Here is a 218,276-nt window from a genome sequence, read left to right as displayed (position 1 = left end):
TGGAGCACATCCCGGGATCCAGAAGCTTCTCTCCAGGCTCCTTGGCACACCCCAGGCTCCAGTGGCTTCTCTCTGGTCCCTCTGGCACACCAGGACCTCCAGAATCATCTCTCCAGTCCCCCTGGCACATCCTGGGCTCCAGAATGATGTCTCCAGCCCTGGCACATCTCTGCTCAGCCAGGCAATCCTTGTTTCTGTGATGAAACTCCAAGGTTACAAAAGCTTTGCTGGAGCAAATGGAAAGGTGAATTCAGTGCCAAGAAGCTCAAATTCATTTTGCATGGAGGCAAACAATGACACCAAAGAATGTGGATTTCGGTGGTTTTGGGCTCCTAATTTGCTGTTACTGCTCAGGGGCTGCTGTGGATAATTTCTGGGTGCTGGATGGATGTTCAGCGCTTCCCCAAACGTGCTGATAATGAAACAAAAAACACTGAGAGAGTAACAGGCCCTTTCCAAATATCCCCTTATCCCAAAATGCCCCAAATGCTTCCCAGAGGAATGAAATCTGCCACAGGAACCCAGGGGTTTGAACAGGGGCAGGTGGCACTGGGACCAGGGCTCGGGGTGACCAGTGCCACCAGGCCAGCTGGCAGCCAGCACTGGCACTGGGAACGGGATCCAGCCCAGTCAGCGCCTTTTGAACACCGGGATGAGGATCCAGCCCCGTTAATGAGCGATGGGTGAGCAGCCAGTCCCGTTAATGAACGACGGCATGTGGATCCAGCCCCGTTTAGCACACTAATTAACCACACGGCTGAGGATCCAGCCCTTCAGCTGACGGTGGGACGCGGGCCCAGCCCCGTTAACCGGCGATCCATCCCTGTTAATGAGCGATCCGGCCCCGCTAATTGGCGATCCGGCCGCGCTAATTGGCGATCCGGCCGCGCTAATTACTCGGCGGTCCGGCGCCGCGCCCGCCGCTCCCTCAGGGGCAGCAATGGCGGCAATGGCGGTTCCCGCACTGCCCCGCCCTGCCAGCAGGCGGCGCCCCCCGCCCGGCGCATGCGCAGCGCCCTGCCGCTTCCCCGCCGCGGCCCGTCGCGCCGCCCGCCATGTTCGCGGAGCTCAACGAGCTGCTCGGGGCCTCCCCGGAGCGCCCGGACGCGGTGAGAGGGCGCTGACAGGGCGGGAGGGACGGGCCGCGGCCGCCGGGAGCGGCGGGGCACGCTGGGAGGGGCACGGTCTCCTCAGGCGGAGACGGCGGCCGCGGCCGGTCCCGGAGCTGAGCCGCCTTCGGCCCTTCCCTCGCCCGTTCCCGGCTCCCGCCGCCCCTCACGGCTCTGGCTCCGGCATCCGCCGGAGAGAAGCGGCCGAGCTCTGTTCCCGCGGTTTGTCCGTGCGTGCGTGCTGCCGTGTGGGGAATAAAAACACAGCTGGGCATTAAACTCGCTGCCAGGCACTGCTGCGGGCCGCGGGATGTTCTAGAGGAACTCGCCCTTTAGGGCACTAAATCAATGAGTTTATTTTATCCAGGGAGGTTTTGTGTTACTGAACTCACACTGGAACTAAACACCCTTGCTCTCTGTGAGAGCTGTGCAGGTAAAACGTCAGTCATGGAATTACAGAGTGGTTTGGGCTGGAAGGAGCCTTAAAGCTCATCCAGTGCCACCCCTGCCATGGCAGGGACACCTTCCACTGTCCCAGGCTGCTCCAAGCCCTGTCCAGCCTGGCCTTGGACACTGCCAGGGATCCAGGGGCAGCCACAGCTGCTCTGGGAAACTGTGCCAGGGCCTCACCACCCTCCTAGCCGGGAATTCCTTCCCAATATCCCATCCATCCCTGCCCTCTGGCAGTGGGAAGCCATTCCCTGTGTCCTGTCCCTCCATGCCTTGTCCCCAGTCCCTCTGCAGCTCTCCTGGAGCCCCTTCAGGCCCTGGCAGGAGCTCTGAGCTCTCCCTGGATCCTTCCCTTCTCCAGGTGAACATTCCCAGCTCTCCCAGCCTGGCTCCAGCCCTGGAGCAGCTCTGTGGCCTCCTCTGGACTCTCTGCAGCAGCTCCAGGTCCCTGTGCTGTTGTTCCCCAGGGCTGGGGCTGCTCTGCAGGTGGGATCTCAGCTCAGAGGGGCAGAATTTCCCCCATCCCTGCTGCCCACACTGGGGATCAGCCCAAGGCACAGGGTCTCTGGGTGCACATGGCTGGGGGATGTCCAGCTCTCACCCACCAGCACCCCCAAGTCCTTCTCCCCTGGGCTGTTATCCCTCCATCCATCCCCCAGCCTTTGCTGATCCTGGGGATTGTCCTGACCCAGGGGCAGCACCTTGCACTTGGCCCTGTTGAATCTCATGTAGTTCCCATGGACTCACTCCTTCATCTTCTCCTGGTCCCTCTGGATGCCCCATCCCTTCCCTCTGGCATGTGACCACACCACCAGCTCTGTGTCATCAATAATTATTAATATATTATCCATGTGCTCCGTGTTACTCCATGTTTTTCCAACAGTTAGGAGCTTAGATAAAAGCGAGTTTGGGGTGATAATTTGTTTTGTAAGTCTGAGTTTCACCCTTTGTCTGCAGTTTTCCCCCTTGCCCTACTGCCAGCTTTTGATGGGAATAGGGCAGGTTTCTCCTTGGTCTTGAAGATACCTCTGAGGTCATTCCTTGTCAAGGTGCCTGAAGTGGAGCAGTGCTGGTCTAATGGGGAAGCAATACTTGGGAAAATTAGGAATAGTGCCCTTGATGCTCAGGGCAGACCTAGTGGAGGTGTTGGCTGAGGCTCAGAGGTAGTAAAGGATATTCTGAGGCTGCACAGAGTCCCAGATCCTTGTGTTTGCTTTGGCTTGATGTTGGGTTTTTAATGCTCATGAAACGCTAAGTGAGAAGTGCTTGGTGGAGTTTGTCAGCCTGTGATTTGAGGTGTGTGTGATGGTGGAGCTGTGGGATGAGTGGGAATGCTGCCCTCCAGGAGCGTCATTTCTGACATAGGGAGCTCCCCTTGATGTGAACAGGATATTCCACAGAGCAAAACCAAAAGATTTGGCCTCAAGATCCTGCATTTGGACTTCTTTTCCTATTCCTTCTGTGTGAGGAATTCCCTTGGATTGACTTGGCTCTTCCCATCCCACTGCACACTCCAGATTCCACTTTATCCTGGTGTCACAGCAGTGTGTCTGCCTGCCCAGCAAGTGGTGTTCTGGGTGCTGTGGTGGGGAGTCTGACTTCATGCCTTGGATGCAGGCTCGTGGTATTAAATCTGGTGTACTCTGGTAGTAAATCATGAGTATTTGTGTTTGCAAGTCCCCCTCAGAGTCACCAATCCCTGGAGTGTGCTAGGACACCCAGCCTGGCCTGGTGTCCCACTGTGCTTGTCACTGTCAGTACTTTGCAAAGCTCTCCTTCCCAGCGCTGCCATCCCGATTTCTGCAGCTCCACTGCTGGTCTGTGCTGTTCTCCAGGTGCTGACAAGTGTTGTCCCCGCAGGGCTGGTGGGTGGACAGAGCTGCCACCAGTGTGGATGTGTCTGTGGGTGTATCTGCCATGTCACTGTGGGGTTGTGACACCTGCTGCTGCCCTGCCAAGGGATTTTGGCAGTTCCTGACAAGTAGCTGCAGCTTCTGCCTCATAGCCTGCAGGTATTGAGAGTGTGAGGGCAGAGCATGGACAGAACGGGCTGGGGCTCAGGGAGAAGATGCTACAGGAAGGCTTTGCCTTTGGAAAGGCTTTATCTTCCTGGGACTGAGAAGGGAGAAGGAATAAAAACTGGGATAACAGCTTGGTCCAGTTCACAAGGGTCATGGAAAGCCAACTTTTGGAGCAGCTATCTCCCATTCTGAGACTGGTTCCTCACCACCTGAGTCCTCTGATACTTCTGTGACTGCTTTTGGGTCCCAGATAGATGGAATTTTGTCTTTATCTGCTCCTGTGTGTTTGTGGTGGCACACTGGGGCCATGGCATTTCTGGGACAGCAAGCAAAATCCTGGTGGTGGGGCCAGGGCTTCCCTGCTTCTCAGCAGAAGAATTTGTCTTGCTGTGAGGACTTCCAGGGACCTGGTTGATTCCAGCCAGCTGTTAAATGATGTGATATTTGTAGTGCGTGGTGATGGAGCTGTGTGAGGACAGTGTGAGCACAGACCTTGGAAAGCCCCACAGGTTCCTGTCAGATTTGCTCAGCTTCCCGCTTGTGTGGGTGTGCTGTGTGGTGTGTCTGCACTGATGTGACCACAGGACCAGGGCAGTGCCTGTCCCCTATGCTGGCCCTGCTGGGACATCTCAGATACTGGGGGCAGGTCTGCGCCCCTCAGGAGAAAGAAGGACCCTGAGGGGCTGGAGCATGCCCAGGGCAGGGAACAGAGCTGGGGAAGGGTCTAAAGCACCAGGAGTGGCTGAAGGAACTGGGAAAGGGCTCAGCCTGGAGAAAAGGAGGCTCAGGGGGACCTTGTGGCTCTGCACAACTGCCTGACAGGAGGGGGCAGCCAGGGGGAAGTCAGACTCTGCTTCCAGGGAACAGGGGCAGAACAAGAGGGAACAGCCTCAAGCTGTGTGTGGGGAGGTAGTTTTGATACAGAGAAAATTTTTTCATGGAAAGGCTTGTCAGGCTTTGGAAGGGGCTGCCCAGAGAGGTGGTGGAATCCCATCCCTGGAGGGATTTCAAAGCTGTGTGGATGTGGCACTTGGGGACATGGGTTAGTGGTGGCCTTGGCAGTGCTGGGGGATGGGGGGACTGCATGGACTCAGAGGCCTTTTCCACCCTCAGTGTCTGTGACGCAATGATCCTGTCAGTGTGAGCAGCTGCAGTGTGACAGCCCCGCGAGGGCTGGCTGGATTGATGGCTGATGGCTGCAGGGTTTGGAACAGCAAAATGCCGTGTGCTCGGAGTGACAACATCCCACCGTGCTGGCACAGCCTGCAGGAGCCACTGCAGGGAGGGACATGGGAAACACTCAGCCTGCTCTCCCCGGGGCTCTGGTGGGGAAGAGGGGAGCCGAAGGGGATGGAGTTGCAGCGGATAAACCCTCAATGTCTAGCTCGTGCTGTTTGAGCACAAGTCTCCTCCCGGCTCATCCATGGAGGGCACGTCTCGGTGCGGTGCTCACCGGGGCGGTGTCCCTGTCACTGCAGTAGCCATTGAGGCATAACCCGTTTCTGGAGGGGAAGAGCTCTCACTCTGGCTGAGGCAGAGCAGCTTCCCTGCCCTGGCCTCTGCTTTGCGTTCCCTGCAGTCATGTTCAATATTTGCCATTCTGTTCGCTCCGCTTTAGGCTTAAGGCACCAGGGAGTTTGTTCTGACGGATGGCTTGGGAATTGCCTGTGTGGAGACGGCTTGTTGCTGCAAAAGGCTTTTTCTGTTCTTGGGAATGAAAAAATCCCCACTTTGATAAGTTCTTTGTGTTTCCAAGCAGCCCTTCTATGATTTGTATTGATTAAAGAAACATCCTGACTAAGATTTTAATGGAAACAAACACCTTGATGAGGTTGGGGCTGATAATGAGTGTGCACTGATGAACGGAATTAATTTCCTGCCTGATCAAAACAACATTTATACCTTGTGCTGAGATCTCTACTGCACTACAGAATTTTGGTGATAAGGTTTTCTACCCTGAAGGCAGCGTGTTGGAGGTAAACCTGGAAGAGAGGACAGGGAGGGCTGTTTGGGGACAGAAGAAGCCACAGCTCTAGTGATGCTGACATTTTAAACACACTGACAATGCTGGCTGTGGCAGGGGGAGGATGGACTGGGAATGGAGTGAGTGGCCCTGCCACTCAAAGGAGGATACCTGTGAATTGGAGGAGTATGACACAAACCTGGGAGGTGGACATTGCCCAGAACTCACCAAGATGATGGTGTCCAGCGCCAGAGACTCCGGATGTGCCGGCACTGGGAGCGCAGTTTTGCACATCCCTTTATCCAGGGGAGGGGGTGGCATCTGGTGGGCACAGAGCATGGGGGTCACAGCTGAGCACAAGGGTTTTTAGCTGGTGGATGTGTGGCACCATGGTTCAGTGGTGAGCTTGGCAGTGCTGGGTTACTGGTTGGACTCAGTGAGCTCAGAGGGCTTTTCCACCCTCAGCAATGCTGTGATTCAGATGCCTCCCCTGGGCTGTGTCCGGAGGAAGTGTTGGCATCCCTTTGTAAACAGACAGGCAACTGGAACTCTGCTTGTCCACTTCTTTCTCTGAGTAATAGTGCAGAGTTCCCCATAGCCTGAGCCAATGTCTTGTCTACCAAGAGCAGTTTGTGCCCTCACCTTACTCTGTTATTTTCCTGCTTCTTTTCCAGGGTAAATTCACGCTGCTGCGCGACACCCGGACAGATGGCAGCTTCCTGGTGCACCACTTCCTCTCCTTCTACCTCAGAGGTGGGTCAGCAGCAGCACTCTCTGAGGCAGGGAAACCTTGGAGGTTCCTTCAGGGTTGCTCCATGAGCAGAGGCTGGTTTTACAGGACGTGAGGTATCCAGGTATCCTCAGATTAACACAAAGCTTTGGGGTCAGGATTTATGGATCCGAGTCCTGACTTGTTCTTGGGACTCCTCTGTATCCTTGGGTACATCCCATAATTCTGTGTCTTGTTTCATCACAGATCATGGCGATGGTTGTAAATCACAGCCTCTGACAGGGAGGTGTTCACTGCAATTCTGTTACTGCCTCCATTTTTATGATGTAATTACACATATCAGGATTAACTAACAATAGATAAACTCAGAGTGAGTAAAGAAACAAGCAGAGCCTGGCAAGTTGTCTAATTACTTTTCTGGGAGCAGTTTCCTTGGTGAGTAACCTCCTGGCCCTTGTGGTGCAGGTGCTGGACTGAAATACTCCTCCAGCTTTCTGCTGGCACATCCACCAGCTCAGCAAATCCGGTACTGTCAGGCCTGAAAGGGAGCTCAGAGTGCTGGGCAGGGTGTGGGATTGAGGGCATTCTGCCCCCCAGAGCTGCCACTGCCTCAGCTGGGGCTTTACCCTGCTTTGAAATGTTTTTTACTTAATGGAACTGAGGAACACTGAAGGAAATCCCATGGAAAGGGGAGCAGTGTGAATGGTTCAAAGAGACCTGCCAGGCACTGCCTGTTTTCAGCACCCCTGTGTTGTCCACTTGGTGCCCAAAACCTTTGGGAGCTTTGAAGGGGTCAGTGGAGGTTCATCTGGGGCCGCTGACTTGTTCCACTTTAAATGCATGCCCAACAAGCATGGATTGTGTTTATACCCAAACCGTGTTCCAAAATCACATTCTGTGTGTTTTTCCACTCAAGGTCATTTGCCCTACGAGAGCCAAAATGGGAATTTTTAGCATGTCCATGGTTTCAATAGTTCAGTGTCATGGCCAGCCCTTGGCCTCATTACAGTAACACCAACAAACAGGGTCAGCAGGTCCCAAGCTGGCCTGGCATGAGGCAGAAAATGGGCCTTCTACTTTTAAAAGTCATGTTTTTCCTTCTTTCCCTCTCTTTTCAATCTAACATTTTCCCTAATGTGGATGTCCTCTAGAAGGATGAGAACTGAAAGCAAGGGAGGGTCTGTCCAGACCTGCGTCATTTCAAGGTCCTTCCAGGCAGATCTGTGGTCTGCCTGCTGTGATTTATGAGCTTCGATAATGTCAGCTGCAAAGTGGAGCTGCTAATGTGTGCTTTTGTCCCTCCCCAGCTGGCTGCAAGGTTTGCTTTGTGGCCCTGCTCCAGTCCTTCAGCCACTACAACATCGTGGCGCAGAAACTGGTGAGTCTCTTGGCATAGGTTCATTGTTACAGGTCCAGTGGTTTCTGTTGGGAGGGAAGGAATGGGAATGGGGAGCGGGAATTGTGTGTGAGGAAATGTTTCCAGGTCTTGGTGGGTTCAGTCAGGATTGGTGCTCCTGTGATGAGGGATAAAGAAGAGCACCTTAGGGCAAAAACCTGGCTGTGAGGTGCCCCACAGGCTCTGCCCTGCCAGGAGCTGGATTGCTGCTTGCTTTGTGCTTGTAAATGTTTTCTGGGGATCAGTGTTCCCCAGACAGGCCCAGACTGGTAGGTGGAGGTTCCTTAATGCTCTGGGGAGGAAAATGCCATGGTGTTGGTGTTCCCAGGGTTGCTGTACACCTGCAGCAGCTCCCGAGGTGACTTTGTCCCCTGTCCTGTGCTTACTTTGGGATGAAGGGCTGTGTCACCTGTTCACAAGGACACCCATGTGCCTCTTTTGGCCTCTGGGCTGAGCCATCACTTTGAGCTCTCTGAGGAGCCACAGGTACATTCCTAGGGATTTCCTTCCCATAGTGAGTTGAGCAAGGATTATGTGTACCCTGAAATGAGGAAACAGAGACAAAGCAGGCAGGGTAATTCTGCATGTCAGCAAATTCTCTGAGCTCCAAACTGCTTCACTCAGCTTTTTGTACAACACTCCAAGGTGAAACACTCCAGGTGGGAAGTCCAGGTGACCTTCCAGGGCTGGAGGGATGAGGGCTTGCATTGGTCCTCCCTCCTCTGATTCTGCTGGGAATTCCAGCAGTGCTGCTGCTCATAAAGACTCCCAGGTGTTGAGGAACCAGTTACTGTGTTCCCCACTGTAAACATGGTGCTGCTAAACAACTGTGTTTTATTTACTGCTCAGTTTCTGCCTTTTGAAAGGAGATCAGTGGCCCAGGGTACATGCAGTGGGATGAGCAAACACTGTTCCCCTACATTGCTGTAACTCACAGGTGGATACTCAAGGTGTGATTCCCCTGCAGAACAGATCCCACTGGCTGAGCAAACCAATCCCCACGAGTACGGAGCTGTCCTGGCCTTTGTGGTGCAGAGAGGAGGAAATCTAGGGGGGAACTTGCTGAGTGAGGCAGGAAATGGGGCGCAGCAGCCGGTGTGGGGAAGAGATTGTGCTGTTAAATACGGGATTCTTGCCTACTCCTGAAGCAGGATGGTGTTTGTCAGTGTGTTTCCTAATGCAGTGCGATTTCCCAGTGTGCAGTTAATGGGAGCTGCTGACATCTCCCTCGTGGGAGAGGCTGAAGAGGGAGGGAACATGAGGATTAGCTGGAGCACACGTGCGATGCAAATGGGGGTGATTTGCTGTCTGATACTTGAACAAAAGGTGGCTGCCACGAAGGAGGTGATAAGCACAGCTCAGAGAAGCACTGAGCTGCTCTCAGCTCTGAGTCACTCTATTGCAACTTCCTAGGTGCCCCTGTGGTCGTTGCAGTGAATTTCTCCCAAGCTCTGAGGAGCTGGAGGTCGTAACATCAGTTATTTATATCTGAATTCCCATCACATCTTTGCTTTAATCCTTCTTTGCACAGATGAGCATGTCAGACTCAGAAAAGGTGGCTCTTGGCACGCTAGTTTCACTCTTAAATTTGCTTTAGAACTTGCTACTGGAGACCTGGTGGGATGTCACTGCCTGGCTGCAGCAAGCCTTGATTTCAGTGGTACCTGAGCTGTGCAGGAAGGTGAGCTGCACACTCCACCAAATGACCAAGTCCTCTCTTCCATCTCCTCTTGTTTGGTGGTGAGCTCCAGAGCAGCTTCTGAGCTCTCCATTTTGGCTGGGAGCAGGGATCAGGCTGCAGCTGCTCCAGGAAGTGGTTACAACAGTCTGTCCCATAGCAGCCCCCTGCCTTCCCATCAATTACCATTCCGAGCAGAGGATGATGCTGACCAGTAGCTGGCTGGGCATGAGCCCAGGTGGCCAAGGAGGCCAAGGGCACCTGGCTTGTATGAGTATTGGTGTGGCCACAGGCCCAGGGCAGTGCTTGTCCTCTGTGCTGGCACTGATGAGGCACCTCCAGTCCTGGGGACAGCTGTGGAGTCCCCAGGTACAGGGCAGAGCATGTCCAGAGAAGGGAATGCAGCTGGGGAAGAGTCTGGAGCAGCAGGAGGAGCTAAGGGCTCTTTGGAGGGCCAGCTTGGAGAAAAGGAGGCTCAGGGGGACCCTGTGGCTCTGCACAGCTCCCTGACAGGAGGGGGCAGCTGGAGGCAGGGAGGGTTGGGCTCTGCTCCCAGGGAACAGGCACAGGACAAGGGGAAATGGCCTCAAGTTGTGTCAGGCTGGATATCGTGAAAATTTCTTCCTATAAAAGGCTGTCTAGCCCTGACACAGCTGCCCAGGGCAGTGGTGGAGTCCCCACCCTGGGGGGATTTAAAAGCCACATGGATGTGGCACTTGGGGATGTGGGTTAGTGGTGGCCTTGGCAGTGCTGGGGGAATGGCTGGCTTGATGGACTCAGAAGATTTTTTCCAGCCTCAGTGATTCTGTGATTCTATGATTGTGCGCTTAGGAAGAGCTTCAGAACTGAGCAACGTTTCTGTCCCAGGCCATGGAGAAGGCTCCTGGAGCCAGTGTCTTTACAGTGACACTTGTAGCACTCATGTGTGGTGATAGAATGTATATTTTTACACAGCTGAAGTGACGCTTCCATAGACTTGCTGTTTTCTCAGCATGTCAGGTGTTACAAGTCCCAAACCACTTCCTTATGTGTTAGCTAAACGCTGGGACTTTTATTTGCAAGAAAAAACTTCCCTAGCGTTTTGTGCCTGTGTCCTCTTTTCCTGAGGATCTGCACTTCATTTTAAGGGGTAGGCAGTGTTATTGGCCCTGACCTTGCAGAGAACATGCAGGGCTATATCAGGACAAACAGCGCCAGGGCACCCTGCCAGATTGGTGTTCCCACCCTCACTTGTACAAAGTTTGTTTTGGTTCAAAGGGAAAGCAGATTTGTCCCCATTTGGTCCCCCTCTCCTGTCCCCTGTCCCCTACTCTAAGCTCACAGCCTGCAGGGCATGGCCTGGCCTGATCACTGATGGCCACACTTTGTCCCCCAGCTGTGTTTGCTGATGGAGCTCCTTCCCGCTTCATTCCTTGTTCTGTCCTCCTTCTGTCCTCTGTTTTGCTTTCCTGTCTGGAATGGCCATCGGTGAGCAGCAGCTCTGCTTTGAGGGGCTGTCACTGCAGGCAGGCCGGGGGGCACCACGCTCCAGCAGCTCCCCAGAGGAGCAGGAGCATTCCTGGGCTGGGTCGATGGCTGACAGCATGCCAGAGATAATGTCCCGATGCTCCGGGGTAATGGAGCGGGATGTTGGCACAGAGTGAAAGCTTTCAGGCTGTTTGGGTACTGAGCAGCACTGCCGCGGGCACAGCAGTCCTGTCTGTGCACTCACAAAGGTGCCACTGGCTGTTCTGAGCACTTTCCCGCTGTTTCTAAGCTGTCTGATGCTTCTTGTGCTGCTTCCAGAGGTCACCCTGGGTGGGGTGCTAACAGGGGGACAGGCAGAGGTTTGCTGTGGCAGGTGACTGCAGTGGTGAGTCCAGGTCTCTTTGGGATCTGGTTCCCCTGTTGGAAAATGAGGCCGGACTTGATGGGTCCACGCCATGGCACTGAGGGGGTCAGATTTCTGGTCTGATGCACACTGTTCCTGCCTTCTCTGGCCCTTCTCTGTCACCCAGGCAGGCCCTGGTGTCACGGCAATGAATTCCCCTCTGTAGAGGGGACACTGTTTTCTTGCAGATCTGAGGTACAGAAAGTTTGTGTGTGCAGGAAGAAATGGCTGAAGCAAAGGTAAAATCAGTTGCTGGGTTACTGATACTAATAGTGAATTTAGTCAGAGAATTTCAGCAGGTTCCCAGTGCTGTGGACTCCAGAAAGCCTTGAGGGAATGAGGTTTGTGAGGCTGCTGTGCAGCCCAGCCCTCCTTTATGGCATGGTAGGTATTTCTTTGCTGGCCTGCTCCTCACCTGACATATAAAGGTGGTTCTGTCCTTGGCTAGGAAGTTTTCCATCGTGTGTGCTTGGAATTGCCCAATAATGGTGATATTTCTGAAGCTGTTACTGAGGGGTAGTGTCAAAAAAGTCTATGACTTTATAGGGGGAGTTTGAAGAGGAAATGAGCATTCAGGCACACATTCTTTCCCAGCTGAGTAGAAGGAAAATAGAAGAAGCATTCCTCTCAGGTAGCAGCATTCACAGGGCTGGGAGTCCAAGCAGCTTCCATTCAAATCAGAGAACAGATGCCAGAAGAGTTCAATCAGGCCTCAGATTATTCTTAATATCTATATTACAAAGTGATAGTGCTGCATAATTGAGCCTGGGAAGATAATAAAGGAATAGTTTGGGTTGGAAGACATCTGAAAAGGTCACCTAGTCCAGTGCTTCAGGAACTAATTGCACTGCACATGATCATAGAAGTGTTGAGGTTGGAAAAGCCCTCAAGGATCAGTGAGTCCACCTGTCCCCCAGCACTGCCAAGACCACCACTAACCCATGTCCCCAGGTGTCACATCCACAAGGCTTTTAAATCTTCTCAGAGATGGTGACTGTACCACTGCCCTGCGCAGTCCCTTCCAATGCCTGACCACTTTCTGAGAACAAATTGTGGAGAGCAAGAAGGTCTCTTGTGAGCCTCCTGTTCTCCAGGCTGATGGGCTTGACCTCTTGACAGGGCTTGGAGCAGCCTCGTCCAATGGAGGCTGTACCTGCAGAGGGATGGTGTTTAAAGATCCCTCCAACCCAAACCTTTCTAGAATTCTGTGATCTCCAGTTAGAGTCTTCTCTGTGTCTGCTACAGCTCTGGGATGTCTCAGTTGGAGCTGGACATTCCCAGCATGTGGCTCTTTGATTTGCCTCACCACCAGGCAGGGCTGAGAGCCTGCTGAGTTTGAGTTGCAGCCCCAGGCGTTTGTCATGGTCCCTCCTCCTCCTCCAAGTGGAGTCAGGGCTGCTGCTGCTTCCCGTGGGAGTCCTGGCTGCTCTCTCCCAGGTGTTGTGCAAACATCGGGATGCCCATCCCACAGCACTCTCCGGATCCAGGCAGTGCCTGCCTCAGCTGTGTGGGCTGTGCCAACAGCCATGATCTGGAGATAGTGAAAAACAAAAGCTTTCACCACCCAGGGAGGGAGGCAAGGGAATTGCTCACAGCAGGCCCTTGGAGGAGCTTGGGCCATCCTCTCCCTGCCTCTGGATAGGCAACTGGTTTTCTCCCATGCCACCCAAGAGGAATCCAGGATGTTTGAGCCCCCAAATCAGTGTGGTTTTTTTATCTCCTGGCAAGGTACAGGAGAGCAAATGTGCCACCCGTGACAGTAACAGAAGTGCCCATTTCATCCCTGAAGAACTGACTTTATCAGCACATTTAGATAAGCTTTGATTAGAATAAGAATGAAAATTTGGCTGTCAGCCCCCATGGTTCCGTGTGCACCATTTTCCAGAAGTGTTCACTCTGAAACCTAATGTTTTCCTCTCTCAAGGGAGTCAGTCTGGCAGCTGCCAAAGAACAGGGACAGCTTGTCTTCCTGGAGGGTCTCAAGTCCTGTCTTGATCTCCTGTTTGGGGAGGAGGAACAGCCAGGACAGCCCAGTCCTCTGCAGTTTCTGAGGTGAGCCTGTGTGTGGAGTGTTCCCCCCTCATCTCCTGCCACGAAGAGCACAACCCAAGGTCCAGGGCTTGCTCCTGCTGCCCTTTGTGCTCACCTCCGAGGCTCAAGGACTCAGAGCCAGACACCAACTGAGGGGAAACACCAGCACTGTGTACATCCCTCTGCATGTCCTGGCCTGTCCCTCCCTGCTGCTCATGGAGGGATCCTGTCCCCCTTCCCAGAATTTTAGGGGAATTTCCACCCCCATCCTCATTGCCAAGCATGTCACAGGTCTAGAAAAACATTTATTTCACAACTCCACAGGTTTGTGTCAAATGAAACCCCAGCCAAGTGGTTTTATTCCCTTCTTTCATTATTTTGAGCTTTATTCTTATCCAAGAGAACAGTGCTGCTTTATCCATGCTGGCTTTTGGGTTTATTCTCACTTCATTTTCTCCACATCCCCTGGGATGCTCAGCAAAGGCCAGACACTCCCCTGGAAGTGTCCGAGGCCAGGTTGGACAAGGCTTGGAGCAGCCTGGGATAGTGGAAGGTGTCCCTGCCATGGCAGGGGGATGGGACTGGATGAGCTTTGAGGTTCCTTCCCACCTAAACCATTCCAGGATCCCTGGAGCAGTGCAGGAGGTTTTCACCACACAAAAATGTAAAGGAGCAGCAGCTGAAGGGCAGTGAGGACCTGGTGACTGTGACGCCAGTGGGGACAGCGGGGAGGGGGCAGGCTGGTGATCCTCATACTGGGTCAGTGGGTGAGAAGGGGGATGCACTATGCCAAGCCCCTGACACCTCGTTCATCTCTTCCAGTGGGAGCACCTCCGACCTCAGAGCCTTGTTTGACTTTGTCCGGGTGTCCCTGACTCCCAGTGATGGTGATTCCTGGAAAGGCCCCGTGCTGCTGGTGGATGACCTCAGTGTCCTGCTGAGCCTGGGGGCTGCACCAGTGGCAGTGCTGGACTTCATCCACTACTGCCGCATGTCCGTGTGCTACCAGCTGAAGGTACTGCTCCCCCTGTGCCCTGCCTGTGCACAGAGCCTCCAGAGCAAAGCCTGGCTTCATTTTCTCTTCCCATCTGACCATGATGAGGTTTTCGGAAGCCTGTGTCTGTCCAGGGAGTTCAGATCATCGTTCTGGGGCCACTCTTGGGAGTTGTGTGGATCCCTGAGTACCTGTGCAGTCTCCTGTTTAGCTGGATTCCTGGGAGATGCTGCCCAGAGGAGGGTTCTCTGTGTCCCTGATGTATGAACAGGGATTTGAGATGTAAAATAGTGTTTTCTGGAGCTCCTGGCTCTCCAGAGATCCCTACCCACACCCATGTGTGTGTGGGAGGGCAGGGGTGGGGTGGAAATGGGGCAGGTGAGTCTCCTAGGGGACAGAATTGAAGGGTCCCTTGGGGGGCACCCCAGTGCCTGCTCCCACCACCCTCTAGTGTCACTGCTTCAGGTGGTTCCCAAGGGGTATGGTGATCTACAGAGATCTCCCAGCAATGTGGAGACCCCTGAGAGCACCACAGCCAGAAGTGGTCACAGTCACATCCAAACTCTGCCATCCCAGGCAGTGTCCCCTCCCTGAGCACTTCCCTGCAGGGGTGAGGAATAAGCTGATGGTGTTGGGTGTTGTCAGCCTGCACTTCACAGGGCGCGGGGTGTTGGGCTGTACGTGCTGACAGGAGATGATCTGCTTGCAGGGAGTGTTTACCTCCAAAGAGCTGAAAAAGATGAGAAACCACACTAACACTTTGCTATTTCTGTCTGAGGTGTTCTGAAGCTTTAAAGTACATTTTAATTGATTGAGAACTCGTGTTATTTTAAGTCCTTGGTGACTTGCATGGGCTGAGGCAGAGTCTCTTGGGGTGGCTGTTAATAGAGTTGGTGTGTTGGGTAGGTGTTTGCTCCCTGTCAGAGCTGTGAGGGTGTGAGCATTGCTGCGGCCCTTTGGCCACCTCTTTATTTACCTGCTCTGAATTCAGTCAGTGCCATCTACCTGGCCTGACAGACTGGTTCAGCCAGACACTGTCTCCTTACAAAGGCTTGAGGTATTTTTAGACTGCACATACATATATGTGTGTGTGTGTACACAATGTATAGTGAGCTCTTCAGTGTTTACATACCAGAGAATGGCCTGTGTTGGAAGGGATCTTAAAGATCAGTTATGCAATGGGCTGGAACAACTCTGATTTGGGCCCCAGAGCTAGAGGCAGCTCTGCAGGTGTGGGCTCATCTGAGTGAGGCAGAGGGGCAGAATCTCCTCATCCCCTGCTGCCCACGCTGGGGGATCAGCCCAGGGTATGGGGGGTTTCTGGCCAGGGCATGTCCAGCCTCTCCAGCAGCAGCTGCTGGTTATTTTCCTAGTGGAATTCAGACCATGCTGGGGGTGCATGAGGAGCTTAGATGGGGTGTTTGTGAAAGCTCCTCTTGCCACCTCCAGGGCCAGCCAGGGGCTCATCCCTGCCTGTTGCTCCCATTCCAGGGGAACATCGTGGTGTTGGTTCACAGCAATGAGGATTCAGAAGATGAGGAGAATGAACTGGTTGTGAACTCCATGTGTCATCACAGTGACCTCATCCTGTGGGCAGAGGGGCTGGCCACTGGCTTCTGCAAGGATGTTCATGGGCAGGTGAGGCACGACAGAGGCAGGTGGCACGTGTCCCTGTCACCTACAACACAGCCCTGAGGCTGTGGGAGATAGCCTGGGGCTAGCCTGGGCTGCAGCGTTGAGGAGTAATCCCATGGGCACTAAGATCTGCTGGAGCACCTGGGCTCTTATGGCTCTGGCTGCACTCCTGTGGGGATATCCAAGGACATTCTGCCACCTGGGAACTCTCCATCTCTGGAAGTTCTCCAGGGTTTATACAGCAGCTGCAGTGCAGGCTGCTCCCACTTCACGGTGATGGCAAACTTTCTTGGGAAGTTTCCCCAAATGGTGGATCTGGGCCTGGCCTGTGGTGATCTCTGCAGAGCTGGCAGGTGTGATCCCTCAGCAGGGGCTGCCACCAAAGGCACAGGGACAGGAAGCTGCTGATGGATTATTTATCAGTGACCTTCCTTCCCTGCAGGCCAGCCAGAGGCATGGGGGGTGAGGATGCTCTGGGCAGCCAAAGGGATGATATTCCTATTCCTTTCCCTTTGCAGATTAAGATAATCAAGAGGTTGTCCTTGCGGCAGGCGGCGGAGCAGGATGTGGTCCAGATCTACCAGTACAAGATCCAGGACCGGAACGTCACCTTTTTTGCCAGGGGGCTGTCGGCTGCAGTCCTGTGACACTGTGACAGTGCAGAGTGAGCCAGGGAATGTCCCTGCCTCCACACCAGCATGGCAGCTCCACCAGCACCTTCCAAGAGCAGAACAGCAAACTGACCCAGGAGGGAAGCTCAGACACACCTGGAAACGGTGCCAACGTGGGATCAGCCTGCCCAGGGCCTGCTGCATCCCTTTGTCCTCCCACCCTGTTCCCAACACGCTCAGGCCAAGAAAGGGAGCAAGAATTTGCAAGAATGGCCCTTAGAGCATGTAAATACAGGCAGGGGGTGTCCTGCGGGCTGGGTGTGCCTCACCTCACCTTTTCCGGTGTGCTCGGCACGGCATGGCAGTGCCTGGCACTGCACGGAGGGAGCATGCCCTCCCTCCCGCTGGCACGGGAGGAGATGACACAGAGCGGGTGGAGCAGGGATAGTCTGGGAGCCTGGCGCAATCCTCCCCTTGCTCCCAGCTTTGGCTGGCAGAGATTTGCCCAACTCCAGTTTCCACACAGTTGGTGAATCTGTAGCTCTGTGTGTAGCCCTTCAGCTGGCTGTGCTGAGACCTGGGTGCTGCCTTGACTGGTTTATCTCCTGTGGCTTCCCAAGCTCATCCATGGCTTTGGGCTTGGATAAACCCCTTCTGTGAGTCTCCGTGTCAGCCATTGCTTCCTCATCCCAAACCTGACAAAGTTATGTGACCTGCCTGTACTGAAGCTTTTTTTAAAAAATAATAATCTCTAATTTTAGTGTGATAAGGGTACAGTGATTAAGTAACCATGGATCTCTGGGTGGGAACTGCTCCCCACCAGCTCCTTAGCAGGGGGGAGGAATGGGCATCTCCCAAGCCTGGATGAGGAGAGGACCCTCCCCATGGCTGCAAGGGCAACCCTGGGAGCAGAGCTCAGGCCTGGAGGTCTCCTGGTCGATGCTCCTGCTGGGATATCCCATTTATCTTGGGAGATATATAACATCCCACACACTTGTGAGAGTTCAGAGTGACCTGCCAGGTCCTTGCAGCTCCAGAGCTGGGGTAGCAACTCTGGCAGTGGGACACATTCCTGCTTTTTCCATGTAGACTCAGTGACCCATCCCATGCTGGTTTGGGAATGTGTGCTTTGCCTTAGAGTTTTGGGAGCCCTGGTGTGCTCAGGGCTCTGTCTGCTGCTCATGACAGCCCAGGGAAGCCAGGCAGTCTCCAGGGTTTGTGGCAAAGCCACAAGGAACGTGGGAGGGGAATCAGGCCGTGTATATGCTATTGGATCACTTGTCCCTGGTGTCCCCTGGCTCTCTCCGTGCTCTGCTGTGGAAGTGGCAGTGTCCACTGCCACGGCTGCTGGCCCAGTGTGGTGGCAGTGCCCAGGGGACAGTGCACTGTCACAGTCTGCAAAGGGAGGATGAGAGTACTAGTAGCTGTTGGCACTGCAGCTGCTTAAAATGCAGCTGCGATGGGCATAGAATGGTGTATAATTGGAGTAAGATCTGTATGATTATCCTTGGAGAGATCCCAAAGCCTAGCTCCCGGGCTCTGCCTCCCTCCTTTGAAACCAGCAGGGTCACCGTGTGGCGTCGCTGTGTGACATCACTGCTGGCTTTTGCCTGGCTCTTTCTGCCCTTAAGCAGTGCCTGTATCCAAGGAATGGTCTGGGGAGCCTCAGCCTGACCCCTTCATGCAGGGGTGTCTCCTGGGATCCAAGCTCTTTGGAATGAGCCACCTTGCCTGCAGCAGTGAGAGCTTGGACAGGGAGATTCCCCCTGGAAAAGGCAGGTAAAACCTGTGGTGGCTGCTGAGTGAAAGACCAAACACAGCATTCCCAGTACCTGTGCCATTGTCCAGCAGTGGCCTTGGCCATCAGGACACGATGGGGGCAGCTGTGCTGAGCCAAGGCTACTGGCACAGCTGTGACCGGGCCAAGGCCTTGCTCCAGAGCTGACGTTGCTGGAGGGCAGCTGGAGAGTGCATGTCAGGAGTGATGCCATCCATGGCAGGACAGGATGGCCTTGCCCAGGGTCAGCCACCAGCTGCGTGCTCAGGGCTGCTGCCACGGGCAGTGTTTGTATGTCAGCCAGAGCTTGGGCAACGCTGAGAAATGTGGTGGGACTTGGGCTGAGGGCTCAGCTCTCCATTCCCTTGGCCTCGGAGGGAGCTGCAAACAGGGGAAGTGCCACCAAGGCTGGGGCTGGTGGGACAGGGCTGCAGGTCCCTGGGAGAAGGGAATGTCACATGGGGAAAGGCTGCCGGCAGCAGGGACTCCTGGAAAGTGTCAGTCTGACAGCTATAGGAAGGGCCCTGGAAAGGCTGTTTTAGGTGTGCTCAGCCTCCGGAGATGAAGGAGCAGGGAATGTGTTCTACAGCATCTCACTCCATGCCTATGCTGGCAGGAGAGGAGGGGCATTGCTGGGGAAGAAGGAAAGATCCCTTGGCCTCCGGGTATCACTTGCCCCTTCCCATGGCATGTACCCGGTGCCTGGTCCACTTCTGTTCCCGGGTATCAGTCACCTCTGTCCCCAGCACCGAGACAGGGCTGCCGGTGCAAAGTCCTCCCTGCAGATCGGCTGTGCCCCGGGATATTCCAGGGCTCCTGATGCCCAATCCACCCCTCATTAACTCCTGACCACCGGATCCTCAGGGCTCCCAGCGCCTGATCCGCGTATTCCCGCCACTCCCGGCTGCATGGGGCGGCTCCGCGCTCCCTCTGAACCCCAGCGGGGCCGGTGCCCGCCTCTCCTCTCACGACCCTTTCCCGGTGCTGCCGCATCCAGCCTTTCCCTCTCCACGTGCTCCCGCCGCCTCCGCGCCGCTTCCGGGGGCGTGGCCTGAGGGACCAGGGGGCGTGTCCAAACGGGGCGGCAATAGGGCGTGGATATGCAAATAAGGGTGTGATTATGCAAACAAAGGCGCGGCTCCCTGCCTGTGGGCGTGGCCATGCAAATAAAGCCCATATTGGGCACGAAGCGCTCCATTGGGGGCGTGGTTAGAGCGATGTGGGCGTGGTCACGCCGACGGCGGGGGGTGTGGCCGACGTGAGGCGCTGCGCGCGCGCGTTCGGGGCCCGGCGGCGGCGGCAGCGGGGGGAGGGCGGGAGGGGGTGGGAGAAACCGGGCCGGGAACGGGCTGAAAAGCACAAGGATTAACGCGGGTTTAGAGCTAGTAAAGCCTATAGCATCCTACATTGAAAAAAAAAAAAAAAGGCCAAGAAACCTCCCCCAACGACGAAGCACGAGGCCGCCGGGAGGTCAAAGGGCGGAGGTGAGGAAGGAGCCGCTTCCCGGTGAGGTGAGAAGGGAGCGGGGCGGGCGGGGGGAGCGCGATCGAGTGCGGAAATAACCCCTCGGCACCCCTCGCCGGCCTCAGTTTCCCCGCAGGCCCCGCCGTGCCTCAGTTTCCCCTCACGGTGGCTGCGGGCGCGCGCTCCCCTCCCGCAGCCGCACGAGCGCGGCGCGTGAGGGAAAGGCGCGCGCTCCCCGCGCCGGGCTCGCGGCGCCGCATCCGCCGTGCCTGTGGGTAAGCTTCGGGAGCAACACCGACAGGGAATGATGGGAGCGAGGAGCCAAACACTCCTGTTTGGGGCATTAGAGGTGCACAGCGAGGGGGAGAGCAGGGGAAGGGTTAAATCCCTCTGTGCTGCAGCACGGGGAGAAGATGCTTTATGTTAAAGGATTAAAATGAGGGAGTACGGAAAGGGCATGATGGGAATGTGGAATGTTTGATTCCATGGGGCTTGTTTGTATCATGAAGATGTTCTGCCGTGGTTCTCTGGGGACTTGGCTCTGTGCTGGGAATATCTTCCCTCGGGATAATTACCTGTCTTTGTGGTCCATATTCAGGAATCGACAGAGAGATGGAGAAAGTTTTGGGGCACCAGTGGTGCAAAGTGAAGAGGGGGAAAGGAGGGAAAGGGTTGAGCACCTCTGCTGCTGGATCAGGAGAAAATGTCTTATGGGAAAAGATTGAAATGATGGAATATGTAAAGGGAACGATGGGACAGGGGCATAAAGTACTCTGTGAGGTTTGATACAGGGTCACTGAGCACTTCAGAGCCAGAAGGATTTGTTGCTCTGGTTCTCTGGGGACTTGGCTCAGCATTTATCTAGCCCCCTGAATCACCCTAAACTTTGGGATTTTGTCAAAATTTAGGAGTTGATTTTCTCGTGCAAATCAGAATAAACATCTTTATTTTTAATATAATGACCAAGGAGCTCTTGGGATGCTGAGGCAGTTCTGGGATTGTGTTTGGGAGAATCCCGAGGAAAGGACGCCGGAAAGGTTTTTGCCTTAGTGCCAGAATTTCCTGAATGCAGCACCCACGTGTTTTTCGGTGTTGAAAGACAAACCAAGTTTCTTTTCATGCGAGGGGCAGAGATGGGGCGTGAGCTCCCTCTCTGTGAAACCAGGGCTGTGAGGGCAGGACTAGGGTGGTAAATTTGGGATTACACGAGCTGTTGTGTAATGCAGAAAGGAGATTAGCTGGCTGGGATTGGGAAGAGAGGAAAACACCCCGGGATGTTCCCTGAACGTGTGGCACAGCCCCGACAACTTCCCCCAAACCAGCTCTGCTCTGTGTTTCCAGGTACAACTTGGTGTGGTTTATTTTTCCAATCATGATTCAAATATAACATCCCAAAAGAGCCAGGAACAATCAGGGTTTGTCTCAGGAGTGTTAAAGTACTATTTTAAGTGTCAGAATACTGTGATGAATGAATTAGTCAGGCTCTCACTGAGTTACTCAACACTATTTTCAGTCAGGGGGTTGCTGGGCCTGTCTGGCGTCAGAGTTTGGATCATTATGCACCAAAAACCTCCTTTTTTTCCCCCTCTCTCTGATGAGAATTTAAAAAGTAGAACAGGTACAGCTCGAGGAACAAAAATAGCTTTACCTGCCTGTAGTGGAGTGTAGTAGGTGAGGAGCAGCAGCACAGCACTTCCAGCAGATCCTGAGCCCTGGGAGTCCTTTCAGGGCCAGGGAGCTGCAGGCTCCTTCCTTCCCTTTTACAAGAGACTTTCTCTAGGGAGTTCTGGCTGGAGATGGGAGCACAGTCCATGGAGCTGGGGAGCACGGAGGGTCCAGGGGCACAAGGGGCTTGTGAGATTGGAAGGAGGTGTATAAGCAGCTCTCTGGGCATTCCTTGGCTCTAATATTTGTGATTATAATTCCTTTGAATCCCTTTCTCCTCCTTGTGCAGTGCATTAAAGGGTGAGAAAGAAAGGCTTAAGGAACACTGAGCAGTTCTATGGTGGTGCAGCTGCTGTTTCCACGTCTGGAAGTGTTGCTGCACACATCCAAGATATCCAGAACAGGGAGCAACAGGGAATTAAGGGTGGTCATCTTGGAGGGAATCTTTTAATTCATATTCTCAGGTGAAGACCCAGCCCTGATGGCTCAGAACAGTTGTGGCCTTTTGGCATAACTGGGTAAAAATAAAGTTTTTCCCTCCAGGAAAAGTGTGATTTCAGCTGGAGCTAGAGCATGGTGGGCAATGGGGAGGGGTAGAAGGATTGCATTTAGTTGGGAAAATCTGAATTAATCTTGTATGGAGCATTGTGATAAAGGAATAATAGTTGGTTTGTTTACAAAAACAATGTCCGAGTCAGACTTTGGGACTTGCTGCCTCGCAGAGGAATTTTGGGATCGTTTCTCCATCTGGAAGAAAGAGTGCAGTGATTTCCTGAGCCTGGCTTCCTAACTGGTGATGATTAGAAAGGAAAATGTTTAGCTGTGTGTGATGCTGGAGATGCCAAAGGCTCCTGCTCGGGGCTGGAAGTGCTGGCAGTTGGTGTGTTCAGCCTTGCCCGGTGTTCCTGCTGTAACCCAGGACATGTGGAAAACCAATCCCAGGCAGGTGCGTCACCTTACCGTGCTGTGTCCCTGCAGCCCTCTCAGGGACCTTTGCAAGCCCCAAAGATCTGGGAGTGCAGACTTTTTAGCCATGGAAACTGTCCTGATTAAAGGTTTGGGACTTATTTGAGGGAACGGTGCAGGGAAATACATGCTGAGGGTTATGTCTTCTTTTTTGCTTTTTATTGCATGGATAAATGGTCAGAATTATGGGGTTTGTCTCCCTTCTGTCACCCTTCACATCCTGCCTGTAAGGGAATCCCTGGTAATGACATGATTGACGGACAGAACTTCCAGAATTCCAGAGTCCAGGGTGGAAACACCACTGAAACTCTAACTGGGTCTGTGTGGAGAATGTGTTCCCCTGAGAGCCAAGGGCACGTTTCTGGTTTCCTGCCACATCCACGAGTTTTGGAAACCCTTCAGTTAATAGGAACCCAACCGGTGCTACACTTCCAGTCCTCCCCCTGAAATGGGAAGACTGTTGGTTTGTGTTTCCACAATGTATTTTTCAGGGAAATGATGGTCTGTTTAACGGATAAACTTCGTTTGACCAAGCTCTAATTACAGCAAATCAGGAAACTCTTGCCAGTGATAGCTGGGCTTTGCTGCAGGGGTGATTAATGGTACTCAGAAGTTATTTCTGAGGGGTTTTTGGAGGGATTTTCTTCTAGGAGGCAAATGGACCCTATATGGGCTGTGGGTTTGGAAAACACAGAATTCTGCTTAGAGAGTTTACATGGATGTGGTTTACCTGGGAAGGGTTTTGGGAACCTGCTATGTGCTCCTAGGGCTGGAGTGGGCTGGGAAAGGAGCCACAATTCCTTCCATGGATAATGTTTGCCTGTCCTGGGCACTCCTGAAGGTGTTACTGCCCTCCTTAACTGTCCCTGCCCTGTCAAACTGTGGAGTGAAGCATGGAATCATCTGTTGTGGCACATCCTTTAAAACAGAGTTGCAGAGAAGGTGCAGTTCAGGTATTCAGACATGAATTTGAATTTTGAATTAATCTGTTTCAGAAATAAACTCCAAACCATCCAGACAGAATGTGTTGGCCTACATTAAACAGGTTGGTTTGGTTTTGGTCTTATTTACTAATATTGATCATTAACCAATGCTGATTTCTGTTCTGAAGGAGAATTTTGAGCCAGGAAATGCATCTTCTGCAGGGAGAGGAGCCCCAGCCATAGGGAAAGAAACAGGGCAGGAGTTGTGCTCAGCTCAGATCCTCATTTGCTGAGGTGAAAGATAATTGAGGAAGAGGGTGAACCTCCACTGAGTGTGTAGGGATGGTGAATGGCTCTGGGTGCTTCCCAGGTGAACTTTGCCTCACAAAAGCAGAGCTGGAGCTGCGCAGAAATCATGAAAGTGCTGATTTGGTGTTGCTTTCAGCACTCCTGCAGTTGGGGTTATTCAAACCCAGAGGTGTGTCCATTCCTCGTTGGAAGAGCAGCAAGGCCACAAAGGAAGGATTAAGATAAAAATCAAACCTGACTGTCAGAGAGCATCAAGGGACACAGAAATGATTCTGGGAATGTCCTCATGGCAAGAAGGTGGTGGAGGAAAGAACAGAGAGGAAAACTCAATGTCTGGCATCCACAAAACTGGAGTGTTCAGCACCTTTGACTCTCAGTGAGCAACTGGTGGTAGTGCTAGGCTCCAAAAAGAAAGAGCAGCTTTGCAAGCTGTCATTTCAGGGAGGTATTTTTGTCTGTGTGCTCAAAGCACCGGCTAAAAAAGGCCTGAAAAGCTTTAGGAGGCGTCTTTTGAGGCATGGAAAGTCGGTGATGTTTTTAAAGCCTGGAGGAGAGCAAGCAGTTGGTGTAGGTGAAAGAGTGGGACAAAGAGAATGGGGAGTAGTAGTCATCCCAAAATCCTGGAGCAAGTGGGAAATGGTTGAAAAACACCTGACAAGGCACAGGGAGTGCGGAATAGCCAGTGGTGCTTTGCCACAGGTACTTCCTTGGCAAGGTGAGTTTGCTCTTTGCAGGATAAGATACCAGGACTGTTTCTGGCTGCAGAAAAGTTGTTGTGTGTCATGAATCCTCTTAAGGTTTGATTTTTATCCAAATAAGTGTCTCGAGTAGGTGACATTAAAACAAACCCAAAGCCTAAGAAGGGTTAAATGATGGATAAAATGGTGGTTAAATGAGTGTATTCAGGGCAGCAGTAACAGCCTCATTAATGGGCCTGGGTGTACTGAGAGGGGCACTGAGAGTCTCTGGGGTCTCACTCATCCCTGGAGTGGCAAAACAGACTGTGCATATTCAAGTTGCAAATGGCATAAAGCAGGGAAGGGCTGCACGTGTGACTCAGGGAACGGGTTTGAGCAATTAAACGTGGCCTGAAAATGGGCTGGTGATGAGGAAGGACAGTGCTGAGGTTGGGATTCAAGCAAAAAGAGACCGCTGCAGGCATCAGGATAATTGATGAGGTGTAATTCCTAATTAAAGGAACTTGATGACCTCCTGTGTGTGTGGCGAGGGAGAGGTGAAAGTTTGGGTATGAAAATTGGTGGTGGTGGCCTTGGCAGTGCTGGAGGAGCAGTTGGATTCAATGGGCTCAGAGGGCTTTTCCAGCCTCAGCAATTCCATGGTTCCAAGTACCACTGCTGGGGCTGGCTGGCTGGCTGTGCCCACTGGGAACAGAAGTGAGTTAAATAGCTGGGAGAGGCCCAGGGAAAATGTTACCAAAACCTGTCTGACACCTGGGACCTGTGGATGTATTTCTGACTGCTTAGGAGCATGTTGGATAAACATCTGTAGGGAATAATTTGAGGATAACTTGTTATGCTCTGAGTGAGGGCCCTGAGGCAGAGCTCTCAGCCCCTCCAGCCCTACCTCCTCTCACAGTGACCTGTCATTGCTGACGAGGTTTTCCCGTGCTGTGGGTCCCTGACCATGGCTGGGGCAGGGTAATTGCAGTGGGAGAAGGGCCCTTCATTGCAGGCAGCATGAGGAATGCTGTGTCCTTCAGTGCAAGCGTGTGATGGCCTTGTGTGGTGCACAGAGAGCATCCATGGCTGTGCTGAAGGGTTTAGCTGGAGTTTGCGTAATTCCTCTGCTTTAGTGGGGTGTGAGGGTGGCTTGGGCTCTTTGTTACTTGTTCATAATATGTGCAGTGCTGGAAACTTCAGAAATGGCACTGAGGATGGATCTGACAAAGTTACCACTTCATGAATGACACAGAACCAGAGAATCGTGGTTTGGGTTGGAAGGGACCGTAGAGAGCATCTTGTTCCACTCCCTGCCATGGGCAGAACACCTTCCACTATGCTAAGCTGTGCCAAGCCCTGTCCAGCCTGGCTTTGGACACTTCCAGGAATGCAGAAGTAGCCACAGCTTCTCTGGGCACCCTGTGCCAGGGCTTCCCCACCCTCACAGGGAACAATTCTTTCCCAATATCCCATCCATCCCTGCCCTCTGGCAGTGGGAAGCCATTCCCTGTATCCTGTCCCGCCATCCCTTGTCCCAAGTCCCTCTCCAGCTCTCTTGGACCCCTTTAGGCCCTGGCAGGAGCTCTGAGCTCTCCCTGGAGCCTTTTCCATGTGAACATTCCCAGCTCTCCCAGCCTGGCTCCAGAGCAGAGGGGCTCCAGCCATGGAGCAGCTCTGTGGCCTCCTCTGGACTCTCTGCAGCAGCTCCAGTCCTTGTGCTGTTGGACTCCAACACTTTGCACAAGTCCAGGTAGATGATCCAAAAGCATTTTGCCTATTTCATACCCCAAACAAGAGGCTTGGGCTGAGATGTTGACCCTGGTCTGGTAGAGCAGATTAGAAAATGATGTGAGTAGAAATACTAGCTGTAGTAGAAAGGGAAGAGCATTTCAGGTCTGTGCCTGGTGAGCTGTTTACACAAGGCTCCAGCCCAGAGTAAAGGATCGATGGAGTTCTTGGTATCTGTGCCTGGCGCTGGGTTGGGATGTATGGTCAGGAGAGGGGAGCAGTGGGATTGCAAAGCAGGGGTTTGTGGGGAAGCTCGGAGATGTAACTGCACGGGAGTGTTGCATCAGTCTCTGATATTTTTAGGAGAAAGTGATTCCCCAGCCACTTGTAGAGTGGCTGCATTGATAAACAAAAAGGAGGAGATTATTCCAAAGGGATCACGTGGGATGCATTGCATAAGGACGTTTGCCAGGGCAGGCTCCCGGCCTCTCCAGATCCCTGTGTGGCTCCTGAGCGTGGCCAGGAGTGCACAGACGAGACCAATCCATTGGCCACTGGCAGCCAGCGCCGTGCTGGGGACAAGTGGCTCGTGTCCGAAGGGCTCCTGGAGCCAGAGGGATCCCTGGCTTTGCTCACTAGTGCCTCATGGCTCGCTCTTCCCGAGATTTATCCGCTGCCTGTGTGACCCATGTGACAGGGACAGCGTCCTGGGGAGAAGATTTCCCCGGCTTAGCCATGTGTTTATTTTGGGCTGCTGCTCTGGAGTTGGTTTGGTGCCTAGTTATCCTGGGATAACAGAGACAGCCCTTCCCTGCTCCACTTCCTCAGGCCAGCTCAAATAGCACTGCCCAGTGTCCACTCACTGATAACATCTGCTCCAGCTGGAAAAGCCTTCCTTATTTCTTTGTTCTAGGCAAGCTGCTCTGTGTCTTTGATCATCCTTGAGCTTCTCAGTACCTTTTCCAGTTCTGCCTGTCCCTTGTGGGATGAGGAGGAAGAGGAGGAATGCCCAGTGCTGTGTGTATTACTTAGCATGTGTGAGGATGGATTTACATACTGATTCCATTCCGTTCTTAATAATGCCTAACACACAATTTCCTTATTTACACTGCATCATGTCACACTTTCAGGGAATTAAGGATGCAGGATCTCAGGACATTGTTTTTCCTGTGTGCATCACATCCCATTCACTGGAACTGAGTGATCCTTATGATCCCTTCTTACCCAAACCTTTCTGGGATTCTGTGACTGTGGAGGTGGATCATCCCCAGCTGTACAGGGTTGGGCAGGAACTCTGGGGTGGGGAAGAAGGAATTGGGAAGTGTTTCCTTGTATTTGGAATCTCTGTTCTTCATGTGCAAGGGAGCTTCCCTTGGCTGAACGCAACAGGAGGAGTGAGCTTTGAAATTGTCTTTTTTCTAAATTTGGATATTTTCTATTTTTGTCACAAATCCCAAATGTCTGTATTTCATGGCTCTGCACGTGGAACATCTTGTTTCGTCATCCATAGCAACAATTGGTTGTCTGATGCTGTTGGGAGTATTTTGAGAAGGAAGAAAGGATAGAAACCACATTCAGTGAATGACTCTTCCAAAGCAGGAGTTTAACTGAGGTTCTTCTCCTGTGGTAGAAAAGTTCAAAATGTCCTGAAAACCGTTTTGGAAACTGATTTTGGGTGTCAGCCCCTGTTTTAGGAGCAGATAACTTTATCTGGCATGTAGAGATTATTGAAGTGTTCTCTTTGAATCTTTGTTGTTGTTGCTACTCCAGCATTTCAAGAGATGTTAATGATATGTAACGTGAGTGAAATACCACTTGTAAAATGGGGTCTGTTCCAGATAACCTCTGGATTTTTAAACTCAAAACATACATGAATGTTGTACAGGGAGGAAAACAGGTAAAGAGAAGTGAGGCAAAATTGGCAAAGTGAGGCAGAACAGGCAAAATGAAGTGAGTTTGTACATTTTGGGTATTGAAATTTGGTTCAAAAACTTGTGTCAAACTTTCAGTACTGTTTTAGCCACAGAGCTGGAATGGAGAGAGTGTACTCCAAAATGTCATTTTCTACCTTTTGAATATGGAAAATACCCGTTCTGTGAAGGACAATCCATTTAGGACTTAAAGGCTGTTTGGAGCCTTGTTCCTGACAGCAGTGTTGGGATTAACCCCTTGCAGACAGCAGCCTCCCCAGGGTTAGTGCATGGCTGTGATTTTCCCATAGGAAGTGTTCTGTTCCCCGTGACCTCCTTGTCCTTTGGCAGCACAAAGCACATCATTCTTCCCATGGGAATGCGAGGGGAGAACAGGACCTTGGTGTTAGAGCCCATTGTGCAGCATTTCTGTGAAGGAGGCTTGTCTTGAGCGTGGCTCTTGTTTTCCCACCTCTGAAGTCCTGAGGAATGTTCCCTGGCCCTTGCTGGGGAATATCCACACTGGCTGAGGAGAGAGAGAGCTGTGTTCCTGAGATGTGTGCCTCTCTCCCTCCCCTCCTCCCCTTGTGGATGGTGGGATTTGGGATCTCCTGTGGCAGTGACACCAGTGAGTGATCGCTGGGGGCATCGGAGCCCTGAGCCACCTGCAGGGCCCAGCTGAGGGCGAGAAAATCTGGGTGCTTTTCTGGGGTGTGAGTGATCCGGCGTCTGTTCTCTGCATCTCCACAGAAGTGTCTGTGGGGCTGAGTTTGGGCACTGCTGTGAAATCTTCGTGGTGGTGAGGGCTGAGGAGGGCTCAGAGCTGTTTGCAGGTCAGGGGAAGGCTGTGGATCAGGTGTGTTTGGTGATTGCTCTTCTGCTCTGTGTGTGCTGGAAATAGCCCAGGAGTGTGTGAAACATCTGTGACTCCATACCTGTGTGTGAACATGTCCCACAGGCTGTGGGTCCAGGTGGCACAAGGAGTCATTCTCTTGTTTGGACCCTCTGTTCCTGGCTCACGACCTGAGCTGGAGTTCAGATAAAATGTGTCAGTTACAGTAGAAATTCGAGGTGTTCTGGCTGGTCTTGTCTCCAGCAGCATCAGTTCTGCTGCTTTCACATGGTCTGGGGCAACTCTGAAGGCACGAGGTTTCTCTGATCCCCAGGAGCCTGTGTGGGATTGATGGACACAAGGGAGTGCCTGCAGCACCAGGAGGGGGAATTACTGCTGGTAGCCCCTGCCTTCCTGCTGGTGGTCCATCACCCACCTGGCCTTCAGGTGTGTGAGCGTCACATTGAGATGCTCCCTGGGCAGCACCACAGTCCAATCCAGTGACCTTTTTAAATCCTCATTTTTAGTAAATTCTTCCTTCTTTCCCATTCATCCCTCCCCTGTCCTTCCTGAAACACAGCACTGGGAGGAAAACTCCTCAAATCCTACATCTGCTCCTGGACGGAGCTGTTCCCATCTGCAGAACAGGTGTGGACAGGCAGGTCAGTCCTTGGATGTGTACATCCTGGTGGGATTCTGGAAAAGGGGGTGGAAGGACCAGGCTGGGTCTGTTTCTGCTTTGCTAAGCTTGGTGTTGGAAAATGCTGGGTTAAAATTCCCATTGGATATTTAGATATAGGCAACATGATGGAGCAAATTATTGTATGCATTGAAGTGCAAGAAAAATACTATGGAACGGTGATTTATTTTTGATTTTTCCTTATATTGCTTCCCCTCCAGTCTTCGCTCTGTTGTGTGTTTTTATTACACTTAATGCCAAAGCCTGGTTCCAGAAGATTCTGTGGAAAACTGAGGAGTTGAATATACCTAAAACCCCAGGTGACTATGTATTAGAAAGGGAAAAGTTTTCTATCTTTGTTAGTTTTTCCTCTAAGCTCACAGTGGGCTCGAGCAGTCTGAGTTGCTCCCGCTGTGTTTCCCTGCTCTTGGTGTCCAGGGAGGCTCCTGGGAAGGCTTTCAGCCAGAAATGTAAAGAATTCGGAACATGTAACTATTGTTGAGTGAGATAAAAGCTTTTGTCTTGGGAAAAGTAGTGAGTTTGAGTAGATTTTTCCTGCAAAAGAAGTTCTATATTTTTTCCTCCTGCTGGTCAGCCTTGTTTTTCATAAGAGTGTGTAGGACATTGGAGCCAGGTGGGGTCAGGCTGTGCTCCAGGGAACAGGGACAGGAGGAGAGGGAACAGCCTCAGGCTGGCCCAGGGGAGGCTCAGCTTGGACATCAGCAGGAATTTCTCCATGGAAAGGGTGGTCAGGCCTTGGAAGAGGCTGCCCAGGGAGGTTTGCAGTCCCCATCCCTGGAGGTGTCCAAGGAACTCCTGGCCATGGCACTCAGTGCTCTGGTGGGGATCAGCCGCAGGTTGGATTTGGTGACCTTGGAGGGCTTTTCCAACCTCAGGTGTTCTGGGATTCTGTGAGGTGTGTGCATCTCTTGTACCTGAAGTGAACCAGAAACATCACCTGTGGTGCTGCAGAGTAGAAACATCCAAATGCCCTCATGCTTCCAGTGAAACTTTGTCTTGGATTTGCAGTCATGCAAAAGGCAAGAAATTCTCCTTTAACATTTACCCTGCAATCAGCAGGTTTATTTTGGCTTAGATAATCTCTGTTTGCAGAAATGACTTGGAGCAGGAACAGTTCCTGCTGTTCACTCTTATGAGCTTTGTCACAGCATAAAGTAAATAAAGATGGCAGAATTTAATATGCAACTCCCCACAAGTGATAGGGAAATACTAGTTTTGGAATACTCCGTGTTTCCTTACCGAATCCTGCTGTTGGACAGCAAGTGAAGAGAGTAAAAACAAAGTTTCCCTCCTTGAAATTACTAGAAATTGTTGCCAGTGTTGTGCTCTTCCCCACAGTGGCTGTTGGCAGCTAAGGCTGGTCAGAGAGCCACTTAATGTATTTTTTGCCACAGGGGCAGCATATCTGTGATGTTCCTGAGTTCCTCAGGGAACAGGGATGGTCAGTCCTGACAGCAAGGTCGAGATCTGCTCAATCATTTCATAGACTCAAGAAATCCCAGAATGGTTTGTGTTGGAAAGGACCTTAAGGATGAAGCAGTTCCACTCTGCTGCCATGGGCAGGGACACCTTCCACTATCCCAGGCTGCTCCAAGCCCCGTCCAACCTGGACACTTGCTGGGATCCAGGGGCAACCACAGCTTCTGTGAGCACCCTGTGCCAGGGCATCACCACCCTCACAGGGACAAATTCCTTCCTGGGGGCTGGAGATATTTCTAAAATGAGCTGATAGTGTTCATTTCCCTTTTCTTTATCTGTTTTTCTCCCTTTGCACTCCCTAGCTAGACCCAGTGCCTTCTGGGAAGGGCTGCCCATGCTGGAATTGCCCAAGCCCCTGCTGTATCCCGGGATGGCATCGAGGTGAGGGCGGCTGAGGATGACCCTGACTGAAAGGCTGCGCGAGAGGATTTCGCGGGCGTTCTACAACCACGGGCTGCTCTGTGCTTCCTACCCCATCCCCATCATCCTCTTCACAGCTCTCTGCATCCTGGCCTGCTGGTAAGTCCCACCCGGATTTGTGTCACCTAGGGCTGGGGGGATGTTTCTTGGCAACATTCTCTCTTCTGGGCCCACCCAGAAGCTCTTCTTTCATTTAGACTTTATAAAATTTGTCATCTGCTTTTGTGGAACTAAAGAAACAATAGGGATGATCATCTGGTTTAATAAGTAAGAGCTAATTGAATAAGTGAAGTGAAGCAATAAATGAGATGAAAATAACCTCCAAGCACCTGGTGGTGGACTCCAAACCCATGAATTAAAAATGGGGAGAAGGAAAGCTGATCTTTCTCTGCACACCTGCCTGTCCTGTTCTCCCTGGAGCCTGCACTCTTCTGTTTCATCCTTGGCACACCTGTGTGAGGGTATTGTAAATTCCCTACTCTCCTTATGGACCCTAATTTGGATCTCTGTTTTGCAAGTGGATATAATCTTACTCCCAGGAATGTCACACAGGCTCGGAATCATTTCCAGCAGGGCACTGTGGGGCTGAGCAAATCTTTGTGCCCAGACCATTCATACATGTGCATGTGCAGATTCTGTCTTGCAGGGTTTAATTCTTTTGTCTGTTTTGGGCAAAATAAACCCGATGTGATTATTTGCTCCCCTCTTTGTAGAAAAGCTTCACGTGTGTTGCTGCAGGCATGGGTTTTCCTTTGAGCTGTGATGGTAACAGGCTGCTTTCACATCTCAGTGAGAACATTATCAAAGGGAGGATTTTCACACCTCTGAGGTGGCTTCTCCAGGCTGGAACCTTTTGTGGTTGTGAGCAGCAGTTGGGGCATTGCTTCCTGGTTTTTCACTGCTCCACATAAATCCTTGTAACTGTCAGGGGCAGTTTTATTCTCAGGTCTCTTGTTCTGGAGAACATGAAGCTTCTTCAGGGCCCAACCAAGTGGATCCTACATTTTCTCTGTCTTTGATATAATTGCAAATAGCAGCTCTGTCTTTTGGCTCCAGCTTTGCCAGGTGCAGCTTTCCAGTGGCACTTCTTCACTGTCTCCTCATTCCTGCTTGGGAATGGCTTCCCAGGATGGGTCAGGCTCCTCTTTCCAGCTCTCTCAGGCAGTAAAAGCAGGACAACTACTGCAGTGTTCACTCTCATAATGTGTTTTGGGAGGGGTCAAAACAAAACCTCCGTGCTTATTGCCTTCAGAAATTCAGGATTTCCCAGTGAGGAGGAAATCTGATTGGAGTCACCAGCAGCTCTCCTTGTGCTTGGGAATCTCATGCTCACTGGGTCAGGACTTGGACCTGCTCTGTCATTGTTCAGGGCAGAGAGTTGAGGCTCCAGACCAGGTGGTCTTTGGTAACTGTGGATTTGTGGAAGTGTCTGCATTCCTGAGTGCCAATATCTGCAGATTCTGCAGTGACTGGTTCCCTCCAGGCTGCAGAAATTCGTCCAAGAAACCATCAGGCGTGAAGAGTCTGTTTTCTGTAATGAGTTCCAGAAGCTCGTTAGCAAAGCAGATCGTGGCCCTGGGAGAGACGGGTGGTAATAACATGGTGACACCCCTGGAGAGCAGGAGAACCTTGGCAAAAATTTGGGATGCAGCTGAAGTGCTTGGTCCCTCTTTAGAAGCAGTGTCTGAGGGTGTTTCAGTTGCTGCTCTGCATTAACTGCTGATAACGAGGTGTTAATTGTTGCTTGAGAAGTGGCTTTGCTAATTAGGTCAGAACTATTCCAGAATGGGGTCCTACACCTCGGCACATCAGTGAGTGAGAGTGAAGGGATTCCTTCCTGGAAAGGAGTGCATTTTGCCATGTGCTCAGGACTCAGGGATGGTCTTTGGCACCGGTTTACTGCTGGAATTGAACTCTTTGTGCTCTTCGGAGGTGCTCTGCTTTCCTGGGGTATATTTCACTGACTGATCCCAGCCACCCCTCTGAGAATACAGGTGAGGAACAACCTGAAGCCAGGAGAAGGAAACTGGTGGGGAAAAATCAAGGCCCATCATTGAGGCAGAAGCTCATTTAGCCGATGTTTCTGTGCAGCAGGGCTGGTCAGGGACCCTCAGCACTGTGTGCAGCTGGTCTGAGACCAGCACAGAGCAGGGAAGTCATAGAATAACAGAATTTTAAGACAGCATCATGGAATAGAATCCCAGACTGCTTTGGGTTGAAGAAACCTTAAAGCTCATCCAGTGCCACTCCTGCCATGGCAGGGACACCTTCCAGTATCCCAGGCTACTCCAAGCCCTGTCCAACCCAGCCTTGGACACTGCCAGGGATCCAAGGGCAGCCACAGCTTCTCTGGGCATCCTGTGCCAGGGTCTCAGCACCCTCATAGGGAGCAATTCCTTCCCAAGATCCCATCCATCCCTGCCCTCTGGCAGTGGGAAGCCATTCCCTGTGTCCTGTCCCTCCATCCCTGTCCCCAGTCCCTCTCCAGCTCTCTTGGAGCCCCTTTAGGCCCTGGCAGGAGCTCTGAGCTCTCTCTGGATGTTCACCCTTCTCCAGGTGAACATTCCCAGGTCTCCCAGCCTGGCTCCAGAGCAGAGGGGCTCCAGCAGATCCAGCAGATCTTGGAGCAGATCCATGGACTCTCTGCAGCAGCTCCAGGTCCTTGTGCTGTTGGCCCCAGGGCTGGAGCAGCTCTGCAGGTGGGAGCTCACCTGAGCAGGGCAGAGGGGCAGAATTTCCCCCATCCCTGCTGCCCACACTGGGGATCAGCCCAGGGCACAGGGGGTCTCTGTGTTGCTCCTGCTGGGCTCTGGCTGTCCAGAACCCATTCTGCTTTGTTTATCACTTGCGTTTGATTTTATTATTCCTTTTTCTCTTCCCTGCCCTTGCACAAGGAAATGCTAATAATTAGATGTATTACTGTCAGACCAATAAAAACCAAATCTGACAAGCTTGGCTTCTGATTTCATTGTTCTTTTTCAGCTGTTTGTTGTTTCCTCTGAAGCCTCATGTTTAGATGTTGCTTGTTCCTCCATGGCCTTTGATCACCCAAACAAATCTCTAATTAAGTGGGCAGAGCTTTGCAGGAAAACAATTCCAAGGCCTTTATATTTAATGTGTCAGTATTGCCACAAAATTAATCAACAAACAGGAAAATACCTCAGGAATTGTAAAGCCTCAAAAAGACCAAAGTTCTGTTGTTCAGTTCAGTTTGGTGCTGACAATTCCAGATGATCAATGGATCTCTCTGTATCAGCAGCCTTGCTTTTTCCGCCTGTTCAATTCTGTTTTGCTTTTAACCACTTTTGGAATGTTTGGAGTTAAATACTGCATTCTAAACTCTCTAGAACCTCAGTTTCTCAACTTCTGAATGGTTCAAAGTCTCTGTTGTGGGACAGCAGCTAAGATCACCAGAAGTTGTGGTGGCAAAGCAGCAAGAAGATCAAGATGTCATGGTTTTAGTGTCTCACTGCTGCTCTTAAAAGTGCTTTGACGACCAATGAAGTTAATTACAAGTTTTGGAAATAGTTCCCATCTACATGAGGGAAAGCAGAGGATTCCAGTGGCAGAGAAGCAGCCACTGGAATACTTGGAGTGTCTTGGGTTTGTGTGGGATATGCAGTAATTGAGCCATGGCCATACTGAGTGTCTTTACCACAACTGACTTGGATGGAGGAATTCAGGAGAGGCCCTGCAAGATCTTCCCTTCTTCCTCTCCCAGAACTTTCAGTTTAGTTATCCCTTTCCAAGGTAGAAAGACTCTTGGATACCAATCAGTTCCCATGAAAGCCTGGATCTCCTGTCCTGCCCAGCTTGGTTTTGCTGAAAGTGGGCCTGGTCATTTTTTTAACTCTTCTGTCTAAAAAAAGTCCATTAACCTCCAAAATCAGCATGTTTCCTGGTTCTGTGTCCCCAGCTACCCTCTGCTGAAGCTGCCGCTGCCGGGGACAGGCCCTGTGGAGTTCAGCACCCCTGTGAAGGATTACTCTCCCCCCAGCCCTGACGTGGGGCAGCAGCACGGCGATCCCAGCGAGCGTCCTGACTGGGTGAGTCCTGCTGGGGAGGGGACATGGCCCTGCTGAGTGACCTCAGCACCTGATGGCCCAGAGCAGCCGTCAAGTGTCCAAGGCCAGGTTGCACACTGGGGCTTGAAGCACCCTGGGACAGTGGAAGGTGTCCTGTCTGATGAGCTTTAAGGTCCCTACAACACAAACAGAGAATCAGACACCTTTTGTTCTTGCCTGCTGAGTCCTGTCATGTTCCATGTCTAATTTGGGAAGGGAGAACAGAGCCTGGCAAAGCCCTTCCTGCTCTGATCCTGCTGAGAGGTTCCCAGTGCCCTGTGCCTAATGCTGCCTTGTTTTCCCCACAGTATGTTGGAGCTCCCGTGGCCTACATCCAGCAGATCTTTGTGAAAGCCATTGTGTCCCCCTGGCAGAAGAACTTCCTGGCTGTGGATGTGTTCCGGTCACCACTGTCCCGTGTCTTCCAGCTGGTGGAGGAGATCAGGAACCACGCCCTGAGAGACAGGTGAGGCACAGCTGAGCACACTTGGCTCCAAATGGCTGCCTCCAGGGCTGGGTAGGAGCTTTGAGCTGGCAGTGTCCTCAGAATTAAACAAAAAAGAGAGATAAGTGCTAATGAATTCCATGGGATCTATCTTATACATGGAGCAGTTCACACTTGTGCTGGAGAACTTTCCTGTGGTCTGAGTAAGGCACTGAAAATCCTCAGGAATTTTCTGGTCAGAGTCCAAAAGGGGCCTGCAAGGCGATACCTGTTACAGCAGGTGCAGTGTCACAGAATTCCTTCATCACCTCACCAGCTCTGCATCACAGGGAGTTCTGGGCCCCTGCTGGAATTTCCTGGTCAGGAACCTTCTGCTGACTTCCACTTTGGCTATTTTTAGGACCAGTTTATACCTGTTTGGTTTTATCCTGCTGGTGCCTTTATACAGCAGCTTTCCTCATCTTTCAGGTATTTCCAGGGGGAGCTCCCAGTCCCCAGCCCAAACCCCAGTTTGTTACAAGCCAAACCCAAAACTCTCAGCTGACTCAGGTGAGAGGCTCAGCATTCCATGTGCCATCCTGGGTCCTCTTCTTGGCACTGTTGTCACTGTGGCATTCCTGAAGGTGGGAGAGCAGAACTGTGCAGAGATTGTCAGAGGAGTCTCATATGTGTGGTGTTTTCCACGGAAAGGCTTTTCCTGAAACACCTCTGAGATCACAGGTCCCTTCTTTGTGGCCACTCACATCAGTTTTACACATTAAGAGGTGATTTTGGGAGCCCAATGTCCCCATGTTCCTCTGTCTTTTCCAGCTGATGAGCTCCCACTTCAGAGCAGAAGCTCTTCTAAGCCCCCAAGTGGGGTCTTGGTCTTTGTGCTATTAAAAGCAAGGGGATTAAATTTATCATTTTTGAGTGACCACCCTGCTCCTCTACCTGATGATTTGTCCTTTTGTAGACCCATCCTTAACCCCCAGCTGCTGCTCTTGGGGGTCCTGTTTTAGAAATGCCATTTTTGCTGTTCAGTACAGATTTACTCAGTTTTTTTCTTTCCCTTACAGTTCCCCCAGCCTTGGCACTGACCTTCTGTCCATGTGCTCAGTCCCTCTCCTCCTTTATCCTATGGGATAATAATCTGTTGCCAATTACAGGCAGAAACAACTTGCTCCCAGGCCTGTGTTGTGTTCTCATTATCTCCCTTGTCTTCTCATTGTATTCTCATTATCTCCCCTTGACATTGCCCTTGATGGGCAGTGATGCAACATAGAAACAAAATTATTACTTTTATTATTATTATTCATACCACCAAAAGAAAAACACTTCAACATTTACACCTAAACCATGGGGCAAGGTTGCCATTTTGGGGATACACTCAGATATTTCAGGAAACACCTAATTTTGAGCTAAATTCTGCAATTACCTCAAAAGTCATTATGAAATTCTTGTTGTTTGTTGCCAGTAACAAAGTCGAGCAGAAATTATATTTTTGACACCCTGGGTGTGTTTTCATTGGCTGCAGATCCAAGCACTCATGTCTGTAAAAGTCAGGAGTGACCTGGAATCTGTGGTTTGCCCCAGTTGTGGGTTTTGGTGTCACTCTGCACCCACAACATCCCGCAGGGACACGAGCTGGCAGTGTTGCCTCACAGATAAGAATGTCCATGGGCTTATCTGCAGCGTGAACTGTTATCACTGCCACGTTTTAGAGCTGGTGAAATACAAACCATGGTCATCTGGCTCTTCCTGGAGCTGTTTCCAGAGGCATCACTGCAGCAGTTCCTTTAAATTTTCTTTCCCAAAGCTCTTGTCCCTCTAAACACCATTTTTTTGGATCATATTTTCCAGTGTTTTCTTTTGATAGCTGAGACTTGTCCGGGTGTCCTGCGATGCAGCGGCAGGATACCCATTCTGGAGGGAGTGTTCACAAAGACAAATCATCGTGTATGAATTTCTGTGCTTGCTCTTTGTAGTTACTGTAAGAAAAGTCTCCTCTGGGCAGGGATTTCACAAAGGCTGCAATTGATTTGTCTTCTGGAAGCACTTTCCTGTGACATGTGAGGCTGGAGCCAGGCAGGGCTGCTCTCTGTTCTTCACTTGGCCTCTCCTGAGCAGATCTCACCCATTCCTGCATCCGGTGGAGGGAAGTGTCTGTTGGAGCAGCAGCTCCTCCTTGTTGTCACAGGATGAGTGGGAGCTTTGGACAAGCCCTGCCTTCGCCTCAGATTGTGACAACAGATTAAATTTAAGGAGTTGCTCTGGCCTGCAATAATGGCAGATAAGGTATATTTATAAAATGAATTATTTATTTAACAGACAGGACATAACACGTGAAAGATCTTAATCAGAATTACTCCACCATATAAAACTCAAGAACTACCAGTAGATTACAGCAGAACAGAAACAGTGCAGATGTCAAGGTACCTGTGTTAAAACTGGCAAAAGAATTAGCATTGATTAGGACTCAAATGTAACTTCCCATGGAAATGAGGAGAATGTTCAGATTTTTTCAGTCAGCCCCTGGAGTAACCACAAAGCTCAGGGCATATATATATAGTGATTACTGATAAAAAAAGTTACAATGACAAGGTATAGCACTAAATCCAGAGTGTTCATGGCAGTTGGGGCCAATCCAAACAAGCCATTTTAATTGTGTTGTTACCAATCTGTGTAGATCAGGATGTTCCCCACCCCCTGAGTCTTAAAATCATGGGAAAGATGGGATGCAAATCAGGATCAGAGAAAAGTTCCTGGAGTTATTTTTTGAGTTGCAGTGATTGGAGGAATTCAGTGATGGGTCAGTGATTGCCTTCACTTCCATTCATGGCCCTTAGTCCAGTGTTCTTCAGTGAAGTTCAGCATTTCACAAATCCTCACTCATTATACCAAGTGCTAGACAATTCTGCAATAACCTGAACAAATATACATGTACTATAGAATTGTCTGGTTATAGCCTCAGGGCAATTAAAGGTGTAATGAAATTCAGATTGTTCCCACCTGCTCCAATGGGGAATTTTACACCTTACCCTGAGGAGACAGGAAGAGGTGCACAAAACTGATTCTATAATCGTATGAAAATTCACCTTGCATTCAGGGGGAAATCTTTTCTACCCACTGTGACAATCAGAGTGAAGACACAAGCATTCTAAAGCAATGACTCATATACTCTGCAAAACTATTGGGACAAAATATATACAAATATTAATCAAAACAATTGAAAACTCAAACACTCCAGTACCTTAACAACGCTGATCAGGATTTTTAACACTAGGTAGATTTGGGCTGCCTTTCCTTCCAGAAGGAGCATCACTCCAACTGCAAGAAGGCCACCAGAAAATGTTTGGTGTGAAAGTCCTGTCATCTGAATATTTTCATGAAATGAGTGGGAGACTGAGAACAAATCCAGCAGTTTTTGTGGTTTATCAGTGTCACAGCTTGCAGAAAATTTAGGTGGGAATTTCTCTTCCAAGGGTCAGGTACTGTTGGTTCTGTGTGTGTTACATTAGAGTGGCCCCTTGGAAAAACAACATTGCTCTCTTCTTTCTTTTAGTCATTGGTTGCATGGTTTTGTGGGGGTGGCTGACTGATCCAGGGCTGAGCAGCCATGCTACGGAATTAAGGACATTGTTCTGTAAACATAACCATACAGTGATTGTCACTTTAGAGTTTCAGAGTCTGTTGCAGCTTTAGCTCCAGCAGATTGCTCAGTTCCTGTGCTGTCCAGTAGGGCCCCTGCGTGTCCAGAACTGGCTTTATTCCCTTGTAGGAGCTCCAGAGTCTCTGTCACTGATTCCCACAACCCTGCAGGTGGTCACCAGCCCTTCCCACTGCTGCCTGAGCGGCTCCTTGGCTCACGTCCTGATAGACACCCCGTTTTCTGAGGCTGTACTTGACCATTCCAGCTTATTAGGGAAACCAACCCAGCAGAGCTCCTACAACACTAAAGCGTTTTTCCCAGAGCTGCGGCAGAACTTCGTCCCTGGCTCTGAGCGCGGCGCTGTTCCCGCCGCCGCCACACGGGGGCGCTGCAGGGGCAGCTGGCCGGGCCGGTTGGGAACATAAACCAAACCTGTGCAGGGATGAGTTTGGAATGTCAGAGTCTCCGTCGGCAACTGCTTGAGTTTGGTGGCCACTAGAATCGATAGCCACCCAGAACACTGGCCCTCGATTCCATAGGTGCAATCCCAGCTTGGGCTAACTTCACCATGACTAGATTTCCCGCCATTAAGTTGGCCTGAAAAGCTTCAGTTTTATCATTTGGAGCTGTTTCAAGAGACACAGGGCACAGGAAAGCTCGTGAAACAGGACTACCCATTGGTCCATATCAGTTATTTATTATATTCATTTTTATATATACATACACATATAAAATAAATAAAATTAAAATATTTAATTAATTTATTTATTGCTTTTATTTATTATATCTACACAGAGGGTAACCTTTTATCCCAACCAGATTCATGTGGCCTAAGGCGCCACTTTAGCAAACCATTGGCACACTCCATGATCCCATTTGCTTGGGGATAATAAGGTGTATGAAAAATGCATTTAATATTTTGGTTTTTGGCCCAGTCTTGCAGCATCCCACTGCTGAAGTGTGGTCCACTGTCACTCTGTGTAGAGTCTGGGACAGGGAGGCTGGAAAACCAGTTCCTGAGTCCTGAAATAGTAGCTTTGGCATCAGCGTTCCTGCTCTGAGCAGTGACTGACCACTCCCACCCCTGTTAGTGTGTACTTGTGACCACTGGATGTCTTCTTCAGAGGCCCAAAAGAATCTCTTTGCCAAGAGAACCAGAGTGTTCTCTTACCTTTTATCTGTAAAGGTGGTGCCAGGTCTGGATGATTTTGTTCAAGTCTCAGCTGGCACTGGGGATGCTCTGGGAGAAAACCTGTACACATGTTCTTGGTTGATGCCAGCCCCTGCTTTGTGCTGCAAAAAACAGAGCTTTTTAATTCACAGTGTAACCACTCACCCAGTCCATACCAGTGTTTTGGAGCTTCCAACGGATCAGTTTCTATCTTTCTGATTTTTGTCAGCTGATCCACCTTGTTGTTCCAGTAAGTCCGTACAGCTTGGTCTTTTGCATGAGCTGTGACCCATCCTGTATGGATTTGTCCATGGGACTGAGCCTGTAACAACAACCACTCCAGTCTTCCTTCTGCCAAATCTCTTTTCCATCCTCTTGCCAATCCAGCACTGCCCACTGACACAACCTGTGTGGCACCAGCCCAGAGTGCATTAGAATCAACAGAGATTGTCTTTGCTTTCTCCTGTACTGCCAGCACTACAGCTTTTAACTCTCCCACCTGCGCACTTCCCATTCCTTCTTCTACTGCTTCCAGTCCTGTTTCAATGCTGAGAGCAACTGCTTTGTGCCTCCCTTTCCCATCCATGCTTTTGGCTGAGGCATCAGGGAACCAGACACCTTTAACTTCAGAGTCTGAGGTGAATGCAGCAGCATGCAGTATAGGACTAGGTTTATATTTCTGCTGTCAAGCTAACCTGTCTGGAGTCACAGCTCTCTGTAATTTTGTGGGTTTTTAGGCCCTTCAGTGCCATCCATTTGATCTGTGACCCCTGAGATATGTGCACACTGACTGTGCACTTTCAGTTTTTGTGCAATTGCCTCTGCACCACTGCTTTTCATAATACTGGCCAACAGATTGAAAGGTCTTGGATTTTCACAGGTTGATGCTGTTGAATTTTTTCTACTTGTTCAGGAGCTCAGGCCAGACATAATAATCCCTTTTCCCAGGCATCATTTCTCTTTTCAGTATCTTTAAATGCTGTGGAACTGAATCCCAATTTGGGTCCATGTGGGCCTTTCTGGTACATATTACAGTAAGTTCCATGTTCAGCAAAATCCCATTCAGCTGTTACAGGATCACTGGGATGAGTGATTGATGTTTTAAGCTCTTCCATCAGTGTTTGCAAAGCCTGTTTGTGGCTGTCAAGCCATTCCCAGTTTGGTTTTTTCCTCATTATTGTGTACAAGGGTCTTGTTATTATAGAAAATCCAGGAACATGATTTCTCCAGTATCCCAAAGTATCTTTTGAAGTTCCTTTTTAGTAGTGGGGGTAGATACAGCATCTCACTTTGTAATGGTTTCACCTGGAATTACACCTTGGCTTGCTACCCACCCAGGTTCCCCAGAATTTTACCTCTTTAGAGGGGCCTTGGCTCTTAGCTGAGGGCACTTCTGTCCTCCCCCCATTAAATCTATTCCATATATCCTGTGCTGTTCTTCTTACTGCACTTTCCTCCTCCCCTCCTACCAACTCATCATCAATGTATTGATAAATCTCCACTCTTTCCTGAGTTTTAATTTGTTGGGGTTTGTGTGCTGTGGTGGGTGAGTGCACAATACAATTGAAGATGTATTGTGTTCCTTCCCAAGTGAATGCAGATTTAGGTTTATCTTCTTCCTGAATTGGAAGAAGAACACATAAAAAACATGTGTTTTCTATCCCAAGCTGCCATCCCTTTGTGTGCAGCTGCCTGCAGTGTAGCAGTGAGGTTTGCAATATTTGGGATGGCTGCAGGGAGTGGTCCTGTGTCGGCATTAAGCCTTTGATAATCAATTGTTAAATGCCAGTTCCCGTCTGCTTTTATCACCTGTCAAACAGGGGAATTGTGAGTAGAATGCATCCTAAATATAATGCCCCTTTGTTCTAAATCTTTAATTCCTTCATTTATCCCTTCTTTGGCTGCAGGAGGCATAGTGTACTGTATAATGCTAGTTACAGCAGAAGCAGGTAAAACTGGAGCCATTTTTAAGAGATTGATTTTCCTACCTTTCCCAGAAAGATTGCTCTGCATTTCTTGTGGGTTGAAAGGACCAAACATCCCTGGTTGGTAATTGTCAAAGTTTCCCTTTAAGGATGTCGTATCCTAAAATGTTTTCTTCATGATCTGCAATCACAAATGTATGTGAAGTCATTCACTTTTCCCCAGGAAAACAGACTTCGGCAGTGTAACAGAAAATACTTTTTCCATTAAAGCCAGATAAATGAACTTTTTTGTTTTTAAAACCTAAGTTTAGCTTTTTAGCATCCTTGCAATTAAAGAGGTCGGAGCTCCAATGTCAATTAAAATTTTTAAAGGTTGTCCAGGGAAATGAGCAGAAGATTTCTGCTTTGTGAAAGCTTGGTGTGGTGTCTGTCAGTCAGAAATGCAGCTCATCTTCCAAACCTCACTTGAGCAGTGAGGTGTTTGTGGGCAGCTGGGAGATACCAGAGCAGTGTTAACTCTGTGGAGCCAGAATAACTCCCTACAAGACAATAACAATAATTCCCTACAGGACACAAGTCCTGTTTGAGTTACCTGAGCAGGTGACAAGCAGCAGATCAGCTCCTTCACGGTTCAGGGAGACCCAGTCCTGTTCTGAGCTGTGAGCAAGGAGAGCAGCAACACCTCATGCAGGTCCCTGGGATGCTCCTCTCCACAAGCTTTGCCTTTGCCTCACTTTGGTCCCACAGCAGTGTGTTTGCCTTTCAGCTCGGGGGTCAGGAGCCTGGAGGAGGTTTGTCTGCAGGTGACAGACCTGCTGCCTGGCCTCAGGAAGCTGCGGAATCTGCTCCCGGAGCATGGCTGCCTGCTGCTGTCCCCAGGGAACTTCTGGCAGAACGACCGCGAGCGCTTCAATGCCGACCCAGATATCATCAAAACCATCCACCAGCATGAACCAAAGACCTTGCAGACGTCAGCCACTCTCAAAGGTGAGGGGCTGGAGAGCCAGCGAAGCTGAGAGTTGCCTAGAGCTTCATTGTTATTCCATCCTCACTAATTCCAACACCCGCATTGCTGATGGTGCCAATTTGGGCGGTATTTTGTCACTCACAGCAGCCGAAGCTGCCTGGTCTTTGTTGTCTCTCATTTTATATGTGTGTTGGAGCTCTGATCTGTATTTGTGGGACGTGAACAATTCACTCAGCCAGGCTCCTTTCTGCAGGTAAAAATAGCAGAGTTTTGTTCGTCTCACTCTACACATGCTCCAGCCTGGCTTTTCCCTCTGTCACACTCAAAGGCTGCCTCATTGTCACAGATAAATCAACATTCATCCTGCTCCTTTGTGTGTTCTAATTCTTGCACACAGCCCGAGTTGACAATGGATATCATAAAAGTATTTTTATCTCTTAATTATAAAAAAAGCCCTCTTACCATGGGTGGGATCGTTAGTGATTCCATAATGCCGGAGGAAATGCTGGTTTAAATGTGTGTTGAATCCTTTGGTTTTAAAGGAACTTGGAAGTTCTGGAAGTGTATAATGTATTATATTACACGTCTGAAAAGGGGTTTGTAGCCCTAAAGGAAGTTTGCTTTCAAGGTTATTTTTGAGCATGCAGAGTGTGAGCTCGGTGTGGTTGGAGCACATGGAGCCTGCATCAGATACTGACCCTGTCAGTGGGGTCTCACCAGAGCACTGTCCAGGGAAGTCTGGGATATCCTATGGGACACTGATGCGGTTGACAAGGAACACCTCTGGCCCCCTCTCTCCTGTGTGCTGTTTCCCTGATGTCCGTGCCATGTCTCTGCAGACCTGCTGTTCGGGCTGCCCGGGAGGTACAGCGGGGTGAACCTGTACAACCGGCGGCGCGTGGTGTCCTACACTGTCACCCTGGGGCTGCAGCGCTACGACTCCAGGTGAGGAGCTGCCTCTGGCCACAGCTGCTGTTTTCTCCACTCTGATGTTGGCATGGTTTCTTCAACCTCCATTTCTGCGTGGGTTGGAGTATTTTGGATCTCTGAAGGTGCTGTTTTGGGGAGAAAACTTGCTGTGCTTCAAGGAAATAAAAGACACTCAGTTGTCAGTTCCTCTTCAGAAACAGTGTCTGTAACATCCAGAGCTGCCAGGGGAGTTCCTGTGTCATCCAGTTCCCTCTACACAGACCGGTTTGCTTTCCAGTAAGCACTGGTTCAACTGGTGAACCCCCTTAAGCACTTGGGAAAACTGGCGTGGATCAAGTGGATCAAGAGGACTCAGAGCTGCACAGAATTCCCCAAGTGATGCCTGGGGTGGAATTGGCAGGAGTCGAAACCTGCTCTGCCAGAGCACTGAGCCCCAAGGTCCATTGTGTGGCCCCTTCCATTTTCACACAGAATTCTGTAATTCTGTGAAAATCCTGGGGGTGTTTGAGACCACAGCATGTTCTGTTCCCCACAGCTCAGATTGTGGTCAATGAGCCTTTGCTGTAAATAACAGTGAGCCTGCACAGCAAACCTTTGTAGAAATCAAGGTCTGGGTGGTTTAGGCCGGCGAGGAGCAGGTTTGGGAGTAAGACCTGGAGAGAACCACGCTTTGCTGGTCCATGTGAATCCATGGAGCTTCCTCCTGCTGCGCTCCTGTAGGAACTTTTTGGGAAAGGGTGAGTGACGTGCTGCTCTTCCCCAGGTTCCTGAGCAGCCTGCGCTCCCGCCTGAAGCTGCTGCACCCCAGCCCCAACTGCAGCCTGCGGGAGGACAACGTGGTCCACGTGCACTTCAAGGAGGAGATCGGCATCGCTGAGCTCATCCCGCTCGTCACCACCTACATCATCCTCTTCGCCTACATCTACTTCTCCACACGTAGGTTTGGGGGCACCTGCACTCCTGGCACCTGCTGTGGGGTCAGGGCTGCAGTGCCCTGGTAAGAGACTCCTGTCCCTAACATCACCGCACTTCCCACCTGATTCAGCAAGAGAGGTGGTATTGGAATTTTACTCTGACCTGTCACAGAGAGAATTAGTAACTGTTTATCTGATTCCTGCTAATTTGCCCCTCTTAGCCAGTGTGGTGTTATTCCTTGCCATACACCTCCCTAGCTGGAGGTGTTTCTTCATCCCTGGAAGTGTCTGAGGTCTGGGATGGTAGAAGGTGTTCCTGCCCATGGTAGGGGGTCAAACGGGATGATCTTTCAAGTTCCTTCCAACCCCACTGTTCCATGATTCCACGATTCTCTGATATCTTCCAAGGTGTTTTCTGTCTTAGGCACCCTTAGATGCCACAGGAATGCCTTTTTTCCCAGTTTGTTTCATCCATTATCAGACAGATCAGACCCATGCTCTTGAGTTCGGTGGGGTTTAGACCCCCCGGCGCCATTTCAGTTCCTTTTTTCACACCTCAGTGCTGTGCTGGGACTGGTGTGGGCTGTAAACCAGCATTGTCCCGTGTCCCACCCTTGCGCTGGGAGGCTCTGGGAGCACTGCAGTACCTTCTCTTGTGGGCTGGGAGTGTTCAGTGACCTCCTGAAGCCAGTCAGGACGAGCATCCCTTCCCCATTTGCATTAATTCCGTTTGCTTTCCCTGCTGACCCGGGCTGGGTGCTGTTTTGCAGGGAAGATCGACATGGTGAAGTCCAAGTGGGGCCTGGCGCTGGCGGCGGTGGTGACAGTGCTGAGCTCCCTGCTCATGTCCGTGGGGCTCTGCACCCTGTTTGGCCTCACACCCACTCTCAATGGCGGGTATGTGCCAACCCCTGCCAGGGGGATAAACAGGGAATGCCTTGGGAGCAGCTCTTCGGTGCCCCCCTGCTGGGGAATAAGCTCCTGGGATGTGCTGGACACACTGCTGGGCAGGATCACCATCTGCTCTCCAGAGATGCAGGGAATGTGCTCCTCTGCTGGCCAGTCCTCCTGGAGATTCCTTGTTGCTGAGCAGGTGGCTCTGTGTGCCTAAAGCAGAGGGAATTGTTGGGATATCATGTTATTCCTGGAGCTGAGCAGGCACTCCCACAGCCTCCTCCTGCAGTCGCTCCATTCTCTCTGTTCAGAGATTCCCATCCCTAAGGAGCTTTTCTCCCATCTCTGTCCTGTCCTGGTGCTGCCTGGAGGACTAACACAGGTTATGAGCAGAAAATAAATTTATTAAAGGCAGGCTTGAGTTGTTCTTGCTGAATTTTGGATTCTTGAAGCTGCCCATGAGAGGCTTATCTGTATTGGTAGTTTTTTCACTCACTATGGACATTCACTGACATTCCCCCCTTCCAGTGTCTGAGGGAGCCTGCAGGGAAGCTGGAAAGGGATTCTTCATCAGGAGCTACAGGGACAGGACGAGGAGCAATGGTTCAAACTGAAAGGGAAAATTTAGGTGAGATAGACAGAAGAAATCGTTCCCTGTGAGGGTGGCAAGGAACAGGAATGGATTTCCTAGAGAAGCTGTGGCTGCCCCATCCCTGGAAGTGTCCAAGGCCAGGTTGGTGGGGCTTGGAAGCAGGGATAGTTGTCCCTGAAGGTGTCCCTGCCCATGGCAGGGAGTGGAATGGGATGATCCTGAAAGGAGGTGGGACATGTTCCCTGCCTCCTCCCTGGTGATTGATCACCCACGCCCCAGTCCTTCACAGGGTGTTCCAGGTCCATCTCTATTTACACCTCATTGTACCTGATGCTGGAGAGCAAAGGGCTCTGTCCCCACCCTGGGAAGCACCAAAATAATCTGGTGCTCCACAATGGGCATTTTCTAGGAATTCCTGCAGCTTTGCAAAAATGGTGATTTCTGCCCAAGGCAGAGGAAACACAAACTTTTTCTCTGGCACTGAGGGAAGGGATTGGGGCACAGGGTGGTGTCTCCTCACCTCAACTCCAAGGGGTGTGTTTGCTCCAAACTTGCCTCTCTCCCTTCTTTTTCTCCATTGATCTTCTCAGTTCTGCCTTTGTTTCCTCCAGAGAGATATTCCCATACCTGGTGGTGGTGATTGGCCTGGAGAATGTTCTGGTCCTCACCAAGTCTGTTGTGTCCACGCCTGTGGACCTGGAAGTGAAGCTCCGCATTGCCCAAGGTAGGATCCTGCTCTGGGAGACTGCAGAGAGGGAAAATGGGGAAAGCCAGGGACTGGGAGAGGGAATATGGTCTAATTCAGGTCTGTGAAGGAAAAAAGGTGAGTTTTACAGCCTTTTGTTTTGAATTCCAAGAATATAATGCTGTCGTTGTGGGCACTGCTTTTTGGGATTGTTGAGTGATACAGGCTAAATAAATACAAAAAAATATTAGTAGGGGAGACCTGAATCTCCTGGTGTGAGTACTGAACACTGTGTCCTCAGGTCATGGATATCAGAAGTGCAAAACACAGGTCCTACAAAATTCCCCTAAATTATCCTTCCATTCTGTAAAGGCATTGTGCCAGTGGAAGGATTTGAGTGTGCTCACACCATGGATAAATGGAACTTGGAAACTTCAAAGCTGTTTCTAAACATCTTGGGGATAAGAGATTCTAGACAGAGTGATGGTGAATTTAGTTTTAAAAATACAAGTGGTTTGGGTCCTAGATGGGAAGCAGAACTCAAAACTTCAATGGGCCTTTGCAGTTGGGAATTTTAACCTGGGAGAGTCTTTTTGGCCTGTTGTCTGTAGATTCCTGGTTTTAAAGTAGGGAAGTGCAGCTCCTTTTGCTGTGCTCATGTCTGGCCCAGTGGAGAGGCTCTCCTGACCTGTCCTTGCCCTTCCCCAGGCCTGAGCAATGAGAGCTGGTCCATCATGAAGAACATGGCAACGGAGCTTGGGATCATCCTCATCGGATACTTCACCCTGGTCCCTGCCATCCAGGTGTGTGGGGCTGCTCTGGGCTGGCAGGACGGAGCCTGAGGCACTGCAGGGAGGCAGTGGGCAGTAGGATTGCAGAGTCAGGCAATTGTCTGGGTTGGAAGAGCCTTGGAGACCATCAAGGCCAACTGTTCCCCACTAATCCATGTCCCCAAGTGCCACATCCACAGGGCTGTTAAATCCTTCCAGGCACAGGGACTCCACCACTGCCCTGGGTAATTCCAATGCCTAATAGGCCCTTTTGGGGAAGAAATTTTCCCTAACTTGTAGTCTAAATCTCCCCTGGCACAACCTGAGGCCTTTTCCTGTCAGCCTGTCCCTTCTTGCCTGAGAGCAGAGTCCCAGGGCCTTGATGGATTGTGGCCAAAAAATCCAAAGAATGTGAATTAGAATAAATATTCTTAGATTCTCACATGGACTCATCCAGCCCTAAAGTCTCAGCCACAACAAGAGATGGATAATGGGGTTTGTCAGTAAAATACCACTTAGTGTCCCTTGTTGTGAGGTGAAGTGGGAGCTAATCCCTGTGTTCCATCCACAGGAGTTCTGCCTCTTCGCCGTGGTCGGGCTGGTGTCAGACTTCTTCCTGCAGATGTTCTTCTTCACCACAGTGCTGTCCATCGACATCCGCCGCATGGAGGTGGGCATGGGAGCACAGCCTGGCCTCAGGGGGAGGAAAGGGAGCACAACCCCAGCATTTCACTCCCTAAAGAGAAAAAAAAAACAATCGTAAATTCATTGAGGTTGGAAAAGGCCTTTAGGATCACGGAGTCCAACCATTCCATCACCATCATTGTGCTCACCACTGACCATGTCCCCAAGGGCCACATCCACATGGCTGTGAAATCCCCCCAGGGATGGGGACTCCATCTCTGTCCTGGGCAGCTGTGCCAGGGCTGGACAGCCCATTCAAGGAAGAAATTTTTCCCAATATCCAACCTAAACCTTCCCTGGTCAACTTGAGGCTGCTTCCTCTAGTCCTGAGCTGTTAAAAGTCCCAGGGCCAGACTTACTTGGTCACACACACAGGGATTGGGAACAGGACACTTGAGGGAAAAGACACTCTCAGGAAGGACATGGAGCTGTGGGAGCAAATCCAGAGGAGGCATCAAGTTGATTAGAGGGATGGAGTGGCTCTGCTGTGGGGAAAGGCTCAGCGAACTGGGACTGTTCAGCCTGGAGAAGAAAAGCTTAGAGACCTAATCGTGGACTTCCAGGACCTGAAGGGAGCCCACAAGCAAGATGGAGAGAGACTGTGGACAAGGGCCTGGAGTGACAGGATAAGGGGGGATGGCTTCAAACTGGCAGAAGGTTTAGATTGGATATTGGGCAGAACTTCTCTGTGGGGTGGGGAGGCCCTGGCACAGGTTGTCCAGAAAAGCTGTGGCTGCCCCTGGATCCCTGGAAGTGTCCCAGCCCAGGCTGGACAGGGCTTGGAGCAGCCTGGGATAGTGGAAGGTGTTCCTGCCCATGGCAGGAGGGTGGCACTGGATGAGCTTTAATTCCCTTCCATCCCAACCATTCCATGATTCTGTGAGTCTCTGAGTGTGCTGATTTGGGGTACGTGGGCTGGAAGGAGACATGATCACCACCATGACCGTGGGGGAAGAATCCCTCCCACATCACCAGGGAGGGTGACACCTCACCTCACCTCCCAGCCCTGATCCCTCCCCATTCCGTGTCTGTTGCAGCTGGCTGACCTGAACAAGCGGCTGCCCCCCGAGTCGTGCCTGGCGCCGGCCAAGGCCCCGTGCCGCTCCCGCCCTCCCGCCCTGCGCCCGGCGGCTCCGCACACGCCGCACACCATCACCCTGCAGCCCTCCTCGCTGCGCAACCTGCGCCTGCCCAAGCGCCTGCGCGTCATCTACTTCTTCGCCCGCACGCGCCTGGCCCAGCGCCTCATCATGGTACGTGAGGGGGACCTGGCTGCCACCCCGGCCAGGCCCTGCATCTCCTGGGTCCTGCTTCCCACACCAGTCTGCTGCTGGTGCCTCACGGCATCCAGTTGAGATGATTTTACAAGCAAAGTCGGGGTTTGTTCCTCCACATATGGACTAGAGACATTCAGGAGTTATTTTGTGTAAGGTTTCAGCTTTTACAACCACTGCAACCACTCCACTCTCTGCCCCTGCTTGTCCCCGTTTCTGTTTTAGATGTCTCTAATGGAATTAGAGGGATCTCGGTGTTCCCAGTCCAATCAGCTAACACTGGCAGTTTAAATTAAATCCCCACATGGTCCCAGAGCAGTGGCTTCTGCACAACTGGATCCAAAATCCCAAACTGAGGCATTCCAGCCCTTTTTGGAGGTGCCAAAAAGGCTGCCAGCACAGAGTCTCCTTGCTGTGCATTTGGAGAGGGAAGTGGGGTTCTGACCATACCGTGGATCACAGAAAAATGGTGTCCAGATTCTCAGTTTGCTGGGCAGTGCTCGCAGACTTCCCTGAGGAGCAGTGCTGGGACTGAGGCTGCAGGAAAAGTGGGGTACCTGTGGTTGGGGTGCCTGGGTCAGCTCAGGCAGGGGAAAGGGTGGTGGCACTGAAGAGATCTATGTCTCTGCTCATCCTGCACAGGCCGGGACGGTGATCTGGATAGGAATCCTGGTTTACACGGATCCTGCTGGGCTCCGCACCTACCTCACATCCCAGGTCACCGAGCAGAGTCCCCTGGGGGAAGCAGGTCTGCCTCCCATGCCCGTTCCCGGAGGGGTGCTGCCTGCTGGGGACCCCAAGATCGACCTGTCAGTCTTCCCGTCGGAGCCACTGCAGCTGTCGGAGAACCAGACCCAGCAGAGGGAGCAGAAGTCAGGGCTGGAGCCCAACCAGCACACGTGGGCCCAGGGAGCAGAGGGCAGAGGGAATGGGCAAGTGGAGCTGGGAACAGAAGCAGAGGTGACCTGGGGAGCAGAGGATGAGGAGATCTGGAGGAAGCTTTCCTTCAGGCACTGGCCAGCCCTCTTCAGCTACTACAACATCACCCTGGCCAAGAGGCAAGTGGGCTAGCGTGGAGTGCCACAAGCACTGGGATCTGGGCAACTGACCCAAAGAGTTTGTCCTCCTGTCCTTCATCCTCCCAACTCACTGAACCTGGTTCCATGGGGCTCATTCCAGGTGAAGAGCTGCTGAGCAGGTCCTCTGGGGTGGGCAGAGCTCACAAACCCTCCAGGACTGTTCCTCTGGGAATCAGGGTTGTTTCTGTGCTCGTGGGTGTTTATGTGCTTGGTGTCGTGAATCTTCCTTGACCCTGGAAGTGAAGTTTTAAATTTTGCAAAATAAGGAAAGGAGGCTCAGGGGGACCTTCTGGCTCTGCACAACTCCCTGACAAGAAGGGACAGCCAGGGGGAGGTTGGGCTCTGTTCCCAGGGAACAGGGACAGGATGACAGCAAACAGCCTCAGGCTGTGCCAAGGGTGGGTCAGGTTGGATATTGGAAATATTCTTCATGTAAAGGGCTCTTCAGCCCTGCACAGCTGCCCAGCTCCCATCCCTGGAGAGATTTAAAAGCCCTGTGGATGTGGCACCTGGGGACATAGGTTAATGGTGGCCTTGGCAGTGCTGGGAAAAAGTCAGACTTGATGGTCTCAGAGGGCTTTTCCAACCGCAGTAATTCCATGATTCTCTGATACAATCATCTGTAAGTGATGGAAACAGTACATGTGAGGAAGAGACACCTGAGCTGAAGAAGCTTCTTGGTGAGACCTCCCAGCCTGCAGCACTCAGGAAACTAAATCCTTACTTAAATTCATGGGATCCATTTGATCTCATCAGCACTTCATTCCACTGGTGGCTCTTTGAAGGGTTAAAACTTGGGAAATACCTTTAGAGGAGAATATTTCCAAGGAGATCTTTAGTTCCAAACACCTGAAGTGACCCACTGACAGCACCCTGAGACCTGCCATGGCTGCTGAGTCACCTGTCCCTGTGTCCCCTTATGTCATTGCTGAGCTGTTGCCCTGTCCACCCCCAGGTACATCAGCATCCTGCCAGCCATCCCTGTCACGCTGTACCTGAACCCTCAGGAGGCCTTGGAGATGCGGCATCCCCAGGAGGCCTCGCGCTATCACCCCTTCCTGGCAGGCAGTGCTGGGAAGCTGGACACAGGATCCCAGCCAGAGCACACAGCACAGCCCCACGGCCACCAGGATGTCACCCTTTACAAGTAAGATGTCCTGTCACAGCCTCCTGACCCTGCCTCAGCCCTGGGGGGCTCTGGGACTGCTTTGGGCCAGTCCTTCTGCTGGGAGACCAGAAATACTCCTGAAGCTTCAGTGCCAAAGCTCGGGATGCTCCAGTGCAAAATTAAATTGATCTCTGCTGGTGGCTTTCCATCAGCTGAGGGCAGGAATGGGTTGTGCATGGATGCTCTTAGTGCTCCTGATGCAATACAGGGCTGATCATTGGGTGATGAGGACAGGAGGTCAGTTTGGGGTATAAATGTGATTTCCTAGAACCCCAGAATGGTTTGGGTTGGAAGGGACTTTAAAGCCCATCCAGTTCCACCCCCTGCCATGGGCAGGGACACCTTCCACTGTCCCAGGTTGCTCCAAGCCCTGTCCAACTTGGCGCTGGACACTTCCAGGGACACACACCACCTAGATATCATTTGATAATGATTTATTGGGTGTTAGACCAAGCTCTGGTGCAAGGAGCTTCCTCCCACCAGAGAGCATGGCTCACAACCCCCGTCTGAATCTGCAGTTGCTGCACACACCGTGTTATCCCAATCCCCATCTGGTGTTTTCTTAAAATCTTAGCTGCTCATTACTTCCCTTACTGCAAAGCCTCAAAATCTTGTTGAAATTGTCATTTGCCCATTAAAACCCCCTTTCATTTTCATCAGATCTCTGTAATTTGAAATCGAGAAATTCACACCAGCTCATGAGTAATCCTAGCACAGGATTTTCCAAACCTATCCTCGGAGTAGAAATGGGAATTTATTTTCTTACCTTCTCGTCTCTGCGTGTGTCTCCCGCAGGGTGGCTGCTCTGGGGCTGGCCTCGGGCATCCTGCTGGTGCTGCTGCTGTTCTGCCTCTACCGGGTGCTGTGCCCCAAGAACTACGGGCAGAACGGGCCGGGCCGGCGCCGCAGGGGTGACCTGCCCTGCGATGACTACGGCTACTCCCCGCCCGAGACCGAGATTGTGCCCCTGGTCCTCAGGGGACACCTCATGGTAGGTGCAGCTTAGAAATAAAACATCAAGATAAAGATACTGTACCATGAAAATCCTGCAGCATGGTCCTGTCTCGTCCTGGGACTTGCTTTCTGCAATTCCCGCCATCACCACCTCTGCCTTCCATTCCCTGCTTTGCTGGGATACTTCCACATTCCTGAGGTCCAGGGAGCTCTGGGCTGGGTGGACAAGGTGGGGATCAGTCCAAGGTTGGGCTTTTCCAACCTGGATGATTCAGGGATTCTTCCCATTCTGAGATGAAACAAAGCTCTTGAGCATCCAAGTTTAAAATTTGAGTTTGAAATTGTGTGCTGTGTCTCCCAGAGAAGCTGCACCTCTGTTCTAATCCTACCATCACACTGGGAAGAATTTGTCAGGGAAAGGCAAGACAAATGGAGTCTGTTGGATTTGCAGCAGTCCAGTGCATGTTGAGGTCTCTGGGAAGAGATCCTGGAATCCCAGAATCACAGAGTGGTTTGGGTTGAAAAGGACTTTGTAACTCACCCAGTGCCACCCCTGCCATGGGCAGGGACACCTTCCACTATGCCAGGCTGCTCCAAGCCCTGTCCAACCTGGCCTTGGACACTTCAGGGATGTTCATGTCCTCAGTGTCGCTCAGTTCCTAAACCAACCAGTTGTGACATAAAATCCATCATGTCTGCAGTTCCTCAGCCACACCAGGCTGTGCTCAGGATCCAGAGGCCTCGGTGGTGCCACACTGAGCTGTGCTTGTCCTTCCTTTCTCCCAGGACATCGAGTGCCTGGCCAGTGATGGGATGCTGCTGGTGAGCTGCTGCCTGGTGGGGCAGATCCGCGTGTGGGACGCGCAGACGGGCGACTGCCTCACCGTCATTCCCAAACCCAGGTATGGCCCTGCCCATGTCCCCATGTCCCTGTGTCCCTGTGCTGCCAGGGAGCAGCCCACCAGCACAGTGGGGCTGAGCTTCATCCCTCCTTCCAGGCTGCGCAGGGACAGCAGTGGCATCTTCGATTACCAGGAGGGCTGGGATCCCAGCCCGGATGGGAAGAATGGGCTGGAGGACTCCTTTGAGAGCAGTCACCAGCTCAAACGGCTGCTGGGGCCCCCCCAGCCCCCCCTGTTCTGTGACCAGCCTGACCTCACCTCCCTCATCGACACCAACTTCTCAGAGCACGCCAAGGCAGCCGAGTCGGAGCCGCGGCTCCGGGCCGTGGGCACTCGCCACAAGGACTCAGGATACGACTTCAGCAGCCTGGTTGGGAAGGTGTACGAGGAGCATGGCAGCTCCAGCTGCAGGAGCATGAACTTCCAGGGGCTTTCAGCCCCACACGGCCCCTCTGGGTTCTGCGGGAGCAGCGGCCGCTCCCCGGGATGTGGCTCTGATGAGGGTGGATGCGGCGGCCGCCGGCGCAGCCTCGGGGACAGGAGCCTTGGGGACGAGGCCTGTGCAGGATGTGACAAATCCTCACCCCTGCCATCCTGGGGAGGGGACCTGGAGAGCTCCATCTGGAGCCTGGAACTGCAGGGGAACCTGATTGTGGCAGGCCGGAGTAACGGCAAGTTGGAGGTGAGGAACAGGGACACAGTAAGGGGAAGCAGGAGGCCACACAGCCTGGGGGCACAGCACAGGGAGCTGTTCAGGATCCCAGACCCCGTCTGGTGCTCCTCTGGCCAGTGTCACCCCAATGAGCCCTCCTCCCCCAGGTGTGGGATGCCATCGAGGGGACCCTCCGCTGCAGCAATGATGAAGGACAATCCGGAATCACGGCTCTTGTCTTCCTCAACAACAGGTAACTCCTTGTGCAAGTGCTGGGAGATCCCCAACCCCAACCTCCATGGCAGCTCCAGGCAGCAGAGCTTCAGCTGGGAAATCTCTTCCTTAGAATCAGTGTCATGGAATATCCTGTGCTGTAAGGGACCTGCAAGGATCATGGAGTCCAACTCCTGGCCCTGCGCAGACATCTGAACAATCCCACCCTGTGCATCCCTGAGATTGTTGTCCAAACACTCCTGGAGCTTTAGCAGCCTTGGGGCCATGCCCATTCCCTGGGGAGCCTGTTCAGTACTCAGCATCCTCTGGGAGAAGAACCTTTTCCTGATACCCAGTCTAACATCCAGCCTAATCCTTCCATGTATCCACTTCTCACCAGCTTTCCTGGCTCCAGGCCTCCTCTAGCACCCACTTCTTCAGCCCTCAGGCTTCCCAGTAGCTGAATATCCAGAGGGTTTCAGGGCTGGGAGACCTTTGGCTCACTGGTTTCCATGGCTGCTGTTCCAGAGGCACTGCCATTGTCCAGGCCAGCTGGAGCTGTCTAATCTCCCAGCCCAGTTCCATGCAGCCTCCTGGGAATGGGGGATCTGTGCTCAGCCCAGGGGGTCTCTGGGTTTGGGGCTCAGGGAGGGTCTTCTCCTCACCCTGCACGTCTCTCTCAGGATCGTGGCTGCCCGGTTGAATGGCTCCTTGGATTTCTTCTCTCTGGAGACACACACATCCTTGAACCACCTGCAGTTCCGAGGTGAGCAGGTGTTGGAATGTCTGTGCACTGCCCTGAGCTCCTGCCTCTCCCTCCTTGTAGCTGAGTGTCCCTCACACCCACTTCAGCTCTGTGGTAGCACTGTGCTCTGAAGCACCCTGAGCTGTGCTGAGCTGAGGGGTGCAGTGGGAGCTCCCTGTGCTGGGACAACATCCCCATGTTGGTTTTCCCCAGGGCGCAGGGCCAGAGGCTCCACTGTGCTTCCAGGGTAGCACTGCACTTCCCTCCTTCCACTTCTCACTCCTCACTCTGTCTCTCTCATTCCCACCCCAGGAACAGCCTGAGGCCTCAGCACAACACAGCACAGCCCAGACTGTCCCACGGGGGTGACTGGTTAGAGCACAGGGTTCCTTGCTTCCGGGGCAGAATAGAGGGGATGATTGAGATGGGATACTGGGGAGAAATTCTCTGGGAGAGTGGTGAGGGACTGGAATGAATTTCCCAGAGAAGCTGTGGCTGCCCCTGGATCCCTGGAAGTGTCCCAGCCCAGGCTGGACAGGGCTTGGAGCAGCCTGGGAGTGGAAGGTGTCCCTGCCCATGGCAGGCAGGGGGTGAGGCTGGATGAGCTTTAAGGTCTCTTCTGTCCCAAATAAGTCTGGAGTTCTTAGACCCTGTTGAGACCCTCACTCCTGTTCTTGAGCACAGAAGATTCCCTGCAGCACCAGCCCCAAATTCCCTAAAGCCCAGCATGCAGCCATCCCTGAGGTGCAGCATGCCGAGGTGACCTTGCCCTGGCTGAGGTGTGTTTGTCCCTGCAGGTGCCCCGGGCAGGAGCAGCCTGCCACCCTCCCCGGAGCTGGGCCGCGGTGCCGCCGTGCGCTGCCAGCTCACCCACAGCGTGGCCTGCGCACACCACAAACCCATCACGGCGCTCAAGGCCGCAGCCGGGCGGCTCGTCACCGGCAGCCAGGACCACACCCTCAGGGTGAGGGGACAGGGACAGTCGGGCTGGGGGAGCACACAGGGAGGGGGGAATTCTGGAAGCGCGGGGGTTCTGTTCACCTGCTGGATGTGGCATTGCGGGAGTTGGAAGGATAAAGCCCAGTGAGTGTCACCCTGAACAGTGGGTTCCCTGTGCAATAGGGATGGGTGACTTCAGAGAACTACAGAATCCTTGAGGTTGGGAAAGACCCAACCAGTCCCCAGCACTGCCAAGGCCACCACTAACCCATGGCCCCAAGTGCCACATCCATGTGGCTTTTAAACCCCTCCAGGGCTGGGGACTCCACTGCTGCCCTGGGCAGCCTCTTCCAATGCCTGACTACCCTTTCCATGAAGAAATTTTCCCAATATCCGCCCTGAACCTCCCTCTTATCCTATCCATTGTCCCCTGGGAGCAGAGCCTGACCCACACCCCCTCTCAGCTGCCCCCTCCTGTCAGGAAGTTGTGCAGAGCCAGAAGGTCCCACCTGAGCCTCCTTTTGTCCAGGATGACCCCCTTTAGCTGCTCTTGGTGCTCCAGATCCTTCCCCAACTTTGTTTTCTTGTCTAGACACACTCCAGCCCCTCCAGGTCTCTCCTCTCGTGAGGGGCCCAGAGCTATCCCTGTCACCACTCTGTCCCTGCCCACCAGCCATGACCTACCCCTGCCCTGGGCTGCAGCATTCCATGGCCCCTGGAATCATAGGCAGGCTCTGGCTGTGCCACGAAGGGATCTGTTGTGTGTGGGGAGTTCAGGTGCTACCCCTGAGCCCAGCTGGCCCTGGAGTCTCATTTCGGCCTCTCCTGCCCCAGGTGTTCCGGCTGGAGGACTCGTGCTGCCTGTTCACCCTGCAGGGTCACTCGGGAGCCATCACAGCTGTGTACATCGACCAGGTACAGGGGAGCTGCTGGGCCTGGGCCTTCACCTGCCTTCACACCTGAGCTGATCCCTAAACCCATCCCTGAGCCAGTGGCTCAGCCAAAGGCACCCTCCTGGGTCCCTCCATCTCTCACAGGCTGAGCCAGAGTTTTCCCCAGTTCGCTGTGAGCTCAGCAATCCCTTTCCCTGGAGATCTCTTGCTTCCCTGTCCTTTTGGAGTAGGGAATCCCTGTTCCTGCATTGCCAGGTGGGGCTGAAATGGCACCTGAGCAGCCAGGAAAGCTCTGCCCCACACCCCTCGGGAGGAAGAGGGGGAGCCCCTCACGTGCTCCCTAAGCCAACAAGTGCCCCCACGTGCTCTCCAGCCCTGTGTAAGTGAACTCAGGTGCCTCTGCACCTGGGGGACATCAGGGTCTGTTTCCCCCACCTGCTTGAGCACACAGACCAGACAGGGAACCCCTAGGCTGGCAGTCCAAGGCTCCAGCCCACACTCCAGTGACTTTCTGCAATCAGGAGTGCCCAGAGCACTGGCAGTGTCGGTGGCACAGTGTCCCCCATGGTGCTGACATGGCCCTGATGTCCCTGGTGTCCCACAGACCATGGTGCTGGCGAGTGGTGGCCAGGACGGGGCCATCTGCCTGTGGGATGTGCTGACGGGCAGCCGCGTGAGCCACATGTTCGCCCACCGCGGGGATGTCACCTCCCTGACCTGCACCACCTCCTGCGTCATCAGCAGCGGCCTGGATGACATCATCAGCATCTGGGACCGCAGCTCGGGGATCAAGCTCTACTCCATCCAGCAGGTGGGACCTGGGGGGCAGCTGGGGGGGTTAACCACGGAACTGGGAATTGCTTGGGTTGGAAAATCCTTCAGAGAGAGTCCAACCACCATCCTGCACTGACAAGGCCACCACTGTGGCTCCAAGTGCCACATCCACATGGCTTCTAAATCCCTCCAGGGATGGGGACTCCTCTACTACCCTGGGCAGCCTCTTCCAATGTCTAATCACCCTTTCCGTGAAGAAATTCCTCCTGATGTTCAGTCTGAACCTCCCCTGGCACAGCCTGAGGCCATTTCCCCTTGTCCTATCCCTTTTTCCCTGGGAGCAGAGTACAAACCCCGACAGCTGCCCTTTCATGGAGTTATGAAGAGCCAGAAGATCCCCCTGAGCCTCCTCTTCTCTGGGCTGAGATCCCCCTCACACCCTCAGGGGTCCTCCTGGGTTCTCCTGGCCCCCTGCAGACACCTCTGCTGTGCTGGGAGGCTGAGGAGCGTCTATTCCAGCTCCACATGCTTGGAAAAGCTTTCCTGTCACATGCAAAGGCTCAAACCAGACCGATCCACCAAGGCTCTGCCCCATTCCAACCCCTCAGGGCTCAGCTCTGCCCCATTCCAACCCCTCAGGGCTCAGCTCTGCCCCATTCCAACCCCTCAGGGCTCAGCTCTGCCCCATTCCTACCTCTTGGAGCTCAGCTCTCCTCCCTCTGTCCCGCAGGAGTTGGGCTGCGGCGCTAGCCTGGGCGTCATCTCCGACAACCTGCTGGTGACAGGTGGCCAGGGCTGCGTGTCCTTCTGGGACATTGGCTATGGGGACCTCCTCCAGACCGTCTACCTGGGCAAGAGCAACGAGTCGCAGCCGGCGCGGCAGATCCTGGTGCTGGAGAACGCCGCCATCGTCTGCAACTTTGGGAGCGAGCTCAGCCTGGTCTACGTGCCCTCGGTGCTGGAAAAGTTGGACTGAGCAGGAGGAGGGGCCGGCGGGACTGAGAGGGGGCTCGGGGCTGTGCGGAGAGGGGATGGGGCTGCCGCTCCATGGCTCCATCCGTGCCGGCGGGGCGGGGCGGGGTGGGGCTGCCGCCCTCCCGCTGCTCTCCCTGCTCCGGTATCGTCCGCGTGCTCTCGGGGACTCCCGGCAGCGCCACGGTGCAGAGGGACACGGGGGCGGGATAGGAGCGGGGACAGTGTGGTGGCTCCCGGGCTGAGCACCCAGCAGTGACTGTCCCAGCACACGGAACGGCCCTCGGCCAGCCCCGGCCCCGGGTGGCAGCCGGGAGAGGCCGGGACTGACCCCTCCTGGGCGCGGCTCGGCCCCACGTGCCTTAGGGCGCGGCAGGGCCCCGCCCCATCCCGCCCGGGGCCGCGGCAGCCCCCGCCCTATTTATTTATACGCTGTAAATAGTTATTTATTGGGGCAGGGGGCGTGGGGGTGCAGCTCCCGGCAGCGCTGCCCTTGCCGTGCCCTGGCACAGCTGCCCTGCCCGGCTCCCTCCTGCGCCCCGTCTGCAGCAATAGCACCTTCCTCCTTCCCTTCCTCCTCCTCTTCCCTCTGCGGCGCCAGAGGAGGTTTTTCTCAGGTTGGGAGCGGGCGGAGCCCTTGCCCCTCCTGCAGCTGCTGGGGAGGGGTGCGAGTGGGGCACAGCGGGACCAACGTGCAGAGCCAGGGATGGGGCAGCAGCCGGGGCTCCCCCAGCTCCCCGAGCACGGCCCGGGGAATCCGCTGCCCTGCCCGGTTGCACCGCAGCCCCGCCCCTCCCGCCGTGCCCCCGAACCGCCGATGACGTCTGTTCTTGACCCCCGGTGATTGTAGAGGCGGCGCCGGCCTGGGGCAGGAGGGACCCCCGGGACCCCGGCCCAGCCCCCGCGGGTGGCCTTCGCCCAGCTGTACCTTTGTGCTGTACAGGGGACGCTTTTTGTACCGATCGTGTTTTATAACGTGTGCAGGAACATCCATTAAACGGAACTAACCCGAGCCTGGCTCAGCCCTGCCCCTCCCCGCCCGCGGCAGCACCAGGGCCCGGCCCTGCAGATAAACTCGCTTTATTTTAGTAGCAAAGAGCTGAAAAAGTCAGTTCTACCTGGAGTCAAAGTGGGGCTGGGGGCCGGGAGGCCCCCGCCCCCCTCACGCCTTGTTGAGGGTCCAGAGGGGGTCGAGCATGCTGAGGGGGTCGTCGCTGGGCCGGGGCCCCCGGAGCCCCTCGCCCGGCTGTGCTTGCAGGAAATTCTGCTTGTTCATGCGCTGTTTGCCCTTGAGGGAGGCGTCCAGGCTGAAGGCCTCTGGCGTCAGCGAGGCCAAGAGCTCCAGTGAGGAGGAGGAGGAGGAGGCTGGGGGGGCAGCGGGGGGCTCTGGCGGCCCCCCCGGCCCGTCGGGGCTCTCCCCCCCAACATGGTTGCTGCTCTCAGTGTCAGCCGATGGCTCGGGGAGGGGCGGCCCCGGGGCGGGGGGCTCGGGGTCAGGGGCATCAACACCATCCACGACGCCGTCAGGAATCACCGGTGGCACCTCAGGCTCCACGGGGTCCGGGGGAGGTGCAGGATCCACCCCCCAGCCCTCCCCGGGCTCCGCGCTGGGCCCCCCCGGCTTGATGCTGAGCTTGGCGATGGTGGCCTGGATGGAGCTGATGGGCACATCTCCCCCCAGCACCAGGTCCTGGGGGTCCTGCTGGTAGTAGAGCTGGGGGAGAGCAGCCCTGTGAGCCCTGGGAGGGGCAGAGCTCCCCAAAACCTCCCGACACCCCCCTACACCCACCTTGGGGGAGGTGCTGTTGGGGGGCTTGGTCAGGGCAGGGCCACCCACGCCGTGGCGCAGCAGCACCTGCTCGGCGTGGAGCAGGACGGCCTCGAAACAGAATTTGAGGTGCAGCTGCAGGGGAGAGGACACAGTGAGACCCGGGGGATGCAGCCCCTGCCCCACCCACCCGGGGTGCAGCCCCCCGCAGTACCTTCTCCTGCAGCATGTGCTTGCGCTGCTGCCGCATGCGCCTCACCAGCTGTGCCAGGTCCGGGATGCCATTCCCAGCCTCCACCTCCTGCACGGCGGCGTACAGCAGGCAGAAGGCGCCGGTGCGACCCACGCCGGAGCTGCGGAGAGACCCCCGAGCCGTGAGAGCCCCGAGATGAGGGGGAGCCCCTCTCCCCTGCCCCAGAGCCCGCCAGCCCCGCTCACCTGCAGTGCACCACGACGGGGGTGTGCAGCGGGCGCTGGTGCAGGTAGTGGCTGTGCACCTCCTGGATGAAGCGCAGGAGGCTCCCCTTGCTGTCAGGCAGGCCCCTGGAGGGTAGGGAATCCACACTCACTGGGGGTCCCAGTGCTCAGCACCCCCAGAGGGGTCAGGGCTGCCCAAACACTCCCGGTCCAGAGCTGTGCTCCCAGAACTGCCCCCCAGCACACCAGGGATCACAGAACCCCCAAGCCCCCACCCCTTTGCCCCCCCTTCCCCGCGTACAGCTCTGGCCAGGAGGTGAACTGGAGGTGAGCCACGGTGCGTTTGAGGCTCTGGTCACGGTACTGCAGCGTCAGCATCCTCTCCACGTGCGTGGCCGTCACCCGCAGGCTGGTGAGCACCAGGGTCAGGGGGCCCTGCGCCACGGGCTGGCCTCGCTCCGACGGGAAGTACCGCAGCACCTTCTGCCGGGGGACGGCGGGTCAGTGCAGCCCCTCGGGTCCCGCAGGGCCTGGTGACACCCCGCAGGGTATCCCATCCCCGGGGCCCCGCCCAGCCATCCCCGCACCCAGGACAAGGACCCACCTTGTCCAGCTCCTGTTCGGACACCAGCATGACCACCACGGACACCTTCTGCTCGTAGATCATGAGCCAGAAGTCAGCGGCGGTGCCGAGCAGCGGGGCCTGGGTGGCGATGAGGGCAGGGCAGTACGGGGACAGGTCCTCCACGCGGCTGGCGTTGATGTAGTCGTCCTTGCCCGAGCGCAGCACGACGCGGTTGCGGTCGTAGGGCATGATGTCCTGGTGCCGGTTCTTCATGGAGTAGCAGCGGGCGATGGCGATGGAGCGCTGCCGGGCGTCGCGCTCCTGGGCCTCCTGCAGCTCCTTCCAGAGCGCGTCCAGCTCGGAGCCCCCGCCGGGCGCGGGTCGCTCCAGCCGCTCGGCCTGGGCTCGGAACCGCTCCAGCTCGGCCAGCAGCCGCCGCACACGCTCGGGCTCCGCGTACGGGTCGGCCTCGATGAGCTGCACGGCCCGGGGCCGCGGCCCCTCCTGCGCCCCCGCCTTAGTGGGCTGCAGCAGCCCCCCGGGCGCGGCCGAGCCGCCGGGCTGGCTCTCGGGGCTGGACGACAGCAGGTCGGCGGGGCAGGGGCTCTGCCGCGGGAACGGAGTGTCCCCGGCGCCCGGCGGGGGCAGGGCGGGCGGGGGTCGCGGCGCCGGGGGCTGCATGGGCAGGGCGGGGGACGGGGACGGGGCCGGGGACGGGACCAGCGGGCCCTGGACCACCACGGTGCCTGGCACGGGGCTGGGAGAGGGGGCCTGGCTGGGCGGGGTGGGCGCGGGGGGTCCCAGGGCCATGGTCCCGGGGGGCAGCTGAGCGCCGGGGGGGGCCGGGCTGGGGCAGAAGGGCAGCGCGGGGGAGCCGGGGGGCACCGTCTGGAGCCCCGCCAGGGTCGGGGGTCCACTCTGGGCAAGGGTCCTGGGGAAGGGCACGGCCCCCGGATGAGGGGCGAGGCCCGCGGGCGGCAGCTGGTCCTGCCCGGGGAGCTGGTAGAGCTGGGGGGGCAGCGGGGCCTGCCCCGGGGCCGGGGGGGGCAGCTGCCCCCCGGGGCCGGCGAAGGGCTGCTGGGGGAACTGGGCCGGGGCAGCCAGGGGCACTCGGGGGGGCTGCTGGAAGGGCAGCGGGGCCTGGGCTCGGCCCGCGGGCAGGAAGGGAGCCGGGGGGAAGTGCTGGGGGCCCTGGGTGAAGGCGGGAGGGGGCTGTGCCGGGGCAAAGGGGGGCTGAGCCGGCGCCCCGAAGGGCTGAACTCCCCCCGCAGGATAGGGGAAGGGGGCAGCAGGACCTGCCGGGCGCTGCGGGGGCAGGAAGGGGCCCGGGGGTCCCCGGGGGGGCACGGAGCAGCTGGAGATGGGGGCCTGGACGCTGTCCACCGTGGTGGTGGCCGGGCGCGTGCCCGGGGGCTCGGGGACACCCAGCCCTGGCTGGGCACCTACGGGAGCTGCCCCAGGCATGGGGGGCCGCAGCTGGCCGGGACCTGCCCCGGGCTGGCCCAGGCCGTAGGCGGGGGTGGGCAGCGCGCCGTGCTGCGGGGAGGAGCGCGGGGGCAGCACGTGGGGCCCCCCGAAGGCCGGCTGTCCCGGCTGTCCCGGCTGTCCCGGCTGTCCCGGGGCACGGATCAGGGGCGCAGCCGGGAAGAGCTGGGGGGCGGCCGAGCTGGGGGCGGGCCCGGCCGGGGCCGAGGGCTGCAGGAGCTGCCCCGGAACTGCCCCGGTAGCAGGGAAGGGACCGGGGACAGCAGGGGGCCCGGGCAGGCGGTAGTGCCCCGGGAAGGGGGGAGTGGGGGCCAGCGGGGCGCTGGCAACACCCCCTGGCAGCATGTAGGGCTCGGGGGGCCGCAGCCCCCCAGCCAGGGCGGCCAGCGCGGGGGGGGGCAGCTGGGCCAGGGGCCCGGGCAGCAGCTCCGGCGGGAGGCTCCGCAGCTCCTCCGGCAAATCCGACAGCGCCAGGGAGCCCAACTCGGCGGCCTCGGGGCCCCCAGCCTCCAGCTCCAGCGGCTTCTTCTGCAGGGGGGGCTTGGGGGCCGTGGGCCTGGGCGGTGGCTGCTTCTTCAGCTCTCTGGGGGGACAGGGGGCTCAGTGTGGGATTGGGTGCTGCTCCCCACTGCCCCCCGGGCACCAGGAGCATTCCCACCCCGAGCCACCACCCAGAGCTCCCGAAGGCCCTTTTCCATCCCCTGCAGGTCTCACTGGCCCCCCCGGGTCGGTGCCCACCCACCTCTCCAGCAGCTGCTGCCGGTGTGCCTCGCTGGCCTGGCATGCAGCCCGTGCTCGCTCCAGCAGCTTGGCCGCCTTCCCCTCCAGGTCCGTGTAGAAATCCTTCCCCTCCTGGGACTTCTTCATCAGGTCCTCATAGGCCTCGTAGGAGGCCACCAGGGTCTGCACGGTGGTGTTCCATCTGGGAGAAGGGCATGGAGGGGCTCAGCGGGATGCAGTGCCAGGGTAAAGCTGGGCACCTAGCTCCAGGCTCCTGGGGGACCCTGCAGTTCCCACTGGGGTGGGCACAGGACAAAGCCACCAGGGTCCCCACCAGTGGGGTGGGACAGGAGAAGCCAGTGGTGGCCTCACACCTGTCCTGGGGGGAACTGAGGCCTGTTCCTGGGCACTGAGACCCCCCAGGGCACTGAGACCCCCCAGGACACTGGGCTTTCCCTTCCCCACTCACTTGTGCTCCACCTCAGCCAGGGCCTTGCGCACAGCTGCGTATTTGACGTTGGCGTCGGTCAGGGCCTTGAGCACATTCTCCTGGGCAGCCAAATTCTGCTCCAGATACACCTTGAGCTGGTCGTACTTCTTCAGCTGCTCCTCGAAGAGCTTCTGCAGGGACACAGGAGGGGACACAGGAAGGTCTGCGGGGCTCGGGGACAGAGCTGTCCCTCAGTGGGACACAGGGGGTGTCCCCAAGCCCACCTTCATCTCAGAGCGGTCGGTGGTGACCAGCGAGGTGGTGATGTCATCCTTCTGGATCATCTCCCTCAGCTGCTGCTCCAGGGACATCCGCTGGTCCCGCATCTCCTGCACCTTGGCCAGGATCCTCTTCAGGTTCTGCAGCACCTGTTTGTCATCTGGGGGTGGGGCAGGGTCAGGGGCTGGGCTGGATCCCGAGGGAACCCACGGGGTGGGATCTGCACAGCCAGGCCTTGCCTGGGACACTCTGTCCCCTCTGTCCCCAAACAGGACCTGCTTTGCACATTCCCGGGGCACAAACTCTCATCCCACTCACACGGACAGCACCAAGTGACACACAGGGACCCCCAAAGGGCACAGGCAGGGGCAGCCCCGCCTCCCCCAGCCCAGGGGGCACTGCCAGTCCCCTGGGGGGACACAAAGGGTACAGCCCTGCCTCCCCCTGCCCCCCGGAGCCAGGACTCACCTTCGGAGAGGCTGGGGGTGGGCAGTGCAGCTCGGACCTGCTCCAGGGGGCCGCCGAGCAGGCGCAGGTTGCCCAGGTGGAGGTTCATGGCGCGGTGCAGCTCGGTGTTGGTGAAGCTGGCCTTCTCGTGCAGCTCCAGGTACTTGGAGCACTCCTTGCTCACCTCAGCCAGCCCCGGGGGTGACGCTGGCGCCGGCGGGACTTTCCCCAGCAGCTCCTGCAGCTTCCGCTCCTGCGCCTCGTCCTCCTCCAGCAGGTCCCGGATCTCCTTCAGCGACGCCTCCACGTCGGTGAAGACCCCGGAGAGCACTGGGGGGACACGGCAGGGCTGGTGGGGATTGGCTCACCTCCTGCCTGCCCCAGGCCTGAAGCCAGGCATGGACATGGCAGCTCCATGGGGCAGCCAGAGGCAGGGACATGGCAGCCCAGGCTTTGGGATGTTGGGCTCCTGGGCACCCCTGCCGTTGGGGTCATCCCCCCTCCCATCCAACAGGGAAAGTGCTTTGGGATTCAGGAATTTATGGCAGCACAGAAGCAGCCATGGGTGAGAACATTGCCAACAGCCTGGGCAAGGAGCAGTGCCAGCCCCCAGGCCCCCAGCCCCCAGGGGTGCCACCCCCTCACCCTGCATGGACTGGACGAGGTTGCGGACGGTGTCGGGGCGCACGCTGAGCGCGGCACACTTCTCCATCAGCACGGGAGGGATGTGGTTGTACATGTCCAGGTTGTCCACTGTCTCAGGGTCCAGCTGCATGGAGTCCATGAACTGGCTGTGGGACACAGAGGGGCCCCTGAGGGGTGGCAGAGTCCCCCTCCCAGAGGCTCGGGAGCACGAGGGCGCTGTGGGGCAGACAGGCAGTGCCCCTCACGTACTCCAGTACTTCATTCTTGGCTTCAATCTTGGCCATCACATCCCGCAGCAGTTTGGCCTTTTCTTCACTGCAACAGGACAGAATGTTCCATGAGTGCAGGGGAACCCCCAGCAGGTCCCACACCCCCATCCCATCCCACCCCTGCACACACCTGTACAGGGACGAGGCCTCGTGGGCAGCCATGGGCACCAGCTTGGCAAAGATGTCAGGGCCAGTGACCGCAGGGTCCGTGGGGTTGACGGGCAGAGCCTTCACCAAGGGAGCACCTGCAGGACACACCCCAGGCTGGGATCACTCCTGAAGGGATTCTCCCCTCAATCCCAGCAGACCCCTGTTCCCAGAGGTCCCAAAGCCCCCCTGACCTTTAACAGACTGCAGAGTGTCCAGTGCAGGCACGGCCTCATGATAGATGAAATCATTGTCCTTTTTGGCTGAATTGTACCTGGAATGGGAAGTGATGCTGGAAGGGAAGGACTGGGTAGCATTCCTTGCTCCCTAAGCTCATTCCCAACGGGCTCAGCCCCCCTGGGTGTCCTGGGATTGCTCCAGCAATTCCCACAGCAGCTGTCCACCCTCAGCACCTGAGGCAGTGCTGGGCTCTGCATGTTGGGGACACTGGGAACACTCCCCAGGCTCCCTGTCCCTCAACATTCCCAACCCCTGGAAAAGAATGGATACACCCTGGGGTGCTCCATGGACTCACTTCCCACCGATGACATCCATGGTGAACCTCAGAGCTTCCTGCACAGTTTCAGGCTGGCCCTGTGGAATTGAGAGCAGGAATTGCTGTCTGAGTGCTCCCAGAGCCTCCCAGGCACCTCCCAGACAGGAACAGAGAGGCAGCTGATCCTCTTAAACTGTTCCCAATCCTCCTCCTCCTCCCAGCCTGGCAGCCCAGGGCCCAGCTGTGGGGTGGGAAGCCCCCAGTCCCAGACAGCAGGAACACACCTTTGCCAGCTTGATGGCTTCGTTGAGCTTATCCAGAGCGCTCTGGAAGTAGATGACCTGTGGGAGAGAGGGAATTGGGGTTGGCATGGGGGGCAGTGTCCTGGCCCTGCACAGGGACAGCAGTCCCTGAGGGCTAGAGTGATGCCTGAAGATTTTTTTCCTTTTTATATACTCTTTTATACATTTTTATATACCCTTTTATATATTTTTATATACTTTTTGTATTTTTCTGTACCCTTTATATGCTCTTTGTACCCTAAGCCTACACACTTGTAATTTTTGTAGTCTGACATTCTAGCTCAGTTTTGGGGTTTCTGCAAGGCAGGAAGACCAAACATTCACAGTAAGAAGCTGGAGAACCCTAAACTATCTCAAAAGTCGAGTTTTCTCTTCTCTCTGGAACATGTTTTGTAAACTGAGCTCCAGCCTCATTTAAAAGAGCAATTCTTAAAATAAAGAAGAGGTTACTTCATTTATTAAGTTTGTTATTGAAGGATTTTAGACAGATGTGCTAATTTGCAAGGCTCATAAAGTTGTATACACTTTATACTCTGTGCATCTCAAAAAACTGCAAAAAACTGTACACCTAAGATCCTAAAATACCAAAATAAAACCCTTTTACCCCTTCAAACTGTGTCTGTGTCATATTCTACCAGCTGAAAGGCAACAAGAGCTCCCCACGGCTTTTCCAGAGCAGCCAGGTCCTGGCAGGACACAGGACATGGGTGACACACTTGTGTCCCAAAGGCTGTGGATACCCAACCAGGACCCAGCCCCTTCCCAGGAGCACGACCCAGAGGCTGGAGAGGATGAAATGGGATGCCACAGCCCCACTTACCCTTTCCCCAAACTTCTGCTGCTCCTCGGCCTGTTTCCCCATGTGCAGCTGGAAGAAAACAGGGATCAGAGCTCTGTAACTGCAGGGAGAGCTTTGAGAGAGGCAGCAAAACCCTGGGGAGCAGCCAGAGCACGCTGAGGTGGGATGGGAGCACAGGGAGACCCGCAGCCCCAGCTCCCCTTCACTCACGTGGGCCACAGCAGCGAAATAATAGATTTTCATCTGAACCAGTTTCTTCCAATCCTTCTGGATCTTGCCCAGCAGCGAGGCTGTCTCTGAGTTCTCCAGTGCCCTGCAGGCCTCCTTGTAGTAATCCACCACCTATGGAGAGAGACAGGGCTGGGAAAACGCCCTGGAAAGCTGGATCCCAGGTGGAACCACAGCAGTGCAGGGAAGGGGGAATCACAGGCACCTCCCCAAGCACTCGGATCACCCGGAAAAATAGTTGGAGGGAACTCAGGGATGTGTTTGGGACCAAAGCCAGGGGTTGGTGACATCACTGGGACACCTGTCACCAGTCCAGGCTGCTCCAAGCCCCATCCAGCCTGGCCTTGGACACTTCCAAGGATCCAGGGGCAGCCACAGATTATCTGGGAAATCCATTCCAGTCCCTCACCCACCTCACAGCCTGAAACCCTTCCCAATACTCCCCCAACATCTCCCCTCTGTCAGTGTGAAGCCATTGCCCATGTCCTGTCACTCCAGGCCCTTGCCCAGAGTCCCTGTCCATGGGACCATGGTGGCAGCAGCTCCTGGGGCTCACCTGGGCACTGATCCGGGCCACGAGGAAGCTCTTCCTGTTGTCCAGCATGGACTTCTCCAGGAGACACTCCTGTGCTTGGCCCTGCCAGGGACAAGGGGGGAATGTTCAGCACCTCCAACCCTTGGGACACCCCACACCCCTGGCAGCACCCACTGGCTCCAGCCCCTTTGCCAAGGGGTGCATGTGGCATGGGGAATACCAGCCCTGAGGGCGCTTGGAGAGCCCAGGAATGGCACTGAGCCTTCCCTGATCCCCAGGTACCTCCCAAAAAGTCCTCTCCCCCAGGCAGAGAGCCCAGAGCTCACAAACACCCCCCTGTGGGCCACTGGGATCCTTGTATCCACAGGGAACACCAACCCTGCAGACCCACTCGAGGTGTCCCAGTAGGACCAGTGCCCCCAGTGCCTACCAGCATGAGGTTGATGTTGAGGCTGAGGATCTGGTGGCTCATGTCCACGCTGTAGGAATGGGGGAAGTGATCCCGCAGGTAGGTGAAGGCGCCAGCAGCACATTGGAAGTGAGTGCAGGAAACCTTCATGCCCTGAGGGGATGGAACTGTTGGGCTTGGAAAAGACTTCCCAAATTATGGAGTCCAACCAGCACTGCCAAGGCCACCACTGACCATGTCCCCAAGTGCCACATCCACATGGCTTTCAAATCCCTCCAGGGATGGGGACTCCACCCCTGCCCTGGGCAGCTGTGCAGGGCTGGACAGCCTTTCACAGGAAGAATATTCCCAATATCCAACTAAACCTCCCCTGGCACAGTTTGAGGCTGTTTCCTCTCATCCTGTCCCTGTTCCTTGGGAGCACAGCCTGACCTCCACCTGGCTGCACCCTCCTGTCCTGAAAGTTCCCTAAGTCCCCGAGTCCCTCAGTCCCTCCTGGTGCTCCAGCCCCTTCCCCAGCTCTGCTCCCATCTCCAGCTCTGCTCCAGCCCCTCAGTGTCCTGCACCTGAGACCCCAAACCTGTCCCCAGATTCCAGGCTCCTCACAGCACCCAGCACAGGGACACTCCCTACCCTGCCACGCCCAGGTGCCACCTGTCCCCCAGTGGGTCATTACCTCCTCGGACACTCGCTTGTCCATGGCTCCCAGCATGGAATGCAGAGCTCCTGTGGGGACAGGCTGGGGCTCAGTGGAGCAGGGACAGCCCAACAGCCCCTGGGAATGGGGAGTTGGACCAGGGAGGCCCAAAGCTGCAGGAATGCAGGAGCTCACCCAGGTTGTAGAGGACACAGGCCTGCTCGTACTTGATGTCCTCGTGTGTCACTGACTTGCCTGAGAAGATCTCAGTCCTGGGGGGAAGGGGGTACAGGACAGGGAGCAACCAGGGAGTCTCCCAGGAGCAGGATTTATCGAGAGCTTTGCTCCCCAGGGGTCTCTGGGACATCCCTGTGCCACCCCAGGCAGGATCCTGCTGTTCCCCAAGGGTCCCCAAAGCAGCCCCTCCCCAGGGGATGGCATGGCCACGTCCTGCCCACCCCAGCCCCCACCCCAGTCCCCACCCCTCACCAGGTGACAGGCACAGCCGCGTCCTGCCCGTTGCCCATGGGGATTCTGCTCTGCAGGAAGTGCAGCTGCCCCAGGTACTTGCGCAGGGTGCTGCAGCCCTCGAAGTCCCTGGGAACACTGACGGCGCTCTGGGAACAGGACAGGGGGAGGGAGAGGCTCAGGGGACACATTCCAGGCAGGAACAGGAGCTGTCATGCAGGGGAGGCCAAAGCCAGCACCATCCAGATGCTCAGGACGAGGCAAGACCTCCTGGAAAATCTCGGGAGCAGCTGTGTTCTCCCAAAATTGAGAACTTATCCCTCTCCCAAAAATGGGAAACTATCCCTCTTGCTTCAGGATCAGTCCCAGTGGTGGGCTGGGGCAGTCAGGGACCCCCACTCTGAGCCTGCTGGGACCCTCCTGGAATCTGGGGACCCTGGGAGCAGCACCAGGAGCTGTCCCTGCTCCCCCCACCCGGCAGCTCAGGGATCATTGGGATCATCCAGTGCTGCCCTGTGGGACACAGCGGAGGGAGAGGAGCAGCCAAGGCACAGCCCCTGGCCCGGGGTGGTGGGCAGAGCCATCCCAGAGCCCCCCAGGGTGGCTCTCGAGGGTCAGCCCTCACCTGACGGAGCAGCTCCAGCTTCCGCAGCTCCTCGTTGTAGTTCTCCGGGTTCTCCCCATAGTTCTTCAGCACAAACTGGAAAAGGGAAAGGGGATCCCCAAGGTGAAGCAGGTCGGGGATATCCGCAGGGGCTGCAAACACGGCGGGGCAGCGACACAAGCGCTGAGAAGCCCCAGCTCCCCGCCATCCACAAACGCCGCGGCACGGAGAGCGCCGGGCAGGGCGGAGCTTGTTTACAGGTGATTCAGTGACCAAGTACTCAGGTCCCCCCGGGTGGCACGGACACGGTGAGCCCCGGGCAGGGATCCTGTCCTGTCCCCTGTCCCATCCAATCCCCTCAGCCCTAACTCCCGACAGCTCCAGGGACCCGCAAGCACGCTGCCCGCCGCTCTGCCGCTCCCTGGGCACCCCCAGGCTCCCCGCGCTCCCGGCTCGCTCCGCAGCCCCTCCCGTCCCTCACGGACCCCAACCCGCCCGCCCGCCCCCGCAGGCCCGGCCCCAGCCCCACCTTCTTCACGGCGGCGTTGAAGGCGAACTCGCCGGCCTCCTTGAGGTCGAGCCAGATCATGGGCATGCGGGGCACGGCCTCCATCCCGGCCCGATCCCAGCCCGATCCCGACCGCAGCCCGATCCCGATCCCAGCCCGGCCCGGCCCGCCGGAACCGCGCGCGGGGCATCACGGGACACCGAGTCCGCGCGACACTTCCGCCCCGGTTGCCATGGCGACGCCCCGCCCCTCGCGCCCGTTCCCCAGGCAACGCCCCGCCCACAGGCAGCGATGCCCCTGGAGCCACGCCCCTCAGGGGCGGGTCAACCACTGTTGCCATGGAGACGCCTCGCTCGCTGATTGGAGAAGACGACGTGTCGTACCGAAGCTCCGCCCCCGAGGCGGGGCGGTTGCTATGGCAACCAGCAATGGCCAGCCCCTCTTTAACCCTTTCAAGGCCTCCTTAATGCTCTGCCGCAAATTAATTACCCAGCTAATTACCCTTTTCCCCGCCTCCCGCGGTCCCCCGAGCCGTGCTGTGTATTCAGGGCTCCAGGACCCCTCCATGCTCCCAGGGATGCCTCATTCTCCCCCAGGGCTGTTCCAACAACCTGGATCAATCAGAATGATGGCAGCTTTGTCCTACAATATTCCATTAACGTATTTAACCCTTAATGTAATTATTTGTCCCATTAATTAACTGATCCATTAATTTAATTATCTGACCCGTTAACTGAACTATTTGAAGGGCTGTGGTACAAGAGCAGCTCCTCCACAACTTCCCAGATGCCAACAGGAGCACAGCAGTGCCACCTTCTCCCAGCTGGGAACGGCACCAGCCTGTCCCACTCATGGGGAACACCCGAGGGACTGGGGACACCAGGACACAGGCCATGAGCACAGGGACAAGGCGACACTGGGACTCTGGTTATCTTGGCCACTGGGGCTCAGGGACAACACAGCAGAGAGGCACTGGAACCATCAGGATGTGGTACATGGGAACACCAGGACCCACGGACACTGGGACACTAGCTCAGGGACAGGGGGCCACAGGGTGGGTCCTTGCTCCCCTGGGGAATCTCTACTCCAGCACCTGGAGCACCTCCTTCCCCTCCCACTGAATCCCTGGTTTTACCCCTTTTAACCTAAAACAGAAAGAAAAAAAGCTTTGGAATGAAAATACAGAAGAACTACAGGTTCATGTTTAATTCCCTGATTGTGCTGTCACTGAATCCTCATTCTTCCACAGGGAATTTGCCACGCTGCTCCAGCTCCTCCTTCCATCCATGGCCACTGGATAAATCCCTGTGGGATGGCAGCACTGGCCCGGGGAGGGTGGGACAAGCTGCAGGTGACACCAGAATTGGGTTAATTATGGTGACAAGACTGCTGCACCCACTTTCTCTCTCCTGGTGGCTTCCTGAATCCCTCTGGATCGCTGCAGCAGGAGCCTGCAATTGGAAAGGGCAGGGATGTCACTGTCCCTGCTGTGCTGCATCAGCCCCGGGCCACGCCCACCTTCCCAAACCCACTGTGGCCTGGGGATGTCCAGGGTTTCCATAACCACCCCCGGGGAGAGCCGGGAGGAGCCTCAAACCGCCCCGGGATGCTCTGGCAGCGCTGCAGGAATGGTGGGAGCCACGGCAGGCCCCCCCACGCTGGAGCCTGCGGCAGGGAGAGCCAGGGGAACCCGGACACAGTGCAGTCTGGGCTCTCCTGGAGCTGGGAATGACCTGCTGGGGCTCCCAGCAGCCGAACTGCCTGCCATCCCCGTGGCATTCCAGCCCTGCAGAGCCCTGCTGGGCAGCCAAGGAGCGCTGGCACAGCTGGGGACAATCCTCACCTGGGCAAGTGGCGTCAGTGGGTAAATTCTGCCACGATGCAGCTCCACGCCCCAGGTCTTGGCATTCCCATGGGATCTCAGCCCCGGGAAATGAGGGGCCGAGGCCTCGCTAGCATTAATTAACCAAAGTTAGGCTAATTACGCGGACAGGTCCCTTGAATCCATTTCCTTCTTCCTGGTGGCTTCCTGAATCCCTCTGGATTCCCGGAGGAAGGGGCTGGAATGGGGAAAACAAGAATGTCACTGCGCCGGGCTCAGCCGCCAGGTCCCACCCGGGAATTTCGGACTCCCCCAGCCTCTGCATGTCCCCCCAGCTCCCTCCCGAGTCCGGCGTGTCCGGGGATTCTATGACCGCCCCCGGGAAGCGCCGGGAGAGGCCTCAAACAGCCCCGGGATGCTCTGGCAGCGCTACAGGAATGGCAGGGGCCACGCCAGGCCCCCCCATGCTGGAGCCTGCAGCGGGAAAACGCTCCGCGGGGAGCCTCAATACCCCGGGATCCCTCGGGACAGGCCCGGCAGCCCTGCTCAGCGTGCACCGCGCCCCGCGACACGGGGGAAGCCACCGGGGCGGCCCCGGGCAGCCATCGGAGGTCCCGCGGCCCGCGGTGGCGGCCCCGTGCGCGGATGGCGGCGGGTGGCCGCGGATGGAGGCGGATGGAGGCGGATGGAGGCGGATGGAGGCGGATGGAGGCGGATGGAGGCGGATGCGCCCGGGCCGCCATCCCGCCCTCACCTGCTGCTGCCGCCGCCATGGCTGAGAGAACGGGCGCCCCGTGATGACGTCACCGCGCGCCGGGGGAGGCGGGGCCAGTAGTGGCGAGCCGGGAGTGGGCGGGGCACGCTGAGGGGCGGGGCAATATGGGGGTGGGTGTGGCCACGGATATGACATCACAATGCGGCCGCGGATGGGGCGTGGTCTCACGGTGATGGGCGTGTCCGGCTGGGTGAGATCAATGGAGGGCGTGGCTCTCTGTTTGGCGCAGGCGCGTTGCTCTCGTCTCCCCCCGGCGGCGGGGCGATGACGTCACGAGCAGGCGCCGCCCAAGATGGCGGCGGGGCCGAGCCGCGGGCGCTGAGGCGGGAGCGGGAACGGCAGCGGGACCGGGAGCGGCAGCGGGCAGCGGGAAGCGGGGCTGGAGCGCGAACCCAGCGGGCCATGGCCGCCGCCGCCGCCGCCGCGCGCTGAGGCCCCGCCGCTCACCCGGGCCGGGATGCCCCGGGGGGGGCCCGGGCCGCCGCCGGAGCCATGGAGGAGGAGGGCAAGAAGGGCAAGAAGGTGAGAGCGAGGGGGCCGCGGGCACAGGGACGGCTGGCATCGCGCTGTGCCACACCGAGAGTCGCTCAGCCCGGGCCAGGGTCGCCCCTTTCCCCGGGCCGGAGCCCTCCCGGCGGTGCCCGATCCCTGCCCGGGGCTTTCCCTGAACCCTGCCCGGGAATTGCCCGATCCCAGCCCGGGGCTTTCCCTGAACCCTGCCCGGGAATTGCCCGATCCCCTTCCCCCAGATCTACTGAGGGAATCTACTAGGGGATCTACTCAGAGCCATCCAAACCTCCGGCTGTGAATAGCTTTGAGGAGGTTATTAACTGATGGGGTTCTTAATTATGGAGCGATCGGAATATAAAAATAATTTGTTTAAATTATTACTGATGCAAATTAATGTAATTTATATGTCTATTAATTTGTGTCTTTGTTATGTCTCCGGGGCATGGCAGCTCCAGCCGTGCCCGTGTTGCCCTAATTTCTCTGCTTTAAACCAATTTCTGTGTCTTGTGGGAGAGGCTCAGCCAGAGCTGGAACTGCTCCCCACACCTGGAGCAGGGGGATGGATTTGATCCCATAATTTTGGGGAGAAATTGGTTGTTGTGGGTGTCCCTGGCCTGCAGGGGTCCCGGGAGTGGCAGCAGGTTCCTGCTGAAGCTCTGCCTGGAGCTGAGCAAGACATTCCCAGAACGAGTAAAACTGAATGGGTTGGTTTTGGAAATTGCCATCCAGGCTTCCCAGACAGTCAGGTTTGGGAGGTAAACCCCCGTGATGCCATCAGGTGACCCCGGGAGGTGCTGCAGGAATTCTGCACCTGGATGATCCTGCTTTTGGGAAGGAATCAGCTCCCAAGGCTTTTAGGCTGAGCTCAGGTGTGTCTTACCTGTTCCCTGGGGCATCCCACTTTGTTTCCTGGCAGTGGGGACAGTCTGGATCCTTCCCTCTGATCCCTAAACCCTCCTCATGGCCTTTTCCCAGGGCTGATCCCACATTTCCCAGTCCCTCCCCTACTGGTCACTCCCCCTGGGGTCACTCCAGTCCCCCATGCTGTCCTGATCTGATGGATCAGGAGCTTCCTGAGTCTCTCTGGAGCGTGGCTGAGCTGGGGGCCTGGGAGTGGAGCTTGTGGAGCTTCCTTGGAGCAAGTTTTCCATCATTTTGGTGGTTAATTAACCCTGGGAGCAGCTGCCTGTGGATCACCCTTTAACCTGGATAATTTGGATACGGAGAGAGGAAGATCCATCTTTGCATTCCTCACGTGTTCCAGCTGCAGGGAAAACTCCTCCTGCTTCTCCCACTCTGTGGATCATTCCAGCAGCATTTGGAGCCAAAATAAAGGAATTGAGGTCTCTCAGTGATGATCCAAAGGGAGTTCAGGGCAGGTCTGGTTGGGATGAGGAGGAAAATCCCAGCTTTGGGTAAAGCCTGAACTGGTTTAAACTGGAACCCTGGAATTCCTTCCAAGAGCTCATATTCCCTGGATGTCACTTGTAGTTATTACAGTGGGAATATAGAGCTGTGTCCTAAGAGGGTTTGGGGTAAAACACCCCTTTTCCTTAAGTTCTGTGGGGCAGGATGGATCCATCTGGAATTCCAGCTGGGCCGTGGGAAGCTGCCCAGGGCTGGGAGGGTTGGTGTCACACCTGGGAGCCTCAGGTGAGCATGGATTCTCCCAGGGTGCTTATTCCCAGGCAGAAGAGTGGGTGGAGGTGGATTTTCTGGGAATGATTTCCCTGCTGGTCTGACTGAAATCCCTACCATGGCTGCCAGTGATCCAAAGCTTGCACAGTTTTCCTGAGAGAGTCCTCTGTGTAAGCAGCTGTTAGCATGAAATTCCCAGCTTTTCCAGCTTGGGAATGCCCTGGATCACTGAGGTTGGTGCTATTTGTCTCTTTCAGCAGCTGCTTCAGCATTTCCCTCCTAAAACATGGAGTTGCTGAGCTTGGAGTCACATCTTTGGGGGAAGTTTTTCTTGAAATTCCTTTATTATCCCAAATATCCAGCCCTGTGGCCAACTGCACAGGGACCTGGAGCTGCTGCAGAGTCCAGAGGAGGCCATGGAGCTGCTCCAGGGCTGGAGCTCCTCTGCTCTTTGTGGGGCCAAATAAAGTGGATTTTGAAGTGTCTGTGCTGTGGGAATGCAGATGTGCTGGTCTTTGCAGGGAGGTTGGGAATTGGGGTGGTGGATGAACTTCCATGAATCCAGGTTGCTCCAAGCCCTGTCCAGCCTGGCTTTGGGCATTTTCAGGGATCCAGGGGCAGCCACAGCTTCTCTGGGAAATTCATTCCAGTCCCTCTCCACCCTCACAGGGAGCAATTCCTTCCCAATATCCCATCCATCCCTGCCCTCTGGCAGTGGGAAGCCATTCCCTGTGTCCTGTCCCTCCATCCCTTGTCCCCAGTCCCTCTGCAGCTCTCCTGGAGCCCCTTCAGGCCCTGGCAGGAGCTCTGAGCTCTCCCTGGATCCTTCCCTTCTCCAGGTGAACATTCCCAGCTCTCCCAGCCTGGCTCCAGCCCTGGAGCAGCTCCATGGCCTCCTCTGGACTCTCCAGCAGTTCTTGTGGGAATGACTGCTGGCTCCCATCCCCAGGATGGCTCTGTACTTCTCAAACCCACCAGCAGGTCTTGGGGTGCTGCTCTTCCAACCACCCTCCTTCTTCAGGGAATTGTAACCTCGTTCCCAGATTTGCTTTGCAAATGGGAAACATAAAACTCAAAATAGAATCTTGGAATGGTTTGGGTTGGAGGGACCTCGAGGGTCATGCAGTCCCTCGCTGGGCAGGGACATCTCCCACTGTCCCAGGCTGCTCCAAGCTCTGTCCAGCCTGGCCTTGGACACTGCCAGGGATCCAGGGGCAGCCACAGCTTCTCTGGGCAGGAAAAAGCTTTACAGCCCATGGACTCAATGGATCATGGGGTCATTAAGATTGGAAAGGCCTCTGGGAACAACACCTGGGCTCCAGTCGGGTGTTGGAACAAAACAACTCTGAACTTGGAAGAGAAACAAGTGCTCAGCTTCCCTTGGGCTGGGGATATTTCCCTCCTGGGTGTGGTAATGGCAAAGGATGGAGGATTTGTGGAGCTCCCAGGGATTTGGGGGTGCAGGGGGCAGGATGGCAGCAGGGAACAGGCTTGTGCCCCAGCCCCGGTTCCCTCCCCAGCTCGATCTGTCACGTGGGACAGAGGAAGCTGTGGCTGTGGCACTTCCTGGCCGTGAGCTCCTCAATTCCGGCACCCCAAACGGGGGAAGGACCCCTGCTCTCCCCGGAGCCCCCGCGGCTCCCCGGCACGGCTCGGGCCTGCTCTCCTGCTGGGATTCCATGGAGGACGAGGTGGGTGCAGTGCTGGGATCTGGGGAGCTCCCCAAAAAGCAGAAGCTGTTTCATGCTGCGTCACGGCCAGGGGTGCCTCCGCCTCGGATTTGGGGTCCCCAGTTCCTCCCCCAGGACAGCCAGGGGGGTGTGGGATCATCCCAGCCCTCTGGATGCAGCTGCATCCGTGAGGGAAAAGGGGGTTTCTATGGATTGGGGTGGATCTGGATCCTGCCTGGTGGAGGGGAAGGTGTCTGGGTACGAGCTCAGTCCCAGTAGCACGTTCCTGCATTGCTCTGCTTTGGCTTCCTGAAAGATCCCTGTGATTTAGATCCTCTTAGGCAGTGGCAGGCAAGATTTCAGATGGGACATCCCCAAAGTTGGAGAGTCCCCAAACCTCTGCTCTTGGTAAATAGATCTGTTGTGTCCAGGATTTCCTTCTCTCCAGAGTCACAACCCCTTGGCAGGATTATGGAATATCCTGATGGAGGATCATGGAGTCCTCCTGGATGCTTTGTGTAGGGATGGATGCTTCCTGAAAACCCACACTGCTCCTGCTGAGGCAGGGCTGTGGAGCTGTTTCCTCTCCCACTTGTCCTGTAGGATCCCTTTATTTTTATCTCCCTGCTCCAAGGGATGTTTTCCCAGGCTGGGCTGTCCCCAAAATCCTTGTGGTTCCCTGTATTCCATTGTCCCAGGAGCAATTCCTTGGTTTACATATCATTAATTCACCACTGGAAGCACGTTCTCTGCCCCTTCAGATCCCACATTCCTTTCTCTTGCCCGTGAGGATCAGGAACGCCAGGATGTGGTTATCCTGAGGGTTGGGAAGCACAGGCCACATTCCACAGGGAATGGGACACTGGAGTCATGTGTCTAAGGAGTTCTGAGCTCCAGCCACGGGTCTGTCTGCTCCAAACATCCATGTCATCTGGCAAACCTGGGATTGGAGCAGTTTGGGATGTTCCCAGTCATTTGTCCAACGTGGGGCTAGGTGGGATCCCCATGGCATTCCCGTGTTGATGCTGAAGGACAGCTGGGAGCCCACATGTTGGCTCCAGTGGTTTTCCAAACCTGGCACTTCAGGAAGCATCAAGACCCATTTTTCCCAGGGAAATCTACTTGTTGGGTAATTTCTCCTGATTTGGGGTCTTCCTTGGAACATTCCTGCTTATTCCTTTGGCATTCCTTGTTGAGTTGTCCCAGCAGATCCTCAGGGAGGTGCAAAACCATGGAGGATTCCTCTGGATCTGCTCTTCACCTGGAATATACTGTTGTATATAAGAGTTGGATTTCTCTTACCTGGAAAGTTGAATGTGGTGACTTTGGGGGAAAACCACCATACTTTGATAATGGGAACATTCAGCACTTTTGCTGTGTCCCACAAAAGGGTTTTCTGTGGAAAATGATGGATTTATACCTCCAAGCCTGTCCATGGGGCAAAACCAGCGGGATGGGATTGATGGGTGCCAGGCAAGAGGGGCTGTTGGACCCCCCAATTCCAGTGCCAAACCCCCTTCTCACCCTGCTCCTGGTGTTCCCATTCCTCTCCCCAGCCTGGAATTGTGTCTCCGTTCAAGCGAGTGTTCCTGAAGGGGGAGAAGGGCCGGGATAAGAAGGCGCAGGAGAAGGTGACGGAGCGGCGGCCGCTGCACACCGTGGTGGTGGCACTTCCTGACCGCGTGGAGCCTGACCTGCTGCTCCATGATTACATTGAGAAGGAAGTCAAGGTATCCTCAAGGGCCCTGGTCACTGGGAATTCCTTCCCAGTATTCCAGCTGGCAGTGGGAATGCATTGCCCCTTGTCCCAAGTCCCTCTCCTGAAGCCCTTTTAGGCACTGTAAAGGGCTCTAAAGTTTCTGTGGAGCTTCTGTTTTCCAGGTGAACATTCCCACCTCTCACCCCTCTCCAGTTTTTCCTTGGACCATCTCCATGATTCATTCTGCCACGTCCAGGATCATGTTTGTGCTGTGGTAACAGTGTGGCTCTTCTCTCACAGTATTTAGGGCAGCTCACCTCCATCCCGGGATACCTGAACCCCTCCAGCCGCACCGAGATCCTGCACTTGATCGACAACGCCAAGGTGAGCACTCAGCTGCTCCAGGACTCCCAGTGGGAAAAAAATCCAGGCTCACGGAGCTTCCTCTGGGCTGGAGCCTCAGCCAACTGCTGTCCTCCATCCTGCTGTTCTGTGGGTGGGATGGAAAGCTGTTCCCAAAGGGGAAACATCCCAGGGAGGGTGGTGAGGGACTGGAACAGATTTCCTGGAGAAGCTGTGGCTGTCCCATCTCTGGAAGTGTTGCAGGCCGAGCTGCATGGAGAGAAGCTTGGAATAGTGAAAGGTGTTCTTGCCCGTGGCAGGGAGCTGGATAATCCTTCCAACCCAAACCCCAAACATTCCATGACTAAACCCATGTGAATCCCTGTGTTCCAGAGAGCCCACCAGCTCCCGGGACAGCTGACCCCGGAGCACGACGCTGTCATCAGCCTCTCTGCCTACAACATCAAGCTGGTGTGGAGGGACGGGGAGGACCTGATCCTCAGGGTGCCCATCCATGACATCGCCTCCGTGTCCTACATCCGCGATGACTCCGCTCACCTCGTTGTGCTCAAGACAGGTGAGTTGTGGCCATAGAGTTGGGATTGTCCCCCTGGGGCCAGGCTGGAGTGGGCACGGAGCCATCTGGGACAGTGGAAGGTATCTCTGGCGTGGCAGGGGTGGGGCTGGATGGTCTTCAATGTCTTCCCAATCCAGAGTATTCCATGACACCTCATTCCCTGTCCTGAGCAGCTCTGTACATGTCACACCTGTGTGGTTTGGGAACAGGAAGCTGGGGAGGCCTGAGCTCAGGATTTATCTGATTACAAACCCCATGGACAGGCTGTGGAATAGAGGAGTAGATGCCTCAGGGGCTGGAATTCTGGTGATGGAATTCTGAGCTGTGAAAACAGCCCGACATCTATCAAAACCAGCTCCAGTTTGGAGGCTTTTGATCCCATTCTCCTGCTTCATGGCTCTCCCTCACCTCCAGGACTCCTTCCTGTCCCCTCCCTGCCCTGCTTTTTCCTCACCTCTCCTCTCCCCTCAGCTCAGGATCCCGGGATCTCGCCGAGCCAGAGCCTGTGCACTGAGGGCTCCAAGGCGCTGACGTCGGGCTCGCTGTCGGAGAGCGCCGGGGGACCCCTGGAGTCCTGCTGCCTGGTGGTCCTGGCCACGGAGAACAAGGTGTGGCTCCCACCACTCCTGAGAAACCCTGGGAACACCTCAACATGGTCTCAGAGCCACTGGGATTGCTGGGAGGTTTCTGGCTCTTGGATGGTGGGGATGGTGGAGCCACAGAGTGGCCAAGCCCTGTGGTGTGTCCGGACCCTCTCCTGTGCCCACACCTCACGGGACACAAAGAGGCCCAGATTTAGGGATGCCAGGTGTGGTTGGGCATTGCTGGCACACCTGGAGAGGGTGTCCTGATCTCTCCCAACCCTGGGACATAAGAGGGTCTCCAAGAATGGTTTTCCTTGGTCCCTGTTGCCCAGAGCCTTCTGCAGCAGCACAAAATCCATGAGGACAATCCCACAACAGGGTTTTGCTGATCAGGGTGTTTTCCCTGTGCTGACCTGGGAATTTGTTTCATCCAGTGTCTGGATCCAGGGATTCCAGTCTCAGCCTCTCTGATCTTTACCGAGGGTGTAGTTTCACTCCCCTCATTCCCTGGGGCACCTGCACCTCTGTGGGCTGAGCCAAAATCTCAGGGAGCTGCACAGAGGAGCCTCAGCACACAGTGTGGGGGCTCCTGAGTTGGTGCTGGAGCATCCCAGCTCCCAGGTGGGAGAGGGCTGGGATGCCAGGAGGGTGACAGACCTCTGAGGACATTCCCTGTCCTCATGGGGGGACAACACCCATCCCACGGAGCGAAGGGAGAGGGGAATGTCCCTCTGTGGGATCTGCCACTGCTTCCTGCTCGTTCCCAGGTGGGTGCCGAGGAGCTGTGCTCCCTGCTCAGCCAAGTCTTCCAGATCGTTTACACCGAGTCCACCATCGACTTCCTGGACCGCGCCATTTTCGACGGCGCCTCGACGCCGACGCGCCACCTGTCCCTGCACAGCGGTGCGTCCCTCCTGCTGCTTCCCGGGGTGTTCCCTGTGCCCAGCACCTCTCCGAGGCCATGACAGCCTCAAGCAGGAATGGTTGAGGTTGGAAAAGCCTCAGAGAACCCCGAGCCCACCCAGCCCTCAGTACTGCTGAGGCCACCACCGTGTCCCCAAGTGCCACATCTGCAGGGATGGGGACTCCATCCCTGCCCTAGACACCCTGTTCCACTGCCTGGCTGCACTTTCTGTGAGGGAATCTTCCCAAGATCCAACCTAAACCTCCCCTGGCACAACCTGAGGCTGTTTCCTCTCATCCTGTCACTCATTCCCAGCCTCTCCTCTTCCGGCCAAGTCATCTCTCCTGGCTTGGGAAATCACTGAATTCATGCCTCTCACATTCCATATCCCAACTTTTCTCCCCTCCAGATGACTCTTCCACCAAAGTGGACGTGAAGGAGCCCTTCGAGGCGGATACCAGCACTTTGTGAGTGATCCATGGTCCCTGGAGCTGGGATTAACCCGGATTCACTGCCATCAGCACATCAGGAAGCTCAGCTGAGCCTGGCTGGGCCTTGGGGGGGTTGGCATGGATCCTGTCCTGGCCTGGATTGTTCTGCCCTCAGCATTCCAGGGAGAGTCACATCCACAGCAAGCAGTCCCTGTGTCAGCACAGTGCAGGGAGTCCAGCTGGAGCTGGGAGAGGTGTTTTCCCCAAAAACTTGTTATTTGGGAAATGTTTCCCTCCTGGCTCACTGGAAACAACAGGGTTTGTGGAATGAAATCCCAACACACAAAGCAGTGGTTAACATGGAGGGATGCTCTAGGAATAGCCAGCATAGAGGGATACTCTAGGAATGTGCAACATGGAGGAATTAGGAATATTACTGAAAATTTCACATTTAAGCCCAAAGTGTAGACATTGGGGATTTTTCCCTGTGTTGTTCCCAATGAGGAAGCAGCTGGAGGCATAATTCTCCACACAGGGCCTTGTCATCACTGTCACCAAAGCAGTGTTTGGTTCCCTGAGTCTTGGGGTGCCCACGGGAGGTGGGGGTTTCCAGAACCATGGAATATCCTGGGTTGGGAGGCACCCCAAGCATCAGAGCCTAACTCTCGGCCCTGCACAAGCCACCCAAAAATCCCACCTCCCGAGGGGCTCGGGGAACTCACCCACGTTGGGTGTCAGTTCCTTTGCAGACACGCTGGAAGCAGGTGACACGTCCCCGTCGTCCTTCTCAGCGCTGCCATCCCCACACGTGACCACGGCCAGCGAGAGCGAGCTCAGCACCACGGCCACCGAGCTGCTCCAGGACTACATGATGACGGTGGGATTTGGGATCAGCTGCAGGCAGGGATGGGGCTGGGGGAACAGCTCATCCTCCTCCTTCCCAGCCAGGCTGGGCTGGGAGGGCCTGGCTGGGGGCTAATGGCATGGAGCCATGGAATGGGCTGTAAGGGTGATCCAGTGCCACCCCCTGTCATGGCAGGGACACCTTCCACTGTCCCAGGCTGCTCCAAGCCCTGTCCAACCTGGCTTTAGACATTTCCAGGGATCCAGGGGCTGCTCTGGGAAATCCATCCCAGCCCCTCCCCACCCATACATGAAACAACTACTTCCCAATATCCCATCCATCCCTGCCCTCTGGCAGTGGGAAGCCATTCCCTGTGTCCTGTCCCTCCATCCCTTGTCCCCAGTCCCTCTGCAGCTCTCCTGGAGCCCCTTCAGGCCCTGGCAGGAGCTCTGAGCTCTCCCTGGATCCTTCCCTTCTCCAGGTGAACATTCCCAGCTCTCCCAGCCTGGCTCCAGAGCAGAGGTGCTCCAGCCCTGGAGGAGCTCCAAACCTCCTCTGGATTCACTTCTTCTCCCACAAGATCATCCCTCCCTTTTCCCTTTCCCACTGCCCAAGTCCCCTCATGCCCAGAGACTCCACACATCACAATCCCAGTGACCCCCACAGCTCACCCCTGCTTTCCCATCGGGTTCCTGGCTGTCCCAACACCATTCCCAAGCACCCAGTGCCATGAGGGCCATTGTCCCCGCAGCTCCGGACGAAGCTGTCCTCGCAGGAGATCCAGCAGTTTGCCATGCTGCTGCACGAGTACCGCAATGGGGCCTCCATCCACGAGTTCTGCATCAACCTCAAGCAGCTCTACGGGGACAGCAGGAAATTCCTGCTCCTGGGTGAGTGCCAGAATGGCCCCTGAGACAGGAACCTGGGGTGAAAGTGTGGGGGGCACAGGGAGGCCTTGGGGTGTCACCATGAGAGGGGAAATGTCCCAATCCATCTCTCTGGTGGACATTCCTCGTTCCTGAGGGCAGCAGGTCCATCTATCTCAGTTTATCCCACAGCTCCAGTCTCCCCCCGAGCTGTTCCCTGCTCCCACCTGGCTGTGAGGCACCTGGGAAACTCCAGGCAACCTAATCCAGACCTGGGAATGTCTCACTAAACCTAGAAACCTCCTCCAGAGCCAGGGAATTTAATTCAGACCTGGAAATCTTCAGGCCAGAAAAATCATCTCCAGACCAGGGGTATTTAAACAACCTGGCCTCTACTGTCCTAGGAAAACAGGTCAGGAATACAAAATCATCCCTGGACAGGGGCAGTGTTTGGCTGCACGTGGGGCTTCTCACCTGGCCTGATATCCAAAGGAAAAGGAATCAGGAATTTAAAATCCCCAGAGGACAGGAGTAGTGTGTCTCACATGGGTCTGCTGGCCCCTGGGGACACCGAGGGGACAGGACAGATGTCCCTAATGGGACAAATTATTGGGATAAGCTCAGCAAAGCCGAGCAAGATGCTGGATGAGGAATTAGATCCTTTGGAGATTGGAAAATCCCACTTGAGCTGGATTTTGCCCTCAGTGAGCTGTGGCTGCAGATCTCAGGTGCAAAAGAATGGGGAACCCTGGAGGTCCCCATCCCTCCCAGAGAGACTCCTGGCCTCTCCAGGAAGGTTCAGGAGCCTTGGGAATGACATCCAGGTGAGGAATCCCCACAGCTAACCTGTCTTGGGTGCTCCCCATGCCACCCCAACCCCTGTCCCTGCCGTGTCCCTGCTCCAGGCCTGCGTCCCTTCATCCCAGAGAAGGACAGCCAGCACTTTGAGAACTTCCTGGAGACCATTGGGGTGAAGGATGGCCGGGGGATCATCACGGACAGCTTCGGCCGCTACCGGCGCTCCCTGGGCGCCACCTCCGCCTCCAACGGCACCGGCGCCGCCGGCAGCTCGGACGAGCAGTCGGTGCCCTCGGAGGAGGACGAGTGGGACAGGATGATATCCCATATCAGCAGTGACATCGAGGCCCTGGGCTGCAGCCTGGACAGGGACTCGTCCTGAGGGAGCCTGGGAACTGCAGCTGCTCCCGCCTGGAACGCGGGGCTGCCCTCGAGGGGAGCCTGGGACACTGAGTTACCCTGGAGGGACGTGGGGCTGCTCCTCCCTGGGGACGTGGAACGTGGAGCTGATCCCAGGGGGATCCCAGGACACACAGCTGCACCCGGAGCTTCCCTGGGAGGGGACACAGAACACAGACCTGCCCCAGGAGGACTCTGGATCTGCCCTTGGAGAGACCCAAGAACACCAACCTGTGCTCTCATGGAGATCCTAGAACATGGAGCTGCCCTCGGAGGGGTTCCCGACCCCTCACACAGGACTTGGGGGCTCCAGCAGGATGTCTTCCCTGCCCCGGCTCCGTTAACAGCTCCAGGGGCTCCAGCTGGACTTGGGGACAGATCTGGATTTGGAGTCTGGGGACAGATCTCCTCCCAGAGGGACAGATCTGCTCCTGAGCATCCATATTTGCTCCTAAGGGATCTGTTCCCGAGGGGCTGGATCCGCTTCCCCCCAGTTTACAGTTTGCACAGCGGGTCCCCCAGCACTGCCCCACAATGAAGTTTTGCCACAATGTGAATTTTTTCACCCTCTGTCTCATCTGTGGTGTTGGAACATTCCAGAACATTCTGGCTCCCCCAAGTCTGGGATTCCTCATGGTCACCATCCCCCCCTCCCCACCCATCCTGGGATTAGGGGACCAAGAGTTCCCTCCCCTCCCAGCCCTTGGAGCTGGGGGGCTTCCTTCCCATCCTAGGTCTCTGCCACCCAAATCCAGAAGGGAGAGGGTTATCCCTGATCCCCAATGACGCTGGGAGCTCCATGGGGTGCTGCCACCCCCCAAAACCTGTCCTTCTACCTCCCCCATCCCAGTTACACCCCCAGGAGCTGCCCCCCCATCCTACTGCTGGAAGAGGGGCTCCCCAAAACCAGGCCTGGGAGGCAGAGTGCGATCCAAGGGGTGCAGGTGGCCTTTATTGAGCAGTTCAGGGGGGCAGGAGGAGGATGGGGGAGCAGGAGGAAGGATTTGGGGGGACTCTGTGCATCTATACAGGGGGCTGGGACACCCCCAGCTGCTACATGGTCAGTTCCTGCGGGAGAGAGCGGAGAGTCAGGAATTCTGGGGTCACAGCCCCAATTCCCGCTGGGAAAAGGGGGATCCCTGCCCCCTCCACTCACCATGATGGCGTTGACGATGTCGTTGTTGTTGTGCCGCAGTGCCCGCACAGCCTTGGGACGTGACACATTGGCCTGGGCCATCACCAGCTCGATGTCCCTCACCTCCAGCCCCGTCTCGTCCACCTGGGGTGACAGGGGGACACAGAGCTGTCAGCCCCCCCGTGGCACCAACCCAGCCCTGAGCGCAGGCATCCCTCTGCAGCCCCTCCCAGGGCACAAAACATTGACCTGAGCCATGCCCAACTCCACATCCTGCACCTCCAGCCCTGTCCCATCCACCCCAGAGGGTCACAGCGCTGTCACCCCCCAGCACTCACCTCCTCCTCCTCCTCGCTCTCCTCCTTGATGGCCAGGGCGGGTGCTGCGTCAGTCACGAGCGCCGAGTGCTCCAGGGGCACCTTGAACTTCTCAGCCGCCGCCTTGTGCACTTGCTGGGACAGATCCTCGATCTGGGGGGGGACACAGGGTCACCACAGCCACCCCCGAGCCGAGACCTCCCTCCCAAAGCCCCCCCGAGCCCACCTTGGCCTCCCCGAAGACGATGTAGATGTCGGACGCGGGGCTCTTGAAGACGTCGGGTTTGGAGATGACGAACAGGATGTTCTTGGATTTGCGGATGGTGATGCGGGTGACGCCGTGGATCTGCCGCAGCCCCAGCTTGGACATGGCCTGAGGGGCCAGGGGGGTGTGGGGTGACCCCCTGCACCACGGCACAGCAGCCTGGGGGCGATCCAGCCCCCCGTAACACCCCAAATCCCCGGGATAACGGGGTAATCAGGGTGGGGATGTTGGCTCAGCATGGCCAACATGGGACCCCCTGAGTCCCATCCCAGTGTGGCCCAGAGACCCCCAGAGTGGGGAGCTGACCCTCAACACCCCAGAACCGATCTCCCCAAACCCTGCGACGGGACAGGGACCCCAGCCCTGCAGGGGACCACCAGCTCCCCGGGGACACCCCACCTTGCGGGCTTTCTTCTCGCTGCGGCTCTGCTTGGCTTTGCTGAGCGGTTCCTCTCCGGGGCCGAGGGCGTGGCCGAGGGGCACCTGCCGAGGGGAGGGGGAGGGGGTCAGCGGGGTCCGCACCCCCTGAGGGGTCCCCACCACCCCCGACTCCCCGAAACCGCACCTGGGGCTGGGCAGGGGACGGCTCCGAGCCCTCGGGCTCCTCCAGCTCCGGGATGGACTCGTCGTTGCTCTCTGACTCGTTGCCGGACCCTGCGCAGAGGGAGGGGGGTGAGAGGAGCCCCCCGGACCCCCCAAAGGCGGGGATACCCCAGGGGATCCCCCTCACCTCGGTGGTTGGGCTGGCAGCGCTGGGCGGCCGGGGGGGGCTGGGGGGCCTCGGCCTCGCTGGACGAGCTCGACTCCGACTGCAGAGACCCCCGGGGGGCACCCCGGCCCCCCCCAGCCCCCGGGGCTCCTGCCCGGCCTCGGGGCTCCTGCTCCTTCTGCGGGGAGGGCTGGGGGGCTGTGAGGGCAGAGGGGCTGAGCTGGGCAGTCCCCAAAACCTCTCTGGGGGCTCAGCCCCTCCTGCTCACCCCCCTCGCCCACCCCGGGACCCCCCAAAGGCACCCTCAGACCCCGCGGGTGCTCACCCTGTTCCCATGCAACCCCCACGGCAAGGGGGGTGGTGCTGAGCTCGTGGTGCCCCCCAAAGCCCCCCCTCGGGCTGACCCCACCCAGCGACCTCCCAAGTGCCCCCCGCAGGCAGTGCCCACCCCGATCCCACAGCCACGGGGGTTTGGGGGATCTCTTACCTTCGAGGTGCTTCCTGGAGAGGGGCAGCCCCGGGGGGGGCTCCTGGCTGCGGGGGGGCCCGGGACGGGCCGGGGCGGCGGGAGGAGGCACTTGGCTGATTTTGGGGGGTGCAGGGCGGGGGGGTTCGGGGGGGGATCCCAGCTGAGCCCCTGCAGCGGGCGGGGGGCTGGGTGCGACCCCCCCCACTGCCTCCTCTTCCTCCTGCCGCTCGGGAGGGGCCGCGGGGTGGCCGGGGGGACTTGGGGGGACTTTGGCATCGGTGCCCCCCGCAGCGTGGCCGGGGGGCTCAGGGCCCGACCGGGGGCTGGGGGGCTCCTGCAGGGCGGGGGGCAAATCCCCCGGGGCCCCCCGCAGCGGGGCGGCGACACCCGGCCCGGCCCCGTGCCCCGAAAAGGCACCGGGTGGTGGCAGCAGTTCGGGGGGGGCCGGGGGGGTCCCCACGAACACCTCCCGCTCCGAGGCCGTGAAGCGCGGCGAGAGGGGCGCGGGGGCCACATCTTCATCATCCTCATCATCCTCAGCTTTCTCCTCCTCGGGCTCTCCCGGGGCCTCTCCGGCGCTGTGGAAGCTGGACGTGTCCCGCAGCTCCGGGGACAAGGCGGTGGCCACGTCACCCCGCTCCTCGGGGACGTCCTCAGGCGTCTGCGACAGCGTCCCCTGCGCCAGGGGACACGGCGGGGCAGCTGGGGACTCGCAGGATGGGGCCACCTCGGCTGCCAGCGCCACGGGGGACATGGCCCGGGGAAGGGGACACGGGGCAGGGACAGCAGCCGCGGGGCTGGGGGTCACCGGGTCGGTGGCCGTGGTGTCCATCGGGCTGGGTGTCGCTGGGTCGGTGGTCACTGTGGCCATCACATCCCCGGGGGTTGGTGTCACCGATGTCACCGTTTTGGTATCTCTGTATTCCACCATGCTCATGGTCACTGGGGTGGCACCTGTGGTGTTCATCAGGGCGGGTGTCACCGATGTCACCAGGTCAATGGCTGCAGCGGTGTCCCTCTCATCCAGGGAGGTTGGTGTCACCGATGTCACCAGGTCAATGGCTGCAGCAGTGTCCCTCTCATCCAGGGAGGTTGGTGTCACCGATGTCACCAGGTCAATGGCTGCTGCAGTGTCCCTCTCATCCAGGGAGGTTGGTGTCACCGATGTCACCAGGTCAATGGCTGCAGCGGTGTCCCTCTCATCCAGGGAGGTTGGTGTCACCGATGTCACCAGGTCAATAGCTGCAGCGGTGTCCCTCTCATCCAGGGAGGTTGGTGTCACCGATGTCACCAGGTTGGTGGCCACAGTAGCCATCAGGGTGGGTGTCACTGATGTCACCAAGTCAGTGGCCACAGCATCCTTCAGGGTGGATGTCACCGGTGTCACCGGGACAGTGTTCACAACTTCCATCTTGTCCAGTACGCTGGGTGCCACCGGTGTCACCACGTCAGTGGCCACGATGTCCAGCTCATGTGCTGGGCTTGGTGTCACTGGTGTCACCAGGCTGGCGGGCATAGTATCCGGCTCATCTGGGGGGCTGGGTGTCACCAGTGGGCTTGGTGGCACCGGTGTCACCAGCTCAGTGGCCATGGTGGCTGGCTCATCTGGTGGGCTTGGTGGCACCGGTGTCACCAGCTCAGTGGCCATGGTGGCTGGCTCACGTGGGGGGCTGGGTGTCACTGATGTCACTACATCAGCAGCTGCAGTGTCTGATGGGCTGGGTGCCACCAGGCTGGTGGCTGTGCTGTCCATCAGGCTGGATGTCACCAGAGCAGTGTCCGCAGTGTCCAGCTCATCCAGAGGGGTTGGTGTCCCTGGTGTCACCATGTCGGTGGCCACAGCGTCCAGCTCATCAGGCGGGCTGGGTATCACTGGGCTGGTGGCTGCAGTGGCCATCTCATCCAGTGGGGCTGGTGTCACCGGTGTCACTAGGTCAGCATCCACAGTGTCCATCACGCTTGGTGTCACTGGTGTCACCACCTCCGTGGCCACAGTGTCCATCTCATCCAGGGGGGTTGGTGTCACAGATGTCCCCAAGCCGGTGGCTGCAGAGTCCAGCTCGCTGTGGCCATCAGCACTGCCCACCGTCCCAGTGCTGAGCTCAAGGTCATTGTCACCATCACTGTCATGCCCAGGGCCGTCCTGGGGCTCCCCATTGGCCCCGCCCAGCTGGTGGCTCTGGGGGTCCCCAGCACAGAGCCCGGGGGGTTGGGGGACAGGCGCGGTCACTGCCAGCTCCGGGCAAGCTCCCTGTCCCAGCGCCGCTCCAGAACCTTCTGTCGCTGTCTCCTCCTCCTCAGGGAGCTCCGGCGGGGGCCACCCCCCCGTGGCGGTGACAAAGGCGTCGCCATCCAGCTCCGCGTCCCCTCCAGGGGGTGCCGGGGGTGTCCCCAAGGATCCGGGAGCCGTGTCCTGGCCGGGCGTGTGACACGGGGACCCGGCATGGAGGTGGAGCTCGACGCCAGCGGGGCCCGAGGGTGCCGAGGGTGTCCCCGGCGGTGTCCCCGTGTCCCCCGCGTGCCGCTCGGTGCCGTAGAGCCGCTCGTCCTCGTCCCCGTCGTAGGCGGCCGAGTCCGAGGAGGCGTCGGTGTCGTCGCGGAAGGCGAAGGCCTCGTCCCCCCCCTCGGGGATGGAGCTCTCGGACAGCGAGCGCAGGAAGGACGCCGAGGTGCTGCCTTCGTCCTCCTCCTCCTCCTCCCCGGCGCAGCCCCGGGGCGAGATCTCCACGGCCTCGGCCTGGAAGAGGAGGCTGCCGCGGAACGGGAGCAGCGCCGCCGGGATCAGCCCCGAGCCCTCGTCATCCTCATCCTCCTCCTCCGGCGTCTGCCCGTCCTCATCATCATCATCCTCATCATCCGCGCAGCCCGGCGGGGCGAAGGGACCGTCCTCATCATCGTCATCGTCATCATCCTCCTCGGGGGACAGCGGGGGGAAGGCCGGGGGGTCCCCCAGGCCGGGGGGCAGAGCCAGGGCTCCCCCCAGACCTTCGGCCTCGCCCTCAGCCTCGCCCAGGCCTTCGGCCTCGGCCGCCAGGTTGGGGGAGCAGGACGGGGAGGTGCTGGCGGTGCCCGAGGAGCCCCAGCTGCCACCCTCGGCCGTCATGTAGGAGCCCGAGGGGGACGTGGGGGGCGAGCACAGCCCCTCGCTGTCGCCGTCCGTCGCCTCCTCGGGGCCGGCCAGCCGCGCTGCCCCCGCCCGCACCGGGGTGGAGGGGGCGGTGAAGAACAGCTCGGGGTCCAGCGCGGGGGGGCGGCCCGGGGGGGTGTCCTTGGGGGACGCGGGGAAGGGGCAAGGCACGGGGGGAGCCCCCCGAGGCTCGGGCGGGGGGCAGCGCGTCTCCTCGCCCATCACGATGCGGGTGTCCAGCGGGTCCGCGGGCGGGGGGGGCCGGCAGGGAGAGCCGGGGGGGGCGGCGGCAGCCGGGCCGGGGTCACAGCTGGCCCCCTCGGGCGGGGGACGAGCCTCCTCCTTGGCCGGCATCGGCGGGGGGGTCGTGGGCATTGGCGAGGGGGCTGCGGAGAGAGGGGACACCCCTGAGCGACACGGCCCCCCTACGGCTACCGCGGAGAGAGGGGACACCCCCACAGTGCCCCCCCTGCAGGGTCACCCCGTGATGGTGGCAGTGGGGACACCGTGGGTACCGCCCTAGGGGCGAGCTGGCGTCACCCCCGCCCACTGGGGGGACACCAGCAGCCCCCCGCCCTCTGTCTGAGGGCAGCACAAGGTTGCAGCCGCACTGAGGAGACCCCAAACCCAGACAGCCCCTCCACCGGGGGGAGAGGGCGCACAGCCCTTTGCAGCTCTCCCCACACTGAGTTTTGGGGTGCTCCGCCCTGCAGCGCCTCCCCCACCCCAAAACCCAGCCGGGCTCCCTCCATCACCTGAGCCCCCCGGGGACGGATCCATGGCGGGGAGCGGCCGGAGCGCGGTGACCCCCAGCCCCTCCTGCAGCACTGACCCCCCAGCCCCCCGCGCTATAAAGGGGAGGGGGCGGGGCGGCGCGGGGGGAGCCGGGAGGGGGCGGCGCCTGGCGGGTATTCACCGGGCAGGTGCCGCTGGTTCCCCCCATCAGCTGAAATGGTTTAGCCCAGCAGCCACCCCCCCGCCACGTGCTAGGGACACCTCAAAGGCTCTTTGGGGGGATCGTGTCTCCCCTCCCATCTCCGGTGGCCTTTCGGGAGGTGACTCTGCCCTACGATGAGGGGGGGCTGCTGTGACCCCCTTAACTCAGCTCTGCCCTGCCGCCCCACATCTCGGGGGGTGTTTTGGGGTCCCCTCTGTACACCCTGGCGGGGACACCCTTGATCCCCCCGTGCACAAACCAGACCATCACACCCTTTCTCGGGGACCCCCGGGCCGAGCTCTGGGAGGGGCACCGAGGCACAGGGGGAGGGTGACACCAGGGTGCGTCCCTGCCCTCGTTCCCGTTGTCCCCAGTCCCTCGGGAAGGTGCGGATAACCCCGGGGGTCGCTCCCGGCTGTCCCCAGCCCCCTCCCGACACGTGACAGTGGCCCCCTGGGGACACCGCTATAGGGTGACCTTGGGCTGTGCCTCAGTTTCCCACCCGGGCGGTGGGATGGTGCTGGGGGGTTCGGGGCTCAGACCCCCAGTCCCACCAGTACCTCCCAGTACGGGGGGGCACAACCCGATGCGGACCCCCGCTGGGGCTCTCGAGGTGAGGGAGGTGACCCCGAAGCGAGGTCCCCTAAGTCCCTCGTGCCCCGCCCCGGTGGGGCCTGGCCGGAGCCCCCGGTTGTGCCGGGCCCGGAGCCCCGGGCGGTGGCGGCGGCCGAGAGTGGCGGCCGGGCCGCTTCCTCCCGCTCCATCCTCATCCTCCGGCTCTGCCCTTCATCCCCCGGCTCCATCCTCATCCCTCCTGCTCTGTTCTCCACCGCTGCCGCTCCATCCTCATCCTCCGGCTCCATCATTGCACCTCTGCCCTTCATCCCCCACCTCGATCCTCCTTCCCTCTACTCCATCCTCATCCTCCCATCCTGCACCCCTCCCTGCTCCGTCCTTCATCTCCCTTCTCCATCCTCATCGCTCAGCCCTCCATCGCTCCCCCTCCGCCTTTCATTCCTCCAGCTCCATTCTGATGGCTTCGGCTTCCTCCTCCCTGCTCCGTCCTTCATCCCACCGTCCCCATCCTCCTGCTCCATCCTCATCCTCCTGCTCCGTCCTTTCCGCTCCGTCCTTCATCCTTCCGGCTCCGTCCTTCATCCCCTGCTCCATCCTCATCGCCCCGTTCCATTCCCACCCTCGGGCTCCATCCCCCCGCTCCTCTTTCATCCCTCCATCCCTCCCTTCCATTCTTCCCGCTCCATCCTCGTCTCCCCGTCCCTCCCGCTCCGGTCTCGCTCCCCCCCGCGCCCCCCCGGCCTCACCTGCCTTCGCTCCCTCCGGCATCCCGTTCTCCTTCTCCGGTCCGCCCCCCCCGGCGGATTTCAGGGATTCTCCGGGCTCGGCGCTGCCCGCGGCCCCCCCCGGCCCGGCCCCCCCCGCTCCCCCCGCTCGGCTCGGCCGGGCGGACGCGGCTGCGGCGGCGGCGCCGGAGCATCAGCGGGGCTGGGGCGGGGGCGGGGGGGCGCGGGGGGGGCCCGGCCCGGCTGATGTCAGCGGGAATTGTGTCCCGCCCGGCCCTGGCTCTGTCGCGATAGAGGGTTTGTGCCGGAGGGCGCGGGGCGGGCGGCAGGCGCTGCGGCGGGGGGACTCGGGCCCACCCAGCGCTTGCATCAGCTCCGGGGGGGGGCGAGGGCGGGGCCCGGCCTCAGTTTCCCCCACTTTGTCCCTTAGAAAAGGGGGATGAGCATCCCTGAGCACCCCGCGGTGTCCCTGTCCCGGGGGGGTTACTGGGGTACGCAGGGCGGAGCTCCCCCCAAAAAAGCGTCTGGGCGGGTGTGGTGGCACCAGAGATGGGGGGCGGAGGGGGCGCCCAGCCTCAGTTTCCCCTCCCGGAGTGGGATTTTGTCCCTTAAAAAAGGGATGAGCATCCCGAGGTGTCCTGCGGGAGATCTGGATGGGGACAGGGGGAGCCCCCTAAGAACGTCTCCGTGTGTGTGGTGACACCAGGCTGGGGTGACCCCCGTGTCCATCAGCGCCGGGATAGGGGTGCAGAGGGGCTCAGCCTCAGTTTCCCCTCCCGGGGTGGAATTTGGCCCCTTTTAAAAGCGGGATGAGCATCCCGCGGTGTCCCGGGCAGATTCGGGCAGGGGGAGCAGAGGGCGGAGCCCCCCTAAAAGCGTCTGCGCGGGTGGGGTGACACCGGGGGAGGGAAGGGGGGACCCTCGTGTCCCCCCCGCGTGTCCCCGGAGCACTGGGGGTGCAGGATGAGGGCGGGCATTGTCCCCCCCGCCCCGAGCTGGCACCGAGGCCGTGCCCGCGCTGCCGGTGCCAGGCACAGCCCCGAGCGGTGACTCAGCAGCTCCCGGCCCCGCCGTGTCCCCCCTGTCACCGCGTGTCCCCCCAGCCGGGCCGTACTTCCCCCCGGGGGGCCGGAGGGGTCCCGGGGCCAGGTGGCCGCTAATCTGTCCCCAAAGCGCTTCCCAGCCCCTGTGCGTCACCCCCAGGGCTGTCCTGAGCCACCTTGTCTGTCCCCCTGCCCAGTGAGGTGACATGCGGCCTGAGGGGACACCGCGGGGGCTGTGGCCAGGATGTGACACCCCCAAAGCGCGGGGGTCCCCGCTGCCCACTCCCCACTCCAGCGCCAGAGGCAGCCCGGACCTGTCCCCATCCCCCGGGGACAATCCCGGGATAATCGGGAATAAAGGCTGGTGGCTCCTGATCCCGATCCCAGCTCAGACCGGCGGCCCCGGGCACAGCGGTGGGGGGACACGGGGGCCGCGGGGACAGCCACGTGCCACCAACACCGATGGCACTGATGACACCTGACCCCACTGTCACCCATCCACAATGTCACCCATTTTCAGTGTCAACAAGTACTGATGTCACCTGTCCCTGGTGTCACCTGGCCTCAATGCCACACATTACCTGACCCCAATGTCACCTGGCACCAGTGTCACCACGCCCTAATGTCACCCACTAATGTCATTGGCCAGTCCCAATGTCACCTGGCCATGATGCCAACTAGCCCCTATGTCACCTGGTCCTTATGTCACGTGCCACTGATGTCACCCAGCTCCAATTGCACCTGGCACTGATGGCAGCTGCTCCCAATGTCATCTATCTCCAATGCCACCTATACCCAATGGCCCCAGTGTCCCCAGTGTCATTTATCCCCAATGTCACCACACCTCAGCCATCATCCCTGTACAGTTTTGGGTTTATTTCAGCCGTTTGTAACACAGAGCAGTGACACCAGAGCCCTGTGGGAACATGGGGACCTCGCTGTGGTCACCTGCCCACCCGGGCACAGCGACCTGGTGATGTGGCCACCTGGGCTCAGTGACAGGGCCACCTCAGCGTGGTGACCTGGTCACACTGGCACGGGGCTGTGGCCACCTGGGTGAGGTGAGGAGGCCACACGAGTAGGTTAGGTGGCTGTGTCGGTGGCTGTGTCACTGGCCGTGTCACTGGCTGTGTCACTGGCCAGGGCCTTGGCCAGCCTGTCCTTCAGGTAGGCCACACGCTGCCGCTCCAGCTTCAGCTCCAGGAACTCGTAGTGGGGCACCTGTGGGGGGACAGGGATGTGGCAGTGGCCCAGGGGGTCCCAGCTGTGTCCCCTCTTGTCCTGACCCCAACTGTCCCACAGCACCCACCTGGGAAGGCCTCACATCCCACCTGAGTGTCCCAGAACCCACCTGGGAGAGCCTCAACACCCAACTGGTGCCCAGTGCCCACCCAGGAATGTCCCACCACCCACCCAGGTGTGACAGTGACACCAGGGGCTGACAGTGACCCTGGCGGGTGACACGTGGCTGTCACACCCCCCCGGGCTATAATTATCCCTAGGGGTTAATCTTGGATGACCCCATGGGATCAGCTCATCTGTGTGACCTCCTTGTCACCCCTGTCCCCCCCCATCACCTGGCAGGTGGCCCAGGGGGATCACAGTGGCTCATCCCTGCTGAGCCCTGGGTGTGGGGAGCTGGCAGCCCCCCAAGAGGTGTGCCACCCTCCCAATGCAGCCAGCTGTGTCCAGGTGTGCCGGGGGACAATGGCACCTGGCTGTTGTCACCAGGGTGACCACAGGCACAGGGACTGTCCCCTGGGGTTGGGCTCTGCTCCCAAGAGGGAGGTTCAGGTGGGATTTTGGGAATATTTCTCCCGGAAAGGGCTGGGAGGTTTCAAGCGCCGCATGGATGTGTCACTTGGGGCCAGGCTCAGAGGTGGCCCTGGCAGTGCTGGGGACACCTGGGTGGCCTCGGGGGTCCCCGGCGTGTTTCCCATTGTCCCCAGGCGCTCACCTCCAGCAGCAGGAAGCCAGCAGCTCGCAGGTGCCTGCGGGCCATGGAGCCTCTGCCCAGCAGCTCCCGACCCCGTGAGCTGAACTGCGGGAACTCCCAGCGCAGCACGGCCACCCTGGGGACACGGGGACATCTGAGCACGGGCAGCACCTCTTCCTCTCCCCGTCACCCTCCTGCCACTTCTTCTCCCCCACTGACCCTTTCCATCCCCAGCTCCTCATCCCCTCCTGTTCCTCTCTTCCTCCCCTCCTGTACCCCTCACCCCCCTCCTCATCACCTCCCTCACCCCCTCCTGTCCCCCTGCTGGCAGTGGCTTTGTTCCCTCCCTGTCCCCCACTCAGGGGACCCCCACCCACCTCCTGGCCCCTGCAGGCAGTGGCTTTGTCCCCTCGGAGTGGGACAAGTGGGGGGCAGAAAAGTCCTTCACGGGCAGAGGTTTGTTGTCGCTGTCCAGCACCACCTCAGCATCTGCAGGGACAGAGGGGACACAAGGACTCAGAGCCACCCAGGGACTCTCCTGACCCCACCCCAGGCAGGGGATGTGTCCACGAGGATCCGTCCCCTCAGGTCCCACAGCAGGGGACATGGGGCACATGGAGCACGAGGGTTGCTGTGGCAGCCGGTGGCCGGTCCCCGACACTGGGGGACAGGGACCGAATTTGACTGGGCTGCAAGGGGAGGTGGCAGGGGCATGACAGAGCCAGGAGGGCTGGAGGGTGACAGGAAGGTGACAGGGCTAGGGAGTGAAAGGGGAGGTGTCCAGGAAAGGTGACAGGGCTGGGGGTGACATGGGAAGGTAACAGACGAGGGGGGTGCCCAGGCAGGTGGCAGCAGGTGACAGCAGGTGGCAGCAGGTGGCACTCACCAATGTCCCAGCCGTACACTGTGCTCACATCGAACCGGGCGAGGTCATCACCCCCCAGCGCCCCCGGCAGTGCCTCCCACAGCCCCCGCTGCAGGGGGGTGGCCTTGTCCTTGTCCTTGCTCTTGTCCCTGTCCCCTGTGAGTGCCTCAGGGGGCAGGAACGGTCCCTGGTAGCCCTGGGCCTCCAGCTGGGCCGTGGCGTTGATGTGCAGCAGCTTCAGCCACGAGCTCTGTGCCCGCGGGGAAGTGTCACCTGTGGACAGGTCGGGGACACACTCAGGTGACACCCATGGGACAGGGGGAATGGCCCCAGATGGTGCCAGGGGATGTTCAGGTGCGATTTTGGGAATATTCTTCCTGGGAAAGGCTGCCCAGCCCTAGGGGGTTTAACAGCCATGTGACACCTGGGACATGGTTTGTGTCCCCAGGTGTGTGGGAACAGGTGAACTCCAACACCTGAGCAGCCCTTCCCAGCCCCAGGCATTCCCAGATTCCATGTCTCCAGTGGATTCACCCCCTGGGTCCCACAGCAGGGGACACAGGGCACGTGGGCACGGAGCTTACTGTGGCAGCCGGTGGCCGGTCCTCGCCATGGGGGGACAGGGACCGAATTTGACTAGGCTGCAGCTGCCCTCCACCACCTGCTGGGCAGGTAAGCTCCTCCCCACCCCCAGGGCCAGAATTCCCGTTCAATCCCCAAATGCCAGCCCATCCCGCTGTCCCCAGGCTCACCTTGGAGGTGGCTGTAGAACTCAGGGGACAGCACGTGGCGCAGGTGTGGTGGCCGCACCTGCTGCAGGACACACAGTGACCACACCACGTCCGTCAGCAGGTGAGTGTCCAGCTGCTGCTCCTGCCCCTGCAGCTTCTCGTGGATCTGGCATGGGGAAGATATGGAGCTGAGTTCCACCAGCTGCTGAGATGTCCCCAGGTGTCCCCACTGTCCCCTGCTGAGGCTGGAGGGTCCCTCTCAGGTGATCCCGTGGCCCCTCACTCCATGGATCCAGCCATGGAACTCCCCCTTTCCCATGGGAATCTGCCAGGGGAACACCTGTGCTCCAGGACAGGTGACAGCTAGGGACAGGGATCACCTGGAGGGTGTTCTGGGGCCTCTCCCAGCGCTGAAAGTGGAATCTGGGAGGGATTTGGGACACCTGGGAGAACGGTGTCCACGAGGATCCGTCCCCTCAGGTCCCACAGCAGGGGACATGGGGCACACGGAGCACGGGGGTTGCTGTGGCAGCCGGTGGCCGGTCCCCGACACTGAGGGACAGGGACCGAATTTGACTGGGCTGCAAGGGGATTTGGGTGGGTTTGGGGAAGGAATCTGTGCCTGTGGGGGGTCTCTGGGGTCCCTCCCTGCCCACTCGGGAATTCCGGGGTTCCAGGGACGTCACCATTGAGAAGAATTCCTCGCTGGAGCTGGGCTGGAAGTTGAGGCGAGCGAAGGACACGAGGATCCCACACAGCTGGGTGATGGACAGGTTCTGTGTGTTATCCAGGCAATACTGTGGGAAAAACGGGAATTTGGGGCTGTCCAGAACAGGGATGGGAGGGAGAGGTTGGACACATCAGCCAGGGACAAATCCCAGGTGGGAAAATCAGAGTGAGAGAATCCTGGGATTTTATCCAGGTATAAGGGGAAGCTCTGGAATATCCCAGTCTGGATGGGGAAGTGCAGGGAGATGAACTGGGAGAGGAACAGCACCAGCACCCAGGGCTGGAGGCTCTGTATCGAGCCAAATCCAGTGGAAAATGATTCCAAATTTCCGCTGGGAAATGCTGACAGAGCCTGGACAGGTGAGGGGCCCTTACTGCCACCTGCTCCCCCCAGCTCCTGCTGGGAAGGGTGACAACACCCCCTGGCCAGGTGAGTGTCCTCCACTCCCCCTCCATGAACACGTGAGCTTCCCCTGCCCCTCCTATGGCCAGTGAGCGTCCCCTGCCACCACCCATGAACAGGTGAGGTCCCTCTGTGCCCACCCAGGGCCAGGTGAGGTCGTCCCTTGTCCCCCAGGCCTCACCTGAGCGATGGCCTCGGCGAGGGGCCGGCTGAGCCAGCGCAGGCCAGCGAAGGAGCGAGCACAGCGCGACACCTGCACCGGGCTGAGGGCACCCAGCTGGGGCTGCAGCTCCAGGGACAGGCGGTGCAGCACTTGTGGCTGCTGGAAGTTCAGCTTACCTGTGCCAAGAGGGGAGAGCTCAGGGTGTGGGGGCTCTGAGCACCTCTGTCCTGTGCCCCACACACCACAGGTGACAGCTGGCAATGGTCACCTGGAAATGGAAGGCTCCAGGGACACCTCTGAGCCCTCCCAGTGCCTAAAGGGGCTCCAGCTGAGCTGGATAGGGACTTGGGACATCTGGAGTGACATGACACCCAGAATGATCTGGGTTTCATATCTGCAGTGTACCGGTGACCTACAATGCCCCTCCCACCTGCTGCCACCCCCAGGACTGGGACAACCCACTAGAGAAGAGCTGCTCAGGCTCACCTGGATTCCCTCACCCCACCTGGCTGCAAGACAAAGAAGGTCCCAACATGGAAAGGTTTGGCACTGCAAAGCTAACCTGGCCACCCCCCACATTGCTGCCAGCCACAGGACAGCAACACTGAAGCATGGATTTGTGCCCAGTCCCACCCAGGTGCTCCCCAGCACTCACTGTAGGCGAAGAGCAGGTCTGTGAGCACAGGCAGAGGCAGCTCAGCAGGTTTCTGCAGCAGGTGGTAGGACAGAGCTCGCAGCAGGGGCACACAGCGGCGCTGCTGCAGTGCCAGTGCCAGAGCCACCCGCCGCAGCTCGTCGGGATCAAACTGCTCCGCCAGCTCCAGAGCCTGGGCACAGGGACAGGGGACAGGTGAGACAGGGAACAGGGACCGAACTGCTCTGCCAGCTCCAGAGCCTGGGCACAGGGACAGGGGACAGGTGGAACAGGTGACCCCAGGCAGGACTGCTATCCCCACATGTCTCTGCCCAGCCCAGGCTGAAGGCCTGGGTCCCCCCACTGTCCCACCCTACCAGGTGTGCCCCGTGCCCGCACCGTGCCCAGCTGTGCGTGTCCCACCTTGTCCTCCAGGCGCTCCATGAGGGCTGGGGACAGGTGTCCCACCTTGGCCATGAGCGTCACCACGGTGCGGGTGCCATCCAGCTCGGTCCAGCGCAGCTCCAGCTTGCGCAGCACCTCGGGCAGCAGCAGGCTGTCGTGGCCCTGCCCCGCCAGGTGCTCGGCCAGCTGCACCAGCTGCCGCAGGGGCAGGCGCCGCAGCCGCCACAGCACCTCCTGCTCCACGGAGCGCACCGGGCGCCCGCTCCGCGCCAGCCCCAGCACCGGCAGGCTCCGCAGCAGCTGCACCAGCGGCGTGTGCCACACCTGGGAAATCTGGGGATGCAGCGAGGGATGGGCAGCAGGTGAGGATTCGGGGCTCTGAACACATTGGAGTGACCCAGGCACTGCCACCCTGTCCCACAGGTGTGCCCAGAGCGGCCAGGTACAGAGCAGAACACACCAGACACCTCCCAGCCATGTCCCCAGCAGCACCTCGCAGGTGTGTCCTGAACAGTCAGGTACAGTGTGGGGCTCCCCTGTGCCCCCCACCCCTTCTCACACACACCTGGAGCCCCCCGATCCTCCCTCACCTGCGTGTCCACGGTGTCCAGGAGCTGCTGGAAGCGCGGGTCCCTGCGGATGCTCTCGGTGTCCAGCTGCTGCTCGGAGGTGAGGCGGGCGAGGCGGGCGATGGCCAGCGCCGCCAGGTTGCTGCTCAGCGCGGGCCCCCGGCTCAGCTGCAGCACCTCCTGGGGGCTGGACGCTCCCTGGATCAGCTCCCGGAGCTGCTCCGCGCCCTCCTCCAGCGGCCGCGCCTGGGGTCCCTCGGCGCGCCGGGGCGGGCAGGTGCGCAGGGCCAGGCCGTGGCAGGGCCCGGGCGGGGCCGGCAGCGGCAGCAGCCGCCGGCAGCAGCGGCGAACCAGGTGCGCGGCCATGGGGCACCGGGAGCAGCGTCACATCCCGGGAACGCTGCGCGGGAACGGCAGGGTCGGAACAGCCCTTTACCGAGATATTTCCCCCCAGAGCCCGGGCCCGCTCCCACTGTATTACCCGCCGTGCCCTGAAATCCCTCCGGGCCGAGCCTCCTCCGTCCCGGTTCCGCTCCTCCCCGCGCTCCCCGCTGCCATCCGATCGCCCAGGGACTCTCCCCAAAGCCCGGCTCCGCTCCCGGCTCCGTGTCTCCCTCACGGGCCCAGGCCCTCCCCGATCCCATCGCCTCCCAACGCCCCGGGCCCGCCTTCCCCCGGGCCCTGCTCAGCACCTCGGGCCGAGCCCCCCGCTCCTTCCCCGGGCCGCCGCTCCCTGTGCGCTCCCGATCCCCGTGCCCTCCCGCTCCCCATCCCGCTCCCCATCCCGCTCCCGATCCCGCTCCCGATCCCGCTCCCGATCCCGATCCCGCTCCCGATCCCGCTCCATTCCCGGCCCCCTCTGACCTCTCCCGGCCCCGCGCACGGGCCGCCACTGAGGCGCGCGGGAAAGACGTCACGGCGCCGTGCCCGCCGCCTGTTGGCCGCTCCGCTGAGTCATCAAGCGGCGCCGGCGCCGTTTCCGGACAGGGGCGGCAATGTGGCCGCCAAGGGCCCCGCGATCCCCTCGGCAATGTGGCCGCCGTGGGCCCTGGGGTCCCCTCGGGGTGTCCTCCCGCCGTGTCCCTCCCGGTGTCCCTCCCGCCGTGTCCTCGCTGTGTGCCCGCGGCCCGGAGGGGCTCAGCCGCCCGCTCTCTGTGAAGCTGCCCTCGTGTGGTGGCGGCGGGAACTGCAGCCACCCCGCGCCGGAGTTCGCCCAGGGCCCCCCAATGTCCCCAGTGCCCCCAGTGCTCCCCAGTTCTCCCCAATGTCCCCAGTGCCCCCAGTGCTCCCCAGTTCTCCCCAATGTCCCCAGTGCCCCCAGTGCCCCCAGTGCTCCCCCCAGTTCCCCAGTGCTCCCCCCAGTTCCCCAGTTCTCCCAGTGCCCCCAGTGCTCCCCAGTTCCCCCCAATGTCCCCAGCGCTCCCCCCAGTTCCCCAGTGCTCCCAGTGCCCCCAGCGCTCCCCCCACCTCCCGCAGTTCCCCCCAGTGTCCTTAGTGCCCCCCACTTCTGCCCGTGCCCCCCCCGTGCCCCCCCAGTCTCCCAGTTCCCCCAGTGCTCCCCGAGGGGAGTTATCTGTTATTGATCAAATATCGATTATAGATCATCAAAGACTATTAATTGTGTATTGGTATTGATAAGAAACTCCGCGCTGCCGACACAGGGGGGGGGAGGTCCAGGAGATCTCCTCAGCGCCGGGTGAAGTCCCCGCCTGTGGGACAGGAGGTTCAGGGGGTCACCCCCGGGGCGCCCTGGGGTGCTCCCCTAGCCCCCTGCAGCCCCCCCAGATACTCAAAAGCCCCCCCGGACCCTCTCCGGGACCCCCCCAGGGCCCCCCGAGACCCACCGGCAAGGCTCGTAGCGGCTCCGAGCAATGCGGGGGCTGTGTGTCCCGCCCGGAACCACCCAGGACCCCCCAGGTTTCCCCCCCAGGACCCCCCGGACCCCGGCAGGGCTCGCAGCGGCACTCGGCGATGCGGGGCAGCAGCGCGGGCCGGGGGCGGCCGCGGGGGCAGGGCAGGAGCAGGGGCCGCACGGGCCGGGCGGGGTCCAGCCGGTAACTGCAGCACTCGCACAGCGACCGCACGTACGGCTCCTGGGGTGGGGACACACCGCGGGGTCACAGGGAACCGGGGATCCTCCCGGACACCGCCGGGCCCGCTGCACCCAGCTCCGAGCCCTCCGCCCGGGCTGTGCAGAGGCAGCTCCTGCAGGGTGGGGGGAACAAGCGGCTCTGGGGGTCGCACGGAGCCCCCTGGCCCCCCCGTACCTGGGCGCTGACGGCGGTGCGGGAGCGGCACCCCCCCGCGCAGTAGGTGACACTGACTCCCCGTAGGACACACGCGCCCTTGGCGATGGTCCGCAGCGCCGTGAGGAGCCGGCACGGCCCGGGGGGCTCCTCTGCAGGGTGGGGGCGCCCGGCGTGAGCGGGGGGAGCTGCCGGGTCGCCCCCCCCAGGGTCCCCGGGTGTCGGGTCTCACCTGGCCACTCGTCCCGGCACACGGGGCAGCAGCTCCCGGGCTCCCGCACCGGCTCCGCGCCCTGCGGGGACCCTCAGGCTCAGCCCCTGCCCGCGGCGACCCCCCGCCCCCCCGGACTGCCCCCAGACTCCCCCCACCTCCGGGCAGGTGAGCGCGGGGCAGGAGGTGGCACAGGTGACACGTCCCTCGGAGCAGCGACAGGTCGCGCACTGCTCCCGCCACTCGCTGCCGGCCTGGGGGAGACAGGCACCTCCGAACATTGAACATCCCCCCGAACTCGGTCAGGGATCCCCAAACGCGGGATCAGGGACCCCCGGCGCGCCCCCCGCCCTGCTCACCGCTCGCAGCGCCCCGCGGTACCAACACCCGCATTCCCCCGCGCTCACGCACTGCCCGGAGCCGTTCCGGTACCGGCCGGGGGCGCAGGCGCAGCGCGGGGGGGGCGCGGGCGTCCCGAGGGTCGCGGGGGTCCCACGAGTGTCGGGGGTCGCGGGAGTGTCGGTGGTCGTGGGGGCGGCGGGGATCCTGGGGGTTCCGGAGGGATCAAGCGTCCCGGGGGTCCCGGGGGATCCGGAGGGTCCGAGGGTCGCGGGGGAGTCCCCGCAAGTCCTGCGGGGCTCCGCCAGGTCCTGGCAGCTGCGCTCGCAAGCGGGGCCGGGGTCCAGCCATACCTCGCCCGGCGGGCAGCCTGGGACCACCGGGAATGGCACCGGGAATGGCACCGGGAATGGCACCGGCACCCCCGCTGGCGCCCGGGCCTCCCTCCTTCCACTGTCACGGCCCTCCATCCCTCACCCCACATCCCTCCCTCCTTTCCTCTCTGCCTCCATCCCCCTTCCATCTCCCATCCCGCCATCCCTCCGTCGATTCTCTCCCGTTCTTCCATCCATCTTCTCCCCTTTCCCTCCCTCCCCACCCCTGGCTGTCCCGCCGTCTCACCGGGGCACGGCTGGGGGTTACACGGCGCCGTCTCCTCCCCGGGGCTCTCCCCGCACCGCGACCCCTCCCCGGGGCCCTCCCGGCACTGCCGGTGCCGCGTCCGGGTGCCACCGCCACAACTGCGGGAGCAGCGGGACCAGGAAGACCAGGGGGACACGGAGGGGGACAAGGGGGTGGCAGGGGGTGAGGGAGACCAGGGGGACACGGGGAGGGCTGGGGGGGACATGGAGGTCGTGAGGGAAAGGGGGGACGAGGGGGACAGAGGAGATACAGGAGATGTGGGGAGCAGGGTGGACGGGGGGGACAGGGGGGACATGGAGGACCAGGGGGACACCGGTGTCGTGGGGGTCGCGGGCCCCGGGGAGGGACACTCCAGCACCGGGCAGGTGAAGGTCCCGTTCTCGCAGGTGCTGCAGCGGGGGTGACACGTGTGTCACCGTCACCGCCCGTGGGACTCTGCTGTGTGGCACCGCCACCGTGTCCGTCCCGCCAGCACTGTACCCGTCACACCCTGCCCCGTGTGCCAGTCATACTGTCACCGTGCCCGTCCCACCGCCACCACTGTGTCTGTTCCGGTCCCACGGTGTCCATCCCCCCCTCCCCGTGCCACCACCCGTGTCCCCCACCCCCGTGTCTGTCCCCGTGTCAGGTTGCCCACCCAGCGTGTCCCCCACGCTCCCCCAGCCGTGCCCACCCCGTCGTGCCCCCCCTGCGCGGTGTCACCCACCAGTTGTGACACCCGATCTGGGTCACACCCCCCGGGGGCACCTCGCGGCTCCCGTTTGTCCCCCCGGGGGTTGCGCAGCGGCAGCGGCTCAGGGGGACACAGTGACCGTCCTGCAGCAGCTCTCCGGGGGGGCAGCGGCACCCTGCGGGGCACGGGGTCACCCGTGGGTGTCGGGAGGACTCAGGGGACACCCGCGGGTGACGGGCCAGCCCCGGGCCGTACCTGGCTCGCAGGGGCCCTGCAGACACAGCACCTGGGCCCAGGTGTCGCCGCAGGTCCGGGGACAGCGCCCGGCGCAGGGACTGCGGGTCCTGCCACCCCCTCCGCACCCCGGCTCTGGGGGGCACGGGACACCTCAGCACCCCCGGGATGGGGGTCCCGAGGGTGCGGGGTGGGGCTCCCCGGGGTGGGGGTCCGGGGGTTACCGGGGCAGGCGGTGGAGTTGCAGCTCTCGCTCTGGGTCTGGATCCCCCCGCACGCCCGCCCGGGGGTCTCGGGCTTCAGGGCGTGCCGGTGGCGCAGGCGAGACCCCCCAACACAGGGGTCTCCGCAGGGTCCCCAGGACCCCCAGGGGCTCCAGTCACACGGCTCTGGGGGCACGGGGGGCAGCGGGGTCACCGGGATCTTCAGGACTCCCCGAGTTCCCATGAGCCTCACGACTCCCCACCAACCCCCAGAATTCTCCAGACCACCGGGACCCCCAAAGACTCCTCCAGAACCTCCAACACCTTGTGTGACCCCCCAGCCCCCACTCCGTTCCCCCCGTACCGGCTGCACACGGGGTGTCCCAGCACTGGGGTCCCTCGGGGGTGCAGGTGCTGCGGGGGACACACACGCAGTGGGTGGGGGTCCATCAGAGCCCCCCCCGGCTTCCCCAGCCCCCCCAGCTCACCACTGCCGGCACGGCTCGGGGCTCCAGCGCTCGCCCAGCCCCCGCTCGCCCCCCGCCCAGGGGCACAGGGGGGGACAGGGGGTCTCCTCGCACCCCCGAATCTGCTCCTGGGGGTCCCCGCAGGGTCCTCCCCCGCCCTCGGCAGGGATGGGGGTCCTGGGGAGGTAGGGAGGGTCACAAGGGGCATTGGGGTCACCCGGCTGGCACCACAGGTGTCCCCGCAGCCCCCCCAGAGTCAAGTCTCCCCGTGGGTTTCTTGTCCCCCTAGTGCCAGGCGCGTCCCCGAGGTGACTTAGCCCTCCCACAGGTGACATGTGCCCCCCAGTGTCATCACCCCCCGACAGGTACCGTGGCCTCTCGCACGTTCTGTGTCCCCACAGTCCCGTGTCCCCCCAAGGGATGTCACGTGTCCCCAAGGTGCCGTGTCCCACTCAACCCCCCTGTCCTCTCCGTGTCCCCTCCGCCCCCCTCACCTGTACCGCTCCTGCCGCCCCCCCCCGCAGGTGACACTGCAAGGTCCCCACTGGCTCCAGCGGCTCCAGGCGCACGGGGGGTTCCCGAGGGGTGTCCCGGGGGTGGCGGTGGGGGGGGGACACCCCCCCGGGACGCAGCGCAGCCGCCCCCCCGCGCAGGTGCAGTTCTGGCAGCCCCGGGGGTGTCCGCCCCCCCCCGGCACCCAAAGGTGTCCCCCCGCGTCCAGGCACTCGCACAGCGCGGGGGGGACACAGCCACCGTCCTGCTCCAGGGTCCCTGCGGCAGGGGGGACAGGGGTCAGGGGGCTGGGGGAGCCGGGGGGTCACACAGGGAACCCCCGTCCTGCTCCAGCGTCCCGGGGGGGCACAGGGGGCTCTGGGGGCCTCACCGGGGGGGCAGCGGCAGCCGGGCTCGCAGGGAGTCCCCCCCTCGCAGGACACCCCCTCCTGCAGGTCCCGGCAGCTCCGCGGGCAGCGGGTGGCACAGGGGGACAGGGTCTGCCCGGGAGGGCACCGCGGGCCTGGAGGGCATCGTCAGCACCCCGAGACCCACAGGGACCCCGCCGAGCCCTCCCGAGGCACCCCCCGGCCTCCCGTAGCACTGCTCTCCAGCGCAGCCCCTCAGTGCCCCTCGACCCCCCAGCCTCCCCGAGTCCCTCCCGGTGCCCCCCAGCGCCCCCGTACCGCAGGGCCGGGCGTTGCAGACCCGCAGCTCGTGGCCCCCCCCGGGGCAGGGGCTGCCCCCGTTTTTGGGGGGAGGTCGGGAGCAGGAGCGGCTGCGCACGGAGCGACCCCCCCCGCACGTGACGTCACAACGCGACCAGGGACCCCACGGAGACCACGCGCCGTTCACTGAGGGGGACAGCGGGGTGACCCCCGGAACCAGTCGGATCATCCCCTCTGAGACCCCCAACGCCCCCCAGCTCCCAGCGCCCCAAACCAGCCAACCGCCCCCCCTGAGCCCCCCAGTTCCCCCCCGGTTCCCTGTAGCCCCCCATAGCCCCCCTTTAGCCTCCCCTCTCCATAGCCCCCCAGAGCTCCCCAATCCCTCCCAGTCCCCCAGCCCCCCTAACCCCTCTGAAACCCCTCATAGACCTCAGACCCCCCCAGTATCCCCCCAGTGTCCCCCCATAGCCACCTCATGGCCCCCACACCCTCCCAACCGCCCCAGCCCCCCCGAGCCCCCCGCACCCCGACACGCCGTCACCCCACAAGGCCGCCGCTCCTCGTGGCCCCCCTGGATTTGGGGGCACCAGGAGCCCCCCGGGCTGGGCGGGGCGAAGGCTCGGAGCCGCCGCTGCTGCCCCCCACCGCAGGGCCGCGAGCAGGACCCCCAGGGCCCCCAGGGGCTCCACTGGCACGGGCAGGGGGGCGTCAGGCAGGTGGGGGCTGTGGGGAAACCCCAGTGTCAGTGGGACCCCCAAGGCCTCATAACCTCCCACAGTGGGACAGAGACCCTCCAGACCCCCCCTAGAGCTCCCCCCGCAGCCCAGCAGGACTCCCAGAGGCCCCCCATGCCTCCAGACCCCCACAGTGGGGCAGCTTGCAGGGACCCCATAACCCCCCAGACCCTCCAGGAGCCCCAGCCACCAATAGCCCCCCATAACGCCCCCAGACCTTCCAGGACCTCCAGCCCGCCATAGCCCCCACAGCCCCTGTACCCTCGCAGTGGGGCAGCTTGCAGGGACCCCCCATAGCCCCCCATAGCCCCCCATAGCCCCCCATAGCCCCCCGCAGCCCCCCAGAGCCCCCCGTACCCTCGCAGTGGGGCAGGTTGCAGGGCCGTCGCTGGCTACTGCCCCCCGCCCCACAGTTGCCCCCCTGGCAGTCCCGGCGGCGGCTCCGACTCGCGGGGCTCTCGGGGCGAGTGCAGGTGTGGCTGCAGGGACCCCACGGCCCCCACGGGCCCCACGGGACCACCGGGGACCCTCCGGCCTCCTCCTCGGCCCCTGCGGGAAGGGTCCGTCAGTGGGGTGGGCGGGGGGAGACCCCCGGGGTGGGTGGAACGGGGGGTAGGGAGGCTCACCGGGGGCTGTGGGGCTGAGATCCGATGTGGGGCTGAGATCCGATGTGGGGCTGAGAGCCGATGTGGGGCTGAGCGCCGATGTGGGGCTGAGAGCCGATGTAGGGCCGGGCTCTGCTGTGGGGGGTGAAACAACCGGTGACCCCCCCGGGACCCCGATCTGTGGGGCAGGGGGCTGTGGGGCAGTGACCCACCGGAGCACGGAGGGCTCGGGCAGCTCGGTGTCCCCGTGAGGGTCTCGTTGCACGAGGGGCTCCCGGACGGGGCGCAGCGCAGGCGACCCCACAGGCACGTGCTGGGGGGCAAAGGGGGAATCAGTAAGGGGGAGCAGAGGGTCGGGCAGGGGGAGGGCAGCAGGCAATAGGGGAAGGGTGGGGGGTGGTGGGAGGCCCCCCCGGGGGTGTCCCTCCTCACCAGCGGGAGCAGCCCAAGCTCAGGGTTCCGCCCGGCGGCAGCTCCAGGATCGGGGGGTCCCCAAGGGGGGTCCCGGAGGGCTCCGGGCCGGGGGGTGTCCCGGTGGGGGTTCCGGGCGTGTTCCCCCACAGCAGCGCGGCCGGCACAGAGCAGGGGCACTGCTGGGGCTGAGCACAGGGTGGGGAGCGCCCGAGGGACCCCCAAGCACCCCGGGGGACACCCACAGAACCTCGAGGCCCCCATGGACCCCCCACCGGTCCGGCGGGCACCCACCACCCTGGGGGGCACTCGTGGGGCACCCGCTGCCCCACAGCAGCACCTTGGAGAGCTCCCCGCCCCAGGGGTATCTTGTAGACTGGGGGCACCCCCCAGCCCTGTGATCCCTCCCACAACCAGGGACCCCCGACCCAGGGAAGGAACCCATGTAGCCCCCATGGCCCAGGGAAACCCCAAAGACCCCACACGGGGAACCCCCACCCCGCGACCCCCAAGCATTCTGATGGGCACCCCGCCCTCAACACCAAGATCTCCCCCACCCCATAATTCCCACCCCAGGATTTGGGGGGCAGCACCCATGGCGGTCTCACCTGCAGGCAGGTGTGGCGGTGCAGGAAGGTCCCGGGGGGGCAGTGACAGCCCTCCTGGCAGCCCCCCGCGCACCCCACGGCCCCCCCAAGGTGGGCGCAGCTCCGGGGGCACCCAGAGCTCCCCCCGCACTCACGGAACGTCCTGCCGGGGGGGCACCCGGCCTCTGCCCCCCCACCCGAAAAAAAGCTCAGTGCCTGGGGGCAGCTGGCCTCCGCCCCCCAAAACACCCCCTGAGCACCCCTGGGACACCCCTGCCCCCCCAAAACCACGCGGCTCAGTGCCCCACGGGGGTTGTGGGGCGGGGGTGAGGGACAGATCTGTGGGGCGCTGTGGGGCAGCCCTGTGGGACAGCGCAGATCTGTGGGTCGGGGGCTTTGGGTGAGATCTCTGGGACAGGGTCTCAGGGCTGGGGTCCCTGTGTCGGGGTCCCTGTGTCGCGTGCCCGTGTCGCACTCACCTCGGCACACGTGGCTGTGGCAGCTCTGGCTCTGCAGCGCCAGCCCCGGGCACGGGGGAGTGTCGCAGCCCCGCTGCCGCCAGCGCTCGCCGCCCCCGCACGGCGCGCTGCAGCCGCTCCAGGGCCCCCATGGCGACCATCGGCCACGGGCGGGGACCATCGGCTCCGGGGACAGAGGGGACTCCGGGGACTCCGTGCTCCACTGCAACACCGCGACCCGCGGGGTCTCTGGGGACTCAGTGCTCCACGGCGACCACCGGCCACGAGTGGAGTCTGGGGACTCTGAGGGCTCTGGGGGCTCTGAGGGCTCCGGGAGTTCTGCGACCCACGGCGACTCTGTGTCCCATGGCGAGTCCGGGACCCACGGGGACTCAGTGTCCCATTTCGGCTCCGGGACCCACGGCGACTCCGGGGTCTCTGTGCCCCACGGCGACTGAGGCGACCCCGGGACCCACGGCGCCTCGGTGGCCTCAGGTGGCGCGGCGCTCCTGGGCTCTGGGGACAGACGGACACGGGGCGCTCGAGGGGCCGCGGTGGCACCCGGGGGTCTCAGCCCGGGGGGCTCCTGGCACCTACCGGATCCGCAGAGCTCCGGGCAGCCCCGAACCTCTCGGGGGCTGCCGGCGCAGGGAGCACCGCCGGCCGCGGCCGCGGGGTTGGTGGGAGACCTGTGGGGAGCGGGAAGTGGGGCAGGACGCGATCGCCGTGGGGCAGAGACACCCCGATATGGGGCAGAGACACCCCTATGGGTCAGACCCCCCGTTATGGGGCAGACCCCCCGCTGTGGGGCAGCCCCACACCTGAAGCGCTGTCGGGTCTCGGTACTGCAGTCGCAGGGGGTCCAGGGGGTCCAGCGCGACCACCCGCAGGATCCAGGGGGACCCCGACTCTCGGGGACTCCCAACACCCCCGCGGGGCCCCCACAGGCGCTGGAGGGAAATGAAGGGTTACCCCAAATCCTGAGGAGCCCCCAGGGGGCCCCCAGTGTTCAGGAGGTCTCCATTCCTGGGGACCCCCAGCACCGGGGTTTGGGCTGCAGGTGGGTTCTGGTTGTAGCATGTTTCAGGTATGGTGGGGTTTGGGGTACGGTGGGGTTTGGGGTACCCGGGCTCGACGCAGCTGCTCCCCTGCAGGACCAGCCCGGGCCGGCACCGGCAGCCTGGGGTGGGAGGGGTGCTTCAGGGGGGCTTCAGCCCCCTCCACCCCCCAACACCCCCTAAATCCTCCCCACCGCCCAGATTGTTCCATGCCCCTCCCAAAGTTCCCAAGACATCCCTAAGTTCTCTCCCAGTTCCCCAAGACTTCCAAGTCCTCCCTAAGCCCCCTCAAGCCCCCTCCGTGCCCTCCCAAGTTCCCAGGCCCTCCCAAATCCCCCCAAAAGCCCCTTCCCCCCCCCAGCTAGCCCTCTCTACATCCCCACCCCCCCCCCCCAGACCCTCCCAAGACTCCCCGTGTCCCCCAAGCCCTCCCCCAGCCCCCCGACCTTCCTCGCAGTCCCCCGGGCACGAGCTGTTCCCACTCAGGTCGGCACAGGTGGGGGGGCAGGGGGGGACCCCCAAATCCTCGCACCCCCCCGGGGGTACCAGCAGCATCTGGGGGGGGCAGGCTGGGGGAGACACGGGGAGGTCAGCGGGGGAGAAGGGGGGGACTCGGGGGAGATTTGGGGTGTCGGGGAGGCAGTTGGGGGGCCAGGGGTGGGGGAGGCGATTGGAGCGATCAAGGATGGAGGAGTCGAGGGACTTAGGGGAATTTGGGGGGCTGGGGGGAATCGGGTGGGCAAGGGGATTTTGGAAAGGTCGGGAGCAGCAGGGAGCGGCTGGGGAGGGCAAATGGGGGGCTTAAGGACGGGGGGAGCAGAGATGGGGATCTCCCCAGCCTCCCGCAGCCCCCCCGTACCTGGGCTGTCCCCGCAGGGCCGCAGGTTGCAGGGCCGGCTCTGCAGGGCTCTCCCGTCGCACGGCCGCCCCCCGTTTTTTGGAGGGGGGTCGCTGCAGCTGCGACGGCGGATCCGCTGCCCACCCCCGCACGGGGCGTCGCAGGCGCTCCAGGACTCCCAGGGCGACCACCCGCCCGCCACTGGGGGGGGCACGGGGCTGTCAGGGGGGTCAGCACGCCCACACTGCCCCAGGACCACCCCCTAACCTAGAGCCCCCCCGCACTGGGGACCCCGAGACTCCCCAACCCTGAGGATCCCCACCTACTGTGGGGGTCCCAGACTTCGGGGGTCCCGCCCGTTTTTGAGGTCCCACCCCAGGGAATGGGGATGAGTCCCACCCCATGGAGAGCCCTGACGCCTGGGGGTCCCAACCACAATGGGGGCCTCCCCCTGACATCGGGGGTCCCGGGGGTTTGGGGGTACCTGGGCAGGCTCGCAGGAAGCAGACGCGGCTGTCGATGTTGGGGGGCTGGGTGCAGCCCCCCTCGGGCGGAGTCCTTGCCCGGCGCCGCAGAGCGACCCCCACCCCGCAGGAGCGGCTGCAGGACCCCCACCCCCCCCAGGGCGGGGGGGCGCAGCCTGGGGGACACGGGGGGGCAGGGTGACCCTCGTGTGTTGGGGGCTCACCCTGCAACCCCCATCCTTTAACCCCCCCAGCTCCCCCAGCCATGCCCCGGGTGCTGTTTCCCCCCGTCTCTCTTTCAGGAGCTCATTCCCCCTTCCACCGGGACCCCCCAGTCCCGGGGCACCGTTTTGGGGGGTCTTTCCTCCGCGCCTCCCTGGGGTTCTCTCACCTGGGGGGGTCGCGGCGGGGACCCCCGTGGGAGCGAGAGAGGGCAACGTGCTGAGCTGGGGGGGTTCGAGGGGCGTCGCGGAGCCTCCGGGGAGTCTCGGGGTGTCCTCGGGCTCGGTCGCGGTTCTGGGGGTGCCCCCGGCTGCGCTGGGGGGCTGCGGGGGGGTCTCGGGGCGTTTGGGCCACCCTGAAGGTGTGGGGCTGGGGGGAGTCCCGGGCTCGGCAGTGGGGCTGGAGGGAACAGCGCGGGGGAGGGCGGTCAGGGGGAGGCCCCCAGTGCCCCCCGCCTTTGGGGACCCCCAAATCCCGCTGCCCGCCCTTGTCCCTCCCGTACCCGGTGCTGCCGAGGGGTTCGTCCGGCGCGGTGTGGGACAGCACTGTCATCATCCCGGGCGGAGTGGCCGTGGAGTTGTCACCTGCAGCGGGGACGGGCACGGCGATGGTCACAGCGCGGCGCCGAGCGGACTGGGGTCACCTCCACCCCCCCTCGGGACACCTCGGGACCCCCAACTCACCCGCGGGGCCGCACGTGCAGCAGGAGTCACCGTCACCTTCCCGCAGCACCTGGCCCTGGGGACACCGGCAGCGTCACCCTCACCTGCGGCTCCTCCCGTCCCCCCGCGCCTCCCACTTACCTGGGGACAGCCGCTGTCGTGGAGGGGACAGTAGGGGACGCACCGGATGCCCCCGCCCGGCAGGCACTGGCACACCCGGCAGGGCCCCCCGCGCCAGCGCTCGCCGGGGACGCGCCACCGGCCCTTCTCATGGCACCGCCGGCACGGCGCCGTGTGGCACCTGCGGGGAGGGGCGGTCACACACCTGGGGGACACCCCGGCCCCCCCCGCCACCCCCGGGCCCCGCTGACCGTCGGGCCTTGCGGTAGATGCCGCGGCAGTGCCTTCCCGCCCCGCGCCGGGCGGGGTTCGAGGGGCTGCGGAAAGACCACTGCACGCCGGGGGTCCCGCAGGTGCCCGCGCAGGAGCCCCACGGCGACCACGACGACCACCCGCAGTCCACTGTGGGGGACACAGGGTCACCCGGGGCCCGCCGGCACCGGGGCGGGGATACCCGGGCACTGGGGGACCTCTAGGCGTCACCGCGGTGACACGCGGGTACCGGGGGTCCCCACCGGCACATCGCCCCGCTCCGGAACCCACCTGAGCAGCCGGGGTTGGGGCGGCAGTGTCGCAGGCGCCCCTCGAGGCAGGTGCAGAGGCGACAACCGAGCGGCACCGGGGCTCCCGGGGGGTACCTGCGCCCCCCGGCCCGGCACGGGCACTCCCGCGGCCGAACGCACCCCGCGGTCCCCGCGCCGGGCTCGGCGGCGTCCAGCACCTGCCCCGCCGGGCACCAGCAGCCTGGGGGGACGGGGGGTTCAGGGGATGTCCCTCACATCGGGGTGTCCCCCCGGCCCCCCAGTGCCACTCACCGGGGCGGCAGGGCGGGGGCCGCGGGCAGGTGACGGCGGCGGCCAGGTCGGCGCAGGAGGCGGGGCAGGGGGCGCAGGGGAAGGGGCGCAGCCCCCCCGCGCACTCCGAGGCGTTGGGACACCCAGCCGGGGCGCAGGGGGCTGGGGACAGGGGTTAGACACGGGGACCACCTGTCCCAGCAGCCCCCCTTCCCCCCAGAACTCCCCACTCTGTGGAGCTCCCCATTGCACCGGGCCCCACCTGTCCCACGAAGCCCCCTCATACTGGGGAGACCCCCACCCACAGAGCCCCCCACGCTGGAGCTCATCTGTCCCACGGAGCCCACCTGTTGCCCCGGGACCCCCACCCCACTGGGCCCCCTGCCCCAGAGTCCCGCCAGACCCCCCCGCCCTCCGGACATCCCTCATCCCATCGGACCCCCCACCCCCAGACCCTCCTCCGAGCCCCCCGCCTTCCCCTTTCGCACCCACCCATCTCCAGGGCTCCGAGGCTTCCCCTGGGCAGCTCCTCGCAGGCGCGGCCGCCGTTTTGGGGGGGTTGGCACCCCCTCGTGCGCAGCCGAACTCCCCCGCAGCCCCCCGGGCAGTCGGACCAGGACCCCCACGGGCCCCACGCTCCGTCCACTGCGGGGGGCGAGTTAAGGGGGACCTCAGAACCCCCAAACCCCTCGGACTGCGGGATGCCTGAAATCCCCCGGGCAGCCTGAACTACAGGGATCCCCAAATCCCTCAGGCATCCCAAGAGACCCCCAGCCCCCTGACCCCCTCAGGCCCCTGTATTCCCCCCAAGCCCTCTCTTTTTTGCCTGGGCAGACGAGGCGATATCAGGGTCGCTCCGGCCCGCGCTGCCCCCGGGACCCCAAAGCCCCCGGCACCCCAAACGCTCCAGGGTCCCCCGGCAGCCCCCCAAGCCCCGGGGCTCCCCCCGCGCTCACCCGGGCAGGCCCGGTGGAAGCAGGGTCGCTCCTGCTCGCGCGGCCCGCGGCACCCTCGCAGCAGCCCGGGGTGACGCTGGTGACATCCCCGCGCTCGGCGCTGCTCCCCGGGCCCGCAGGGCTGGCTGCAGGACCCCCAGGGTCCCCATGGACCCCAGAGGCCGCACCCCCGCTCGTCCCCACCCGAGCTGCAGTCCTGCACGCCGTCACACACCTGCAGGGACACCGCGGCCATCGGGGACAAGGTGGGGGGGGAGGGAGTAGTGAGGGGACACCGTGGGGGACATCAGGGAAGTCAGGGACACGGGGGTAACACTGGGAGGGAGCTGGGGGACACAAAATGGCACTGGAAGGGGCTCGTGGGACGCCGGGACACGGAGGACACCGGGAGGGGTCAGGGGACACTGGGGTGACAGCGGGAAGACCCCGGGAGGGGGTTAGGGGAGTCAGGGAAACGGGGGGGAAGGTCGAGGGGGCATCGGGAGTGGCCAGGAGATATCGGGGGTGGCACTGGGGGGAGTCGGGGACATCACGGGAATGGTCGAGGGAACATCGGGGTGACACCGGCAGGGATCAGGGGACACCTGGGTGGCGCTGGAAGGGGGTCGGGGAGACGCCGGGACACGGGGGTGACAGCAGGAGGGATCGGGGACACTGCGAAGACTCCACGGCGGCACCGGGAGGGGGTCGGGGATGACCCGGGAGGTTGGGGGTCCCCCTTTGGCCCCCCGGTACCTGCTGGAAGGTGACACATTCCCCATCCCCGCAGGCGAACTCGGCGCAGGGAACCCCCGGGCTGCTCCCGGGGCCGGGGGGCTCTGCAGGGGACAGGGGCACTCTCAGTGATCCCCAGGGGACAGAGGGGACTCAGGGGGTCCCCGGCGATCTCGGAGGGGTTCTCGGAGTACAAGAGGGGTACGGCGGCCCCCTCCGGTGTGGTCCCCTCATTGCTGAGCTCCCCGTCCCCTCCCCAAGGGACCCGGAGATCCCCCCCCAACCCCTCGGGTCCCCAGGAGGCGACACACGGAGACTCCCCAACCTCTCCCCCTTCAGATGTCCCCAGAGATGGATCCCTGGGGTCTCACCGCACAGCTGCGGGCTCTCATCGGCGCCGTCGCGACAGTGGGGGACGCCGTCGCAGAGGTGGCGGGGGGGAACGCAGGCGGGGGCGCAAGGGGCGCGGCCGGGGTCACAGCGGGGGTCGCAGGGCAAGTGGCCGGGGGCGCACAGGGGGTCGCAGCTCCCCTCGTCGCTGCCGTCGGGACAGTCGCTGTCGCCATCGCAGCGCCATCCCCGCGGGACGCACCCGCCGCTGTCGCAGCGCAGGGAGCGGGAGGGACAGGGCGCTGCGGGGGAGTGTCGGGGTTAGGGGACACCGCCGCTGGGGTCACCCACCCACGGAGCCCCCCGAGCTGCGGCACCCGCGGGCACCGCCCGGCCCAGGGAGCCCACCCAGCCCTCCGGGGGACTCACCTGTCCCCTGGAGCCCCCCTGACCCAGAGTCCCCATCAGCATACCCAGGTCTCACGGAACCCTTCTCACCTGCCGAGGCGTTGGCAGTGTCGGCGACAGCAGCTGCGACAGTAGCGGTGTCGGTGACAGTGTCAGTGTCACTGACAGTGACAGAGGTGGCGACAGTGGCGAGGGCGGTGCCGCTGGCGTTGGCGCTGGAGACCGCGGTGACAGTGTCGGCGGTGACAGCATCGGTGAGAATTCCAGTGACAGCGGTGACAGCGGCGGTGACAGCGGTGACAGGTGACAGCGGCGCGGGGGGCAGCGCAACGGCGCACCCCGCCGGACTCTCGTCCCAGCCATCGCGACAGTCGCGAGCGCCGTCGCACACAGCCACCTCCGCCACGCAGGAGCCGTCGGGGCAGGGGACAGTCCCGGGGGCGCAGGTGGCCCGCGCTGGGGACACGGGGACAGCGGTGACACCGCCGCCGTGAGGAAAAGGCGTCCAAAGGGGGGTTCCCAGGGTGGGGATCCCAGGCGCGGGTGCCATAGCAGTTGTCCCCCCGCGCCGCTCACCGGGACAATTGGCCTCGTCGGCGCCGTCGGCGCAGTGGCGGCGGCCATCGCAGAGAGCCGCGGGGGGCTGGCAGCCTCCCCCGGGACACGGCAGGTGACCCTCGGGGCAGGCGCAGCCGCGCTCGTCGCTCCCGTCCCCGCAGTCGTCGCGGCCGTCGCAGCGATGGGGGTACGGGACACATCTGCCCCCCGCGCACCTGAACTGCCCCGGCCCGCAGCGGGGGGCGCAGCCTGCGGGGAAGTGACCCCCAAGTGGGACTCGGACACCCCAAGTGGGGCACGGACAGTTCTCTGCTTCCCCGAGACTCCCAAGCAGCCCCCACCCCCGGAATCTCCAGATGCTGCTGTGGGGCACAGACACCCAGGGCTGGGGGGCTCTCTGGTTCCTCAGGACCCCAAAACTCCCCGCAGCCTCCCCCCCATCCTCAGGAGCCTCCCGAGCCCCTCGCAGTCACTCACCGGCCTCGTCCGAGTCGTCCCCGGGGGGACAATCGAGCCGCCCGTCGCAGACCCGGGTAGGGGGGAGGCAGCGACCCCCGGCACAGGCGAACTCGGGAGGGGCGCAGGGGTGGGGGGGACACCCCGCCTCGTCCCAGCCGTCGGGGCAGTGGGTGACACCGTCGCATCGAGCCCCCCAGGGCAGGCAGCGCCCGCCGGGGCAGCGGGGCTGGTGGGGGGCGCAGGGGGGGTCGCACAGCTCGTCCGAGCCGTCCCCGCAGTCGTCCTCGTTGTCGCAGAGCCACGCCCCCGGCACGCAGAGACCCCCGGCCCGGCAGCGGAACTCCCACGGGGCGCAGCCGGGGGCGGCGGGACACGGGGAGGGGGTGGGGGGGCACTGCCAGCGCCCCTCGAGGCACGTGCTGGGCGCGGGAGACATAGGAGACTCACAAGGGGCCAGGGGACCCATCATCCCAGTGTCCCCATGCCCTCGTGTTCCGGTATCTCACTATCCCGGTGTCACAGCGTCCTGATATCCCAGTGTCCTGCCATCCCGGCGTCCTGGTGTCTGGGGGTCCAAGTGTCCCAGTACTCCCATATCTCAGTATCACCGTGTCCTGGTTTCCCAATATCCCAGTATCCCAACATCACAAATCCCAATATCCCAGTATCCCAACACAACAAAATCCCAGTATCCCTGTGTCCCAATGTCCCAGTTTCCCAGTGTCTCTGTGTCCCCATGTCCCCATGTCCCGGTCTCCCAGTATCCCAGTATCTCGGTGTCCCGGTGTCCCGGTGTCCCGGTGTCCCGGTGTCTGGCCATCTCGGTCTCCCAGTGTCCCAGCACGCCAGTGTTCCCACATCCCGATATCCCAGTACCCCGCGATCCCAGTGTGCACCAGTGCCTCACCAGTTGCTGCAGCCCTGGGTCACGGTGGCCCCGGCGGGGAAGGCGAAGCCATCCCAGAAGCAGGGACAGTCGAGGGGCTCCACGCACAGCCCGTCTGCAGAGGGGGCGCAGGGGTGACACCGTGACCCCCCAGCCCCCCTCCCAGTTTCCCCTCCAGCTCCGTCCCCAGCCACCTCCCACCCCTAAGACCTCCCAAACCTCTTCCTGCCCCCAAAGCCCCTCCCAGCCCCCAACCCGCACTCCCTTCCTCCCTCACCGTGCAGGACTCGCCCGGGGGGACAGAAACAGCCCTCGAGACACCCCAGGGCCCCGCAGAGCTCGGGGGGGTCCCGGCCGAGGTCGCGGCAGGTGGGGGGGCAGGGGGGGCCGCAGGGGTTGTACTCCTGCCCACCCTCGCACTGGAGAGCTGCAGAGATTGGGGGGACTGAGACTCCCCAGCCCACAGCCTGGGACCCCCCAACACCGCGGGAGGCTCTTGTCCCCTCCTCAGTCCCACAGCCCCATGGGGGGCACAGCTCGGACCCCTCCCCCCGCTCCATGACATCATGGGGGGCTCCTGCACCCCCCGACCCCACAGCTTGGGACCTCCCCTGCCCCACAGCCCCTTGGTGGGCTCCTGCACCCCCCGAGCCATTACCCGGCCCCCAACCCTGGCACATCCCATGGCGGGGCTCAGTCCGGACTTCTCTGTGTCCCCGTGTCCCCCAGCCCCCTGGACCCCCGGCATCCTCCGGTCCCCCTGGACCCCCGGTATTCCCCGGACTCACGGCACAGCCCCCGACAGGATGAGAGCCCCACATCCCCATTCCCGCGCCCCCCGGACTCACGGCACAGCCCCTGGCTCCGCCAGCGAAGAGGTCTCCCCCGCCGGCCGCACTCCTCGGCGTAGGCGGCGAGGGCCGTGCACAGACACTCGCAGTCCCCGCCGCTGTCACACCTGGGGCACGCGCCGTGGGACAGGGCCCGGGAGACACTTTGGGGCTTGGGGACCCCCCGAGCCCCCCGAACTTACCCGCAGGCGTCGAACAGGCACCACTCGTAGAAGCGCTGGGGGGGCACCAGGTCGTGGCAGGGGGCGAAGAGCTGGTGCCGCAGGACCCCGCAGCGACCCCGTGCCCAGGCTGAGCGCTGGGGGTTGTCCTGGGAGGGGACATTCCATCGGCACCTCTGTGTCCCCATCCGGCCCCCCACCGTGTCTCTCCATCCAGCTTCCATGTCCTTTGGTGCTCCCCAATGTCCCCCCAGCAACCCTTGTGTCCTCCAGTGTCCCCCCGCCAGCCCCCCGCGTCCCCTTGCCAGCTCCCCTTGTCCCCTTGTCACCTCGTCTATACCCTGTGTCCCCCTGCCAGCTCCCCGTGTCCCCCTGTGTCCCCATCCTTGTACCCCTGTCAGTTCCTCTGTCTCCCCGTGTCACCCCGCCATGTCCCCCATGTCCCTCTGTCCCCGTACGTCGCAGGGATGCGGGCGGTGTCCGTCGGCCTCGGGGCAGAGCGGGCTGAGGCGCCAGGAGTCCCCGAAGATCTCGGGGGTGGCCTCGAGGGCTCCGTCCCGGCTCCCGAAATCGTTCTCGGCGTCGCCGTCGAAGTTCCCGCAGAGCCCGGCCAGGCGCCCGCGCAGCCGCGGGGACGCGCGCACGTACACGCGGGTCCCTGCGGGCACGGCGAGTGGCAGGAGTGCCACCCATGGCACCAGGGACCCCCCAGGGAACCGACGGCACCCCCCACGGTCACCCTTCCCGCGGTGCCACCAGCACTGCAGGCTCCAGGTGGCACCAGGGACCCCGCATGGTGACACCGCCATGGCATCACCAACCACAGGGACGCCCCGATAGTTCCTCAGCACTGGGGACCTCCAGCCGTACCTCCCCCAGGGTGTCACTTCTGTCCCACAGCACGGTCACCCCCCGTGTCCCCCCGGGGTCTCACCTCCGTCCCACAGCACGGCCACCCCCAGGCGCGTGAGGAGCAGCAGGAAGAGCCCCGCGCGCTGCAGCGCCAGCCCTGATCCCCCGAACACCTTGGGGGGTCGCACGGTCACCCCGTTCACTGTCACCTCCCGCCCTGTCGGCGCGGCGCCAAGAGTCACCCTCACGTGTCGCCCGTGGCCCCCCACATCCCCCCGTGTCCCCCCGCACCCACCGTGTCCCCTCACGTTCCCCCCCCACCCCACCCTGCCGCGACAGGGCTGGCATGTCACTGTGGGTCACGCAGCCACCTCCCCGTCTCCCTCCGTGTCCCCCCATAGCCCTCCATGACCACCTGTGTATCTCCGTGTCCCCTCGTGTCCCCACCCCCTGCAGCCCCCCCCCCACCGCGACCGAGTCGGGATGTCACCGTGGGTGACCCCCACATATGCCCGTGTCGTCTCCATGTCCCCCTCGTCCCCTCTCATCCTGTAGCACGTGTACCATGCTGTTCCCAACGTCCCCCTGTCCCCATGTCCCCCCTCACCCCGCAGCATGTGCACCACGGTGTTCCCCATGGCCACCACCACGGACTTGGTGCAGGTGACGCCGCTGGCACCACAAGGGACATTCTCGGCGGTGACAGCGAAGAGTCCGGTGGCCTCGCGCGCCAACAGGTACTCGCAGTCCCCGGTGAAGGTGAAGGCGCGGCCATCGAAGGTGACATAGTGGGGATCCCCCGTGGCCACGCAGGTCCCCGCGCACTCCTCACGCCCGCAGTGCCACCGCTGCCGCTGGCACACGCTGCGGGGACATGCTCGGTGCCACCGCGGGGGCTGACAGGGAACTGAGAGTGTCCCCGAGGGTCTGAGGGGTTGGCACGGGGCCGGGGCATCCCGCGGGTGTCCCACCAGGTGTTGCAGTCGCGGGCGATGGTGGCGTTGGGGGGGTACAGCCGCCCGCCATGGTGACAGGGACACTCCTCCGGTGACACGCAGCGCCCGTCCTGCGACCAGACCGCCGTGAGGGGGGTGAGGGGGGAGCCTCACACCCCCATCACCCGCTGGAGGCGTCACCCACCAGGAAGAGGGTCCCGGGGGGACACACGCAGCCATCGGCGGAGCCGCCGCAGGTGCCGGAGAGCTCGGCAGGGTCGCAGCGGCGCAGGCAGGAGCCAGGCGAGTGCAGCAGCCCCGGGGGACAGCGCGGGGCAGGGGGACACGGGGCGGGGGCGCAGCGCCACGACCCCCCGGCGCACACACTGCGGGGGCGGCGGTGAGGGAAGCCCGTCCTGCTGAGCTCCCCACGCAGGGTGCCTGCGCCCCCATCCCCGGAACCCAAACCCCGCCGACCCCCACTCCAGCACCCTCCAACCCCACCGAGCCCCCACTTCGGGGTCCCCCAAGCCCCAGCCCCCCACGTTCTGCTGAGAACCCCCTGTCCCCAACCCCACCCTCCAGCACCCCCAACCTGCCGACCCCCCATCCCCACCCCGAATCCCGCTGAGCCCCACACAACAGGGTCCCCACACCCCCATCCTCATCTCCCAGCACCCAAATCCCACCGAGCCCCCTCCCTGCGGCCCCTGCGCCCCAATCCGCCAGGAACCCACATCCCACTGAGCCCCCCGGGGGTGCTGGGTCGCCGTCCCCACGGTGGGACACGGGATGAAAACCCTCCCGTCCCGTGGGGCGTCACACCAGGCCGGAGGGGGTTTCATCAGGTGTCACTGTCACCGCCACGTTCTGTCTGGGTGACCCCCGTCCTGTGCGTGACCCCCCGCGGACCCCCAAACCTCCCCGCGACCCCCAAATCCCTCCAGGACCCACCAGGCCTGACAGCCGCGGTGGACGCGGGCGCCGGGGGGGTACAGGCGGGTGCCGCGGAGACACGGGCAGGCGGCGGGGGGCACGCACTGGCCTCCCTGGGCCAGCAGCAGCCCCGGGGGGCAGCGACAGCCGGGGACACAGAGGGTGTCCGGAGGGGGACAGTCACTGTCTCCGGGGGGCTCTGAGCAGGAACGGCCACAGGGACCCCCGCAGTCCCGGTACTGCTGTCCGCCGGGACATGGCTCGTCTGGGGGACATGGGGAGGTCACTGGGGGGGGACAGGTGTTATCTCATCCCATCCCACCCCATCCCATCCCATCCCATCCCAACCCATTCCCAATCCCCATCCCATCCCATTCCCAATCCCCATCCCATTCCCAATCCCCATCCCACGCCATCCCCATCCCATGCCATCCCCATGCCATGCCATCCCCATGCCATGCCATGCCATGCCATGCCATGCCATGCCATGCCATGCCATGCCATCCAATCCCATCCCATCCCATCCAATCCCATCCCATCCCATCCCAATCCCAATCCCGCCCCCATCCCACCGCAGAGGCTCCGGTTCCTCCACTCCAGCTCCGTCCCTTCCCGGGCGCATTCCCGGCCGTAGGCGCCCAGCGCGGGGCACAGGCAGCGCTCCTGCTCCTGCTCCCGGCAGGAACACACATCCCATCGGCACAGCTCCACAAACGGCTCCGGATCCACCACGCGGTGACACGGCTGTGCCGGAGGGGGACATTGTCACAGCCATGTCACCTGTTCCCGGTTCCCCCCGTGCCGGGCCCCTCACCTGGAACGCTGGCCCCATGAGCACGGCGCAGGCGGCCTCGGCGCGCTCCCGGCTCCCGGGGAAGCCGTCGCAGGGATCGGGAATGCCGGGGCCCAGCGCCGGGCAGGCTCCGGCCGCCCGGAAGGCGTTGGCGAAGGCGGTGACTCCAGGCTCCACGTCCCCCTCCGGAGTCGTGAACTCGTCCCGCTGGTCCCCGTTGAAGGTCCCGCAGAGCCCCCGCACCTGCCCGGAGCAGACCCTCATCCCACCGGATTCCCGTCCCGCTGGAGCATCCCGAGGATGCCGGGGGTCCCACTCACCGTGCCGGCCATGGCGGGCTGGAGGGTGATGAAGGTGTCGGGGGTCCCCAGGCCCCAGAGCAGGTGGGCGTCGGGCGCCTGCAGGTGCAGGAACGCCGAGGACGCGCGGCGGATACTCAGCTCGGCACCAGAGAAGGGCAGTGTCACCTCCCGTCCGGCCACTGTCACCTCCCCTGAGGGAGACAGCAGCGGCACCATGGGGTGACCACCGGGATGGGACCCATCGCCGTGGGAACAGCGGGGACAGGCGCTGGAATGGCTCCCACTGCCACAGGGACTTGGGAACAGGCACTGGGATGTCACCCACCACCGTGGGGACATGGGGGATGGGCACTGGGATGAGACTCACTGCCACAGGGACACTGGGGACAGGCACTGGTTCGGCCACAACCCCATCAGGGTGCAAGGATGATCCCAGTCCCAGCCCCAGTCCCAGTCCTGTCCAGATGTGTCACCTGTGCCGTGGAGCCGGGCCGTGGTGCGGCTGGTGGTGACAGTGAGGGTGCGGGGACAGCCGGGGGGCCAGTGGCTGTCACAGGGCTCGTGCTCGGCGGTGATCAGCAGCCGCCCCCCTACGAAGTCCTGGGGGGCAGAGACACGGTGACACCCCCAGACAGAGCGCTGCCACCGTGGCCACCACTGTGTCCACCACCCCATCACCAACACAACACCACGGCCACTACCAGAGCGCTGCCCCATCACCACTGCGGCCACAACCACCCTCCCGCGATGTCCTCCGTGTCCCCTCACCTCCACCAGGGTGTGGGCGCAGGTGGCCGGGAGGGAGAAGCGGCGGCGGTCGAAGGTGACGAAGTGACGTCCCGCCAGCACCGTGCACTCGGCCGGACACCGCTGCTGCTCACAGCGCCAGCGCCCGCCCTCGCACGTGCTGGGGACACCGGGGACACCAGTCACCGGGGAGCCACTGGGGTGGAGGAGGCACACTGCAGGGGACCCCGGGGTAGTGGGGGACACGGCAGGGGACTCCAGGTTGGGGGTGACACCTGTAGGGGACCCCAGGATGGGGGACACGTCGCAAGGGGCACTGGGATAGTGGGGGACATATCACAGAGAACCTGGGATTAAGTGGGACGCGCCACAGGGACCCCAGGATGAAGGAGAACACGCCGCAGGGGACCCTGGGGCCGCCCCTCACTGGGTGCCAGCCCGGTGCCACTGCTGTCACCGCGGTGCCACCTACCAGCGGTTGCAGCGCTGGCGGATGCTCTGGCCGGGCTTGTAGCGCTGTCGCCGGTGGTGGCAGGGGCAGGCGGCGGGCGGGACACAGCTCCCCCCGTCCCGGGCCATCCCCGGGCCGCACTCGCAGCCGCTGTGGCAGTGGCGGTGGCACGTCCCCTGCTCGGCGCTGCCCGCGGTGGCACAGGTGACAGGGCACAAGGACACGCAGTCGGAGAAGCGCTGCCCCGCGTCGCAGCGGCGCTCTGCGTGGAGGGGACACCGCGGTGACACCGGCGGCACGGCGGGGAGGGGTCGAGGAGGGGACAGTCCCCAATTCCTACCGCAGAAGCCGGAATGTCGCCAGGGGACATCGACCTGGCGGCGGGAGCACTCCCGGGCGTAGGCGGCAAACGTGTCGCAGGCGGCGGGGGGAGGAGGGCCGGGAGGTGGCAGAGGGCCAGGGGATGGCAGGGGACTGGGGGGTGACACGAGGTCCCCGTCGCCGCACAGCAGTGCCAGACACGCCGCGTAGAACCCGCTGGGGTCCACCTGGGCGGGGGGCGGCGGTGAGGACCCTCCAAGACCCCTCAGGACACCCCAGGACCCCTCAGGGCTCCCCAGGACTTCCCTCCGGATGCCCAAAAACACTCTGGAATTTCCCGGACCTTCCAGGAACTTCCAAAATCCCCTGGGACCCCCAGGAATCCCCCTGACCACCTGGGACCTTCCAGAACCCCACAGGAAGTTCCAGGATTGCACAGGACTCCCCGGGATTCCCTGGGACCCCCCAGAACCCTCCCAGAATAACTCTGGGATCCCCTGCAACTCCAGCAGCTTCCCAGTAGTTCCCAGGACAGCCCTGGGACCACCTGGATCCCCCGGAACCTTTCAGAACCCCCTGAGATCCCCCCAGGACACCCCGGATGTCCTCGGGACCCTCTGGGACCCCATGGGACGCCTCAACCTCCGCGGGTCCCCCGGTGCCGCTGACCTCGCTGTGGCACTGCTGGAAGGGCTGGGCCAGCAGCCACCCGCACGTGGCCACCGCCGCTGCCACCTCACCCGGGCCACACCTGGTGCCTCTCTCCGGCACGTCCCTGCATGGGGGCTGAGCCAGAGGTCCCTCAGCACGGGGAGACCACCGGGAACCCCCAAACGGGCACGGGGGGTCACCCCACCCTTCAGTACCTCCACGCCAGCCGCTGGCACCTTCCAGGCATTGCCAAAGGCGGCGGCGAAGGCGGCGATGTCCCCGTCAGGGCGCACAAAGTCGTCTGGGGGGACACGGAGGGTGGGGATATGTGGGGTGTCCCTCTGACCCCCCGGTGGGGTGAGGGTGGCACCAGGCGGGTGAAACTCACCTGTGGAGTCGTCGGTGTAGGTGCCACAGAGCCCCCAGGTGCCACCACGCAGCTCGGGCTCTACTGTCACTGTCACTGCCAGGTGCTCATCCCAGGCCACCCGCACGCCCAGGCTGCTGGCCACGGCCACCCAGTCACCTGGCCAGGTGACACCAAGCCCTGCGCGAGGGGAAGGGGAGGGATCGGGATGGGATGGGGACAGGGATTCCGGTGGCTGCTTTGCCACCATCTTAGCGCCTTCTAGTGTCACCGGGGCTTGTCCCCACACTGCCCCAGGTTGGGGGCCTTGCAGACCTCACCTTTGTGCAGGTAGGGGTGTCCCTCCGGCACTGCCGCCCTGTTCACTGACACGTTCTGTCCCTGGGCCACCACCGTGTCCGTCCCGAAGGTCATGTGCAGCACCTGTGACAGTGCCGGGCCACCAGAGGTGGCACCAGGACACTCAGGTGCGTCACAGCCACCAGAGATGGGTACAGGACTCATGGGTGTGCCATCCCATCACCCATCCCAGTTCCCATCCCAGTACCCGTCTGGCTCTCATCACAGCTCCCAGTTCCCATTCCTGTTCCCAGCCCTCATCCCACCGCGGGGACAGGACCAGTGACCCCGAGTGACCCATTCCATCCCCTGCTCCCAGTGTCCAGGTGTCCTGGGCTGACAGTGACATCCCAGGTGCCATCACCCCTCCCTGCTCCCAACGTCCATCCCAGCCCCATCCCACACCACGGGCGACCTTGAGTGACGCCCTGTGCCCTCCCTCCCGTCCCCAGTACCCGGGGGTGTCCGAGGGTGACGGTGACATCCCAGGTGCCGTCCGTGGCTGTGGCCAGGCTATACCGGCAGGTCCCGGCGAAGCCGAAGTGCCGCCCGTCGAAGGTGCGGAAGCGTGTCCCAGCCCAGGCCTGGCACGTGGCCGGGGGGCTGCGGTGGCGTGGGGACCCCCCGTCCCCGCCCAAGGGCAGGCGGGTGCAGGGCAGGCAGGGTCCCTCGGTGTCCCCGCGGCGCCAGCTGTGTCCCCAAGGGTGCTGGCAGCACTCGGCGCGGCTCATGGCACTGCTGTTGTGGCTGCTGGCGCCATCCTGGCACTGCCACGCGCTGAAACAGCGGCCCAGGGAGCCAGGGCCTGAGGGATGGGGACTGGGTGACACTGAGGGGCACAGGGGAGTGGCACACACCTCGGCATCCATCCTGGCACCCACCCTGGCACCCGACAGGAATGGAGTAGTGAGGCTATCACAGTGGGAATGACATGGTGGCAATAGCACCCATCCCAGCACCCATCCCAGCTCCCATTCTCACTCTCAGCTCCCATCCCTATTCCCAGCACCAGTCCCAGCTCCCAGTACCCTTCCTGGATTCCATCCCGGATCCCATTCCTGCTCCCAGCACCCATCCCAGCTCCATTCCTGGCACCTATCACTGTTCCCAGGACACATCCTGGCACCTGCTGGGAATGACACCGTGGGAATGACTCCTATCTCAGCTCCTATCCCAACTCCCAGTGGGAATGACAGCGTGGGGACATCCCTGGGTGCCACCCCTCCGTGTGTCCCTGTACCCTCGGTGCAGCGGGCGCCGCTCCAGCCGGGACAGCAGCCACGCTCCGTGCGGTTCCGGACCACAGGTCGTGTCTCCGGGGGGCTGTGGGGGGACCCCAGTGTCACCCAGTGTCACCTCAGCGTCACCCTGTGCCACATCATCCTGGGCTCACCGGTAGATGTAGCAGAGAGGGGTGTCGGTGTCCCCGGGAGTGTCGGTGCCGGTGTCCCCGGGGGAATTCCCGCGTTCCTGGCGCGTCCGGTCCTGGTCCAGCCGCCACCCGGCCAGGCTGTACTGGTACAAACTGGGACACGGCACCGCAGCCTCGCGCCGCGGTGTCACCTCCTCCTGCTCGGTCACCAGCACCATCCGCTCGCACCAGCGCCTGCGCGGACCCATTGGATCCGCCCGGGATCCATCCGGGGTCCATCAGCACCCATCCCAGATCCATCTGGGATCCATCCCGCCACATCCGTCCCCGCTCTGGGCACACATCCCAGCCTCCATGCAAGCACCCATCCCGGGATCCATCCTGCCTTCTGGCACCCATCCCAGCACCCATCCCAGCTCCCAACCCCCATTCCCAGTTCCGATCCCCGATCTCCATTTCACCCCCCCAGTTCCCAGTTCTCTTTCTCAGCTGCCACACTCATTCCCAGTTCCCATTCCTCCCCCATTCCCAGTTCCCAATCCCAGTTGCTATTCCCCGTTCCCAGTTCCTATCCTACATCCCAGTTTCCACCGCCCATTCCCAATTTCCGTTCCCAGTTCCTCACCCCGTGGCTGCCCCCACCACTGTCACCCACAGCACCGCGATGGCCCCGACCCCTCCGGCCACCCCCTGCCACGTCACTCTGGCCATGTCGGATCCTGGCTGTCCTGGAAAAGTGGGATCCAGGTGACCCCATTGTCACAATTCCCGGGTGTCCTTGTGGCCAGGGGGTCCCACAGGGACACCTCCAATGTCACCCACCCCAGTGCCACTCACCCGCCCCAGCTCTGGCACTGCCAAGCGGCTCCAGGATTTATGGAAAGTCCCTGAAAGTGCCACCAGCTGCGGGGACACTGATTGGGCCCAGCTGGCGGCTGGGGTGAGGGGGACACAGTGACTCAGGGTGACATCTCCCCGTTTCCTGGGAGAAGGTAATGGCTTGGGACATCCGGGATCCGGCATGGGGACACGGATGTGGCAGGACAGCAGGTCCTGGTCACGCTCAATCCCCGTGTCCCCATGTTCCTGTCCCGTGTCCCCTCTGTGTCCCCCTGTATCCCCTCATGCCCCCACGTCCCTGTACCGTGTCCCCTCATGTCTCCTGTGTCCCTATCCCCCTGTCCCGTGTCCCACATAGCCCCATGCTGTGCTCTCCCCTGTCCTCCCCGTGTCCCCACGTGCGTGTTTTTGTCCCGTGTCCTTGTCCATTGTTCTCTCCGTGTCAGCCCTGTGTGTCCACATGTCCCCTGGTGTCCCCACGTCCCTGTCTCATGTCCCCCTATGTCCCTGTCCGTGTCCCCACGGCCCCCGCATGCTGTCCCCGACCCCAGCCGTGTCCGTGTCCGTGTCCGTGTCCGTGTCCGTGTCCACTCCAAGGGGGGACAGAGAGCACGGCACTGGGGTGGGGGACACAGGGACACAGGGACACGGGGACACGGGGGGACACGGGCGGAGCGGGGGGGTGCGGAGCCGGGGGGCGGTGCCGGTGGGGGCGGGGGGACCGGCGGCCACCGCGGGGGGCGGGGCTCGGTGGCGGCGGCGGCGGCGCCGGTGGGGCCGGGGGAGCCCCGAGGCCACGGGTACGGGCGGGACCGGGAACGGAGCGGGATCGGGACCGGGACCGGGATCGGGAGGGCCAGGAAGGGCGGGGGGACCGGCGGGAAGGGGCAGGATGGGAGGGTGGGGACGGGAAGGGCGGGAACGGGGCGGGAGGGGACCGGGGGGGGGGGAACAAAAACGGTTTGGGGAGATGAAGGGGGGCTGAGGGGCCTGGGGCGCAGTGGAAGGGACGGAGAATAGGGGTGGGGTGGCTGTGAGCTGCTGGGGCACCAGGACGGGGACACCACTCGTCGGGAACCCCGCGGACCGCCCCAGACACCCACGGAACCCCAGAGACCCCCCCGGATCCCCGCGAACCCTGCCTACCCCCCCGGAGCCACCAGGCAGGACAGCGTTCACCCCCACCGTGCCCTGCCCGGGGGTCCCGGGGATGCCGAACGCCCCCGGGTGTGTAGGGGATCCCCAGTTCGGGTCTCAGGGGACTCACCCGGTGCCATCTGTCCCCCCGCAGGTTCCCCCGTGGCCAAGGTGGAGCCAGAGGAGATGGAAACACCAGGATGCGCCGGCTCAGGTGGGTATCAGGGGGTCTCAGGTGGGACTGGGGGGTCTTGTGGTGTCTCAGGTGGGGGCAGCAGGGTCCCGGTGTGCTCGGGGCCACTTCTGAGCTCGGAAAGGACCTGTCTGTACCTCTTTGTCCCTGCAGCATGGCTGGTCGTCCCCAAGGCAGAGGTGACCCCCGAGACTGATGGGGATGATCCAGGAGACCCAGAGCTCCACGGCTCAGGTGAGGGACATGGTAGTCACACTGGCACTGCCAGGTATCTCCCGGGAACGCTGGGGCCACATGGTCACTGTCACCCTGTCCTGGGGCTGGTGGCAGTGCTGCGTCCTTGGGGGTTGGTCACCATGTCCCTGGTGCCATTGGCCTTGATGGTCACTGTGTGCAGTGCCGGTGGCAGCTGCGGGTCCTTGGGTGACAGTTACCATGTCCTGGTGCCGGTGGCTGTGCCAGGCCATCCTGGCACTGGTACATCCTCCCCATGTCTCTGCAGGGCAGTGGCTGGTGCGGAAAGTGAAGGTAGAAGAGGAGGATGAGGATGAGGCCTGGGCGGCTGCAGCAGGGACCACAGCTGAGGCTCCACTGGCTCCACAGCCCCTTCCCGGCACCGTCCCACCCGATCCCACGGGGACACTGCAATGCGCCGGGGCCTGCAAAGTGGAGGAGCCGTGCCCGGAGGAGCTGGGATACGGGGTGCTGCCAAACTGGGTGCCAGGGCCACGCCTGGATGGCATCGGGATCAGCTTTGGTGCCGGGATCGGGATCGGCCCCAGCACAGGTCTGAGCTCCGGCCCTGGCGGTTGCGGGCGCTGCTCCCAGCCCGGCCCGCGCCCCTTCTGCTGCCTGCAGTGCGGCAAGGCCTTCGGCAAGAAGGCGCACCTGACGCGGCACCTGCGGGTGCACACTGGCGAGCGGCCCTTCCCCTGCCCGCACTGCGGCCGCCGCTTCCGCCAGCGCATCCACCTGCGCTCCCACCTGCGCACGCACACCGGCGAGCGGCCCTACCCCTGCCCGCGCTGCGCCCGCCGCTTCCGCAAGAAAACCCACCTGGACCGCCACCTGCGCACCCACACCGGCGAGCGCCCGCACCCCTGCCCACGCTGCACCCGCCGCTTCGCCCACCGCCAGCACCTCCTGCGCCACCTGCGCCTGCACGGGGACCCCCTGCGCCACGACGGGGACGGGGAGGGACACGGGGATGGCCCTGCCAAGGAGAAGCCGGTGCCCTGCCCGGGGCATGAGGTGAACCTCACCTGGAAGCAGAACTCTGCGTCGCACCTGCCGCCGCACGTAGGACTGGTGCTGGGGGCTGACAATGGACACCCAGATGGACACCAGGATGGGGACAAGGACCCATCCCTTCTCCCTGCTGAGGAGAAACCGCTCCCTTGCCCCAACTGTGGGACGAGCCTCACCTGGAAGCAGAACTCGGCATCACAGCTGTGGCAGCACGTGGAGAACAGAGCCCTCGACTGTGCCAAGTGCACCCAGGACCCCCAGCACCCCCTGCAGTCCCCGCAGGGACCTGGAGCCCAGGACCCCCAGCAGCAATCACAGATGGGGCCAGAGCGCCCCTTCCCGCAGGACCCCCAGCTCTTGTCACAGGCGTCCAGTGCCAACCACAGCCACGACTGCGCCCAGGACCCCCAGCCCCTGCTGCAGCCCCCACAAGTGCCCAGTGCCCAGGACCACCAGCACGTGCCGCAGGTGCCCGGTGCCAAATGTGGCCACGGCTGCACCCAGGACCCCTCACAGCCGCCGCAGGTGCCCCCCGCCCAGCGCCCCTTCGCTTGCCCGCAGTGTGGGCGCGGCTTTGGGCGCAAGGCACACTTGGCACGGCACCTGCTGGTGCACTCAGGCACCCGGCCCCATGCCTGTGCCCGCTGCGGCCGCCGCTTCAGCTCCAAGACTAACCTGGGCCGGCACGAGGCCGTGCACACGGGGCTGCGGCCCCACCGCTGTGCCCGCTGCGGCCGCAGCTTCACCCGCAAAACTCACCTGGAGCGCCATGAGCGCACCCACGGCACCAGCACTGGAACCAGCGCTGGCACCAGGACGGGCACAGAGACAGGCACGGCCGCCACTGGCACGGGAATGGGCACAGCTACTGCTGGCACAGGTGCCAGCATCACTGGGTCCCAGCTGGGCTGGCAAGAGCCCCCCACCCTCTGCCCCTGAACACCAGGAGGTGCCAGGGGCTCCAGGCGATGCCAATGGTGAATCCTTGGCACTGTGATATACCAGGAGGTGCCAGGATGTGCTGGGAGGTGCCACGGGCCCTAATGGCTGCCGGTGGTAAGTCTGGCACTGGGATGTGCCAGGGGACCCAGTAGCTGCCAGTGCTGCATCCTTGGCACTCTGCAGTGGGGTGTGCCAGTGCCTCCAGCAGTGCCGGTGGTGACGCCTCAGCACTGGGATGTGCCGGGAGGTGACAGGATGTGCCTGGAGATGTGACATCCTGAGCACCAGGATGTGCTGGGATGCACCGGGGGCCCTGGGAAGGGATCCCACAGGATGCTGGCCCATTGTGCCACCGGCAGTGGTGCAGGAGCAGCCGCCGGTGGCGCTGGAACAGCCCTGGTGAGGGCTGGCAGGTGCTGGGGTCAGTGTGGGGGACAAAGGGGGACCCCAGACCGGGGACAGGGGTGAGTCTCCCTACTGCGGCGCCGCCATGGGCAGGAGATAGCGGGAATCACAGAATCATCAGGTTGGAAGAGACCTTCAAGATCATCGAGTCCAAACTATGTCCCAACTCCTCAACTAAACTAAACCATGGCACTGAGTGCCACATCCAGTCTGTTTTTAAACACGTCCAGGGATGGTGATTCCACCACCTCCCCGGGAAGACCATTCCAATATTTTATCACTCTGTAAAAAACTTTTTCCTAATATCCAACCTATATTTTCCTTGGCACAACTTAAGACTGTGTCCTCTTGTTCTGCCAGTTGTTGCCTGGAAAAAGAGACCAACCCCCACCTCACTACAATCACCTTTCAAGAAGTAGAGAGTGATAACGTCGCCTCTGAGTCTCCTTTTCTCCAGGCTAAACAACCCCAGTTCCTCACAGGGCTTGTGTTCCAAGCCCCTCACCAGCCTTGTTGCCCTCCTCTGGATGCGCTCAAGTGTCTCCATGTCCCTAATGAAGCCGAGCTGCCAATAAAGCCGTTTTTGTGTCACTTTCCGGGGACTCTGAGGCGCTCTCGGGGGGAGGAGGCGCCACAGCCCCCGTGAGGGGAGGGGGGGGGCCCGACGGGCCGGGGGCGCAGGGGCGTGGCCAGGAGGAGAGGGCGTGGTCTGGGCGGGCAATTGGCCAATGGGGTGAGCGCGTGGCTCAGGCAGTGGGCAGAGCTCTGTCTCCACGGCAACGGGGGCGGAGCCTCGGGGGCCGCCGGGAGCCGCCGTGCGGTGAGAGCGGGGGGGGAACGGGGGGTTTGGGGGGAATGGGGGATTTGGGGGGACCTGGGGGGTACCGCGGGGCGGAGAGGGGCGGGTGGAATAGAGGGGCTCGGGGGGAGTCACGGGGGCACCGGGGGGACAACAGAGGGGTCTGGGGGCACCGCGGGGAGGAACAGGAGGGGTCTGGGCATGTTGGGGTGAGGGCAGGTTGGGGTTTGGGGGCTTCGGACCTGTGCCTGTGCCCCAGGGTCCCCCCAGACGTGTCCCACACGTGTCCCTGCACCCCAGTTCCCCCCCAGATGTGTCCACCCGTGTCCCAACACCCCAGGTCACCCCATAGCCACCGCGTCCCTCCAGAGACGTTCCCTAGTGCCACCCTTAACCCCTTCCCAGAACCCTTCATGGGGATGGAGGGGCGTGGGGAACAGGATGTGACACCCCAGATCTGCCCCACATGTCTCCTTGTGCTCCCCACCCCATCACACATGTCCCCTGTTCCCCCCAGATGTGCCCCACGAGTGTCCCCACGCCCCCAGTTTCCTCCCAGGTGTGCCCCATGCGTGTCCCTGTGCCCCATTCACACACCACACGTGTCCCCACACCCCAGGGCACCCCACAGGCCGCCCCGGCGGGTTCCCCAGTGCCATCCCCAGCCCCTTCGCCCCCCAGGACCTCCCCGCGGGGATGGAGGCGCGCGGGGAGGAGGCGCCGGAGCCGGAGGTGTCGGGGCCGTCGGAGGAGGACGAGGATGAGGAAGAGGAGGAGGACGACGGCTCCGGGGTGCGGGTGACACCGGCGCTGCTCAAGGCCACCACGGGCGAGTTCTCGCTGGAGTCCATCCTGCTGCTGCGGCTGCGCGGCCGCGGCATCGCCCACCTGGGCTGCCTGGCCGACTGCTCCAACCTGGAGTGGCTGGACCTGTCCGGCAACGCCATCGCGGGGCTGGCGCCGCTGGCCACGCTGCGCGCCCTGGCCGTGCTCAACCTGGCCGCCAACCGCGTGGCCAGCGTGGAGCCGCTGCGGGGCTGCCGCAGCCTGCGCCAGCTAAACCTGGCCGGCAACCGCCTGCGCAGCCTGCGCCAGCTGCGCTGCCTGCAGGGCCTGCGGCACCTGGAGAGCCTGCGGCTGCGCGACCCGCTGGGCAACCTGGGCAACCCGCTGTGCGCCGCGCCCGCCTACCGCGCCGCGCTGGCCGCCATGCTGCCCGGCCTCAAGGCCATCGACGGGCAGCGCGTGGCCGGCCGCGGCAGCGAGCTCTTCCGCCTGTGCCACGAGCTGGACGCCGAGCTGGACGCCGGCACCGCTCCGGCCGTGCCCGCGGAGCCGCCGCAGCCGTGGGTGCAGGCCGGGTTCTGGGAGCCGCAGCCGCCGCGCCGCAGCGCCGTGCTGGAGGAGGCCACGCGGCAGCTGGGCCAGGCCCTGCGCGAGTGCCGCGAGCTCGGCCGCCGCGCCGACGACTCCATCGCCCAGGCCCAGCGGGCACTTGGCCGCCGCCACCACGGCAACTTCGGCTTCTGAGCACGGCATGGCCGGGAGACACCCCAGAGGCACCGTGGCCTGGAGCCTTTGTTGTCTGGGCTGCGGGGGACGCCGAAGATGGGATTGGAGAACCCCCAAAGCCACCACAGCCCAAAGCCTTCTTCATCTGAGCCACAGGACCCCAAAACTGGGGCCAGGAGAACCCCCAGAGCCACATCAGCCTGAGCTGTGGGACCCCAACACCAGAGTCATCACCAGCCCAGCTCCATCTTCTGAACTGGGAGACCCCAAAAACAGGTCTAGGAGACCCTCAGTGCCACCACAGCTCAACTTCTTCATTTTCTGAGCCATGGGACTCCAAAAATGGATCCAAGTAGAACCCCCAGAGCCACCACAGCCCACAGTGTCACCATGAGACCCCCAGAGCCACCACGAGCCCATCTCCTTCATCTGAGCTGTGGAACCACCCCCAGGAGCTGCGGTACCCCCACAGCCTGGCACCTGCATCTTCTGAGCTACAGGACCCCCAAAATGGGGCTGGGGGAGCCCCAGAGCCACCACAGCCCAGCACAGGATGCCCAGGGAACACCAGAGGAGCCATGGGGAGCTTGGCCTTGGCTGTGGGACATCTTGGGGACAGGAGACACGGTGGTGCTGTACATTAAACATGTCCCACCCTCCGGTGTCCCTCTGTCCTGCTGCCTCATGGTTCTGCCCACTGCTCAGCCCAGACCCACCACCTGCTCTTTACCCCTGGAGACAACAGGCGAGGGATGACACGGGTGGTGCCAGGTGGGAATAAGAGCCGTGACAGCGGAGCCAGCGCTGGGTTTACTGGGAAGCAGGGACAGGTGGGAGCGGGGGACACGTCTGGGACCTTCCTTGGTCACACGGTGCTGGGGAATGACAAGCAGGGGAGGCCGGGAGCGCCGTGGCAGCATCCATCAGTGCCGTGGTGCCTGGAAAGGGGACATGGGGGTCTGTGACGGGATCCCTGTGTCCCCCTGTCCCCATCCCAGGGGGTTCTCAGGTGTGTCCCCATCCTGGTCGGCTCTCCCAGTCATGTCCCCATCCCAGGGTGTCCCTAGGGGTGTCCCCATACCCACCTAGGCTGGCAGTCCCCGGGAGAAGGCAAACATTCCGGGCAGGTACAGTGCATCCCCTCCTTTCCCGGCCTCCTCCACTGCCCGGCACTCTGCCTCGTCACGCTGACGGATCTCCTGTGGGCACAGCAGGGGCTGGCACCATGTGGAGACACGGGGGGACACCGGGGGCACTGGGGGCATCTCACCTTGACTGCCAGGTGATGGCTGGGGCCACAGTTGTGGTACTTGTCCAGCACCTTGGGGACCTCACTGGTGTCAAACTTGTAGCAGGCCAGGCAGGTTGGCTTCCGCTGGGGACATGGCAGGGTGTCACCTCCTGGGACCCCTGGGGATCCCCTGGCACCAACCACCATCCCCTCCATCCCACCCTGGCACCTGTGGCAGCGTGGTGAGGGGACATCCCTGTCCCCAAGGCAGGGGGATATCCCGGGATGGGGCCCAAGGGATGGCAGACCCTGGGAAATGCCCCAAGGGAGTGCAGATACGGCCCAAGGGAGGGGACACATCCTCCAGGATGTGCCCCAGGGGGAGGGGGACACCCCCAGATGTGTCCCAGGGAATGGGAGATGTGCCAGGACACATCCCAAGGGTCCCCTCTCACCCGGCTCTCCAGCACCCGGCAGTGCCGCTGCGGCGCTCGCTTCCGACATGCCGTCTGTGCCAGGCCCAGCCGGAGCTGCACAAACGTCCCCGAGGAGTCCTCCTGTGGGAATGGGCGGCAGGAGGGGGTGACAGGGACCCCGGACTCCCCTGGAGGGATCCTGGCCTCTAGAGAGACTCCCAAACCTCACAGGTTCCCAGGGAAATACAGCCCCCGGCGGGACCACAAAGTGCAAGTGACCCAACCACCCTCAGAGGGGCCCCAAATCCTGGGGGAGACCCTGAACCCCACAGATCCCAACCCCTGAGAGGGACCCCAAAGCAGCCACAGGAACCCTAAACTCCAGGAGGGACCCAGAGCCATGGGAGGGATCCTGAATCCAGGAGACAATGAGGTAAATGCAGCCCAGGAATGACCCCAGGGTGGCTCCAAGATGGGTGAGTGGCCCAAAGTGGGGGTCCCTGGAGTCCTGGCCCTTGCCAGACACGGGGCAGTGCTGCAGGAGCACCCCGGGATGGACTCAGCTCCAGGGCCACCGGGATCAGCTTGGATCCGTTAATGAGTAACTGAGCTCAGCCTGGCCAGCAGGGCTGATCCCGGGGCACCCCCGGACACCCCGGCACTCACCACCCGCCTGCTCCCGCCGGGACACCCCGAGCCCCTCCCCATCTCTGTGGCCATCCTGGATCCCAACCCTGAACCCCGAATCCCGAGCTCCCCTGCTCGATGACCCCATCCACCTCCCCGCTCCCTCTGGGACACCCCAATCCCCTCCTCAACCCCCCTCTGCTCCTTCTGGGACACCACAACCCCTTCCCCGTTCCCAGGATCAGGATCGTCATCCGAGATCTGAACGCCGAATCTCAATCCCGAATCCTGTTAACTCCCTTGCTCGATGATCTCACTCACCACCTGCTCCCTCCAGGACACCCCAGGATACCCTGACCCCCTCCCTGTCCCCGTGGCCATCCTGAACCCCAAATCCCAATCCCAGTCCCTGCTAACCCCCTTCCACAGCTTGCTCCCTGCGGGACACTCCGTCCCCCTCCCCGTCCCCTCTGGGACACCCCGCGCCCTCCCCGAGCCCCTCCCCATTCCCGTGGCCATCCCGGCGCCCAAGTCCCGCTTCCCGATCCCGAATCCCGTTATTCACCCTCTCGATGACCCCTTCTACTTCCCGCTCCTTGAAGAGGAAATGCACGTTGCTGCGCCCGTGGAAATATTCCAGCACATCCCGGACCACGCGCCGCTGGAGCGGAGACTGGCCCGCGGCCACCGCGGCCACCCCCAGGGCCAGCGGCAGCCACAGGGACACCGGGAGCCTCATCCCGCCGGGAACGGCCTCACGGATCCACGGGCCGCTGGCGTCGGGCTGGCATGAGCCGATTTCCTGGGATCTGCCCCCAAATCCGCCCCCGGGACGGCCCTGCGGGTGACCCCCCCCACCCCGCGGGGCCCGGGAGGAGGGGCTGGAATGGGATGGAGGGAGAGACCCCGGGAATGGCGTCATGGGCTGCTGGGAATGTCATCCTGCCCCCGGGAGCACTCCCCGGCCCCCGGGAACGACTCCTGCTCTCCGGGAATAAACTGTTGCGCCCCGGGAATGGGCTTCAGTCCTCTTGGAACAAACTCCAGCCCCCGGGAACGACATCCTGCCCCCGGGAACAAATTCCTGCCTCTCGGGAGTGAGCTCCTGCTCCTGGGAACAGCCGCCAGTCCCCCCGGAATGGCTTCGTGTCCCACTGGGAATGACATCCTGTCCTCAGGAACAAACTCCTGTCCTCGGGAACAAACTACTGCCTCCGGGAACGGGCTCCTGACTACCGGGAATGGGCTTGTGCCCCCCGGGAATGGCTCCTGTCCACCGGGAATGCTGTCATGTGCCACTGAGAATGACATCCTGCCCCCAGGAACAAACTCCTGACACAGGCCATGGGCTCCTGTCCCCCGGGAATGGCTCCGGTCCCCGGGAATGGTTTAGTGTCCCCGGGAATGACATCCTGCGCTTCCCGGCTGTCCTTGTCCCAGGTGTCCCCTCCCGGGAGCGGGAGGGGAGGAGGGGGAGGCTGGAGAAGGCCGAGCGATGGAGAGGGGAGGCGACATCCTGAGGGATGTGGGACGCATCGGAAAAGGGAGGGCGGGTGGCACTGGGAAGGCACGGGGGGAGCACTGGGGAGTAACTGGGAAGGCACTGGGGGCACTGGGGGACATTGTGGAGCTCGGGGGGGGTAATGGGAGGCACTGGGGGTGTACTGGTGAGTCGCTGGGAGGCACTGGGGGGCACTGGGGGGGCACTGGGGGGGCACTGGGGGGGCACTGGGAGGCACTGGGGGATATTGGGGGGGCACTGGGGGGGCGGGACCTCTCCGGCCCCTCCCATCGCCCCGCGGCTGCGCTGCCCCATGGCACCGATAGGGGGCGCTGCCCTCCGGTCCCGCCCCCCGACCCGGAACGGGGCGTGGCCGGACCCGGGCGTGGCTGACACCGTGACGCAACAAACGCGCTGACGTCATCTGGCGCGTGACGTCATCGCGCCGCGGGGCAGCGGCCGCCCGTGAGTTTCCTTGGGAGGGGGCTCGGGGGTCGCGGTCACGTGACCCGGGAGGTGCGGGGGGACAGGAACGAGGGGGGGTGGCCGGGGGTGGTTTGGGGTCTCGGGGTACCAGGGGCGTGCCGAGGAGGCGTTTGGGGAGGTCCCGGGGGCGCCGGGGGGTCTCAGGTTGTGTTTGGAGGTTCCAGGGGGTGTTTCTGGGGTGTCAGGGGCTGTTGGAGTCTCGGGGAGGACACGCGTGGCAGCAGCGGGCTCGCGGCTCCCCCAGCAGGGAGCTGGCGCTGGGGACACGGGGGTCACCCCGAGCCCCGCCAAGGCGCAGCCGGGAGCGGGCAGAGCCGGGATCCCCGAGCGCCGGGAGTGCCGCAGGAGCCGGCGGGCTCGGCGGGGATCCGCCCCGGTGGCCCCGGGGCTGCTCTCGGGGCTGTTCCCGGCTGACGGGGTGATTCCATGCCGGGGCTGCTCCCGAGTCTCAGGGCTATTCCTGCCTGCCAAGGCGAGGCTGCACCGGGGCTGTTCCCAGCTCCCGGGGCCATTCCTGGCAGGACGAGGCCGTGCGGGGTTATTCCCATCTCCCGGGGTTATTCCCAGCTCCCGGGGCTGTTCCCTGCTCCGGGGCCGTTCCCGGCGGGCGCAGCCGTCGCTCCCGCTCGCTCCCATCCAATCCATCCCATCCCGAACTACAACTCCCAGCGCTCCCGAGCTCTCGCCGTTCACAGCCGGATCCGGCCGCGCTCGGCGCCTTCCGCACCCCAAATTCCGGGGGGAGGAGGAGGCGGACGGGGGGGCCGAGGCCGCCGGAGCCGCTCCGGGGCTGCCGCGCTCCTCCGGCCTGGCTCCCGCTCCCGTTCCCGCTCCCGTTCCCGCTCCCATTCCCGCTCCCGTTCCTATTCCCCCTCCCGCTCACATTCCCGCTCTCCCAGGACCCCGCCGCGGCCATTTGAGGGAGTCGGTGGCGGAAGGAGACCAGGAAAAGGCTGGGAAGAGGCCGGGAAGGAGCCGGGAAAGAGCCAAGAAGCGGCTGAGAAAGAGCTCTCGAAGAGGCCGGGAAGGGCCCGGGGGGAGCGATGTCCGCGGGGGGAGCGCCCCAGGTACGCGGGGAACTCCGGGGGGATTCCCAGGGGGATCTCCAGCTCCTCCGCCATCCCAGGACATCCCGGGGGGGATTCCCGCGGCCGGGGGCTTTCCTGGTGCTTTTTTCCTCAACCCGTGGAGTCCCCCAAGAGTTTTTTGGGGAAATCGGCACTTCGGGAAGTCCCGGAGCGTGGGGGAGCCCAACCCCCCCGGTTCTGTCTCCAGCGGGCTCTGGGAGATTTGGGATATGAGAGGAATCCGGGAGGGCACGGGGGACTTTGGGGGGGTTCAGTATCCCTGGGAAAGCGGGATTGGATCCTCAGGAAAGGTTCCTCTCTCAGTGCTGGTCCTGGCTGGAAAGGGAGCTGGTTTGGGGGGTGGGCAGTGGGGATTGGGGGAACAGGGAGCTGGTTTGGGGCTCAGGGATCTATTATGGAGGAGCAGAGTTGGGCATCTGTTTTGGGGTAACAAGGATCTTGTTAGGGATCAGGAATTAGGGAGCAGGAATTTGGTTTGGAGGGGTGGGAATCTAATTTGGGGGAGCAGGGATGTGGGCTCCATCCTAGAGCAAGGAACCCAAACCTCATATTTGGGATGTGGGAATAGGGGGATGATCCCTGCTGTGGGCCTGTGGCCAAACCCAGGGAAAGGTCCCCTGACATCCCAAAATGACCCCAAAACACCACTGAGCCGCTGCCCCTTCCCCAGCCTGCCCACCCCCTGGATCTGCTCCCGTATTCCCGGCTGAGCCCAGCACCGCGGGCCGGATCCCAGCTGGATGCTGTTGGCGCCGAGATCCCGTCGGATCCTTGCACAGGCGAGTGGGGGCAACACCCTGGGGTGGGGGTGGAATTCTCCGCTCGGGGCTCGGCGCATTTTTGTGGGAACTTTGAACTGCGGCGATGAAAGCGTTCCGGGGGATTCCCGGGGATGGGAGAGGCTGCGGGAAGAACCCAGAGCCCAGGAATGACTCTGTCCCACCTCACTTGGAGCCTGGTTCTCGAGGAGCGGCTCCATCCCCATTCCCAGAGCCTGGTTCTCCCAAGAGTGGCTCAATCCCAGCTCTCCCAGCAGCAGCTCCATCCCTGGTCCTGACTCTCCGGTGTTCCTGCAGGGTACCGGTTCTTCAAGCCAGGGGGTTTATTTGGGATGAAGCCGCCGGATGAGCCGTTTGGAGCCACACGGACAGGCCCAGAGGATTCCAAGGCCCTGGGCAGCCCCTGCGCTGGTGAGTCCGGACCCATGGGAGTGGGGGAGCAGTGGAATCAGGGGCCTCAGGACAAAGGACAGGCTGGGGTGGTTTGGGGACATTTTTTGGGCCAGTTTGGGACTTCTTGGGGGCAGTTGGGGGCCATTCTGAGCCTGCTTGGAGCAGATTAAGACCATTTTCAGCCATTTTAGGGCAGTTTTCAGCCATTTTGGGGCTACTCTGGGCCAGTTCACAGCCATTTATGACCAACTTATGGCAATTTTGAGCCAGTTTGTGGCCGTTGTTCGCCAGTTTTGTGGACCAGTTTTGGTCATTTTAGACCAGTTTTCACCATTCCAAGCTGATTTGGACCATTTTGGATCTGGGTGTCAAAAACTAGGGGGTTTGGGAGCCCTTTGGGGTGTCACAGAACAAGAGGGTGTTGGGGACTTGTTGCCCTTTGGGATGTCCCAGTTCCCCGTGGTTCAGCACCCAGGGGCCCACAAGGAGGGGGGGCTGGACTGGGTGCTCCCCGCTTGGGACAGCCTGGAATTCCCCAAGAGCTGGGATAACGCCGGGATCTCTCCGGTGCAGTGGAGCCTGGGCGGGTGAGCAAGGTGGAACCCGATGAGAAGCCTGGCATCGGCGCCGGCTCCCTGGAGCTGTTCCCATCCGCGGGCGGCAGCTCCAGCCGCTGGTTCCCCGGCGGGCAGCGCGGCCCTGAGCCCCCCCGGGACCCCCCGGCCCCCCGTGCCGGCTGCTGGGGGGCCCAGGGGGGCGTCCCCGGCCCCTTCCGCTGCGCCCAGTGCGGGAAGGGCTTCCGGCAGAAGCAGAGCCTGGTGACACATGAGCGCATCCACACCGGGGAAAAGCCGTTCCGCTGCGGGGACTGCGGCAAGAGCTTCAGCCAGCGGCCCAACCTGCTGACGCACCGGCGAGTGCACACGGGCGAGCGGCCCTTCCCCTGCGCCCAGTGCGGCAAGAGCTTCTCGCAGAAGGCCAACCTGCTGGCGCACCAGCGCATCCACGGCGCCCACCCCGAGGAGGGCAAGGCGCGGGCGAGGGCGCCGGCGAGGGGCTGTGCCGAGGACGCGCCCTTCGTGTGCCCCGAGTGTGGGAAGAGCTTCCGGCAGAAGCCCAACCTCATCACGCACCGGCGCATCCATACGGGCGAGAGGCCCTTCTCCTGCTTCCTGTGCGGCCGCAGCTTCAACCAGAAAACCAACCTGGTGACACACTACCGGGTGCACACAGGTGAGCGGCCCTTCGCCTGCGCCCAGTGCGGCAAGCGCTTCACCCAGAAAACCAACCTGGTCACGCACCAGAGCACCCACACCGACCTGCGCCCCTTCCCCTGCGCCCAGTGCCACAAGTGCTTCAAGGACAAGGTGTCCCTCAAGGCCCACCAGAAGACGCACGTCCCCCGCCAGCGCCGCTGCCCCGCGCGCGGCCCTGTCCCTGCCGCGCCCTTTGGGGCCGCGCCCGCCCTGCTGCCCCCCACGTCTGCCCCGCAGGACCCAGCCCCCTTCGCCCCTCTCCTGCCCGTCCCAAAGCCCCCCGAGGGTGCCGAGCTGTTCCCATGCCCCGAGAAGGGCTTCCCCCCACCACCCCCGGGCGAGCCCCCTTTCCCCTGTGCCCACTGCGGTGATGGTGTCTGCCCCAAGGTGCCCCTGCTGCGGCCCCCTGAGGTGCCTGCGGCGCCCTTTGCCCCCGGCCCGCCCCTCCTGGGGCCCCTGGGGGCGCAGCCAGGGCCGGGGGATGCAGCAGCCCCCCCGGAGAAGCCCTTCATCTGCAACCAGTGCGGGAACAGCTTCGGGCTCTGGCTCGCCCTCGTCGCCCACCAGAAGAGCCACGCGGGGCACAAGCCGTGCTCCGGGGCTCCCCCCGCTGAGCCGGGCGGCGAGCAGCCCCCCGGGTCCCCCCCGGCAGAGGGCCGGCCCTGGCCATGCCCCGAGTGCGGGCGCGGCCTGGCGCAGTGCGAGCGGCTGCCGCGGCACGGGCACGGGCGCGGCCCCTTCCGCTGCGACACCTGCGGCAAGCGCTTCAGCCTCAAAACCAACCTGGCCACCCACCAGCGCATCCACACAGGTGAGCGGCCCTTCACCTGCGGCGTCTGCGGCCGCCGCTTCAACCAGAAGGGCAACCTGGTGACGCACTACCGGGTGCACACGGGCGAGCGCCCCTTCGCCTGCGCCCAGTGTGGGAAGCGCTTCGCGCAGAAGCCCAACCTGCTGGCACACCAGAAGACGCACCTGGGCCGCCAGCCCTTCACCTGCCTCGAGTGCCCCAAGCGCTTCAAGAGCAAACTGTCCCTGCGGGTGCACCAGCGGGTGCACACCGGGACCCCCGGCTCAGCCCCTGGCGCCCCAGACCCCGCCGGGAGCCCCTTCCCCTGCGCGCTCTGCGGGGAGGCCTGTGGGGAGCATGGGGGGCTCCGGCCGGGCCACGGGGGCGGTGAGCAGCCGCACGCCTGTGCCGAGCAGCTGCACGCCTGCACCAAGTGCCCCCACGCCTGCGCCGAGCGTCCCCACGCCTGTGCCGAGCGTCCCCACGCCTGTGCCGAGCGGCTCCACACCTGCACGGAGCATCCTCACGCCTGCACGGAGCATCCTCGCCCCTGCACGGAGCATCCTCGCCCCTGCGCAGAGCATCCGCACGCCTGCACGGAGCATCCTCGCCCCTGTGTGGAGCATCCTCATACATGCGAGCGACCCCACGGCTGTGGGCAGCCACATCCCTGTGCTGAGTGTCCCCACTCCTGCGAGCAGCCCCACGCCTGCACCAAGCGGCCCCATGCGTGTGAGCAGCCCCACGCCTGCACCGAGTGTCCCCATGGCTGCACCGAGCATCCTCACGCCTGTGCCGAGCGTCCTCACGCCTGCACCGAGCACCCTCACCCGTGTGAGCGGCCACACCCCTGCGAGCGGCCTCACTCCTGCACCGAGCAGCCCCACGTGTGTGCCGAGTGTCCCCACGCGTGCGCCGACTGTCCCCACGGCTGCGCCGATCGGCCCCACGCGTGCGCCGAGTGCGGGAAGCGCTTCCGGCAGAAGGTGAACCTGGCCGTGCACCTGCGGACGCACACGGGGGAGCGGCCGTTCCGCTGTGCCGACTGCGGCAAGGGATTCAGCCAGAAGGCTCACCTGTTGCGGCACCGCCGCACCCACGGCGCCGGCCTGGCCCCGCCCTGCGTCGCCGGAGACCCGCTGGGCAAGGGCCCCGAGCCCCCCGCGCTGCTGATGCCACCCTGCTCCCGTGGGGCTCCCCCGGCGCGCCCCGACAGCCCCTCAGGCGCCGCTGACATCCTCCTGCAGCTGATGCAGGAGGAGCCTCCCCCTGGCCCCGGCACAGCCCCGGCCCCGGTGCCCCCCTGCAAGTGCCCCGGGGGAGGCCCAAGTCCCCGAGCACCGGGGCTGCCCCCACCGTGCTGCTGTGCCGCCTGCCTGGCCCCCCGGCCGCCTGAGCCCCACCGCGGGCAGCTCTGGGCCAAGGCCGGCGGCTGCGCTCGGCCCTTTGAGGAGAAGCGAGTGCCGGGAGTGCCAGGAGTGCCGGAGCAGGAGCGCAGCGAGGAGAAGCCAGCCCCGTGTCCCGGCTGCCTGTGAGCCCCTGGCACCTCCCCGGCCATCTGTCACCCCCACGCTGCGATCCACGCTGACACCTCCACTCTGGGACCCCCACCCTGCCCTGGCTGCCTGTGATCCTCCACACTGGAGCCCCATTGGGACCCCCACCGGCAATACTGGCCCACGGCTCCTGCGCTCACCCACAGTGAACCTGGAGGAGGATGGGATGGAGGGGACAGAGCCAAAGGGATGAAGCTCAGGGGTTGGTGCAGATGCAGCGCGTTGGGACTTTGGAGTAGCTTCCAGCAGGGGCTTATGGGGCAAAGCAGAGCCAGACTGGGACATGACACATTTCTGGCTCAGGAAGACACCAAAGGGCTGGAGGGGACAGTGCTGGACCTGTGCCTGCTGTGTTGGCTGCAGCCACACAGACCAGGAAGGGCTGGACACAGTGGAGTTGCATCCACTGGAGCCAGACATGGGACAAGAGGGGCCTCTGAGAACTCTGTCTGCTTCCAGAACCTGTCATATTGTTCCAGACTGGATGGCATCCCACAAGGACACAGTTGGGATGGGAGTGCTGGGGCCCTTCCTGCTGTGGGATGACCTCCTGGGATCCCCAGTCCAGCTCCATGCAGAGGAGTTGGGAGAGCACTGGGAAAACAGCCAGGAAAACAGCCTGGAAGGGCTCAGCTCTGCTTCCAGCAGGGCCCTGGAGATGCCTCCAGTGCCAGGGGGTTGGGGGGGCAGCTTGTGCTTCTGCTTGCTCTGGATAACTGCGCGCTTTGGGACTCAATATTCCGGGATGGGGTGGCTGCTGGAGCCAGTCGGAGCCGTGGGGTGGTGTGGGCAGTGGGAGGTTCCAGCGGCATGGGGGGCACGGGGTGCTTTGCCGGGGTTTGCTTGTCATTTCTGTATGCCCCCTGGTGTGACAGAGCCGGGGATCCACAGCCTCGGGCAGAGCTTCAGCTACAGACACCAGGAGCTGTCACTGCTTCATCCCAAAGGGAATCTGATCTGAAGGGACCGACAGCTGGACAGCCACCACTGGAGCCCTGGCCAGGCAGGAGGTCCCACCCCAATCCCTGTCCCCCAGCTCTGCTCTCTGCAATTCTATTTTTTGAGGTTATTTAAAATAAAAGCTTCTGACGGCTCTGAGGCTCCAGGTGCTCTGTCTGGGACTGGGGGGATATTGGGGGTCTCTCTGGAGCCTCAGTTCTGGCCTGAGCCCCAGGAAAGGCTCTGCCAGCTGCAGCCTCCAACCCACTGTGGCCAAGGGGCCACCAGGACGGTGACAGCACCAGGACCTTCCAACCTGCTCTGCAGCCACCAAACCTCACCTAGGCTCAAAACCAGGGTGGTCACCAAGCCGACCCAAGGGTCACTGTCACATCCACTGGCATGGCACCAATGCCCCCGGTGCTCCTGGGGACAGATGAGGGGTCTCACACCAGGGGCTCTCACGGGGAGGGGAACACACTGGGACACAGACACCCTGTGCCACCAGCTGGACGTGGCCAAGATTCCCCTGCCCTGGCTGAGGACTCCCGGTGTCACCCTGGGTGGGTTCTGGGAGGTTTGGGCCCTGTGGGTTCAGGACCTGGGGGGCTCCGAGTGTCCCTGTCCTGGGCTGGACACGCAGCGTGGGACCCTTGGCGTGGCATCTTCTGATATGAGACCCTACAGTGCGGGACCCTCCGGTGTGGAGGCTCCCAGGGCCCCGGAGTCACCGGGCTGCTTCCTCGGGATTTGGGGGCGTGAGGGGTGATCTTGGAGGGGGGCGTGTCCCCGAGCAGCCCCGGTTTCAGGGGGTGGCGCTGCCGGGGTGGGCGATCGTGGCCGGATCCCAGCACCCACCGCCGCAGCCGCCGTCGCAGCGGCAGAGCCCCGGTGCCCCCAGCCCCGGTTCCGGTGCCTCCCGCTGTCCTGGTGCCGCTCCCCCAGCCCAGCCTCTTCCGCCGCCGCCATCGGGCTCCGCCCGGAGATGCAGCGGGTGAGCCCGGGGGGTGCCCGGGGGTTCCGGCGGAGAGAGCGGCCCGGGGCCGGGGGAGCCGAGCCGGGGGTCCCCGCGGAGAGGGGGGGATTTGAGGGGGAGGGCGAGGCTGTCCCGACACCTCCGGTCTCGGTTAGCGGAGGGAGTCGGGAGCCCAGGGACTGGGAGTGCTGCGGCCCCGGGTAACCCCTTGGGGTGCCCAGCGACGGGCGGTGCCGCCGGCCCCCCTGAGCCCCCCTGAGCCCCCCGCTGTCCCTGCCAGGGGCTGCTCCCTGCGGTGACATTTGAGGAGGTGGCCGTGTATTTCTCCCCCGAGGAGTGGGCAGAGCTGGCGCCCTGGCAGCGGGAGCTGCACCGAGAGGTCATGGGCGACAACTTCGACCTGGTGGCCAGCCTGGGTGAGGGAACGGGGGCGTGGGTCCGGGGGTGCCACGGGGCTGGGGACACAGTCGAAGGCTGAAATGGGAATTCAGAGGCTGAGCTGGGGGTGTGGAGGCTGAGTCGGGGTCTGGGGTCTTGGCTTGGGGTCTGGGGGCACACAGGGGTTCAGAGGCTCAGCCAGGTCTGGGTACATGGCTGGGGGTCCGTAGGCTGAGCCAGGGGTCTGCAGCCTGAGCCCCTCGCAGAGCTCACCCCCTTCCCCCCAGTGCCGGGTGGGGCTCCCTCCGAGTGTGTCCCGGGTGTGAGGAATGATGGCACCAGGTACCCCAGCCCTGCTGCCCCCTGTCCCGCTGTCCCCCCGCCCCCAGCGCAGCCCCCCGGCTTGGTGATGATCCCCTGGTGACAGTGACACTCCGCAGTGTTGCGGGGGCACTGAGGGTCCTCTCTCCCGCACAGACCCCAACTCCAAGTTCACCCACATGAAGGAGGAGTCATGTGGGAGGATGCCCTGTGCTAAGGGACACAGCAGAACTCCCGACACCACCGACACCCGTGAGTGACCGGGGGACACCCGTGGGGACACCCTGTGGGGCTGGGGGATCGCTGTGGGACATGGGGCTGGCCATGGACAGACCCCCTGTCCGACACACCCCTGGACTGGGTTGGGGATCTCCCCGCTGTCACAGGGATGGGTGAGGGGCAGGGCCAGACTCCCCACGGTGACACTCTGTTCCCAACAGGTGCCTTTGGTGCTTCTGACAGCAAGGACGACGCCGGGAGACACTGGGACATGGGGTACGGTGCCCCCCGCTCCGGCTGGCGTGACCCCGAGCCGGGCGGCTGTGCTGGCTCGGCGCTCCTCACCGGCAGCAGCCGCGGGCGGAGCTCCGGGGCCCAGGCGCTCCGGGCGCACCCGGGCCGGCCGTACCTGTGCGGCACCTGCGGCAGATCCTTCCGCCACCGCCGCAGCCTCCTGGTGCACAAGAAGCTGCGGGGAGGCCTCCCGGCTCGGCACGGCTGCGCCGAATGCGGCCGCACCTTCTGCCTGCGCGGGGACCTGCTGCGGCACCGCGACAGCCACCGCGAGCGTCCCCGGGGCTACCGGCGCTCCCCGGGCGCGGCGAGGCCGTGCGACGAGCAGCCCTTCGTGTGCGACCGCTGCGGGCGCAGCTTCAGCTGGAGGGAGAGCCTGGAGCTGCACCTGCGGGGACACCGAGCTCCCGAGCGCGCCCACCCGTGCCCCGAGTGCGGCCGCACCTTCCAGCGCCGCTGCGACCTCCGGCTGCACCGCCGGGTGCACTCGGGCCAGCGGCCCTTCCTGTGCTCCCGCTGCGGCCGCGCCTTCGTCTCGCAGGCCAACCTCAGCACCCACCGCAGGACCCGCCGGCACTGCCGCCCCCGCAGCCGCGACCCCCGCGGGGACGGGCACCCGCCTGGGGACACGGATAGGGACCCCCGCGGGGACGGGCACCCACCTGGTGACAGGGACAGGGACCCCCGCGGGGACGGGCACCCGCCTGGGGACACGGATAGGGACCCGCGCGGGGATGGGCACCCGCCTGGGGACAGGGATAGGGACCCCCGCCGGGATGGGGACCCGCCTGGTGACAGAGACCCCCGCGTGGACGGGGAATCGCGCAGGGACAGGGAACTGCTCAAGGACAGGCATCCCTGCGGGGATGGGGACCCACCTGGGGACGCAGACAGGGACCCCCGCGGGGATGGGGACGGGGACCTGCTCAGGGACATGGACGAGGACCCACTCAGGGACAGGGAGCTGCTCAAGGACAGGCACCCTCGCAGGGATGGGGACCTGCTTGGGGACAGGGACTCCCTCGGGCACAGGGGCCTGCTCAGGGACAGGGAACCCTGCAGGCATGAGGACCCCCTTGGGGACAGGGAGCCCTCGGCAGGTGACCAGCAGTAGCCGCGGGACCGGGATTGTCCCCAGTGCTCTGATGGATGTGACCTCGCTGGTGCCGCGGCCACCCCAGGGCACCCCTGGAGGTTCCTGAAACCAAGGGACCTCTCTGTGTCACTCAGACCTTGGGAAATCCATTTGGGAGGTATCTCTGCATTCCCTTTGGATCTTGAAATATCCAGGGTGTTTCCCTGTGTCCCTTTGGACCTTGAAGTGCCTTTGAACCCTAAAATGTCTCTTCAGGGCACTTCCCAGCTCTCCCAGACCTTGGAAAATCCCTCTGATTTCCATACTTCTAGATCTTGAAGTATCTAGAATGTTTCTCCATGTCCATTTGAACCTTGGAAAATCCTTCTAGGATTTCTCTTTGTGATCCTTTTGGATCGTGAAGTGCCTTCAGACACTCCGTGCTCTTCCCAGGCGTTGGAAAATCCCTCTGGGATGTTTCTCCATGTCCTCTTGGACACTGAAGTACCTTTGGACCCTGGAATGTCCCTCCAGGGCATTCCCCAGTGCCTGTCAGTCCCACCAGTTCCCTGCCTGTGTCTGCATTTAAAGCCAGAAGTTTCTTTAAGTCTATTTATTTTAATTTTTCTATGTCATTTATTTATTCTTTTCTGTTCTGTTTTGTTTAATTCAATTGAACTTATTCCAGTTATTGCCTTCTGCTTATTCCAGTTCTCCTACTCCGTTCTGTTCTTCCCATTCCATTTAATTCTATTTATTCTCTTTAATTAGGAGGAAGGGCAGGGAGGGAGGAAGAGGAGGAAGGAAGGGAGGGAGGGAGGGAGGGAGGAGACTCCTCTGGGGCCTTTGTCATGGTTGAACCACGACAGGACTCACGTGACAGCAGGAGCCACCACGTGTCCCTGCAGTGTCCTTCCTACAAATAAACCCCCAAAATCTGAGTTAATGTAGGAATGAGTGAAAAATGCAGATGAGGCTCTGCAGAGGGGTTGGCGCTGGGGGTGATGTGACACCCACTCACCTGGGGGGACCTGCCACTCCCAGTATGGCCCAGTTCACACGGCCCAGCCCCACAGCATTCCCAGTATGGAAATTTCCCTCCCTTCCCAGTAAGCTGGAAGCTGCTCCGCGCTGGGAGCACTGGGAATGTCCCCCAGCCACATGTCACCGAGCAGGGGCACAGATGGTGACATTCCCAAGGGAATGGGGACAGACTCCCCCCACACACTCCATCTGCCCACGGAGCCGGGAGGGAGGGCGAGACATGCTGGGGAAACTGGGACACCACGGAATCAGGGAATTGCTGAGGTGGGAAAAGCCCCAGACACCCCCTGTTCACCTGTCCCCCAAGGCCACCGTTGACAATGTCCCCAAGTGCCACATCACACGGCTGTTAAACCCCCCAGGGCCGGACAACCCATTCCAGGAGGAATATTCCCCAAATATTCCCAAAATCTTACCCAACGCCCCGCTGGTGCCACCCGAGGCTGTTCCCAGCATTCCCAGCCCGGCGTTCGGTGGCATTGTCACCCTGTCACCTCCCTGCCACCCCCGGGTGTGACAACGCCGCGGCCCCGGAGGCTTTTTTGGGATGTCCCAGTTCAACGTGCCGGGAGCACACGTGGAGGAGCCGCGGGAATTGGGGTGGGAAGGACGGGACACGGCGGGGGAGGTGCTGGGCCGAGTCCTTTGTGCTCAGGACTCAAATTACCAGCAAAAATCTCCAATTTTCCTCTTCTCTCTTTTTTTTTTTTTGCCCTTCAGATGAAATCATGAGGCCGGGAGATATTTTCCCAATTAAATTCCTGAAATTAGACCAGAGCTGGGATGGGGGTTGGGATGCTGAGGTGTCCTCAAGGTCGCTAGTTTTTGCGATGAGATCTTCTCAGTGCTAAAAAATATGGGAATTCCATCCCTGGATCTGAGCTCTGGAGGGAAGGAGAGGCTGGATGTGCTCATCGTGGAGTCTGCGGGGTCTTTGGCACCCGGAGGATCTTCAGGCTGCCACAGGGGATGGGATTGAGGTCTGGAAGGACATTTCCTCCCATTTTCCCAAACCCCCAGGTCACAGGGTGCCTCTGTCCCCACAGCAGCTTTCCCAAGGGAAATCCAGTTCTAAGGAAAGAACAGCTGTGTTACCGAAAATCAGTGAAAATAAAGCTCCTTAACCAAGTTACCCTTGAGGGGAAATCTCCAAAATCTCCAGCTGAATAAACAATTCCTGCCTCTTAACACTACCTTGGTGTTAGGGAATTTGATTTTTGCTGATTTTTGATAACAGTTTCGGCAACTGGACGGGACCTACTCCTGAATTTCAATGGACCTCGAGGGATTCCCAGGAAACGGCAGCAGGAGCTATGCAGAGATCAAGGCATTCTTCCCTTGAAGGGGGTGAACCTTCCTGGGGTGGGGATTAAAGGTCCTTAAGGTAGGGACAGGGAAGGGTTAGGGTCCCTTCTGGGAGTTCCCAAATGGGAATTGGTTTGGAACGACCCATGGTTTAAATGGGAAGTGGCTCACGTAGTGAAAGAGAGGATTCTGGAGAGAATTCCCAATAGGATGCCTGTTAAAGCATTGGGGGAAACTGGGGGAGGAGATCCTCGGTGGGGAAAAATGTAATAATTGGTGCTGTAATAATTGGTGGCTGAATTTGTAAAGAAAGGGGACATTGGAAAAGGAAATGTCCCCAGGCCAGGGAAAACCAGGCAGGAACCCCAAACCCAACTCTCCAAACCATCAAGCTCCTGCCCTAAAGTGGAGAGGAAGAATTCCCGTGAAGGGGACAGGGGGACTTATCCTCAGCTGAGCACCTGGTTATTACTGCTGGGGAAGGAAAAGGGAAAATTTTAATTGATGCAGGAGGAACTGATTCGGTGTAGAATTCCTGCAGGGGAAAACTGAGCTCGGGAGCTGTTGTGGGTGTGTTAGGGAGGAAGGAGAACAGGCCTTTGTGGCAACCATTGCCATTTAAATTAAGAAAGCAGTGGGGGACACATGGATTTCTGTATCTGATGAATGCCCAATCTCCTGGCTGGGGAGAGATTTCTCTGGAAAACTGGATGCTCGAAGATCTTTCCGGAATGGGCAAATACAAATGGGCAAAGTCAAAAGCCTTTGAAGCAAAGATTTTTACGTTTCAGGGATCAAATGAGGTGGAAGAAATTCCAGGGGAGGCAGGGAATGCTGTAATCCCACTGGCCTGGGCAGCGAGATGCCTGAGTGATCAAAAGTGGCCAAACCGGTGAGGATTCCTCCCAAACCTGAAGCCAGCCAGGGAAGGCAAACCTCCCACCGAGGGGGAGGCAAGGAAAACCTGGGAAAAGCTTATGGAATTTCATTTTGAATTCGGGTTACGGAAAGAGTGTGGATGAGAACAGAGCACACGAGTGTTGGCAGTTAAAAAGCAGGATGGGGAACAGAGATCACTGCAGGACTTAAGGGCCATTTATAAAACAGTCTCAGAAATTCGGAGCTGAGCTGTGCACAGCCAGGATAGAAAGGGCTCACGGTGCTCTCTCCTAAGGCTGCCTTTTTCTGTAATACCTCTGGACCCAGAGAGTTAGAAATGGTTTGCTTTCAAGTGGGAAAATCCAGAATTTCCCAAACAATTGGATGACCCGGATGCTTGAGAGTGCTGGGAACTGCAGGGTTTTGAACCCAGGGAGCACAAAAGCTGCTCTGTGCCCCACAGTTAGAAGTCCCAATTGGAACAAAGTTTGGAACAAAGAGGAGGACAGTGGATGTCACCAGCAGGACACTGGAATGCCAGCCAGGGTGCCCCTCTGGAGCTGAAGGTGACCCCTGTTTGAACCCAGCCAGGTTTCCCCAGGCTCCTGGGAAGCACAAAGGAGAAATTGGTCCAAAATCCTACAAAAGCCAAAAGCAGTGGCCGCCGTGCCCTTGAAAAGCCCAGTTTGGAGAATGCCCAGTAATTCCAGGGAATCAATGAGCTGACAAAGCAGCCTGAGAGGCTGCTGAGAAAGCGAGCTGCACTCATGCCTGGCAAAGAGTGGAATGTCCTGGGAAAAACCCCAAATTCCAGCAAGAGGACAGGCAGTCAGCCCCAGAAAGAAGATCCCAGCAGGTGATTGGTAACCTCATGATGGCAGGTAAATGTACCTCCCAGAATTAATGGAGAATGGAGTTAAAACATCAGGAAACACGTTGGGAAATGGAGACTGTGGTGATTAGTTTGCAGAGGAATATAGTGGAGCATAAAAAAACGACAGAAATTTGTAGATGGGTCATTGAAAAATGTGATTTGTTTGCAAAAGAATCCCAAGGAAGGCAGAAGGTTTCCTCCAGGGTTCGGAAAACAGGGGAGTTCCCCAGGGGATTATTGGCAAACCGATTTTGCTGCCCAGGCAGGAGGGGATCTGGTAGATTTTGGTGTCAGGAGATGCTTGCCCTGCATGGCCAGAAGCTTCCCTGAGGTGCACCAACAAGGCAAGGGGAAGCACAAAAATCCTGCTGTGTTGCTGTTGAGTATTCAATTGCACTGGGACTGACTCTTCTGGGCCTTGTTATCAACAGATCCTCGGGACTGTTTATTCCAGGAAAATCAATAAATCTGTATGTAAAATGAAGTATCTAAACAGGAGCTTTTCCTGTGTTTAGCACACACAATATTTGGGAGGAGAAATCCCCCTGTGCATCCAGCTGGATAAAGGATTCCTGCTGTTTCAAGCTGCGTTGGTGTGCAGGGGTTTCCTTTCACAGGTTTTTGGTAACTAAATGATGCCGTGGGGGACAATAAAGTCTGACCATGAATCAGGCAAATTGAAATCCAGTCGGTTTTAGTGCAGTGAGGTGTTGGGGAGCTGGGTGGACAGCAAAGAGTTAAAATCCCTGGAGCAAACGTTATCTGTGACACTGATAAGGGTCCTTGGTGGCTCCCTCAGGGTCACTCCTGCCTCCATCAGGTCATTCCTGACTCCCGGATGGGGACATCTGCTCATCTCAGCACTGGGAGAAGCCCAAACACTGCACCCCCTAACCCTGGTGGATCACAGTTCCGGGTTTATTTTATTTTATTTTACTTTATTTATTTTTAAAAAATTAATTAAAACTTGGGTTTGTTTTATTATTTTAGTTTAGTTTAGTTTAGTTTAGTTTTTTTTTTCCATGACAAAATAAATTTCCTGCAGTTGCAGCTAATTTGGCTTTTCCAACGCAGCTGCAGAATTAAGTATCTCGAGCCAACAACCCAAACACGCAGAGCTGTTATCACAGGCGAGTGAGGAACACCTCCAGGAAGGCAGGGGAGGTTGGTGTTTTGGTTTCCTTTCTTTTCCTGGGAATTCCAGCAACCCCCAGGAACCGAAAATGGAATGAAGGAGCTCAGAGCAGGGCGGACTGAAATGGGAAACCTCACAGCCAGATGTGATCATCGCTTTGAGGAGGTTTTAATGACTTCTGTGGTTTTACACAGGAACTGAATTGCTCCTTCTTATTTTTCCCTTTTTTAGTAATGATCACTCATACAGCAGACCGAACTTTCACTTTTCTTTTTACAGGAACAGAAACCGATGGGACTTTTCACTGCCCCCGTAATCTCTTGTATTATCAGTTGATTGATTTGGGAGATTTGTTTGTGTTTTTATAGAGAGCAACTCATCGGGAGACCAAATGTTAGCAGGATTATGTAAAACAAACCATTTTAGGAGTTGTTAGTTTGGTTTTTCCTGATTTTATATTGCCTTTTTACTGAAAAAGAAAGAACAACATGAGAAAAGCTTTTATTTATGGATTTATACTTTTGTTTCAACCAACCGGGAATTAGAAAATCCAACCAAAGCGGGAGTTGGTCCAAAAATTGATGCATATTTGGGATCTTGCAAGGGTGTTAACCTTCCTAGTCCTGCTCAGAAGGCTTTGAATTTATTATAATTTGGGTAATTTAAAGAAAGATATTAAAGAGTGAACTGAATAGAGAATGGATAAAATGCAGAAAAGCCTTTCAGGAGCTCTCAAGTCCTGTAACCCTTTTTGGAAATACTTGTACTCCCCCTCGAACATGCCAGCTGTACAGCTGAGTTTCCTGCCGTGTGTTCTGAGAAAGGATTTTCATTTTCCCTCACTTCTATCTTTTCTAACCCACGTGGTAATTACAGCTCTGCTCTGCACCACGCGTTTCTGAATTGTGGTGCAACTTGTGCTGCAATTCACCGCAGCAGGACTGGGAAGCACTGGGGTGCTGTTGGGGCGGAATGGTGGATTGTCCGCCCGGGCGATCCGCCCTGCCCGGAGCCTCGGGCGCTCCTCTGCGGCACAAGGCGCAGCGCTGGCAGCAGCCTGTCCCCGCGCCGCTCGGCTGTCCCCTCTGCCACCATGGCTCTGTCCCCGCGCCGCTCGGCTGTCCCCTCTGTGACCATGGCTCTGTCCCCGCGCCCCTCGGCTGTCCCCTCTGTGACCATGGCTCTGTCCCCGCGCCGCTCGGCTGTCCCCTCTGTGACCATGGCTCTGTCACGGCGAGGGGACATCAGCCCCGGACGGGCGGCAGGCGCAGCGCGGTAGGAACGGGACAGGAGATAAGAGGTTGCGGGAGTGGGGTCTCCCTAAGGTCTTCTTTATGAAGGGGAACGGAACACAGAACTACCAGCCACAGCACCCAGTGAGAGAGCCGCCATACCTCGGCGGCTACAAGGAGTTTTAAGGGAGAGAAACACGGGGTGGAGTATCAGCCCATATCCAATAGAATACAACTGGGGGGATGATATACAGAATGGAGAACAAATAAAACTTTTCAAGGGGAGGGTATAACAAACGAGAACCAATCAATAACACAATTTAACAGAACTTTCTGGAAGAGGGGGAAGGTCTCAGAGCTCAGTACCACCTCCGGATCCCTCCTCCTCCTCCTCCTCCTCCACTCACTGGAGGTGGAGTCGACCTGACAGACAGCAGCTACTGGGTCCGGACCTCCCACAGGGTGGGCGGAATTACCTGCTGAAATTCCACAAAAAAAAAAAAAAAAAAAAAAAAAAAGGAAAGGAAAGGAAGAAACAACTTAGTACGAAAAATAATTAATTTTATTTATAACCTTGACAACAGTAATGCCACAGGTTTGGTTTTGTGTCAAAATTAAATCACACTGTGATCTCTGACCCCTAGATAGCACAGGCCTGAAGTAAAAATGTGTTTGTATCAAAATATTTTGCATGGAATATTTTTGTGTTTTGGATGAGAAGTTCTGTACACTAAAAATGGACATATTGGACTCACATCTCATGGGCACAGAGTTGTGGAACATTTCCCACCTCCTATCCCTTCAGATCACAAAGCACTCTGTGTGCTTGAAGTGAATTTTTCATGGTTTTGCAGAATTGCTCAGAGGGACAAAGCCCCAGTTTATGAATTCCTGCAGCACCCTGGGGATGTGCTCAGGAGAAATCCCTGTTTGCTGCCAGCACAGCCCCTGGACAAACCATCCACACATTCCTGAGTCAAAGGTGATTGATTTCACACTGTCAGGGTTTGACCCTGACTAAATGCTGACACTCTAGCTTTTTCTTGCTACAGGAAAAAACTGTAAAAATACACATCAATCTCGTGAGTGAAATGAGATAGGACATTGCCAGGAGGATGCACAAAGAGGGCAAACAGGCTCCACTTAAAGTTGAAAAAAAGTGATTTAATTACCTAACAGAGTTGGAGGATAAATGCAAGGCAAGAATAAACTTTTCATATACTATTTTTGTTCACTCACCCCCCCCCCCTTCTTACGAACTCATTTTATTCACTCTCTTTTCTCTTTATAACTAACAAGCCTGGGTAGGGAGGCAGGGTGTGGATATTTTCTCAATCTACAGAGCAAGTTCATAAATCTATTCATCACCACAATTCTTCTACTACAAATACTCTTTATCTCTACTTGTTTCTCACTCCCTCCAGTTCTCCTGCTCTCACCCCCCACCCTCTTAAAAAGCAGTCTCTGTGCTCACCCCCCTTCCCTCTTTCCAAACCAGCAACACAGACAAGAAGCAAAGTAAAAAGAGTTTTCTGGTCAGCCCAATCAGAGAAAAAGGTTCTCTACTTAGCTATGAAATCCCTCCCATGAGAGACAGTCCTCTGGGAACTTCTTTGGCGTGGGTCCAATCTCACAAGCAACATCCTGCCCGAATTCTGCTGCAACATGAGTCTCTTTGTCCCTAGGGTGCTGTGCAGACTCTCCCGAGCCGAGGCCAGGCTGCTTCCATCCCAGGAGCAAGGAAAAGGCCTTTCTCTCCCTTGCAAGGCCTTTGCAGTTTTAACTCTTAAATGAGACTCCCACTGGTTCACAGCTTCCTCCAGGCATCCACCTGCTCCTCTGGAGTGGGCTGTGGGTGAATTTCTGCACTCCTGTGGACTCCATGGGCTGCAGGGGGACCTCCTGCTCCCCCATGGCCTTCACTGTGGCTAGCAGAGGGTTTTCAGCTCCAGCACTGGAGCACCTCCTCCCCCACCTTCTTCACTGACCTTGGCACTCTCCATGCTGTTCTCCCTCTACATATTTTCACCTGCACCTCCTCCTCCTCCAACTACACAGAAGTGAAAGAAGTGCGCGCCTGCTTTGTTTTGAATTTTTCTTAAATTTGTTTTCACAGAGGCATAACCAGCACCTCCAATTGGCCCAAACTTGGCCAGCAGCATGTCCATCACCTTCAGAGCCATCAGAGATTGGCTCTGCTGGACTTGATGTAAAAACTTCCAGAACTTGCACTCAGGACACACAGGAGCCATCTTTGTGCCACACCCCACCCCTCAGACACCTCCCCAGGCCTACCACAACAGCTTCTGAGGGATCCAAATTTCTCCTAGATGTTAAAAAATACTTTACCAATGTTTTAAACCAGTCAAAACCACCACACACACAAAACCCACCAGTCTCCTTGGCTGGTTGAGAAAGAAACCCATTTAATACCTGCTGTGTAATATTGTTTGACTGATATGTGATTAACCTGTTATTGGAAGAGTGATTGATTGATTGATTGATTGCTGTGTGATTAACCTGTTATTGGGATATCTGTTGATTGCTGTGTGATTAATCTGTTATTGAGATATCTATTGATTGTTGTATGATTACTCTGTTATTGGAAGAGTTGTTGATTGGGGTGTGATTACCCTGTTGTCTTCCCTTTCCCTTTCCCTTCCCTTCTTTCCCAGATTTTGGGGCCCTTTAAAAAGACATCACTGTTTTGGAGGCTTTTAAATTTCGTGGTTTATAAAATTACCTATCTGAGGATTTCTTTTGCTTTTAAAATAATTTATCTTTTTTAGTTCTCTCTTCCCTTTTAAAGTCACTTTTCCCATTTTTAGAACTTTTAAAACCAATTATCTTTTTTTTTTCCTTTATGAATAATATATCATAGGATTTTTTTGGCTTTAAAGCCACTTATCTTGATATTTTTGGGTTTATTAAATCACTTCTCTCTCTCTCTCTCTCTCTTTTAATCACTTGTCCCTTTTTTTCTTTTGGCTCTAAAAATATTTATCCTGTGTTGGTTTTATTTTTTTGTTTGTTTTGTTTTGGGTTTTTTTTTGTTTTTATTTGTTTGTTTGTTTGTTTGTTTGTTTTTTCTTCCTTGCTCTTAAAACCACTTATCCCGTTCTTTAGAGGCTTTACAATGTTTTATCCCTTTTTTTCAGCTTTTAAAATGACTTCTCCTCCTGGTGGGGCTTTAGGGGTTTTTATGGCTTTTCAAACCACTTGTCCCATTTTTTCAGATTTTTAAATCCACTTATCCTGGATTTTGGGGCTTTAGGCTTTTAAAACCACTTATCCTGAGGCCTTTTGGCTTTTAAGAATACTCATTCCATTTTTCCATTTTTTGTGGTCTTTCAAAACTTCTTATCCCACTTTTTTTGGGGCAAATTAAAATCATTTTTTTTTCCTTTTAAAATAACTTACCTGTTTTTTTAATTTTTTTTTTTTATTTAAAGCCACACATTTCAATTTTGGGCCCTTTTAAAACCACTTACCACATTTTTAGGGCATTTAACAATTACTTATCCTGTATTTTTACTTTTAAAATGACATATCCTTGGGGTTTTTTGGCTGTTAAAACAACCCATCCCATTCCAGAGGCATTTAAAACACCGAAACACATCTTTGGGGCTTTTAAAAGGGTTTTCTTGGGGGTTTGATTTGCTTTTAAAAACACTCATCCTTTTTTTTTTTTTTTTGGCTTTTAAAGTCACCCATCCCTTTTTCTTTCTTTTTTTCTTTTAAAACCACTTATCCCGAATTATTGGGTTCGTTAAAACCACTGACCTCCCTTTTTTGAGGCTTTTAACCCCAATTATCCCCTTTTGGGTTTTTATGAAATGCCCTTATTCCCGCTTGGCGCGGGGGGCGGGGCTAGGAGAGGGGGCGTGGCCGCGGATGCGTTGCCATGGGAACCCGATGCAGCCCTGGGGCTGGGGGGGTCCAAAAACTCCTTTCCATGCGGATTTTGGGGGTCTCCTCCCCGTTCCCATGGGAATGGGAGGGCCGGGGACGCGTTGCCATGGGAACGGGATGCAGCCGTGGGGATGGAGGGGTCCAAGTCCCCTTTCCACCTGGATTTGGGGAGGCAGGCGCGTCGGGGGAGCTGTTCGGAGCAGGAGGGGCTCCGGGGGGGTCCGGAGCGCCCCCGCACCCCCGGCAGCTCTGGGAGGTTTCCCGTGGGATTCTCCAGGCTCTTATCTCTCCTCATCCCCGGAACTGATCGCTCGGAGCGGGGGGGACAACGACCGGGCGGCCGCGGCGCCTCTGTGCCCCCCCCGGGTGATCATTAACCCGCGGGGGGGCGGGGGTCGCTACCGGGAGTCGCTGCCGGGGGTCGCTGCCGGCAGTCCATACCGGGGGCTCCCTCCCCAGCCCCCCCCGCGTGGGCGCGATGCGGCGGAGACAGCGAAGGTGCGGATTTTTGCGGGGAATGGGGTGCGGCCCGGTGGGGACAGCGGGGGACACTCCTGCCGTGGCCTTGACCCCGGGCGGGCTGGGGAAGGGGCGGGGAGGGGGCGGGAAGGGGGGCAGTGGCCCTGGGGGGCGGGGAAGGGGGGGGTCAGTGCTCCGGGCGAGGAGGGGCAGAGGGGGGTCAGTGCCCCAGGGCCGGGCAGAGAGCCGCAGCGCTGCTCGATGGGGCGGCGGAGCCACGGCAGGTGAGTGGGGGGCCTGGGGGGCTCCTCGGGGACCCCGACATTGGGGGTCTCACCATGGCCACCCAGGGGGACTCAGCGCTGGGCTGGGTGACAACAGCCTCCCTGAGGGAGGGTTTGGGGGCTCCGGGAGGGATGGGAGGTTTTCTGGGGGTCACCCCATGGTGTCCCCAGTTTCCTTGGGGTCATCCCATGATGTCCTCAGTGTTTCTGGTGGTCCCCCGCGGTGGTCCCAGTTTTTCTGGAGGTCACCCCTTGGACCCTAGTTTTCCTGGGGGTGACCCCACGGTGTCCCCACTTTCCCTGGGGTCATCTGTGGTGTCTCTGATTTCACTGGGAGTGACCCTGTGGTCCCCCTGTTTTTTCTGGAGTCATCCCATGATGTCCTCATTTTTCCTGGTGGTCCCCCCGCAGTGGTCATGGTTTTCCTGGGGATGACCCCGTGGTGCTCTCAGTTTTGCCAGGATGGTGGCACTGCTGGAGCAGGGGGTGCTCAGCTGTCCCCCACTCCCCTCTCCAGCGCTGACCCCCCTCTCCCCGTGTCCCCCAGGATGTGGCTGTTGGGGCTCCCCTGGGCGCTGGCCCTGCTGGTGACCATGGCCTCCTCCAGCCCCTCCGCGGACACCCCTGACCCTGCGTCCATCTTTGCCGACCTGTCCCCGGTGGAGCTCCGGGCTGTGCGGACCTTCCTGATGGGGCGGCCGGAGCTGGGGCTGTCCCCGAGCCAGGGGAGACCCCTGGCCAAGAATTCGCTGTTCCTGGTGGAGCTGCTGCCCCCCAAGAAGCGCTCGGCGCTGCGGTTCCTGGAGCACGGTGGGGCTCGGCCACAGCGCGAAGCTCGTGCCGTCATCTTCTTTGGGGCACAAGCGGAGCCCAACGTCACCGAGCTGGCCGTGGGGCCTCTGCCGCACCCCAGCTGCTACAGGCTGCTGGGCTTCAAGGGCGGCCGTGCTGTGCCCTTCTCGGCGCGGCCCATGACGCAGCTGGAGTATGAGCTGCTGCACGAGGCACTGGTGGCTGCCATGGCCCCGCTGGAGCCGATGCTGCGCGAGGTCTCCGGGTTTGGCTTCCAGAACTGCTCCAAGCGCTGCCTCACCTTCTCCGACATCGCCCCGCGTGGCCTGGGCCCCGGCGAGCGTCGCACGTGGCTGGTGATCCAGCGCTTCGTCGAGGGCTTCTTCCTGCACCCCGTGGGGCTGGAGGTGCTGCTGGACCACCGGGACCCTGACCCGCAGCACTGGGCCGTGCGGCAGCTCTGGTACAATGGGCGGTATTTCGGCAGTGTGCGGGAGCTGGCCGAGAGCCACGCGCAGGGGACACTGCCCCTGGCCCGCCTGCCTGAGCCCCCCGCCCGCCAGCTCTTCTCCAGCTACGAGCCACGAGGGAGCTTTGCCAGTGGGACGCCCACCGAGGTGCACGGCGCCAAGGTGTGCGAGCCGCAGGGCCGACGCTACCGGCTGCGCGGCAACCGGCTGGAGTACGGCGGCTGGAGCCTGGCGTTCCGGCTGCGCTCCTCCGCCGGCCTGCAGCTCTTCGACGTGCGCTTCGATGGTGAGCGTGTGGCCTATGAGCTGAGTGTGCAGGAGGCCATCGCCTTCTACGGCGGCCACTCGCCGGCCGCCATGCAGACCAAGTACATGGACGCCGGCTGGGCCATGGGCGCCTCCAGCTACGAGCTGGCACGCGGTGTGGACTGTCCCGAGACGGCCACCTTCCTGGACGCCTACCACCTGCTGGATGCCGATGGCCCTGTGCGCTTCCGCCACGCCCTCTGCGTCTTCGAGCTGCCCACGGGTGTCCCACTGCGCCGCCACTTCGACAGTGACTTCCAGGGCGGCTTCCACTTCTACGCGGGGCTGGAGGGGCGGGCACTGGTGCTCAGGACCACCTCCACTGTCTACAACTACGACTACATCTGGGACTTCCTGCTCTACCCCAACGGTGTCCTGGAGGCCAAGGTCCACGCCACTGGCTACATCCATGCCACCTTCTACACACCGGAGGGCCGGCGCTATGGCAGCCGTGTGCACAGCCACCTCCTGGGCAACATCCACACCCACCTGGTGCACTACAAGGTGGACCTGGATGTGGCAGGTGAAGGGTCCTGACAGCTCCCCATGCACCCTGGCCATGGGGAGGGAGCTGGGAGAGAGGGGTCAGACCCACACTGGGTTCCAGGGGCTGGGGTGCCTTGTGCCTGGAAGGGTGGTATCACCTGGGCATCACCTGGACCCTCGGATGGTGATGCCCCTCCATGGTGGCATCTCTGCAGCGCACCCTCCATGGGTGGTGGCATCTGTCCCCATGGGTTGATGGCTGGGACCATGGGGTGGCATCACTGTGGAGTCTGAGTCCCCCATGGTGGTATTTCTCAGGCCACATCCATGGGAGCATCTCCTGAAGTCTCAGCCCACTGTGGTGGTGGTGGCATCTCCATGGTGTCCCAGCCCTCCATGGTGGCATCTCAATGTCCCACCTCGCCATGCTGGTGTCTCAAACTGGGTCCCAGCCCTTGGTGGTGTGTTGTCTATGGGGTCACAGTCTTCCATAGTGGTGGCATCTCAGCCCTCCATGTTAGCATCTCTGCAGGGTCCCAGCCCACATCCACGGTGACATGCCCCCAGTGTCTCCCCCCTTCTACGGTGGGTGGGACCACCCTCACACCTGGTGTTCCATGCCACCATGCCTGCTCCACCGACACCCCATCCCCACAGGCTCTGGGAACAGCTTTGAGACGATGGACATTCGCTTTGAGAACATCTCCAACCCCTGGAGCACAGGGGCACGAGTGGTTCAGCCATGGCTGCACCGGGAGCCGCGGCGCCGGGAGCGCGAGGCTGCTCTGCCGCTGGGCCGTCCTGCCCCCCGCTACCTGCTCTTCTCCAACCCGCGCCGCCGCAACCGCTGGGGCCACCGCCGCACCTTCCGCCTGCAGCTCAGCTCCCACGCCGGGCCCGTGCTGCCCCGCGGGTGGCGCGAGGAGCGCGGCGTCACCTGGGCCAGGTGGGAGTCCCACGGCATGGCGACAAGGTTGCATGGGGACTCTGGCATTGCCAGCTGTGTGCTGAGCCACCAGAGTCACCTGTGGGGCCGTGGCGTCCTTCCCCTGGTCACACCTTCCTGTGGTGGCACCTTCCCGTGCTGGAACCTTCCCATGCTGCCCTGGAGCTGGAGTAGGACTTCGGGACTCTGGGAACCCCTGGAACTGGGATCTCCCCTGGAGCTGGGGAGAGCCATTGAGAGCTGGAGAAGCCCATAGGGCTTTGGGACACCTCAGAGCTGAGGGGGCCTTCAGAGCTGGGGAACCCCTGGAAGCTGAAGAGTCCTTGGGAGCTGGGAAATCTCTCGGGAGCTGAGGAATCCCTGGAACTGGGGAGCCCTTCAAGATCTGAGGAGTCTCCCAGGGCTGGGGCCCTCCAGGTTTAGGAAACCCCTCGGGTGCTGGGAGTTCCTCTGGGGACTTTGGGAATCCCCCTGGAGTTGGGGAACCCCTCAGGAGCTGAGGAGCTCTTAAACCTGGGGACTCTTGGCCCCTGACCAGCCCTCTGTCCCCCTGATGTGACGGCCGTGGGTGACACAGCCGGGGAGCCAGGCAGAGCTGGGACAGGGACTCCCTCACCCGCGGGCTGACCCCACCCCTCACCCACCCCAGGTACCACCTGGCTGTGACACGGCGCCACGAGAACGAGCCGAGCAGCAGCAGCATCTACACTCAGAATGACCCCTGGGAGCCCCCGGTCACCTTCGAGAGCTTCATCCGTGACAACGAGACCATCGAGGACCAGGTGACACTGGGCACATGGAGGGACGCAGGGCTGGGGGCTGCTGAGGGGCCCAGGGGGTTCCCATCTCCAGAGGGGAGCCCAGCTCTGGGGGTTCCCCAGATCCAAGGGGTGTCCCAGCTCCCAGGGTCTCCCCAGCATCCACAGGGCTCCCCAACCCAAGGGGGTCCCCAGTTCCCAAGGATATCCCCATCTCCCACGGGTGTCCCGCAGTGGGGCAGACCATGGTGCCCCCCCTGACACTGTGGTGTGTCCCCTCCCAGGACCTGGTGGCCTGGGTGACCGTGGGCTTCCTGCACGTGCCCCATGCCGAGGACATCCCCAACACAGCCACCCCCGGCAACGCTGTTGGCTTCTTCCTGCGCCCCTTCAACTTCTTCAACGAGGACCCGTCGGTGGCCTCGCGAGCTCCGGTCATCGTGCGGCCACTGGACCCCCCGACCTGCTCCCGCCTGGAGATCCAGCGCTGGACTCCCTCCAGCCCTGGCGCCTGTGTCCACCCCGAGCCCTTCACCTACAATGGCACGTACCGCCAGGTGTGACCTGGGGACATGGGGACACTGAGCTGTGTGCCATGGGACGGGCGCAGTAAAGCCAGTGTCCCCACCCCTGACCCCAGCACCATGGGGACACTGGTGCCATCAGGGCATGGGATGTGTCACATGCTGCCACGTGCCAGGCCCAGTAAAGGTGCTGTCACCTCCTCTAACCCCAGCACCGGTGCTGGCACTGTGTGGGACACTGGTGACACTGGGACACTGGGGTGTGGGATGTGTCACACTGTGCCACCTGCCAGGCTCAGTAAAGATGATGCCAACCCTTCCACCACCATGTGGGTCACTGGTGCCACTAGGACACTGGGCTGTGGGACGTGTCACACAGTGCCATGTGCCAGTAAAAGCGATGTCACCTCCTCTGGTGCTGGTACTGGCACCACAGGGAGGCTGGAGTCACCAGGAGACTATGGCATAGGTCATGTCACACTGTGGCACATGGTGCCACCTGTTGGACTCAGTAAAGGTGATGCCATCCCGTCCACCACGACACGAGACCCCAGTGTCACAGGGACACTGTGGTGTTGGACATATCACATGATGCCACGTGCCAGGCTCAGTAAAGGTGATGTCACCCTCTCTGTCCCCGTCTCTGCCAATGCTGTGGCCACCAGGACGTCCCAGCCTGTCCCCAGCTGTCACAATGTTTAATCATGGTGACTTCTGAGGTCATTGCCATCCCCTACCGCCCAGGTGGTGACACACAGAGCCGAGGGTCTCTGTCTGGTTTATTGGGGGCACCTACGGGGGGTGACATGCAGGGGCGACATGGGACAAACACGGCACACGCTATGGGGCAGCTGGGGGGTGGCAGCCCCTCGCCCCCCGTGTCCCCCTCCCTGTGCGTGGGGTGACACCACCACGGGACACCCAGCTGTGCAGGGGGAGCGGCCAGGGGACTCAGGGGGACACAGGAAGGGACACACAGAGATTCCCGACCCCTCAGCCGGGACACGGATGAGGACACACGGGGGGGACACACACGGGCCCACCAGGCCCTGCCGGGGCTCACATGTGAGTAGGGGGTCCCGGCAGGGGGACACGGTGGGGACACGGCAGGGACACACACACACACGGATTGGGGGGCAACACACGTGTGCCGGCGCAGCAGGAACCCCCCTGACACACGTGACGTCCTGGGGACAGGAGCTGGGGACACACCTGTGCACACACACACCTGTGCAGCCCCCACCGCCCCGGGGCTTGGGGAGCAGGAGGAGGAGGAGAAGCAAAACAGTCTGACAGTCCAGGGCAGGAGCCCCGGGATGAGGTGGGATAATGGGGGTCCCAGGATCCCCAAACCCCCTGCTGGCTGCCGGCAGTGTCCGTGGGGGGCAGCGGCCAGAGCCCCCCAACAGGCCAGGGCCCGAGGGCTCTGGGGGTCCCGGGGTCTGGGAGTTCTATGCCCCCACATTCTGGGGTCGGGGGTCCCAGGGCTCCGGATGTTCAACGTCCTGGGCTTTGGGGATCCCACATGCTGGGGACTGGGGTCCTGCGGCTCCGGGGGTCCCGCGTGCCGGGCTCTGGGGGTCCCAGGGATCCAAGCTCCCAGACTGCGGGACTCCGAGGACTCTGGGGGTCCCACATTCTGGGGATAGGGGTCCCAGGGCTCCAGGGCTTCCAGGGCTCTGGGGGTCCCATGTTCCAGGGTCAGGGATCCTGTGACGCCGGGGGTCCTGGGTCACGTGCCAGGTTCCAGGGGTCCCACACTCCGGGGTCGGGGGTCCCAAGGCTCTGGGAATCCTATGTTCTGGGCGTTGGGGGTCCCACTTGCCAGGGCCTGAGGACTCCAGGGGTCCCATATCCTGGGGTCCAATGGCTCCGGGGGTCCCACGTTCCGGGGTCGGGGGTCCCACGGCTCCGGGGGTCCCGCCGTGCCCCGGCACTCCCATTAGCTGCCGGGGTCGGAGCAGTGTCTCTGCAGCGGGGGGGTCCCCGGGGGGGTCCCGGTGGGGGGGGGCAGCGCCCCAGGCAGGGAGCGGCGCCGGGGGGGAGGAGGCTCCAGCAGCAGCACCACGTCCGGAGGGTCCGGGGCACGCGGGGGGCGCAGGACCTGCGGAACGGGGGGTCAGCGTGGGGGGACCCCAACCCGGCACCAGGTGCTCTGGGGGACCCCCAGTGGGCTAATGGGCACACGAGGGGGGTACCCTGGATGTGCGGGCTGAGGGTGCCCCACTCAGCACCAGGGGTTTAGGGTGTCGCCCCAACCCCTACCCTGGGCTCACCCACAGCAGTGCTGGGGCATGGGAGTGGCATACCCAAAACCTGGGGGGCTCAGGGGTGACCCCAACCCATGATGGACTGGAAAACAAAGTGATGCCCCCCATACCAAGTGTACCCCCACCCTGGGGGGCTCAGGGGTGACCCCAAACCACAGAGTCTGTCTGACAGTGAAACACCCCAACAGCAGGTGTCCCCCCAGGGTTCCTCACCTGAGCGAGCGGTCGGATGGGGGTGATGGGCAGGGTGGGGGGCAGCGGCCCCGGGGGGGCTTGGTGCGGGGAGGCCACGGTGCTGTAGGCAGGGGGCACCAGCACCTGGCGCTGCAGCAGATGCACGATGGAGGAGATGTCTGTGCTCAGCCGGGATTCCAGCCTGGAACAGCCGAGTGGGAGCGTGGCTGGGACTGGGATGGGACGAGAGCAAGATCCCCACTTCCACCCCTCCAACAGCCCATGAAGTCCCACTGGCCTAAACCCCCCTCAGGTCCCACTTGAGACCCCCAAACTTACCTGTTGAGCTGTTTTTGGAGCAGATCCAAGCGGGACTCCAGGTCGGAGCGCTGGCGGCGGGTCAGGGTTGGGGGAAGGTTTGGGGATCCCCCATGGGAACAACGGGGGAGCTCCTGGTACTGGCGGCCCCGGGTGTCACCCCAAAAACTGAAGATGTTGGAGACCCCCGAGAAGGCGCCTGGAAAAGGAGGGGGGCAAATGGGTTTGAGGGGTGGTGAAGTGAGGGGGGAGGTAAGGAGGCTCGGGGGCTGGAGAGGGGTGGGGAGGGGGTGCTGGAGCTTTTGGGGAAGCTGTGCAGCCTTAAACAGGGAAGGCAGGATTGGGAACCCCCCAGGCCCAACCAAAGACCACCATTCCCATCTGAGGGGGTGCAGGAGCAGGTGCTGGGGGAGGGCTGAGGATGGGGGTTTGACGTTTTTGGGTGAGTTGTAGCACCCTGAGTGCGGAGGGGGGGGTGGGGGACACCCATCCCATCCCATCCCATCCCATCCCATCCCATCCCATCCCATCCCGTCCCTCACCAGAGAGGGGTCCAAAGTGCAGGGGCAGGTAGTGAGATGGGAGTCAAGGGGCCTGGGGGAGCGAGGGGGTGCTGTGGTTTTTGGGGGTCGGCAGGGCCCTGAGTGGGGAGGGAAGGAATGGGGGACCCCCAAGCGCAGCTGAGGGGGGCACAGAGGAGCAGTGGCAGGTGCTGGACAAGGCATGGGGGTTGGGGGAGAGCTGGGGAGGGGAGTGCAGGGTTTTTGGGGTCTCTTCTGACCCCGAGCAAGGAGGGGAGGAGTGGCACCCACCCCACGCCGAGCCCCCGACCCACCTGAGAGGGGGTTGCACATATCGCTGCCCTTGCGCTCCTCAGGCTCGGGCGGGGCCGGGGGGGCACTGCGGAACGGGGACAGCGCGGTGGCCCCCGGGGGAGGCGCGGGGGGCTCCTCCTCGTCGCTGGAGGCGCAGCTGGAAGGGCTGGGGGGATCCCACTCGGCCGGGCCTCGGGGGGCACCGGGGGCCTGACCCCCACCGCCGTCCCCCCGCAGTGCCCGCTGCTCCCCAGGACTGGGGGCATCTGCGGGAGACAGGCCAGGGTCAGGGCCAGGTCACCGAGACCCTGGGGTCACCCCGGCCCTCCCTGAGCCCCCCAACTCCCCACCTTTCTCGGAGCGCCGGCGGAAGGACAGCTTGCGGCGCCGGAGCTTGGAGAAGCCTCTGTCCAGCTCATCACTGCCCGGGGAGCCAGGGATCATGTTGGTCTGTGGGGACACAGGGGGCACAGTTGGGGGGCTGCATGAACCCCCGCCGCTTTGCCAGGAGCCTCCTAGCTTGCTCAGAACCCCCCAGATCTCTCAGCCCCTCACAACTTGCTCAGCTCCTCCCCCTTGCTCAGGACCCTCCAGCTAATTCAGCACCCCCCAGTCTGCTCAGACACCCAGCATGCTTTGAATCCCTCACCTTGCTCAGGGCCCCCCAACCAAAATTGTACAGAATCCGCCAACCTGCTCAGGACCCTCAACCTTTCTCGGAACCCTCCCAGCTTGTTCAGAACTCCCTGAGACTGCTTGGAATTCCTCAACCTGCTCAGAACTCCCCCAAATTTCCTCAAGACCCCCAGTATTCTCATGACAACCCCCCACGTTTGCTCAGGACTCCCAACTTGCTCAGGATCCCCCCCAGCTTGCTCTGAACCCCCTTATTTCTTCAGGACCCCAACTTTTTCAGGACCCCCCAGTTCACTTGGACTTGCTCAGGACCCCCTCCTCTGCACCCCCACCCCCCTGGCTCCCCCCTCACGTCGCGCAGGTTGAAGGTGATCTCCAGCGTGCCCCAGAAGCGGTCGGAGAACTCGGGGTACATGTCGAGCACCTCGAGCAGGTCCTCGCGCAGGATCTTGTGCAGGTCGCAGTAGGTGAGCGCTCGCACGTCTGCCCGCGACTTGCCGGGCCGCGCGTGCAGGTGCAGCGGCTCCCCGAACGTGTCGTTCTTACCTGCGGGGCAGCGAGGTCACTGGGGGTGATGCCTTAATAATTTTGGGTTTTTTTTTCCTCTTCATGTATCTGTAACTTGCTGTAGGTCTGTGCTCTTACAGAGTGCTGAAAACCTCTGTTCCCAATACATTTAACCAAAACAAAGCTCTCTGGATAGAGATTCAAGGACATATTCGTTACCCTAAGCCTGAAAATATGTAAACAACAGTGGAAAGGGGGGAGCAGAGCCTGGGGTATTCAATATAATCGCCTGAAGGTGTGATTGGAGAATTAGGGACCAATATGCTAGTAAAACAAAACTTATAAAAGGTGAAGAGCTCGTGACCCTGAGTCCATTTGGGGTGTTTTCCCTGAGGGGACTTTGCTTGCCCGAATGTGCCTTGAAGGCCTTGAATAAATTTGTCCACTTTTTATACCCCTAATTGTTTTGGCCTGTGTTTCAGGTAGCCTGTTTCAGGCATCAGGGGTGCTCCCGGGGCTGGGGGGTCCTGGGGGCTCAGCAGGTCCCTGCACTGCTCCAGCTGCCCCTGCTGCTGCTCCCCAAAGTCATTCTGACCTGGGGTGGGTGGGGTGTCCCTGGGTCTGGGTGTACCCTGGAAGGGAAGGGGGGATCACATCAGGGCACTTGGGGTGTGACCAGGGCTGGGGAGACCCCTCGAGGGCACTCAAGGTGACCTCAAAGTTAGAAGGGCTCCGGGAGGTGCAGGGGTCACTTGGCATCACCAAGTGTCACTCAGGCTGTGCACAGGACTGGGGGTCCAGGGGGGTGCACCGGGGGTCCACAGGATGTGGGGTGTCTCTGGGGGGCACCAAGGACTGGGGAGACCCTGGTAAGCAGGGGGACACCCCATGGGGCACTGGGGGGTCTCTGGGAGATGGTGCAGCAGCATGGGATGTCTCCAGTGCTGGGGGATCCCAGGATGGAGGGGACCCCTTGGGGGACACTGTGGGGTCTCCAGGAGGTGCGGGGTCACCTGTGGGGCACCGGGGAGTCCCCAGGAGGGGAGGGGTCACCCTGCGGGCACCCAGGACACTGCAGCACCCCCAAATGCAGCGGCTGCCCCACGGGGCACTGCAGGACCCCGGGGCCACTTCTGGGGGCTCACCCAGGATGGCGACGACGACGTCGCCGCGCAGGATCTCGATGGAGCCGCGGGAGATGAAGTAGAGCGCGGTGAGGACATCCCCAGCGTGCACCAGCGTGTCACCGGGCGGCGCGTGCGTCGTCTTGAACTTCATGGCCAGCGCCCGCAGGCAGCCCTTGGTGGCCCCGCGGAACGGGGCACAGTTCTGCAGCAGGCTGCGGTTCAGGTGCAGGCAGATGTCGGCCTGCAGGCACTCGGGGAACCCCTTCAGCACCTGGGGGGCACAGGGGGCACAGGGGTCAGGGGGAGTGGCAGGTTTTAGGGGTTCCGGGGGGGCTCATCACGTTCATGTCGATACCATTGGCGCAGGACCAGGCGTGCTGGAAGCACTCCCTGAGCAGGGGGCGCTGAGTGCCACGGGGGGCTTTAGGGGTGCCCCGGGGGTCTCACCGCGTTCATGTCGATGCCGTTGGTGTAGGACCACGCGTGCTGGAAGTACTCCTCGAGGCGCTGGCGCAGCGGGTTGGGGATCTGGTGGAAGCGGATGAACTCGCGCACCCGCAGCATCTGCGTGTGGTAGCGCGCCGTGCCGGAGTACAGCCGCTGGATGATGGCTGACACGTTCCCGAAGATGCTGGCGTACATCAGCGCTGGGGGGGGCAGGGTCAGGGGGGCCCTGAACCCCCAGCTCCCCCTACACCCCCACTGTCACCCCCCAAACCAGGGGTGCCCAAGTGCCAGTGCCAGGTGGTGGCCAAGAAGTTCCCAAAGATGCTGCCGTACATCAGTGCTGGGGAGGCAAGTCAGGGAGGCTCTGCACCCCCAAACCCCACAAAGCTCCCCAAACCCCCCACTGCTGCCAGGCTGTAGTGTGGGGTACCCGTCGTCATGGGAGTCCCCACTGTCACGATGGTCACATGATCATTGAAGTCCCCATCATCACAGAGTCCTCCTGTCATGGGGGTCCCCATCAGCACAAGGGCTCCCATCACCATGAGAATGTCCCCATCACTACCAGGGTCCCCACTGTCACCAGATCCCCACAGCTGTGAGGGTTTCCTTCCAATGGAGGTCCCCATTGTCATGGAGAGGTGCATAGCCACAGGGGTGCCAAGAGTTACCAGGATCCCTGTCATCAAGGGACTTCTCAGAACCCTGAGCCCACCTGTCCCCCAGCACTGCCAAGGCCACCACTGACTATGTCCCCAGGTGTCACATCCACATGGATTTTAAATCCCTCCAGGGATGGGAACTCCACCCCTGCCCTGGGCAGCTCTTTTCAGAGGGAATCTTTGCGATATCCAACCTGAGCTTCCCCTGGAACAGCCTGAGGCTGTTTCCCCTCATCCTGTCACTTGTTCCCTGGGAGAAGAGCCCAACCCCTGCCCCCCAGCTGTCCCCTCCTGTCAGGAGTTGTGCAGAGCCACAAGGTCCCCCTGAGCTTCCTTTTCTCCAGGCTGAGCCCCCCCAGCTCCCTTATCTGCTCCTGGTGCTTCAGACCCTTCCTTGGACACTCTCCAACTCCTCCAGGTCTCTCCTGTCAGGAAAGGCCCAGAGCTGCCCCCAGGATTCAGGTGGTCCCTCAGCAGTGCCAGCACAGGGGGACAGTCCCTGCCCTGACGATGTGCCCACACTGGGGCTAGCATAGCCCAGGGGCCATCGGCCTCTTGCCCACCTGGGCACACCTGGGCTCGTGTCCAGACTGTCACCTGCATCCCCAGGGCCTTTTCCTTTCACCCCAGGGTCCTTCCTAGGTTTGCAGCCCCTCTGCCCCAGCCTGGAGTGTTCCATAGGGCTGGTGTGACCCACGGGCAGGGCCCAGCCCTTCACCTTGGTGATCCTCACACAGGTGTCCGTAGCCCATAGATCCATATCCCCCAACAGAGCGACATCACACCCATCTGTGTCACCGGTGGACTGGCCAGGGTGCCCCTGATCCCCAGAGCATCGGTGAATGTGTCAAACAGGGCCAGCCACAAAACTGAGCCTGGGATGCTCCTACAGCCCCCATGTGTGTGTGGGTACAGATACAGGTGTCACACACACTGGTTTGTACGGACACAGCTGCTCTCACACCCCATGGTCACTCACATCCCATCAACATGACGCATATGGAGAAGATCCTCTTAGAGCTGGGGGTGGGGGACACCTTGCCAAAGCCTCTGGGGTCTCACACACACACAGAGGTGTCCCCCCAGTCACTCACAACCATCAACAGAGGTGCTCACACCCCAGGTGTGCTCAGACACACCCACACAGGCACTCTCACACCCCACGGTCACTCACATCCGATCAGCATGACGCAGATGGAGAAGATCTTCTCGGAGTTGGTGTTGGGTGAGACGTTGCCAAAGCCGACGCTGGTGAGGCTGCTGAAGGTGAAGTAGAGCGCGGTGACGTACTTGTCCTTGATGGATGGCCCTCGGCGCGGGTCGCTGTCGTTGAGGGGCTTCCCGATCTGCTGTCCCAGGGCGTGCAGCCAGCCCGTGCGCTGCCCCTCCACGTTGCCGATGGCATACCAGATGCAGGCTAGCCAGTGGGCGATGAGGGCGAAGGTGCACATGAGCAGGAAGAGCACGGCAGCTCCATACTCCGAGTAGCGGTCCAGTTTCCGCGCCACGCGCACCAGGCGCAGCAGCCGCGCCGTCTTCAGCAGCCCGATGAGTGTTGTGGTCTGGGGACAGCAGGGAAAGGGTTTACCGGGGTGGAGATACCCCAGGTTCCCACAGAAGGGTGAGGGGTGTCCCATCCTCTCTCTCCACGTCAGCAGCCCCACCAGCATCGTTGTCTGGAGGACGGGTTGACAGTGGAGAGACACCTCAGAACCCCAAAAGGATGGGGAATCCCTGCCCCAAGTCAGGCACCTTCATTCCATGAGTCTCTCCCTGCCCCAGGTGCCCCCCAGGGCAATGGTGTCTGGGGAGGGGGGAAAGGGGGGCACCAGGACAGGGGTGGCAGAGATCCCCCCAGATCCCTGGAAGGGCAGAGGGTGCCATGCTCCCCTGTCTTGTCTCCCCATATCAGCCCCAGGTGCCCCCAGTGCCCCACCCAGAGCAAAGGGGGTCTGGGAGGGAGGTTCAGGGGGATCACCAGGGGCACTGGTGGTGTATGTCAGACCCCCAGGCACCCCCCACGGGAGGACCTGGCACTCCAGGAATGGCATCCATCCACCCCAGTGCTGGGGACACAGGTGGGACCCCCAAACACAACCCTCCAGCATCCAGACAGCACTGCCCAGCCAGGGCACAGCCCGGCTGCTGCCACCACATCCCGTGTCCCCCGTGTCACCTCCTCGGAGCCGGAGCCGAAGATGAGCAGGTCAAAGGGGATGGCAGCCACCATGTCGATGAGGAACCAGCCCTTGAAGTAGTGGATGGCGATCTTGGCGGGGTGGCTGACCACCTCCTCGTTGGAGTTGACGTAGGTGGTGCGGAAGTTGATGAGGATGTCGATGATGAACATGATGTCCACGATGAGGTCCACGACATTGAGCGGGCTGCAGGAGTAGCCGCAGTGGTGCCGCTGGGCCTCCTCGGAGTCGCTGAGCAGGAAGGCGGCCGAGTAGGGCGTGAAAATGGCCGTGTAGATGACCAGCAGCAGGATCAGCCAGTCCCACACGGCCTTGAAGGGGCTGTAGTGCAGGATGGTCCAGCGGTGGATGCGCGGCGCCTGCAGCTTGTACTCGGGGAGCACATCAGCACCCAGGGACAGCACCTGCGGGCACGGAGGGGTCAGTGCTCCACCCCAACACCCCGCAGGATTTAGCCACTCAGACCCCAGCCCAAGTACATGTGGTGCCTGGGGTCATGGCTTGGTGGCCTTGGCCACAGTGGGTCAGTGCTGGCCTTTGGCTGTGTTGGGCCAAATGGTTTCAAGGGTTCTTTAAAACCTCAACAGTTCTGTGACTGTTTGCGTTGAGACCCCAACATGGGTGAGGAGGGATATGGGGAGGTTGTGAGGGAAGCAGTGCCACCGCAGAGCTCAGACCCCCAGCCTGAGGAGAGGTGGGGATGTTGGTCAGGGGTGGCCTTGGCTGTGTTGGGTCGGCACTGGACCCAGTGGTCTAAAAGGTCCTTCCCCAAATCAACTGTTCTGTACTCTGCGGGGTGCAGAAGGACCCCAGCACAAGAGGAGGGGGTGCAGGGGCCCCACCATGTGTGACCAGGGGTGGCAGGGGAACAGCAGGAGGGTACAGGGGTGGAAAAGTCCCTCCACACCATGGAGTTGCCCCACAACCCCCTCCTGCCCCACAAATACCACCAGGACAGTTCCCACCCCAAACACCCATGGACTCGATGCTGCCCTGTGCCCCCAGTCTGTGCCCCCCAACCATGGCCATCTCTGGCATCCCCATCAGGAGACACAGACCATTTCCAGCTGAAGGCACAGACCCCTCCATGCTTCCCAGTCCCCTTGCAGAACATTTGCACATCCTGGAGGCACAACCTCAGGGATTTTGGGGGGTCTTGGTCACCCTTGGGGGTCCCTGGGATGGTCCACAGGGTCCATCATCACACACAGCCCCACAGCAAGGGTGAGAGGTGACAGGGAAAGGTCCACAGGCCCCTCATCCTGTGCCCCACAGGGGTCACAGCCTCCCCTCTGCCCCATGGGGATCACAGTCCTGCTGCACCCCCGGGGGTCGCTTGCCCCCTCCATACCCATCACGGGGCTCCCACCGAGTGCTGCACCGCAGGGAGGGGACAGACACAGTCACCCCCACCCCACCGGCCTCCCAGCCCAGGGGCACCACCGGGGGGGCTGAGGGGGTCCCCAGTCATGCAGAGCCAGAGCTTTATGTAACCCCCAAAGCCTCCCAAACAAGTGCCAAGGGCAGCCTGAGCCCCCCAGGGCCGCCGCCAGGTCACGGGTGGGCACAGCGCCCGCCATGCGGCACCCCCGCCCCCCCGGGCGCAGGTAGGGTGTTACCGGTACCTTCTGCTCCTGTCCGTGCCCGGCGCCATCGCGGCACAGTCCCAGGCAGGTGCCGCACAGAGGGACCCCGGGCATGGGGCAGGGGCCGGGGGGCGGCCCGGGCCGGGGGGGCGCGGGGGAGGCGCCTGGGAACTCCTGGAGCAGCTGCAGGAGCGCGGGCAGCATCCTCGGTGGGGGCAGCGGGGCTCAGCCCCCCCCGGCCCGCGGGCACCGGGAAGCCCCCCGCCCCAGCCTCATGGCCATCGTGTGCCTCGGGTCCCCCGGCACCGGCGGGGGCGGCAGCGGGAACCCCCGGGCTGGCGGGGGGACCCTTGGTGGCAGGGGGTACCGTCGGTGGCGGCAGGGACCCCCGGCGCGGCGCTCGCAGGCCACGCTCCGCCGGAGCCGACAGGAATTATTGGGGCGGAAATTTTTCCCAGGCTGCTCCGCTGCTGCCGCCACGGCCACAGCCAGGGCTGCCCCCCTCCGGTCCCCCCATCGCCCCCCAGCCCCCCCGGCACGCAGTGACAGGCGGTGACACGCCGGACGGGGTGGCGTGGGTCGGTGACACAGCGGGGCCACTGGCGTGGCTGCGAGTGCCCACGGGCGACGTAGCACGAAGTGGGACATGTCACAACCCCCTGGCACCCCCTGGGCACCCCGATGGCACCAACACCTGCTCCAGGGGGGTGGGGGGACAGCCAGTGGCAATGAGGCTGTCAGGATCCACACACACTCCAGGGACACGCCAGGAATGTCCCCTCACCTGGGGGACAGTGCCCACCTGCTGGGATGCGGCTCCCGTCCTGCTGGCTCAGCCAAAACATGTCACACACTGCCACAGCCCCTCCTGGGACTGTCACCTGTCCCCAGAGGCCACCACCCTCGGTGGCCTCGTGGGACAGTGGGAACAGCCATGTGGGGATGGGACATGTGGTGCTGGGAGCACACGGTGATGGCACTGGGACATGCAGTGACACACGGTGACAGGGGCACACGGTGCCAGGGACATGCAAGGATGGCACTGGGACATGCAGCGATACACAGTGACAGAGGCACACGGTGCCAGGGACACGCAGTGATGGCACTGGGACATGCAGTGACACACAGTGGCAGAGGCACACGGTGCCGGGGACATGCACCCTGGTGCTGGGACACACGGTGACGGTGCTGGGAGACACACGGTGTCGGGGACACACAGTGACGGCACCAGGACACGCGGTGACAGCGCTGGGACATGTGATGACAGCATCGGGACACGCGATGACATGAGATGACAGCACTGGGACACGCGGCGGCTCCTGCGTCACAGCTGCCACCCCCACACGGGGGATTCCCGCTGCCACCTGCGTCCCCATGCACCGTGTGACGGGAGGGACGAGGCCACGAGTGGCCCATGTGCAGGGGGTCCCACCCCCTTCTCGGGGAGCTGCACCCCGACACCCCCCACGTGTCCTGAGAGTGTCCCCGCGGGGGTGTGACCGGTGCCGTGGGGTCACACGGGGTCACGGGGGCCCTGGGGACACGGCGGGGGGGTCACAGGCACCGTGGGGGTGACAGGCACCCCCTGACTCCGGCACCCCAGCTGGCGGGGGGAGCCTGGGGGGATCCCGGGGGGTCCCGGAGGGAGACCCCAATGCCAGGATCGCTGCAGCCCCTTTGGCTGTGGCTGCGCCGGTGGCTGCGGTGCCAGTGGGGGCGGAAGGGACGGGGGGGGGGGAAAACAAGGGGGACCAGCCGGGGAGGGGGGGCCGGGGGGCAGCTCCAGCCACCAGCCGCTCCTGCCGCTAAATTTATCGCAGCTGCCTCGGCAAAGTGGGACAAATCCCGGCCCGCGGCACGGGGGGTGGGGGGCAGGGGGGTCCCAGGGCCTGCAGAAGGCCCCGGGGGCAGGGGGGCCCTGCTGTCTACAGCGAGAGACCCCCGGGCCCCCCATGGGCTCCTTCCCCGAACCACGAGGCCTCCGTGGGCTGGGGGTTCACCCACACCCCACACGGACTCGCCCCCTCCACGCGATGCCCAGCTGGGAACCCCCCAGCCCCGCAGGCAACTGGGAAGGGATGGATGGCAGGGGAGAGTGATCAGGACCCCCACTTAGTGACAGCCCCCCAAAATGCAGCCCCAACGGTCCCACAGGCACACCTGGCAATCCCCCCAGAATGCACCCCCTGCCCCAGCACCTGGTCAACACCCCCAGGGCAGCCCATGCCAGCCCCGGGCTGGGGACAGTCCCGGCATCTCCCTCCCTGTGCCAGCCCCCCCACACACAGCGGGGACCCCCAGAGTCCACCGAGACCCCCAGCCGTGGGGCCCCCAGTCCCCCAGGGAGCACGGCAGCCGCCAGCTCACCATGTCCTCCAGCCATGGGGACAGTCTCCAGCCCCTCCCCGCGCCCCCCAGCCCCCCGTGCCCAGCAGGTCTCGGGGTCATGGGGGTGCCATTAGGAGGGGTTGGGGATCCCCCCCGCCCCACATGTGGGGCCACCACCCCCGGCGCGTATGTCGGGACGGGGCCGATGTGCGGCGACATCCCTTTCCCTCCGGGCTCGGTGCCCCCCCGCCCCCCGCCCCGACACCCGTCAGTCACGGTGACACAGATGGCGGCGGTGCCAGTGACACGTTCGGCAACACGCGGCGACACGTCCCGCCCCGGTGACGCGTCCCCGACACCTGCGGTGACACCGACACCCCCCGCCCCCCCGGGACACCCGGCGCCGCACCTGCCGTGACCCAGACACCTGCCTACGGCGCACCCCAGATACCCCGGGCCGGGCCGGTGGGGGGCCCTGCACCCCCCCGATACCCCGAGTTACCCCCGGCACCTGGACTTACCCCCAGCACCCCCCGGCACAGCGTCAATCCACTCCAGCACCCCCAGTCCCTGTTGCCCCGGCGGTGCCCCCATGGCAGGACTGCCCAGCACCCATGCAGTGCCCCCCAGCACCCGGCAAGGACCCCCAGCACCCAGCAGGGAACCCCATCCTGCTCTGGCAGGTTCCTGACAGCCACAGAACCCCAACACTCGCAGCCACAGCTACCAACAGCCACAGGCCCCCAACACTCGCAGGTACCAAGAGCCACAGACCCCCTGCACCAGCACCCTGCACCAGTTCTGGCACCAACACCTGCCCCAGCAGGAGCCCCACAGCCATAGAGCCCCAAATCCTGCCCCAGCAAGTACCCAGCACCCACAAGCACCCAACACCGGCACTGGCAGGTAGCTGATAGCCCCATGGGCACCCAACAGCCCCATGGATCCCCAACACTCATCCTGGCAGGTACCGGACAGCTGCCCACCCACATCTGCCCCAACACACGCCCTGGCATCCACCCAATGCCCCATCAGGGTCTAAGACCCCCAGCCCTCACAAACCTGAACGCTGACACCCACCTTGTCACTGACCCTGGGCTGGGACCCCCAGGGACACCCCCAACAAGATGGACACTGAACCCTGCATGACATCCCTGTCACCGCACAGCTGTCACCCTGTGTGGTCACCACCAGGGCGGCACTGGCTGTCAGCCAGGTGACACCTGGCCACTGTGGGGACACCCTGATGCAGGAGACACCCCAACAGTACAGACACCTCTGCACAGGGGACACCCCAATGCTGGAGACACCCCAATGCTGCGGACACCCCAATTGTCTGGACACCCCGATGCTGGGGAACCCCCCCTCTTACCCCCCCGCGCTACTGTCCCCCCGGGAGTGGCACTGGGGGTACTCACGGCGCTGAGCTGCGGCGTCGCAGCACCCTCGGGACCCCCCGACATGGGCACGGGGGACACGGGGCCACCCTGGGCGGGCAGCGACAGTGGCACCCGCTGCCAGTGGCATCTGTGGCAGGGTGGGAGACGAGCCCCGTGACAGGGTGACGTCCCTGTGGGATGGGGTGACGTCCCTGGGGGGCGGTGCGCCCGCCCCACCTCTGACCCCTACCCAGTGACGCTGGCACTGACCCACACCCACCCCAAAGCCACGGGCCACCGGCAAGGCAACGGCCACCAGCACCACCTGGGACACGGTGGGAACCACTTGGGACACATTGGGGACCACCTGGGATACAGCAGAGACCACGCCAGCGACATGCCATCGCCCCTTGCCGCACCACAACCACCACGGCACAGCTGAACGCAGCACCGGGCCCGGCCATGGCACCAGGTGGGCAGTGGGGTCCGTGAGGGGTTATGACCCCCAACCCCCGGGGCGGCAGTGGGGGGTTCCAGGTCCCCCTGGACACCCAGACTCGCCCACCACAACCTCCAGTGCCACCTCCTTCTCCTAGAGTGGGGACACGCCCAGGACCCCGCACCCACTTATGGCACGACGAGCCACGGGACCCCCACGCGGGGGGAGACTCTGGGCCTCCTCGGGCCCCCTAGCCCGCCCCGCAGCCCTTCAGAGTCGCCTGCTGCGACCCCCAGTGCCATCCCCCGGCTCAGTGTCTCCCAAGCCGGCATGGGGACATCCTCAGGACCTCTCACCCACGCGCGGCAGGATGAACTGCGGGTCCGTGTTCCCGCTGTGGGGGGAGACCCCCCCGAAAACTCCCTGACCACCAAATCCATGCAAACCGCGGTCACGTTCCCCGGCGCCCCCCACCCTGCTCCATCCCGGCATGGGAACGTCCCCGGGCCCCTGTGCCCGCATGCTGTGGGACCCCGTTTTTCCCGCGGGGGGGGAACCCTCAGACCCCCCCGGTGCCCCACCGGAGCCGCCCACCGCGACCACCGCTGTCCCCACTACTCCATCCCAGCACGGGGACACCCCAGGAACGCTGTGCCCGGGCACGGTGAAAGGACCCCATACACCCACCGGGGGGACCCTCCCCACATCCCCCAGATACCCCCGGTGCCCCCCCCGCTCCGCGTCCCCCATCCCGGCGTGAGGACGCCCCCGGGACCCCGAGCCCACGTGCAGCGGTGCAAATCGCGGGTCCCCTTTCCACTCCCGGTGGAGACCCCCGGCCCCCCTCGGCCTCCCGGTACTTCCTGTGCCGCCAGGATGCGCCCCCGCCGCCCCCGCGCCCCTCCCGTACCTCCTGTGCCACCAGGCTGGACACTCGGACGGCCCGGCGGACCCGGTCCCGCCGCTCCCCGTCGGGGCGGTCGCCGCGGTCGCCGCTGTCGCGCCGCGCCGGGGCCATGGCCGCGCTCCGGGGGTCCCCGCGCCCCCCCGCCGCCCCCCGGCCCCGCGCGCGGCAGATGGAGCGGGGCGGGACCCCCCGAGTTCCCCCCGCCGCCCGCCCCCGCCGGGCCCCCCCCAGCTCCAGCCGTCGCCACTCCCCGGAGGAGGGACCGGGAGCACCCGGGAACGGCCCCGCGGGGACACCGGGCCGGGGGGGGCGAGGGGGGCACGGGGGTCCGCGGAACCGATGTCTGCCCTACCCGCTCCGCCGCCACCCCCTTCCCCGCTGCCAGCCAGCACCTGCAGCCCCCCGCGCCCCACAAGGGATCCCCAAGGTGTGATTCGCTCGGCCTTGTGAGCAGCGGGATGGGGACGGGGTGATGACGGGGATGGGGACAGTGAGGATGAGGACAAGGACAGTGATGAAGGGGACGGGGACAGTGACGGGGACAGGGACGGTGACGGTAGCGGTGAGCTGGCCCTGGCAGCCCCGTCTGATTCACGGTTCCCGGTGTCCCCATGTTCCTGGTGTCCCTGGCCACTGCCCAGTCCTGGCAGTGCCCCACGGCTGCACCCGGCCGGCCGCCCCGGACACTCCCAGCCCCAGCGAGAGGGGACCTAGGGGACAGCGCCCGCGCCCACCCAGCCGGTGCCAGCGGGGCCGGGGTCGGCAGGACTCATCCCAACAATGAGGGGTTCCACTTCCCACGTTCTCTTCATCCGTGTCCTTGGCTCTGCCCGCCTGCACAGCCAGCGCACCCCGAGACTCCCTCACCAGTGCTGGGGGGCACAGCCCGCCCCAGTGACCCCGGGGACCCCTCATGTCCCCCCGTGGCAATGGCGGGGGCAGGAGAGACCACAACATCACCCTGGTGGCACAATTAATCACGGCCGAGGTAATCGAGAGGCCCTGTGAGAAGGTGGGGGTGTCGGGAATGCAGAGTGAGGGTGGTCCTGCCGCCCAGAAGGGTCCTTCCAGTCCACAAAGGGTCCCCCCACCCCACCGAGGGCCCCGCGGCTGCTCCAGCATCGATGTGGGGCACGCCCAGAGCCCCGGCGGAACGGCATGGAGCTCCAGTGGGATCGGGGGTCCCCCACGGGGCTCCTCACGTGTGCAGGCAGGTGCGGGGCCGGGGGAACCCGGGGGGCTCGGGCAGATGCGCCAGGGCTGCTCCGTCCGCCGCCAGCTGCTGGGGACCCCGGGGACAGCCCCGGCCGCGGCTGCGCGGGAGCCTTGGGGACACCGCGGGGCGGGACAGGCGGCGGGTCCCCATCCCGCGCAGCCTCCCGGGGACGCCCGGAGCCCTCGACCCCCCCGCTCATTAGCGGGGGGGCAATCACGGTGTAATTAAGTGGCGCCTCCTGCTCCCGCGGCAGATGGCGGTTACACAACGGGCCGCGGATTAGCGGCGGCCGCCAGTGCCCGGCACCCGGCAGGCACGGCACCGGGGTGAGCACCACGGCACCGGGGGGTGGCTGCCCCCTGCGCCCCGCTGGGAGCCCCCCGGGGACTGTCTCGGAGCTGACTGTCCCCAGCCTCGGCGCCCACCGCAGCAGAACACCGTGGTCACAATTCTCCCAGCCTCTCCCTGAGGGACCCGGTGCCAGGGGACAGGTACAGTGACCCCAGGCCACACCACCCAGCCCCTCTGGCCTGCCAAGGGGACCCCATCGTGCCCCATCACCTCCTCCCAGTGAGCTCTGGCACCTCCCAGTGTGGAGAGGTGGAGCATCCCCTGGACTCTAGCCATGCCCCCAGCACCACTGAGCCACCTTGGCACCGTCCAGCCACCTCCATCACCACCCAGTCACTTTGGCACCACACGGACACTTCTGGCACCACTTGGTTACACTGGCACCGCCTGGCCACCTCCAGCACTGTACATCCCCTCCAGCACTGCCTGGACATCTTGTCACTGCTCGGACACTTTGTCACTGCTTGGCCATCTCGAAATGGCCTGGCCACATCATCACTGCCCATCCATCTCTGAAATTGTCCAGACACCTTGGTACAACGCAGCCATCTCTGCACCACATGCCAGCTCTGGCATCACCTGGGCACCTGTCATCAACTGGCCACCTCTGGCAGCACCTGGCCACTACGGAATTGCCCAATCGCCCCTGTCACCACTTGGCCACCTCTGGCATCCCCAGTCATCTCCAGCATCATCTGATCACCTTAGCACTACCCAACTCCTGGGCCCTCTGCCCCACCAGGGTCCCACCTATGTGACCCATTGCCCTGTCCCCCAGTGGGGTCTCACCTGTGTGACCTTCTCAGTGACGTTGTGGGTGCGGTCGCGCAGTTTGGTGGGGGCAATGATGGGGCGGGGGGCTGGAGGTGGGGCCAGGAGCCCCCCTGGCTGCAGGTCCATGAAGTTGAGGGTGATCTGGGGGATGCGGCCGATGGCCCGGAACCGTGCCAGGTCCGAGTCTGACGTGGAGTTGAGCAGCGCGCTGCGCACGGCGGCCACTGCACCTGCAGGGACACACCATCACCAGGATGTCCCACAGCAGCGGGGCACTGTCACCGGGGCACATGGACCCTGGATTCCCGGGGCAGATCCCACAGCTTCCCAAGGCTCCCGAGGCAGGAGTGATCCCACAGCTCCCAGGGTTGGGGTCCCACAGCAGGTAAAGGGAATGAGGAGCCCCAGGGCAGGGGGGGAGATCTCCAGCTGTGTCCCACAGGCCCCCCCGGGACCTGCAGAGCTGCTCTCAGTTACCTTTAATATCATTATAATGATTGTCCCTTCTCTTAATGCGCTTAACAAGCCCTGCAGCCGACAAGGTGATTCCCGAGGGGATTCCCAGGGTGATTCCACACTGTGGTTCAGCGTGGCTGAGAGGATCGGGGGAGAGCGTGGGCTGCAGAATGGGCGGGGAGGGTCTCGGTGGTGATTTGGGGGTGGCCCTCAGCCCCTGTGAGCCCCAGGGGCTGCTGTGGGGGCTGCGGGGAGGTGGCATGGGGGGTCACCAGGGTCTCTGGCTGTGGCTGCCCCAATGTCCCCAGCACGGGTGACTGTCCCCTGTGCCGGCATGGCCGTACCGGTGCTGGAGCCACGGTGCAGGCCGGCGCTGGCATGGCGGCTGTGGCAGCGTTTGTTCCCGTCGCCCTTCATGGCCTCGATGTCATCGACGGACGACGCCCGGCGCAAGCTGCGGAGGCTCTCTCGGGACCGGCGCTCCCGGGAGCGGCTCCGGGCCAGGCTGTGGTTGGCGAAGGCCAGGCCCAGGCGCTCAGCCCGCGGGGACGACTGCGTCACCGGAAGCTCAGGGTCCCCCATCAGCGCCGCCTCGTCCTCGGGACGATCCCCAACACCGGGCTCCAGTGAGGATGAGGCGTCCTCAGGGCCTGAGTCGCTGCCGGGCAGGGCTGGATCCATGGCCAGCGGGTCCATGACTCCAGGGTCCACGACCACTACGTCTGGTGGCTCTGGTGGCAGCGATTGGCGGCTGCCTGTGAGCGCCAGCAGCTTCAGCCGCAGGGACCGGCTGCGTCCTTCGGGGAAGGACGGGACTGGAGTCAGGGCTGGGCTTTGGGTCGGGGTGAGGATCCAGCTCCAAATCCCCACCACGGTGCTGCTTCAGCCACAGGGATCAGCTGCACCCTGGGAGTCAGGGCGGGGTCAGAGGCAGGGCTTGGCCCAAAACCCCCATGGCGCTTCCACCCTTCCCATGTGCCCTAGAGCACCACGTGGGACACGGGGTGACACCAGGCACCATTTTCCCCAGCAGGAATCCAGCAGCAGGGGGTGACGCAGTGTCCCTGTCCCCCCATATACCTGAGGGTGACCCAGTGTCCCTGTCCCCCGTACCTGCAGTGCCCCAGGGGGCTGGGGTGACCCAGTGGTTGGTGCCGGGGGTTGGGGTCTCCCCAGGCTCGGGCTCCCTCACAGCCTCGAAGTTGAGGATGAACATGATGACGGCGCCATCTTCGTTCTTCACGGGCACCACATCCACCAGGCATGGGAAAGAGCTGCCTGCGGGAAGGGAGGGTCGGTGACACGGGGGGATGGCACCCCCGCCCAGGGGGGCACCCCTGCCAGGCCCCAAACATCCTGGGAACACTCTCCCTGATGGGCACCTCCTCCTGGGGAGCACCCCCTCCTCTCCCCCATTCCTTTTGAGCCCCTTCTGCTCCCCACTCCGGGGGTCACCCCCATCTGCCGCCTAGCACTGGCTCCGCCAGGCACAGCCCCACCGCAGCTGCACCACAGGGGGAAACTGAGGCACGGGGGGGGGGGGGGATGTCCCCTTTCCCCCCCTAAATGTTGTGGGCAGATGTGTGCGTGGGCAGCGGGGCCAGCGGGGTAGCGAGAGGCTCTGGGGGTGCTGGGCCGGGTTAAGCCGCTCAGAATTCGTTAACAGCTGTGGCGTTAATCCGGTGCCACAGCTGGGGGGGTCCGGGGTGGGAAGGGCAGCCTGGGGCAACCTCTGGGGGATGGGGGGGCATCCTGCTCCCCTCCGGCGCCCCTCACCCTAGGGGCACCCAGGGAGGACACACGTGGGTGACGCCAAAGCATCGAGTCACCCCTCCGCTGTGGCCCCTAGCTGGCAGCGGGCCCGGCAGCCTGGCACGGCGGGTGCCAGCTGGCACTGTCCCTGTTCCCATGCCCGCGGCGGGGGGATTCCCTGATTCCCTGCCGCACGCGGGGCCGTGGGCTGGGGGCCAGCACGGCGTGGCACAGGGTGGCCCCGGGAGCCACCCGGCAGTCCTCGCCGAGCCACTGCCGCGAGGGGATTAGTGCCACCGACACGAGGCCACTGCTGCCGGCTTCATGTGTCGCCGCGGGAATCTTGAGCCCCCCGAGCCCGGGAGCTCCGGTGTCCCCCGGGTCCCGCTGCCTGACGAGGGCTGTTCCCGGGCTGGGGGCGACGGGGGGACCCCAGCGACAGTAGTGCTGCCCGCACTGTAAAGGGACCCGCCCCCCTCACCCTAAATGCACCCCCCACCTCCAGAGCTGCGCCCCAAATCCCCCCCGCACTCCCACCCTGCAACCCCGCCCCAACACCCCTCCCCGTGGCCAACAGGAGGTGACACTGCAAACCCCAGAGCGGGGGGACACCCCAGCCACCCCCTCCACACACCCTGCAACCTGCACCCCTACACAGCACCCCCACACAGCACCCCCAGATCTGCAGCCAGGCAGGGGACACCCCTCTGGCCCGGGGGACTCCCACATCCTGAGATGTCACAGTGACAAGGCCCCAGTCTGGCTCCTCCCGCCCTGCACCAACACCTGGGGCCATGCACAGGGGGACCCCAAAGGCCACAGCAGCGACTGGGGGCAGCTGTACCCCCTCCCTGTCCCCCATCCAGCCTCGGGTCCCTGAGGCCATCCCCCAGGTGTCCCCACGGGGACACAGGTGCCTCACGGGCGCCATGACCCGCCGGCGTCCCCGGCACCATAAACAACACGTCGCAAAGACAAATGGTTGCAGCAGCAGCGGCGACGCGGCGGCTCCATGGCTCCACCGCGGCTCCGGGGATGAGGACACCGCACTGGGACTGGGGGACTGCAGGGTGGCTGTCCACACCGCAACACGGTCCCAAGGACACCCGGGCGGTGGCAGCGGCACCGGGAGCACCAGGAGCACCAGAGATGCCACAGGGCAGCCATGAAGCTGGAACCACTGGCAACAAGGTCCCTGCCCCACGGTGCCTGGGGGCTCCCAGTGCAGCGAGTGGAACCTCTCCAGGCACCCCCTGTGCCAGCCACACAGGGGCTGGTAGCACCAGCATGGTGGCACGGGTAGGAGACACCCATGGTGGCATCACCGCAGCCCCCAGGGCCAGCGTCCACCGCAGCAGCCCCTGGGCTAGGGGCCCATCTGGGGGTGCAGGACATCCCAGATCTAGGGCTCACTCACTGCCGAGGGCCCCACCCTGTATCCCAAGGGGCAGCCAGTCCCTATGGACTGCCCCTGTCACAGTGGGGGTCACAGAGTGTCCCCAGGGCTCCCAACACACTTCCCCATGGGGCCCACGGCAGCTCCCAGTAGCAGGGGCTGGGAACTCCCACCAATCCCTGGACCCTCCCATCCCACCTCTCCTGGCAGTACCCAAGGATTGGTAGGTGGTGTGGCTCCCACACCGCTTGGGGGCACAGCTGGGGGTGCAGAGGTCCCTGGAGACCCCAGGAAAGCCCCAAGCAGGAGCCCCATTTCCCCCACCCCTCTGGCACAGCCAGTGGCACCCAGCAGGGTAATCAGTGTCACCCTAACGAGGGCTCAGCACAGCCCATGTGCCATCTGTGTCCCACAGCCCTCGGTATCGCGCTGTCCAAAGGTCACCGGGACATGCCAGCTGTGCCAAGCAGAGCCACAGCAGCAGGATGGGGGTCCCAGGGCTGGGAGTGGTGTCTCCAGCCCCAGCCCACCCCACCCCAGGGGACACGGTGGCTCTGCGTGGTGCTGTGGCCACGCCAGCAGCTGGCACCAGCTTTGTTTACTCCAGCACCAGAACTGGGGCCACGTGCCCAGAACCAGGACAACTGTGGTGACAGCCAGGACACCTGGTGCTGGCATGAGGCCACAGTGAGGGGCAACACCAGCACTACCAACATGAGGAGCCAGCCCTGGCCCAGGCCCTGTGCCCCTGGCACAGTGACCCCCAGGATGTCACCCCCCACAGGGATCGTGGCACCGTGACACCTGATGCCAGCTCAGCCCCCTCCTCCCTTGTTCTTGTCCTAGCTCCAGGTGATACAGTCCCGCTGCACACCCTGTCACCCCTGCGGGGATCACTGCACCCCACAGCCCTGGACCCACAACATGGAGCTTTCCCAGGCCTCACCTGGTGGCTGCCATGACACCGGGAAGGGCTGCAGACTCCCAGGGTGCCAGTGTCCCTCTGGAGCCACCAGTGCCAGGCTCCCACCCTGCTGGGAGGCATCACAATGCCGGGGAGCACTGTGAAGCCCCAGGGGTGTTGGAGTCCCTTGGTTTCCCACCTGTGCCAACAACTCATGCCACTCAGGTCTGTCCCTGTGCCTGCTGTCCCCCCCTGCCCCAGGGGTCAGCACTATCCTTGTGACTAAAACAGATCTCCACCTTGTGCCCCCACACCTGCTGTCCTCAGCACAGCCCTCCTGTCACCCATGTCCCCGGCTGTCCCCCGTCCACCCCGTGGGCTCCGTACCATCCTTGCGGTAGAAGCAGATCTCCACCTTGCGCTCCTCAGCGCCCAGCAGGGCCTGTGCGATCTGGGCGGCGGCGCGGCGCTGGGTGCGAGGCCCGTGCAGGAAGTCGCAGGTGCTGGGCTGCTGCATCACCTCGGCCCGCGAGTACCCGCAGAGCCGGCAGAACCCCTCGTTGCAGTAGATCACGGCGCAGTTCTCCACACGCGCGTTGCCGATGATGAACTTGCGGCCTGCGGGGAGAGGGGAAGGGCGGGTCAGGCCAGAGCACCCCTGGCCCGGCAGCCCGTGGGGAGGGTCCTCTCCATTCCTCCAACCGTGGCTCTGGGTTTCCCAGGGACAAACACTGCGTCAGTCATCCCATTCTGTCCCCGGGGACCCCCTAAGCTGGTGGCATCACCACCATGGGGGCCCTAGAACTGTTGGGATCCCACCATCACAGGGACCCCATAACCATGCAGTCCCAGCACTGCAGGGACCTTGTCATCACAGGGACCCTGTAACAGTAGGGACCTTGTCACTGCAGGGACCCCACCACTACAGAAACCTCACAGAGACCCCACAGCAGGGACCCCACAACTACAAGGACCCTGGGTCCCCAAGCAGTGCAGGGACCTCATCACCATGGGGACCCCCACAAGTGCAGAAACCCCTCATGGACATCACTATCATGGGGACCCCCACAAGTGCAGAAACCCCTCATGGACATCACTACCATGGGGACCCCCACCACCACAGCCTGAGGGCAGGGGTCAGCCAGGACAGACCCCCTGACCACAGCCAGTCCCCCAGCAGAGTGACACCCCCCAGCCCAACCCATGGGGCAGCATCATCTCCATATCACTGCCTTGTCCCCAGTCTGGGGACACTCAGGGCCTGATCCCAGAGAGCTGCTGGGAAACCCCAGACCTTTCAGTCCCCCATTTCCCCATTCCCCGAGGTCTCCCCACACCAGCTGCTGGGCAGTGGGGTAGGGGGGCCATGAGCCAGCTGGGACCCCTAGTCCTGCAGCAGCCTGAACTGGGGGTGGGGGCTCCATCACCCCTCAGGGACTGGGGGGAAGTCCCTGTTCTGGCACCCTAGAGCCAGGGGCTGCTGGAGACCAGGGTGGGCAGTAATCCCCCGGCAACTGGGCTTGTCCCCATCACCCCAAAACCACCTGGAGCTGGGGACTGCTGGGGGCAGGGTGAGCAGTGTCCCTCCCGGCTGAGCTTGTCCCTGTCACCCCAAATGCACCCGAGGCTGGGGATGCAGGGGGCTGCTGGGGAGTTCGGGGGGCTGTTGGGGACTGGGGCGGGTGGCGTCCCTCTCCAGCTGGGCTTGTCCCCATCACCTCAAACCCACCCAGGGCCACTGCCCCCTTACTCCCTTCCACCTTGCCGGTGTCCCCCGTAGTCTCAATCCCATCCCCGGTTCCCCTCTCCCGCGGCTTCCCCCCGGGGCCCTCGGTCCCGCCCCGATCCCCCCCGCCCGCGGCGACCATCACTCACTCTGCCCCTCGAACTTGCGGATGATGGTGTCCAGGAAGGTGTTCTGGGGGGCGACGTGCCCCCGCCGCACCGGCATCGTGCCGGGCCCATGGGCAGCGCCGACCGGGGCGGGGGGGCCGGGGGGCCCGGGGCGGCCCCGCGCCGCGGGGGGTCCCGCTGCCCTTGAGCCAAGGACGGCGCCGCTCCGGGGAGCCCGGGGGCCGGGGGGGCCTCCCCCGCCCGGGGCCGCCGGGCCCGGACCCCGCCCGCCCCGGTGCGGTGCTGCGGGTCCGGGGGGGGCGGGGGGGCGCGGAGGGGGGCGGCGGGGCCGGACCCCCCCGCTCTACCCGCCCGGTGCGCGCCGCGCCATCGGCCTTATTTAGTCACGGAGCGGCCGGGGGGGAGCGAGCCCCCGCCCCGCGCGCTCGGCTCCTCTCGGAACGACTCGGAACGGTTCGGCTCCGTTCGGAATGGCTGGGCTAAGCTGGGCTCTGCCGGTGCGGCCGGGCTCGGCCCGGTTCGGTTCGGTTCGGCTCGGCTCGGCTGGGTCGGCTCGGCCCGGCCCGGTTCGGCTGAGCTCGGGAGGGCTCGGCTGGGTTCGGCGCGGTTCGGCTGCACTGGGTTCGGCTGGGCTCGGCTGGGCTCGGCTGCACTGGGTTCGGCTGAGCTCGGCTCGGCCTGGCCCTGTTCGGCTGGGCTCGGGAGGGCGCGGCCCGGCTCGGGAGGGCTGAGCTCGGTTCGGTTCGGGCGGGTCCGTGGGCTCGGCCCGGCCCGGCGGGCGCTGCGTGTTGACAGCCGGGCCCGGGGCGGGGCCAGCGCGGCCGCAGCCAATGGCCACGGGGGGGCCCCGGGGACCCCCGCCCCGCCCCGCCCCGCCCGGGGGCGCCGGGAGGGGAGCTTGGCCCCGCCCCCGCTCCGGGCCCCGCCCCCTTAGACACGCCCATCACCCACTGAGCCACGCCTCCTCCGGACCCCTCCGATCCCCGGGGGAACGCTCCGGTCTCAGCCCCCCTTTGCAGCGAGGCCACACACCCGGACAGGTGGGACACGGTGACATGAGGACATGGGGACACAGGAACATGGGGATGTGGGGACACCCGGACATGAGGACACCTGGACATGAGGACATGGGGACATGGGGACACTGGGTTACCAGGACACCGGGACACTGGGGCACAGGGACATGCAGACGCTAAGACACCAAGACACCAGGATAAAGTACAGTGGGACACCATGACACTGGGACATCAGGATATGGGGACACTGGCACACCAGGACACCAAGACGCTGAGATACAGGGACAGTGGGACACTCAGACATGGGAACACGGGGACATGGGAACATTGGAGCAGCAGCAAAGCTTCCAGGCACAGCCCCAGATGGATCCTGCTGGGAGCCTCCCAGCCCCAATCCTGTCATTGTGGCCCAGCCTAATCCTCCTCCCAGTCTAGTCCCAGTATCAGCCCCAGTACCGGTCCTAGACCAGCCCTTGTCCTAGTCCCAAACCCGTTCTAATCCTAATCTCTATCCAATCCTAATCTCTATCCAATCCTAATTCTACTCCTTGTCCTGGTTCTAGTCCTAGTCCCACTCCCAGTCATGTCCAGTCCCAGTCCCAGCCCAGACCTCATCTAGTGCCTTTCCAGTCCAATTGTAGTCTCAGTCCCAATCCCAGTCTAGTCACAGTCCTGGTTCAATCCTAATCCCTGTTCCCTTTCCAGTCCAGTCCCAGTGCCAGTCCCAGTCCAAATCCCAGTTCCAGTCCAGTCCAAATCCCAGTTCCAGTCCAGTCCAAATTCCAGTCCCAGTCCAGTCCAAATCTCAGTTCTAGTCCAGTCCATGTCCTGGTCCCAGTTCCAATTCCAGTCCCAGTCCACTTCCAGACCAGTCCAGTTCCGTCACAGTCCAAAATAATCCCAATCCATTCCCAGTTCATATTCAGTCCTGGTCCCAGTGGCAATCAAAGATCTGTCCCAGTCCATTCAGGGTCCCATTGCTATCCCAGTCCAGCCCAATCCCAGTCCCAGTCCAGCCCAATCCCAGTCCCAGTCCAGCCCAATCCCAGTCCCAATCATGGTTCTGGTCCCAGACCCGATCCCAGTCCCACTTCAGGCCGATCCTGTCCCAGTCCACATCCAGTCCTGGTGTCAGTTCTGGTCAGAGCGCAGTCCAGGCCCAAGTCCCAGTGCCAGTTCAGCGCAGCCCCAGTCTCAGCCCAACCCCAGCCCCGATCCTGACATGGTCTGGATGCTCCCGGTCTCTGTCCCAGGTGCTGAAAATGGCACGGGCCCGGCCCGGCCCCGCCGCGGGGCTGCGACCGCAGCTACCGACCGGGGTGACCGGACCCGAATGGCCCCGAATATCCCCGAACGGAGCGACCGACCCAGCTGGTCTGACCGGACTGGCTTGACCACTGGGACCCGACCGGATCCAACCAGTCCCGGCCAAACCGACTGGACCGACCAGCCCCAACCGGCTTGGAACGGCCCCGAATGAGCCCGACCGGACCCAAAGGGACGCGAACGGACCTGAACGGATCGACTGGACTGACCAGACCGACCAGATCCGAGCAGATGTGAATGGACAGAGCAGAACAACCGGAGCTCAGCCGAGCCGGGCGGGGAGGACTATGGGGTGCGGGGGGGGGGGCGAGGGGCGGGGAGGGGCTGTAAGGTCGAGGAGGTCTGTGGGGCTGGAGGAGGCCGTGGGACAGGGGAGACTGTGGGGCGGGGGGCCATGGATGGGGCTCTGTGGGGTTGGAGAGCTGGGGGAGGAGGGGTCAGTGGGGCAGGGCAAGCCCCGACCCTCACCAGCCCCCCTCCTGCCCCGTCGGCAGAGTCCCCGCCCCCCTGGCAGGGCAGCCAATCGCACGGGTGTTCTGTCGTGATGGACAGGCCTGCCCCGCCCCCAGTGCGTGGGGCGGGGACAGGGAACACCCCGGGGCGGGGGGACAACCCGGGACCCCCCGAGGCGGGGTGATGGAGCCCCACTCTGCGCGGGGCCTCCTCCGTGTCCCCCCGGGGGTTCCTGCGGCGCCCCCGCCCCGGCTCTGCCCCCCTCGCCATGCCCCTGTCCCTCCCCGCGCCTCCCGGTCCCCCCCGCACCGCTCCCCCCCGCAGGAAGGAACCGCCGAGCCGACACCGGGCGCGGTTTCCCGTCGCTGCGGGAGCTGCGGGCTGAGCCTCCCCCCGAACCTCCGGAGGGACCCACCCGGCGGGACCCTGGTGACCCGCATCCCCCCGACACCCCCCGCACCCCAACAGCCCCCCCGCCTCCGCGACCCCCGGGACCCCCGCCCCACTTGGGCTCACTGTAGGACCCTCCCCGCCGACAGCTGGGGTGAACCCCCCAACCGCGCTGCTTCCTAGGGTCCCCCCAGGGAGGATCGGCGGGTGAAACCCCACTGCATAGCCCCTCCCGGGGTGCTCATCCGGGGGTCCCCGGGAGCGCCCAGCACATCAATGGCCGGAACTGGGTGGAAGCGGCGGGAAATGGGGGGTGTCCCGCCGGACATCCGTCCCACGGCCGGGGGGCTGGGGGGGCACCGGGACCCCCCCGGGGCACCCAACAGCCTGGTGCAAAGGCGGGGGGACACAGCGTCCTGTGGCCGCGATGGGGATCCCTGCCACCGCCGCGGCCCCCCGAGTGCTGTGTCCCCGTCATGGGTGCTGTGTCCTCCCTCTTGGTGCCGTCGTTGTGTCCCCAGGGTGCCATATCCACCTCAGTGCCATGTGTATGCTCCCCCGGTGCCGCGTGTGTCCCCCCAGTGCTGTGTCCCCCCTGGGTGCCATGTCCCCTTCAGTGCTGTGTCCCCCCGGTCACTGTGTGTCCTTCCTCTGGGGGCGATGCGTGTCCGCCAGTGCCATACATCCCCCCCAGTGCCGTATATCCCCCCCAGTGCCGTATATCCCCCCCAGTGCCGTATATCCCCCCCAGTGCCATGCCCCAGTGCTGTGTCCCACCCGCGTGTCATGTGTATCCCCAGTACCCCCAAGTGCCATGTCCCCGCCATCAATGCCATGTCCCCCTTTCTGGTTGCCATCGCTCCCTCCCCAGGGCCGCATGCCAGGGGCCCGCGGGTGACATTGGGTCCGACGCCCCCCGGTGGGGTCCCCGGTGTGTCCCACGCCGCATGGCGGTGCCAGTGACGGTGACGGCGACGGCGGAGGTGGCGGTGCCCATTGTGCGCGGGGCGGGGGCGTCGCGGCCTCGTCACCACTTCCCCGGGCTGTAGGAAGCGGGAAGCGGCCGCTCCCGGCTCAGTGGGGCCGCGATGGGGAACCTGCCGGGGGTCCTGCCCGGAGCCCCCCGCGCCTGCCCCGGCCTCGGCCTCTGCTCGCGCCCGCGCGGCCCCGCGCCCGAGGACCCCTCTGTCACCGCCGCCCCCGCCGCTGTCACCGAGCCCCCCAGGTGGGTGCCCAGGTGGGACGGACGGGGTGGAATGGGGAGGAATGGGGTGGAAAGGACACACGGGGCGCCGGCACTCACCTGCCTTGGCTCCGAGCCTCGACAGGGACCCTCTCCCCGCTCGCGGGGATGCGTGCACATGGACGGAGCCCACCCGAGACGTGTCCCCGCCGCGGAGGTGTCCCCGCCGGGGTGGCTCGCATGGGTCGCTGGGGCAGAACGCGGTGCCCACCGGCAGCAGAGCCCTGTGCCCACTGCTCGTGGCACCGTGCAGTGTCCCCTGTATCACGGCGTGTCCCCAGCAGCCCGTGGGACCCACTGGGGTGCGTTGGGGCAGGCGGGATTTGGGGACACGTAGGAGGACATATGGGGAGGGGTGTATGGGGTCCAGTGGGGATGGAGGCGCGGGGACCCCCCAGCTTGGAGGGAACGGGGATGGGATGGGAGGGGGGCGTGTCCTCCCCCCTCGGTGGCCCGGAGCCCGCTCTGACTCATGGCCATTGTTCACACTCACACGAGGGCCAGGAACGCCCCGCGCCCCCTCCATCCTCTGACCCCTCAACTCTTGACCCCTTCAACTTATCCCCCCATCCCCTGATTTCCGATTCCCTGACTTCCCAGCTCAGCCTCCCATCCCCTATTTCCCCACCCCCTGACCGCCGCATCCCCTGATCCCCCCTCAGTCTGGGGATCTTCCCTTCACCTAGTGCCCTCCTGTCGCCATCCCCTCGGACAGGTCCCCCACCCGGGGGTCCTGGTGTTGGAGCCGCGGGGAGCAGGTGCGGGGGGGTGTGCCTTTCGCCTTTCTCCCCAAGTCCCCCGGGACCCCCGGATGGGCCCCCCGTGCCCGGGCAGGGCTCAGAGGTGCCCGTATCGCCCCCCAGCCCGGCGCCCTCTTCCCCGGCGGAGCCGCCCCGCTTCGCCCGCCTGAAGAACTGGGAGACGGGGAGCATCAGCTACGACACGCTCTGCGCGACCGCGGGGCAGGTCCGGGGGGCGCGGGGCACGGCTGGGGGGCACGGCTGGGGGGCACGGCTGGGGGGCACGGCTGGGGGACACGGGGATGGGGTGCGGGGGTGGAGGGGTGCCAAAGCTGGGAGCGCAGGGATGGCGGCAGAGGGTTGGGGGTGCCGGTTGGAGTTGCAGATTGGAGGCTGCAGGATAGGAGGCAGATGGAGGGGGCAAAGTTAGGGGGCAGGGCGGGGGGTGCAGGTTTGGGGGGTGCCGGGGTGACAGACAGGGCCGAGGCAGAGCCAGAAGGGAATACAGGGATAGGGGGTCTGTCTCGGGGATCCCCGCAGCTCAGCTCTTGACCCCCGCCAGGAGCTGCCCTGCTCGGGGCAGCGCTGCCTGGGCTCCCTGGTGCTGCCGCGGCCGCTGCACGCCCCGACCCCCGAAGGGACGCGGCCGCCCGAGGAGCTGCTGGAGCTGGCCCGGGACTTCATCACGCAGTACTACGTGTCCCTGCGGCGGTGAGTGGGGATGGCACCCCACCACAGACACGGCACCCCTGCAGCGGGCACAGACACCCTGCGGCCCCAGAATACCCCGCTGCCCCGGGACCCCCACAGTCCAGCCTCAGCCCTGCCCAGAGCACCCCAAGGCCCCATCTCCACCCCAGAGCACCCCACTGCCTGGACCTCCCCTGTGCCAAGGCACCCCACAGCCCCACCCCTGACCAAAACACCTCGATATCCCTAACCCTTTCCTGGGACACCCCAAAAATCCACCCCTGCCCTAAAGGACCCCCAGCCTCATCCCTGCCCAGAGCACTCCACATCCCCATCTGCATGCCAGGGTATCCCCACAGCTCCAGACATGCCCTGAGGTGCCCCATATCCCCACCCCTGCCCCAAAACACACCCATAGCCCCTGTCCCCGCCCTGGGGCATCCCATATCCTCATCCCTTCCCCAAAGCACCCTGCACTCCTGTCGCTGTTGGCCCCCCCACCCCCGCGGGTGCCAGTGGGGGGTGGTCGCATTCTCCGCGGGTGCTGAGGGGTGGTTCCTGTGTCTGTGGGTGCTGAGGGTCCCTCCGCAGGGAGAACTCGGCGGCGCACACGCAGCGGCTGCGGGAGGTGGCGGCCGACATCGCGGCGTCGGGCTCGTACCGGCTGCGGGAGCCCGAGCTGGCGTTCGGCGCCAAGCAGGCCTGGCGGAACGCAGCGCGCTGCGTCGGCCGCATCCAGTGGAACAAGCTCCAGGTGCGACGCCACCCGTGGGACCCTCACCACCACAACCCACGGGGACACCAACACGTGAAGACCTCAGAATCACGGGGACACCAAACCAAAGGGACTCCAACTCACCCCACAGGAATCCCAGCCCATCTCACGGTTCCCACAGGGACCAACACCCTCATGGTTACCCTGCACCACGGGGACCCTCATACCATGTGCCGTGTCTCGTGGTGACACCCGCCCTACAGGGACTCTGCCCTTACCTGTTCCACGGGGACCCCAGCCCCTGTTCCCCTAGGGGACCTTGGTTCCACAGGGAACTCCCATCTCACCCCAACAGACCCCACGCCACCCCTCCCCATGGGGACCCCTGTCCCAAGGGTCCCCCACACCCCACCCTGTCCCCCTCGCAGGTGTTTGATGCCCGGGACTGTGCGGGGCTGGGAGAAATGTTCAGTCTCCTCTGCTCCCACATCCAGTTCGCCACCAACCGCGGCAACATCCGGTGAGAATCCCCCCGGCCCCCGCTGACCCCCGTGGCCGCAGGGTGTCCTGACAGCCCTCCCCACCCCCCCCCAGGTCCGCCATCACCATCTTCCCCCCGCGGACGCCGGGACGCGGCGATTTCCGCATCTGGAACTCGCAGCTGATCCGCTACGCAGGGTATCGGCAGCCCGACGGCTCCGTGCTGGGCGACCCTGCCAACGTGGACATCACCGAGGTAGGAGGACCCCTGAGCCCCCAGGCCCCCCTCACCACCTCCCCCTCCCTCCTCTATCTCTTCTGCATCCCCGCCTCAATCATCTCCACTCCATGCCGCCCTCTGTCTCCCTTCATCTCTTCTCCATCCCCTTCTTCATCCCACCCCAATCTCTTCTTCATCCCACTCCATCCCCCCCATCCCCTTCATCTCCCCCCAATCCCTGCGCCCCCAAACACCTCCTGGCGGCCCCCCTTGATGCTGTCCCCCTCCAGCTCTGCATCCAACACGGCTGGACCCCCGGGGGGGGTCGCTTCGACGTGCTGCCACTGCTGCTGCAGAGCCCTGACGAGTCCCCCGAGCTCTTCCCACTCCCGCCAGAGCTGGTCCTCGAGGTGCCACTGCAGCACCCCACGTGAGTGGGGCTGTGACCCCCTGGAATCCCTCCGGCTGTGGGACCCTCGCAGTGACCTGGGCTGGAGTCCTACGGGGTCACCTCTCGGGAGGGGATGAAGAGGGGATGGAGTGTGGGACGGAGGTTGGGAAACCCTTCTGGGCACATGGAGCAGACGTGGGCCTGATCCCATCCCTGCTGGATACTGGGATGTTGGCCCCTTCACAGGCTGGGATACTGGGTTGCTGACCCCCTCCTGGGCTGGGTTCTGGGATGTTGATCCTCTCCCTGACCGAGCTATTGGTGCGCTGACTCCCTCCCTGAGTGGAATACCAGGATGCAGGCGGGATGGAGGTTGGGTACTCACGCTGGGGGCTGTGGGGCTGATTTGGGTGTGTGAGCGTGCAGCCACAGCCCCGCCGTGCCCCCCAGGCTGGAGTGGTTCTCGGAGCTGGGGCTGCGCTGGCACGCTCTGCCGGCCGTGGCCAACCTGCTGCTGGAGATCGGGGGGCTCGAGTTCCCCGCGGCGCCGTTCAACGGGTGGTACATGGGCACCGAGATCGGCTCCCGGAACCTCTGCGACAGCCACCGCTACAACGTGCTGCCCGTGAGCCCCCGACCCCCCGGGACTCCACGGGGACATCCCTGGGATCCCACCGGGATCCCCACAGGACCCCCTCCTGGGAACCCCCTGCTGCTCCCCAAGTTTTCCCTTGGGACCCACACTGGACCCCCCTAGAACCTCCTAAAGACCCCAGTGGGATCACTGAGACACCCTTCAGGCCTGCCCAGGGACCCTCATCAGAACCCCTCTGGGACCCCCAGCAGGACCATGCTTGGATCACCCCCAGGATCCCCCTGGGAGCCCTCTGGTACCCCGAACAGGACACCACCATGACCCCATGCAGGACCCCTCGGGGACCTCCTGGCTGACCCCTCCTGCCAACCCTGCCCTGCTGACCCCCTGCAGGAGGTGGCCGAGCGCATGGGGCTGGACACAGGGACCAGCTCATCCCTCTGGAAGGACCGGGCAGCCGTGGAGGTGAACGTGGCCGTGCTGCACAGCTTCCAGGTGGGACCCCTGTGGGACCCCCAGTGCCAGCACCCCCACACTGCTGGGACCTCCATTGCCAGGAAGTCCCCACAGCCAGGAGGTCCCTACTGGGACACTCTCAATGTCAGGACCCCCAGTGCAGGGAGCCCCATGCTGTGGGGCCACAGGAACCCCCACATCCCTGTGCCCCACATCCCTATAGACAGCACAAGTGCCCATTACCCTGCTGTCCCCGCAGGTGGCCCAGGTGACCATCGTGGACCACCATGCAGCCACTGAGTCCTTCATGAAGCACCTGGCAGCAGAAGGGCGAGCGCGGGGTGGGTGTCCTGCAGACTGGGCCTGGATTGTCCCTCCCCTCTCAGGCAGCCTCACGCCTGTCTTCCACCAGGAGATGGTCAACTACCACCTGAGCCCCACCTTCCGCTACCAGGTGGGACCTCCTGCCCCGCAGATCCTGTCCCACAGCCCCCTTCTGCTGCCAGGTGGGAGGTTGGACCCACAGATCCCGCCCCATGGCTCCCCAGCCCCTCTGCCCCCCTCCCAGGGCTGGAGGTTCCACAGGCAGAGGTTGGTGCTGCAGCCCCAGGTCACTGAGACCCTTGCTCAGCCACTGCTGACCCCCCTGGGCCCCCCATCAAAAGACTTCCTGGGACTCCCCTGGGCATCTCTGATCCCTGCAGGATCCCCAAACCTCTGTGTCACCCTCCACCCCACGGCCCCCCTGGGACACCTCACAGCACCCAGCTGAGGGTCTCTCTCAGCCCCTTTGGGACTCCCCCAGCCCTCATGAGCTCCCATGACCTGCAGTGCTCCCCATGGCCCCTAGTTCATGTTCTGGTGCCAGGTGGGTCCAGCCCAACCCCCCTGCCCCACAGCCAGCCCCACTCCTGCTCCCCAGCTGCTGCACCCTACAACTGCCCCCTCCCATGGCCCCTCTGCCCCACAACTGCCCCCTCCCATGGCCCCTCTGCCCCACAACTGCCCCCTCCCATGGCCCCTCTGCCCCACAACCACTCCCCTCCTGCCCCACAGCCGGACGCCTGGAAGGTTTACGTGTCCAAAGGCACCACTGTCACCCGGAGAAAGACCTTCAAGGAAGTGGCCAAGTAGGTGAACCCCGTGATCCTGGGGATCCAGTGGGAGTTCTGAGATCCCCCAGGAATCCCATGGTGATCCCATGGTGGCCCTGGGGATCCCACAGTGCTGTCAAGATCTCGGCCAAGCTCATGGGACAAGTGATGGCGCGACGGGTCAAGGCCACCATCCTCTACGCCACAGAGACTGGGAAATCACGGACTTACGCCTGGAATCTGTGCCAGCTCTTCCGACGGGCATTTGATCCCAAGGTTTGGAGGAAAAAGGGGGAGAACTAGGGCAGCTCCCCTCACCCAACCCCCCTCACAGGCCCTGTGGGGGAGGTTGGGTGAAGGGAGATGCTGGGTGGAGGGATCCTAATCCTGGAATTCCATGAAGGTGGTGTGCATGGATGAGTATGATGTGGTTGCCCTGGAGCATGAGACCCTGGTCCTGGTGGTCACCAGCACCTTTGGGAATGGGGACCCTCCAGAATGTGCTGAGGTAGGCATGGGATGAGATGGAGATGAGGATGAGGATGGTAAGGGATGGGGATGAAGTTGGGGTTAGAGACAGGATGGGGCTGAGATGGGGATCAGATGGGGTTGAGGCTGGAGACAGGATGGGGTTGGGGATGGAGATGGGATGAGGATGGGATATGGGGGTGACATTCTGTCCCCCACAGGGCTTCTCCAAGGCTCTGATGGAGATGACATCACCATACACTGGCACCTCCCAGGCAGAGCCGCCCATGTGAGCACCCTGGGGGTCCTGGGGGGTCCCTGCTGGGCCCGGGGCAGGTTCCCCCCTCACCCCCCTCACCCTCCTAACCCCCCCAGGAGCTACAAGCTGCGGTTCAACAGCGTCTCCCAGTCTGATCAGCTTGTGTCCTCCTGGAAGAAGAAGCGGCGGCAGCTGAGCAACACAGACAGTGCAGGAACCTTGGGAGCCCTGCGGTACCAAGGCCACAGGGATGGGCACGAGATGGGCATGGAATGGGCATGGCCACAAGGACAGGCCGTGGCCGTGGGGATGGGCACTGGGATGGGCACTGGATGGGCACTGGGATGGGGTGCTCAGCCTGGACATGTTGGGAGTCCTGCTATATGGAGGCCACAGGGATGGCCACGGCCATAGGAGCATGGATGGGGTCCTTGGCTGGGCACGTTGCCCTGCTGGGGTTTGGGGTGCCCCACACAGGGCCTCACACTGGCACTGGCAGCACCAGTTCCCTCTGCCCTGCAGACCTGGGTGGGGCAAGAGCTGTCCCCATTGTCCCCACCCCTGACCCCCTCATGTAATGACCTCACCCCTCTGCCTTCGGGGTCCTCCCCCCCACTACATCCCCCCACAGGTTCGTGGTGCTCAGTCTGGGGTCCCGGGCATCCCGAGGGGACCCTGAACCCCGCCACTCTCCCCCCAGGTTCGCAGTGTTCGGGTTGGGGTCCCGGGCGTACCCCCACTTCTGCGCCTTCGCACGGGCCGTGGACACGAGGCTGGAGGAGCTGGGGGGCGAGCGGGTGCTGCCCCTGGGCGAGGGCGATGAGCTGTGCGCCCAGGAGGAGTCGTTCCGCACCTGGGCACGCCAGGTGTTCCAGGTACGGGGCTGGGCCCCGCAGGAACCGATCTGCTCCTGGGCACAGCTGGTCTGCCGGGTGCCCGGGGCTGGGGGGCACACGCAGACCCCCCGCTTGGTACCCACCGTTCCCCCGATCCCCCAGGCTGCCTGCGAGACCTTCTGCGTGGGGGACGGGGCGGGGGGAGCCGAGGAGCTGTTCGCCCCGCCGCAGGGCTGGAAGCGCCAGAGGCACCGGCTGGTGCCGCAGCCCCAGGCCACCGAGACCCTGGCCGGTACCGAATCCTCCGGGACCCCCAACCCCTGCGGGACCCCCCGACTCCCTGTGTCATCCCCCACCTGTCACCGGCATCTGCCCCGTGCCCCCCTCGGGACACCCCATAGCACCCCCCCAGCATCCTGTGGGATCCCCTCGCACCCCATAGCTCTGGGGGGGGTCACCCCGCAGCCACGCCCCAATAACTCCTCCAGTCCCCTCACGACTCTCCCAAGACCCTGTGGTTCCCCCCAGCCTTCCTGTCACCCCGTGACGCCCCAGCCCCTGTGCCCCTCCATGTCCCCCCAAACCCCGGGTCCTCCCCAGCCCTTCTGTGTCCCTTCAGTGCCCCTGTGACCCCTCAGCCCCTCTGTGCCCCAGCCCTACATATATACCTGTGTGTCCCCCCACGTGTCCCCAGCCCCCATGACCTCCTGTGTCCCCAGCCCCCCGTGTCCTCCTACGACCATCCAGTCCACCCATGACCAGCAGCCTCCCGCGTCCCCCCAGTCCTCACTCCTCCAGTACCCACTCACTCATTCTATGCCCCCAGTTCCCCCCTGACCCCCCCCGTGCCCCCCAGGACTGTCCCAACTGCACAAGCGCCAGGTGTTCCCCTGCTCGGTGCTGTCTGTGGAGAACCTGCAGAGTGAGGAGTCCAGGTGAGATCCCCCCGCACAAGGACCCTGCCACCCCCTCCACTCCCAGTACCCCGGGATCCCCGCATCCCCAGGACACCCCCACTGCCGGGACCCTCGGGACCGCTTTCCCCCCAGTGCCCCCATCCCTTGTCTGCCCCCCGCCGCATTCCAGACCCCCTCACCGCTGCCCCTCCCGCACCCCAGAGCCCCAGACCCCCCGTTCACCCAGTCCCCCCGATGCTCCCCGCAGCCGGCAGACGCTGCTGGTGCGGGTGAGCTGCGCGGAGCAGGGCGGGCTGCGGCACCTGCCCGGGGACCACCTGGGCGTGTTCCCCGCCAACCGCGAGGAGCTGGTGCGGGAGGTCCTGGAGCGAGTGGAGGACCCACCACCCCCCGAGCAGCCCCTGGGGCTGGAGAGCCGCGACGGGGACCCCGCCGGTACGGGGCGCACGGGGAGGACGGGGCAGGGCTCGGGGGAATAGGGGAGCCTCCACCGGTACCGGAGGGGGACAGGAGGGGGTCCCGGTGCTACGGAGCGGGGGGAGATGGAGAGGGGCTGAAGCTTGGGAAGAGAAAGAGGAAGAGGAAGGGGAAATTGGGGCAGGGGAAAAGGAAGGGGCTGGAGAAGGGAATGGGCTGAGGAAGAGGAAGCACTGGGACTGGGGGGGAGGGTGGGTGGAAGAAGGAAGAAAGGAAGAGCTTTGAAAAGGGGACAGGACAGAACTGAGCACCCCAATCCCCCCCATCCCCAGGCGGGTCCACCCCCGGGCCGCGCTGGGTGCCGCAGCCCCGGCTGCCTCCCTGCACCCTGGCCCAGGCTCTCACCTTCTACCTGGACGTGGCGACCCCCCCGACCCCCCAGTTTCTGCAACTCCTGGGCTCGCTGGCGCGGGACCCCGCAGAGCGGGAGCGGCTGCAGCGCCTGGCACAGGTGAGGGGGCTGGGGGGGCTGCGGTTCTGCTGGGATGCTGCCTCCCCCTCTCCGCTGGGGCACTGGGGTGCTGGGGTGCCGGTTACCTCTCAGTCTGGGTACTGGGATGCTGATCCCCTCCCTGAGTGGATTCTGGGGTGCTGTCCCACCCGGGCTGGGTGCTGATCCCTTCAGTCGGGTGCCAGGCGCTGGGAATCCCCGGTGTCCCGGGTGTGGTGTCCCCGGTGTCCCAGCCGTGTGCCCGCAGGACGCGCGGCTGTACGAGGAGTGGAAGTGGTTCCGGTGCCCGACGCTGCCGGAGGTGCTGGCCGAGTTCCCGTCCGTGGCTCTGCCGGCTGCGCTGCTGCTCTCCCAGCTCCCGCTGCTGCAGCCCCGCTACTACTCCATCAGCTCCGCGCCCGGAGCCCACCCGGGAGAGATCCACCTCACCGTGGCCGTCGTCACCTACCAGAGCGAGAGTGAGCGGGGACAGGGATGGGGACGGGCGCGGTGGGGCACCTCCGGGACATCTTTGGGGTCTCCGGGGCACCTCCAGCTCATCTCCAGGGTTTCCAGAATATCTCCAGTGTCCCCAGAGCATCTTCAGGTCCACCCGTCCTCCAGTGCTGCCCGGGCACAGAGGAGTCCCCAGCCCCTGCGGGGGGCTCTGTGAGGGGCTGTCTTTGGGGATGCCACCTGCCGCAGCCCCACCAGCCCCCTCTGGTCCCCACAGACGGGCAGGGTCCCCTCCATTACGGTGTCTGCTCCACGTGGCTGGCGCGGCTGCAGCAGGGGGACACGGTGCCAGCCTTCATCCGGGGGTAAGGGACCACCTGTCCCCCCGCGTGTGCCCCCTGCCTGCCCTCCCTGTCCCCCTGCCTTCCATGCCTGTCTGTCCTCCTGACCTGCTCCCCTACATGTCCCCTACCTACCCCCATTCGCCCCCAACCTACCCTTCGCCTGCCCGCCTCTCCTCATTTCGTGGCACCCCCGATCCGGGGCTGGGCCCAAGGCCCCCCCAGTGACCCCCGAGTGTTCCAGGGCACCCTCGTTCCGGCTGCCACCCGCCCCTGACACCCCCTGCATCCTCGTGGGCCCCGGCACCGGTGTTGCACCCTTCCGCAGCTTCTGGCAGCACCGGCTGCACCTCCTGCGTGCCGGAGGTGGGGACAGCGGCTGGGGACAGGGGACACGGCGGGGCTCGGGCGGGGGGGGGGGGGCGGCAGGGGGCACAGGGGCTGGGGGATGGGGACGAGAGGGTGGGGACATCGTGACATAGGGATGGGGACAGGGGGACGGGTGGTTGGGAGGATTTGGGGACAGGGGGGTGCTGCAGGACAGGGGAGAGTGGGGCTGCAGGGACATGCTGTGTGTGGACACGAGGACACTGTCCCCTGCAGGTGGCCCCCTGGGCCCCATGGTGTTGGTGTTCGGCTGTCGATCATCCGCCCTGGACCACATCTACCGTGAGGAGATGGAGGAGGCGCGGGAGCAAGGCGCCCTGAGCCAGGTGCTCACAGCCTTCTCCCGTGAGCCCGGGACCCCCAAGGTGCGACAGGGACAGGGATGGGATGGGCTGGGATGGGGACTGAGATGGGAATGGGATGGAGACAGACTGGGATGGGCATAGAGCTGGGGAAGGAGGTATGATGGGGACAAGGACAAGGTGAGGATGGAAATGGAGGGGACAGGGATTGGTGGGGGACCCTAAGCCAGAGATGGAGGTGAGGGGCTGGGGACATAGACAGGGACAGCACACAAAGGGTCAGGGCGGGGATGCGGACCTGGGGACAGGTCGGGGGGGGCGGGGTGCCATTGTCGCCGTGTGTCCCCAGACGTACGTGCAGGACGTGCTGCGGGCGCAGCTGGCGGCCGAGGTGCACCAGGTGCTCTGCCAGGACGGAGGCCACATGTACGTGTGCGGGGACGTCACCATGGCCACCGAGGTGCTGCAGACCGTGCAGCACATCCTGGCCCAGGAAGCCGACATGACACTGGGGCAAGCAGGGGACTTCATCAGTGAGCTGAGGGTAAGCGCTGGGACACGGGGACACCACAGGGGACGCACCTGTGGACACCGCGGGGGACCCCGGCCTCGTGCCTGACACCTGTCCCGCAGGACAAGAACCGCTACCATGAGGACATCTTCGGGCTCACGTTCCGCACGCAGGAGGTGGCCCTGCGCATCCGCAGCCAGTCCTTCTCCCTGCAGGAGCGGCGCCTGCCGGGCGCGGCACCCTGAGCGCGGGGACACGGGGGACACGTGGGATACGGGGGACACGGGGGTCCCTCTGGCTGTGCCCCCCGTCCCGCCAACCCCAGTAAAGGTTTAGTTTTGATACGCCCGGCCAGACAATTTGGCTCCCGCGGTGGCACTGGAGGCACGGGAGGTGGCACAGGGAAGGACGGGCTTTGCGGCACCTCTGGGGTCACCTGGCCACACTCTGGACACGAGGGGTGGGAAATGGGGGGTGGGAAGGGACACAGCCACTGTCCTGTGGCTCTGAGGGGTGGGAGATGGTGGGAGGGGGACATGGCCACGGTCCTGTGGCTCTGAGGGGTGGGAGATGGTGGGAGGGGGACATGGCCACTGTCCTGTGGCTCCCACCTGTGTGGCTGCAGGTGAGTGGCGCTGTGCTGGCACCACTGTTGCCAGCTGCCCCCAGCCCTCAGCATCACCCTGAACTGCCATGGCCCCATCCATGGCATCACCCCCAGGACCCCCAGCTCATGCCCGGGAGCAGCCAGCAGGCACAGCCCCTCTGTAAACCTTTATTTCGGCTGGTGCTCAGGGCACCTCGGGGGGCACCAGCCCTGTGCCCCCCCGAAACACAGCACCTGGGGGGGCCCTCAGCAGCACCCCTGGCCCCACACCGTGGTGGGGGCACTAGGGACGCCCCGAGCAGGGGGATCCCACATACAGGGCCCCCCTGGCATCATATTGGGCATGGCAAGCCCCACACCGTGCCCATGGCAGCTCCCCCAGCACCTCCGGGGCATCTCGGCACAACCAGGACCCTGCGGAGGGAACGGGGTGTCAGCAGGGACCCCAGAGTGGGGAGTGGGGGCCCAGAGTGCAATTAGAGACCCCAGCACTGGTCACCCCAGAAACTGGGGACCCCGGCAGGTAGACCCCACTGAAGCCCAGCCCCGGGGGTCTCTGTGCTCCAGCCCTGCCGGTTTCCATGTCCCACTGGTGGCAGTCCCAGTGTCCTCAGCCCTGGGGATTCCCATCTCCCTTCCCCGCGGGTTTCTATGTCCCAGGCTCGGGGGTCCCCGCTCCCCCGTGTCCCCACCCACCGGAGCCGGGTCCGGCTACGTCATCGTCTCCTCTTCCTCCTCCTCTTCCTCCTCGGCCCACCCGCCCAGCGGCATCTCCCGCAGCTGCGAGGCCCGAGCAGCCGAGCCTGGGGGAACAGGGGAGTCAGGATCTCCGGAATCCCCCGCTGCCCTGGCTCCAGGCTCAGCCCCGTGGTGGTGCTGGCATGTCAGCAGGGTCCCCCCAGCCTCCTGAGACCCCCCACGCGGCCGCTGCTCACCTGTGGTCATGAAGGGGTGTTTGGGTGCCCCTGCAGCCACCCAACCTGCCGCGGGCTGGGAGCCAGGACCCTGCGGCTGCTGCTGCTGCTGGTGGAGCTGCGGGGAGAGAGGGTCGAGGCAAAGCAGAGACCCCCGGGTTGGTGCTCAGAACACCCCCAGAGGCAGCCAGAGCCCCCATATTGCCGCTGGAGCTCCCCACCACAGCAGAGCCCCCCCATACTGGCACTCGGACCCCCCCATGGGGCAGCAGGGCAGGGACCCCGCAGCCCAGGACACTCCCTGGCCCCCAAAGGGTGACAGAAGGGGAACATGGGTGACACCATCTGCCGTGCCTCATCCCCAACACCCCCTCTGGCAGTGGCCAAGGAGGGTGGGTGGGTGTCACCCAGTGGGGCAGGGAGTGTAGGGACAGCGTGGAATGGGGCTGGGGACATGGGACAAGGGATAAAGGACTAGGGCCTGGCAGGACTCCCAGGGTGTGAGGCAGAGCACCCGGACAGTGACACTCTGGTGGGCACGGGGACACCAGGGGACCCCAAGGGACCTATGTCCTGGGGGTGCTGTGAGCAGGGGGACCCCGGGAACCGCAGGTGACACACCTGGTGCAGGTAGATGGCGTGAAGGCTCATCTCGGCCGAGGCCACCTCGGCCAGCAGTGCCGAGCGGCTCAGGCTGCGCAGCCGCGATTCACTCAGCGCTGGCCTTGGGGCACTGGAGGGGTGGCACGGGGGCCACGAGGTGACACCCCTGCCACAACACCCCCTCCTCGCTGTGACACCCCTTCCCTGCCACAACATTCCTCCCTGCCACCCCTTCCCACAGTGACACCCCCTCTCCATCATGAAATCACCTCCATGGCAGCCCCTCCCCACTCGACACCCCTGAGCCACCACAACACCCCTGAGTCACTGTGACACCCCCTCCCTGCCATGACCCCCTGTCCCCACCACAACATCGCTCCCAACCGTGTCCCCCCTCCCCATGGCCCCCAGCCCCCATGTCCCCACCACGTCTCCCCTCCTCACGACCCCTGTCCCTTGTCTCCACCTCTCCTCGGGGCACTGCTGCTCTCCAGGGCTGTCAGGGGCTCCACACGGAGGTGTCCCCAGAGGGTTCCGCAGGGAAGCCAGCAGGCTGGCGGTGGCGCTGGCCGTGCTGCAGGGCTGCCCAAAGCGGGGGTCCCGGCCCACCAGCCCGCTGGCCGCCAAGACACTGGCCACCAGCCCCTCGGGCTGTAGGGACATTCGTCAGGGGCAGAGCCAAAACATCCCGCAGCCCCCTCGAACAGCCCCCACTCACCGCCAGGGCCGAGTCCTCGGACAGGAGGGACGCGGCCAGCGGCCCCTCGGCCAGCAGGTGTCGCGGCGGGGGCGCGGTGGCCGCGTCGCGGGTCACTTGCGCCTGCAGGTGGCCGAGGAAGCGGCGGGCGGGCGGCGGCGGCCGCCAGCGAGGATTGCTCAGGGCGAAGCGCATCAGCGACAGCTCCGTCTTCCCGTTCTCTGCTTGGCGCTCCGGGGGGGCCTCCGTGTGTCCCTCCGACAGCCACTGCGGGGACAGGGACGTGGGACACCCCGACAGGGGACACGCAGCCCCGGAACGCCTCACCCCCCAGTCCCCACCTGCGGGTTGCCGTGGTGGCGCACGTCCAGCTGCGCGAAGGAGCAGATGTCGCCCACCCCCGCCACCTCCACCGTGAAGTTGCGGAAGAAGTCCACGATGTCGAGGGCGCGGGGGGGGAACGCGAAGATGAGGATCAGGGGTGTCACCAGGGGACTCAGCAGCTCCTCCAGGATGAAAACCTGTGGAGGGGACAGCAGGGTCTGGGGGCGTTCTGGAGCAGGGGGTCCCGAATTGGGAAGTCCTGGGGTGGGATGCCCAGGGTTGGGGTGTCAGAGCAGTGGGTGCTGGGGAGAGGAGTCCTTGGGCAGAGCTACCCCGGGGTGAAGGGGTCCCAGGGTGGGGGATTCCAAAGCAGGAGGCTCCTGGATGGGGGTGTCCCAAGAGTGGGGAGTCTTGGGACAGCATGGTCCCAGTGTGGTGGATCCCAAGGTAGGGGATTCTGGGACAGGAAGCTCCCAGTCTGTGGGGTCCTGGGGGTGGGGGGTCCCAGAACAGGAGATTGGCACAGGGTGTCCCGGGGTTGAGAGGTCCAGGCTGGGGATCCTGAGGTGGGGGGTCCCAGGACAGGGAGCTCCCAGTCTGTGGGGTCTTGGGGTTGGGGAGCACTGGGTGAGGATGGTCCCAGGGGAGTGGGGTCCTGGGGACAAGGGTCTCAGGGACTGGGGGGGCTGCACCCACCGCCTTGTACTGGAAGAGCTGCGCCATCTCTGCTCGAGTCTCGGCGCGGCCGGCGCGGCCCTGCCAGTGCTCGGGCAGGTAATGGACATGCGCCAGGACCCTCTGCAGCAGCTGCTCGGGGCACCACACCGCGTGCTCGTCTGGGATGAAGGACCTGCAGGGGGATGGGCAGGGTCCCACCTGAGCCCCTGCGGCTCACCCGGCCCAGCACAGCCTAGCCCATCCACCTGGCCACCATGACCGTCAATCCAGTGTCCATCTGGCCACACTGACCACGGGGACCCACCTGGCCACAGTGACCACGAGCCCGAGCAGCGTGATGGCCGTCAGGATGTGCTGCACCGTCAGCACGTCCTCGTCGTACACGGTGAGCACGATGAGCACGGCCAGCACGGAGCCGGCGAAGAAGCCGATGTGGCGAGCCAGCACGGCCAGCAGCGGGCTGCTGAAGGAGTCCATGTACTTGGTGGCCGGCGCGTGGCCGCGGCTCAGCCGCGCCTGCAGCTCGTGGCCCAGCTCGTTGAAGTGGCGCAGGTAGTGGCGGGCGTAGAGCGACCAGCGGCGAGCGCCCAGGCTGCCCGGTGACCGCTTCAGCCCCTCGGCGTAGCTGAAGAAGGCGAGCAGCAGGCGCCAGCCCAGCACGCAGGGGCACAGCACCAGGTTGGCCACCCCCAGCAGCACGGCCGCCCGCGCCAGCCCCCGCGCCAGCGCCCGCCGCGCCCCCGCCCGCTTCACCTGCGGCCGCAGGCTCCAGGTGTTCTGGAAGAGCGCGGCCGGGCCGCGGAACAGCAGCAGCTCCAGGTTGAACTGCAGGCCGCGCGTCAGGAACACCACGGGGCCGAGCAGCGGCAGGTGGAAGCGCACGGGCAGCAGGGATTTGTTGACCATGGCCACGGTGTAGTTGCGGAAGCGCAGGATGCGGTGGTGGATGTCGAGCTCCGTCAGCTCGCGGCGCGGCACGCACAGGGGTTGGCGCCGCTGCAGCGCCAGCAGCCGGGCCTGCACCGACTGCCAGCTGTGGTTACACAGCTCCTCCTGTGACGATGGCACGGCGGTTGGCACCGGCACCCCAGGGCATGGCTTGGCACCACGCCGCACTGGCGTGACTCAGCACAGCTCAGTACCACGTGGCACCTCATGGCACAACCCTGACCCCAGTCCCCCCTCGGCCCCTCCCGGGCCCCTCTCACCGCGGGGATGCCAAGCGCACGGATGTAGAAGCTCCGGATCTCCCAGTAGCCCACGAGGCGCCGGAGTGCCGTGACCAGGCGGCACAGCCAGACCGCACCCGCCAGCACCAGCAGGAACAGCAGCCACCCCTTGCCACGGAGCCTGCGGGGACATGGGTGTCACCAGTGCCACCAACCCCCTCATGGCCACCTGCTGTCACAGAGCCTGCTGGAGACACACATCATCCATGGCACCAGGACCCCATGCAGCCACACCAGTGGCACCCTCACCCCCACAAAGCCACTCTAGTGGCACTGGGACCTCTGCACAGCCATGCAGGCACCAGCAGGAGCAATAGCCACCCACCACCACTAGCCTTTTGGGGGCACATGTGTCACCCATGCCTCTGGGATCCCACATGTAACCCCCAGCATCAGGACTCCTGCACAGCTCCCCCATTGTCCCCCAGTGTCCCCCTGCCCACCTGCTGGCGCACTGCGGGGCAGGCAGCACGGCGTCAGGCAGGGTCACCTTGGCGTGCTCGGGGACATGGCTGTGGTTGAGGGGGCGAGTGGCAAACAGGACGTCGTAGTCAACACAGCACAGCAGGAACGTGCTGAAGGTGACGACAAACAGGAACTGCCTGGGAGGACAGGGGGGTCAGTGGGACCCCTGTGTCACAGCCACGTGGCACCGCGTGGTGACAGCATGGCATCACTTACACCAGTTCGAGGACGTCTGAGAGCACAACGCAGGCAAAGCCATTCTTCTGGTGGAAGTGGTAGATGTGTGGGGGGGTTAAGGAGATTATGAGTGGGTGACGGACCCCTTGTGTCCTCCCCCAGCCCCAGAGTCACCCCGTGTTCCCCCCATGTCCCCCACAGTGCCACCAGTGGCTGTGCCAGGATATCTTGGTGAAGAAACTGTCCAGGTCCTTGATGTGGTGCCACGAGTCTGGGGGGAAAAACACAGGGGGTCAGGTGGGAATATGGTACTGCCCCCCACCCAGGACCCCCACGCCCCACCAAGGACCCAGAGACACCCACCCGGGACCCCCAAACAGCCCATGGGAACCCTGGACCCCCCACCAGATGGAACCCCAGTACCTGTTGGCCCTTCAGTGACGTGCAGCAGCAGCTGCTCCTCGTCATCCTCGCCGGGGGGCGAGTCCTCCTCACAATCCTCCAGCCGCTGGTATTGCCGGTACTCCCGGTCCTCCTCTCCCTGCTCCATCACCTGCCGGTGACACCTGTCGGCACCCGCCGCCGCGATGGGGCCGCCGTGGGGCAGGTGGGGGGCGGCAGGGCTCGGGGGGGCAGGCGTGGGGCACCGGAAATGCCGCTGAGGTGCCGCAGCGCCACCCGCATGCCCCGAATTCGGGTGGCCTGAGCTGGCCCTGGCCGCGGGCAGGTGACACCGCGGGTGACACCACAGGAGCCACCGGCCCGTCCTGTCCCACCGGCCGGGCCAGTGCCAGAGCTGCTGTGACCCTGCAGGGCTTCTCGGGGCTCCCCGGGAGGGACCCCCTGTATGGTCCCAATACTCCCCCCAGCTGTCCCCCGGGCCATGCTGCGTTGCCCCCCTCAGTCCGAGTGGGGGGACACATCTCCCCACAGACCCCTGTGTCCACAGCCCCCCCCCCCCATGGACTCCTGTACCCACAGACACCCCACAGACCCCACTCAGCACAGCCACACAACCCCGGAGCCGGGGGGCAGCAGCCCGGAGTGGGACCAGTTCAGGGACAGCCCTGAGCCCTGGTGGCCTCTCAATGCCTTGCAGACCCTGGCCCAGGGAAGGACAGGACTCCCCATCCCTCCGGGGCAGGGGGACACTCCCCTAGGGGAGGATGGGACCCAAAACCCTTGGAAGGGACCCCAAACCTTTGGATGGGACCACCACCCCCCGGGGAAGGATGGGACCCCCACGCCTGGAACAGGACAGGACCCCCCCGTCCGCCCCCCCACGGCCTCCTTACCGCAGCCCCACGCATCACCTGCGTCCCGCGTGGTGGCTACAGCCGGTGTCCGGCCAGGCCAGTGGCCGCAGGTGACACCGTGTGGCCCCACGTGTCCCGGGCTGACTCACGGCGCGGGGCCGCGGCCGCGGGGCTGATGCGGCAGGAGGGACTCGACCCCGACTTGTGCAACAGCACTTGGGGACAGTGGCAGCATCCCCTGGGATCGGGTGTCCCGGCGGGTGACACCGGCACGGCCCGTCCCGTCCCCAACCAGCTCCGCACCGGGCAGCCAAAAATACCCGCGGGGCCCGAAAATAGCCCGAGAAGGTAAACAGCGGGGGGTAATCCCGGGCCGGGGCCGGGCAGTGGGGCTCTCCCGGGGGACAGGGACAGAGCCCAGGGGATGTGGCACCCGGGGGACACGGCGGCCCCCGGCAATGGCCCCGGTGACCCTGCCGGGACACACGTGCGTTACCGCGGTGGCACCTGTGTCACGCGGGGACCCCCGCGACTCTTCACGGGGACACGGACACCTGCCCGTGGGGACACGGCAGGGTGACACCCCCCTGGTGACCACCGAGCCCCAACGGTGACACACGGCTGAGCCCTCAGAACACTGACGGAGCTCGTCGGTGACCCCCGCGAGTGACCCGGGGTCACACGTGGAGACACGGCACCCCCAGGGCTGCAGGGGACACATCTGTCCCAGTGTCACCATGTCCCCCGGTGGGAGCGGTCCCGAGGCAGCGGCCGGGCTGAAGCACCCCGAGAAGGCGCGGGGTGACCCCCCAGCGGGGACAGCGGGGCTCTGCCACCCCCGACGCCCCTTTGCCCGTCGCCGCTCACCTGGCCGCTCGGTGCTGGCTGTGTCCCCGCTGTCCCCGCTCTGCCGCACGCTCACGTGGCGCCGCGCTCGCCCCGGGTCCCGCCGCCGGCCATGGCCATGGCAGCTGCCCGGGGAGCGGCGGGGTCGGGAGGTGCCGGTGCGCGGTCCGAGCTCCGCTGCGCGGTCCCGGAGCAGGTCCGGAGGGTGCGGAGGCAGCCCCGGGGAGGAGCTGGGCTGCCGGGAGCAGCGCTTGGAGCGCTCGGGCCGCGGAGCTCGGGAAGGGCCCGAGGCGGCGGGGAGCGGCCGGTACGGGTCGGGGCCGGCGCAGGGCCCGGGCCGCGGTGTTGGGGCTCCGCCCGCCCGGGACCGCCCCTCCCCGCCCCCGGGCCCGCCCCGTGTCGCCCGGTGCCGCCCCCGGTCGGCGCCGCCATGCCGCTGCCGGTGCTGCTGCTGCGGGCGGCGGGTGCTTGGACCCGGCTCCGGCCGCCCTCCGCCGCGGGGCGCAGGTACCGGGGGCGTGCGGGTCATCCCGGCAGGATCCCGGACTCTCGGGTCTCTTGGAGAGCGGGAACCCCAACTCTTGCTGGGAGGAGCCCAGACTTGGGGGTCCCGGGGGCTCCCGGGGGGTCCCGGGGGTGCGAGTCGGGCTGGGGAGCAGTCGGGGGTCCCGGGGACTCGGGGGCGCTCCCAGACCCCTGGATCCCTCGGGTGGGGAGGAATCCCAGCTATTGCTGAGGGGAGCTCAGACTTTGGTGTCCCGAGGGTGCAGGGAGAACTGCAGGGGCTCCCCGGGGATTAGGGGTACGTGGGCGTCCCGGAGCAGCGGGGCGGGGGTCAGGGAGGGGACAGCACCCGGGCAGGTACTGGGGAGCCCCGAGGCCATCCTGCGTTCCCCGGTACCTTGAGAGGACGACCCCAACTCTTGGTGTGGTGCTGTGTGGGGAGCTTGGACTCTGCAGTTCTTGGGGTGTCCCAAGACTCACGGGTCCCTTGGGTGGTGGGGACACCCCAACTCTTGCTGGGGGGAGCTGGGACTCGGGGATTCCAGGGTGTCCTGGGGGGATCCTGGACTCCTGGGTCCCTTGGAGGGAGGAGAACAACCCTTGGTGAGGGGAGCTGGGACTCTGAGGCCCCTGGGGGGATCTGTGGGGGCTGCGGGGCAGTCGGGGCTCCTGGGGAGCAGCAGGAACACCAGACGGTGGGGGAGCACTGTCCCTGCTGGGCATCCCCGTGTTCCCTGGAGCTCCCCCAGTTGGGGCACCCCTCACTCACTGCTCTCCCCAGTTTCAGGTATGGGGGGTGTCTCAGGTTGGCCGGGCCCCCCCGGCTGCCCCCCACGCCCCCAGCCCTCCTGGCCCCCCGCCGCCTGCTCCTGGCCGGCTCAGCCACAGGCTGCGTGGTGCTGGGGCTGCTGGGCACGGCTGCCCGCTGCCAGGAGGCTACTGTCACCACGGTTCCCCCTGCTGTCCCTGCTGTTCCCGAGCCTGCAGAGTCCCCCCCAGAACCCGTCTTTGACTGGCCACTGTTCTGGACCTTCCTGCGCCCGCAGCTCCTGCCACTCTCAGCTGCCATCGTGGTGAGCAGGGGCAAGTGGGTGGCTGTGGTCTCCCTCATCTCCACTGTCCCTATGTGACACCTGTGCTGTGGGGTGACACACTGTCCTGGTGCCACAGCACGATGGCCACTGTCCCGTTGCCATGGTATGACACCCGCCATCCCAGTGCGTGTCACTGGCTGTCACTGTCCTAGTGCCACAGTGTGATGGCCATGGTCTTGGTGCAGTGACACCCCTTGTTCCCATGCCATGGTGTGACAGCCACTGTCCCGATGCCATTGTGTGACACCTGCCATAGTGGTACCTGCAGTTCTTGTGCTGTGCTGTGACACCTGTTATCCCTGTGCCACATCCGACAGCCACCATCCCAGTGCTGGCACGTGATAGCCACTCTCCTGGTGCCACGGCATGAAACCCACTCTCCCAGTACCGTGGTGTGATACCCACTGTCCCCGTACTGTGACACCCTGTCCCTGTGTGTGTCCCTGCAGCTGGCACTAGGTGCAGCTCTGCTCAACGTGCGCATCCCGGTGCTGCTGGGGCAGCTGGTGAACGTGGTGGCACAGTGTGCCCGCGGCCACATTCCCACCTACCTGCGGGAGGTGCGGCGCCCAGCCCTGCGTCTCCTGGCCACCTACTGCCTGCAGGTGAGTGCCAACCCCCCATGGGGTCCCGGGGGTGTCCCCTGTGGCTCCTGACCCCCGTGTCCCATAGGGCCTGCTGACCTTCGGGTACATCGCGCTGCTGGCCCGCGTTGGCGAGCGGGTGGCTGGCAACATGCGCAAGGCGCTCTTCAGTGCCCTGCTCAGGTAACCCCAGCAGGGACGGGGGGCGGGAGAGATGGGGGTGCAGGGACCCCCACCCACAAGTCCTCTGGCAGGCAGGAGGTGGCTTTCTTTGATGCCACACGCACGGGGCAGCTGGTGACACGGTTGACGGCTGACATCCAGGAGTTCAAGTCTTCCTTCAAGCTGGCCATCTCCCAGGTGAGCCCGGCCATCTCCTGGGTGAGCCCAGCCATCTCCCAGGCAAGCCTGGTTGTCCTCCATTCCCTCGCCCCCCCACCCACCGTGCCCCCCACGCCAGGGCCTGCGCAGCAGCACCCAGACCGCCGGCTGCTTCGTGTCGCTGTACCTGCTCTCACCTAAGCTCACGGCGCTCCTGCTCGTGGCGCTGCCAGCGCTGGTGGGCGCCGGGGCCTTCATCGGCGCCTTCCTCCGCAGCCTCTCCCGCCAGGCACAGGAGCAGGTAACCCTCACCTGAGACCCCCCCTGTCCTACCATCCCTGAGGCAACAGCATGGGGTGTCCCCACTGTCCCCCCTCTCCCTGCAGGTGGCCAAGGCCACTGTGGTGGCTGACGAGGCACTGGGCAACGTGCGGACTGTGCGCGCCTTCGCCATGGAGGAGCAGCAAGCAGGGTAAGAAGAAGGGTTGGGGGCTTCAGGGTGGCGGGGGCAGCACGAGTCAGTGGGGATCCCAGCCCATCCCATCCCGGCCCAGGCTGTTCTCTGCTGAGGTGGATCGTGCCGGATATCTGAGTGAGCGCCTAGGGCTTGGCATCGCCGCCTTCCAGGGGCTCTCCAACCTGGCACTCAACGGTGAGCAGGGGCCACAGAGTGGTGTCTGGGGGGCTGTGGGATGGGACTCCCTTGGGCAAACCTCCTCCAAATACCCCTTCTGAATCTCCCCTTCAAATTCCACCTCTGCGCCCACCCCACAGGCATCATCCTGGGAACCATCTTTGTTGGTGGCTCCTTGATGGCTGGAGATGAGCTCTCGCCTGGTGACCTCATGTCCTTCCTGGTGGCCTCGCAGACAGTGCAAAGGTCAGGGCAGGGCCCAATGGTACCCCCAGTACCCCTGTACCCTGCAGCCTGCCTGGGCACAGCCCTGAACTCAATCTCTGCCCTTGTGCATCCCAGGTCCTTGGCCAACATCTCCATCCTAATGGGCCAGGTAGGTGGGGCGGGGGGTCCTGGTACCCCCTGAGGCTGGAGATCCAGGTTTGGGGCTCAGGGGGTGCTTTGACCACCCTCCCTGCAGGTGGTGTGGGGGCTTGGAGGTCCATGAGGTGCTCCTGCTGTCCCCCCACAGGTGGTGCGGGGTCTGAGTGCTGGTGCCCGCGTCTTTGAGCTGCTGGCACTGGAGCCCCTCGTGCCACTGCGGGGTGGGGACTCCATCCCTGCCCACTCCCTGCTTGGACGCATCTGCTTCAAACATGTCTCCTTCAGGTGAGTCCCACCAGCCTCTTGCCCAGCCCCCCACGGCCCCCTGAGCCACTCCACTGGCTGGGGCGTTGGCACCATGGCCCCACAGCCCTGCAGCCTCTGTTCCTCTCCCTGCAGTTATCCCACCCGGCCTGGCTACCCCGTCCTGCAGGACTTCAACCTCACCCTGCCCCCCTGCCAGACTGTGGCCATCGTGGGACCCTCTGGAGGAGGTACTAGGACCCCCGCAAACCCAAGACCCCCATGTTCCAGCCTCTTGCCTCTCCCCGGGTGCATTCTCCTGTGCCCCAGTCCTCTGCCCAGTGTGCCCAGTGGATACCAGGGACTGGGAACCCCCCAGCGCTGCTGAAGCCAGGGGTCTGGAGCGGGAGGGCTCAGGGGTCTCCTCCACAGGGAAGTCAACGGTGGCAGCGCTGCTGGAGCGATTCTATGAGCCCACGGCAGGGACCATCACCCTGGACGGGCATGACATCGCCAAACTGGACCCCTCCTGGCTGCGGGGACAGGTCATCGGCTTCATCAGCCAGGTGGGGACAGCAGTGCTGCTGGCCAGGACCCCCTGGCTGTCCCTGGGGAAGGGGAGGAAGGTGGTCCTGGGGCTGGGGCGCAGTGCTGAGGGCCGGGGTTTTGCTGCAGGAGCCAGTGCTGTTTGGCACAACCATCATGGAGAACATCCGCTTCGGGAAGCCGGGAGCCTCTGATGCCGAGGTGTACGAGGCTGCCCGGCTCGCCAACGCCGACGGCTTCATCCGCAGCTTCCCTGAGGGCTACGACACCATCGTGGGTACGGCTGGGGTGGGAGGGGGTCAGGAAGTGTGGGACCCCAGCTGAGGTGATCCCAGTCCTGCAGGGACACCAGCTGCTGGTCACTGCTGGTGTGCAGCTATGCCGGAGGGAGCTGCACAGGGCTCTGGGCGGGAGTGATAGGGTTTGGTTGTGGGGGATCCCTGGCTGTGGGTTGGGGGGTCTCCCCAGGCTGATTTGGCGCTGTTATTCTGGGCGTTCCCTGGCTGTGGATCTCCTGGGATGGTGCAGCACCGCCATCCCCACGGTGTCCCCGCGGTGTCCCGCAGGTGAGCGTGGCGTGGCGCTGTCGGGGGGGCAGAAGCAGCGCATCGCCATCGCCCGCGCGCTGCTCAAGGACCCGGCCGTGCTCATCCTGGACGAGGCCACGAGCGCGCTGGATGCGCAGGCCGAGCGGGCGGTGCAGGAGGCTCTGGACCGCGCAGCCACCGGCCGCACCGTGCTGCTCATCGCCCACCGCCTCAGCACCATCCGCGGCGCGCACCTCATCGCCGTGCTGGCCCACGGCCGCGTGGCCGAGGTGAGACGCGGGGCGGGGTGGGGTCTGGGCGGCGCGTGGGCACCTGGAGGTGACACCGTCCCGCTGTCCCCGCTGTCTCCGCAGGCAGGGACTCACGAGGAGCTGGTGCGACGGGGGGGTCTCTACGCCGAGCTCATCCGACAACAGACCAAGGGGGGCTCTTGAGGAGGTGTCCCCGCTGCTCCCCAATAAACCAGGGGTGGAAGGCGGACGAGGGGCTTCGCTTTGTGGTGGGACGTTGCGAGGGATCCTCCGGGCCGCTGGGGGGCGCCCCTGCCAGCAGGGAGAGGCGGTGTCCCGGGGCGGGGCCGAGGCTGAGTGACGTGTGTTTGTGGGCGTGGCTGGTGGCGCTGGCCCCGCCCCCTGACATCGGGAGGAGGAGGGGGGTCACTGTGTCACCCCCTGCGTGGTGTCAGCTCGCTCCCCCAAGATGCGCGACCCCTGTGTAGCCCTCTTGGGGTGAGGGTTCCCTGTATGACCCTCGGGGCAGGGTGTCCCATGTGTCACCCGTGGAGTGTGGGACCCCTGTGTCACTCACGAGCGAGGAAATGCTGGGACACCCCCGGGGGAGGGGAGGGGGGAGCCCCTATGTACCTTCGGGATGGGGGACCCCTGCATTCCTCGCCCCAAATGGAGGAGTCCCTGCGTGACCTCTGTGACGGGGTACCCCTATATTAACCCCCGGGGCAGGGGGTCCATGTGTCACTTCCGGAGTGGAGGAACCCCTGGGTGACCTCTGGGATGGGAGACCCCCGTGTGACCTCCCCGCTGGAGTGAGGGGAGTCGCCTGTGTCACCCTCCAGGAGTGTCACACTCCCCCTGTATCACCCCGGGAGTGGAGGGACCCTGTGTCATCTCTCTGGGGTAGGGGACCCTCTGTATGACCCTGGGATGGGGGACCTCTGGAATATGGGTTACCCCTAAGTGACTTCACGGGATGGACTGTCCCTTGTGCCGCCTCTCAAGGTAGGAGGCCCTTGTGTCACCTCCCTGGCTGGGGGAACCCCTATGTGACCCCCTGGGGT

General features: G+C 62.1%; 17 protein-coding genes, 1 long non-coding RNA gene and 5 other non-coding genes across 44 annotated transcripts; 10 read left to right on the top strand and 13 right to left on the bottom strand.

Moving 5' to 3' along the window:
• The first annotated feature begins 986 nt into the window (after nucleotides 1-986).
• ELP6 (elongator acetyltransferase complex subunit 6) lies at nucleotides 987-17,257 on the top strand. Its single transcript, XM_085050009.1, has 7 exons — nucleotides 987-1,109; nucleotides 6,218-6,296; nucleotides 7,581-7,651; nucleotides 13,142-13,269; nucleotides 14,071-14,263; nucleotides 15,734-15,880; nucleotides 16,396-17,257. The coding sequence occupies exons 1-7, from the start codon at nucleotides 1,056-1,058 to the stop codon at nucleotides 16,522-16,524; spliced, it is 801 nt and encodes a 266-aa protein (XP_084906135.1). The 5' UTR covers nucleotides 987-1,055; the 3' UTR covers nucleotides 16,525-17,257.
• Nucleotides 17,258-19,576: 2,319 nt separating this feature from the next.
• On the top strand, nucleotides 19,577-60,590 carry SCAP (SREBF chaperone). 6 transcript variants are annotated; one of them, XM_085050005.1, is made up of 24 exons: nucleotides 19,577-19,776; nucleotides 29,643-29,741; nucleotides 31,224-31,440; nucleotides 35,258-35,387; nucleotides 35,714-35,871; nucleotides 43,344-43,564; nucleotides 44,384-44,489; nucleotides 45,238-45,410; nucleotides 46,159-46,285; nucleotides 47,486-47,598; nucleotides 48,268-48,362; nucleotides 48,901-48,999; nucleotides 50,051-50,266; nucleotides 50,930-51,345; nucleotides 52,322-52,513; nucleotides 53,330-53,525; nucleotides 54,275-54,390; nucleotides 54,487-55,072; nucleotides 55,210-55,295; nucleotides 55,939-56,021; nucleotides 56,798-56,964; nucleotides 57,774-57,854; nucleotides 58,437-58,643; nucleotides 59,337-60,590. In XM_085050005.1, exons 3-24 carry the CDS (start codon nucleotides 31,319-31,321, stop codon nucleotides 59,580-59,582), a joined length of 3,936 nt encoding a protein of 1,311 aa, XP_084906131.1. In that variant the 5' UTR covers nucleotides 19,577-19,776; nucleotides 29,643-29,741; nucleotides 31,224-31,318; the 3' UTR covers nucleotides 59,583-60,590. The 6 variants fall into 6 exon arrangements, with proteins under 6 accessions (XP_084906131.1, XP_084906134.1, XP_084906132.1 ...); XM_085050008.1 differs by lacking the exon at nucleotides 29,643-29,741 and having other exon boundaries at nucleotides 19,577-19,749; nucleotides 31,228-31,440; XM_085050006.1 differs by lacking the exon at nucleotides 29,643-29,741 and having other exon boundaries at nucleotides 19,577-19,749.
• Nucleotides 60,591-60,642: 52 nt separating this feature from the next.
• PTPN23 (protein tyrosine phosphatase non-receptor type 23) lies at nucleotides 60,643-71,877 on the bottom strand. The gene is made up of 25 exons (XM_085050002.1): nucleotides 71,758-71,877; nucleotides 71,250-71,324; nucleotides 70,646-70,773; nucleotides 70,352-70,428; nucleotides 70,196-70,245; nucleotides 69,541-69,672; nucleotides 69,132-69,212; nucleotides 68,558-68,689; nucleotides 68,369-68,416; nucleotides 67,531-67,587; nucleotides 67,286-67,344; nucleotides 66,945-67,024; nucleotides 66,734-66,848; nucleotides 66,584-66,649; nucleotides 66,335-66,480; nucleotides 65,711-66,019; nucleotides 65,248-65,402; nucleotides 65,003-65,154; nucleotides 64,556-64,735; nucleotides 62,368-64,396; nucleotides 62,065-62,246; nucleotides 61,785-61,889; nucleotides 61,561-61,699; nucleotides 61,368-61,481; nucleotides 60,643-61,292 (listed from the first exon to the last, which is right to left on the bottom strand). Exons 1-25 carry the CDS (start codon nucleotides 71,839-71,841, stop codon nucleotides 60,741-60,743), a joined length of 5,247 nt encoding a protein of 1,748 aa, XP_084906128.1. The 5' UTR covers nucleotides 71,842-71,877; the 3' UTR covers nucleotides 60,643-60,740.
• Nucleotides 71,878-73,092: 1,215 nt separating this feature from the next.
• Nucleotides 73,093-74,383, bottom strand: LOC146440645 (uncharacterized). 2 transcript variants are annotated; one of them, XR_014849630.1, is made up of 3 exons: nucleotides 74,313-74,382; nucleotides 73,580-73,796; nucleotides 73,093-73,187 (listed from the first exon to the last, which is right to left on the bottom strand). It is a non-coding gene; the product is annotated as an uncharacterized LOC146440645 (long non-coding RNA). The 2 variants fall into 2 exon arrangements; XR_014849631.1 differs by having other exon boundaries at nucleotides 73,099-73,187; nucleotides 73,571-73,796; nucleotides 74,313-74,383.
• LOC146440647 (small nucleolar RNA SNORA9) lies at nucleotides 73,279-73,407 on the bottom strand. The gene has a single exon (XR_014850492.1). It is a non-coding gene; the product is annotated as a small nucleolar RNA SNORA9 (small nucleolar RNA).
• LOC146440646 (small nucleolar RNA SNORA9) lies at nucleotides 73,910-74,038 on the bottom strand. The gene has a single exon (XR_014850491.1). It is a non-coding gene; the product is annotated as a small nucleolar RNA SNORA9 (small nucleolar RNA).
• A 219-nt stretch (nucleotides 74,384-74,602) lies between the features above and the next one.
• CCM2 (CCM2 scaffold protein) lies at nucleotides 74,603-86,152 on the top strand. 2 transcript variants are annotated; one of them, XM_085050001.1, is made up of 10 exons: nucleotides 74,603-74,855; nucleotides 79,708-79,881; nucleotides 80,151-80,234; nucleotides 80,586-80,769; nucleotides 81,241-81,377; nucleotides 82,121-82,256; nucleotides 82,667-82,724; nucleotides 83,427-83,565; nucleotides 84,284-84,422; nucleotides 85,304-86,152. In XM_085050001.1, exons 1-10 carry the CDS (start codon nucleotides 74,826-74,828, stop codon nucleotides 85,576-85,578), a joined length of 1,356 nt encoding a protein of 451 aa, XP_084906127.1. In that variant the 5' UTR covers nucleotides 74,603-74,825; the 3' UTR covers nucleotides 85,579-86,152. The 2 variants fall into 2 exon arrangements, with proteins under 2 accessions (XP_084906127.1, XP_084906126.1); XM_085050000.1 differs by lacking the exon at nucleotides 74,603-74,855 and adding an exon at nucleotides 77,939-78,172.
• Nucleotides 86,153-86,520: 368 nt separating this feature from the next.
• NACAD (NAC alpha domain containing) lies at nucleotides 86,521-94,027 on the bottom strand. 3 transcript variants are annotated; one of them, XM_085049999.1, is made up of 9 exons: nucleotides 93,877-94,027; nucleotides 88,509-92,003; nucleotides 88,043-88,219; nucleotides 87,878-87,966; nucleotides 87,712-87,795; nucleotides 87,274-87,420; nucleotides 87,069-87,200; nucleotides 86,752-86,874; nucleotides 86,521-86,663 (listed from the first exon to the last, which is right to left on the bottom strand). In XM_085049999.1, exons 1-9 carry the CDS (start codon nucleotides 93,896-93,898, stop codon nucleotides 86,649-86,651), a joined length of 4,284 nt encoding a protein of 1,427 aa, XP_084906125.1. In that variant the 5' UTR covers nucleotides 93,899-94,027; the 3' UTR covers nucleotides 86,521-86,648. The 3 variants fall into 3 exon arrangements, with proteins under 3 accessions (XP_084906125.1, XP_084906123.1, XP_084906124.1); XM_085049997.1 differs by lacking the exon at nucleotides 93,877-94,027 and adding an exon at nucleotides 92,373-92,771; XM_085049998.1 differs by lacking the exon at nucleotides 88,043-88,219 and having other exon boundaries at nucleotides 93,877-93,952.
• Nucleotides 94,028-95,753: 1,726 nt separating this feature from the next.
• TBRG4 (transforming growth factor beta regulator 4) lies at nucleotides 95,754-102,356 on the bottom strand. Its single transcript, XM_085049989.1, has 11 exons — nucleotides 102,198-102,356; nucleotides 101,355-101,733; nucleotides 100,783-101,097; nucleotides 100,381-100,552; nucleotides 99,744-99,901; nucleotides 99,117-99,227; nucleotides 98,452-98,596; nucleotides 97,721-97,972; nucleotides 97,212-97,323; nucleotides 96,856-96,970; nucleotides 95,754-96,119 (listed from the first exon to the last, which is right to left on the bottom strand). The coding sequence occupies exons 2-11, from the start codon at nucleotides 101,697-101,699 to the stop codon at nucleotides 95,982-95,984; spliced, it is 1,863 nt and encodes a 620-aa protein (XP_084906115.1). The 5' UTR covers nucleotides 101,700-101,733; nucleotides 102,198-102,356; the 3' UTR covers nucleotides 95,754-95,981.
• Nucleotides 97,405-97,528, bottom strand: LOC146440642 (small nucleolar RNA SNORA5). The gene has a single exon (XR_014850489.1). It is a non-coding gene; the product is annotated as a small nucleolar RNA SNORA5 (small nucleolar RNA).
• Nucleotides 98,213-98,345, bottom strand: LOC146440641 (small nucleolar RNA SNORA5). Its single transcript, XR_014850488.1, has one exon. It is a non-coding gene; the product is annotated as a small nucleolar RNA SNORA5 (small nucleolar RNA).
• On the bottom strand, nucleotides 98,893-99,016 carry LOC146440640 (small nucleolar RNA SNORA5). Its single transcript, XR_014850490.1, has one exon. It is a non-coding gene; the product is annotated as a small nucleolar RNA SNORA5 (small nucleolar RNA).
• A 583-nt stretch (nucleotides 102,357-102,939) lies between the features above and the next one.
• LOC146440638 (SCO-spondin-like) lies at nucleotides 102,940-128,561 on the bottom strand. Its single transcript, XM_085053925.1, has 67 exons — nucleotides 128,476-128,561; nucleotides 127,872-128,084; nucleotides 127,719-127,801; nucleotides 126,934-127,283; nucleotides 126,460-126,562; nucleotides 126,161-126,319; nucleotides 125,988-126,073; nucleotides 125,764-125,907; nucleotides 125,141-125,348; nucleotides 124,822-125,062; nucleotides 124,371-124,509; nucleotides 124,076-124,202; nucleotides 123,621-123,793; nucleotides 123,322-123,543; nucleotides 123,080-123,251; nucleotides 122,526-122,772; nucleotides 121,777-121,957; nucleotides 121,608-121,702; nucleotides 121,244-121,500; nucleotides 120,719-120,853; nucleotides 120,243-120,442; nucleotides 119,806-119,933; nucleotides 119,621-119,730; nucleotides 119,050-119,199; nucleotides 118,794-118,887; nucleotides 117,905-118,305; nucleotides 117,446-117,676; nucleotides 116,960-117,325; nucleotides 116,503-116,763; nucleotides 116,153-116,235; nucleotides 115,418-115,631; nucleotides 114,954-115,106; nucleotides 114,483-114,623; nucleotides 114,211-114,411; nucleotides 113,919-114,069; nucleotides 113,662-113,848; nucleotides 113,569-113,629; nucleotides 113,388-113,469; nucleotides 113,055-113,284; nucleotides 112,684-112,839; nucleotides 112,221-112,400; nucleotides 111,808-111,930; nucleotides 111,429-111,483; nucleotides 111,125-111,253; nucleotides 110,901-110,992; nucleotides 110,325-110,819; nucleotides 109,830-110,030; nucleotides 109,280-109,634; nucleotides 109,060-109,160; nucleotides 108,869-108,982; nucleotides 108,600-108,791; nucleotides 108,034-108,231; nucleotides 107,527-107,694; nucleotides 107,232-107,363; nucleotides 106,843-107,119; nucleotides 106,370-106,768; nucleotides 106,246-106,295; nucleotides 105,903-106,067; nucleotides 105,700-105,813; nucleotides 105,478-105,619; nucleotides 104,751-105,160; nucleotides 104,150-104,499; nucleotides 103,949-104,044; nucleotides 103,812-103,872; nucleotides 103,601-103,731; nucleotides 103,276-103,426; nucleotides 102,940-103,042 (listed from the first exon to the last, which is right to left on the bottom strand). Exons 1-67 carry the CDS (start codon nucleotides 128,559-128,561, stop codon nucleotides 103,020-103,022), a joined length of 11,925 nt encoding a protein of 3,974 aa, XP_084910051.1. The 3' UTR covers nucleotides 102,940-103,019.
• A 661-nt stretch (nucleotides 128,562-129,222) lies between these two features.
• On the top strand, nucleotides 129,223-133,206 carry ZNF467 (zinc finger protein 467). Its single transcript, XM_085053924.1, has 4 exons — nucleotides 129,223-129,490; nucleotides 129,982-130,041; nucleotides 130,174-130,254; nucleotides 130,523-133,206. The coding sequence occupies exons 1-4, from the start codon at nucleotides 129,223-129,225 to the stop codon at nucleotides 132,205-132,207; spliced, it is 2,094 nt and encodes a 697-aa protein (XP_084910050.1). The 3' UTR covers nucleotides 132,208-133,206.
• Nucleotides 133,207-133,381: 175 nt separating this feature from the next.
• Nucleotides 133,382-135,588, top strand: LRRC61 (leucine rich repeat containing 61). 2 transcript variants are annotated; one of them, XM_085049993.1, is made up of 2 exons: nucleotides 133,382-133,435; nucleotides 134,096-135,588. In XM_085049993.1, the coding sequence occupies exon 2, from the start codon at nucleotides 134,111-134,113 to the stop codon at nucleotides 134,942-134,944; it is 834 nt and encodes a 277-aa protein (XP_084906119.1). In that variant the 5' UTR covers nucleotides 133,382-133,435; nucleotides 134,096-134,110; the 3' UTR covers nucleotides 134,945-135,588. The 2 variants fall into 2 exon arrangements, with proteins under 2 accessions (XP_084906119.1, XP_084906120.1); XM_085049994.1 differs by having other exon boundaries at nucleotides 133,408-133,435; nucleotides 134,034-135,588.
• A 130-nt stretch (nucleotides 135,589-135,718) lies between these two features.
• Nucleotides 135,719-138,015, bottom strand: RARRES2 (retinoic acid receptor responder 2). Of its 2 annotated transcripts, none has more exons than XM_085049996.1 (5): nucleotides 137,766-138,015; nucleotides 136,613-136,714; nucleotides 136,197-136,301; nucleotides 136,012-136,125; nucleotides 135,719-135,885 (listed from the first exon to the last, which is right to left on the bottom strand). In XM_085049996.1, exons 1-4 carry the CDS (start codon nucleotides 137,937-137,939, stop codon nucleotides 136,012-136,014), a joined length of 495 nt encoding a protein of 164 aa, XP_084906122.1. In that variant the 5' UTR covers nucleotides 137,940-138,015; the 3' UTR covers nucleotides 135,719-135,885. The 2 variants fall into 2 exon arrangements, with proteins under 2 accessions (XP_084906122.1, XP_084906121.1); XM_085049995.1 differs by having other exon boundaries at nucleotides 135,719-135,864; nucleotides 137,766-138,013.
• A 1,907-nt stretch (nucleotides 138,016-139,922) lies between these two features.
• LOC146440634 (uncharacterized) lies at nucleotides 139,923-146,142 on the top strand. Its single transcript, XM_085049983.1, has 4 exons — nucleotides 139,923-140,254; nucleotides 140,946-141,054; nucleotides 141,352-141,465; nucleotides 142,021-146,142. Exons 1-4 carry the CDS (start codon nucleotides 140,231-140,233, stop codon nucleotides 145,026-145,028), a joined length of 3,255 nt encoding a protein of 1,084 aa, XP_084906109.1. The 5' UTR covers nucleotides 139,923-140,230; the 3' UTR covers nucleotides 145,029-146,142.
• A 572-nt stretch (nucleotides 146,143-146,714) lies between these two features.
• Nucleotides 146,715-149,970, top strand: LOC146440633 (uncharacterized). 3 transcript variants are annotated; one of them, XM_085049991.1, is made up of 5 exons: nucleotides 146,715-146,982; nucleotides 147,245-147,380; nucleotides 147,820-147,915; nucleotides 148,104-149,313; nucleotides 149,358-149,970. In XM_085049991.1, exons 1-4 carry the CDS (start codon nucleotides 146,974-146,976, stop codon nucleotides 149,288-149,290), a joined length of 1,428 nt encoding a protein of 475 aa, XP_084906117.1. In that variant the 5' UTR covers nucleotides 146,715-146,973; the 3' UTR covers nucleotides 149,291-149,313; nucleotides 149,358-149,970. The 3 variants fall into 3 exon arrangements, with proteins under 3 accessions (XP_084906117.1, XP_084906116.1, XP_084906118.1); XM_085049990.1 differs by having other exon boundaries at nucleotides 148,104-149,970; XM_085049992.1 differs by lacking the exon at nucleotides 147,245-147,380 and having other exon boundaries at nucleotides 148,104-149,970.
• Nucleotides 149,971-160,289: 10,319 nt separating this feature from the next.
• On the top strand, nucleotides 160,290-190,303 carry AOC1 (amine oxidase copper containing 1). 4 transcript variants are annotated; one of them, XM_085049985.1, is made up of 6 exons: nucleotides 160,290-160,375; nucleotides 160,923-162,466; nucleotides 163,087-163,375; nucleotides 164,025-164,157; nucleotides 164,418-164,697; nucleotides 190,273-190,303. In XM_085049985.1, the coding sequence occupies exons 1-5, from the start codon at nucleotides 160,353-160,355 to the stop codon at nucleotides 164,694-164,696; spliced, it is 2,268 nt and encodes a 755-aa protein (XP_084906111.1). In that variant the 5' UTR covers nucleotides 160,290-160,352; the 3' UTR covers nucleotide 164,697; nucleotides 190,273-190,303. The 4 variants fall into 4 exon arrangements, with proteins under 4 accessions (XP_084906111.1, XP_084906112.1, XP_084906113.1 ...); XM_085049986.1 differs by lacking the exon at nucleotides 190,273-190,303 and adding an exon at nucleotides 190,225-190,250; XM_085049987.1 differs by lacking the exon at nucleotides 190,273-190,303 and adding an exon at nucleotides 190,201-190,226.
• KCNH2 (potassium voltage-gated channel subfamily H member 2) lies at nucleotides 165,417-190,035 on the bottom strand. Of its 3 annotated transcripts, none has more exons than XM_085049981.1 (15): nucleotides 189,175-190,035; nucleotides 187,687-187,917; nucleotides 184,361-184,525; nucleotides 183,592-184,002; nucleotides 182,807-183,021; nucleotides 173,790-174,215; nucleotides 172,788-173,175; nucleotides 170,952-171,151; nucleotides 170,523-170,775; nucleotides 169,223-169,416; nucleotides 168,585-168,684; nucleotides 168,255-168,500; nucleotides 167,441-167,618; nucleotides 167,141-167,303; nucleotides 165,417-166,761 (listed from the first exon to the last, which is right to left on the bottom strand). In XM_085049981.1, exons 1-15 carry the CDS (start codon nucleotides 189,248-189,250, stop codon nucleotides 166,600-166,602), a joined length of 3,408 nt encoding a protein of 1,135 aa, XP_084906107.1. In that variant the 5' UTR covers nucleotides 189,251-190,035; the 3' UTR covers nucleotides 165,417-166,599. The 3 variants fall into 3 exon arrangements, with proteins under 3 accessions (XP_084906107.1, XP_084906106.1, XP_084906108.1); XM_085049980.1 differs by having other exon boundaries at nucleotides 183,592-184,044; nucleotides 189,175-190,034; XM_085049982.1 differs by lacking the exon at nucleotides 189,175-190,035 and having other exon boundaries at nucleotides 183,592-184,044; nucleotides 184,361-184,521; nucleotides 187,687-187,824.
• A 2,794-nt stretch (nucleotides 190,304-193,097) lies between the features above and the next one.
• Nucleotides 193,098-204,690, top strand: NOS3 (nitric oxide synthase 3). Of its 2 annotated transcripts, none has more exons than XM_085049969.1 (26): nucleotides 193,098-193,563; nucleotides 194,445-194,547; nucleotides 194,884-195,032; nucleotides 195,603-195,765; nucleotides 196,155-196,246; nucleotides 196,321-196,462; nucleotides 196,717-196,856; nucleotides 197,268-197,442; nucleotides 197,806-197,907; nucleotides 198,128-198,322; nucleotides 198,925-198,998; nucleotides 199,094-199,238; nucleotides 199,366-199,470; nucleotides 199,652-199,719; nucleotides 199,806-199,922; nucleotides 200,390-200,564; nucleotides 200,688-200,817; nucleotides 201,382-201,460; nucleotides 201,690-201,877; nucleotides 202,192-202,370; nucleotides 202,618-202,828; nucleotides 203,083-203,170; nucleotides 203,391-203,512; nucleotides 203,750-203,898; nucleotides 204,185-204,379; nucleotides 204,469-204,690. In XM_085049969.1, the coding sequence occupies exons 1-26, from the start codon at nucleotides 193,427-193,429 to the stop codon at nucleotides 204,589-204,591; spliced, it is 3,546 nt and encodes a 1,181-aa protein (XP_084906095.1). In that variant the 5' UTR covers nucleotides 193,098-193,426; the 3' UTR covers nucleotides 204,592-204,690. The 2 variants fall into 2 exon arrangements, with proteins under 2 accessions (XP_084906095.1, XP_084906094.1); XM_085049968.1 differs by lacking the exon at nucleotides 193,098-193,563 and adding an exon at nucleotides 193,815-193,883.
• Nucleotides 204,691-205,107: 417 nt separating this feature from the next.
• Nucleotides 205,108-212,472, bottom strand: ATG9B (autophagy related 9B). 3 transcript variants are annotated; one of them, XM_085049973.1, is made up of 15 exons: nucleotides 212,164-212,472; nucleotides 210,464-210,593; nucleotides 210,268-210,311; nucleotides 210,080-210,146; nucleotides 209,842-209,996; nucleotides 209,378-209,519; nucleotides 208,474-209,222; nucleotides 208,188-208,341; nucleotides 207,509-207,688; nucleotides 207,189-207,434; nucleotides 206,937-207,121; nucleotides 206,489-206,600; nucleotides 205,889-205,985; nucleotides 205,650-205,756; nucleotides 205,108-205,367 (listed from the first exon to the last, which is right to left on the bottom strand). In XM_085049973.1, exons 2-14 carry the CDS (start codon nucleotides 210,506-210,508, stop codon nucleotides 205,665-205,667), a joined length of 2,268 nt encoding a protein of 755 aa, XP_084906099.1. In that variant the 5' UTR covers nucleotides 210,509-210,593; nucleotides 212,164-212,472; the 3' UTR covers nucleotides 205,108-205,367; nucleotides 205,650-205,664. The 3 variants fall into 3 exon arrangements, with proteins under 3 accessions (XP_084906099.1, XP_084906098.1, XP_084906100.1); XM_085049972.1 differs by having other exon boundaries at nucleotides 209,842-210,000; nucleotides 210,080-210,144; nucleotides 212,164-212,470; XM_085049974.1 differs by lacking the exon at nucleotides 212,164-212,472 and having other exon boundaries at nucleotides 210,464-211,281.
• Nucleotides 212,473-212,496: 24 nt separating this feature from the next.
• Nucleotides 212,497-217,462, top strand: ABCB8 (ATP binding cassette subfamily B member 8). The gene is made up of 16 exons (XM_085049970.1): nucleotides 212,497-212,649; nucleotides 213,428-213,719; nucleotides 214,190-214,345; nucleotides 214,413-214,507; nucleotides 214,579-214,684; nucleotides 214,785-214,946; nucleotides 215,032-215,117; nucleotides 215,200-215,297; nucleotides 215,420-215,525; nucleotides 215,622-215,655; nucleotides 215,794-215,930; nucleotides 216,045-216,139; nucleotides 216,321-216,454; nucleotides 216,564-216,711; nucleotides 217,001-217,251; nucleotides 217,336-217,462. The coding sequence occupies exons 1-16, from the start codon at nucleotides 212,573-212,575 to the stop codon at nucleotides 217,414-217,416; spliced, it is 2,058 nt and encodes a 685-aa protein (XP_084906096.1). The 5' UTR covers nucleotides 212,497-212,572; the 3' UTR covers nucleotides 217,417-217,462.
• Nucleotides 217,463-218,276: the final 814 nt, after the last annotated feature.

This window comes from Lichenostomus cassidix, chromosome 2 (assembly GCF_008360975.1).
Source record: "Lichenostomus cassidix isolate B80296 chromosome 2, HeHo_3.0, whole genome shotgun sequence".
In the NCBI taxonomy this organism is placed as follows: Eukaryota; Metazoa; Chordata; class Aves; order Passeriformes; family Meliphagidae; genus Lichenostomus; species Lichenostomus cassidix.
This window is presented reverse-complemented; position numbering and strand designations above follow the sequence as displayed.

Coding starts and splice junctions, on each gene's coding strand:
- ABCB8 (XM_085049970.1), top strand. CDS start 212,573: ATGCCGCTGCCGGTGCTGCTGCTGCGGGCGGCGGGTGCTTGGACCCGG. Junction 214,346..214,412: donor TGGCCACCTACTGCCTGCAG/GTGAGTGCCAAC, acceptor CGTGTCCCATAG/GGCCTGCTGACCTTCGGGTA. Junction 217,252..217,335: donor CCCACGGCCGCGTGGCCGAG/GTGAGACGCGGG, acceptor CTGTCTCCGCAG/GCAGGGACTCACGAGGAGCT.
- PTPN23 (XM_085050002.1), bottom strand. CDS start 71,841: ATGGAGGCCGTGCCCCGCATGCCCATGATCTGGCTCGACCTCAAGGAG. Junction 67,345..67,530: donor AAGCCATCAAGCTGGCAAAG/GTGTGTTCCTGC, acceptor TCAATTCCACAG/GGCCAGCCTGAAACTGTGCA. Junction 61,482..61,560: donor AGCACATGCTGCAGGAGAAG/GTACTGCGGGGG, acceptor TCTCCCCTGCAG/CTGCACCTCAAATTCTGTTT.
- NOS3 (XM_085049969.1), top strand. CDS start 193,427: ATGGGGAACCTGCCGGGGGTCCTGCCCGGAGCCCCCCGCGCCTGCCCC. Junction 196,857..197,267: donor GTGCCACTGCAGCACCCCAC/GTGAGTGGGGCT, acceptor CGTGCCCCCCAG/GCTGGAGTGGTTCTCGGAGC. Junction 204,380..204,468: donor ACTTCATCAGTGAGCTGAGG/GTAAGCGCTGGG, acceptor CCTGTCCCGCAG/GACAAGAACCGCTACCATGA.
- RARRES2 (XM_085049996.1), bottom strand. CDS start 137,939: ATGAGGCTCCCGGTGTCCCTGTGGCTGCCGCTGGCCCTGGGGGTGGCC. Junction 136,302..136,612: donor GCCGGGTGCTGGAGAGCCGG/GTGAGAGGGGAC, acceptor CCATGTCCCCAG/CGGAAGCCAACCTGCCTGGC. Junction 136,126..136,196: donor GCCATCACCTGGCAGTCAAG/GTGAGATGCCCC, acceptor CTGTGCCCACAG/GAGATCCGTCAGCGTGACGA.
- ATG9B (XM_085049972.1), bottom strand. CDS start 210,590: ATGGAGCAGGGAGAGGAGGACCGGGAGTACCGGCAATACCAGCGGCTG. Junction 209,223..209,377: donor GTGCGCTTGGCATCCCCGCG/GTGAGAGGGGCC, acceptor CCATCGTCACAG/GAGGAGCTGTGTAACCACAG. Junction 205,986..206,488: donor ACGCCATCTACCTGCACCAG/GTGTGTCACCTG, acceptor CTCTCCCCGCAG/CTCCACCAGCAGCAGCAGCA.
- TBRG4 (XM_085049989.1), bottom strand. CDS start 101,699: ATGGCCGCGCACCTGGTTCGCCGCTGCTGCCGGCGGCTGCTGCCGCTG. Junction 99,228..99,743: donor TCGCCGAGGCCATCGCTCAG/GTGAGGCCTGGG, acceptor TTTTTCCCACAG/TATTGCCTGGATAACACACA. Junction 97,973..98,451: donor GTTCTACAGCCACCTCCAAG/GTGAGCCTGGGG, acceptor ACCTGTCCACAG/GTGACACTTCCCCGCGGGCA.
- ZNF467 (XM_085053924.1), top strand. CDS start 129,223: ATGCTGTCCCCGACCCCAGCCGTGTCCGTGTCCGTGTCCGTGTCCGTG. Junction 129,491..129,981: donor GGGGAGCCCCGAGGCCACGG/GTACGGGCGGGA, acceptor GTCCCCCCGCAG/GTTCCCCCGTGGCCAAGGTG. Junction 130,042..130,173: donor ACCAGGATGCGCCGGCTCAG/GTGGGTATCAGG, acceptor TTGTCCCTGCAG/CATGGCTGGTCGTCCCCAAG.
- SCAP (XM_085050008.1), top strand. CDS start 31,319: ATGACCCTGACTGAAAGGCTGCGCGAGAGGATTTCGCGGGCGTTCTAC. Junction 47,599..48,267: donor GAAGCTCCGCATTGCCCAAG/GTAGGATCCTGC, acceptor GCCCTTCCCCAG/GCCTGAGCAATGAGAGCTGG. Junction 57,855..58,436: donor CAGCTGTGTACATCGACCAG/GTACAGGGGAGC, acceptor GGTGTCCCACAG/ACCATGGTGCTGGCGAGTGG.
- ELP6 (XM_085050009.1), top strand. CDS start 1,056: ATGTTCGCGGAGCTCAACGAGCTGCTCGGGGCCTCCCCGGAGCGCCCG. Junction 1,110..6,217: donor CCCCGGAGCGCCCGGACGCG/GTGAGAGGGCGC, acceptor CTTCTTTTCCAG/GGTAAATTCACGCTGCTGCG. Junction 13,270..14,070: donor AGTCCTCTGCAGTTTCTGAG/GTGAGCCTGTGT, acceptor CATCTCTTCCAG/TGGGAGCACCTCCGACCTCA.
- NACAD (XM_085049997.1), bottom strand. CDS start 92,397: ATGGATCCGTCCCCGGGGGGCTCAG. Junction 88,220..88,508: donor CTCCAGGAAGCACCTCGAAG/GTAAGAGATCCC, acceptor CTGCCCTCACAG/CCCCCCAGCCCTCCCCGCAG. Junction 87,796..87,877: donor CGTCCCCTGCCCAGCCCCAG/GTGCGGTTTCGG, acceptor TCCCCTCGGCAG/GTGCCCCTCGGCCACGCCCT.
- LRRC61 (XM_085049993.1), top strand. CDS start 134,111: ATGGAGGCGCGCGGGGAGGAGGCGCCGGAGCCGGAGGTGTCGGGGCCG.
- AOC1 (XM_085049985.1), top strand. CDS start 160,353: ATGGGGCGGCGGAGCCACGGCAG. Junction 162,467..163,086: donor GGTGGACCTGGATGTGGCAG/GTGAAGGGTCCT, acceptor CCATCCCCACAG/GCTCTGGGAACAGCTTTGAG. Junction 163,376..164,024: donor CGCGGCGTCACCTGGGCCAG/GTGGGAGTCCCA, acceptor CACCCACCCCAG/GTACCACCTGGCTGTGACAC.
- KCNH2 (XM_085049980.1), bottom strand. CDS start 189,250: ATGCCGGTGCGGCGGGGGCACGTCGCCCCCCAGAACACCTTCCTGGAC. Junction 168,685..169,222: donor TCACCTTCAACCTGCGCGAC/GTGAGGGGGGAG, acceptor GTGTCCCCACAG/ACCAACATGATCCCTGGCTC. Junction 167,304..167,440: donor CTCCAAAAACAGCTCAACAG/GTAAGTTTGGGG, acceptor CGGCTGTTCCAG/GCTGGAATCCCGGCTGAGCA.
- LOC146440633 (XM_085049991.1), top strand. Junction 147,381..147,819: donor CGACCTGGTGGCCAGCCTGG/GTGAGGGAACGG, acceptor TCTCCCGCACAG/ACCCCAACTCCAAGTTCACC. Junction 147,916..148,103: donor TCCCGACACCACCGACACCC/GTGAGTGACCGG, acceptor TGTTCCCAACAG/GTGCCTTTGGTGCTTCTGAC.
- LOC146440634 (XM_085049983.1), top strand. CDS start 140,231: ATGTCCGCGGGGGGAGCGCCCCAG. Junction 141,055..141,351: donor CCCGTCGGATCCTTGCACAG/GCGAGTGGGGGC, acceptor GTGTTCCTGCAG/GGTACCGGTTCTTCAAGCCA. Junction 141,466..142,020: donor CCTGGGCAGCCCCTGCGCTG/GTGAGTCCGGAC, acceptor TCTCCGGTGCAG/TGGAGCCTGGGCGGGTGAGC.
- CCM2 (XM_085050000.1), top strand. CDS start 77,954: ATGGCAGCAGGGAACAGGCTTGTGCCCCAGCCCCGGTTCCCTCCCCAG. Junction 83,566..84,283: donor TCCAGGACTACATGATGACG/GTGGGATTTGGG, acceptor TTGTCCCCGCAG/CTCCGGACGAAGCTGTCCTC. Junction 84,423..85,303: donor CAGGAAATTCCTGCTCCTGG/GTGAGTGCCAGA, acceptor TCCCTGCTCCAG/GCCTGCGTCCCTTCATCCCA.
- LOC146440638 (XM_085053925.1), bottom strand. CDS start 128,561: ATGGCCAGAGTGACGTGGCAGGGGGTGGCCGGAGGGGTCGGGGCCATC. Junction 126,074..126,160: donor CTACACCGACGACTCCACAG/GTGAGTTTCACC, acceptor GTGTCCCCCCAG/ACGACTTTGTGCGCCCTGAC. Junction 104,500..104,750: donor TAACCCCCAGCCGTGCCCCG/GTGAGACGGCGG, acceptor CGGTGGTCCCAG/GCTGCCCGCCGGGCGAGGTA.